The 264,754-nt window shown below is 44.1% G+C and overlaps 14 protein-coding genes and 1 pseudogene across 16 annotated transcripts in view; 7 read left to right on the forward strand and 8 right to left on the reverse strand.

The window, feature by feature from the left end:
* The window catches only part of epb41b (erythrocyte membrane protein band 4.1b), a 68,497-nt gene extending 64,242 nt beyond the window's left edge, over positions 1 to 4,255 (reverse strand). Inside the window, exon 1 of the mRNA XM_061237266.1 lies at positions 4,154 to 4,255. The gene's annotated coding sequence lies outside the window, so the exon portion shown is untranslated. The remainder of the gene's footprint in view (positions 1 to 4,153) is intronic.
* Positions 4,256 to 8,801: 4,546 nt separating this feature from the next.
* Positions 8,802 to 14,548, reverse strand: LOC133138618 (CCN family member 2-like). The gene is made up of 5 exons (XM_061257529.1): positions 14,340 to 14,548; positions 11,642 to 11,900; positions 10,225 to 10,491; positions 9,680 to 9,888; positions 8,802 to 9,185 (listed from the first exon to the last, which is right to left on the reverse strand). The coding sequence occupies exons 1-5, from the start codon at positions 14,391 to 14,393 to the stop codon at positions 8,847 to 8,849; spliced, it is 1,128 nt and encodes a 375-aa protein (XP_061113513.1). The 5' UTR covers positions 14,394 to 14,548; the 3' UTR covers positions 8,802 to 8,846.
* A 15,246-nt stretch (positions 14,549 to 29,794) lies between these two features.
* LOC133123848 (fucolectin-1-like) lies at positions 29,795 to 61,001 on the reverse strand. Of its 2 annotated transcripts, none has more exons than XM_061234494.1 (5): positions 60,940 to 61,001; positions 32,572 to 32,654; positions 31,931 to 32,013; positions 31,076 to 31,358; positions 29,795 to 30,165 (listed from the first exon to the last, which is right to left on the reverse strand). In XM_061234494.1, the coding sequence occupies exons 3-5, from the start codon at positions 32,010 to 32,012 to the stop codon at positions 30,000 to 30,002; spliced, it is 531 nt and encodes a 176-aa protein (XP_061090478.1). In that variant the 5' UTR covers position 32,013; positions 32,572 to 32,654; positions 60,940 to 61,001; the 3' UTR covers positions 29,795 to 29,999. The 2 variants fall into 2 exon arrangements, with proteins under 2 accessions (XP_061090478.1, XP_061090467.1); XM_061234483.1 differs by lacking the exon at positions 60,940 to 61,001 and adding an exon at positions 34,791 to 34,802.
* LOC133123813 (fucolectin-1-like) lies at positions 41,426 to 43,969 on the forward strand. The gene is made up of 4 exons (XM_061234399.1): positions 41,426 to 41,624; positions 42,181 to 42,263; positions 42,834 to 43,128; positions 43,602 to 43,969. Exons 2-4 carry the CDS (start codon positions 42,182 to 42,184, stop codon positions 43,765 to 43,767), a joined length of 543 nt encoding a protein of 180 aa, XP_061090383.1. The 5' UTR covers positions 41,426 to 41,624; position 42,181; the 3' UTR covers positions 43,768 to 43,969.
* LOC133123857 (fucolectin-1-like) lies at positions 53,098 to 75,892 on the forward strand. Its single transcript, XM_061234506.1, has 6 exons — positions 53,098 to 53,244; positions 55,536 to 55,611; positions 73,294 to 73,376; positions 73,913 to 73,995; positions 74,541 to 74,835; positions 75,626 to 75,892. Exons 4-6 carry the CDS (start codon positions 73,914 to 73,916, stop codon positions 75,789 to 75,791), a joined length of 543 nt encoding a protein of 180 aa, XP_061090490.1. The 5' UTR covers positions 53,098 to 53,244; positions 55,536 to 55,611; positions 73,294 to 73,376; position 73,913; the 3' UTR covers positions 75,792 to 75,892.
* On the reverse strand, positions 64,009 to 65,862 carry LOC133123864 (fucolectin-1-like). The gene is made up of 3 exons (XM_061234518.1): positions 65,781 to 65,862; positions 64,914 to 65,208; positions 64,009 to 64,341 (listed from the first exon to the last, which is right to left on the reverse strand). The coding sequence occupies exons 1-3, from the start codon at positions 65,860 to 65,862 to the stop codon at positions 64,176 to 64,178; spliced, it is 543 nt and encodes a 180-aa protein (XP_061090502.1). The 3' UTR covers positions 64,009 to 64,175.
* A 17,515-nt stretch (positions 75,893 to 93,407) lies between the features above and the next one.
* LOC133123803 (fucolectin-1-like) lies at positions 93,408 to 218,652 on the reverse strand. 2 transcript variants are annotated; one of them, XM_061234376.1, is made up of 6 exons: positions 218,559 to 218,652; positions 218,107 to 218,182; positions 95,662 to 95,786; positions 95,023 to 95,105; positions 94,156 to 94,450; positions 93,408 to 93,771 (listed from the first exon to the last, which is right to left on the reverse strand). In XM_061234376.1, the coding sequence occupies exons 4-6, from the start codon at positions 95,102 to 95,104 to the stop codon at positions 93,606 to 93,608; spliced, it is 543 nt and encodes a 180-aa protein (XP_061090360.1). In that variant the 5' UTR covers position 95,105; positions 95,662 to 95,786; positions 218,107 to 218,182; positions 218,559 to 218,652; the 3' UTR covers positions 93,408 to 93,605. The 2 variants fall into 2 exon arrangements, with proteins under 2 accessions (XP_061090360.1, XP_061090369.1); XM_061234385.1 differs by lacking the exons at positions 218,107 to 218,182; positions 218,559 to 218,652 and having other exon boundaries at positions 95,662 to 95,825.
* On the forward strand, positions 102,599 to 112,063 carry LOC133123798 (uncharacterized). The gene is made up of 5 exons (XM_061234362.1): positions 102,599 to 102,647; positions 105,413 to 108,146; positions 108,849 to 108,994; positions 109,974 to 110,092; positions 111,819 to 112,063. The coding sequence occupies exons 2-5, from the start codon at positions 105,419 to 105,421 to the stop codon at positions 111,949 to 111,951; spliced, it is 3,126 nt and encodes a 1,041-aa protein (XP_061090346.1). The 5' UTR covers positions 102,599 to 102,647; positions 105,413 to 105,418; the 3' UTR covers positions 111,952 to 112,063.
* Positions 115,549 to 118,181, forward strand: LOC133123825 (fucolectin-1-like). Its single transcript, XM_061234438.1, has 4 exons — positions 115,549 to 115,751; positions 116,308 to 116,390; positions 116,960 to 117,254; positions 117,818 to 118,181. The coding sequence occupies exons 2-4, from the start codon at positions 116,309 to 116,311 to the stop codon at positions 117,981 to 117,983; spliced, it is 543 nt and encodes a 180-aa protein (XP_061090422.1). The 5' UTR covers positions 115,549 to 115,751; position 116,308; the 3' UTR covers positions 117,984 to 118,181.
* LOC133133044 (fucolectin-1-like) lies at positions 137,887 to 139,764 on the reverse strand. Its single transcript, XM_061249006.1, has 3 exons — positions 139,683 to 139,764; positions 138,843 to 139,137; positions 137,887 to 138,052 (listed from the first exon to the last, which is right to left on the reverse strand). Exons 1-3 carry the CDS (start codon positions 139,762 to 139,764, stop codon positions 137,887 to 137,889), a joined length of 543 nt encoding a protein of 180 aa, XP_061104990.1.
* Positions 150,471 to 153,024, forward strand: LOC133133108 (fucolectin-1-like; the record flags this gene model as incomplete). Its single annotated transcript, XM_061249104.1, has 4 exons — positions 150,471 to 150,511; positions 151,205 to 151,287; positions 151,860 to 152,154; positions 152,826 to 153,024. Coding segments are annotated over 4 exons (618 nt in total), but the record flags the coding sequence as incomplete, so codon positions are not given.
* On the reverse strand, positions 171,243 to 173,058 carry LOC133123877 (fucolectin-1-like; annotated as a pseudogene).
* LOC133133203 (uncharacterized) lies at positions 185,084 to 210,057 on the forward strand. The gene is made up of 10 exons (XM_061249292.1): positions 185,084 to 185,095; positions 187,156 to 187,238; positions 187,775 to 187,857; positions 188,403 to 188,697; positions 189,908 to 190,065; positions 193,817 to 193,824; positions 202,610 to 202,728; positions 208,305 to 208,387; positions 208,933 to 209,227; positions 209,892 to 210,057. The coding sequence occupies exons 3-10, from the start codon at positions 187,776 to 187,778 to the stop codon at positions 210,055 to 210,057; spliced, it is 1,206 nt and encodes a 401-aa protein (XP_061105276.1). The 5' UTR covers positions 185,084 to 185,095; positions 187,156 to 187,238; position 187,775.
* Positions 218,653 to 234,542: 15,890 nt separating the features above from the next.
* LOC133123873 (fucolectin-1-like) lies at positions 234,543 to 236,316 on the reverse strand. The gene is made up of 3 exons (XM_061234530.1): positions 236,235 to 236,316; positions 235,368 to 235,662; positions 234,543 to 234,837 (listed from the first exon to the last, which is right to left on the reverse strand). Exons 1-3 carry the CDS (start codon positions 236,314 to 236,316, stop codon positions 234,672 to 234,674), a joined length of 543 nt encoding a protein of 180 aa, XP_061090514.1. The 3' UTR covers positions 234,543 to 234,671.
* Positions 236,317 to 244,364: 8,048 nt separating this feature from the next.
* LOC133133370 (fucolectin-1-like) lies at positions 244,365 to 246,242 on the forward strand. The gene is made up of 3 exons (XM_061249471.1): positions 244,365 to 244,446; positions 244,992 to 245,286; positions 246,077 to 246,242. The coding sequence occupies exons 1-3, from the start codon at positions 244,365 to 244,367 to the stop codon at positions 246,240 to 246,242; spliced, it is 543 nt and encodes a 180-aa protein (XP_061105455.1).
* The last annotated feature ends 18,512 nt before the right edge of the window (positions 246,243 to 264,754 follow it).

The raw sequence follows: 264,754 nt of genomic DNA on the forward strand, positions 1-264,754 counted from the left end.
CTGAAAGCTGCAGCATGCAGAGCCCAGCCAGGCTGACTACGTTATTCCTGCAGGGGCCACGCCCTGGGGGGGACGTCTGCGCCGGGGAGATAACCCCCCACCCCCCAAGTCCAGTTTGGTTTTGACAGGGAGGTGCAGTGCTGTAGACCCTGGAAGGTTTCTGGCTTGCAGATAAGATCCTCTTTATAAAGCACACAGGCAAACAGGCGCTGTTAGAGAGGTGCTGCTGCCTCCAACAGAGCTGTGTGACAGTGAGCAACAGAGCAAAACGCATGTCTGTCCGTCTGTCTCATTCAGCAACACAGTAACACACTCGGCTTGTAACAGACAGACGGGGTGTAACAGACACTCAGCATGTAACAGACACACGCGTGTAACAGACACTCAGCATTTAACAGACACTCAGCGTGTAACAGACACACGCGTGTAACAGACACATGGCGTGTAACAGACACACGCGTGTAACAGACATTCAGCGTGTAACAGACACACGCGTGTAACAGACACATGGCGTGTAACAGACACACGCGTGTAACAGACACATGGCGTGTAACAGACACACACGTGTAACAGACACTGAGGTCTCATATCTGGAACACATCTGCACGCAGGACGACAGAGATATGATCCTCCACCAGACCTCGTGCTGCAGTCCTGTCACATCAGATTATACATTTTTCATCATCTGCCTTTGAGATCTAAAAATACCCCCCCCCCCACTCTCGTATTCGCTGGTGGTGCAGAAATGCAGAACTATAAATGAAGCCAGCGCACTCTCCAGAGCAGAGCCCCCTCTACAGCAGAACCCCGGCTCCAGGGCGGAGCCCCCTCTACAGCAGAACCCCGGCTCCAGAGCAGAGCCCCCTCTACAGCAGAACCCCGGCTGAACCGGGCGGCGCGGTCCAGGGCGGAGCCAGTCACACACAGCTGTGAAGGCCGGACCAATCAGGGAGAGGGGAGATCGATCCCAAAATGATCTGATACACGCACGTGACCTCACCGACAGATGGAGAGAGGAACGGAGGAGAAGAGAGGAACTCACCAAAGTCCGCAGAGAGGGCGTGTCCGGTGTAGGGCGACGTATCCATGGAAGGTCGTGCCCGCGGACAGGGTCGGAGTTGAGGGGGGGGAGAAAAGAAAGAGAGGTCAGCAAAATGGAGGCAGGATCAGGACAGAACTGTGTCTGTGCTGGTTTATACTGTGCTGGTTTAGACTGTGCTGTTTTAGACTGTCCTAGTTTAGACTGTGCTGGTTTACATTACATTACATTATATTATTGGCATTTGGCAGACACTCTTATCCAGAGCGATGTACAGTTGATTAGACTAAGCAGGAGACAATCCTCCCCTGGAGCAATGCAAGGTTAAGGGCTTTGCTCAAGGTCCCAACGGCTGTGCGGATCTTATTGTGGCTACACCGGGATTAGAACCATCAACCTTGGGCGTCCCAGTCATTTACCTTAACCACTATGCTACAGACTGCCCCGGTTTAGACTACCGGTGCTGGTTTATACTGTGTCTCAGCTTCAGCGGACAGCTGAATATCAGGCTTGTGGACTCATGGACATACACACACACACACACACACACAGCCTCCTGTGCTGACTGCAGGTAATGATATACCATGAGCAGTTTCTCTGGGGCCTAAAAATAATGTGTGATATTGCTAACTAGGAATGTGATATTGTTAAGCTGAGAGTGTGATGTTGCTATGCCGAGAGTGTGACATTGTTAACTCTGAGTAGCATTTATGTGGCAGGGCTCAGTGTGTCTGTGTCTGTGTGTGTGTGTGTATGGTGTGTGTGTGTGTGTGTGTGTGTGTGCGCGCGCTAGTCTCTGACATCATTCTGGCTGGGACATCCTTCAGTGACTGTAGATATAGTATATGTATATGACTGTAGATATAGTATATGATATGACTGTAGATATAGTATATGATATGACTGCACTTGTAAGTCGCTTTGGATTAAAAGCGTCTGCCAAATGACTAAAATGTAAATGTAAAAATGACTGTAGATATAGTATATGTATATGACTAGATATAGTATATGATATGACTGTAGATATAGTATATGTATATGATTGTAGATATAGTATATGATATGACTGTAGATATAGTATATGATATGACTGTAGATATAGTATATGATATGACTGTAGATATAGTATATGTATATGACTGTAGATATAGTATATGATATGACTGTAGATATAGTATATGATATGACTGTAGATATAGTATATGATATCACAGTAGATATAGTATATGATATCACTGTAGATATAGTATATGATATCACTGTAGATATAGTATATGATATCACTGTAGATATAGTATATGATATCACTGTAGATATAGTATATGATATCACTGTAGATATAGTATATGTATATGACTGTAGATATAGTATATGATATCACTGTAGATATAGTGTATGATATCACTGTAGATATAGTATATGTATATGCTCAGACCAGCGCCTACACCTGAGCAGACAGCACCTACACCCACCTGCACTGACCAGCACCTACACCTTCTCAGACCAGTGCTAGATACCATTTAGCTTTTAGGTGAACTAAGCAGCAGGTACACATCAGTGGTAGGAACAGGCCAGCATTGCTGGGGCTGAACGGCCTGTTATGTTTACGTTATGTTTACGTTATGTTTATGTTATCCACAGAAAGCTGCAGTGTGTGTCTGCAAAGCCAGCAGGTTTGTTCCCCACTTCGTTTCCTCATCAGTCTGTAACATCTATCACCCAGCAGTCTGTAACATCTGTCACCCAGCAGTCTGTAACATCTATCACCCAGCAGTCTGTAACATCTATCACCCAGCAGTCTGCCTCAGATGAACTCCTGTCCAGGTACATACCCAATATTATTTATATTCTGTAGACAGTGAGAAACAGCACTTCCAGCTACAGAAACCATATAATACAGAACCAGACTCACGCGATTGTTGCGGGACAGTTACGGGGCAGCCTGGAGCCTAGTGGCTAAGGTACATGACGGAAGTTTGGTGGCTCAAGCCCTGGTGTAGCCATGATAAGATCGATATTTGATATTAGATACGTAATGAAGCACTGGCGGTTCCATGCATAGTGAGTGGCACCGAGCGTTGAAACCTCGTCTAGAGCAGGTCAGACCAGTTTTGCTTTAATATGTCTAGCTCTTATGGCGTTCAAAAACTACGTGAAACGCAATGCTGAAGCTAAGCGTACGCCGCTTTGGCAAAAGGAGCAAAAGGCTTACTGACTACATTGTAAATAGTTAAAGTGAGTATCGCTCCGCAAAAGCTGACGCTGAGGAGGCTCCCATCGCTCCGCATCTCCGCGATTCTACGCTGTACAGTGCTTTCCGCGGAGAGGAGCCGGTCCACGACACGCACAGGCACGTACATACACGAGTCCAGAACGCACATACACACACACGCCGGCACCGATAGCCTGCCAGGGATGGTGCGGTCTGCATCTGTGTCCATGTATCACGAATTTATAAACGGACAGAAAGCGGCGTCTTCCTGGGCTTTTAGTATCACTCATGCCCGTGATAACGACTCCAATGATCTAATAGTAACCCCTTAACCAAACAGAATATATCGTTATATTACACTAACCAAGTTCGCGAAAAACTCTGCATGACATGCAAAAATAAGTGTCATGACGACGCGGGTGACGGACGTCCCTCCAAAACAGACACGGTCCCTGCGCCGCTTATCTCCGAGGGTGACGGTCCTGATATGAAAGAGACTCGGAGCTCTGGCAAGAGTCTGCGCAACATTACAGCAGCGCAGTTACACAGGAGAGCCAACGAGCACGAAAGCCAGCGGGGACCGTGTTCATCAAACTGCCTCATATTTAACTTCAGCCGCTAATGTCAGTGCCACAAGTTGGTCCAACCGCCTGAGACTCACCATCCAGCCGAGCTATCGGCGACTCCCGCCCCGAACGAGCCGTTAAAACGGAGAGGTATTTCAGACCTCAAAAGATGATCCACATAAAGCGATCAGATAGAAAGGTTTATTGATCTGTATTTCAATGATTGTAGCCTACATTTCTACACCATATTCCTCAAATTAAAAGACAGCTCTCAAACTGCGTGACAACAGCCGTGACAACCCGTAAACGGCGTCAATACGGAGATGATGCGCTTACCTGTGAGTGTAGACACCGGTTTCCCCCGATTTCTGCGCTTTAAATTTACTCCAGTGACCCCAGTTCCCGGTGCTCGGGATGCGGATGTGGCACACGCTTTGCACTGCCTCAAGTCTCTAGCGGCGCAGGACGGGGGTGGGGTGCGCGTGCCGCCGGAGCCCGCCCCCTTGATGCGCACAGGGCTCGAGCTCAGGTACGGGATTGGCGGAGGCGCGCGACAAGGGCGTGCGTCAGGGGCGCGCGTCAGGCGGGCCGGCGGCGGGAGGGGGGGGCGGTTGTGTAAAAACCGAAGCTCATTCTGCTGCTGCTGGTTGGCTGGATGTCAGCTGACCTCAGTCAGGTGCTCTTGCCGTCAGGTGTGTGCGTCACGCGCATCAGAATGCACTGCGGGAGTGAGACTGCTTTGTTAAACAAGTGTTCAATTTCATTTGGCCAAATAAAGACACGGCATGGTTGTCTCACAGTTATATAACTGTTTGAGGGGTTTTCACCCCACGAGGGAATTTTTCTCATGCACTCTCTGGGGGACTATTTTCGTCCGTTCTGTTACTCTGTAAAAGCATCTTTGGGACAGTCCTCCCTGAAAAGCACTATACAAATAACATTGAATTGAATATAACATTGAATCATGTTCTCCCCGTGTCTGCGTGGGTTTCCTCCGGGTACTCCGGTTTCCTCCCACAGTCCAAAGACATGCAGGTTAGGCTGATTGGAGAGTCTAAATTGCCCATAGGTATGAGTGTGTGAGTGAATGGTGCGTGTGCCCTGCGATGGACTGGCGACCTGTCCAGGGTGTATTCCTGCCTTTCGCCCAATGTATGCTGGGATAGGCTCCAGCCCCCTGTGACCCTGTTCAGGATAAGCGGGTTCAGATAATGGATGGATGGATGGATGAATATGATCAGTGAACAATAACATGCCAGGTTTTGATGAGCAGGTTATACCTGTCATTTGCTGTGAGACGTTCAAATGCCTCCCAAGAGAAGACGATGTTAGTAAACCTGTCCATTCTTGTCTGAAATCATTTCTAAAATTGCTCCACAAGGTACTGTCACAGGGCATAAATCCAGCCGGTTATCAATAGTAGGGAGCGGGATGTATTTATGCTATGAGTCATATTTACAGAAAAATCATTGTGAATGAGAAAAGCACTCACAGGCAGTCATTCATTCTTGGCTGTAATGACTCAGGCCAGAGGAATAGAGGGGTGGAATCTCAGGCTAGAGGAATAGAGGGGTGGAATCTCAGGCCAGAGGAATAGAGGGGTGGAATCTCAGGCTAGAGGAATAGAGGGGTGGAATCTCAGGCTAGAGGAATAGAGGGGTGGAATCTCAGGGTAGAGGAATAGAGGGGTGGAATCTCAGGCTAGAGGAATAGAGGGGTGGAATCTCAGGCTAGAGGAATAGAGGGGTGGAATCTCAGGCTAGAGGAATAGAGGGGTGGAATCTCGGGCTAGAGGAATAGAGGGATGGAATCTCAGGCTAGAGGAATAGAGGGGTGGAATCTCAGGGTAGAGGAATAGAGGGGTGGAATCTCAGGCTAGAGGAATAGAGGGGTGGAATCTCAGGCTAGAGGAATAGAGGGGTGGAATCTCAGGCTAGAGGAATAGAGGGGTGGAATCTCTGGCTAGAGGAATAGAGGGGTGGAATCTCAGGCTAGAGGAATAGAGGGGTGGAATCTCAGGGTAGAGGAATAGAGGGGTGGAATCTCAGGCTAGAGGAATAGAGGGGTGGAATCTCAGGCCAGAGGAATAGAGGGGTGGAATCTCAGGCTAGAGGAATAGAGGGGTGGAATCTCAGGCTAGAGGAATAGAGGGGTGGAATCTCAGGGTAGAGGAATAGAGGGGTGGAATCTCAGGCTAGAGGAATAGAGGGGTGGAATCTCAGGCTAGAGGAATAGAGGGGTGGAATCTCAGGCTAGAGGAATAGAGGGGTGGAATCTCGGGCTAGAGGAATAGAGGGATGGAATCTCAGGCTAGAGGAATAGAGGGGTGGAATCTCAGGGTAGAGGAATAGAGGGGTGGAATCTCAGGCTAGAGGAATAGAGGGGTGGAATCTCAGGCTAGAGGAATAGAGGGGTGGAATCTCAGGCTAGAGGAATAGAGGGGTGGAATCTCTGGCTAGAGGAATAGAGGGGTGGAATCTCAGGCTAGAGGAATAGAGGGGTGGAATCTCAGGGTAGAGGAATAGAGGGGTGGAATCTCAGGCTAGAGGAATAGAGGGGTGGAATCTCAGGCTAGAGGAATAGAGGGGTGGAATCTCAGGCTAGAGGAATAGAGGGGTGGAATCTCAGGCTAGAGGAATAGAGGGATGGAATCTCAGGCTAGAGGAATAGAGGGGTGGAATCTCAGGCTAGAGGAATAGAGGGGTGGAATCTCAGGGTAGAGGAATAGAGGGGTGGAATCTCAGGCTAGAGGAATAGAGGGGTGGAATCTCAGGCTAGAGGAATAGAGGGGTAGAATCTCAGGCTAGAGGAATAGAGGGGTGGAATCTCAGGGTAGAGGAATAGAGGGGTGGAATCTCAGGCTAGAGGAATAGAGGGGTGGAATCTCAGGCTAGAGGAATAGAGGGGTAGAATCTCAGGCTAGAGGAATAGAGGGGTGGAATCTCAGGCTAGAGGAATAGGGGGTGGAACTGTAGGTTGAGAGATGTTTTGACACAGACTGGATTAACCCCAGATATGGCCTGGCTACATCACTATAAAACTTTTACTTTTCACCCCAAAGCTCTGGACAGCGTTTCACAGGATTTTCACTCCAGAAATACTGAGGTCAGAAAAGCTGGAGCAGGGTAGAGCTGTGCCCTCAGACCGTCTCCAATCAGACACTTCAGACACAACATCACACCACAAATAGCACCAAACATGCACAACATTTGCTCACAGACACGCACAGACACACACTCACACACGCTCATGCACACACTAACACACACACACACACATACACACAGTCGCTCATGCACACACATGCACACACACACGCTCATGCACACACACGCACGCACACACACTCACTAACACACACAGTCGCTCACGCACACACACACACACACACAAACACACTAACACACATATACACACAAGCACACACACACGCACACAGTCACACACACATACAGACACACACATACACACAGACACACACGCACATTCATACAACTTGCTCACAAACTCTCTCTCACACATAAGAGGGAATCCCTGTAAATTGCTACCATCTCTTTATCAGAGGGTTAGGCTGTGGTTAGCTCAGCTGGGCAAGGGAGATACACCCAATCAGAGATAAGCTTCCCAGAGCTGGGCGGAGTCAGGGGAGCCCAGATGCTGATAAGAGTAACGGCTCTGCACTATGGAAACAGGGCGCTATAGAAACAGGCTCCGCCCCAGGGTGCTATGGAAACAGGCCCCACCCCCAGGGCGCTATGGAAACAGCCTTGTCACAAACGCACTACCCTGCATTAAACTGCAGCTGCATACACACCCAGCCCGTGAATGCATTACCACCACACACCACCAGAGGGAGCCTGAAGTACATTTATTCACAAAAAGAACACGAACTGGTTCGATATTAAATATGCTTTATGGACACATACACTGACACTGCATGCAGATACACACACCACACACACCCACACCCACACAGTCACTGCATGCATGCATGCATACCTGCACACATACACAAAAAGAGTAAAACTTATAAAGGCGTTACTGTGTCAGCATGTGTCCGTATGTGTGTGCGTGCATGAGTGTGTGTGTGCGCATGTGTCTGTGTGTGTGTGTGTGCATGCATGAGTGTGTGTCTGTGTGTGTGGGCGATACACATTGAATATCATGTTATTACTTCTTTGTAGGAACGTAGGAATTAAGATGACCGAGGACCTCTTGCATTTCAGCGCTCCAGAAGAACACTAGACCAGCAGGTGTATAAAAATATCACTTTTATTGTTTCAAACTGAAAAAAGTGCAGCAGATATGAGCTCACCTGTGTGCCGGCAGAGCACAGGTAACCACAGTCCCATCGAGAACAATAAAATAAATACAGTACAAAACACTTCATGCGCTATTTCAAATATTTACACAAATACATTTTTTCCATTTTTAAATATAAATATGATACAGTACCTTCTCCCATGGTAATTCTAAAGCCACATTTTAAATGTGTTGTTCTTTATATTTTACTCAGGCTTCCGAAGGGGCCTCTGTCACATGACACGAGCGGGGCGGAGTGTAGGGTGGACAGGTAACAGGTGAACAGGTGAGCATGACATTCAGGCCCCGGACATACCCTACGCACAAATGACCACTGCAAGCGCACAGTCTGGTGGTGCGGACGTCCCTGTGGAGGTAATACACCCCTCTAGGGGGCGCTCCAGGACAGCTGTGAAACGCTGCTGGAAGAAAGGAGTGAAGAAGAAGGCTTCATCCCACGGTCGCCTGCTATAGCGCCCCCTCGCTGCGACGGCGGCTGACTGCAGGGGTCTGGGGATAGTATTGGGGTGCATGGGGTTGGCAGTGCAGTATTTTGGGGTGCGGCGTGTTAAGTGCTCAAGTGACCATAACCGCAGAAGGGCGTGCAGAACACAGGCAGTGGGGGGGCGTGGTCAGGCAGTGGGGGGCGTGGTCAGGCAGTGGGGGGGGGGGGGGGGGGGGGTTTGTGGTCAGGCTGTGGGGGCGTGGTCAGGCCGCGGGGGCGTGGTCAGTGCGGGAGGCCGTGGTCAGGGCGGGGTGACATGCTGATGAGGTAGTCTCCGCCCAGGGGCCGCAGGTGTGGAGAGTGGAAGATGTCGTTGTCACGGGGACACAGGTCGCTGTGGCAGGTGCAGGTGCGGATGAACATAACGCTGCGGAGGAAGCGCCCGCCCTCGGGACAGCGGAACTCCACCTGCCGGGTCAGCGAGCTCTGGGCCCGGCAGCACCGCCCATCCCGGCACACGCCACAGAACCGCAGCCGGAACGCCCGGACACTGCGGCACCCCGACAGGGAGAACCGCACCGGACCCACGGACCTGAGGGAGCGCACGCACCTCCTGCCCCTCTGAGGGAGAGAGAGACACACACATTATGCAGTGGGGTATGGACGCAGTGTGGTATGGCTGCAGTGTGGTATGTTACAGTGTGGTGTGGTTGCAGTGTGGTATGGATGCAGTGTGGTGTGGTTGCAGTGGGGCACGGCTGCAGTGTGGTACGGATGCAGTGTGGTATGGATGCAGTGTGGTGTGGTTGCAGTGTGGTATGGTTGCAGTGTGGTGTGGTTGCAGTGTGGTATGGTTGCAGTGTGGTATGGTTACAGTGTGGTATGGATGCAGTGGGGCATGGCTGCAGTGCGGTATGGATGCAGTGTGGTATGGTTGCAGTGTGGTATGGATGCAGTGTGGTGTGGTTACAGTGTGGTATGGCTGCAGTGTGGTATGGATGCAGTGGGGCATGGCTGCAGTGTGGTATGGATGCAGTGGGGCATGGCTGCAGGAGTGTAAGGTTGCAGTAGAAGGTGGATCTGGGCGTGGTTGGTTGGGCAGTGGGTGTGGTCACCTTGATGGCGCTCTGCTGGTGGGCGTGGCAGGGGCGGAGCAGGCAGAGGCGGTTCTGTTTCTCCAGCTGGCAGTGCTGGTTGTCGTTGGTAACGCGGGCGGAGACGCCCATCCCACAAGAGGCGGAGCACTCGCTCCAGGGCGTGGTCTGAGCGATGCAGTTATCCCGCCCACTCTCCAGCTCCGCCCCCAGTCCCGCCTCCCTGTACACTGAGAGAGGAGCAGGGTGAGACCAGCACTCATCCAGGTAACCCTCACCTGTTACACACACACACACACACACCATCTACACACACAACCCTCACCTGCCTCACACACACACACCATCTACACACACAACCCTCACCTGTCACACACACACACACACATCTCTACACACAACCCTCACCTGCCTCACACACACACACATCTCTACACACACCACCCTCACCTGTCTTATCTCACAGCCTTCACCATCAGCACACACACACACACACACAATGAGGAAACACAGTGCAGCCATCATCTCCCCCGAGAGGAAGAGGAAGAGGAGGAAGAGGCACGTACTCTTTCTGGACGTAGCAGCCATGGCGCCCTGGAACGGACTGTCCTGGGGGGCGGGGTCACAGGCCCAGTCCTCGCAGCATTGGCCGGGGACGGTCACACGGCGGGGGGCGGGGCAGCGGGCGGGGGGCGGGCCCCGGGCGCCGGGGCACGTGGGTACGCAGCCGATCTCTCCGCTCAGACAGACGCAGCGGAGGTCACAGCTGGGCTGGAACTCCTCGCCACTGCGGTACGCCACTCCGCCCAGGTCACATGACTGGCCTTCCCGTGCTGCAAGCGCACCACAGCTCAGCTCTAACCTGCACATCCTCACCTCTAACCACCACATCCTCACCTCTAACCACCACATCCTCACATCTAACCACCACATCCTCACCTCTAACCACCACATCCTCACATCTAACCATCACATCCTCACATAGTTTCTGTGGTGTTATGGTGCGTTCCATTTGTACTGGGAAGTCGGAATTTCCGAGTTCCCAGTCGGACATTTCAACTGGAACGCCCCCTGAGGTGGGATTTCCGACTGGGAAAGTCGGAAGGACCGAGTAAGCCCGAGTTAGAAATCCAAGATGGCTGCTCCGTGCGTCAACGGTTAATAAAATCTCTCGTAATGTATTATTTAGCACTTCTGTTTTGTTTTTGTGTAATTAAATAAGTGGTATACGTAGTACTGTCCAACGTCTATCTGTGGACATGTTACTACGGTGTTTGTATGTATAGAATACTGTGTAATGTGGTGTTTTCAACTGGTATTGCTAACAATGGATACAACGATAGCAACAATAGCACTGGAGGCGTCCATCTTGGTTATCCGAGTTGTTTACTGGAATGCGGTCAACTCGGGTGTGACGTCATTCCCAGCTCCGACTTCCGAGGTAAATGGAACGCACCATTAGTGCTGCAGGCGGCTGGCTGCAGTGCATTGTGGGAGCTGTAGTTTCTGTGTTTGTTAGCGCTGCAGGCGGCTGGCTGCAGTGCATTGTGGGAGCTGTAGTTTCTGTGGTGTTAGCGCTGCAGGCGGCTGGCTGCAGTGCATTGTGGTAGCTGTAGTTTCTGTGTTTGTTAGCGCTGCAGGCGGCTGGCTGCAGTGCATTGTGGGAGCTGTAGTTTCTGTGGCGTTAGCGCTGCAGGCGGCTGGCTGCAGTGCATTGTGGGAGCTGTAGTTTCTGTGGTGTTAGCGCTGCAGGCGGCTGGCTGCAGTGCATTGTGGGAGCTGTAGTTTCTGTGGCGTTAGCGCTGCAGGCGGCTGGCTGCAGTGCATTGTGGGAGCTGTAGTTTCTGTGGTGTTAGCGCTGCAGGCGGCTGGCTGCAGTGCATTGTGGGAGCTGTAGTTTCTGAGTTTGTTAGCGCTGCAGGCGGCTGGCTGCAGTGCATTGTGGGAGCTGTAGTTTCTGTGGTGTTAGTGGTGCAGACTCACCCATGCAGACGGCTGGGAGGCGGTCACTCTGGGGGGCGGGGCGGTCGCTCTGGGGGGGGGGGCGGTCGCTCTGGGGGGGGTAGTGGCAGTACAGCTGCTTGTGGTGGTCGCAGGGCTCCCAGAGAGAGCAGGGCTCGCCCGCCTGCCTGGCACACACCCTGCAGCAGCCACACCCGTCCAGAACCAGGCTGCTGCCCACCGCACAGGGGGCCGCTTCAGAGGGGCAGGAACAGGGCTGGGAGCAGTCCTGAGCCAGGGCCTGGGGCAAAAACACACACCGTTTACACACACACACACACACACACATACCACTTACACACACACTGTTAACATCCAGGGTACCACAGACACACACACACACACACACACACACACACACACACATACCACTTACACACACACACTGTTAACACCCAGGGTACCACAGACACACACACACACACACACACACACACACACACACACACACACATACCACTTACACACACACACTGTTAAGACCCAGGGTACCACAGACACACACACACACACACACACACATACCACTTACACACACACTGTTAACATCCAGGGTACCACAGACACACACACACACAAACATGTAAACATATACCTCTACACACACCGTTTACACACACACACCACTTACACACACACACTGTTAAGACCCAGGGTACCACAGACACACACACACACACAAACATGTAAACATATACCTGTACACACACCGTTTACACACACACACACCACTTACACACACACACTGTTAAGACCCAGGGTACCACAGACACACACACACACACAAACATGTAAACATATACCTGTACACACACCGTTTACACACACACACCACTTACACACACACACACTGTTAAGACCCAGGGTACCACAGACACACACACACACACAAACATGTAAACATATACCTGTACACACACCATTTACTCTCACACACACACACACCGTTAACACCCAGGGTACCATACACACACACTCTCGGGGTAGCACAGATACACACGTTTACATGCAGAGTACCACAAACACACGCTCCAGTCGCTGAGCATCAATCAAAATCCCAGTCTGATTGTGATACCGTTCATATCCACTAGATGGAGACATTGAATCCTGATGCCAACTGCAAAACAACGTCCGACTTCGTGCTAACCACATGGCTATTAGATATTATTACCGTGTAATTTGGGGGAAAATACACTGAACAGTTACATGACAGTTAAATATGTATACCAAGCGTCAAGTTTAATTTAAGGAGAATTAAGGTTTAGTTTCACCGCCAAATAATACGATCAGAGGCAAAACCTGATTCACATGTGGAGCAGAGAGCGCGAATACAGACGGGGCTGGTCCAAATACTCCAACACGAGAGTTACTACTTCGCCTGGGACACAAACTGAATTCCATCTTAAACCAGCCCAAAACCGGTCAGGTTGGTTTAATATGTGTTTTTGACAAGTTTTAGCTGACTGACCAACTATTCACCAACAAACCAGCCTTTACAGTGAACGAGTCCACCCGTTTGAGCACCGGAGTACTCTGCGAGCTTAACCAGCTTTCAGTAGCTTTGTCCAGCGACTAGCTTTGACGAGCCACAGACCAGCAATGTCCACTTTAAAGTCCCAGCTGGTCTTAGCTAGAATATTCACAAGGGTAAAGATTGTAGCCGTAAGAACACAATATACACGATAACTCCTTTCCTTGGCTTTAAGGCTGCGTCAGCATATTTAACGTCATCGTTTCCTGTACATTAGATTACAGGCATTTGCCAGACGCTATTATCCAGAGCGACGTACAACAAATTCCAGCCTGAAAGACGTTCCGAGTGGGAAGTACGGCTTCAAGTGCTAGGAATACAACATAGATAAGAACTATCTTGTAGAGTAATCGGACAATGGATTATATCTATAAAACTGTTTCAGGAACCACGACGCTAAAAAAATAATGAAGTAGGTACACACGTGTGTAGGAAAAACAATACGCAGTTGACATGGCCAAGCGCAAGTAGCAAAAAACGTCCTTGCGGACACAACCCGAGGAATAATGAGACAAAGAATTGTGAGAACCAAAAATAGCAGCTAACAGTGGTTTAGAGATTACAGGGAGGTATGGAGGGGTGGGGAGAGGTGCGTCTACAGGGGTCCAGCTTTGTCCGTTTCTCCACCACAGCTCCGGCGCTCAGCTCTATTCGCGCTAACCGTACACTAACTATCCGACCAATGAGCCGCGGCTCCACAGCGCATGCGTAGTCCGGCGCGCCTGTGACGCTCTCTGTTATGAGCACGCGGAGTTGTTGATGTGCAGTTCTTACCCACGTGGGCAAAACATTTGTGGCAATGACTGACTGACTCGCACTCGCACACGCACACGCACACACATGCATAGTATATATATATATATATATATATTTATAGGTGGTCATTTGTCAATAACTGAGATAGTCTTAATTTTGTAGTTTTGTGTTATTATGCTCAGTATAGCTGTTGTTCTAGAGGTGTTAATTAGGCTTTTTCTAAGAGTCTGTTAAGCATAAGAATGGCCAGTAATTATTTAAGCTACGGATTCCATGCGTGTTTTAATAACAATAGCAGTAACAGCTATGATTAACCACAGAGAATATGCAACTGAACAGAACACAGCTTTTGCAAAACAGCGTAATTAAAAGGTTATTCTATTGTCAGCTTACCATGCAAACAATCAGTAGAAGGAGGTGGGCGTTCGTAAAAATCATCGCACGCATGTTGGCTAAAGTCGATGGCAGTCGATGTTATTCTCGGAGAGCGGATTCGCGTTTGTCCTTCAGGCGTTCTCTCTCGATCCCCGCGCTCGCTTTGAGGAGAGAGGCGCGCCTGTTTAAATACACCGTAAAGGGGTGTTGCCCAGGAAACAAGCGACACGCTAGGCAACCCGAAGGGGTGAAAATATTCAGATTCCAGATGGCTTTTGTAATTCCTGTGAGGTGCGCGGTTACTGAAGACTGCCCTTAAAGTCTCTGCCATGTTTTCTGTTCTCTCTTTAGAAGCAGACCCCGCGACCGACAGCTGGGTTCTTACCTATTTTTTTATTACTGGAAGCGCCTAGCGCAGGACCCGGCCGAAGTTTGATTATGTCTCTTCCCTTCCCCCGCCCACCTACATCTTCAGCTAAATAACTCATTGATACTGTATCTATATGTCTGGAAATAATAGTTTTTTCCCCCCAAAATAGCTATATTTTTTAAAACCCCCAAAAGACATACTAACAGTATTTTGGACCACTAAGGAAAGGAATGTGATGTTTGCGCATGTGAAGCCATGTTTAATGAAACTGTGGCTGTTAGTCTCAGGCTTCAAAGTCATGCTCCTCCACAGTGAAAAACAAACATCCCACACATGCTCCCAAAGTGGGGTCCCCCCCACACACACACACACTCACACACACACACGCACTTCACACACACACACACACACACATGCACACACGCATGCACGCACGCACACACACACACGCTCCAAAAGTGCCCCCCCCCCCACACACACACACATTCACACACACGGACGCACACACGCACGCACGCACGCACGCACGCACGCACGCACGCACACACACATGCACACACACACACACACGCTCCAAAAGTGGGGTCCCCCCCCACACACACACACCATACCAGCCAGGCCACCCAGGCCCCACACACAGTACCTCTCCAGCGGCTCCCTAAAAGCCCTACAGAAGTGTGTCTGATATGCAGATTGGGGTCCGATATGCAGATTGGGGTTACAGATTCCAGCTGCAGCAGCGCAGAGGGGCTAACGGCTAACGGCTAACGGACTCTCCCACCTGGGCAATGAGGAAAGTGACATCACTGAACATGCGGTTCAGTTCAGTCTCTTCCGCAGTTTCACAACAAACAGAAGGTTGGTGGTTCAAGCCCCGGTGTAGCCACAATAAGATCAGTGCAGCTGTTGGGGCACTTGAGCAAGGCCCTTAACCCCGCATTGCTCCAGGGGGGGATTGTCCACTGCTTAGTCTAATCCACTGTAAGTCGCTTTGGATCAAAGCGTCAGGTGAATAACGGTAATGTACTGTAATGTAATCCGGCCCACGGTCAGCACTGGCGACAGCAGCATCAGAAGCCCAGAGATCAGCAGGTTTGGCCCTGGTTCCCACGGCAACGCGTCGACCTCAGCACGCTGGCAGGCGGGGGCTTCCTGAGACGGGTGGTCACAGACCCGCTGATCCTTCTGTAAGCAGAAGGGCGCGGCCCGCCCGTCTGAGGGCCTGGGGCGGCCTGTGTGAACCGGAGGCTGGGGTTCGGTTGTCTTAGATTGTTTTAGATGGTAACGGTTGACGGTACAATAGGTCATTTCGGACTTCTAACGGTCAAGGATAGCAGCAACAAACATCCTTAAACCACAACACTGTTTTATCCCTTCCCCTTCTCTGTAAATGTGCTGACGTTGAAACGCCATTGGCTGTGGCAATTAGAACCAATTTTCAACCAATATGCTTGAATTATTGTCCAGCTATATAATGTTTTGGTACAGAGTGTCAGCTGTATATTTTGAAACCCGAATTTAAGGACAATAAACACAGGCAGAGGGTGAGTCATCGTGTCAGTGAGCTTTCTTCAACGATAAGAAAGGATTCACAATGGTCTTGGAACAATGTTTTAACACAAAAATCTTACCTATCGTACCTTTAAGTCCAGTACGTTCACACCTTCCCGACACTGTTCACTAACAACGTCAATGCTCTGCTCTAGAGCAGGGACTCAACAATATTTTTCTCCCAGAATTCAGAGAGTTTTTGGACACTGTAACAGAAACTCATTTACCCAAATGCATCAATTTACTATTTACAGTATACATATCTATGAATTACACCAATATAATGGCATAACATCTTATATCCAGCGTATGTGTATGCATGTGTGTGTGTCCTTTTTGTATGGTGTGTGTACATGCACGTGTGTGCGTAAAACATGTGTTGAGCAGATTTGTGCAGGATTGTGATTGGTTAGCCAGGGCTGGACATGAGCTACTGGTGAGGTGTAAACACACACACACACACACACTCACACACACACTCTCACACACACACACACACTCACACACACACACACACACACACACACACACACACATACACACACACACACACACACACACACACACACACACACACACACACACTCACAGACACGCACACACTCACACACACACACACATACACACACACACACTCACAGACACACACACATACACACACATACACACACACACACACACACACCAACCAACCTCTGAATTCATCATAATGCACAAAGTGACCCACAAATTACAGTCAGCCACTGACCCACACTCTTACACTGACCCAGAATACACTTTTACACGGACTACACTGACCCATATATTAGTCAGCCTTGAGAGGAACAGCATAAAATCTTGTTCTTTTTTCTGCTCTGGCCCCAAGGAAGTAAAGCTGTGTTTGGTCTGCAGTGTTGGACAGAAACACAGTGACACATCAAGACAGAAATACTGGCTCTTCCAACAGCAGGGAGGAAAAGGTTGTGAGGTCATTCGCACTCGTGTCACCGAACTGTTTCCGGCCACCTTCCAAAACCCAAATGTACCTGAATTAGACCATGACTGCAGCAGAAGGCTCTGCTAAAGGCTCCTATAACTATCCTCAGCTGAGACACAAACCCTTGTCCCAGAGCACTGCAGAGTCTGCTGGGGTCCTCAACCCTGGTCCACCAGACCCTGTGGCTCTCCAGAACCAGGTCTTGGGACCCCACCAGACCCTGTGGCTCTCCAGGACCAGGGCTGGGGACCCCAGCAGACCCTGTGTCTCTCCAGGACCAGGGCTGGGGACCCCAGCAGACCCTGTGCCGCTCACCTGTAGCACCTGCAGGGCTGCCTCAGCAGCCCCCCACACAGGTCACAGGTGGACCCCCCAGACCGGAGAGGAGGTGCCCAGTGCACAGTTTATAAGGTGCTTATAGCTGCGGCTTTAAAAGTTTAAACTGTAGAGTCATAAACCCTGACCGCTGGCCCATAGCTGACCTCAGAGAACTAGGTCAGGAAGGAGTGGCCTGGTCATTGTCCTCGTGACTCTTAGACAGCGGGGTGTACAGTGTCCCAACCGGGAATGAAACCTGCAACCTTTATGTTACGAGGCCAGTTCCTTAACCATTATAGTATACTGCCATCCACATACACACACACACACACTCATATACACACTCACACACACACACTGTCCACACACTCACTCACACACACACACACTCACACACACACTCACTCATATACACACACACACTCACACGCACACACACACTCACACACACTGTCCACATACACAGAAACACAAATTCTCTCTCCAGAATTTACAACCCAGAACAATGTTACTAATGTCCAAATTAACGAAAAAAAATGAAATCTGAATGAAGTCTGAATACAGTGTCTGTCCAACACACACACACACACACACTCACACACACACACACACACACACACACACACCCTGTTTATTTGACCAGTTTCAGAGTTTTCTGCTGCTAGGTCGAGCACGCATAAACATTCCAGCTCCAAAGACGACCTAAACCAGGGGAAAGACACTAAAAATGCTATTCCTGGCGTTCTGTGGAGAATGGGAATGATGGGGAGGGTTGGGTGGGGCGGTAAGGGATGCACCCCACACCCCAACGGCTCCATATTCCCTCCACCTACCGCACCCTCAGAAATAAAGGTGCCTAAAAGGGGGCATATTGTTGTTGCTGGTGCGGCACCCTCTCGGTACATAAAATTATACCCATAGCCAGCGATATATAATTAATCTGTACTTTTTCTGCTCGGTAAGCAATTGTACCTAATGAGAACATTGCTGTCCTTTCTTGGTACATTTATAAAAAATTTGATCCTTCAAGAAAGATAATGTACCTCCACTGTCACTGTATTTCTGAGTGTGTCCCACCATCACCCTGAACCCAGATGCCCTTTTGTGATGTCTCTCTCAGTGTGTGTGTGTGTGTGTGTGTGTGTGTGAGTGTGTGTTTATGTGAGTGTGTGTGTATATGAGTGTGTGTGTGTGAGTGTATATATGAGTGTGTGTGAGTGTATATATGAGTGTGTGTGTATGTGTGTGTGCGCGTGAGTGTGAGTGTATATAAGAGTGTGTGTTTGTGTGTATGTGAGTGTATATATGAGTGTGTGTGTGAGTGTGTATGTATGTGAGTGTGTGTGTGTGTGTGCCCTTTACGCATGCCCCCTCAGCAGGAAATCTAGGACAGACAGGATCTCAAGCAGCTCCAGCCCTGGCTCTGAGACTCTTCAGCTCTGTGACTCTGTGACTCTATGACTCTGAGACTCAGAGGCTGTGGCTGTGACTCTGTGTCTGTGGCTCTGAGACTCAGAGGCTGTGACTCTGTGTCTGTGGCTCTGAGACTCGGAGGCTGTGGCTGTGACTCTGTGTCTGTGGCTCTGAGACTCAGAGGCTGTGGCTGTGACTCTGTGTCTGTGGCTCTGAGACTCAGAGGCTGTGGCTGTGACTCTGTGTCTGTGGCTCTGAGACTCAGAGGCTGTGGCTGTGACTCTGTGTCTGTGGCTCTGAGACTCAGAGGCTGTGGCTGTGACTCTGTGTCTGTGGCTCTGAGACTCAGTGTTCTCTGTTCAGGGATTAAAATAGAAGCAGAGCTGTGGAATGTTCCCTTCATTCACCAGCCCTACTGCAAAGCAGGAAGTGCCATTTCAGCCACAGGAATGTGTGTAAGCGTGTGTGTACGTGTCTGTGTGCATGTGTGGCTGTGTGGCTGTGTGTGTGTGCTTGCGTGTGTGTGTATGTGTGTGTGTGTGTGCGTGTGTGTGCGCACGTGTATTTCTGTGTGTGTCTCTGTGTGCGTGTGTTTGCGGGTGCTTGGACATGTGTGATTACTGATACATAGCACTGATAACTGACATAAAGCAACTGACATAAAAACTACTGACACACAGTACTAACTACAGACAGACAGGACTAACAACCACTGACACAGAATGAATAACTACTGACACACAGTTCTAATGAATACTGACACACAGCACTAATCACCTTGATGCAGAGGGATTGTGTTTTTCTTTCATTATGAATAAAAACCAGCTGCTCTGAGTCTGGAGTCCAGGGGAACGGCATGTACCTGGAGCGGGGGTGGGGAGGGGGTACGTTAAAAACAACGGTCCGGCCCGCTGGTGGAGCAGAATGTTGGAAAGGACGCAGACAGGAAATGGAACTGCCAGATTCCCAGCGTGACTCACGGCTCCTTAAGCAAAGGGCCCCGCCCCAGACCCCACCCCCACATGGGTGTAAGGGTGTGGAGCGGGGGAGATTATGGGAGCTCCTCCCTGACTTCTGGCTGTCTCCTATCGTCCCCTCCAGCCTGGCCACTCGATGGAGACCGCAGTCCTCTCCGTCAGTGAATCCCTTCAGGACGCACGAGCGGCCTCTCCTCTGTCCTGATCCTTTTAGACCTCTCTGTTGCCATTGACACTGTGAATCACTCCATCCTTCTGTCCTCCTATCAGCACCGGGGATCTGCAGCACAGCCCTGGACTGGATCGAGTCCTACCTCTCAGGTCGCTCCTTCCAGGTTGCCTGGGCTGGTACAGTATTGACACCTCGGCCCCTTGCCACAGGAGTTCCCCAGGGCTCAGTCCTTGGCCCGCTTCTTTTCTCCCTTTACACTAAATCCCATTATTACTGCTCATGGTTTGTCTTATCATTGCTATGCTGATGACACCCAACTGTTTTTCTCATTCTCACCATCTGACACAGGTTTCAGCCTGCATCTCTGCTTGTCTGAGTGACATCCAGATTTGGATGGACAACCACCACCTACAGCTCAACCCAGGTAAGACAAAATTATCTTCATTTCTGCTCTAACCTCTCCCCTTCATGATTTCTCATGATTTCCCTGATCAATTTCCCTAGTGTGCCTCTCCAAGAACATTTGCGGCAGTGAACCTGTCCTGCAGATTCTTCCTATACAATATCTGGAGAGCCCCCCCGCCCCCTTTGCACCCCCTACTCGAACCAGCTCCTGGTCCAAGTGATGGTACTGTCCCACCGGGACTACTGTAACTCATCTAGAATGCAGCAGCTCGTCTGGTCTTCAACCTTCCCAGATGCCTCCAACATCACCCCCTGCTCACTTCCCTCCCCTGGCTGCCTATCATGGCTCGCATCAAATTAAAAGCATCAACAAAAAAAAAAGAAAAGAAAAAAAAACATCAGCCCCTACACCCCTGCCAGACCTCTCCGTTCGGCCACCACAGGCTGCCTGGCGCTTCCCCCTCTCCGCACTTCCATCGCCCGCTCACGACTGCTGTCTGTTCTGACTCCACGGTGGTGGAACAACCTCCCCGTGGAGGTCAGAACAGCAGAGACTTCTTCAAGCACAGACTGAAGACGCACCTCTTCTAGCTGCACCTCTCTCCTCCCCTCCCAACAATCTCTAATCAACTGTTAGCTGTTTAGCTATTTTTAGTTCTCACAATTGTGTGAGATAATGAGGTTATTACTACAATTTTGTTTGCTAGGATGGTTTTATTGCTGCTATGTAAGCTGTTTATTGTTGTCCCTACATGAGTGCATATTATTCTTTAGCATTGTGTTTTGTAAAACAGTTTTATAGATGTCATCGTTTGTCAGATTAATCTACAAGGCCCAAGGCCTTATTGTATCTTATCGTATTGTCAGCACTTGAAACTGTACTTCCCTCTACGGTCTTTCAGTGCACATGTCCCTGGTTATGGGTGTGCATTTTATTGTACGTCGCTCTGGATAAGAGCGCCTGCCAAATGCCATTAATGTAATGTAATGTAGGGGGGTAGTTGGGGCAGTAAGTGATGACCTCATTGCAGGGAACGGGGGCTCAGACAGGGAGGGGTGGGGCCAGACTCTGGTTTAAAACAACATCCCACAGGTGAGAAAGATCCGTGCTGTAGATCACCTTTCCCTCCTAAAAACTCTCTCACACCCAAGCCGCTTTGCAGCTTCGCCAGAGTCAATACTGGGCCCATCTGGAAACCCTTATAAAACAGTAGACAAATGAATTCCGGCCCGTATACTTTTGTTTATGTATATGCATATGGGTGTATGTATACAAATGTCTACGTATGTGTACTTGTACTGTATATATGGGTGATAATAGTTTGAAGCATAAGTACAAATACACGAATAAATATGAAATTACAAATTGGAACACCACCCAAATCAGGAGCCTTTCCGCTACACACTCTCTCCCTCTCTTTCCCAGACTTAAACATGACCTTTAACCTTACAGAAAGTCACACTGGCCTGCACTGGATTTGGAGTGGGTTTATTTACTACATTCATTCCATTTTTTTTACAGTGAAATTTTCTATCAATGCAGTCGCAGGATATACCATTAAAACTCAAGTTCTATCTCTATGAACTGTCTAACAATGCCAATGTTTTAGCAATGATGGCTCCTTATTTTGTAACATGCGGGGAAGCAAAACAAGCTTTGGGCAGTCCCCACCTTTGATTGTTTTGGAAATCCGCATACGGCATGAATCATGGTAAAGTCAGTATGCTTTTCAGAGCAAGCATCCAGTGTACAAAACCCAGAGCAGTTTTAAGGAAACATTTTGTGGGAAGGTGCTAGGAATTATCATTGTTGTCTGTTTCCTAAACACAATATACACGCTAAAGGTTGTAGAGGCTCTCTGGAACAAGACGAGACCAGCTAAAGGTTTCTCAGAGCAGTGCAAGCAACGACTCAACCATGCATTACAATACATTCTATTTAGCAGATGCTGTTATCCCAAGCAACGTACAAAACCATGCATATAAAGGACATTTGAACATACAGAGCAGGATAAGCTACAAATCACACAGAAACCACTGTATAGCCATGAACATCATTACCAGTACACATGGCAAATAGGCCAAGGAATTAGGACCAAGACAGTACACAGAAATACAAATGCAAATACAATATAAATACAAATACAACTGCAACTATATTAGACTACAATGTAGTTTGCATGTGCATGTGTGTTTGTGTGTGTGTGCGTGTGCATCTGCAGAGTGTCTGTGTGTCTGTGTGTTCATGCATGCCTGTGCGTGAGTGTGTGTGTGTGTGTGTGTGTGTGTGTGTGTGTGTTATAGTATCCAAAATAGACAATCGCTGTGGATGGGTTGATGATACATACATAGAGCGGGTATTGTCATTCAATCAGAAACTCAATTTTTCAAACCTTTTCATACAGCCCTCAGATGACACAAAGTAAAAAAAGAAAAGAAAAAAGCCAAAATAATGAAAGCTGGCATGTATGAATTTTGCCATCTCTCTCTCCCTCTCCATCACTCTCTCTCCCTCTCCATCACTCTCTCTCTCTCGCTCCCTCTCTCTCTGCTGTAACCCAGCCCAGTGAGTTGGGTGAGGCTGCACACATGCTTGTCTCCTGCTGTAATGTGTTCCTGTATAAAGATTATTTCCTTTATTTTCTAATGTGAGCCAGGAGGAATACTATTACACAGTACTGCTGGGGACTCTCACACGCACACACACACACACATACACACACTCACTCACACACACACAACACTGAGGCAGGCATACACACACACACACACACACACACACACACACACACACACAACACTGAGGCAGGCATACACACACACACACACACACATACACACACTCACTCACACACACACAACACTGAGGCAGGCATACACACACACACACACAACACGCGCACACACTTGCATGCATGCACACACAGAGACACACACACATACATAATCCAGACACTGTCTCTCCATAGCATTCTGCATTCTCCCCCCCAAGCACCAACATAAACACATCTGCCCCCCCCCCCCCCCCCCCATTAACCCACCACCAATGCCCCCCTACTTCCCCCCAACTGCCCCCTAACAAAAATGCTTTGAGCATATTACTAGCTTCTCTCCATTGGCTACCCATTACATTTCACATTGTTTTCAAAGTACTCCTCCTCACATTTAAGGAATGGGCTTGCCCTTCCCTATCTTAAAGGTACAATAGGTAAGATTTGTGTGTTAAAACATTGTTACAAGACCATTGTAAATCCCTTCCTATCATTGAAAAAGGCTCACTGACATGTTGACTCGCCATCTACCTGTGTTATAGTCCTTAAATTTGGGTTTCAAAATATGCAGTTGACTGGCCGGCACTCTGTACCAACACATCTATAGCTGTACAATAATTCAAGCTCATTGGTTGAAAATTGGTTCTCACTGCCACAGCCAAAGGAGTTTCAACCTCAGCGCATTCACGGGGAAGGGGGAGGGATAAACAGTGTTGTGGTTTGAGCGTATTTGTAGCTGCAATTCGTCTCTTGACCGTTAGAAGTCATAAATGACCTATTGTACCTCCAAGGTCTTTCTTCACCCTCATATTCCCATTGACCCCTCTCCTGTGGAATGACTTACCCGGTGAGATTCGGGGAGCACTCTCTCCCCTTATCTTTAAATCTAGGCTCAAAACAGATTTTTCACCCAACCTATTATGAGCAGTCAAACAGGTTATGGGTCCACAGATCGGAGTAGCTTGGGTTCCGTTAACTGGTTTGTTATTTATTATTTATCTGTACTTACGTAATCGTATAAAATGTGGGCTGGAATGACTATTCTGTGTGACTATAGTGACACCTGGTGGCAGTTACAGGAATTACAGTTTAAAATGGCCGGAGAGCGACAGAAAAACACACAGGAAGGGTGTGAAGATGGCGTGCATCACTATCACATTCTCGGCCGGTTTAAGGGATCAGGGATCTCCACAGGAACTAAGACTTAATTCAGGTTTCACACGTAATAGACCAGCGCTTCAAAACTCCAGTCCCGCAGAGCCCCAGTGTCTGCTTGGTTTCGCTGCGTTTCAGCAAATGCATAAAATATTGGCCTCTGTCCCCTGGTGCTTTAATTATAATTTAAAAATACTTAAGTTTCTGCCCATAGAAAATGTTCCTTGTAAAGAGCAATCGGGTGTAGTCTGTCATTGGTTAATTTTAGTATTTAGTATTACTGGCGTCCTCTGCAGGCTAAATAACGTGTTTACAACCCGGATTAACAAGGAGTAAATGGAGCATATATACTTATACTGTACATGTCCATGGGTTTGAAAGAGTTGGGCTGCACAATGAAGTAATGTGACATTGTTGTACTCCTGCGAAGTACAGGTACTAGAGATGACGGAAAACTTATATTCAAAATTAAGGATCAGAAATTAACACTGAAGTAACAATGGAACTGTACTCCTGAAATCTGCACTTGCGGCAAACCCCGGCAAAATCCTAACGTCAGTGTTAGCTATTGAACTGTTAACGTTCACTGAAACAGTGGCTAAAGCTGGCAAGCTTGTTAGCTACCATAATGGCAGATTTTTTAATTAGGCTACTTTTAAAACGTGGCTAAAACCGAACGTCATATTCTTTAAAATAAATAGCAAATAACCACAGTAGTGACTTTTAGTTTTATTTAATTGTTGTAATTACATGTTGTACATATAATTTAATAGTCACGGTTTCGCTTGGCATTTTGGCCGGGTTTAAGGTTCGCTAACTAGCTTGCTAGCTTCCAACCAGTAACGTTAGCTACCTGCTGTCGACGGAGGGAGCTAATGTGGCACCGATATTAGGACCAGTATGAAATTGCGAGACAGAATGCTTGTGAGATCTGTAACTACGCGAGGCTGGATGGTCCAGCAGTGTGTCTCCCGCAAAGTTTAAATTAAACTAAACAGCGCCTACGGCTATCGTGGTACCCGGCTTCAGTAGCCAACCTGTGCTTGTCTCTGCTAGCGATAGCTAACGTAACTCACGTCAGTTTGTTTATTGAAGTTACCTTCGAACCTGGGCGATACGAGAGTGAATTCGAAGCGAGAGAAGTAAAGGGACCACGTAGCGTGTCGTAGGTTCAGACGTTTGACCGTCCGTATATACTCCAGGTTAAGGCGATCCGTCAGCACAATGAAAGGCTCTTTGGCCCCCTCCAGCCAATGTCTCCACTCCCAGAGGTTGTTTAAGCAGTTTAGGCCTGGCTTCAAGTGGTTCACAATTGAGCTGCTAGGCTTTTTACCATGAACAAATAAGATATCATACATTATCCTAATTCTAACTATATTACACATGTTACCAGTCGCTTGAGTCAAAATCGTATTCATTACTTACCCTCAGATACATCATTATTAGCCATTCCAGAGTCTAGGCTGAAGAAAAAGGGTGATCGTGCCATTTCAGTTACAGCCACTAGACTCTCGAACGGTCTCCCTCTGGTCATTAGCTGAGTCAGTTTCTTCTTTTACGACTAATCTGAGCACCCATTAAGCTTTTAATGGATTTGACTTTGTTTTATTTGATTTTTAATCTATAGATTAGCCTTTATTGGATTTTAATTTGGCTTTTCTTATTGTGCGCCTCTCCTGTGGAACAAATTGTCTGCTCATGTTCTGGGTGCAGACACTGTCAGGCTTACAACATATCCTTTTAGTCTATCCTATAGTTGAGGTGCAGGAGTGGGTGGCTTGCATAAGCTCTAGAGTCTCTGGTGGATTTAGCAGTCAGTGCTGTCACAGGATTATTGTTGGTAGTGCTGTGTTAAGCTGAACCAGTCATGGTCTGGGGGTGACTGTCTCAAGCCTGCCCTCATGGCACAGTGTTTGTTTCCCTGCCACTGCCTCTGTTTCCCTCAGCTATGCTGCCATAGCCTTATTCTGCCTCTGTTCCCCTTAGCCATGCTGCCATAGCCTTATTCTGCCTCTGTTTCCCTTAGCCATGCTGCCATAGCCTTATTCTGCCTCTGTTCCCCTTAGCCATGCTGTCATACCCTTATTCTGCCTCTGTTTCCCTTAGCCATGCTGCCATAGCCTTATTCTGCCTCTGTTCCCCTTAGCCATGCTGTCATAGCCTTATTCTGCCTCTGTTTCCCTCAGCTATGCTGCCATAGCCTTATTCTGCCTCTGTTCCCCTGAGCCATGCTGCCATAGCCTTATTCTGCCTCTGTTCCCCTTAGCCATGCTGTCATAGCCTTATTCTGCCTCTGTTCCCCTTAGCCATGCTGTCATAGCCTTATTCTGCCTCTGTTCCCCTTAGCCATGCTGTCATAGCCTTATTCTGCCTCTGTTTCCCTGAGCCATGCTGCCATACCCTTATTCTGCCTCTGTTTCCCTTAGCCATGCTGCCATAGCCTTATTCTGCCTCTGTTCCCCTTAGCCATGCTGTCATAGCCTTATTCTGCCTCTGTTTCCCTCAGCTATGCTGCCATAGTCTTATTCTGCCTCTGTTCCCCTGAGCCATGCTGCCATAGCCTTATTCTGCCTCTGTTTCCCTGAGGCATGCTGCCATAGCCTTATTCTGCCTCTGTTCCCCTGAGCCATGCTGCCATAGCCTTATTCTGCCTCTGTTCCCCTTAGCCATGCTGCCATAGCCTTATTCTGCCTCTTTTTCCCTGAGCCATGCTGCCATAGCCTTATTCTGCCTCTGTTCCCCTTAGCCATGCTGCTATACCCTTATTCTGCCTCTGTTTCCCTGAGCCATGCTGCCATAGCCTTATTCTGCCTCTGTTCCCCTTAGCCATGCTGCCATACCCTTATTCTGCCTCTGTTCCCCTTAGCCAAGCTGCCATAGCCTTATTCTGCCTCTGTTCCCCTTAGCCATGCTGCCATAGCCTTATTCTGCCAGGGTTCTCCTTCCCGTACGTACCTCTCTCTCCTACTGTGATTGATAAATTACCTGAACCCCCTAACAATGTTACTTTCCTCTGCTCCCCACTCCCTGCACCTGCCCAGAGCTCTAGCCCACCTTTACCTCTGCTTGGACTTTTAATTAATTTGGAATTCATTCGGATGTACTAATTAATCTGTTTATTTTTACAACCATTTTTCCAAAAATACGATGTCAACCTGGGGCAGATGGGTTCCCCCTCTGAGTCAGGTTCTGCTCAAGGTTTCTTCCTGTCAGCCAGCTTTGTGACAAAGCCCCTTTGTTAAAAGCACTATGCAAATAAAAATAGATTGATTTTGGGGACACTTCAGGACATCCATCCATCCATCCATTATCTGAACCCGCTTATCCTGATCAGGGTTGCAGGGGGGCTGGAGCCTATCCCAGCATACATTGGGTGAAAGGCAGGAATACACCCTGGACAGGTCGCCAGTCTATCGCAGGGCACACACACCATTCACTCACTCATACCTATGGGCAATTTAGACTCTCCAATAAGCCTAACCTGCACGTCTTTGGACTGTGGGAGGAAACCCACGCAGACACGGCGAGAACATGCAAACTCCGCACAGAGAGGCCCCGGCCGACGTGGATTCGAACCCAGGACCTCCTTGCTGTGAGGCGGCAGTGCTACCCACTGCACCATCCGTGCCGCCCACTTCAGGACAGTGTTTGGGAAATCTAATGTGGAATTTGAATGGTTGTCAATATTTTTTACACAAGTTGCATTAAGTTTGTGCACAAATATAATGTAGTTCTGGGTTGGTCCTTGACTTTAAAATATTTTTTATTTAAAAAATAAATTTAGTAGTATTTTTATTTATTTGAATGGGACAAGCCTCTTCTTTAATTTCTCTTCTTTAAAGTCTTAAACCATGCATGTGCAGTAAATAGTTTTTGAGATATTTACAGCTTTATAGGACTAGCACAAAACAGTTAGATATAATTGCCCTCTAGGGGGGCAAAGTGGAAACGGTTCATCATTCAACGTCAGTAGTCCTATCTGTCTTGTCAGTTAGAAGCCAAATTTGTATTTGAAAGAGTTTCAGTGAATGCGATCAGAAATAAATAATAGCCTAAGTAGGCTGGCTTATAGCCTCTGGTTTGGTAAATAGCCTCAGTCAGTCACAATTAAAGCAGAAAATGTTCAAGCAAGTAATTTCTTCATTTTCTCTTTACTTTTTGCACCAGATTTATACCAGATGAATTCCTGCCTGGCTTGGAACACATGTTGGCTAGCAGACACAACAGCGACTGGTCTCAGGCATGTTTTGTCTCACAGAAACAGAAAAGGCAGCCCCATATCTGCTCGTAGGTGTACCCTTTGGAACGCCCACTCATTCCACTTCTGGCCCAGAGTGAAGGCTTTTAAATACCGCAGAATGGGAGGCACGCCCAAAAAACCGGAAACTGATTAATCAACCCCCACTCATTCCGCTTCTGGTGCATGCCAAAAACAAAAGGTTACTTCACAATTCAAGCAGCAGTGCAAGTTTGACTTGCAAGTGTAGCGTTAAGCAAGTGAAGTATTGTGCATGAGAGGTGTTGGAAACACAGACCATTACCACAACAGTTTGATATAAAGCATTAACAAAATATTAGTCTGAAGTTTTGGCAGAATATCTGATTGTCCCTGCAAGGAAGCTAAGACTTGGTCATATTTTCCAGCAGGACAACAACTCCAAAGATACATCACAATCCACAAGAAATTATTAAGTGAGAACAACATATAAAGTAATAAACCAGGAGTGCCAATAATTGTGAAATCAGTTTCTTTGGGGAAACACATTTTTTTTTGGAATAATGTAAGACTTTTGTTGATTCCATTGAATCATTAATAATACTTTACACTTGTTGGAAAACATTAACAGATAATGTTAATGTAAATAACATTGTATTATTGTATTATTTGTTAGTTTGCAGTGTTTGTGTATGTACTGTAGGAAGCCACTGTATACACTTCCTTACATTAACGGGGGCTTGTGAGTTATGTATTGAAACACACAAAGCTGGGACTGTGTTCACATAGTGCAGCTTTCAGAGGCCTGTATGTAATAGCAGACTGCTGAACTCAAACAACCCCACTGTGGCACACAGATCCTTGTTAACAATACAGTAAACAGAGCGCTGTAATACAATTCAGATTTTTGCTGCTGTTGTTGCCTATCCACTTTGAGGTTTGACGCATTGTGTGTTCAGAGATGCTCTTCATCATACCACTATTGTAATGCATGGTTATTTGCGTTACTGTCACCTTCATGTCAGCTACATTTTATGCTATATAAATATATTATTATTATTATTATTATTATTATTATTATTATTACGACTGAATGAAGTGCTCAGTGATTTAACCCTGGGGACCCAATCAGCACACACAAAATGTAAGTCAATGCTTAAAATGAGATGTTTATTTGATGCGCTACAAAGAAAATCAATCAATGAACTGACTCAGAGAAAGAACAGGAGTGCAAGTGTTCAGCAAGTGTTGCGTACATGAAAAGCAGGAAATAAAACTTGATCCCAAAATTGATTTCTTTACCCAACTTCTTACAAACTACACCGGGCTAAAGTGACCAGCCTTAAATGTGGTATCAGCCACAAAAGTTAGCAGGAGGAAGCAAAACATTCACTTCCACTTCACAGAGCTGAAGGTAGTTCGCTCCTGGAAGATGCACCGTCACGTAGCGTCCCAGCATTAGCCCGGGACAGGGAAAGGTTTTAGTCTCTCCTGCTGTCATAGTTTCAATCTTGCTGCACCTGCAAGAGGGAACAGAACAAGGTTGCTAAGTGGCTCATTGACTTTGGTCTTATTTTGAATAATAATTGTCGAATTATTAATAGTCCTAACTATGAATATGATGCTGCCTCAGTTACAGTAGCAAGCGTGTGATGAGGGGGAAGCTTATCATGCGGATGGGCTGGTAATGGAAATGATCTGTCAGTGTGGGCCGGTCTGTACTCTGGTCTGTACTGCAGAGTTAAAGTGTGGGCAGGTCTGTCCTCTGGTCTGTACTGCAGAGTTAAAGTGTGGGCAGGTCTGTACTCTGGTCTGTACTGCAGAGTTAAAGTGTGGGCAGGTCTGTACTCTGGTCTGTACTGCAGAGTTAAAGTGTGGGCAGGTCTGTACTCTGGTCTGTACTGCAGAGTTAAAGTGTGGGCAGGTCTGTACTCTGGTCTGTACTGCAGAGTTAAAGTGTGGGCAGGTCTGTACTCTGGTCTGTACTGCAGAGTTAAAGTGTGGGCAGGTCTGTACTCTGGTCTGTACTGCAGAGTTAAAGTGTGGGCAGGTCTGTACTCTGGTCTGTACTGCAGAGTTAAAGTGTGGGCAGGTCTGTCCTCTGGTCTGTACTGCAGAGTTAAAGTGTGGGCAGGTCTGTACTCTGGTCTGTACTGCAGAGTTAAAGTGTGGGCAGGTCTGTACTCTGGTCTGTACTGCAGAGTTAAAGTGTGAGCAGGTCTGTACTCTGGTCTGTACTGCAGAGTTAAAGTGTGGGCAGGTCTGTACTCTGTGCTGTTGGCAGCACTCTCTCTCTCTCTGAAGGACACACTTATCTGCTCTGCCCCAAATAGAAAGAGGGCATTGCAGAGGTGAGACAGACATTATGACCAGGCATTTCAAAAAAGTGTTTGTGAATATGAGGCTCTGCGTGTAAAGACGGCTACTGACCGTGCATTATTGATGCCGTTGTTCTCCAGGGAGTCGCCGATGAGGATCTGAGCTCCATTGATCCTGTCTCCACAGCAGTCTCTTCTGTTGGTGATTGTGACGGAGGTGATTAAGTAGGACCTCAGCAGGTCCACCCTCCACCAGGAGTTGGGGCTGATTGAGGTGTGGGCACAGGACCCATGGCGGAAATCAGGATCTCGGTTTCCATCAATGGCGGCGTAGGCTGCCCCAGAGCCTGATAGAAGCCCTGATTGAGTGGCCTTGCCGCGTAAAGCCACGTTCTCTGCAGGGGGAAATGAACACAACTGAGCCAACATGGCTGTAAAATGCTGTTACTTTATTAGCACCCTGGACAAACCCTGTCTCCTGTGCAACTGCAGCAGTACTGTGAAATTACCCATCATGCCTTTGGGTGTTCAGCCAAATTCTCCACAGTGGAGGCTGTAAGTCACTGGCCATCGGATCACTTTGGCTCATTGGGTTTATGAGTTGGAGGGAAAGGTTTGTCAGGCATAATATGAGTCTGATATGTGAAGCTGGCTTTCATGCTTAAATGTTTAGTGAACCAATAACATGAAGTTAAATTCCACAAGGTCTGATATTACTTCAGTTAAATCATGTCAGAGGCAATAGTATCTGAATTGAATTGTACTTATATTCAAGTGGTAAAAACATTTGCCTTTGGTCAACATTTCCAAACACCAATTATTTTATCTCACTCGGAACATTAATTTCAGACAACTGATCCAAATAGATATGGATAAAGATTGATGAAGACTTTTTCAGCGAAACACCTGTACGCTTTCATGTACAGGTGATTTCCATGGCAGTGCATGTGCATGGGGTGAAGTGTACCTTCTGTAAATCCTGGAGGAACTGAGCCTGGCTTGACGGCTGAAAGTGCCGCGATCTGAACAAGTAAGATTATCACCTTCATCCTGGAAAAGAGGGGAGAGATTGTAGAGCAGAGATCAACCAAGCAAGTACATTTTGGAATTATTCTGGGGAAAATGTACATCTTAAAACAAATATTGAGTTGACGTGGTTCTACATGGTGCTTCCTCAATTTCAGAGATTTCAAACAGAAATTTCAAACAGATTTTTCTTCCAATGCAAAGCATTATGAAGATAATGTGTGCTAGCTAACTTAGCGTAGGTAACCAGATAGCCAGCATGAACCACCAATGATGAGACCATTGAAGGAACATTGAACATACAAAATATTTTTTTACAAAGAGATTAATTCACTGTGAAGATCACGGGTTACCCCATTTAGGGTTAAGCAATTTGTAAACATAGGATACAACATTGCGTCATGGCTACATTTTCTCAGAGAAATAAACAGTGAAATCGAGTGCTTACAAAAGCTTCATCATTCATTTTTGAAAAATTGCTAATAGAGAGATTTTCAGGTGGATCTGCAGGTAGATCTAGTCTGTAAACTCACCTGTCCGTAAGGCAGCAGGTTCACAGTTAGATCTCGTCTGTAAACTCACCTGTCAGTAAGGTAGCAGGTTCACAGGTAGATCTAGTCTTTCGAGAGTTTACACTGTGGTTTCTTGCGTTTTTATAAGCCCAGCTGTAACGAAAATGTTCTAGGTTCATTTGATTCATAACAAGCAGCGTACATGTGATATATTGATTACAGGCAGTATTTATATATATATATATATATATATATATATATATATATATATATATATATATATATATATTGATATAGCATAAATCATCGAGAGTTTTGGAGGAACCAGCCTGCTCATCAAGGTGGAGTCTGATTTTGACTTGTGATTGTTTATCATGCTTTTAGGAGGGAGATCTTTTGTTCTGTGAATTTCCCACTACAATACTAACGGCTCCGGATCAGGGAGTAGACAATTGCATAGACTTAAGGAATGCAGTGATAGTAGAGAACAGGTTTCACTTCACAGAATTAAGGCAGCCAATCAGAGAACAGGGAGGTGGAGCTACAGAGCAGTGCAGAAATTGGGAGAATGTTAATATTTTAGTTACGTAATTAGTGAATATTAGTTTGCTAGTAAGATAAACATATTAGTGTGTTAATATAATTGGTACTGAACAAATTCTATGTTAGTCGGGATTTGTAAATGAGTGCTATCTACAAACATGAATGCTGGGGAGAACAGAAGAACCTAAAGCAGACAGGGGTGCCGAAAAAATGGCAGGTTTAATTGCAAAAGCAGGGGTAGACAGAGTGGAGTCAAAAAACAGGCCAAGGTCAAAAACCAGGGGGTCAGTCCAACAAGGCAGAGGTACAGATATCCACAACAACCAAAGAAGAGTCCAGGGAAGCAGGCAGGGGTCAAAACCGGAAATCCAGATAAACAAGGGCAAGGACTCAGGAACAAGGGCAAGGAAACAAGGAGGCTAGAACTGGGGGAAGGAATAAAGGGCTCGGGACTCAGAAAACAGGACAGGATGAACTAGCAGTGTGCAACTGAAAAGGACAGGTATAAATGCACAGGGGAATGAGACAAACTAGGCGGGGCATGGGAGTGATGTGTTTCACCTGAACTGAACATCAGGTGAGCACTTGAAAGGGTGATAGCACAATAACGAGGGGGAAATGAAAACGCGGACTGGATTCACAAAGACACACATGTAATACAAACGGCTCCGGACTAGGGAGTAGACAATTGCAAAGAGTCAGGAGATGCAGAGATACAGAGAGACAGGTGCGAATACTTTGCTGAAACTAAACAAGTAATCAGTGATAGAATAGGGAGGCAGAGTTACAGAACAGAATTGAAACTGGAGAGGCAATTAGTAAGGTAGTTAAGTGATTTAAATCAAAAATTCCCAAAACCTTTATTTATAAGCATACTGAATAATAATAAAATGTTTAGAGAATATATTTAGATGCCCACGAACATGGAACATCTCAGAAATATTCAATCCAAAATATTTTTTGTTGTTGTAAAACATCAATCTTTTTTGGCATAAAATCTCAAGAAGTGTTTTTGAAATGTTACGCAGGCGGAAAAATGCTGTGTTGTTTTATGCAAGCCTAACAAATTATACACCGTTGGAAATGTAACGTGATTCGCTAAAATAGTCATCACTTCAATAACATGCCGGTAGTCAGTTCTTTGATGAGCTGAAATTATACTGAATTATCTTACACATGGATGGGGGTAACAAATTTCTCTGCAACTATGTTACATTTTTCCTGTGCGACATGGCTCAGGCAGTAAGAGCAGTCGTCTGGCAGTCGGAGGGTTGCCGGTTCGATCCCCCGCCTGGGCTGTGTCGAAGTGTCCCTGAGCAAGACACCTAACCCCCAAATGCTCCTGACGAGCTGGTCGGGGCCTTGTATGGCAGCCAATCACCGTCGGTGTTCGAGTGTGTGCATGAATGGGTGAATGGAGAAGCATCAATTGTACAGCGCTTTGGATAAAGGCGCTATATAAATGCCTGCCAGTTACAAATGGACGGTTGTAGTTGGGCATGTTCGTGAGAGCCAATAGAATGGATAAGCTAACTATATAACATTATTACCACTACTAAACACTGCACACCCTGTTTCCATCAGATACCCATGAAACCTGGGAATGTCATTTAAACTAAACTCGGAGCAGTGCAAAATAGTATACTGGATGATTTTTCCAAACCTGCATAAATTCATATCACATTAATAACTTGAAAATCCAGATCAAACGGAAGCCCCATAAATGACACATATGAGAAAGCTTACCTTGAATTCAGCAGAGACTCTGATATCGATGTGTGGTCTGTGCGCATTATATAGGCGATATGTTGACCCATTGTGTATCTAAGCTTTGGCAAATAGATATAATATTTGTTCAGTTGAGCTTTGACTATGCATTATTCTTCAGAAAAGTAACCGGAGACAGGAGATCCGGGCTGGGAGCTGGTGAATGAGTTTATTATTTTGAGCCTTTAATCCAACCCTTACACAACCTGTGGCAAGGAGATATTTGTTTAAGTCTTCAATTGCACTTTGAATTTGTGCAAATTCAGACAAATAACAGGACATTTTTTGCATTAGAAATTGTGATTCATGGTGGTCCCTATATTTAGGTAAGATGGACTGCCTTGAAACCCTCTTGATCAAGAGTTACCATGGTTAAATGGTACCATTTGATTTATGTACCATTTGAATGTGTTATTTTGGTTTTAGGGGGGAAAAAAAGTTTTAGCATTTTTCTAACAAAGATAACTTTTGACCAATAACACCTGTAAGGGTAATTTTCTTAATTGATTCTTAATTGACAAGGTGTGTTAACATAAAGACAATTACATGATTACAAATAACCTTTTAGTGATAATCCTTATTACTATTAGACCACTTTCTGAATTAAGTGCTTACTATGAGTCTTTCTCTGTCTCTCTCCAGCAGACAGACAGCCTTTGACCTTAAGGTCTCTGCTTCTCAGCTAGCACATTCTGGTCTTACAGCAAGGTCAACAAGGGGTATTCAGAAGACAAATTACTGATAAATGTTCGTGGCCAGCTTCATGTCTTTTTGTTTTGGTAAAGCCCCCCCTTCTGGAAATGTGTGTATAAGAGCCTTATTATGTCTGATTCAAATCAGAAAGCCGGTAAGAAATTTCTTTGCAAATAAATACGAAAGTTAAACTCAAGTATAGCTATTAATGTTTTTTACTGGATCTGTTTCATCAGACGATTCTCACCTGTGATATCTTATTTGTGCATTTTTCCCTGCACACACCACATATACTATGGTTCATAATGTATAAAACAAAAATCCACAGGCAATTTATTATAGGAATATTAGTTCTAATATTAGTCCTTAATAGTCAACTAATATAATGAACAAGAACAAGGGACAATTGATACCTGATCCTTCATTTTTGGCAAAACATAATAACATAGCAGCATTTTTTACTCATCTGTCCATAGAACATAATCCAAAAAGGCCTGGGGATCATCCAGGCGCTCTGTTTGCGAATGTGAACTGAGCATTTAGGTTTCTTTCGGTCTTTTGCTTCTCTCCCATGAAGACCATTTTGCTCAGTCTATTTCTAATTGTGGAGTCAAGAACACTGGCCTTAGCTGAGGATACAGAGGCCTGCAGGTCTTTGGATGTTCTTCTGGGATCATGTGTGACTTCCTGGATGAGTCATCGCTGGGTCCATTTGTCTGGCCAGCCACTCGCCACAGATAATGACTCTCACCAGGAAGTTCACTGGACCAAGACGTTCAACATACAGCACACCAACCAGGACAAACAGGGAATGTTTGCCTCTGGAACATTCTGAAGAATTGACATGCCCCCATCTTGTGATCAGTTCATATGGCATCACATGGCATCACTATCTGGTGATCTCCCTTTATTCAAGGTGTGAATCCAACTGTATACTTCCTCCAATGAAACCGGATCACCTAGCTTTGCAGCAGCAGTGAGAGGCCAGAGAAGCATTTGCTGAAATGATGCATAAGGCAGTACATCACAGATGACCTTGCCGATGACCATTGTGGAATGTGAACAGAGAATGTGGAATGAGGGTAAAGCTAGAAAAATATATGGTGCAGAATCTTCAGAGAAGGACTTGAAAATGAAAATGGACTATTTATATATTTATTAATTTCCTGAAAAGATAGTCTTGCAGTTCTCTAACTCTCTTCAAAAAGCACAGCACTGTTATTTTACTAAATGTGTGCGTATGCCCAGGCTTTTTTCAAATGTTTTATTGGCTCTAGCCAATTGATTTAATGATACAATTAAACACAATAATATCAGGAACATGGATCAAAAGAGACTGGAAGTTCTGATCACCCGGATGTGACTGCATAAGCCTCTGAAAAGTGGCAGGGGCATTACTCAACCCAAACGTCATTCTACAGAGCCCTGTGGGCTTTGTAAAAGTCACTGGGGTGCGATGGCACCAGCCAGTATCCGCTGGTGAGGTTGAGGGTGGAAAAGAACCTGCCCTTCGAGAGCAGAGTGCAAGACTCTTCTATCGCGGGGCCAGGGGAAGGCATATTTGGAGGTTACACTGTTGAGTTTACGATAATCTATGCAAGACCTTAAAGTGTCATCTTTATTGGGCACTGAGACTATGGGTGACGCCCAAGAGCTGGTGGTCTTGCGGATCACTCCTGCCTCCAACATGCCTTGGATCAATGTACACACCTCCTGGTAGAGATTTGGTTGGGTTTGTCAGTGGTGCCTGCCCTGTGGAAATTGGGTGAAACACAGCATCGGCCTGTACACAGTTATGGGCAGACATGGAGAACACCTCTTCTTGGTTTAAAGGTACAATAGGATTTCCGGTGGCGCTGCACAAATACACTGTGAGAGAGACAGTTTGCGACTCTGACGTTGAACTATTGTGTGTATTCCTGAGACCCCGCTATCTCCCAAGGGAACTCGGGAATATATTATTATGCGCAATATACGTGCCCCCCAGCGGGAAGGCTGCAAGAGCCGCGACCAGAATAGCAGACTGTGTCCATCAGCAACTGCAGAAGACTCCTGAAGCTGCCACTTTCATACTCGGGGACTTTAATCACTGCAAACTAGAACTGTCCCTCCCTGGCTATGAACAATATGTGAAGTGTGACACACGCGACAACAAAGTCTTAGACAAATGTTATGGCAACATAAAAAGTGCCTACTGTGCCAAATCAAAGCCCCCTTTATCTAACTCTGACCACAACACCGTCTTCCTAATCCCAACCTACAGGACGCTGTTTAAAAGCAGTAAACCTCAGACAAAGACGGTAACTGTATGGTTGGATGATAGTATGGAGAAATTAAGGGGAATCTTCCTATGTACAAATTGGGACGTTTTTCATGATCAGGGAATTGATGTAGCCACTGATACAATAACAGACTATATCCAATTCTGTGCGGACTGCGTGACTGCTAATAAGATAATTACAGTGTACCCCAATAACAAGCCGTATGTAACGAAAGAAATAAGAGACTATATTAACAGGAAGAAAATAGCTTTTAGGAATAAGGACAAAGCAGGAGTGAAAACAATACAGAAGGAACTCAACCAACTACTACGGGAGGCAAAGAGGAAGCACAAGGAAATAATAGAGCATAGCTTTACTTCCATGGACTCTAAAAAGCTATGGAACTCTATGAAGGTCATAACAAATATGAAGACGAACAAGAAGCACATCATCACTACTGATGACTTGTAAAAAGCTAATGAACTGAACAAATTTTATCTTAGGTTTGAAACTCAGGACTTTTCTTTGGAGTGTAATAATGTGCTGGAGACCATTTCCACTTCTGACCAGAGTCTTGGGGTGTGAGTTGACCCCTTTAAGATCCAGTCATTATTTAAACGATTATGCATAAAGAAATCCTCAGGCCCAGACGGCATCTCTGCCTTTCTTCTGAAAACCTGTGCAGAAGAACTCACTCCAGCATGGTGTCCCATCTTCCAGAGGTCAGTGGACTCACATATTGTCCCTGCACTCTGGAAGAGATCTATAATTGTTCCAGTCCCAAAGAAACCTTGCCCAACTGAAAATAATGACTATAGACCTGTGGCTTTAACTAGTATTGTTATGAAATGCTTTGAAAGGTACATGGTATCTGTGTTGAAGGAGGAGGTGAAAGATCAACTAGACCCATTCCAGTTTGCCTATCGGCAGGGGTGGGGCACAGACGATGCCATTAACAGCATCACCCACTTTGTTATTAAACACTTAGAAGACCCCAAGTCATATTCACATTTACTATTTGTTGACTTCAGCTCCGCCTTTAACACGATGCAGACACATCTACTGGTCACGAAACTGAAACATATGAGTGTTAACCCCTTTGTAATTAAATGGTTTTTTTTCTTTCTTAACCAATCGAATTCAGCAAGTCAGAGTCAACAACACCCTTTCGGGAGCTAAATCGATGAGTACAGGTGCCCCTCAGGGCTGTGTCAGTTCACCGGTTCTTTTCACATTATACACAAATGACTGCAGGAACAGCTGCCCCAGGAATCTTATTTTTAAATTCTCAGACGATACTGCTATCCTTAGCCTGCTGCACAAGGACACACGTCCCACAGCTTACTTTGATGAGATAGAGAAGTTTGTGCATTGGTGTGACACTAATCACCTCATCCTTAATGTGAGGAAGACTCAGGAGATGATCTTAGACCCCAAGCTAGTGGGGGAGCATAGTTCTATAGTGATTCATGATGAACCAATTACTCAGGTCTGCTCATACAAGTATCTGGGTGTTCATTTAGACAACACATTCAGCTGGAATACACATTTGGAGAGTCGGTGCTCACGTCTCCAGCAGAGACTCTACTTTCTTCGTAGACTTAGAGTACATGGCGTAGACAACAGGATTATGTTTATTTTTTATCAAGCTGTGCTAGAGAGCATGGTCAGGTATGGGATGTCAGCATGGTATGGCAACCTGACAGTAAAATTAAAATCTAAGCTGATGCGTCTAGTACAGACTGCCATGAAGGTCATGGGGAGGAAGGAACAGCAGTCCCTCCAGTCCATCTAGGAACAGTCTGTCTCTAGTCAGACGCAGAGAATACTGTCTGACCCATCCCATGTCCTCCATAGTGAATATGAGCTCTTGCCCTCAGGCAGACGGTATAAGGTACCTAGATGGAAGCTTAACCGGTTTAGATATTTGTTTGTGCCTACTTCCATCAGATTTTTAAATACTGTATAGTTTGTCAGATTGTGTCATGTGTGTTTGTTAGATAGTGTCATGTGTATTCAAGAGATGGTGCAATATATGGGATGGTGCAATATAAGGATTGGTGCAATATATGGGATGGTGCAATATATTGCAATATAAGGGATGGTGCAATATATGGGATGGTGCAATATAAGGGATGGTATGTGTACTTTTTGTAATGTGTTGTCTGTTATCTTCTTTGTAGAGCCATTGATAAGCTGTATGTAGCCATGAGTCCAAGACAAATTTCCCTAAGGGGCTTTAGTAAAGTGTATCGTATCGTACCTCTTTGTGCTCGCATAGAAAAGCATTTACCTGCTGTGTCTGTTCTGGGGTATGGTCTGCTCCACTCAGGCCTGCTGGGATGTAGACATCACTTGGGGTTTCAGGTCGCACAACCTGTTGCAGCTGGACATTATTTTCATGTGTTGTTGCAGAATACAATAAAATATGAGCACCTGGATATCACAAAGTGTCATTATTCAAGTGTGCAGGCAACCTTTTGATGCCGTTTCAGGTATACTGGCAATGTACCCAGAGTGTTCAGCCTCTCTGGCACCCTACCACCATCAGTGTTGACCACAGCCCTGGCCACTAGTCAGGAACAGTCTTGCTTGGCTTGATCAGACAATGGCTCCACCAGGTCCAGGTACAAGTGTCCTCCAGCACCCCCCCAAACCCTTCCCATGAATACTACTTCCTGCTTAGGTGGGGCAATGATATTGTACAGTGCACACACATACCCCACTTCACCATCTGATTGGGTAAACCTGGAGGCAGGCAGATAGCCAGCGCTTCTCTGCACGCTTGCTGGCCCACTGGGTTGGCGTGGAGGGCTAGTCCGGTCTTTAACGTGTCATCCTCCAGCTGCCTCGGATAATATTCTCTCCCAAGAGGCCTGGTGTCTGTAGGAGACAATGATCTTTCACAATAATAATGCCACATTTTGGAAGTAGAGTGGTGCCAGTGCCCAGATTTACCTCCATACAGCCAACGAGGAGCCTGTTGGCCATCAGCTGCCTTTAGCCTTTAGCCTTGGAGGCCGGCTCCCTGCTCACCAAATAATTGACGGAATGTGCTTTGCTTGAGCATGGAGACTTGTGAGCCTGTGTGAAGGATAAAGGGACTATCTTCTCCTGACATCATTACCTTGACAACTGGCCAGTCTCCACTGAGGCCTCTCTGCACACATGGTAAAAGGTTGGCGTTTATGTAGCACCTTTATCCAAAGCACTGTACAACTGATGATCCTCATTCACACACACACACTCACACAACAACAGCGATTGGCTGCCATGCAAGGCACCAACCAGCTCATCAGGAGCATTTTAGTGTTAGGTGACTTCCTCAGGGACACTTCGACACACCTAGGGTGGGATGGAACCAGTAACCCTCCGACTGGCAGCCAACAGATCTTAGCCAATGTCGCCTGTCGCCCTCATCTGTGGCCTCTGGCAGAGGGGATTAGTAGTTTAAAGGCGGCTGAGAAGAAGGCTGATTTCTCCGTCGTGGGCAAAAGCGCTGAATGTGTCCAGAGGTTTGACACTGGTTATGAAATTGGCCTTCCTTGCTCAACTGACTGGAAATCGGTCACTGAGGGAGGGGGACGGGTGCTCTGACTAGGCCCCTGATAAACACATCAGCACAAACTTCCTTGGAAATCTGGACGAAATGAAGATGTTGCCTCATTGTTCATGCATTTTTTTTGCATTGATGGATCATCATACACCCCACTTGCACAAATATTTGTCCTCAGTTTCAGATCTGTAGGGAGTGCACTCCCATTCTGGGGTATTTAAGAGGCTTCATTCTGGGTACGTCTGCACTGGAGACCAAATAACTACCAACGATCTACCTGTGAACCTGCTGCCTTACTGACAGGTGAGTTTACAGAATAGATCTACCTGCAGATCCACCTGAAAAGCTCTCTATTAGCAATCTGACCAAAATTAATGATGAAGCTTTTGAAAGCTTTCAACCATTTAATTGAACATTAGCTGTGCTCAGTTTCACTGTTTATTTCTCTGAGAAAATGTAGCCATGACGCAATGTTGTATCCTATGTTTATAAATTGCTTAACCCTAAATGGGGTAACCCGTGATCTTCACATTGAATTCATCTCTTTGTAAAAAAATATTTTATATGTTCAAGAGTTATGTTCCTTCAAGGGTCTCATCATTGGTGGTTCATGCTGGCTATCTGGTTACCTAAGCTAAGTTAGCTAGCACACATTACCTTCATAATGCTTTGCATTGGAAGAAAAATCTGTTGCGTCAAATTAACTAAATCAAATAAATTAAATTGAGAATGCACCATGTAGAGCCACATGTCAACTCAATATTTGTTTGAAGATTTGACTTGTGAAATGTACATTTTCCCCAGAATACTTCCAAAATGTACTTGGTCTCTGCTCAATAATCTCTCCCCTCTTTTCCAGGATGAAGGTGATAATCTTACTTGTTCAGATCGTGGCACTTTCAGCCGTCAAGTCATGCTCAGTTCCTCCAGGATTTACAGAAGGTACACTTCACCCCATGCACATGCACTGCCATGGAAATCACCTGTGCATGAAAGTGTACAGGTGTTTCGCTGAAAAAGTCTTCATCAATCTTTATCCATATCTATTTGGATCAGTTGTCTGAAATTAATGTTCCAAGTGAGATAAAAAAATTGGTGTTTGGAAGTGTTGACCAAAGGCAAATGTTTTTACCACTTGAATATAATTACAATTCAATTCAGATACTATTGCCACTGACATGATTTAACTGAAGTAATATCAGACCTTGTGGAATTTAACTTCATGTTATTGGTTCACTAAACGTTTAAGCATGAAAGCCAGCTTCACATATCAGACTCATATTATGCCTGACAAACCTTTCCCTCCAACTCATAAACCCAATGAGCCAAAGTGATCTGATGGCCAGTGACTTACAGCCTCTGCCGTGGAGAATTTGGCTGAACACCCAAAGGCATGATGGGTAATTTCACAGTACTGCTGCAGTTGCACAGGACACAGTTAGTCCAGGGTGCTAATAAAGTAACAGCATTTTACAGCCATGTTGGCTCAATTGTGTTCATTTCCCCCTGCAGAGAACGTGGCTTTACGCGGCAAGGCCACTCAATCAGGGCTTCTACCAGGCCCTGTGGCAGCGTTCAGCCTGGCAGCCAATGCCATTGATGGAAACCAAGAACCTGATTTCTACCATGCGTCCTGTTCCCACACCTCATTCAGCCCCAACTCCTGGTGGAGGGTGGACCTGCTGAAGTCCTACTTAATCACCTCCGTCACCATCACCAACAGAGGAGACTGCTGTGGAGACAGGATCAGTGGAGCTCAGATCCTCATCGGCGACTCCCTGGAGAACAACGGCATCAATAATGCACGGTCAGTAGCCATCTTTACACGCAGAGCCTCATATTCAAAAACACTTTTTTGAAATGCCTGGTCATAATGTCTCTCACCTCTGCAATGCCCTCTTTCTATTTGGGGCAGAGCAGATAAGTGTGTCCTTCAGAGAGAGAGAGAGTGCTGCCAACAGCACAGAATACAGACCTGCCCACACTTTAACTCTGCAGTACAGAACAGAGTACAGACCTGCCCACACTTTAACTCTGCAGTACAGACCAGAGGACAGACCTGCCCACACTTTAACTCTGCAGTACAGACCAGAGTACAGACCAGCTCACACTGACAGATCATTTCCATTACCAGCCCATCCGCACAATAAGCTTCCCCCTCATCACACGCTAGCTACTGTAACCGAGGCAGCATCATGTTCATAGTTAGAACTCTTAATAATTAGACAATTATTATTCAAAATAAGCCACTTAGCAACTTTTTTCTGTTCCCTCTTGCAGGTGCAGCAAGATTGAATCTATGAGAGCAGGAGAGACTAAAACCTTTCCCTGTCCCGGGCTAATGCTGGGACGCTACGTGACGGTGCACCTTCCAGGAAAGAACTACCTTCATCTCTGTGAAGTGGAAGTGAACGCTTTGCTTCCTCCCGCTAACTTGTGTGGCTGATACCACATTTAAGGCTGGTCACTTTAGCCCGGTGTAGTCTGTAAGAAATTGGCTAAAGAAATCAATCTTGGGATCAAGTTTTATTTCCTGCTTTTCATGTACGCAACACCTGCTGGAGTTCTACTCCTGATCTTTCTTTAAGTCGATTTACTGTTTGATTTTCTTTGTAGCGCATCAAATAAAATCGAATGTAAAACATTGACTTGCATGTTGTGTGTGCGGATTAAACTCTTGGGTGCCCAGGGTTAAATCATCAGGAATTAGTGCTTGCACATTTTGAAACCGTTTTTCTTCACATGAAGAGAAATAAAGGGGAGATATAAATGTAGCTGATTAATCTTACAACACATTTATTAGAGGCACAGAGCTGTTTAGCCATATGAAAGACAAATCAAGATTACTAGGAGAGTGGCTAGTGTGCTCCTTTGAGATAAGGATCTCTCTCTGCTAACGTTCACGTAAGTTTGTGAACGCTAGCTAACGTTAACCAGCCGACTAATGTTACCCAGCTTTACGAACATTAACGTTACTTGTCAACACTGGTATTAATCAATCTGATCTGGCTAGATTATACCTTGAATGAAGTGATCAGAATGCACCCTTCTGATTGGTGAAGGCAGGAAATCCCTCCAGTTTATTTTGGCAAGCCATAAATTCCTCCTGGCTTAGTTTAAGCTCCTCGAATCCTCTAATGACAGGTTACAATAGTCATGGAGAACAAGCTTGACTCCCACACCTGCACCTTACAGTACAATAAACTGGGTAGCACCTGGCACTGAATATGAAGCCAGAAGTAACACCTACTAAATATCAGGCTTCAGAACAATCGAACCAGTAGCGAACTCTAAGTGTTTCCAATAGAAATATTGGCAGATGGGCAAGGACAGGCAAGGATCAGAAGGTGGCAAACAGGGAAGTAGAAGATAACACAGTATATAGTCAAAAGTCCTACACGAACCTCCACCTGTGAAGGATATAAGGTTGCTAAATGACTAATGTAATTATATCAAATTACAGGCTAAAAGTTGTGCAACCACTTACTACATTTAAGGGGCCCATTACGTTTTATCATGGTTGTTTGATACATTTTCCATTAAATTAATTAAGTAATATATATATTTTTAATGTGTCCTGTGTTTTTTCAGGTTCCCTTTGTCTAATATGACTTTTGGACTAAAGATGTAAAATATGCAATAATGGAGGACAACCTGGATGGGCGAAAACGACTTTTTCATAGCATTGCGCATCTATATAAATTATCGAATCCTTTTGACATTAATCTTTTGAAAGAGAAAAAAACAAAAAACATGTGGGTTTAGTATACTATTTTATGCAAGTATGGACATACTAATACCGTTTTGGCATTCTAAATTGTCAGCTAATTTCAGACGTAGCGCCAGAATAAATATTCAGGTAACGTTCAACTACACGCAGCAGGTTTAAACAGCAGATGGCGACATGCCATTTGAAACTTTACAAAGATATTTCCGGGCACGAGGCCCAGAGTATTTCCTGGTCCACAGAAAGAGTAACGGTTGCTGATTGAACAGGGTTGAAATAAGAAGTTCCTGTTATAAAACGTTTTGATTGAGAATGGAAGTAATTTCTAACCAATGAATTACGTAATATTTTATCTCCGCCGGTTACAAAGAGAGAATTTACTGTCATGGTTACTACCCACATGTGTCTGCAGAAATACTAACATTTACTTAAATATGGTTACGGCTTAACCTGACTGACGTTTTATCCATGGTTTTATACTGGCAAAACTCCCAGTCAGCATCTTAAAATACCTTTTGAATTCCAAATCACAAGAAAACATTTCACTATTTCACATTTAAAATGAGTTTGCAACACTATGAGTATTTCATTATACGGAGGGTGAGAGACATGGACGTTAAATAATAACTTGCTAATAATTTAATTCCACTGTAGTAGTTCATGGTATACATCAGTGTAAAGGATTGTTAGTCCCCTAATGTTTACTGATCTTTAAGAGGAGGATAATTTGTCACTGAATGAAAGTCCTGGATTATCGCGAACATGATGTAGCATAAATGTTTATTTAAAAAAAAACCACAGCTACTGCTTCTATGTTTACACCACTGGTGATTAATGATGGTTCAGCTAGTGACTTTGCAAGTGAGCATGTCTCTAATTTTGGTTTAAGAAGTTTAAAAGGAAGTGAACATTGACTGAGTATCTGAGCTGAGGGTGAGTGTGGAAGGTTCTGGTCTTTGTGAGTTTGTGACACCAGTCTGCGGGGTTGGTCTTAGACTCGCTCTCTCCCACACTGAAAGCACCATGCCTGGGGTCCTGTTCATGTGACGTCCTCCCCGGGTAGTATCCACGAACATGAACACAGGGAGATGTTTTCATAGGCAGAAAAGATGTAATATTCTTCCATCTCGCCGCAGATGACACCCAACTTTTCTCACTCATAATTATAGTATCCCAGCATGACGCTGCATTAGCTAATAATGATAATAATAATAACATATAAATATACATTCCATCCTTTTATCAAATTCAAACACAATTCATATCTTAGATGGCCGTAATTAATTGTAGTGTAGCCCCAGTTTACAAACAATGTAACACACTATAACCAGACGGTAGGTAATTTGTGTCTTGTAGAAAGCAGAGGTTGCCACATCATTGGCTGAGAGTGTATGAATCTGGCACTGATATGGTCATTCCATGACAGAAAGGCTCAACGACATGCTTTTATTTGTACATTGCAGTTTAATAAGGCTCAAGCAACTACCATAGTTAATAAAGGAGGTTGCTACTGAGATCAAGGTTCAAACATTTACATAGGTTTCAATTTTTTTTTTTTTGCCATAGATGCTTTAAATGCTACTCTAAAAAAACTATGTTGTTGGTTTCTGCTCTTGATGAGGGTAGACTGCAGCACCCTCTATACCTTTGTGTGAGCGTATTTCTACGATGATATTTCACTTTAGCTCGTGCCAAAGAACCTGCAAACTGGCCGACTATAACAGGACACAGAATGATGGTGTAATGTTTCCTGCCGTGGCCGGGGCTCTCCTGCTCCTGTGGCGTGTCCGGCGCGGACAGTTTAAAGTTTTCTCGGTTGTAAACATCAGGGTGCCGCCGGCACTCATCGACACGCAACTCCCCTTCTCAGACCCCCCTCCCCCTCCGCCTGCCTCTGCTCTTAACCAATGTGATGAACATGCTCCCCCTTCGCCTGCCTCTGCTCTTCACCAGTGTGATGAACATGGGAGAGGGGCCCTGTGAGTCAACACACACCCACCACAGAATGTCTCACGCAGAACGTCTGCCGCAGAACATCTGATGCAGAACGTCAGCATTCTGTCTTCCAGCTGCTCTCACTGCTCTCTGTCCCAAACACACACACACACACACACACACACACACACACACCATATACATGTACACACACACACACACACACACACACACCATATACATGTACACACACTCATCATATACATACACACACACACACACACACACTGCTCTCTGTCCCAAACACACACACACCATATACTTGTACACATGTACACACACACACCATATACATGTACACACACACACACACCATATACATGTACACACACACACACACCATATACATGTACACACACACACTCATGTTGTTTAGTTTATTTCTTGTTACGATTTATTTTCTCGTCATGTCTAGTTATGTTTCGTTACGATTATATTACCTTGTTATGTTGAATGGTTATCGTCTTAGTTTCGTTTTGTATTATGTTTTGATTTATGTTTATTGTTACGTTAACTGGTCGTTGTTTATGCATACACTTTTACATGTCTTTCCGCAAACCTTGCGTTCCGCCTTTTCTCTCTCGCTCCTTCTGTCATTCACTCCCTAATTGTTTCCATTTGTCTATTTACTAAAACGACTAATGCTAGATCAGGATTGGGTAGAAACTAACAAAACTAATCATGTGTTCATGTTACCTTACGTTTCTCGTGCATGTCATTTACTAATTTACTAATGCTAGGGCAGGATAGGTTTATTACTAACGATTACTAATCTCCTTGTTAAACTTGTCATCCATCGCACCTGTTTTCCATTTCCTTGCTACACTCTAACTAATTGTCTACACCTGTCTACACCCGCATTTATAGCCCAGTCGCACAACTGTTCTTCGCGAAATTGTCTGCCTCTAGTTTTATTACGCAACGCTTGAGCATTATTTTCTGATTGATTCACGTTAAGATCCAAGCCTGGTTTACCGACCATCGTTATTGATTTCTGTTTCGTTGACCATTGTTTGTTTTTGACCACGTCCTCGCCTACCGTCTTTGTACTTTTGCCTCGCTGATTGTTTTATGGTTTCGACTTCCGCATCGCCCTCGACTACGACTCTGCCTGCCGTCCGCCTGTACATCTGACAGGTCTCCTGCTACCAGACCTCCCTGCATGTTTACCGACTACGAGTTTGCCTCTTCCCTCGACACCGTGCTGTTTGTTTGTTTAATATTTGTTTGGCTGGATCTACGTGTATGGACATTGCTTGTTGTGACTACACTCCTGGGATTCGTCCCGAATAAAGCCCTGATGGGACTTTATCTAACCTTTGTTTCTGAGTCGTGCATTTTGGGTCCAATCCCCACGCACCCGTCTCAGTTTAGACTCACATCCCCGGGCGCTGGCTGTATTAAAGCCTGGGGCTTAAATTTGGGTCTGCTGTGTGGATGAACACCCAGAAGCCATGTTAACTTGCTGAGAGAATATTTTGCTGTTCCATAGAAACTACATTCCATTCCAAATATTGACTTTAATGTTGTATTTACATGAAACACAGGACAGTGTGTCTAATTAATGCCATATTAACATGTTATAAATTGCATATTATTCAAGGACATGTAAAATGGTAAGCGCCTTTATATAGCGCCTTTATCCAAAGCGCTGTACAATTGATGCTTCTCATTCACCCATTCATACACACACTCATACATCAACTACGATTGGCTGCCATGCAAGGCACCGACCAACTTGTCAGGAGCATTTGGGAGTTGGGTGTCTTGCTCAGGGACACTTCGACACCGCCTCGATCGAACTGGCAACCGCCAGATGACCATACACACACACCATATACCTCTTACCTCCTGAGCCAATGTCGTACAGGTAAACCACCTTTTTGATGAGCATGTGCATATGTGTGTGTGTGGTTGTGCATGTATGTGTGTGAGTGTATGGTTGTGTGCCTGTGTATCCAGAATCCACAGTGAACGTCCTGTAAGAGATTCTGATTTTCATTAAAAAGGGCTAAATCAGCAAATCAGCTATAATATAAATATATAATTATAATATAAAGTAATTTCCCACTACCAATCTCTTCACATTTCTTTCAAAATAAACTGTAATTTAGGAAACAGAGAATTCCTGAGCTTTAAATGTAAAACAACAGCGCCCTCTTCTGGTAACATGTGGAAGTACAGTCCTCCTGGGCGACAGAGCAGTGCTACTCAACCCCACGTCCTCCTGAGGTATTGAGTAGTGCTACTCAACCCCACGTCCTCCTGGGCGACAGAGCAGTGCTACTCAACCCCACGTCCTCCTGAGGTATAGAGCAGTGCTACTCAACCCCACGTCCTCCTGAGGTATAGAGCAGTGCTACTCAACCCCACGTCCTCCTGGGCGACAGAGCAGTGCTACTCAACCCCACGTCCTACAGTGTCTCTGAATGCAGGATTGAAGCTAATAAAAGTTATATTTAAATGTGCAGGTTACACACAAACACCACAGCAATGGGAATTGGTCAGAACTAGTGGGATGTGTGTTGGGGTGCTAAGGAGATGTGTGCGGAGTGTGTAGGAATGATTATCAGGCATTCGATGGATGTCACTGTTGTATAGGTAGCAAGGTAATCTAAGCTAAGATACTGAGATACAAGGGTACACATGCAAGCTAACGATGAAGTCAAATCAGACATAATTCAATGGGAGAAACCAAATTGCCTAATAGGCTTCTTTTGGGCTCATAAACTAAAATAAAAAATAAAAAAAGTTTAAAAACAAAAATGACATTTCTCATTACATTACACTGCATTGCATTGGCTTAAAGACACTATTATCCTGACTTACAGAAGTGAAGAACATCAGCGTAACTCGTACAATCAACCGTGGTCTAGAATAGTCATACACTTACTTGTGCAATGCCAAACTTCATCCATAAGACGTCAGTCCATCTGCTGGTCAGGAGTCATGACTATGACCTCCAAGTGCTCAGGTTTAAACTGTGCATCCATTTTAACAGAAAACTGCACAAAATTAGTTTTTATTTCTGTTGCATTTTCAAAAAATAACTGCACTTGCCTGCAGCACTACATTGCACTCATCCTAGATCATCTGTTGTTTAAAAAAGCGCCTTATTTTTGCATGACTTGGATGGAAGACCCGTGATTGTCCAACACAGTCAGAACAGATGCTCTTATTTTTAGAGATGAAAATTATAATGATGTTCCAGCAAGCGCCCCAAGTTCCACATCCCACAGGCCAGAGTCATTCCAAACCGCACCCTCGGTCAGGACTGATCTCAGGTCAGCGCTCAGCGGTGGGAACGGGACAGCGGCTGCTCCCTACACCCCCATCCACTGATCTGGAGTCAGCGCTGCAGAGCGACAGTGCGAAGAACGTCTGGACATGGGTTTGGAATGCAGCCCTCATCTCCCTCTGGAGCGTAAACAGAGTGGTGCTCCGGGGAAGGCCACTCCAGCTCCTGCCCGCTGTATTGTCCCCGGATGAGACCGGGCCGCTTATTCCCCCAAACCTGCTTGTGCAGGGCTGGATCGTCCATATCAGAGTGTAAAATTGGAATTCATAACTGGTCGGGCTGGGGCACATTTTCCAATAGCAGGATATGGCATGGCAATCAAAACATATCAGGAAAGGACTCTCCATCCACATTCTCCTTCACCCATGGTGAGGTCACAAACAGGCGATTTGAACGTTGCTAACTGAACATTCTAATGCTGCTGATGTAACAATCACTGCTGGTGACTGAAAGCAACGGAGCTCTAGAACACTGGAACCTTGGAATTGGAATTTTTTAAATTTAAACATTCCAAAGAGCCGACTCTTCCAAAGGATGGACAAAAAACAACAGCAAAGCAACAAGATTCCCTCATACCCTCTCAGTAACAGGTAGCCCACAGGAGCCCACATGCATGGGACAGTGGGGTAGACAGGCATCGAACATCAGAAGGTCAATGAGCACTTTGACAGGATTCCTTTTCTCACAACACAGTAGCAGTTTGTGCACACAGGCCACTAGCATCTGCTGCTAGACTGCCAGCTAATCTCCTCTCTGTGTAGGTTTGGGGGTGTTGGGGGTGTTGAGTGGGTGGTGGTTGGGGTTGGGGACTGAAACATTTCCTTTCTAACACTCAGCAATTATAATTACAATTACAACCACAACCACCCCCAGTCCCTATCCCCTCCATCTTCACTTACGTTTTGACGTGCGTTTGTTTTGGCCCGCTGTGTGACCACAGCACGAAGGGGTGGGGGGGTGGGATCTCTGTGCCTGTGTGCTCAGGTGTACCGGGGGGTTGGGTTTCGGGTTGGGGGGGGGGGGGGGGGGGGTGCACGCCCCCCTCCCAGTCCTCCGCTTGAACGCATAGGTGGGAAAAAAGGCACAAAAATGAAAGGTGTGGAATGAGCAGGAGAGGGATGATCTCTGAACAGGAGGAGAGCAGTCAGTAAGAGCAGTCAGTAAGAGCGGTCAGTAAGAGCGGTCAGTAAGAGCGGTCAGTAAGAGCAGTCAGTAAGAGCAGTCAGTAAGAGCAGTCAGTAAGAGCGGTCAGTAAGAGCGGTCAGTAAGAGCGGTCAGTAAGAGCGGTCAGTAAGAGCAGTCAGTAAGAGCGGTCAGTAAGAGCAGTCAGTAAGAGCAGTCGTCTGGCAGTCGGAGGGTTGCCGGTTCTGATGAGCTGGTCAGCGCCTTGCATGGCAGCCAATCGCCGTCGGTGTGTGAGTGTGTGTATGAATGGGTGAATGAGAAGCATCAATTGTACAGCGCTTTGGATAAAGGCGCTATATAAATGCCAACCAGAACCAGAGGAGGAGAGGGGAGATCTCTGAGCAGGAGGAGAGGGGTTGTCTCTGGGCAGGAGGAGAGGAGATCTCTGAGCAGGAGGAGACTCTGACAGTTCCTGCCTAAATTGGGGAGAAGAGCGGTGGAGCAGGGGCCTCGAGGCTCGTCTTAGGGACAGTGTTTATGTTCGTGATGTTCTGGCCGGCTCCAGCAGCCTGACAGGAGACAGCTTGGTCTCACGTGTGCGCTGAATATACGCCACCTTTCTGTCGTCAGGGAAAGCAAAAAAGCGAGTCTGGTGTTGGGCCTTCAACAACAACTTCCACTTCAGTGGTCTTCCTCCGTCTTTTTTTCTGGTTAATAATGAACCAGACTGTTGACTTGGGCATGCCCAGGGATACTGCAATGATCCTGATTGATTGATTTTCATTTCTGAGCCTCGTGACGGCATCTTAATTTGCATCGACACTGCTGTCTTCCTCGTGTTGTCACATCCCAACAACAATCTCCAAAGGCAATTACAAAGTCTTGAATCAAGGCGAGACATCAACAGCTCTCTTCCGCATTCACTAATGACACAAATGAATACACCTGCCTAAAGAAACACGTCTGTGAAGCCAATTCGAAAAATATTTTGAGAAATTGGGGTACCATGTACAAAAGGTGCTAAGTGGTTTGTTTGTTCATAAACTCAAATTAAAACTAACGGTCTGCACTTCAACCTCATTGCCACCGATTCCTTTCAAACTTTCAACATTTTAAGGCAAACTTTGAATGTTTATTGTATTTTATAATCTCTAAAACCATCGCCATGCACGGATATGCTACCTCAACAGACCAGCGGTCTATGTGTGAGTTTTGTTTTATCAGCGAATCTATGGGAAAAGGTACTTCTAATCTACAGCAAACTCTCTTTTAAAAAAAGAGTGCCATCATTTTCCCCAGTTATTTCGAACAGGCTACCAACTACAGGTCAGCGTTCACGTTATACTATAAAGTATGAAGAGCCATAACAATACCAACTAGATTAGGCTATTTAGAGATTCAGGCTACCATACTTCAGCGATCATCACCTAGTCATTCTCGAACGGAGAGACACAGTCAACAAGTCTCTGCTCCGTACGCTGAACTACCATCGCCGTCTGCAGGTCGGGAGAGGCAGAGTTTGCGAACAGGGCGGGATCTTGTGACTCACGGACTTCCTCGACGGCGTAGTAGCGCACAGGATCAGTATATCATTATTCGTCATTGTTGAAGGTTAGAGGGAAAGAGAAGAAAGCAGACGCATTGTACGCGCATTTGCCAATCGGAGTAGCGACCAGGCTTTGCACACCGCTGGGTTTGAATGTCTGGAGACGGTGCGCGAAACGGGAAGGGCTGCTTTTCCAAAGAGGAGCTGGCTGAAGTGTCTGACGTTTCACCGGGTAAGAAAAAACATCACATTTAATACTTTAAGGGAAAAAAGTTTGTTGTCACAATACTCGCAAAGATCATGTTTGTATATGTTAGTTGGAAGTCCTTCCTTGATCGCTTATTATCTGTAGTATAGAAACGTTACCCGTCGTTCGTGGATGATTGCTGCGTGATTTTCTTGAATTCTGTAAACGGGTCGCAATTTCCTAAATTACTAGACTTGAAACTAACTGTCACTTAAATATGGTGTTTTGCAAACAAAATAAAATAAAACGTTTCTTTGGTTTAATACATGTCTGTAAGCAAGCATTTGCAAGATGTGCAATTTAATTTCATCAATGGGTTGACCCAGACCTCCTGGAGTCGTGAACGCTGTGGACATAGTTTTCATCACCAGAAACTTAATATGCCGGGGATTACAGAGGCGACATGATCCAGACGAATCCACAGTGCCCGAAGAATTTGGTTCACAATGAATGAGAAAAGAAAACAGTAACAAATATCACAGGATGTGCAAACGTGTAACGACACAGTTAAAACTACATAACATTTTTTACATTTTAGTCATTTGGCAGACGCTTTTAATCCAAAGCGACTTACAAGTGCATAGGTTCTACCACAAGTCAAAGCATCACATCCAGAACTAGAAAAATACACCTGGACTGCTGTTCTAAACATATAGTCGTCATCATTTTTTTTTTTTTTTTTTGGGGGGGGGGGTTAGACAGGGATAGGGGTATCAGAAGGGGGGGGCGGGGTAAATCAGGAGGGGGGACTAAGGTAGAGTTTGAACAGGTGTGTTTTGAGTCTGCGTCGAAATAGGGGGAGGGATTCTGCTGTCCTGACAGTGGTAGGCAAGTCATTCCACCACTGAGGAACCAGAACGGAAAACAGGCGTGAACGTGCAGCTCGACCGCCAGGTGCCCGTAGAGAGGGAATCGTAAGGCGACCAGAGCTGGCAGACCGGAGTGGTCTAGCTGGGGAGTAGGGAGTGATCAGGGATTGTATGTAATGTGGGGCAGTCCCCTTAGCAGCCTGGAATGCCAACACTAGGGCCTTGAATCGGATGCGTGCGGCAATAGGAAGCCAGTGGAGGCCAATGAGAAGCGGGGTGACATGAGCCGACCTGGGCTGACTGGTGATCAAGCGGGCTGCAGCATTCTGGACCAGCTGGAGGGGCTTGATGGCGCACGCTGGGAGACCGGCTAGGAGGGAGTTGCAGTAATCCAGGCGGGAAATGACGAGCGCCTGGACTAGGAGCTGGGTGGCTTTCTCCGTCAGGAGATGACGGATGCGGCGTATATTAAACAGAAAGAACCTGCAGGTTCTGGCAGTGGAGGATACTTGTGGAGAAACTATTGAGAAACACCATAGTAAAAAATTATAGAAGCAAACAAACACCCACACAAGCAAATACATGAACAAAAGAACGTTGGACTATGCAGAAAGAGTTAGAGAATTTACTCGACCATTTCCATAAGATACTGTAATTCATTCCACGACGTCCACATTGTATGGACAATCGGAGCGTGTATACATCAGTGCGTAGGTACACTGTAAAATGTAGGCTAGTGTGTCAAATAAACTCAAGAGTGATGATGATCGCATACGTTTCTGACTCGTGTTAAAGCTGTATACGGCTGCAAGCGTCGCCTAATAGCCCATTTCGTCGTTTTTGTGGACTAACTGTGCCAAAGACGAAGTTGTTGTTGGTAAAGAGAGGCAGCGCGTACTCTTACGTGTAATGGAGATTCTAGCCTATGGCAACGCGCACAAGGAAGGACACCAGACACCTTTTTTGTTTGTGGCGTGACGGGACCGCCGGTTGCGACCTGGAGCTGACGAGATCAAAGACGACTGATCACACACGTGTCCTCTCTTTGATATACCCCGTACAGATTCAGTTTACACTTGACGGCCAATTACCTTTTTTCCCATTGTTAGAAAATTCCAACGCTGCCAAAAGTTTATCATTGTCCGTTACCAGGGAAAGGTCTGGAGTAGTGATCCAATTGCCTATGTGTTTAAAACTGAGCTATATACCTGGCTAGTGGATTCAAACCGCATTACCAGGCTGCACAGTTGTTGCGTCGTACAGCAATGCAAATTATATAGCCACGTATAAATCCCATTTTTCATGTACGAGACTCATGGTTTTTTTTCCCCAGGCCTCAGTCCTTGGCCCGCTTCTTTTCTCCCTTTACACTAAATCCCTTGGCCATTATTACTGCTCATGGTTTGTCTTATCATTGCTATGCTGATGACACCCAACTGTTTTTCTCATTCTCACCATCTGACACAGGTTTCAGCCTGCATCTCTGCTTGTCTGAGTGACATCCAGAGTTGGATGGACAACCACCACCTACAGCTCAACCCAGGTAAGACAAAATAATCTTCATTTCTGCTCTAACCTCTCCCCTTCATAATTTCTCAATTTCCCTAGTGTGCCTCTCCAAGAACATTTGCGGCAGTGACCCTGTCCTGCAGATTCTTCCTATACAACATCTGGAGAGCCCCCCCGCCCCCTTCGCACCCCCTACTCGAACCAGCTCCTGGTCCAAGTGATGGTACTGTCCCACCGGGACTACTGCAACTCTCTCTTGGCTGGCCTACTGGCCTCTGCCATCAGACCTCTCCAACTCATCCAGAATGCAGCAGCTCGTCTGGTCTTCAACCTTCCCAGATGCCTCCAACATCACCCCCTGCTCACTTCCCTCCCCTGGCTGCCTATCATGGCTCGCATCAAATTAAAAGCATCAACAAAAAAAAAAGAAAAGAAAAAAGATCATCAGCCCCTACACCCCTGCCAGACCTCTCCGTCCGGCCTCCACAGGCTGCCTGGCGCCTCCCCCTCTCCGCACTTCCATCGCCCACTCACGACTGCTGTCTGTTCTGACTCCACGGTGGTGGAACGACCTCCCCGTAGAGGTCAGAACAGCAGAGACTTCTTCAAGCACAGACTGAAGACACACCTCTTCTAGCTGCACCTCTCCCCACCCCTCCCAACAATCTCTAATCAACTGTTAGCTGTTTAGCTATTTTTAGTTCTCACAATTGTGTGAGATAATGAGGTTATTACTACAATTTTGTTTGCTAGGATGGTTTTATTGCTGCTATGTAAGCTGTTTATTGTTGTCCCTACATGAGTGCATATTATTCTTTAGCATTGTGTTTTGTAAAACAGTTTTATAGATGTCATCGTTTGTCAGATTAATCTACAAAGCCCAAGGCCTTATCGTATCTTATCGTATTGTCAGCACTTGAAACTGTACTTCCCTCTACGGTCTTTCAGTGCACATGTCCCTGGTTATGGGTATGCATTTTATTGTACGTCGCTCTGGATAAGAGCGCCTGCCAAATTCCATTAATGTAATGTAATGTAGGGGGGTAGTTGGGGCAGTAAGTGATGACCTCATTGCAGGGAACGGGGGCTCAGACAGGGAGGGGTGGGGCCAGACTGGTTTAAAACAACATCCCACAGGTGAGAAAGATCCGTGCTGTAGATCACCTTTCCCTCCTAAAAACTCTCTCACACCCAAGCCGCTTTGCAGCTTCGCCAGAGTCAATACTGGGCCCATCTGGAAACCCTTATAAAACAGTAGACAAATGAATTCTGGCCGGAAACTTTTGTTTATGTATATGCATATGGGTGTATGTATACAAATGTCTATGTATGTGTACTTGTACTGTATATATGGGTGATAATAGTTTGAAGCATAAGTACAAATACACGAATAAATATGAAATTACAAATTGGAACACCGCCCAAATCAGGAGCCTTTCCGCTACACACTCTCTCCCTCTCTTTCCCCGACTTAAACATGACCTTTAACCTTACAGAAAGTCACACTGGCCTGCACTGGAGTTGGAGTGGGTTTATTTACTACATTCATTCCATTTTTTTTACAGTGAAATTTTCTATCAATGCAGTCGCAGGATATGGTAGGCATTTTATACCATTAAATATATACCATTAAAACTCAAGTTCTATCTCTATGAACTGTGTAACAGTGCCAATGTTTTAGCAATGATGGCTCCTTATTTTGTAACATGCGGGGAAGCAAAACAAGCTTTGGGCAGTCCCCACCTTTGATTGTTTTGGAAATCCGCATACGGCATGAATCATGGTAAAGTCAGTATGCTTTTCAGAGCAAGCATCCAGTGTACAAAACCCAGAGCAGTTTTAAGGAAACATTTTGTGGGAAGGTGCTAGGAATTATCATTGTTGTCTGTTTCCTAAACACAATATACACGCTAAAGGTTGGAGAGGCTCTCTGGAACAAGACGAGACCAGCTAAAGGTTTCTCAGAGCAGTGCAAGCAACGACTCAACCATCCATTACAATACATTCTATTTAGCAGATGCTGTTATCCCAAGCAACGTACAAAACCATGCATATAAAAGACATTTGAACATACAGAGCAGGTTGGATAAGCTACAAATCACACAGAAACCACTGTATAGCCATGAACATCATTTCCAGTACACATGGCAAATAGGCCAAGGAATTAGGACCAAGACAGTACACAGTAATACAAATGCAAAAACAATATAAATACAAATACAACTGCAACTATATTAGACTACAATGTAGTTTTCATGTGTGTGTGTGTGCATGTGTGTGTGTGTGTGTGTGTGCGTGTGCATCTGCAGAGTGTGTGTGTGTGTCTGTGTGTTCATGCATGCCTGTGCGTGAGTGTGTGTGTGTGTGTGTGTGTGTGTGTGTGTTATAGTATCCAAAATAGACAATCGCTGTGGATGGGTTGATGATACATACATAGAGTGGGTATTGTCATTCAATCAGAAACTCAATTTTTCAAACCTTTTCATACAGCCCTCAGATGACACAAAGTAAAAAAAGAAAAGAAAAAAGCCAAAATAATGAAAGCTGGCATGTATGAATTTTGCCATCTCTCTCTCCCTCTCCATCACTCTCTCTCTCCCTCTCCATCACTCTCTCTCTCCCTCTCTCGCTCCCTCTCTCTCTGCTGTAATCCAGCCCTGTGAGTTGGGTGAGGCTGCACACATGCTTGTCTCCTGCTGTAATGTGTTCCTGTATAAAGATTATTTCCTTTATTTTCTAATGTGAGCCAGGAGGAATACGATTACACAGTACTGCTGGGGACTCTCACACGCACACACACACACACATACACACACTCACTCACACACACACAACACTGAGGCAGGCATACACACACACACACACACACAACACTGAGGAAGGCATACACACACACACACACACACAACACGCGCACACACTTGCATGCATGCACACACAGAGACACACACACATACATAATCCAGACACTGTCTCTCCATAGCATTCTGCATTCTCCCCCCCAAGCACCAACATAAACACATCTGCCCCGCCCCCCCATTAACCCACCACCAATGCCCCCCTACTTCCCCCCAACTGCCCCCTAACAAAAATGCTTTGAGCATATTACTAGCTTCTCTCCATTGGCTACCCATTACATTTCACATTGTTTTCAAAGTACTCCTCCTCACATTTAAGGAATGGGCTTGCCCTTCCCTATCTTAAAGGTACAATAGGTAAGATTTGTGTGTTAAAACATTGTTACAAGACCATTGTAAATCCCTTTCTATCATTGAAAAAGGCTCACTGACATGTTGACTCGCCATCTACCTGTGTTATAGTCCTTAAATTTGGGTTTCAAAATATGCAGTGACTGGCCGGCACTCTGTACCAACACATCTATAGCTGTACAATAATTCAAGCTCATTGGTTGAAAATTGGTTCTCACTGCCACAGCCAAAGGAGTTTCAACCTCAGCGCATTCACGGGGAAGGGGGAGGGATAAACAGTGTTGTGGTTTGAGCGTATTTGTAGCTGCAATTCGTCTCTTGACCGTTAGAAGTCATAAATGACCTATTGTACCTCCAAGGTCTTTCTTCACCCTCATATTCCCATTGACCCCTCTCCTGTGGAATGACTTACCCGGTGAGATTCGGGGAGCACTCTCTCTCCTTATCTTTAAATCTAGGCTCAAAACAGATTTTTCACCCAACCTATTATGAGCAGTCAAACAGGTTGTTATGGGTCCACAGATCGGAGTAGCTTGGGTTCCGTTAACTGGTTTGTTATTTATTATTTATCTGTACTTACGTAATCGTATAAAATGTGGGCTGGAATGACTATTCTGTGTGACTACAATGACACCTGGTGGCATTTACAGGAATTACAGTTTAAAATGGCCGGAGAGCGACAGAAAAACACACAGGAAAGGTGTGAAGATGGCGTGCATCACTATCACATTCTCGGCCGGTTTAAGGGATCAGGGATCTCCACAGGAACTAAGACTGAATTCAGGTTTCACACGTAATAGACCAGGGCTTCAAAACTCCAGTCCCGCAGAGCCCCAGTGTCTGCTTGGTTTCGCTGCGTTTCAGCAAATGCATAAAATATTGGCCTCTGTCCCCTGCTGCTTTAATTATAATTTAAAAATACTTAAGTTTCTCCCCATAGAAAATGTTCCTTGTAAAGAGCAATCGGGTGTAGTCTGTCATTGGTTAATTTTCATGAGTATTACTGGCGTCCTCTGCAGGCTAAATAACGTGTTTACAACCCGGATTAACAAGGAGTAAATGGAGCATATATACTTATACTGTACATGTCTATGGGTTTGAAAGAGTTGGGCTGCACAATGAAGTAATGTGACATTGTTGTACTCCTGCGAAGTACAGGTACTAGAGATGACGGAAAACTTATATTCAAAATTAAGGATCAGAAATGAACACTGAAGTAACAATGGAACTGTACTCCTGAAATCTGCACTTGCGATAACCCCGGCAAAATCCTAACGTCAATGTTAGCTATTGAACTGTTAACGTTAATTTAAACAGTGGCTAAAGCTGGCAAGCTTGTTATCTACCATAATGGCTGATTTTTTAATTAGGCTACTTTTAAAACGTGGCTTAAACCGAAAGTCATATTCTTTAAAATAAATAGCAAATAACCACACTAATGACTGAGTGACTTAGTTGTATTTAATTGTTGTAATTATATGTTGTACATATAATTTAATAGTTAGGGTTTCGCTTGGCATTTTGGCCGGGTTTAAGGTTAGCTAACTAGCTTGCTAGCTTCCAACCAGTAACGTTAGCTACCTGCTGTCGACGGAGGGAGCTAATGTGGCACCGATATTAGGACCAGTATGTAATTGCGAGACAGAATGCTTGTGAGACCTGTAACTACGCGAGGCTAGATGGTCCAGCAGTGTGTCTCCCACAAAGTTTAAATTAAACTAAACAGCGCCTACGGCTATCGTGGTACCCGGCTTCAGTAGCCAACCTGTGCTTGTCTCTGCTAGCGATAGCTAACGTAACTCACGTCAGTTTGTTTATTCAAGTTACCTTCGAACCTGGGCGATACGGGAGTGAATTCGAAGCGAGAGAAGTAAAGGGACCACCTAGCGTGTCGTAGGTTCAGACGTTTGACCGTCCGTATATACTCCAGGTTAAGGCGATCCGTCAGCACAATGAAAAGCTCTTTGGCCCCCCCCAGCCAATGTCTCCACTCCCAGAGGTTGTTTAAGCAGTTTAGGCCCGGCTTCAAGTGGTTCACAATTGAGCTGCTAGGCTTTTTACCATGAACAAATAAGATATCATACATTATCCTAATTCTAACTATATTACACATGTTACCAGTCGCTTGAGTCAAAATCGTATTCATTACTTACCCTCAGATACATCATTATTAGCCATTCCAGAGTCTAGGCTGAAGAAAAAGGGTGATCGTGCCATTTCAGTTACAGCCACTAGACTCTCGAACGGTCTCCCTTTGGTCATTAGCTGAGTCAGTTTCTTCTTTTACGACTAATCTGAGCACCCATTAAGCTTTTAATGGATTTGACTTTGTTTTATTTGATTTTTAATCTATAAATTAGCCTTTATTGGATTTTAATTTGGCTTTTCTTATTGTGCGCCTCTCCTGTGGAACAAATTGTCTGCTCATGTTCTGGGTGCAGACACTGTCAGGCTTACAACATATCCTTTTAGTCTGTCCTATAGTTGAGGTGCAGGAGTGGGTGGCTTGCATAAGCTCTAGAGTCTCTGGTGGATTTAGCAGTCAGTGCTGTCACAGGATTATTGTTGGTAGTGCTGTGTTAAGCTGAACCAGTCATGGTCTGGGGGTGACTGTCTCAAGCCTGCCCTCATGGCACTGTGTTGGCCACTGCCTCTGTTCCCCTGAGCTATGCTGCCATAGCCTTATTCTGCCTCTGTTCCCCTGAGCCAAGCTGCCATAGCCTTATTCTGCCTCTGTTTCCCTGAGCCATGCTGCCATAGCCTTATTCTGCCTCTGCTTCCCTCAGCTATGCTGCCATAGCCTTATTCTGCCTCTGTTCCCCTGAGCCAAGCTGCCATAGCCTTATTCTGCCTCTGTTCCCCTGAGCCAAGCTGCCATAGCCTTATTCTGCCTCTGTTTCCCTGAGGCATGCTGCCATAGCCTTATTCTGCCTCTGTTCCCCTTAGCCATGCTGCCATAGCCTTATTCTGCCTCTGTTTCCCTGAGGCATGCTGCCATAGCCTTATTCTGCCTCTGTTTCCCTCAGCTATGCTGCCATAGCCTTATTCTGCCAGGGTTCTCCTTCCCGTACGTACCTCTCTCTCCTGCTGTGATTGATAAATTACCTGAACCCCCTAACAATGTTACTTTCCTCTGCTCCCCACTCCCTGCACCTGCCCAGAGCTCTAGCCCACCTTTACCTCTGCTTGGACTTTTAATTAATTTGGAATTAATTTGGATGTACTAATTAATCTGTTTATTTTTACAACCATTTTTCCAAAAAAAACAATGTCAACCTGGGGCAGATGGGTTCCCCCTCTGAGTCAGGTTCTGCTCAAGGTTTCTTCCTGTCAGCCAGCTTTGTGACAAAGCCCCTTTGTTAAAAGCACTAAGCAAATAAAAATTGATTGATTTGGGGACACTTCAGGACAGTGTTTGGGAAATCTAATGTGGAATTTGAATGGTTGTCATTGCCATTAAGTTTGTGCACAAATATAATGTAGTTCTGGGTTGGTCCTTGACTTAGAAAAAAGAAATAAAAAAAAGAAATTTTGTCGTATTTTTATTTTATTTGAATGGGACAAGCCTCTTCTTTAATTTCTCTTCTTTAAAGTCTTAAACCACACATGTGCAGTAAATAGTTTTTGACATATTGACAGCTTTATAGGACGAGCACAAAATAGTTCGATATAATTGCCCTCTAGGGGGGCAAAGTGGAAACGGTTAATCATCTTAATGCAAAAGTCTTGAAGTAAATGGGAAATTTATTATTGAACAAACTGCAGCAAAACCCCTGAACACATTGCGTCAGTAGTCCTATCTGTCTTGTCGGTTAGAAGCCAAATTTATATTTGAAAGAGTTTCAGTGTATGCATCAGAAATAAATAATAGCCTAAGTAGGCTGGCTTATAGCCTCTGGTTTGGTAAATAGCCTCAGTCAGTCACAATTAAAGCAGCAAATGTTCAAGCAAGTAATTTCTTCATTTTCTCTTTACTTTTTGCACCAGATTTATACCAGATGAATTCCTGCCTGGCTTGGAACACATGTTGGCTAGCAGACACAACAGCGACTGGTCTCAGGCATGTTTTGTCTCACAGAAACAGAAAAGGCAGCCCCATATCTGCTCGTAGGTGTACCCTTTGGAACCCCCACTCATTCCACTTCTGGCCCAGAGTGAAGGCTTTTAAATACCGCAGAATGGGAGGCACGCCCTACAAATCTGAGACTGATTAATCAACCCCCACTCATTCCGCTTCTGGTGCATGCCAAAAACAAAAGGTTACTTCACAATTCAAGCAGCAGTGCAAGTTTGACTTGCAAGTGTAGCGTTAAGCAAGTGAAGTATTGTGCATGAGAGGTGTTGGAAACACGGACCATTACCACAACAGTTTGATATAAAGCATTAACAAAATATTAGTCTGAAGTTTTGGCAGAATATCTGATTGTCCCTGCGAGGAAGCTAAGACTTGGTCATATTTTCCAGCAGGACAACAACTCCAAAGATACATCACTATCCACACAGAAATGATGAAGTGAAAACAACATATAAAGTAATGAACCAGGAGTGCCAATAATTGTGAAATCAGTTTTTTTGGGGAAACACATTTTTTTATTTGAATAATGTAAGACTTTTGTTGATTCCATTGAATCATTAATAATACTTTACACTTGTTGGAAAACATTAACAGATAATGTTAATGTAAATAACATTGTATTATTGTATTATTTGTTAGTTGTGTATGTACTGTAGGAAGCCACTGTATACACTTCCTTACATTAACGGGGGCTTGTGAGTTATGTATTGAAACACACACAAAGATGGGACTGTGTTCACGTAGTGCAGCTTTCATAGGCCTATATGTAATAGCAGACTGCTGAACTCAAACATCCCCACTGTATCACACCAATCATTGTGAACAATACAGTAAACAGAGCAGTGTAATACAATTCAGATTTTTGCTGCTGTTGTTGCCTATCCACTTTGAGGTTTGACGCATTGTGTGTTCAGAGACACTCTTTAGCATACCACTATTGTAATGCATGGTTATTTGCGTTACTGTCACCTTCATGTCAGCTACATTTTATGCTATATAAATAAATAATAATAATAATTATTATTATTATTATTATTATTACTACTGAATGAAGTGCTCAGTGATTTAACCCTGGGCACCCAATAGTGTAATCAGCACACACAACATGTAAGTCAATGCTTTAAATGAGATTTTATTTGATGCGCTACACAGAAAATCAATCAGTAAATCGACTTAGAGAAAGAACAGGAGTAGAACTTCAGCAGGTGTTGCGTACATGAAAAGCAGGAAATAAAACTTGATCCCAAGATTGATTTCTTTACCCGATTTCTTACATACTACACCGGGCTAAAGTGACCAGCTTTAAATGTGGTATCAGCCACAAAAGTTAGTGGGAGGAAGCAAAGCATTCACTTCCACTTCACAGAGCTGAAGGACGTTCTCTCTTGGAAGGTGCACCGTCACGTAATGTCCCAGCATTAGCCCGGGACAGGGAAAGGTTTTAGTCTCTCCTGCTGTCATAGTTTCAATCTCGCTGCACCTGCAAGAGGGAACAGAACAAAGTTGCTAAGGGGCTTATTTTGAATAATAATTGTCAAATTATTAACAGTCCTAACTATGAATATGATGCTTCCTCAGTTACAGTAGCTAGCGTGTGATGAGGGGGAAGCTTATCGTGCGGTTGGGCTGTTAATGGAAATGATCTGTCAGTGTGAGCTGGTCTGTACTCTGGTCTGTACTGCAGAGTTAAAGTGTGGGCAGGTCTGTCCTCTGGTCTGTACTGCAGAGTTAAAGTGTGGGCAGGTCTGTACTCTGGTCTGTTCTGCAGAGTTAAAGTGTGGGCAGGTCTGTACTCTGGTCTGTACTGCAGAGTTAAAGTGTGGGCAGGTCTGGACTCTGGTCTGTTCTGCAGAGTTAAAGTGTGGGCAGGTCTGTACTCTGTACAGAGGGGGCTGTTGGCAGCACTCTCTCTCTCTAAAGGACACACTTATCTGCTCTGCCCCAAATAGAAAGAGGGCATTGCAGAGGTGAGACAGACATTATGAAGATGACCAGGCATTTCAAAAAAGTGTTTGTGAATATGAGGCTCTGCGTGTAAAGATGGCTACTGACCGTGCATTATTGATGCCGTGGTTCTCCAGGGAGTCGCCGATGAGGATCTGAGCTCCACCGATCCTTTCTGCACAGCAGTCTCCTCGGGTGGTGATGGTGACGGAGGTGATTAAGTAGGACTTCAGCAGGTCCACCCTCCACCAGGCGTTGGGACCGATTGCGGTGTGGGCACAGGACCCATGCCTGGCATCAGAATCTCGGTTTCCATCAATGGCATTGGCTGCCAGGCTGAACGCTGCCCCAGGGCCTGATGGAAGCCCTGATTGAGTGGCCTTGCCGCGTAAAGCCACGTTCTCTGCAGGGGGAAATTAACACAATTGAGCCAACATGGCTGTAAAATGCTGTTACTTTATTAGCACCCTGGACAAACCCTGTGTCCTGTGCAACTGCAGCAGTACTGTGAAATTACCCATCATGCCTTTGGGTGTTCAGCCAAATTCTCCACGGCAGAGGCTGTAAGTCACTGGCCATCGGATCACTTTGGCTCATTGGGTTTATGAGTTGGAGGGAAAGGTTTGTCAGGCATAATATGAGTCTGATATGTGAAGCTGGCTTTCATGCTTAAACGTTTAGTGAACCAATAACATGAAGTTAAATTCCACAAGGTCTGATATTACTTCAGTTAAATCATGTCAGTGGCAATAGTATCTGAATTGAATATTACTTATATTCAAGTGGTAAAAACATTTGCCTTTGGTCAACATTTCCAAACACCAATTATTTTATCTCACTCGGGGCATTCATTTCAGACAACTGATCCAAATAGATATGGATAAAGATTGATGAAGACTTTTTCAGAGAAACACCTGTACGCTTTCATGTACAGGTGGTTTCCATTTCAGTGCATGTGCATGGGGTGAAGTGTACCTTCTGTAAATCCTGGAGGAACTGAGCCTGGCTTGACGGCTGAAAGTGCCACGATCTGAACAAGTAAGATTATCACCTTCATCCTGGAAAAGAGGGGAGAGATTGTAGAGCAGAGATCAACCAAGCAAGTACATTTTGGAATTATTCTGGGGGAAAATCTTAAAACAAATATTGAGTTGATGTGGTTCTACATGGTGCATCCTCAATTTCAGAGATTTCAAACAGATTTTTCTTCCAATGCAAAGCATTATGAAGATAATGTGTGCTAGCTAACTTAGCTTAGGTAACCAGATAGCCAGCATGAACCACCAATGATGAGACCATTGAAGGAACATTGAACATCCAAAATATTTTTTTACAAAGAGATTAATTCACTGTGAAGATCACGGGTTACCCCATTTAGGGTTAAGCAATTTGTAAACATAGGATACAACATTGCGTCATAGCTACATTTTCTCAGAGAAATAAACAGTGAAATCGAGTACAACTAATGTTCAATAAAATGTTTGAAAGCTTACAAAAGCTTCATCATTCATTTTTGAAAAATTGCTAATAGAGAGATTTTCAGGTGGATCTGCAGGTAGATCTAGTCTGTAAACTCACCTGTCTGTAAGGCAGCAGGTTCACAGTTAGATCTCGGCTGTAAACTCACCTGTCACTAAGGTAGCAGGTTCACAGTGTAGGGTTCCTCGCACGGGACTCCAAATTATGTAGGGTCCTCGCACGGGCCGCCAAATAACGCAGGGATTTTACTCTCTACGAAACCGGGGCGCCAGTTAAACGTTGTGTAGCAGTATAACTGCAAAAAGTAATCAGTCTCATAAAATTACTATTATCAGAAATATCTAACCACAAATTTAGTATTTTAATTAATAATTAAAATAACCAATTTTAATGATTAAACATACCGATAACCTGAAGGTTGGAAGTTCTTCGAAAGACTGCTTTAACTCGGCTCTCATGTCTATGCGATTCCAAAACGGACACCGGGGTTTAATAAAATATATTTATTAAACAAACATACAAACACTTAACAGATAAACTAACGGGAAGTTAGTAAGGAAATTTAGTTGGGTATGTGTGTGTGCGTGTGTGTGGCATTGTCTGATCAAGCCAAGCACGACTGTTCCTGACTAGTGGCCAGGGCTGTGGTCAACACTGATGGTGGTAGGGTGCCAGAGAGGCTGAACACTCTGGGTACAGCGCCAGTATGCCTGAAACGGCATCAAAAGGTTGCCTGCTTGTCCCGAGTTATTGTTGCACACTTGAATAATGACACTTTGTGATATCCAGGTGCTCATATTTTATTGTATTCTGCAACAACACATGAAAATAATGTCCAGCTGCAACAGGTTGTGCGACCTGAAACCCCAAGTGATGTCTACATCCCAGCGGGCCTGAGTGGAGCAGACCATACCCCAGAACAGACACAGCAGGTAAATGCTTTTCTATGCGAGCACAAAGAGGTGTTCTCCATGTCTGCCCATGACTGTGTACAGGCCGATGCAGTGTTTCACCCAATCTCCACAGGGCAGGCACCACTGACAAACCCAACCAAATCTCTACCAGGAGGTGCGTACATTGATCCAAGGCATGTTGGAGGCAGGAGTGATCCGCAAGACCTTCAGCCCTTGGGCATCACCCATAGTCTCAGTGCCCAATAAAGATGGCACTTTAAGATCTTGCATAGATTATCGTAAACTCAACAGTGTAACCTCCAAATATGCCTTCCCCTGGCCCCGCGGTAGAAGAGTCTTGCACTCTGCTCTCGAAGGGCAGGTTCTTTTCCAACCTCACCAGCGGATACTGGCTGGTGCCATCGCACCCCAGTGACTTTGACAAAGCCCACAGGGCTCTATGAGTTTAGTAGAATGATGTTTGGGTTGAGTAATGCCCCTGCCACTTTTCAGAGGCTTATGCAGTCACATCCGGGTGATCAGAACTTCCAGTCTCTTTTGATCTATATTCCTGATATTATTGTGTTTAATTGTATCATTAAATCAATTGGCTAGAGCCAATAAAACATTTGAGAAAAGCCTGGGTATATGCACACATTTAGTAAAATAACAGTGCTGTGCTTTTTGAAGAGAGTTAGAGAACTGCAAGACTATCTTTTCAGGAAATTAATAAATATATAAATAGTCCATTTTCATTTTCAAGTCCTTCTTTGAAGATCTTTCTGCACCATATTTTTTTCTAGCTTTACCCTCATTCCACATTCTCTGTTCACATTCCACAATGGTCATCGGCAAGGTCATCTGTGATATACTGCCTTATGCATCATTTCAGCAAATGCTTCTCTGGCCTCTCGCTGCTGCTGCAAAGCTAGGTGATCCGGTTTCATTGGAGGAAGTATACCGTTGGATTCACACCTTGGACGCTATAAATAAAGGGAGGTCACCAGATAGACATGGCATGTGATGGCAAACATTCTCCGTTTGTGTTGGCTGAGTCCTTTTTGGTGTACTGATGCTGCCTTGTTCAGTAAACTTCCTGGTGAGAGTCATTATCTGTGGGGAGCGGCAGGCCTGCCAAAAGGATTTATAGCACATTTAGTAATCATTAATGACACTCACATTGCCTTTATATAGGGAATGGAGAAATAGAAAGCCACAACACATGCAACCTGTGTGAGGTGAATATGTAACGTTATTAAGGAAATGTTGTGATAAATTGCATACCTTTTTGTTTTGAATGTGATACGACACTGTTCTTTGATATTTATTTCTGAACTCATTCAGGGGAGTCAGTGATGCTATTCACAAGCTCTATATTTGCTGCTGCTAAACTGTTCTACAGCCACTGAGCCACAGACATCCCTACTTCATGTTACAGCCCAGAATTGTACAATTTCAACTTCTTTCTTACACACTATTGTGCCATGTGCTGGAATACAGTATATTACATTATTGGCATTTTGGGTCTTATCCAGAGCGGCGTACAGTTGATTAGACTGAGCAGGAGACAATCCTCCCCTGGAGCAATGCAGGGTTAAGGGCCTTGCTCAATGGCCAAAGGCTCTGCGGATCTTATTGTGGCTACACTGGGATTAGAACCACCGACCTTGCGGTCCCAGTCATGTACTTTAACCACTACGCTAAAGGCCGCCCTCCCTCCCTAACTCACCACCATGATTAGCCTTAGACTGTCATGGCACTTATGTATAGATTGTATAGATATTGTTACTTGTATAGATATTGTTGTTTTTTATTGGCTGTTGTATTGTTGTATTCTGGCTGCCAACTGTGGTATGCTAGTTTGGAAGTTGATTGTACACTTCAAGGGTTCTGATTATCTGTATGTTTACACTTGGACTCGGAACTGTACTGTCCTCTCAGGTCCTCTTCACAGTTGTGTTTGATTTGCACTTCGTTGTACGTCGCGCTGGATAAGAGCATCTGCTAAATGCCATGTAATGTAATGCAATGGTTGAGTCACCCTGGGAGAGGCCACCCTGTATACTCAAATGTTTAACTTTTCAGTCAATGTCTGTACTCTGGTCTGTACTGCAGAGTTAAAGTGTGGGCAGGTCTGTACTCCGGTCTGTACGGCAGAGTTTTCAGTCTTTTCAAGCCTTATTATTCCACTCTGTCATTCCAGCTGAAAACTTTGAATCGTTGTCCACACGGCTACAGGACAAGTTACCAATCGAGATTACCAGTTTACAAATAACACCAACATTTCTACAGGTGATGTATGTAGAATTGTCATTAGCAAGGTCTTCTGTGATATATGACCTTATGCATCATTTTGGCAAATGCTTCTATGCTAGGTGATCTGGTTTTCATTGGAGGAAGTATACAGTTACATTATTGGCATTTGGCAGTTGGATTCACACCTTGAATAAAGGGAGATCACCTGATAGATATGGCATGTGATGCCATCTGAGATGGGGGCATGTCAATTCTTCAGAATGTTTCAGAGGCAAACATTCTCTGTTTGTCCTGGTTGGTGTGCTGTATGTTGAACGTCTTTGTCCAGTGAACTTCCTGGTGAGAGTCATTATCTGTGGCAAGTGGCTGGCCAGACAAATGGACCCAGCGATGACTCATCCAGGAAGTCACACAAGATCCCAGAAGAACATGCAAAGACCTGCAGGCCTCTGTAGCCTCAGCTAAGGCCAGTGTTCTTGACTCCACAATTAGAAATAGACTGGGCAAAATGGTCTTCATGGGAGAGAAGCAAAAGACCGAAAGAAACCTAAATGCTCAGTTCACATTCGCAAACAGAGTGCCTGGATGATCCCCAGGCCTTTTTGGATTATGTTATATGGACAGATGAGTAAAAAATGCTGCTATGTTATTATGTTTTGCCAAAAATGAAGGAACTGCAGCCTACACAATCAGGTATCAATTGTCTCTTGTTCTTGTTCATTACATTAGCTGACTATTAAGGACTAATATCAGAACTAATATTCCTATAATAAATTGTCTGTGGATTTTTGTTTTATACATTATGAACCATAGTATATGTGGTGTGTGCAGGGAAAAATGCACAAATAAGATATCACAGGTGAGAATTGTCCGATGAAACAGATCCAGTAAAAAACATTAATAGCTATACTTGAGTTTAACTTTCGTATTTATTTGCAAAGAAATGACAGAAAGTGAGAAAGCTTACCGGCTTTCTGATTTGAATCAGACATAATACGACTCTTATACACACTTTTCCAGAAGGGGGGGCTTTACCAAAACAAAAAGACATGAAGCTGGCCACGAACATTTATCAGTAATTTGTCTTCTGAATACCCCTTGTTGACCTTGCTGTAAGACCAGAATGTGCTAGCTGAGAAGCAGAGACCTTAAGGTCAAAGGCTGTCTGTCTGCTGGAGAGAGACAGAGAAAGACTCATAGTAAGCACTTAATTCAGAAAGTGGTCTAATAGTAATAAGGATTATCACTAAAAGGTTATTTGTAATCATGTAATTGTCTTTATGTTAACACACCTTGTCAATTAAGAATCAATTAAGAAAATTACCCTTACAGGTGTTATTGGTCAAAAGTTATCTTTGTTAGAAAAATGCCCCCTACAACCAAAATAACACATTCAAATGGTCATAAATCAAATGGTACCATTTAACCATGGTAACTCTTGATCAAGAGGGTTTCAAGGCAGTCCATTTTACCTAAACATAGGGACCACCATGAATCACAATTTCTAATGCAAAAAATGTCCTGTTATTTGTCTGAATTTGCATAAACTCAAAGTGCAATTGAAGACTTAAACAAATATCTCCTTGCCACAGGTTGTGTAAGGGTTGGATTAAAGGCTCAAAATAATAAACTCATTCACCAGCTCCCAGCCCGGATCTCCTGTCTCGGGTTACTTTTCTGAAGAATAATGCATAGTCAAAGCTCAACTGAACAAATATTATATCTATCTGCCAAAGCTTAGATACACAATGGGTCAACATATCGCCTATATAATGAGCACAGACCACACATCGATATCAGAGTCTCTGCTGAGATCAAGGTAAGCTTTCTCATATGTGTCATTTATGGGGCTTCCGTTCGATCTGGATTTTCAAGTTATTAATGTGATATGAATTTATGCAGGTTTGGAAAAATCATCCAGTGTACTATCTTGCACTGCTCCGAGTTTAGTTTAAATGACATTCCCAGGTTTCATGGGTATCTGATGGAAACAGGGTGTGCAGTGTTTAGTAGTGGTAATAATGTTATATAGTTAGTTTATCCATTGTATTGGCTCTCACAAACATGCCCAACTACAACCGTCCATTTGTCACTGGCAGGCATTTATATAGCGCCTTTATCCAAAGTGCTGTACAATTGATGTTTCTCCATTCACCCATTCATGCACACACTCACACACACACCGACGGTGATTGGCTGCCATACAAGGCCCCGACCAGCTCGTCAGGAGCATTTGGGGGTTAGGTGTCTTGCTCAGGGACACTTCGACACAGCCCAGGCGGGGGATCGAACCGGCAACCCTCCGACTGCCAGACGACTGCTCTTACTGCCTGAGCCATGTCGCACAGGAAAAATGTAACATAGTTGCAGAGAAATTTGTTACCCCCATCCGTGTGTAAGATAATTCAGTATAATTTCAGCTCATCAAAGAACTGACTACCGGCATGTTATTGAAGTGATGACTATTTTAGCGAATCACGTTACATTTCCAACGGTGTATAATTTGTTAGGCTTGCATAAAACAACACAGCATTTTTTCGCCTGCGTAACATTTCAAAAACACTTCTTGAGATTTTATGCCAAAAAAAGTTGATGTTTAACAACAAAAAAAATATTTTGGATTGAATATTTCCATGTTCGTGGGCATCTAAATATATTCTCTAAACATTTTATTATTATTCAGTATGCTTAGAAATAAAGGTTTTGGGAATTTTTTATTTAAATCACTTAACTACCTTACTAATGCATCTCCAGTTTCAATTCTGTTCTGTAACTCCGCCTCCCTATTCTATCACTGATTACTTGCTTAGTTTCAGCGAAGTATTCGCACCTGTCTCTCTGTATCTCTGCATCTCCTGACTCTTTGCAATTGTCTACTCTCTAGTCCGGAGCCGTTTGTATTACATGTGTGTCTTTGTGAATCCAGTCCGCGTTTTCGTTTCCCCCTCGTTATTGTCCTATTACCCTTTCATGTGTCTCACCTGATGTTTATTTGTTAGACCGCCCTCACTCCCATGCCTGGCCTAGTTTGACTCATTCCCCTGTGTATTTATACCTGTCCTTTTCAGTTGCACACTGCTAGTTCGTCTTGTCCTGTTTTCTGAGTCCCGAGCCCTTTATTCCTTCCCCCAGTTCTAGCCTCCTTGTGCCCTTGCCCTTGCCCTTGCCCTTGCCCTTGCCCTTGCCCTTGCCCTTGCCCTTGCCCCTGAGTCCTTGCCCTTGTTTATCTGGATTTCTGGTTTTGACCCCTGTCTGCTTCCCTGGATTCTTCTTTGGTTGTTGTGGATATCGGTACCTCTGCCTTGTTGGACTGACCCCCTGGTTTATATATATATATATATATATTATATACTGTATATATATATATAGGCGGCACGGATGGCGCAGTGAGTAGCACTGCCGCCTCACAGCAAGGAGGTCCTGGGTTCGAATCCCCGTCGGCCGGGGCCTCTCTGTGCGGAGTTTGCATGTTCTCCCCGTGTCTGCGTGGGTTTCCTCCGGGTACTCCGGTTTCCTCCCACATTCCAAAGACATGCACGTTAGGCTGATTGGAGAGTCTAAATTGCCCGTAGGTATGAGTGTGTGAGTGAATGGTGTGTGTGCCCTGCGCTGGACTGGCGACCTGTCCAGGGTGTATTCCTGCCTTTCGCCCAATGTATGCTGGGATAGGCTCCAGCCCCCCTGCGACCCTGTTCAGGATAAGCGGGTTCAGATAATGGATGGATGGGATGGATATATATATATATATATATATATATATATATATATATATATATATATATAAATACTGCCTGTAATCAATATATCACATGTACGCTGCTTGTTATGAATCAAATGAACCTAGAACATTTTCGTTACAGCTGGGCTTATAAAAACGCAAGAAACCACAGTGTAAACTCTTGAAAGACTAGATCTACCTGGGAACCTGCTACCTTACTGACAGGTGAGTTTACAGACTAGATCTACCTGCAGATCCACCTGAAAATCTCTCTATTAGCAATCTTTCAAAAATGAATGATGAAGCTTTTGTAAGCTTTCAAACATTTTATTGAACATTAGTTGGACTCGATTTCACTGTTTACTTCTCTGAGAAAATGTAGCCATGACACAATGCTGTGTCCTATGTTTACAAATTGCTTAACCCTAAATGGGGTAACCTGTGATCTTCACATTGAATTCATCTCTTTGTAAAAATCTTTTGTATGTTCAATGTTCCTTCAATGGTCTCATCATTGGTGGTTCATGCTGGCTATCTGGTTACCTAAGCTAAGTTAGCTAGCACACATTATCTTCATAATGCTTTGCATTGGAAGAAAAATCTGTTTGAAATTTCTGTTTGAAATCTCTGAAATTGAGGAAGCACCATGTAGAACCACGTCAACTCAATATTTGTTTTAAGATGTACATTTTCCCCAGAATAATTCCAAAATGTACTGGCTTGGTTGATCTCTGCTCTACAATCTCTCCCCTCTTTTCCAGGATGAAGGTGATAATCTTACTTGTTCAGATCGTGGCACTTTCAGCCGTCAAGTCATGCTCAGTTCCTCCAGGATTTACAGAAGGTACACTTCACCCCATGCACATGCACTGCCATAGAAACCACCTGTACATGAAAGCATACAGGTGTTTCTCTGAAAAAGCCTTCATCAATCTTTATCCTTTAACATGTACATCTATTTGGATCATTTATCTGAAATTAATGTTCAGAGCGAGATGTTGACCAAAGGCAAAGTGTTTTTACCATCAGTTAACTATAAGTGCACTTCAATTCAGATAATATTGTTTGTGACATAATTGAACTAAAGAAATATCTTACCTTGCGGAATTAAACTTCATGATATTGGTTCACCGAACAGTTAAGCATGAAAGCCAGCTTCATATATCAGACTCATATTATGCTTGACAAACCTTTCCCTCCAACTCATAAACCCAATGAAAGTGACTTACAGCCTCTGCCGTGGAGAATTTGGCTGAACACCCAAAGGCATGATGGGTAATTTCACAGTACTGCTGCAGTTGCACAGGACACAGGGTTTGTCCAGGGTGCTAATAAAGTAACAGCATTTTACAGCCATGTTGGCTCAGTTGTGTTCATTTCCCCCTGCAGAGAACGTGGCTTTACGCGGCAAGGCCACTCAATCAGGGCTTCTACCAGGCTCTGAGGTAGTGTTCAGCCTGGCAGCCAATGCCATTGATGGAAACCGAGATCCTGATTTCCACCATGGGTCCTGTGCCCACACCTCAATCGGCCACAACTCCTGGTGGAGGGTGGACCTGCTGAGGTCCTACTTAATCACCTCTGTCACCATCACCAACAGAGGAGACTGCTGTGGAGACAGGATCAATGGAACTCAGATCCTCATCGGTGACTCCCTGGAGCACAACGGCATCAATAATGCACGGTCAGTAGCCATCTTTACACGCAGAGCCTCATATTCACAAACACTTTTTTGAAATGCCTGGTCATCTTCATAATGTCTGTCTCACCTCTGCAATGCCCTCTTTCTATTTGGGGCAGAGCAGATAAGTATGTCCTTCAGAGAGAGAGAGAGTGCTGCCAACAGCACAGAGTACAGACCTGCCCACACTTTAACTCTGCAGTACAGACCAGAGTACAGACCTGCCCACACTTTAACTCTGCAGTACAGACCAGAGGACAGACCTGCCCACACTTTAACTCTGCAGTACAGACCAGAGTACAGACCTGCCCACACTTTAACTCTGCAGTACAGACCAGAGGACAGACCTGCCCACACTTTAACTCTGCAGTACAGACCAGAGTACAGACCTGCCCACACTTTAACTCTGCAGTACAGACCAGAGTACAGACCTGCCCACACTTTAACTCTGCAGTACAGACCAGAGTACAGACCTGCCCACACATTAACTCTGCAGTACAGACCAGAGTACAGACCTGCCCACACTTTAACTCTGCAGTACAGACCAGAGGACAGACCTGCCCACACTTTAACTCTGCAGTACAGACCAGAGTACAGACCTGCCCACACTGACAGATCATTTCCATTACCAGCCCATCCGCATGATAAGCTTCCCCCTCATCACACGCTTGCTACTGTAACTGAGGCAGCATCATATTCATAGTTAGGACTATTAATAATTCGACAATTATTATTCAAAATAAGACCAAAGTCAATGAGCCACTTAGCAACTTTGTTCTGTTCCCTCTTGCAGGTGCAGCAAGATTGAAACTATGAGAGCAGGAGAGACTAAAACCTTTCCCTGTCCCGGGCTAATGGTGGGACGCTATGTGACGGTGCATCTTCCAGGAAAGAACTACCTTCATCTCTGTGAAGTGGAAGTGAATGCTTTGCTTCCTCCTGCTAACTTTTGTGGCTGATACCACATTTAAGGCTGGTCACTTTAGCCCGGTGTAGTATGTAAGAAATTGGGTAAAGAAATCAATTTTGGGATCAAGTTTTATTTCCTGCTTTTCATGTACGCAACACTTGCTGAACACTTGCACTCCTGTTCTTTCTCTAAGTCAGTTTACTGATTGATTTTCTTTGTAGCGCGTCAAATAAACATATCATTTAAAGCATTGACTTACATGTTGTGTGTGCTGATTGGGTCCCCAGGGTTAAATCACTGAGCACTTCATTCAGTCGTAATAATAATAATAATAATAATAATAATAATAATAATAATAATAATAATATATTCATATAGCATAAAATGTAGCTGACATGAATGTGACAGTAACGCAAATAACCATGCATTACAATAGTGGTATGATGAAGAGAATCTCTGAACACACAATGCGTCAAACCTCAAAGTGGATAGGCAACAACAGCAGCAAAAATCTGAATTGTATTACAGCGCTCTGTTTACTGTATTGTTCACAATGATCTGTGTGCCACAGTGGGGTTGTTTGAGTTCAGCAGTCTGCTATTACATACAGGCCTCTGAAAGCTGCACTATGTGAACACAGTCCCAGCTTTGTGTGTTTCAATACATAACTCACAAGCCCCCGTTAATGTAAGGAAGTGTAAACAGTGGCTTCCTACAGTACATACACAAACACTGCAAACGAACAAATAATACAATAATACAATGTTATTTACATTAACATTATCTGTTAATGTTTTCCAACAAGTGTAAAGTATTATTAATGATTCAATGGAATCAACAAAAGTCTTACATTATTCAAATAAAAAAATGTGTTTCCCCAAAAAAACTGATTTCACAATTATTGGCACTCCTGGTTCATTACTTTATATGTTGTTTTCACTTCATCATTTCTGTGTGGATAGTGATGTATCTTTGGAGTTGTTGTCCTGCTGGAAAATATGACCAAGTCTTAGCTTCCTCGCAGGGACAATCAGTTTTCTGCCAAAACTTCAGACTAATATTTTGTTAATGCTTTATATCAAACTGTTGTGGTAATGGTCCGTGTTTCCAACACCTCTCATGCACAATACTTCACTTGCATAATGCTACACTTGCAAGTCAAACTTGCACTGCTGCTTGAATTGTGAAGTAACCTTTTGTTTTTGGCATGCACCAGAAGCGGAATGAGTGGGGGTTGATTAATCAGTTTCCGGTTTTTTGGGCGTGCCTCCCATTCTGCGGTATTTAAAAGCCTTCACTCTGGGCCAGAAGTGGAATGAGTGGGCGTTCCAAAGGGTACACCTACGAGCAGATATGGGGCTGCCTTTTCTGTTTCTGTGAGACAAAACATGCCTGAGACCAGTCGCTGTTGTGTCTGCTAGCCAACATGTGTTCCAAGCCAGGCAGGAATTCATCTGGTATAAATCTGGTGCAAAAAGTAAAGAGAAAATGAAGAAATTACTTGCTTGAACATTTTCTGCTTTAATTGTGACTGACTGAGGCTATTTACCAAACCAGAGGCTATAAGCCAGCCTACTTAGGCTATTATTTATTTCTGATCGCATACACTGAAACTCTTTAAATTACAAATTTGGCTTCTAACTGACAAGACAGATAGGACTACTGACGCAATGTGTTCAGGGTTTTTTGCTGCAGTTTGTTCAATAATAAATTTCCCATTTACTTCAACACTTTTGCATTAAGATGATTAACCGTTTCCACTTTGCCCCCCAAGAGGGCAATTATATCTAACTGTTTTGTGCTAGTCCTATAAAGCTGTAAATATCTCAAAAACGATTTACTGCACATGCATGGTTTAAGACTTTAAAGAAGAGAAGTCTAGACATTAGATTTCCCAAACACTGTCCTGAAGTGGGCGGCACGGATGGTGCAGTGGGTAGCACTGCCGCCTCACAGCAAGGAGGTCCTGGGTTCGAATCCACGTCGGCCGGGGCCTCTCTGTGCGGAGTTTGCATGTTCTCCCAGTGTCTGCGTGGGTTTCCTCCCACAGTCCAAAGACATGCAGGTTAGGCTGATTGGAGAGTCTAAATTGCCCGTAGGTATGAGTGAGTGAATGGTGTGTGTGCCCTGCGATAGACTGGCGACCTGTCCAGGGTGTATTCCTGCCTTTCACCCAATGTATGCTGGGATAGGCTCCAGCCCCCCTGCAACCCTGATCAGGATAAGCGGGTTCAGATAATGGATGGATGGATGGATGTCCTGAAGTGTCCCCAAAATCAATCAATTTTTATTTGCATAGTGCTTTTAACAAAGGGGCTTTGTCACAAAGCTGGCTGACAGGAAGAAACCTTAAGCAGAACCTGACTCAGAGGGGGAACCCATCTGCCCCAAGTTGACATCGTATTTTTGGAAAAATGGTTGTAAAAATAAACAGATGAATTAGTGCATCCGAATGAATTCCAAATTAATTAAAAGTCCAATCAGAGGTAAAGGTGGGCTAGAGCTCTGGGCAGGTACAGGGAGTGGGGAGCAGAGGAAAGTAACATTGTTAGGGGGTTCAGGTAATTTATCAATCACAGTAGGAGAGAGAGGTACGTACGGGAAGGAGAACCCTGGCAGAATAAGACTATGGCAGCATAGCTGCGGGAAACAGAGGCAGAATAAGGCTATGGCAGCATAGCTGAGGGGAACAGAGGCAGAATAAGGGTATGGCAGCATGGCAAAGGGGAACAGAGGCAGAATAAGGGTATGGCAGCATGGCTAAGGGGAACAGAGGCAGAATAAGGCTATAGCAGCATGGCTCAGGGATACAGAGGCAGAATAAGGGTATGGCAGCATGGCAAAGGGGAACAGAGGCAGAATAAGGCTATGACAGCATGGCTAAGGGGAACAGAGGCAGAATAAGGGTATGGCAGCATGGCTAAGGGGAACAGAGGCAGAATAAGGCTATGGCAGCATGGCTAAGGGGAACAGAGGCAGAATAAGGCTATGGCAGCATGGCTAAGGGGAACAGAGGCAGAATAAGGCTATGGCAGAATAGCTGAGGGAAACAGAGGCAGAATAAGGCTATGACAGCATGGCTCAGGGGAACAGAGGCAGAATAAGGCTATGGCAGCATGGCTCAGGGAAACAGAGGCAGAATAAGGCTATGGCAGCATAGCTCAGGGAAACAGAGGCAGTGGCAGGGAAACAAACACTGTGCCATGAGGGCAGGCTTGAGACAGTCACCCCCAGACCATGACTGGTTCAGCTTAACACAGCACTACCAACAATAATCCTGTGACAGCACTGACTGCTAAATCCACCAGAAACTCTAGAGCTTATGCAAGCCACCCACTCCTGCACCTCAACTATAGGATAGACTACAAGGATATGTTGTAAGCCTGACAGTGTCTGCACCCAGAACATGAGCAGACAATTTGTTCCACAGGAGAGGCACACAATAAGAAAAGCCTAATTAAAATCCAATAAAGGCTAATCTATAGATTAAAAATCAAATAAAACAAAGTCAAATCCATTAAAAGCTTAATGGGTGCTCAGATTAGTCGTAAAAGAAGAAACTGACTCAGCTAATGACCAGAGGGAGACCGTTCGAGAGTCTAGTGGCTGTAACTGAAATGGCACGATCACCCTTTTTCTTCAGCCTAGACTCTGGAATGGCTAATAATGATGTATCTGAGGGTAAGTAATGAATACGATTTTGACTCAAGCGACTGGTAACATGTGTAATATAGTTAGAATTAGGATAATGTATGATATCTTATTTGTTCATGGTTAAAAGCCTAGCAGCTCAATTGTGAACCACTTGAAGCCAGGCCTAAACTGCTTAAACAACCTCTGGGAGTGGAGACATTGGCTGGAGGGGGCCAAAGAGCCTTTCATTGTGCTGACGGATCGCCTTAACCTGGAGTATATACGGACGGTCAAACGTCTGAACCTACGACACGCTAGGTGGTCCCTTTACTTCTCTCGCTTCAAATTCACTCTCGTATCCCCCAGGTTCGAAGGTAACTTCAATAAACAAACTGACGTGAGTTACGTTAGCTATCGCTAGCAGAGACAAGCACAGGTTCGCTACTGAAGCCGGGTACCACGATAGCCGTAGGCGCTGTTTAGTTTAATTTAAACTTTGTGGGAGACACACTGCTGGACCATCTAGCCTCGCGTAGTTACAGGTCTCACAAGCATTCTGTCTCGCAATTTCATACTGGTCCTAATATCGGTGCCACATTAGCTCCCTCCGTCGACAGCAGGTAGCTAACGTTACTGGTTGGAAGCTAGCAAGCTAGTTAGCGAACCTTAAACCCGGCCAAAATGACAAGCGAAACCGTGACTATTAAATTATATGTACAACATGTAATTACAACAATGAAATAAAACTAAAAGTCACTAGTGTGGTTATTTGCTATTTATTTTAAAGAATATGACGTTCGGTTTTAGCCACGTTTTAAAAGTAGCCTAATTAAAAAATCAGCCATTATGGTAGCTAACAAGCTTGCCAGCTTTAGCCACTGTTTCAGTGAACGTTAACAGTTCAATAGCTAACACTGACGTTAGGATTTTGCCGGGGTTTGCCGCAAGTGCAGATTTCAGGAGTACAGTTCCATTGTTACTTCAGTGTTAATTTCTGATCCTTAATTTTGAATATAAGTTTTCCGTCATCTCTAGTACCTGTACTTCGCAGGAGTACAAAAATGTCACATTACTTCATTGTGCAGCCCAACTCTTTCAAACCCATAGACATGTACAGTATAAGTATATATGCTCCATTTACTCCTTGTTAATCCGGGTTGTAAACACGTTATTTAGCCTGCAGAGGACGCCAGTAATACTAAATACTAAAATTAACCAATGACAGACTACACCCGATTGCTCTTTACAAGGAACATTTTCTATGGGCAGAAACTTAAGTATTTTTAAATGATAATTAAAGCACCAGGGGACAGAGGCCTATATTTTATGCATTTGCTGAAACGCAGCGAAACCAAGCAGACACTGGGGCTCTGCGGGACTGGAGTTTTGAAGCCCTGGTCTATTACGTGTGAAACCTGAATTCAGTCTTGGTTCCTGTGGAGATCCCTGATCCCTTAAACCGGCCGAGAATGTGATAGTGATGCACGCCATCTTCACACCCTTCCTGTGTGTTTTTCTGTCGCTCTCCGGCCATTTTAAACTGTAATTCCTGTAACTGCCACCAGGTGTCATTATAGTCACACAGAATAGTCATTCCAGCCCACATTTTATACGATTACGTAAGTACAGATAAATAATAAATAACAAACCAGTTAACGGAACCCAAGCGACTCCGATCTGTGGACCCATAACAACCTGTTTGACTGCTCATAATAGGTTGGGTGAAAAATCTGTTTTGAGCCTAGATTTAAAGATGCAAAGTGCTCCCTGAATCTCACCGGGTAAGTCATTCCACAGGAGAGGGGTCAATGGGAATACGAGGGTGAAGAAAGACCTTAAAGGTACAATAGGTCATTTAGGAGTTCTAACGGTCAAGAGAGGAATTGCAGCAGCAAATACGCTCAAACCACAACACTGTTTATCCCTCCCCCTTCCCCGTGAACGCGCTGAGGTTGAAACTCCTTTGGCTGTGGCAGTTAGAACCAATTTTCAACCAATGAGCTTGAATTATTGTACAGCTATAGATGTGTTGGTACAGAGTGCCGGCCAGTCACTGCATATTTTGAAACCCGGTAGAGGGCGAGTCAACATGTCAGTGAGCCTTTTTCAATGATAGGAAGGGATTTACAATGGTCTTGTAACAATGTTTTAACACACAAATCTTACCTATTGTACCTTTAAGATAGGGAAGGGCAAGCCCATTCCTTAAATGTGAGGAGCACTACTTTGAAAACAATGTGAAATGTAATGGGTAGCCAATGGAGAGAAGCTAATAATATGCTCAAAGCATTTTTGTTAGGGGGCAGTAGGGGAGCATTGGTGGTGGGTTAATGGGGGGGGGCAGATGTGTTTATGTTGGTGCTCAGGGGGGAGAATGCAGAATGCTATGGAGAGACAGTGTCTGGATTATGCATGTGTGTGTGTCTCTGTGTGTGCATGCATGCAAGTGTGTGCGCGTGTTGTGTGTGTGTGTGTGTGTGTGTATGCCTTCCTCAGTGTTGTGTGTGTATGTGAGTGAGTGTGTGTGTGTGTGCTTGTCGCAGTGTTGTGTGTGTGTGTGTGTGTATGCCTGCCTCAGTGTTGTGTGTGTGTGAGTGAGTGTGTGTGTGTGTGTGTGCCTGTCTCAGTGTTGTGTGTGTGTGCCTGTCTCAGTGTGTGTGTGCGTGTGAGAGTCCCCAGCAGTACTGTGTAATAGTATTCCTCCTGGCTCACATTAGAAAATAAAGGAAATAATCTTTATACAGGAACACATTACAGCAGGAGACAAGCATGTGTGCAGCCTCACCCAACTCACAGGGCTGGATTACAGCAGAGAGAGAGGGAGCGAGAGAGAGAGAGTGATGGAGAGGGAGAGAGAGAGTGATGGAGAGGGAGAGAGAGATGGCAAAATTCATACATGCCAGCTTTCATTATTTTGCCTTTTTTCTTTTCTTTTTTTACTTTGTGTCATCTGAGGGCTGTATGAAAAGGTTTGAAAAATTGAGTTTCTGATTGAATGACAATACCCGCTCTATGTATGTATCATCAACCCATCCACAGCGATTGTCTATTTTGGATACTATAACACACACACACACACACACACACACACACACACACTCACGCACAGGCATGCATGAACACACAGACACTCTGCAGATGCACACGTACACACACACAAACACACATGCACATGCAAACTACATTGTAGTCTAATATAGTTGCAGTTGTATTTGTATTTATATTGTATTTGCATTTGTATTTCTGTGTACTGTCTTGGTCCTAATTCCTTGGCCTATTTGCCATGTGTACTGGAAATGATGTTCATGGCTATACAGTGGTTTCTGTGTGATTTGTAGCTTATCCAACCTGCTCTGTATGTTCAAATGTCCTTTATATGCATGGTTTTGTACGTTGCTTGGGATAACAGCATCTGCTAAATAGAATGTATTGTAATGGATGGTTGAGTCGTTGCTTGCACTGCTCTGAGAAACCTTTAGCTGGTCTCGTCTTGTTCCAGAGAGCCTCTACAACCTTTAGCGTGTATATTGTGTTTAGGAAACAGACAACAGTGATAATTCCTAGCACCTTCCCACAAAATGTTTCCTTAAAACTGCTCTGGGTTTTGTACACTGGATGCTTGCTCTGAAAAGCATACTGACTTTACCATGATTCATGCCGTATGCGGATTTCCAAAACAATCAAAGGTGGGGACTGCCCAAAGCTTGTTTTGCTTCCCCGCATGTTACAAAATAAGGAGCCATCATTGCTAAAACATTGGCATTGTTAGACAGTTCATAGAGATAGAACTTGAGTTTTAATGGTATATCCTGCGACTGCATTGATAGAAAATTTCACTGTAAAAAAAATGGAATGAATGTAGTAAATAAACCCACTCCAAATCCAGTGCAGGCCAGTGTGACTTTCTGTAAGGTTAAAGGTCATTTTTAAGTCGGGGAAAGAGAGGGAGAGAGTGTGTAGCGGAAAGGCTCCTGATTTGGGTGGTGTTCCAATTTGTAATTTCATATTTATTAGTGTATTTGTACTTATGCTTCAAACTATTATCACCCATATATACAGTACAAGTACACATACATAGACATTTGTATACATACACCCATATGCATATACATAAACAAAAGTATACGGGCCGGAATTCATTTGTCTACTGTTTTATAAGGGTTTCCAGATGGGCCCAGTATTGACTCTGGCGAAGCTGCAAAGCGGCTTGGGTGTGAGAGAGTTTTTAGGAGGGAAAGGTGATCTACAGCACGGATCTTTCTCACCTGTGGGATGTTGTTTTAAACCAGAGTCTGGCCCCACCCCTCCCTGTCTGAGCCCCTGTTCCCTGCAATGAGGTCATCACTTACTGCCCCAACTACCCCCCTACATTACATTACATTATTGGCATTTGGCAGGCGCTCTTATCCAGAGCGACGTACAACAAAATGCATACCCATAACCAGGGACATGTGCGCTGAAAGACCGTAGAGGGAAGTACAGTTTCAAGTGCTGACAATACAATAAGATACGATAAGGCCTTGGGCCTTGTAGATTAATCTGACAAACGATGACATCTATAAAACTGTTTTACAAAACACAATGCTAAAGAATAATATGCACTCATGTAGGGACAACAATAAACAGCTTACATAGCAGCAATAAGAATAGCTAAACAGCTAACAGTTGATTAGAGATTGTCGGGAGGGGAGGAGAGAGGTGCAGCTAGAAGAGGTGCGTCTTCAGTCTGCGCTTGAAGAAGTCTCTGCTGTTCTGACCTCCACGGGGAGGTTGTTCCACCACCGTGGAGTCAGAACAGACAGCAGTCGTGAGCGGGCGATGGAAGTGCGGAGAGGGGGAGGCGCCAGGCAGCCCGTGGAGGCCGGACGGAGAGGTCTGGCAGGGGTGTAGGGGCTGATGATCTTTTTTCTTTTCTTTTTTTTTTTTGATGCTTTTAATTTGATGCGAGCCATGATAGGCAGCCAGGGGAGGGAAGTGAGCAGGGGGTGATGTTGGAGGCATCTGGGAAGGTTGAAGACCAGACGAGCTGCTGCATTCTGGATGAGTTGGAGAGGTCTGATGGCAGAGGCCAGTAGGCCAGCCAAGAGAGAGTTGCAGTAGTCCCGGTGGGACAGTACCATCACTTGGACCAGGAGCTGGTTCGAGGAGGGGGTGCGAAGGGGGCGGGGGGGTTCTCCAGATGTTGGATAGGAAGAATCTGCAGGACAGGGTCACTGCCGCAAATGTTCTTGGAGAGGCACACTAGGGAAATTGAGAAATCATGAAGGGGAGAGGTTAGAGCAGAAATGAAGATCATTTTGTCTTACCTGGGTTGAGCTGTAGGTGGTGGTTGTCCATCCAACTCTGGATGTCACTCAGACAAGCAGAGATGCAGGCTGAAACCTGTGTCAGATGGTGAGAATGAGAAAAACAGTTTGGTGTCATCAGCATAGCAATGATAAGACAAACCATGAGCAGTAATAATGGCCAAGGGATTTAGTGTAAAGAGAAAAATGAAGCGGGCCAAGGACTGAGCCCTGGGGAACTCCTGTGGCAAGGGGCCGAGGTGTCAATACTGTACCAGCCCAGGCAACCTGGAAGGAGCGACCTGAGAGGTAGGGCTCGATCCAGTCCAGGGCTGTGCTGCAGATCCCCTGCAGATCCCCAGAAATGTAACGTTTCTATACTACAGATAATAAGCGATCAAACATGATCTTTGCGAGTATTGTGACAACAAACTTTTTTCCCTTAAAGTATTAAATGTGATGTTTTTTCTTACCCGGTGAAACGTCAGACACTTCAGCCAGCTCCTCTTTGGAAAAGCAGCCCTTCCCGTTTCGCGCACCGTCTCCAGACATTCAAACCCAGCGGTGTGCAAAGCCTGGTCGCTACTCCGAGTGGCAAATGCGCGTACAATGCGTCTGCTTTCTTCTCTTTCCCTCTAACCTTCGACAATGACGAATAATGATATACTGATCCTGTGCGCTACTACGCCGTCGAGGAAGTCCGTGAGTCACAAGATGCCGCCCTGTTCGCAAACTCTGCCTCTCCCGACCTGCAGACGGCGATGGTAGTTCAGCGTACGGAGCAGAGACTTGTCGACTGTGTCTCTCCGTTCGAGAATCACTTTAGGTGATGATCGCTGAAGTATGGTAGCCTGAATCTCTAAATAACCTAATCTAGTTGGTATTGTTATGGCTCTTCATACTTTATAGTATAACGTGAACGCTGACCTGTAGTTGGTAGCCTGTTTGAAATAACTGGGAAAAATGATGGCACTCTTTTTTGAGTGTTTGCTCTAGATTTTCCCACAGATTCGCTGATAAAACAAAACTCACACATAGACCGCTGGTCTGTTGAGGTAGCTTATGGCAATGGTTTTAGAGAATATAAAATACAATAAACATTCAAAGTTTGCCTTAAAATATTTTAACATTAAAATACCGTTGTGTAAAGACCTTTCACAGTTAAATACAGTACTCCGAGTACAATGCAAGATAATGAGTGAATCTTTGTATTTGTAATCTATCGATATCCATTGAGTGGCTACTCAAAAGAAGGGCGTTTCGTGACGGCTAAATCTACTGTTGTCCAGTGATTGGTTTTGTTTTCCAGTGGGGCCCCGTCATTGACGACCTGACACAAACTGGGTCAAATGTATGTCTATAGATCATAGATCGCTCATACGTAGTTTCTGCAATGGCTGTTTGTTTGCTTCTATAATTTTTGACTATGGTGTTTCTCAGTAGTTTTAATGGTACAGGCTCGTTTACACATTCTGCTATATGTGCTGATGTTTTGTGACCCTAATTGTATGTAAATGTAATGGAATGTAATCATGTAATGTAATGTAATTCCGTCTGGATCCTGTCGCCTTTGTAATCCCCGGCATATTTACTTTCTTGCTGATTGAAAACTATGCCCATAGATCAACTCCGACGTAGTTTCTGCAATGAGTGGAGACTCCAGACTTCTCCCTGTCAGCCTTCCACGACGTGCTCCGTGTAGCGTTAGAATCGGCCGTTAATTACAGAGGGGCTATACGTCCAGCACCACAATTCATGGGACAGTGGCACATTTTTTGGTTCTCTACTCTAGCCCTTTGAGTTTGAAAGGAATCAGTGGCAATGAGGTTGAAGTGCAGACCGTGAGTTTTAATTTGAGTTTATGAACGAACGAACCGCTTAGCACCTTTTGTACATGGTACCCCAATTTCTAAGGTACAAAAAGTATTTTTCGAATTGGCTTCATAGACATAATTTGTGTCATTAGTGAATGCAGAAGAGAGCTGTTGATGTCTCGCCTTGATTCTAGACTTTGTAATTGCCTTTGGAGATTGTTGTTGGGATGTGACAACACAAGGAAGATGCAAATTAAGCTGCCGTCAGGAGGCTCAGAAATTAAAATCAATCAATCAGGATCATTGCAGTATCCCTGGGCATGCCCAAGTCAACAGTCTGGTTCATTATTAACCAGAAAAAAAGACGGAGGAAGACCACTGAAGTGGAAGTTGTTGTTGAAGGCCCAACACCAGACTCGCTTTTTTGCTTTCCCTGACGACAGAAAGGTGGCGTATATTCAGCGCACACGTGAGACCAAGCTGTCTCCTGTCAGGCTGCTGGAGCCGGCCAGAACATCACGAACATAAACACTGTCCCTAAGACGAGCCTCGGGCCCCTGCTCCACCGCTCTTCTCCCCAATTTAGGCAGGAACTGTCAGAGTCTCCTCCTGCTCAGAGATCTCCTCTCCTCCTGCCCAGAGACAACCCCTCTCCTCCTGCTCAGAGATCAGCCCTCTCCTCCTCTGGTTCTGGTTGGCATTTATATAGCGCCTTTATCCAAAGCACCGTACAATTGATGCTTCTCGTTCACCCATTCATACACACACTCATACACCGACGGCGATTGGCTGCCATGCAAGGCGCCAACCAGCTCATCAGAACCGGCAACCCTCCGACTGCCAGACGACTGCTCTTACTGACTGCTCTTACTGACCGCTCTTACTGACTGCTCTTACTGACTGCTCTTACTGACTGCTCTTACTGACCGCTCTTACTGACTGCTCTTACTGACCGCTCTTACTGACCACTCTTACTGACCGCTCTTACTGACTGCTCTCCTCCTGTTCAGATTATTATTATGTCTGATTTGACTTAGATCGTTAGCTTGCATGTGTACCCTTGTATCTCAGTATCTTAGCTTAGATTACCTTGCTACCTATACAACAGTGACATCCATCGAATGCATGATAATCATTCCTACACACTCCGCACACATCTCCTTTGCACCCCAACACACATCCCACTAGTTCTGACCAATTCCCATTGCTGTGGTGTTTGTGTGTAACCTGCACATTTAAATATAACTTTTATTAGCTTCAATCCTGCATTCAGAGACACTGTAGGACGTGGGGTTGAGTAGCACTGCTCTGTCGCCCAGGAGGACGTGGGGTTGAGTAGCACTACTCTATACCTCAGGAGGATGTGGGGTTGAGTAGCACTGCTCTGTCGCCCAGGAGGACGTGGGGTTGAGTAGCACTACTCTATACCTCAGGAGGACGTGGGGTTGAGTAGCACTGCTCTGTCGCCCAGGAGGACTGTACTTCCACATGTTACCAGAAGAGGGCGCAGTTGTTTTACATTTAAAGCTCAGGAATTCTCTGTTTCCTAAATGACAGTTTATTTTGAATGAAATGTGAAGAGATTGGCAGTGGGAAATAACTTTATATTATAATTATATATTTATATTATAGCTGATTTGCTGATTTAGCCCTTTTTAATGAAAATCAGAATCTCTTACAGGACGTTCACTGTGGATTCTGGATACGCTCACAGGCACACAATCATACACTCGCACACGCACACGCACACGCACACGCACACATATATATGCCCATGCACATGCTCATCAAAAAGGTGGTGCGCGGTGGCGCAACAGGCTAAGACGCAGCAGACTTGCGGTTGCAGTTTGCTGCTGTTGCACACCGGGGACCGGGGTTCGATGCTCGGTCCTGCCAAAAAGCCAAGTTTGGCCGGCTCACGTGGGGCAGCAATAATTGGCTCGCTGCTCCAGAGGGAGGGACTTGGCAGGGTTATTAGATCGCTGCACAATAAGCACCTCGGAATCACGGCAACGGGCACGAGACGAGACGGCTTGAAGAAGACGTGTCGCTCTCATTCGGGCCGCCGGGGGACGGGGTACGGGCGGTACATCTAATACGACTACCTCCAATTGAATCAGACGAGGTACAATTGGCTACCAAAAAGGGAAAAATCTGAAGAAAAAAAAAAAGGTGGTTTACCTGTACGACATTGGCTCAGGAGGTAAGAGGTATATGGTGTGTGTGTATGGTCATCTGGCAATTGCCTGAGCAAGACACCTAACTCCCAAATGCTCCTGACAAGTTGGTTGGTGCCTTGCATGGCAGCCAATCCTAGTTGATGTGTGAGTGTGTGTATGAATGGGTGAATGAGAAGCATCAATTGTACAGCGCTTTGGATAAAGGCGCTATATAAAGGCGCTTACCATTTTACATGTCCTTGAATAATATGCAATTTATAACATGTTAATATGGCATTAATTAGACACACTGTCCTGTGTTTCATGTAAATACAACATTAAAGTCAATATTTGGAATGGAATGTAGTTTCAAAATATTCTCTCAGCAAGTTAACATGGCTTCTGGGTGTTCATCCACACAGCAGACCCAAATTTAAGCCCCAGGCTTTAATACAGCCAGCGCCCGGGGATGTGAGTCTAAACGACGTTATGAGCCGGTGTGTGTACGAATGCAGATTCCACTGTGGGGTCTGCTACCTTTAAAAAAAACAGACTCATACTTGTACTCTTGTGTGTGTGCCGTTGTGTGTGTCTCTCACTCTGTGTGTGTGTGTGTGTGTGTGTGTGTCGTCGTGGTGTGTGTACGTGTTTTTTCTGTGGCAGTCCCCAGAGCCGGATGGAGTCTGGCCGCGGCTGTGTGCACGTGGGGTTTGTCCTGACAGGCACAAGTGGTGTCAGGAAGTGGAGGAGAACCGTGCGAAGGCTCTGCTTCACAGCACAGGGTGTGTGTGTGTGTATGTATATGATGTTTGTGTGTGTACATGTATATGGTGTGTGTGTGTGTGTGTATGTATATGATGTGTGTGTGTGTACATGTATATGGTGTGTGTGTGTGTGTTTGGGACAGAGAGCAGTGAGTGTGTGTGTGTGTGTGTGTATGTATATGATGTGTGTGTGTGTGTACATGTATATGGTGTGTGTGTGTGTGTGTGTGTACATGTATATGGTGTGTGTGTGTGTGTGTGTGTGTGTGTACATGTATATGGTGTGTGTGTGTGTGTGTGTGTGTGTGTTTGGGACAGAGAGCAGTGAGAGCAGCTGGAAGACAGAATGCTGACGTTCTGCGTCAGACGTCTGTGGTGGGTGTGTGTTGACTCACAGGGCCCCTCTCCCATGTTCATCACATTGGTTAAGAGCAGAGGCAGACGGAGGGGGAGCATGTTCATCACATTGGTTAAGAGCAGAGGCAGACGGAGGGGGAGCATGTTCATCACATTGGTTAAGAGCAGAGGCAGACGAAGGGGGAGCATGTTCATCACATTGGTTAAGAGCAGAGGCAGACGAAGGGGGAGCATGTTCATCACATTGGTTAAGAGCAGAGGCAGACGAAGGGGGAGCATGTTCATCACATTGGTTAAGAGCAGAGGCAGACGGAGGGGGAGCATGTTCATCACACTGGTTAAGAGCAGAGGCAGACGGAGGGGGAGCATGTTCATCACACTGGTTAAGAGCAGAGGCAGACGGAGGGGGAGCATGTTCATCACATTGGTTAAGAGCAGAGGCAGGCGAAAGGGGAGCATGTTCATCACATTGGTTAAGAGCAGAGGCAGACGGAGGGGGAGCATGTTCATCACATTGGTTAAGAGCAGAGGCAGGCGAAAGGGGAGCATGTTCATCACATTGGTTAAGAGCAGAGGTAGACGAAGGGGGAGCATGTTCATCACATTGGTTAAGAGCAGAGGCAGGCGGAGGGGGAGCATGTTCATCACATTGGTTAAGAGCAGAGGCAGACGGAGGGGGAGGGGGGTCAGAGAAGGGGAGTTGCCTGTCGATGAGTGCCGGCGGCACCCTGATGTTTACAACCGAGAAAACTTTAAACTGTCCACGCCGGACACCCCACAGGAGCAGGAGAGCCCCGGCCACGGCAGGAAACATTACACCATCATTCTGTGTCCTGTTATAGTCGGCCAGTTTGCAGGTTCTTTGGCACGAGCTAAAGTGAAATATCATCGTAGAAATACGCTCACACAAACGTATAGAGGGTGCTGCAGTCTACCCTCATCAAGAGCAGAAACCAACAACATTGTTTTTTTAGAGTAGCATTTAAAGCATCGATGGCAAAAAAAAAAAAAATTGAAACCTATGTAAATGTTTGAACCTTGATCTGAGTAGCAACCTCCTTTATTAACTATGGTAGTTGCTTGAGCCTTATCAAACTGCAATGTACAAATAAAAGCATGTCGTTGAGCCTTTCTGTCATGGAATGACCATATCAGTGCCAGATTCATGCACTCTCAGCCAATGATGTGGCAACCTCCGCTTTCTACAAGACACAAATTACCTACCGTCTGGTTATAGTGTGTTACATTGTTTGTAAACTGGGGCTACACTACAATTAATTACGGCCATCTAAGATATGAATTGTGTTTGAATTTGATAAAAGGATGGAATGTGTGATTATATGTTATTATTATCATTATTAGCTAATGCAGCGTCATGCTGGGATACTATAATTATGAGTGAGAAAAGTTGGCTGTCATCTGCGGCGAGATGGAAGAATATTACATCTTTTCTGCCTTTGAAAACATCTCCCTGTGTTCATGTTCGTGGATACTACCCGGGGAGGACGTCACATGAACAGGACCCCAGGCATGATGCTTTCAGTGTGGGAGAGCGCGAGTCTAAGACCAACCCCGCAGACTGGTGTCACAAACTCACAAAGACCAGAACCTTCCACACTCACCCTCAGCTCAGATACTCAGTCAATGTTCACTTCCTTTTAAACTTCTTAAACCAAAATTAGAGACATGCTCACTTGCAAAGTCACAAGCTGAACCATCATTAATCACCAGTGGTGTAAACATAGAAGCAGTAGCTGTGTTTTTTTTTTTTTTATAAACATTTATGCTACATCATGTTCGCGATAATCCAGGACTTTCATTCAGTGACAAATTATCCTCCTCTTAAAGATCAGTAAACATTAGGGGACTAACAATCCTTTACACTGATGTATACCATGAACTACTACAGTGGAATTAAATTATTAGCAAGTTATTATTTAACGTCCATGTCTCTCACCCTCCGTATAATGAAATACTCATAGTGTTGCAAACTCATTTTAAATGTGAAATAGTGAAATGTTTTCTTGTGATTTGGAATTCAAAAGGTATTTTAAGATGCTGACTGGGAGTTTTTCCAGTATAAAACCATGGATAAAACGTCAGTCAGGTTAAGCCGTAACCATATTGAAGTAAATGTTAGTATTTCTGCAGACACATGTGGGTAGTGACCATGACAGTAAATTCTCTCTTTGTAACCGGCGGAGATAAAATATTACGTAATTCATTGGTTAGAAATTACTTCCATTCTCAATCAAAACGTTTTATAACAGGAACTTCTTATTTAAACTCTGTTCAATCACCAACCGTTACTCTTTCTGTGGACCAGGAAATACTCTGGGCCTCGTGCCCGGAAATATCTTTGTAAAGTTTCAAATGGCATGTCGCCATCTGCTGTTTAAACCTGCTGCGTGTAGTTGAACGTTACCTGAATATTTATTCTGGCGCTACGTCTGAAATTTGCTGACAATTTAGAATGCCAAAACGGTATTAGTATGTCCATACTTGCATAAAATAGTATACTAAACCCACATGTTTTTTGTTTTTTTCTCTTTCAAAAGATTAATGTCAAAAGGATTCGATAACAGATTTATGTAGAAGCGCAATGCTATGAAAAAGTCGTTTTCGCCCATCCAGGTTGTCCTCCATTATTGCATATTTTACATCTTTAGTCCAAAAGTCATATTAGACAAAGGGAACCTGAAAAAACACAGGACACATTAAAAAAAAATATATTACTTAATTAATTTAATGGAAAATGTATCAAACAACCATGATAAAACGTAATGGGCCCCTTAAATGTAGTAAGTGGTTGCACCACTTTTAGCCTGTAATTTGATATAATTACATTACATTACAGTCATTTAGCAACCTTATATCCTTCACAGGTGGAGGTTCGTGTAGGACTTTTGACTATATACTGTGTTATCTTCTACTTCCCTGTTTGCCACCTTCTGATCCTTGCCTGTCCTTGCCCATCTGCCAATATTTCTATTGGAAACACTTCGAGTTCGCTACTGGTTCGATTGTTCTGAAGCCTGACATTTAGTAGGTGTTACTTCTGGCTTCATATTCAGTGCCAGGTGCTACCCAGTTTATTGTACTGTAAGGTGCAGGTGTGGGAGTCAAGCTTGTTCTCCATGACTATTGTAACCTGTCATTAGAGGATTCGAGGAGCTTAAACTAAGCCAGGAGGAATTTATGGCTAGCCAAAATAAACTGGAGGGATTTCCTGCCTTCACAAATCAGAAGGGTGCATTCTGATCACTTCATTCAAGGTATAATCTAGCCAGATCAGATTGATTAATACCAGTGTTGACAACTAACGTTAATGTTAGTAAAGCTGGGTAACATTAGTCGGCTGGTTAACGTTAGCTAGCGTTCACAAACTTACGTGAACGTTAGCAGAGAGAGATCCTTATCTCAAAGGAGCACACTAGCCACTCTGCTAGTAATCTTGATTTGTCTTTCATATGGCTAAACAGCTCTGTGCCTCTAATAAATGTGTTGTAAGATTAATCAGCTACATTTATGATATCTCCCCTTTATCTCTCTTCATGTGAGAAAAACGGTTTCGAAATGTGCAAGCACTAATTCCTGATGATTTAACCCTGGGCACCCAAGAGTTTAATCCGCACACACAACATGCAAGTCAATGCTTTACATTCGATTTTATTTGATGCGCTACAAAGAAAATCAAACAGTAAATCGACTTAAAGAAAGAACAGGAGTAGAACTCCAGCAGGTGTTGCGTACATGAAAAGCAGGAAATAAAACTTGATCCCAAGATTGATTTCTTTACCCAATTTCTTACAGACTACACCGGGCTAAAGTGACCAGCCTTAAATGGGGTATCAGCCACAAAAGTCAGCGGGAGGAAGCAAAGCGTTCACTTCCACTTCACAGAGATGAAGGTAGTTCTCTCCTGGAAGGTGCACCGTCACGTAGCGTCCCAGCATTAGCCCGGGACAGGGAAAGGTTTTAGTCTCTCCTGCTGTCATAGTTTCAATCTTGCTGCACCTGCAAGAGGGAACAGAAAAAAGTTGCTAAGTGGCTTATTTTGAATAATAATTGTCTAATTATTAAGAGTCCTAACTATGAATATGATGCTGCCTCGGTTACAGTAGCTAGCGTGTGATGAGGGGGAAGCTTATTGTGCGGATGGGCTGGTAATGGAAATGATCTGTCAGTGTGAGCTGGTCTGTACTCTGGTCTGTACTGCAGAGTTAAAGTGTGGGCAGGTCTGTCCTCTGGTCTGTACTGCAGAGTTAAAGTGTGGGCAGGTCTGTACTCTGGTCTGTACTGCAGAGTTAAAGTGTGGGCAGGTGAGACAGACATTATGACCAGGCATTTCAAAAAAGTGTTTGTGAATATGAGGCTCTGCGTGTAAAGACGGCTACTGACCGTGCATTATTGATGCCGTTGTTCTCCAGGGAGTCGCCGATGAGGATCTGAGCTCCACTGATCCTGTCTCCACAGCAGTCTCCTCTGTTGGTGATGGTGACGGAGGTGATTAAGTAGGACCTCAGCAGGTCCACCCTCCACCAGGAGTTGGGGCTGAATGAGGTGTGGGCACAGGACGCATGGGAGAAATGAGCATCTCGGTTTCCATCAATGGCATTGGCTGCCTGGCTGAACGCTGCCCATTCGCCTGATATAAGCCCTGATTGAGTGGCCTTGCCGCGTAAAGCCACGTTCTCTGCAGGGGGAAATGAACACAACTGAGCCAACATGGCTGTAAAATTCTGTTACTTTATTAGCACCCTGGACAAACCCTGTGTCCTGTGCAACTGCAGAAGTACTGTGAAATTACCCATCATGCCTTTGGGTGTTCAGCCAAATTCTCCACGGCAGAGGCTGTAAGTCACTGGCCATCGGATCACTTTGGCTCATTGGGTTTATGAGTTGGAGGGAAAGGTTTGTCAGGCATAATATGAGTCTGATATGTGAAGCTGGCTTTCATGCTTAAACGTTTAGTGAACCAATAACATGAAGTTAAATTCCACAAGGTCTGATATTACTTCAGTTAAATCATGTCAGTGGCAATAGTATCTGAATTGAATTGTACTTATATTCAAGTGGTAAAAACATTTGCCTTTGGTCAACATTTCCAAACACCAATTTTTTTTATCTCACTCGGAACATTAATTTCAGACAACTGATCCAAATAGATATGGATAAAGATTGATGAAGATTTTTCAGCGAAACACCTGTACACTTTCATGTGCAGATGATTTCCATGGCAGTGCATGTGCATGGGGTGAAGTGTACCTTCTGTAAATCCTGGAGGAACTGAGCCTGGCTTGACGGCTGAAAGTGCCGCGATCTGAACAAGTAAGATTATCACCTTCATCCTGGAAAAGAGGGGAGAGATTATTGAGCAGAGACCAAGTACATTTTGGAAGTATTCTGGGGAAAATGTACATTTCACAAGTCAAATCTTCAAACAAATATTGAGTTGACATGTGGCTCTACATGGTGCATCCTCAATTTAATTTATTTGATTTAGTTAATTTGACGCAACAGATTTTTCTTCCAATGCAAAGCATTATGAAGGTAATGTGTGCTAGCTAACTTAGCTTAAGTAACCAGATAGCCAGCATGAACCACCAATGATGAGACCCTTGAAGGAACATAACTCTTGAACATATAAAATATTTTTTTACAAAGAGATGAATTCAATGTGAAGATCACGGGTTACCCCATTTAGGGTTAAGCAATTTATAAACATAGGACACAACATTGCGTCGTGGCTACATTTTCTCAGAGAAATAAACAGTGAAACTGAGCACAGCTAATGTTCAATTAAATGGTTGAAAGCTTTCAAAAGCTTCATCATTAATTTTGGTCAGATTGCTAATAGAGAGCTTTTCAGGTGCATCTGCAGGTAGATCTATTCTGTAAACTCACCTGTCAGTAAGGCAGCAGGTTCACAGGTAGATCGTTGGTAGTTATTTGGTCTCCAGTGCAGACGTACCCAGAATGAAGCCTCTTAAATACCCCAGAATGGGAGTGCACTCCCTACAGATCTGAAACTGAGGACAAATATTTGTGCAAGTGGGGTGTATGATGATCCATCAATGCAAAAAAAATGCATGAACAATGAGGCAACATCTTAATTTCATCCAGATTACCAAGGAAGTTTGTGCTGATGTGTTTATCAGGGGCCTAGTCAGAGCACCCGTCCCCCTCCCTCAGTGACCGATTTCCAGTCAGTTGAGAAAGGAAGGCCAATTTCATAACCAGTGTCAAACCTCTGGACACATTCAGCGCTTTTGCCCACGACGGAGAAATCAGCCTTCTTCTCAGCCGCCTTTAAACTACTAATCCCCTCTGCCAGAGGCCACAGATGAGGGCGACAGGCGACATTGGCTAAGATCTGTTGGCTGCCAGTCGGAGGGTTACTGGTTCCATCCCACCCTAGGTGTGTCGAAGTGTCCCTGAGGAAGTCACCTAACACTAAAATGCTCCTGATGAGCTGGTCGGTGCCTTGCATGGCAGCCAATCACTGTTGTTGTGTGAGTGTATGTGTGTGAATGAGGATCATCAGTTGTACAGCGCTTTGGATAAAGGTGCTATATAAACGCCAACCTTTTACCATGTGTGCAGAGAGGCCTCAGTGGAGACTGGCCAGTTGTCAAGGTAACGATGTCAGGAGAAGATACTCCCTTTATCCTTCACACAGGCTCACAAGTCTCCATGCTCAAGCAAAGCACATTCCGTGAACTATTTGGTGAGCAGGGAGCCGGCCTCCAAGGCCCCTCCGCTTGGCTGAGGCTAAAGGCAGCCGATGGCCAACAGGCTCCTCGTTGGCTGTATGGAGGTAAATCTTGGCACTGGCACCACTCTACTTCCAAAATGTGGCATTATTATTGTGAAAGATCATTGTCTCCTACAGACACCAGGCCTCTTGGGAGAGAATATTATCCGAGGCAGCTGGAGGATGACACGTTAAAGACCGGACTAGCCCTCCACGCCAACCCAGTGGGCCAGCAAGCGTGCAGAGAAGCGCTGGCTATCTGCCTGCCTCCAGGTTTACCCAATCAGATGGTGAAGTGGGGTATGTGTGTGCACTGTACAATATTATTGCCCCACCTAAGCAGGAAGTAGTATTCATGGGAAGGGTTTGGGGGGGTGCTGGAGGACACTTGTACCTGGACCTGGTGGAGCCATTGTCTGATCAAGCCAAGCAAGACTGTTCCTGACTAGTGGCCAGGGCTGTGGTCAACACTGATGGTGGTAGGGTGCCAGAGAGGCTGAACACTCTGGGTACATTGCCAGTATACCTGAAACGGCATCAAAAGGTTGCCTGCACACTTGAATAATGACACTTTGTGATATCCAGGTGCTCATATTTTATTGTATTCTGCAACAACACATGAAAATAATGTCCAGCTGCAACAGGTTGTGCGACCTGAAACCCCAAGTGATGTCTACATCCCAGCAGGCCTGAGTGGAGCAGACCATACCCCAGAACAGACACAGCAGGTAAATGCTTTTCTATGCGAGCACAAAGAGGTACGATACGATACACTTTATTAAAGCCCCTTAGGGAAATTTGTCTTGGACTCATGGCTACATACAGCTTATCAATGGCTCTACAAAGAAGATAACAGACAACACATTACAAAAAGTACACATACCATCCCTTATATTGCACCATCCCATATATTGCACCATCCCTTATATTGCAATATATTGCACCATCCCATATATTGCACCATCTCTTGAATACACATGACACTATCTAACAAACACACATGACACAATCTGACAAACTATACAGTATTTAAAAATCTGATGGAAGTAGGCACAAACAAATATCTTAACCGGTTAAGCTTCCATCTAGGTACCTTATACCGTCTGCCTGAGGCAAGAGCTCATATTCACTATGGAGGACATGGGATGGGTCAGACAGTATTCTCTGCGTCTGACTAGAGACAGACTGTTCCTTCCTCCCCATGACCTTCATGGCAGTCTGTACTAGACGCATCAGCTTAGATTTTAATTTTACTGTCAGGTTGCCATGCCATGCTGACATCCCATACCTGACCATGCTCTCTAGCACAGCTTGATAAAAAATAAACATAATCCTGTTGTCTACGCCATGTACTCTAAGTCTACGAAGAAAGTAGAGTCTCTGCTGGAGACGTGAGCACAGACTCTCCAAATGTGTATTCCAGCTGAATGTGTTGTCTAAATGAACACCCAGATACTTGTATGAGCAGACCTGAGTAATTGGTTCATTATGAATCACTACAGAACTATGCTCCCCCACTAGCTTGGGGTCTAAGATCATCTCCTGAGTCTTCCTCACATTAAGGATGAGGTGATTAGTGTCACACCAATGCACAAACTTCTCTATCTCATCAAAGTAAGCTGTGGGACGTGTGTCCTTGTGCAGCAGGCTAAGGATAGCAGTATCGTCTGAGAATTTAAAAATAAGATTCCTGGGGCAGCTGTTCCTGCAGTCATTTGTGTATAATGTGAAAAGAACCGGTGAACTGACACAGCCCTGAGGGGCACCTGTACTCATCGATTTAGCTCCCGAAAGGGTGTTGTTGACTCTGACTTGCTGAATTCGATTGGTTAAGAAAGAAAAAAAACCATTTAATTACAAAGGGGTTAACACTCATATGTTTCAGTTTCGTGACCAGTAGATGTGTCTGCATCGTGTTAAAGGCGGAGCTGAAGTCAACAAATAGTAAATGTGAGTATGACTTGGGGTCTTCTAAGTGTTTAATAACAAAGTGGGTGATGCTGTTAATGGCATCGTCTGTGCCCCACCCCTGCCGATAGGCAAACTGGAATGGGTCTAGTTGATCTTTCACCTCCTCCTTCAACACAGATACCATATACCTTTCAAAGCATTTCATAACAATACTAGTTAAAGCCACAGGTCTATAGTCATTATTTTCAGTTGGGCAAGGTTTCTTTGGGACTGGAACAATTATAGATCTCTTCCAGAATGCAGGGACAATATGTGAGTCCACTGACCTCTGGAAGATGGGACACCATGCTGGAGTGAGTTCTTCTGCACAGGTTTTCAGAAGAAAGGCAGAGATGCCGTCTGGGCCTGAGGATTTCTTTATGCATAATCGTTTAAATAATGACTGGATCTTAAAGGGGTCAACTCACACCCCAAGACTCTGGTCAGAAGTGGAAATGGTCTCCAGCACATTATTACACTCCAAAGAAAAGTCCTGAGTTTCAAACCCCAGGCCTTTTTGGATTATGTTCTATGGACAGATGAGTCACAAATGCTGCTATGTTATTATGTTTTGCCAAAAATGAAGGAAGTGCAGCCTACACAATCAGGTATCAATTGTCCCTTGTTCTTGTTCATTATATTAGCTGACTATTAAGGACTAATATTAGAACTAATGTTCCTATAATAAATTGCTTGTGGATTTTTGTTTTATACATTATGAACCATAGTAATATCTGTGGTGTTATTGGTCAAAAGTAATCTTTGTTAGGAAAATGCTAAATATATACTATTATACGAAACTAAACCACAGTTGCTTATACTGTCATTAGTTTCATTCAGCCGATATTAATCTCTATGCGCATATCCTGACATAGCCATTTCAGTAAAACAAGAAAATGAAATAATAACAATAATCCAGCTATTACTACTATTAGCACCATATTTTATAACATTCACGGTTTAACTTTTATGCTGTGACATTACCAATACTGCGCCTTTAAACCCAGAAACAACAGCTCACTCCCAACTTCACTAGTCTAACGTTGTTCTCCCTGCTGAGCCACGTGGCTATGCTAACATTATGTCTACTGATGTTTTTCTCAGAGAGGGTGGACTTGATCTTGGAATCACAGAACACCATGAGTGTCCAGCTGCAACAGGTGGTGCGACCTGAAACCCCAAGTGATGTCTACATCCCAGCGGGCCTGAGTGGAGCAGACCATACCCCAGAACAGACACAGCAGGTAAATGCTTTTCTATGCGAGCACAAAGAGGTGTTCTCCATGTCTGCCCATGACTGTGTACAGGCCGATGCAGTGTTTCACCCAATCTCCACAGGGCAGGCACCACTGACAAACCCAACCAAATCTCTACCAGGAGGTGCGTACGTTGATCCAAGGCATGTTGGAGGCAGGAGCGATCCGCAAGACCACCAGCTCTTGGGCATCACCCATTGTCTCAGTGCCCAATAAAGACGGCACTTTAAGATCTTGCATAGATTATCGTAAACTCAACAGTGTAACCTCCAAATATGCCTTCCCCTGGCCCCGCGATAGAAGAGTCTTGCACTCTGCTCTCGAAGGGCAGGTTCTTTTCCAACCTCACCAGTGGATACTGGCTGGTGCCATCACACCACAGTGACTTTTACAAAGCCCACAGGGCTCTATGAGTTTAGTAGAATGATGTTTGGGTTGAGTAATGCCCCTGCCACTTTTCAGAGGCTTATGCAGTCACATCCGGGCGATCAGAACTTCCAGTCTCTTTTGATCTATGTTTCTGATATTATTGTGTTTAATTGTATCATTAAATCAATTGGCTAGAGCCAATAAAACATTTGAGAAAAGCCTGGGCATATGCACACATTTAGTAAAATAACAGTGCTGTGCTTTTTGAAGAGAGTTAGAGAACTGCAAGACTATCTTTTCAGTAAATTAATAAATATATAAATAGTCCATTTTCATTTTCAAGTCCTTCTTTGAAGATCTTTCTGCACCATATTTTTTTCTAGCTTTACCCTCATTCCACATTCTCTGTTCACATTCCACAAGGTCATCTGTGATGTGCTGCCTTATGCATAATTTCAGCAAATGCTTCTCAGGCCTCTCACTGCTGCCTTATGCATAATTTCAGCAAATGCTTCTCAGGCCTCTCACTGCTGCTGCAAAGCTAGGTGATCCGGTTTCACTGGAGGAAGTATACCGTTGGATTCACACCTTAACGCTATAAATAAAGGGAGGTCACCAGATAGACATGGCATGTGATGGCAAACATTCTCCGTTTGTGTTGGCTGAGTCCTTTTTGGTGTACTGATGCTGCCTTGTTCAGTAAACTTCCTGGTGAGAGTCATTATCTGTGGGGAGTGGCAGGCCTGCCAAAAGGATTTATAGCACATTTAGTAATCATTAATGACACTCACATTGCCTTTATATAGGGAATGGAGAAATAGAAAGCCACAACACATGCAACCTGTGTGAGGTGAATATGTAACGTTATTAAGGAAATGTTGTGATAAATTGCATACCTTTTTGTTTTGAATGTGATACGACACTGTTCTTTGATATTTATTTCTGAACTCATTCAGGGGAGTCAGTGATGCTATTCACAAGCTCTATATTTGCTGCTGCTAAACTGTTCTACAGCCACTGAGCCACAGACATCCCTACTTCATGTTACAGCCCAGAATTGTACAATTTCAACTTCTTTCTTACACACTATTGTGCCATGTGCTGGAATACAGTATATTACATTATTGGCATTTTGGGTCTTATCCAGAGCGGCGTACAGTTGATTAGACTAAGCAGGAGACAATCCTCCCCTGGAGCAATGCAGGGTTAAGGGCCTTGCTCAATGGCCAAAGGCTCTGCGGATCTTATTGTGGCTACACTGGGATTAGAACCACCGACCTTGCGGTCCCAGTCATGTACTTTAACCACTACGCTAAAGGCCGCCCTCCCTCCCTAACTCACCACCATGATTAGCCTTAGACTGTCATGGCACTTATGTATAGATTGTATAGATATTGTTACTTGTATAGATATTGTTGTTTTTTATTGGCTGTTGTATTGTTGTATTCTGGCTGCCAACTGTGGTATGCTAGTTTGGAAGTTGATTGTACACTTCAAGGGTTCTGATTATCTGTATGTTTACACTTGGACTCGGAACTGTACTGTCCTCTCAGGTCCTCTTCACAGTTGTGTTTGATTTGCACTTCGTTGTACGTCGCGCTGGATAAGAGCATCTGCTAAATGCCATGTAATGTAATGCAATGGTTGAGTCACCCTGGGAGAGGCCACCCTGTATACTCAAATGTTTAACTTTTCAGTCAATGTCTGTACTCTGGTCTGTACTGCAGAGTTAAAGTGTGGGCAGGTCTGTACTCTGGTCTGTACGGCAGAGTTTTCAGTCTTTTCAAGCCTTATTATTCCACTCTGTCATTCCAGCTGAAAACTTTGAATCGTTGTCCACACGGCTACAGGACAAGTTACCAATCGAGATTACCAGTTTACAAATAACACCAACATTTCTACAGGTGATGTATGTAGAATTGTCATTAGCAAGGTCTTCTGTGATATATGACCTTATGCATCATTTTGGCAAATGCTTCTATGCTAGGTGATCTGGTTTTCATTGGAGGAAGTATACAGTTACATTATTGGCATTTGGCAGTTGGATTCACACCTTGAATAAAGGGAGATCACCTGATAGATATGGCATGTGATGCCATCTGAGATGGGGGCATGTCAATTCTTCAGAATGTTTCAGAGGCAAACATTCTCTGTTTGTCCTGGTTGGTGTGCTGTATGTTGAACGTCTTTGTCCAGTGAACTTCCTGGTGAGAGTCATTATCTGTGGCAAGTGGCTGGCCAGACAAATGGACCCAGCGATGACTCATCCAGGAAGTCACACAAGATCCCAGAAGAACATGCAAAGACCTGCAGGCCTCTGTAGCCTCAGCTAAGGCCAGTGTTCTTGACTCCACAATTAGAAATAGACTGGGCAAAATGGTCTTCATGGGAGAGAAGCAAAAGACCGAAAGAAACCTAAATGCTCAGTTCACATTCGCAAACAGAGTGCCTGGATGATCCCCAGGCCTTTTTGGATTATGTTATATGGACAGATGAGTAAAAAATGCTGCTATGTTATTATGTTTTGCCAAAAATGAAGGAACTGCAGCCTACACAATCAGGTATCAATTGTCTCTTGTTCTTGTTCATTACATTAGCTGACTATTAAGGACTAATATCAGAACTAATATTCCTATAATAAATTGTCTGTGGATTTTTGTTTTATACATTATGAACCATAGTATATGTGGTGTGTGCAGGGAAAAATGCACAAATAAGATATCACAGGTGAGAATTGTCCGATGAAACAGATCCAGTAAAAAACATTAATAGCTATACTTGAGTTTAACTTTCGTATTTATTTGCAAAGAAATGACAGAAAGTGAGAAAGCTTACCGGCTTTCTGATTTGAATCAGACATAATACGACTCTTATACACACTTTTCCAGAAGGGGGGGCTTTACCAAAACAAAAAGACATGAAGCTGGCCACGAACATTTATCAGTAATTTGTCTTCTGAATACCCCTTGTTGACCTTGCTGTAAGACCAGAATGTGCTAGCTGAGAAGCAGAGACCTTAAGGTCAAAGGCTGTCTGTCTGCTGGAGAGAGACAGAGAAAGACTCATAGTAAGCACTTAATTCAGAAAGTGGTCTAATAGTAATAAGGATTATCACTAAAAGGTTATTTGTAATCATGTAATTGTCTTTATGTTAACACACCTTGTCAATTAAGAATCAATTAAGAAAATTACCCTTACAGGTGTTATTGGTCAAAAGTTATCTTTGTTAGAAAAATGCCCCCTACAACCAAAATAACACATTCAAATGGTCATAAATCAAATGGTACCATTTAACCATGGTAACTCTTGATCAAGAGGGTTTCAAGGCAGTCCATTTTACCTAAACATAGGGACCACCATGAATCACAATTTCTAATGCAAAAAATGTCCTGTTATTTGTCTGAATTTGCATAAACTCAAAGTGCAATTGAAGACTTAAACAAATATCTCCTTGCCACAGGTTGTGTAAGGGTTGGATTAAAGGCTCAAAATAATAAACTCATTCACCAGCTCCCAGCCCGGATCTCCTGTCTCGGGTTACTTTTCTGAAGAATAATGCATAGTCAAAGCTCAACTGAACAAATATTATATCTATCTGCCAAAGCTTAGATACACAATGGGTCAACATATCGCCTATATAATGAGCACAGACCACACATCGATATCAGAGTCTCTGCTGAGATCAAGGTAAGCTTTCGCCTATGTGTCATTTATGGGGCTTCCGTTATGTGACTTCCATTTGATCTGGATTTTCAAGTTATTAATGTGATATGAATTTATGCAGGTTTGGAAAAATCGTCCAGTATACTATCTTGCACTGCTCAAAGTCGAGTTTAAATGACATATTCCCAAGTGCCCAGTTTCCTGGGTATCTGATGGAAACATCATATTTGTAGACGATTAAGTTTAAAATGAAAATATTTTCTCATTAGAACATGGAATGCTAAATGAGTTTCAGAATGGTTTTAGAAATATACATAGCATTGTTACCGCTATAATCAAGGGTTCCTACGATATGACCAATGCTCCTGACTGAAATGAATACTGTGCTGCAGTATTCTGAGACCTACCTGAAGCTTTTAACACAGCTGACCATTTGGTTATGATACAGAGGCTGGGTAATCTTTCGTAACCCCTGAAGTCTCACCGGTCTCGGGTTGCCCCGGTGGTATTCATTCCCTTTTTCAGGGCACAATTTTCAATCACTATGGTAACAGGATATACTGTTGGAAAGCATTAAAACTCACAGTTCTATCACTAGATGCCATTGCTTTAGCGACAATGGTTCCTTATTTTGCAACATGTGGGTGGTAAAACAAGTGTGGGGGGACCTCACCTTCTCTGCATTTTGGAAATCCACATACTACAAGAAATAAGGTAATGTCAATGTCCTTTTCCAGCAGACCAAATGCATAATAGTTTCTCATTCTAAAAATGTGCTTGGAGAGACACTCATATAATATCATTGTTGTTTGTTTCACCTTTGTATACTTCTAAAAAAGTACTTGTAGAAATTTTATTATCTATGCATTGTATTGGCTCTCACGAACATGCCCAACTACAACCATTTGTAACGTACTTGCAGAGAAATTTGTTACCCCCATCCATGTGTAAGATATGTGTAATTCAGTATAACTCCAACTCATCAAAGAACAGACTACCGGCATGTTATTGAAGTGATGACTAATTTAGCGAATAGTCAATTTATTTATAATTTGTTAGGCTTGCATAAAACAACACAGCATTTTTTCACCTGCGTAACATTTCAAATACACTCAATATTTTGGATTGAATATTTCTGAGATGTTCCATGTTCGTGAGCATCTACATATATTCTCGAAATATTTAATTATTATTCAGAATACTTATAAATAAAGAGCCAGCCAGCCTTTGAATACTAAGTAGCATGTGAAATTCTGGAATGTGTTTGACTTGTTTATGGGGGTTGACAAAAATCAATGGACCTCATTGAATATATCCGTTATATTATATCGTCAAGGTATTATTGTGATTATAGGAAGAAGCAGGAAAAAGGAAAGGTTTGTCCAAACTTTTGACAAACCTTTTTTGCCACCTAAAATTGTACTCCCAGGGAGCAATATATAATTAATTTGTACCTTTTTTGCTTGGAAAACATATCAATGTGTACCCAAAGACCACATTACTGTACTTTGAGGGTACATTTGGGAAATTTGATCCTTGAAGAACAAAAATGTACCTCCAGTGCAGTGTGTTTGTTTTGGATTTATTTGAGTCTTTTATTGATGTTGTTCATGTTGATCTGCCAAATGCCAAATGTAATGTAATGATTGTTTTTGTCATACAGGAAAGAATGATGAAGTCCGGAAAAGTCTTCCTCGCTGTGCTCTATCTCCTGCTGTACAGCAGCTTCTCAACTGCCAATCTCGACCCAGATGTTGTAGATCAAGTGGAGAAGGGTATCAGCACCACTGTTGAATTGTCAGAAATCCTGAATGAGCTGGTAGAGTGGGCTTCAAAAGCCGAAAAAGGGGGAAAGATTATCCAGAAAGCCATTGGCATCTTTGGCAAGCTTGGGAAGATTGCAGCTAATCTAGGTCCTCTTGGAGCAGTGGTGGGTTTAATCTTTGCTTTTATTCCAAAAGAGGACCCATTGTTAGAGTTCATGAAGGTCCAGTTTTCAGAGGTCAACAGGAAACTGGACTCCATGGCACTGCAAATAAACACTCTGGGAAAGGAAATTGAATGGGCAGCATATGCCAGCGCCTACTCCCGTGACGAGAACAACATAAAGAATGCCTGGATTAAACTGAGAGAGTTCATAGACCATGCTGCTGAAGCAAAGACAAAAGAGGAGAAGATGAGAGTGGCTGAAAGATTTGTCACTTTCTACGAGACAACTGGAACAGAGAGCAGTGTTTTTAACTTTCACAGATACCTGACTGAGAACAACCCAACCAGCCTGAATCAGAACCTTTTAGTTCTTGTCACTCAAAAGTCTAAAGGGGATTTTAAGACCCTTGTGCAATTCACTTCATATTTTACTTCCCTGATGGTCACTGGCCTGCAGCTGAATCTGTATTATTATGCCTTAAAGGGATATGATGGTAAGCTTAAAGCGAAAGAGGCAGTCACACAGCTATCCAACATCCAAGAAAAGATACAGGACGTCTTGATTGAGTGCACAGACAACTTTGAGGTGTGGGCAGAGAAGGATGTCCAGCAAATAGGGACCAATCCTTTGCCAGATAATATAAATCTTGCCTACAGGATCAAGAAGCATTTGGACAAGAAGTTCAACTGGTTTGAGTGGACAGTCATTGTACATGAGAAAAAAGATGGAGAAGAGAGGACTAATGGAAACTCCATTAAAGTTATCGCTCAAGACAAAGTAGTGATACACCTCCTACACAGGGAGAAAGGGTTCACTGTAAAAGGGGGCATTAAAACCGCAATGAAACAGGAATGGAATAGAAATGGAAAACTCTGTGCAAACAAAATTTCCAAGTGGCCCATTATTTTTTCAAGTGTCGCTATGAAGCATGTAGAATACATTCATGAGCCTTCAGATTATGATCAAACAGTCGATAATGAGTTAGTGAAACTAGAATGTCCAATGACGATGATGATTCTATCTGGACATGTGCAATACACAGGCTACACAACATTTACAATATATTTAAGGAGTCAGAAACTTGTTGAAAACCGTCCTTGTTCTGATGTGAACTGTAACAATGGTAAATGTAGACAAATTAAGGACACGTCAGGTGGAATCTGTAAGTGTGAGAAAATGTTCTATGGCCCAACCTGTGAGGGAAGTGTACAGAATGACATTGACTTTGCAGCCGTGGAGAGTGAGCTCATTGGTATCACTTTCCAGCCTGTGCCAGACTTGACTGCTATTTATTTTGATCTTCGGGAAATGAAAGAATATATAGGAGCCCAGCTGGACAACCTACGGCAAGACATCCAGTGGACACACATATTCATTAAATACAATACTGTCATTGAGAAATTCACATATTTGGCAAAAGTGCACAATTTTCTTAAAAAGGAAAGAATGTCACAGGATAAGTATGTCTTAGAGGTCGAAACCATTTTTACTGAAGGCACCACATTCCCTTTCATGCTGCACAAGTTTGATCTGATGATGCAGGGAAAAGGCTTTGGAGATAAAGCAAATATCCTGGACATTCTTCGGCAATTACTACTCACAGAATCAGCTGATCATTCAAATCCTATAACAGCATGCTCTAAATCCTACAGTGAGAGAATTGATTATTTTGTTCGCATTATGTTTGCTATGGAGCAGGAAGCTGTCTTAGGCTGGCAGAAATATTTGTTGATCAAACACAAGTCACAAAAGCCAGTGACTCCAGAAGAACTGCAGCTTGGCCCTAAAGCTGTACAAAATATGGTACACAGACGTGCACATATGAGGTCCAATGAATATGTGATCAATTTGTTTAAAGAGTATATATCTCAGCAGTGGACCCTGTTCAACAGGAATGGCTGTGGCCCACTCAAGGCAGAGCTCCTCTCCAACAGTTACTGTGAGAAGCCCTATCATAGCACAGACCAGCAGGAGGTCCCACTATCATGCCAGAATGATTACCAGCCCTTTCCAGAGACGGAGCAGTGCTCTAAAGGAAAATGGAGAGTCCTTCCTGTCTGCTACGCTCATCCTGAGAGGGGGAGCACCGTGTGTACACCTGAGAAAGGAGCTACAGTCTGTACATCCTCCTGTCATGGGGGTTGGGCCTCCGCCAAAGGGCAGACCAGTGACACCTACCGATGCACCCAGCAGCCCTGTCCTTCATTCACTCCCCCAGCTTGTGACAGATGTATCAAGGACAGTGCGTGTGGACAAAGTGAGGTCTGCCGCAATGGTGAATGTGTGGACGGATGCAGTGTGTTTCGCTGTGGGGTAAATGCACAATGTTCCACCACAAACCACGTCCAGAGCTGTTCCTGCGTGAGTCCTTGGGTTCTGTGGGAAGGACATGATGCACACTCACAGGGATGCCGCTACCAGAACCTGAGATGGGTTCCTCGTTCCCAGAATGATGGTATTCCACAACGTACGTATCTTAATCAGGGTGCATCAGGGTTGAGTTTTTGAGGATATTATTGTTGTAAAATTTCACTACAAAGAGCTGTCAAGTAAGCATTCAAAGACCTCACTATAGCAAAGTCATAGCACCTAATAGATGTTCATGAATTCTCCCTATAACCTACTTGGATACTCTTTACTATAGGGGGTGTCAATGATGCATTCATAAAACCACAGTTAGCACAGTCATAGCACCTTTATAGATGTTCATGAATCCTTAAGTAAATTAATACGTACAGTCCTGTGATTCTATGAATGCTTCAATGACACCCCCCTATAGTAACACATTACACTAAGTTTGTAGTGAAAATAATAATTAGCATAGACTTGAAGGTTAAACACTCCACATGGTGGTCAAGCATTATTCAGTGCCAACATTATGTAAAGTAAGACCCTTTTGAAGTCAATGGCCCGGTTACCTAATCTTGGCCCTGAAATCCAAATGTGGACCCACTTTTATCTTCATGTTGGTAATTAACAGACAAATGAATGTACTTGATGGGCTCCTAGGTAAGAGGAGAGCAGACAATCTGCCCTTCAGGACCATGAAGCCCTGTGCACTATATTGATGAGATCACAGGCAGCACTAAGCATGAATGTAAATCCTCAATGACAGCTCATCAGCTTGATAGAAATGAGTGAGAGTTCTCCGTTTGCTGTCCTTTGACAGATACTGTGAAATCTCGAACCGAACACCATGTTTGTCGAGCTAGAGGCCCAGATGGTGGATGGCATGGAGGATGGATCTGGATCCATAGTGTCAACACCTGCAATTATGAATATGATTGGAAGGAGAGGAGGGCTACCAGTTTTCAGGTATGTTGTGAGCGTATATGTGAGTGTATGTATGTGTGAGTGTGTGTATGTGTGTGTGAGTTTATGTGTATGTATTTGTGTGTGCGTATGTTTGTGAATGTATGTGCTTTTTCTCTTGATTGTTACTCTGTTTTGGTCATCATCAGCAGCCATGATAATGATAACAATAACAAAAACAATAAGAAATTCAACTACAATAAATATTTTCACCTCACTAGTGTTGGTCTTGTTGCAGACTAGATTGGCTAGTTTCCAAAAGCTTGTTAAGTCAGGTTAAGGGCGCATGTACATTTCAGATTTTCTCAGGGGTTATAAAATCGGGAGCTTGGATGGCGTCTCACACTTGGAGGGGTCTGATCGTGACAACCGTAAACCAGTGGTCACCAACCCTGTTCCTGGCAATCTACCATCCTGTAGATTTTCATTTCAACCCTAATTTGGCATAATTAATATCAGCTGAACAGGATCTCTAGCTAATGAATGAAGTTGGTTACCCCTGGCATAGACTATATGGGCTCTGGAGCTGATCTGAAAAACATAAACGGAGTCGGCAATGGGAATCAAAACACAGAATCTGCTCACAGGGCCTCTCACACCTGACAAATTCAAGTCAAGCCACGTCAAACAAACAATCCAGAGCCTGTCAGCCAGTTGGATCAAATCAGAATGATATCTCACACCCACAGAGTAGCAATGTTGAGAAATTCTTTGGTCCCGATCTGAAAAGAACAATCAGTATCCCGCAAGTCATATAATGTACAGTACGCCTGCCCTAAGTCAGTGACTTCTAATGTCGATGGGACGCTAAGGAAATAGTCTACAATTGTCTACGATGTCATCACTGTGTGACTGTATGAGGCCTGATGTCATCACTGTGAGACTGTATGAGGCCTGTTAGTGAGGGGCTGATGTCATCACTGTGTGACTGTATAAGGTCTGATGTCATCACTGTGTGACTGTAAGAGGGTTGTTTCTGCAGGTGCTGGTGGACCCCTGTGGGAGCAGCGGAGTGCAGTGGTTGAGTGGAGGGATATACCACAACACTGTAGAGATTGGCCAGGCTATTTCATGGCCCTGGATTACATGCCTGGTGTGCAGGTGAGTCTTCGTACAGCTTTAATATTGGTTTCAGTCACAGGTGGACGATAACACAGCAGCTTTCACAAACTGCAAACGTATGAAGGGAGTCCACATGCACACGCACACATGCAGTTACTTACTTGCTTAAGGTAACCTGTTGTGTCTGAGGTTGACCCCTACTGCTTGTTATGGGTTGGCTTGTGACTGTAAAGTCTGATGTGGGATGCACACTGCTTGCCACAGACAGTGCACATGAAAACCTACCGTGTTCTGTCAGTTGCAGCCATGGTTTCAAAGCCTCCTTTGCTTCTTCACCAAGTACTTTTCAGCCTGTTTTCCTTTACCCCGTCATGAGATGACCTACACCAACTGGTCCAGTCAGAGGTAATTTTCTCCAGTGCATCAGCGTCTAGTCCACACTTCTGGAGGGAGCTCTTCAGTTGGTCTTTGTAGCGTTTCTTTTGTCCACCAGCAGAGAGATGACCCAGTCTCATGTGTCTGTCAAGGATTCTCTGGGGCAGGTGGTGCTGTGGTATTCTGATGGTGGCCAAACCATCTCAGCTGGTGGTCCACCATGGTAGCTTTGACACTTCTGCTGTTGTTAGTCGGACGATCTGAGATGCAGGACACTTTCAAAATGTGCTAAAGCCATTTCACATGTAATATGTACAGACCTGTGGCCTGAAACACTGCGACTTTGCTGGTAAGGTACAGGTTGCTGATCTGATCCCTGAGGCGTCCAAAGGAGGATGAGGCCTGTTTGATCTGGTTCTGGATGTCCAGGTAGATGTTGCAGTGAGAGGATGCCCCCAAGGTATTTGAAGTGTGGAGAGTCAGAGATGGGGAAGATGGGATGTTCAATTGGGATACCACATGACCAAGGGCAGAGGACTTCTGTTTTGTGGATGTTAACAGACAGCCCCATTCTGCTGTATGCTCTCACCGCTGCTGTAAGAGTGGGGTGTCATCAGCATATTATAGCTCAAATATGCATGCATGCATGAGTTTTGTGGTCGTATGAAACCTCCTGATATCAAAGAGGTTCCTGTCCAGCCGGAAGTCAAGGTTCCCCCAATCCCTACTCCCCCCGTCCCTGTGCAGGAGTTGTGACAGAGGAGAAAGATGTTAAAGAGCACACAACCTTGTCTAACGCCGGTGCCAACACTGAACGGCTCTGACTCGTCTCCCTATCATCACCGTGGCACTTATTCCCACATGGACCGGCTGCAAGATGTTCACAAACTCCCTGGGGCAGCCACGGTGCAGGAGGACTTTCCAGAGAAGGTCACGGTGAACAGCGTCAGGCTTTTCAGAGGTCCACAAAGGTCATGAACAGACCTTCTTTTTGTTCCAGTTACTTTTCCTACAGCTGGCGTGCAGTGAAGATCATGTCCACAGTGCTTCTGTTCTTTCTGACACCACACTGGGGTGCTGGGAGAATATCCTCAGTGATGTTCTCAATGAGTCTGCAAAACATGACCTTCACCAGGACTTTGTTGTACGTCACTCTGGATAAGAGCATCAAATGCCATTAATGTAATGTAAAAGAGAAGACTTACACACAGGGCTGCTTCCCTGTTCACCATATGGGCAAGCCAGTGGCAGCAAGCTGTAAGCTAGAGGGTACTAGACACATCACAAAACCCTGTGGGGTCCCTCCCCACTCACACACTACACACACACAATAACTTATTGTGGGAGCGGTTTCACATTTGACTTTTAATAACTGTTTTTCTGTTTCTAGTCAGAAGAGCAATCCAGGCATTCCAGGAAAACTCTTTCGAACGAGGCATGGACTGATGTGTCACTACGGCTATAGAGACAGCGGGAAACGTGACAGCAATTTCTACTCTCTTGTGAAGAAACAATGTATTTAAACTTGTTGAATCCTTATTTTTTTTCTTTCCAAAGCAGTCAATTATAGATATTAGTTATTAGTAATTGAGAAAAAAATGATTTGTGTTATCCGGCATTGTGCAGCATAGATTGTGTCACATAATTTTTTAATCATTAGAGATATGTTTTAATTGAATCTTTAAAAAAAAATTTTTTTTATTTAGGCTATAAAATATTTCAAAAATCATTATAAATTAATTTACCAATTACTGTCTGTGTAAGACTGCTTAGCTTGTTTTAACAAAATCTGTCTAGTCTAATCTTATTCTTATCAATGAATCTACTGTATCTATTATGTATGGGAATAAACATGCAAGGCAAAAGTCTGCAGGGATGTGAATATATTATTTGATGGATGGCATCTCGATGACATTGTTAGGCTTAATTTGGATATTAAAAATGACAAAACACCATTACACCGTTACCATGAAGTCTAGGCTTATTTTCCCACCCTTTGAAATATCGGTGACACCCATTTTGCTGAGGAGCGCTGATGCTGTGCGCAAATGGAAAACCAAAAGGAAGCAGGCAGATGAGAATGATAGCCGGTTTACTGATTGCCTACATGGACGCGCTTGCAACAGGAGAAATCTCTGGAATCTGGCAGATCTCAGCTAGCACATTGCAACGTTTGTGAAACAAGCCCCTGGCCACCAGTTAACACAGTAAACAAAGCATACAATACAAAATAAAGTAGTAAGTAAGAAGTAAAATGAAGTGCAATAAAAGTTATAGGTCTTCAGTATACAACAGTACCAGCGGATCTGGGAGGGAAGATGAGGTTTGAGATATTCTGCTCATGTTGGCGAGAGGCGAACCTCCTACCTGACTGGGACCTGGGGAGAGGAGAGAGGACAGGGATGGGAAGGAAACACATGGAGGGAACTAGGGAGGACAAGAGGAATACTACGTAGTGAAATGAGGGCAGGCAGCGAAAACAAAAACACTCATCAGGCTCTCAGACAGCCTGGATGGACATCCGTAGATAGACATTTGTATACTGCATATCAGTAACAGGAGCACACATCCTGCATAAGACTGTTAACATTTCAGTCAAGCTGGAGCTTTGACTGAAGATCATTCCAACAAAGCACTGCAAAGCACTCAAATGCCTTTTTTAAATCAAAAAACTGTTCTGATTCCAGGGACTTTTATATGAACACAGGACTGTGATCTTAAACAGTAGTGAATATTTGGAGGGTGGCCAAGTAAGAGAGCAGTTTACCAATAATTAAATGTAAATAAACGTTTATCGGTCTTCTGGTAGCTAATGAATTTCTGGTACAGAACACAGTGGTGAGTTAATGATCTGGAGGTTATAAAAATGTTGGCTGAACACCTGCTGAACAACTCTTTCAACCCTGATCAATCCTTGATTCATGTCGCTTTCCAGCTAACTCATCCTTAGCCCATAACACAAAGCACAGCTGGGTATGGGTGCGGTTTTAATAAAAAATGCACAATGCTTAGCACGGTGAAAATAAGTGGTTTGACTGTTTCTGAGTGAATTTACTGGTGAGTTAAGTACCCCTTATGAAGCTGTTCTAGAAGCTCTCCAAAAGGACATGTTTGATTACAATACATGATTTGTTTTTTTGGGTTCCAGAGGGTCCCTCCCTCAATGTTGGTGCCATTTGGATTTTGTGGAAAACATACTACATTTTACTTCGTTGAGCTTTCTAGTCCTAACCCAGCAAAAATGAAATGCCGGCCAATTTTTCATAGATCAAAATGACAGACACTCTAAAGAACTCTGAATGTACAATCCTACGAATATCAATAGTATCCACTGGTGAGGTCGAGGGTGGAAAAGAACCTGCCCTTCGAGAGCAGAGTGCAAGACTCTTCTATCGCGGGGCCAGGGGAAGGCATATTTGGAGGTTACACTGTTGAGTTTATGATAATCTATGCAAGACCTTAAAGTGCCATCTTTATTGGGCACTGAGACTATGGGTGATGCCCAAGAGCTGGTGGTCTTGCAGATCACTCCTGCCTCCAACATGCCTTGGATCAATGTACGCACCTCCTGGTAGAGATTTGGTTGGGTTTGTCAGTGGTGCCTGCCCTGTGGAGATTGGGTGAAACACAGCATCGGCCTGTACACAGTCATGGGCAGACATGGAGAACACCTCTTTGTGCTCGCATAGAAAAGCATTTACCTGCTGTGTCTGTTCTGGGGTATGGTCTGCTCCACTCAGGCCCGCTGGGATGTAGACATCACTTGGGGTTTCAGGTCGCACAACCTGTTGCAGCTGGACATTATTTTCATGTGTTGTAGCAGAATACAATAAAATATGAGCACCTGGATATCACAAAGTTTCATTATTCAAGTGTGCAGGCAACCTTTTGATGCCGTTTCAGGCATACTGGTGCTGTACCCAGAGTGTTCAGCCTCTCTGGCACCCTACCACCCTCAGTGTTGACCACAGCCCTGGCCACTAGTCGGGAACAGTCGTGCTTGGCTTGATCAGACAATGGCTCCACCAGGTCCAGGTACAAGTGTCCTCCAGCGCCCCCCCAAACCCTTCCCATGAATACTACTTCCTGCTTAGGTGGGGCAATAATATTGTACAGTGCACACACATACCCCACTTCACCATCTGATTGGGTAAACCTGGAGGCAGGCAGATAGCCAGCGCTTCTCTGCACGCTTGCTGGCCCACTGGGTTGGCGTGGAGGGCTAGTCCGGTCTTTAACGTGTCATCCATCAGCTGCCTCGGATAATATTCTCTCCCAAGAGGCCTGGTGTCTGTAGGAGACAATGATCTTTCACAATAATAATGCCACATTTTGGAAGTAGAGTGGTGCCAGTGCCAAGATTTACCTCCATACAGCCAACGAGGAGCCTGTTGGCCATCGGCTGCCTTTAGCCTCAGCCAACACAAGGAGCTTGTTGGCCATCGGCTGCCTTTAGCCTCAGCCAAGCGGAGGGGCCTTGGAGGCCGGCTCCCTGCTCACCAAATAGTTCACGGAATGTGCTTTGCTTGAGCATGGAGACTTGTGAGCCTGTGTGAAGGATAAAGGGAGTATCTTCTCCTGACATCGTTACCTTGACAACTGGCCAGTCTCCACTGAGGCCTCTCTGCACACATGGTAAAAGGTCGGCGTTTATATAGCACCTTTATCCAAAGCGCTGTACAACTGATGATCCTCATTCACACACACACACTCACACAACAACAGCGATTGGCTGCCATGCAAGGCACCGACCAGCTCATCAGGAGCATTTTAGTGTTAGGTGACTTCCTCAGGGACACTTCGACACACCTAGGGTGGGATGGAACCAGTAACCCTCCGACTGGCAGCCAACAGATCTGAGCCAATGTTGCCTGTCGCCCTCATCTGTGGCCTCTGGCAGAGGGGATTAGTAGTTTAAAGGCGGCTGAGAAGAAGGCTGATTTCTCCGTCGTGGGCAAAAGCGCTGAATGTGTCCAGAGGTTTGACACTGGTTATGAAATTGGCCTTCCTTGCTCAACTGACTGGAAATCGGTCACTGAGGGAGGGGGACGGGTGCTCTGACTAGGCCCCTGATAAACACATCAGCACAAACTTCCTTGGTAATCTGGATGAAATGAAGATGTTGCCTCATTGTTCATGCATTTTTTTTGCATTGATGGATCATCATACACCCCACTTGCACAAATATTTGTCCTCAGTTTCAGATCTGTAGGGAGTGCACTCCCATTCTGGGGTATTTAAGAGGCTTCATTCTGGGTACGTCTGCACTGGAGACCAAATAACTACCAACGATCTACCTGTGAACCTGCTGCCTTACTGACAGGTGAGTTTACAGAATAGATCTACCTGCAGATCCACCTGAAAAGCTCTCTATTAGCAATCTGACCAAAATTAATGATGAAGCTTTTGAAAGCTTTCAACCATTTAATTGAACATTAGCTGTGCTCAGTTTCACTGTTTATTTCTCTGAGAAAATGTAGCCATGACGCAATGTTGTATCCTATGTTTATAAATTGCTTAACCCTAAATGGGGTAACCCGTGATCTTGACATTGAATTCATCTCTTTGTAAAAAAATATTTTATATGTTCAAGAGTTATGTTCCTTCAAGGGTCTCATCATTGGTGGTTCATGCTGGCTATCTGGTTACCTAAGCTAAGTTAGCTAGCACACATTACCTTCTTAATGCTTTGCATTGGAAGAAAAATCTGTTGCGTCAAATTAACTAAATAAAATAAATTAAATTGAGAATGCACCATGTAGAGCCACATGTCAACTCAATATTTGTTTGAAGATTTGACTTGTGAAATGTACATTTTCCCCAGAATACTTCCAAAATGTACTTGGTCTCTGCTCAATAATCTCTCTCCTCTTTTCCAGGATGAAGGTGATAATCTTACTTGTTCAGATCGTGGCACTTTCAGCCGTCAAGTCATGTTCAGTTCCTCCAGGATTTACAGAAGGTACACTTCACCCCATGCAAATGCACTGCCATGGAAATCACCTGTGCATGAAAGTGTACAGGTGTTTCGCTGAAAAATCTTCATCAATCTTTATCCATATCTATTTGGATCAGTTGTCTGAAATTAATGTTCCGAGTGAGATAAAAAAATTGGTGTTTGGAAGTGTTGACCAAAGGCAAATGTTTTTACCACTTGAATATAAGTACAATTCAATTCAGGTACTATTGCCACTGACATGATTTAACTGAAGTAATATCAGACCTTGTGGAATTTAACTTCATGTTATTGGTTCACTAAACATTTAAGCATGAAAGCCAGCTTCACATATCAGACTCATATTATGCCTGACAAACCTTTCCCTCCAACTCATAAACCCAATGAGCCAAAGTGATCCGATGGCCAGTGACTTACAGCCTCTGCCGTGGAGAATTTGGCTGAACACCCAAAGGCATGATGGGTAATTTCACAGTACTGCTGCAGTTGCACAGGACACAGTTAGTCCAGGGTGCTAATAAAGTAACAGCATTTTACAGCCATGTTGGCTCAGTTGTGTTCATTTCCCCCTGCAGAGAACGTGGCTTTACGCGGCAAGGCCACTCAATCAGGTCTTATATCAGGCGAATGGGCAGCGTTCAGCCAGGCAGCCAATGCCATTGATGGAAACCGAGATGCTCATTTCTCCCATGCGTCCTGTGCCCACACCTCATTCAGCCCCAACTCCTGGTGGAGGGTGGACCTGCTGAGGTCCTACTTAATCACCTCCGTCACCATCACCAACAGAGGAGACTGCTGTGGAGACAGGATCAGTGGAGCTCAGATACTCATCGGCGACTCCCTGGAGAACAACGGCATCAATAATGCACGGTCAGTAGCCATCTTTACACGCAGAGCCTCATATTCACAAACACTTTTTTGAAATGCCTGGTCATAATGTCTGTCTCACCTCTGCAATGCCCTCTTTCTATTTGGGGCAGAGCAGATAAGTGTGTCCTTCAGAGAGAGAGAGTGCTGCCAACAGCCCCCTCTGTACAGAGTACAGACCTGCCCACACTTTAACTCTGCAGTACAGACCAGAGTACAGACCTGCTCACACTTTAACTCTGCACTACAGACCAAAGTACAGACCTGCTCACACTTTAACTCTGCAGTACAGACCAGAGTACAGACCTGCCCACACTTTAACTCTGCAGTACAGACCAGAGGACAGACCTGCCCACACTTTAACTCTGCAGTACAGACCAGAGTACAGACCAGCTCACACTGACAGATCATTTCCATTACCAGCCCATCCGCACAATAAGCTTCCCCCTCATCACACGCTAGCTACTGTAACCGAGGCAGCATCATATTCATAGTTAGGACTCTTAATTAGACAATTATTATTCAAAATAAGCCACTTAGCAACTTTTTTCTGTTCCCTCTTGCAGGTGCAGCAAGATTGAAACTATGACAGCAGGAGAGACTAAAACCTTTCCCTGTCCCGGGCTAATGCTGGGACGCTACGTGACGGTGCACCTTCCAGGAGAGAACTACCTTCATCTCTGTGAAGTGGAAGTGAACGCTTTGCTTCCTCCCGCTGACTTTTGTGGCTGATACCCCATTTAAGGCTGGTCACTTTAGCCCGGTGTAGTCTGTAAGAAATTGGGTAAAGAAATCAATCTTGGGATCAAGTTTTATTTCCTGCTTTTCATGTACGCAACACCTGCTGGAGTTCTACTCCTGTTCTTTCTTTAAGTCGATTTACTGTTTGATTTTCTTTGTAGCGCATCAAATAAAATCGAATGTAAAGCATTGACTTGCATGTTGTGTGTGCGGATTAAACTCTTGGGTGCCCAGGGTTAAATCATCAGGAATTAGTGCTTGCACATTTCGAAACCGTTTTTCTTCACATGAAGAGAAATAAAGGGGAGATATCATAAATGTAGCTGATTAATCTTACAACACATTTATTAGAGGCACAGAGCTGTTTAGCCATATGAAAGACAAATCAAGATTACTAGCAGAGTGGCTAGTGTGCTCCTTTGAGATAAGGATCTCTCTCTGCTAACGTTCACGTAAGTTTGTGAACGCTAGCTAACGTTAACCAGCCGACTAATGTTACCCAGCTTTACTAACGGGATACTAACATTAACGTTAGTTGTCAACACTGGTATTAATCAATCTGATCTGGCTAGATTATACCTTGAATGAAGTGATCAGAATGCACCCTTCTGATTTGTGAAGGCAGGAAATCCCTCCAGTTTATTTTGGCTAGCCATAAATTCCTCCTGGCTTAGTTTAAGCTCCTCGAGTCCTCTAATGACAGGTTACAATAGTCATGGAGAACAAGCTTGACTCCCACACCTGCACCTTAGAGTACAATAAACTGGGTAGCACCTGGCACTGAATATGAAGCCAGAAGTAACACCTACTAAATGTCAGGCTTCAGAACAATCGAACCAGTAGCGAACTCGGAAGTATTTCCAATAGAAATATTGGCAGATGGGCAAGGACAGGCAAGGATCAGAAGGTGGCAAACAGGGAAGTAGAAGATAACACAGTATATAGTCAAAAGTCCTACACGAACCTCCACCTGTGAAGGATATAAGGTTGCTAAATGACTGTAATGTAATGTAATTATATCAAATTACAGGCTAAAAGTGGTGCAACCACTTACTACATTTAAGGGGCCCATTACGTTTTATCATGGTTGTTTGATACATTTTCCATTAAATAAATTAAGTAATATATATATTTTTTATGTGTCCTGTGTTTTTTCAGGTTCCCTTTGTCTAATATGACTTTTGGACTAAAGATGTAAAATATGCAATAATGGAGGACAACCTGGATGGGCGAAAACGACTTTTTCATAGCATTGCGCTTCTACATAAATCTGTTATCGAATCCTTTTGACATTAATCTTTTGAAAGAGAAAAAAACAAAAAACATGTGGGTTTAGTATACTATTGTATGCAAGTATGGACATACTAATACCGTTTTGGCATTCTAAATTGTCAGCTAATTTCAGACGTAGCGCCAGAATAAATATTCAGGTAACGTTCAACTACACGCAGCAGGTTTAAACAGCAGATGGCGACATGCCATTTGAAACTTTACAAAGATATTTCCGGGCACGAGGCCCAGAGTATTTCCTGGTCCACAGAAAGAGTAACGGTTGCTGATTGAACAGAGTTGAAATAAGAAGTTCCTGTTATAAAACGTTTTGATTGAGAATGGAAGTAATTTCTAACCAATGAATTACGTAATATTTTATCTCCGCCGGTTACAAAGAGAGAATTTACTGCCATGGTTACTACCCACGTGTCTGCAGAAATACTAACATTTACTTCAATTTGGTTACGGCTTAACCTGACTGACGTTTTATCCATGGTTTTATACTGGCAAAACTCCCAGTCAGCATCTTAAAATACCTTTTGAATTCCAAATCACAAGAAAACATTTCACTATTTCACATTTAAAATGAGTTTGCAACACTATGAGTATTTCATTATACGGAGGGTGAGAGACATAGACGTTAAATAATAACTTGCTAATAATTTAATTCCACTGTAGTAGTTCATGGTATACATCAGTGTAAAGGATTGTTAGTCCCCTAATGTTTACTGATCTTTAAGAGGAGGATAATTTGTCACTGAATGAAAGTCCTGGATTATCGCGAACATGACGTAGCATAAATGTTTATAATAAATAAAAAAAACACAGCTACTGCTTCTATGTTTACACCACTGGTGATTAATGATGGTTCAGCTAGTGACTTTGCAAGTGAGCATGTCTCTAATTTTGGTTTAAGAAGTTTAAAAGGAAGTGAACATTGACTGAGTATCTGAGCTGAGGGTGAGTGTGGAAGGTTCTGGTTTTTGTGAGTTTGTGACACCAGTCTGCGGGGTTGGTCTTAGACTCGCTCTCTCCCACACTGAAAGCATCATGCCTGGGGTCCTGTTCATGTGACGTCCTCCCCGGGTAGTATCCACGAACATGAACACAGGGAGATGTTTTCAAAGGCAGAAAAGATGTAATATTCTTCCATCTCGCCGCAGATGACACCCAACTTTTCTCACTCATAATTATAGTATCCCAGCATGACGCTGCATTAGCTAATAATGATAATAATAATAACATATAATCATACATTCCATCCTTTTATCAAATTCAAACACAATTCATATCTTAGATGGCCGTAATTAATTGTAGTGTAGCCCCAGTTTACAAACAATGTAACACACTATAACCAGACGGTAGGTAATTTGTGTCTTGTAGAAAGCAGAGGTTGCCACATCATTGGCTGAGAGTGCATGAATCTGGCACTGATATAGTCATTCCATGACAGAAAGGCTCAACGACATGCTTTTATTTGTACATTGCAGTTTAATAAGGCTCAAGCAACTACCATAGTTAATAAAGGAGGTTGCTACTGAGATCAAGGTTCAAACATTTACATAGGTTTCAATTTTTTTTTTTTTTTTTGCCATAGATGCTTTAAATGCTACTCTAAAAAAACTATGTTGTTGGTTTCTGCTCTTGATGAGGGTAGACTGCAGCACCCTCTATACCTTTGTGTGAGCGTATTTCTACGATGATATTTCACTTTAGCTCGTGCCAAAGAACCTGCAAACTGGCCGACTATAACAGGACACAGAATGATGGTTTCATGTTTCCTGCCGTGGCCGGGGCTCTCCTGCTCCTGTGGCGTGTCCGACGCGGACAGTTTAAAGTTTTCTCGGTTGTAAACATCAGGGTGCCTCCGGCACTCATCGACACGCAACTCCCCTTCTCTGACCCCCCTCCCCCTCCGCCTGCCTCTGCTCTTAACCAATGTGATGAACATGCTCCCCCTCCGTCTGCCTCTGCTCTTAACCAGTGTGATGAACATGGGAGAGGGGCCCTGTGAGTCAACACACACCCACCACAGAATGTCTCACGCAGAACGTCTGATGAAGAACATCTGATGCAGAACGTCAGCATTCTGTCTTCCAGCTGCTCTCACTGCTCTCTGTCCCAAACACACACACACACACACACCATATACATGTACACACACACACACACACACACACACCATATACATGTACACACACACACACATCATATACATACACACACACACTGCTCTCTGTCCCAAACACACACACACCATATACATGTACACATGTACACACACACACCATATACATGTACACACACACACACACCATATACATGTACACACACACACACACACCATATACATGTACACAAACACACACACTCACTGTTCTCTGTCCCAAACACACACACACACACACACACACCATATACATGTACACACACACACTCATGTTGTTTAGTTTATTTCTTGTTACGATTTATTTTCTCGTCATGTCTAGTTATGTTTCGTTACGATTATATTACCTTGTTATGTTGAATGGTTATCGTCTTAGTTTCGTTTTGTATTATGTTTTGATTTATGTTTATTGTTACGTTAACTGGTCGTTGTTTATGCATACACTTTTACATGTCTTTCCGCAAACCTTGCGTTCCGCCTTTTCTCTCTCGCTCCTTCTGTCATTCACTCCCTAATTGTTTCCATTTGTCTATTTACTAAAACGACTAACGCTAGATCAGGATTGGGTAGAAACTAACAAAACTAATCATGTGTTCATGTTACCTTACGTTTCTCGTGCATGTCATTTACTAATTTACTAATGCTAGGGCAGGATAGGTTTATTACTAACGATTACTAATCTCCTTGTTAAACTTGTCATCCATCGCACCTGTTTTCCATTTCCTTGCTACACTCTAACTGTCTACACCTGTCTACACCCGCATTTATAGCCCAGTCGCGCAACTGTTCTTCGCGAAATTGTCTGCCTCTAGTTTTACTACGCAACGCTTGAGCATTATTTTCTGATTGATTCACGTTAAGATCCAAGCCTGTTTTACCGACCATCGTTATTGATTTCTGTTTCGTTGACCATTGTTTGTTTTTGACCACGTCCTCGCCTACCGTCTTTGTACTTTTGCCTCGCTGATTGTTTTATGGTTTCCGCATCGCCCTCGACTACGACTCTGCCTGCCGTCCGCCTGTACATCTGCCCCGCTGACCGCTCTCCTGCTACCGGACCTCCCTGCATGTTTACCGACTACGAGTTTGCCTCTTCCCTCGGCACCGTGCTGTTTGTTTGTTTAATATTTGTTTGGCTGGATCTACGTGTATGGACATTGCTTGTTGTGACTACGCTCCTGGGATTCGTCCCGAATAAAGCCCTGACGGGACTATCTAACCTTTGTTTCTGAGTCGTGCATTTTGGGTCCAACCCCCACGCACCCGTCTCAGTTTAGACTCACATCCCTGGGCGCTGGCTGTATTAAAGCCTGGGTCTTAAATTTGGGTCTGCTGTGTGGATGAACACCCAGAAGCCATGTTAACTTGCTGAGAGAATATTTTGCTGTTCCATAGAAACTACATTCCATTCCAAATATTGACTTTAATGTTGTATTTACATGAAACACAGGACAGTGTGTCTAATTAATGCCATATTAACATGTTATAAATTGCATATTATTCAAGGACATGTAAAATGGTAAGCGCCTTTATAAAACGCCTTTATCCAAAGCACTGTACAATTGATGCTTCTCATTCACCCATTCATACACACACTCACACATCAACTAGGATTGGCTGCCATGCAAGGCACCGACCAACTTGTCAGGAGCATTTGGGAGTTAGGTGTCTTGCTCAGGGACACTTCGACACAGCCTCGATCGAACTGGCAACTGCCAGATGACCATACACACACACCATATACCTCTTACCTCCTGAGCCAATGTCGTAAAGGTAAACCACCTGTTTGATGAGCATGTGCATGGGCATATGTGTGTGTGTGTGTGTGTGTGTGTGTGTGGTTGTGCATGTATGTGTGTGAGTGTATGGTTGTGTGCCTGTGTATCCAGAATCCACAGTGAACGTTCTGTAAGAGATTCTGATTTTCATTAAAAAGGGCTAAATCAGCAAATCAGCTATAATATAAATATATAATTATAATATAAAGTTATTACCCACTGCCAATCTCTTCACATTTCATTCAAAATAAACTGTCATTTAGGAAACAGAGAATTCCTGAGCTTTAAATGTAAAAAAACAGCGCCCTCTTCTGGTAACATGTGGAAGTACAGTCCTCCTGGGCGACAGAGCAGTGCTACTCAACCCCACGTCCTCCTGAGCTATTGAGTAGTGCTACTCAACCCCACGTCCTCCTGGGCGACAGAGCAGTGCTACTCAACCCCACGTCCTCCTGAGGTATAGAGCAGTGCTACTCAACCCCACGTCCTCCTGAGGTATAGAGCAGTGCTACTCAACCCCACGTCCTCCTGGGCGACAGAGCAGTGCTACTCAACCCCCACGTCCTACAGTGTCTCTGTATGCAGGATTGAAGCTAATAAAAGTTATATTTAAATGTGCAGGTTACACACAAACACCACAGCAATGGGAATTGGTCAGAACTAGTGGGATGTGTGTTGGGGTGCTAAGGAGATGTGTGCGGAGTGTGTAGGAATGATTATCAGGCATTCGATGGATGTCACTGTTGTATAGGTAGCAAGGTAATCTAAGCTAAGATACTGAGATACAAGGGTACACATGCAAGCTAACGATGAAGTCAAATCAGACATAATTCAATGGGAGAAACCAAATTGCCTAATAGGCTTCTTTTGGGCTCATAAACTAAAATAAAAAATAAAAAAAGTTTAAAAACAAAAATGACATTTCTCATTACATTACACTGCATTGCATTGGCTTAAAGACACTATTATCCTGACTTACAGAAGTGAAGAACATCAGCGTAACTCTAGAATAGTCATACACTTACTTGTGCAATGCCAAACTTCATCCATAAGACGTCAGTCCATCTGCTGGTCAGGAGTCATGACTATGACCTCCAAGTGCTCAGGTTTAAACTGTGCATCCATTTTAACAGAAAACTGCATAAAATTAGTTTTTATTTCTGTTGCATTTTCAAAAAATAAATGCACTTGCCTGCAGCACTACATTGCACTCATCCTAGATCATCTGTTGTTTAAAAAAGCGCCTTATTTTTGCATGACTTGGATGGAAGACCCGTGATTGTCCAACACAGTCAGAACAGATGCTCTTATTTTTAGAGATGAAAATTATAATGATGTTCCAGCAAGCGCCCCAAGTTCCACATCCCACAGGCCAGAGTCATTCCAAACCGCACCCTCGGTCAGGACTGATCTCAGGTCAGCGCTCAGCGGTGGGAACGGGACAGCGGCTGCTCCCTACAGCCCCATCCACTGATCTGGAGTCAGCGCTGCAGAGCGACAGTGGGAAGAACGTCTGGACATGGGTTTGGAATGCAGCCCTCATCTCCCTCTGGAGCGTAAACAGAGTGGTGCTCCGGGGAAGGCCACTCCAGCTCCTGCCCGCTGTATTGTCCCCGGATGAGACCGGGCCGCTTATTCCCCCAAACCTGATTGTGCAGGCTGGATCGTCCATATCAGAGTGTAAAATTGGAATTCATAACTGGTCGGGCTGGGGCACATTCTCCAATAGCAGGATATGGCATGGCAATCAAAACATATCCAATAACATTCTCCATCCACATTCTCCTTCACCCATGGTGAGGTCACAAACAGGCGATTTGAACGTTGCTAACTGAACATTCTAATGCTGCTGATGTAACAATCACTGCTGGTGACTGAAAGCAACGGAGCTCTAGAACACTGGAACCTTGGAATTGGAATTTTTTTAATTTAAACATTCCAAAGAGCCGACTCTTCCAAAGGATGGACAAAAAACAACAGCAAAGCAACAAGATTCCCTCATACCCTCTCAGTAACAGGTAGCCCACAGGAGCCCACATGCATGGGACAGTGGGGTAGACAGGCATCGAACATCAGAAGGTCAATGAGCACTTTGACAGGATTCCTTTTCTCACAACACAGTAGCAGTTTGTGCACACGGGCCACTAGCATCTGCTGCTAGACTGCCAGCTAATCTCCTCTCTGTGTAGGTTTGGGGGTGTTGGGGGTGTTGAGTGGGTGGTGGTTGGGGTTGGGGACTGAAACATTTCCTTTCTAACACTCAGCAATTATAATTACAATTACAACCACAACCACCCCCAGTCCCTATCCCCTCCATCTCCACTTACGTTTTGACGTGCGTTTGTTTTGGCCCGCTGTGTGACCACAGCACGAACGGGTGGGGGGGTGGGATCTCTGTGCCTGTGTGCTCAGGTGTACCGGGGGGGTGGGTTTCGGGTTGGGGGGTGGGATCTCTGTGCCTGTGTGCTCAGGTGTACCGGGGGGGTGGGTTTCGGGTTGGGGGGTGGGATCTCTGTGCCTGTGTGCTCAGGTGTCCCGGGGGGGTGGGTTTCGGGTTGGGGGGTGGGATCTCTGTGCCTGTGTGCTCAGGTGTCCCGGGGGGTTGGGTTTCGGGTTGGGGGGTGGAATCTCTGTGCCTGTGTGCTCAGGTGTCCCGGGGGGTTGGGTTTCGGGTTGGGGGGGGTGGGATCTCTGTGCCTGTGTGCTCAGGTGTCCCGGGGGGTTGGGTTTCGGGTTGGGGGGGTGGGATCTCTGTGCCTGTGTGCTCAGGTGTCCCGGGGGGGTGGGTTTCGGGTAGGGGGGGGGGGGTGCACGCCCCCCTCCCAGTCCTCCGCTTGAACGCATAGGTGGGAAAAAAGGCACAAAAATGAAAGGTGTGGAATGAGCTGGAGAGGGATGATCTCTGAACAGGAGGAGAGCAGTCAGTAAGAGCAGTCAGTAAGAGCGGTCAGTAAGAGCGGTCAGTAAGAGCGGTCAGTAAGAGCAGTCAGTAAGAGCAGTCAGTAAGAGCGGTCAGTAAGAGTGGTCAGTAAGAGTGGTCAGTAAGAGCGGTCAGTAAGAGCAGTCAGTAAGAGCGGTCAGTAAGAGCGGTCAGTAAGAGCAGTCGTCTGGCAGTCGGAGGGTTGCCGGTTCTGATGAGCTGGTCAGCGCCTTGCATGGCAGCCAATCGCCGTCGGTGTGTGAGTGTGTGTATGAATGGGTGAATGAGAAGCATCAATTGTACAGCGCTTTGGATAAAGGCGCTATATAAATGCCAACCAGAACCAGAGGAGGAGAGGGCTGATCTCTGAGCAGGAGGAGAGGGGTTGTCTCTGGGCAGGAGGAGAGGGGAGATCTCTGAGCAGGAGGAGACTCTGACAGTTCCTGCCTAAATTGGGGAGAAGAGCGGTGGAGCAGGGGCCTCGAGGCTCGTCTTAGGGACAGTGTTTATGTTCGTGATGTTCTGGCCGGCTCCAGCAGCCTGACAGGAGACAGCTTGGTCTCGCGTGTGCGCTGAATATACGCCACCTTTCTGTCGTCAGGGAAAGCAAAAAAGCGAGTTTGGTGTTGGGCCTTCAACAACAACTTCAACTTCAGTGGTCTTCCTCCGTCTTTTTTTCTGGTTAATAATGAACCAGACTGTTGACTTGGGCATGCCCAGGGATACTGCAATGATCCTGATTGATTGATTTTAATTTCTGAGCCTCCTGGCGGCAGCTTAATTTGCATCTTCCTTGTGTTGCCATATCCCAACAACAATCTCCAAAGGCAATTACAAAGTCTAGAATCAAGGGGAGACATCAACAGCTCTCTTCTGCATTCACTATTAATAGACCTGCCTAATGAAACACGTCTATGAAGCCAATTCGAAAAATACTTTTTGTACCTTAGAAATTGGGGTACCATGTACAAAAGGTGCTAAGCGGTTCGTTCGTTCATAAACTCAAATTAAAACTCACGGTCTGCACTTCAACCTCATTGCCACTGATTCCTTTCAAACTCAAAGGGCTAGAGTAGAGAACCAAAAAATGTGCCACTGTCCCATGAATTATGGTGCTCGACGTATATCCCCTCTGTAATTAACGGCCGATTCTAACGCTACACGGAGCACGTCGTGGACGGCTGACAGGGAGAAGTCTGGAGTCTCCACTCATTGCAGAAACTACGTAGGAGTTGATCTATGAGCATAGTTTTCAATCAGCAAGAAAGTAAATATGCCGGGGATTACAAAGGCGACAGGATCCAGACGGAATTACATTACATGACACGATTACATTCCATTACATTTACATACAATTAGGGTCACAAAACATCAGCACATATAGCAGAATGTGTAAACGAGCCTGCACCATTAAAACTACTGAGAAACACCATAGTCAAAAATTATAGAAGCAAACAAACAGCCAACTACGTATGAGCGATCTATGATCTATAGACATACATTTGACCCAGTTTGTGTCCGGTAGTCAATGACGGGGCCCCACTGGAAAACAAAACCAATCACTGGACAACAGTAGATTTAGCCGTCACGAAACGCCCTTCTTTTGAGTAGCCACTCAATGGATATCGATAGGTTACAAATACAAAGATTCACTCATTATCTTGCATTGTACTCGGAGTACTGTATTTAACTGTGAAAGGTCTTTACACAACGGTATTTTAATGTTAAAATATTTTAAGGCAAACTTTTAATATTTATTGTATTTTATATTCTCTAAAACCATTGCCATAAGCTACCTCAACAGACCAGCGGTCTATGTGTGAGTTTTGTTTTATCAGCGAATCTGTGGGAAAATCTAGAGCAAACACTCAAAAAAGAGTGCCATCGTTTTTCCCAGTTATTTCGAACAGGCTACCAACTACAGGTCAGCGTTCACGTTATACTATAAAGTATGAAGAGCCATAACAATACCAACTAGATTAGGTTATTTAGAGATTCAGGCTACCATACTTCAGTGATCATCACCTAAAGTGATTCTCGAACGGAGAGACACAGTCGACAAGTCTCTGTTCCGTACGCTGAACTACCATCGCCGTCTGCAGGTCGGGAGAGGCAGAGTTTGCGAACAGGGCGGCATCTTGTGACTCACGGACTTCCTCGACGGCGTAGTAGCGCACAGGATCAGTATATCATTATTCGTCATTGTCGAAGGTTAGAGGGAAAGAGAAGAAAGCAGACGCCTTGTACGCGCATTTGCCACTCGGAGTAGCGACCAGGCTTTGCACACCGCTGGGTTTGAATGTCTGGAGACGGTGCGCGAAACGGGAAGGGCTGCTTTTCCAAAGAGGAGCTGGCTGAAGTGTCTGACGTTTCACCGGGTAAGAAAAAACATCACATTTAATACTTTAAGGGAAAAAAGTTTGTTGTCACAATACTCGCAAAGATCATGTTTGATCGCTTATTATCTGTAGTATAGGAACGTTACATTTCTGGGGATCTGCAGGGGATCTGCAGCACAGCCCTGGACTGGATCGAGTCCTACCTCTCAGGTCGCTCCTTCCAGGTTGCCTGGGCTGGTACAGTATTGACACCTCGGCCCCTTGCCACAGGAGTTCCCCAGGGCTCAGTCCTTGGCCCGCTTCATTTTTCCCTTTACACTCAATCCCTTGGCCATTATTACTGCTCATGGTTTGTCTTATCATTGCTATGCTGATGACACCAAACTGTTTTTCTCATTCTCACCATCTGACACAGGTTTCAGCCTGCATCTCTGCTTGTCTGAGTGACATCCAGAGTTGGATGGACAACCACCACCTACAGCTCAACCCAGGTAAGACAAAATGATCTTCATTTCTGCTCTAACCTCTCCCCTTCATGATTTCTCAATTTCCCTAGTGTGCCTCTCCAAGAACATTTGCGGCAGTGAACCTGTCCTGCAGATTCTTCCTATCCAACATCTGGAGAACCCCCCCGCCCCCTTCGCACCCCCTCCTCGAACCAGCTCCTGGTCCAAGTGATGGTACTGTCCCACCGGGACTACTGCAACTCTCTCTTGGCTGGCCTACTGGCCTCTGCCATCAGACCTCTCCAACTCATCCAGAATGCAGCAGCTCGTCTGGTCTTCAACCTTCCCAGATGCCTCCAACATCACCCCCTGCTCACTTCCCTCCCCTTGCTGCCTATCATGGCTCGCATCAAATTAAAAGCATCAAAAAAAAAAAAGAAAAGAAAAAAGATCATCAGCCCCTACACCCCTGCCAGACCTCTCCGTCCGGCCTCCACGGGCTGCCTGGCGCCTCCCCCTCTCCGCACTTCCATCGCCCGCTCACGACTGCTGTCTGTTCTGACTCCACGGTGGTGGAACAACCTCCCCGTGGAGGTCAGAACAGCAGAGACTTCTTCAAGCGCAGACTGAAGACGCACCTCTTCTAGCTGCACCTCTCTCCTCCCCTCCCGACAATCTCTAATCAACTGTTAGCTGTTTAGCTATTCTTATTGCTGCTATGTAAGCTGTTTATTGTTGTCCCTACATGAGTGCATATTATTCTTTAGCATTGTGTTTTGTAAAACAGTTTTATAGATGTCATCGTTTGTCAGATTAATCTACAAGGCCCAAGGCCTTATCGTATCTTATTGTATTGTGAGCACTTGAAACTGTACTTCCCTCTACGGTCTTTCAGCGCACATGTCCCTGGTTATGGGTATGCATTTTGTTGTACGTCGCTCTGGATAAGAGCGCCTGCCAAATGCCAATAATGTAATGTAATGTAGGGGGGTAGTTGGGGCAGTAAGTGATGACCTCATTGCAGGGAACAGGGGCTCAGACAGGGAGGGGTGGGGCCAGACTCTGGTTTAAAACAACATCCCACAGGTGAGAAAGATCCGTGCTGTAGATCACCTTTCCCTCCTAAAAACTCTCTCACACCCAAGCCGCTTTGCAGCTTCGCCAGAGTCAATACTGGGCCCATCTGGAAACCCTTATAAAACAGTAGACAAATGAATTCCGGCCCGTATACTTTTGTTTATGTATATGCATATGGGTGTATGTATACAAATGTCTATGTATGTGTACTTGTACTGTATATATGGGTGATAATAGTTTGAAGCATAAGTACAAATACACTAATAAATATGAAATTACAAATTGGAACACCACCCAAATCAGGAGCCTTTCCGCTACACACTCTCTCCCTCTCTTTCCCCGACTTAAAAATGACCTTTAACCTTACAGAAAGTCACACTGGCCTGCACTGGATTTGGAGTGGGTTTATTTACTACATTCATTCCATTTTTTTTACAGTGAAATTTTCTATCAATGCAGTCGCAGGATATACCATTAAAACTCAAGTTCTATCTCTATGAACTGTCTAACAATGCCAATGTTTTAGCAATGATGGCTCCTTATTTTGTAACATGCGGGGAAGCAAAACAAGCTTTGGGCAGTCCCCACCTTTGATTGTTTTGGAAATCCGCATACGGCATGAATCATGGTAAAGTCAGTATGCTTTTCAGAGCAAGCATCCAGTGTACAAAACCCAGAGCAGTTTTAAGGAAACATTTTGTGGGAAGGTGCTAGGAATTATCACTGTTGTCTGTTTCCTAAACACAATATACACGCTAAAGGTTGTAGAGGCTCTCTGGAACAAGACGAGACCAGCTAAAGGTTTCTCAGAGCAGTGCAAGCAACGACTCAACCATCCATTACAATACATTCTATTTAGCAGATGCTGTTATCCCAAGCAACGTACAAAACCATGCATATAAAGGACATTTGAACATACAGAGCAGGTTGGATAAGCTACAAATCACACAGAAACCACTGTATAGCCATGAACATCATTTCCAGTACACATGGCAAATAGGCCAAGGAATTAGGACCAAGACAGTACACAGAAATACAAATGCAAATACAATATAAATACAAATACAACTGCAACTATATTAGACTACAATGTAGTTTGCATGTGCATGTGTGTTTGTGTGTGTGTGCGTGTGCATCTGCAGAGTGTCTGTGTGTTCATGCATGCCTGTGCGTGAGTGTGTGTGTGTGTGTGTGTGTGTTATAGTATCCAAAATAGACAATCGCTGTGGATGGGTTGATGATACATACATAGAGCGGGTATTGTCATTCAATCAGAAACTCAATTTTTCAAACCTTTTCATACAGCCCTCAGATGACACAAAGTAAAAAAAGAAAAGAAAAAAGCCAAAATAATGAAAGCTGGCATGTATGAATTTTGCCATCTCTCTCTCCCTCTCCATCACTCTCTCTCTCCCTCTCCATCACTCTCTCTCTCTCGCTCCCTCTCTCTCTGCTGTAATCCAGCCCTGTGAGTTGGGTGAGGCTGCACACATGCTTGTCTCCTGCTGTAATGTGTTCCTGTATAAAGATTATTTCCTTTATTTTATAATGTGAGCCAGGAGGAATACTATTACACAGTACTGCTGGGGACTCTCACACGCACACACACACTGAGACAGGCACACACACACAACACTGAGACAGGCACACACACACACACACACACACACACACACTCACTCACACACACACAACACTGAGGCAGGCATACACACACACACACACAACACTGCGACAAGCACACACACACACACTCACTCACATACACACACAACACTGAGGAAGGCATACACACACACACACACACACACACAACACGCGCACACACTTGCATGCATGCACACACAGAGACACACACACATGCATAATCCAGACACTGTCTCTCCATAGCATTCTGCATTCTCCCCCCTGAGCACCAACATAAACACATCTGCCCCCCCCCCCCCCCATTAACCCACCACCAATGCTCCCCTACTGCCCCCTAACAAAAATGCTTTGAGCATATTACTAGCTTCTCTCCATTGGCTACCCATTACATTTCACATTGTTTTCAAAGTAGTGCTCCTCACATTTAAGGAATGGGCTTGCCCTTCCCTATCTTAAAGGTACAATAGGTAAGATTTGTGTGTTAAAACATTGTTACAAGACCATTGTAAATCCCTTCCTATCATTGAAAAAGGCTCACTGACATGTTGACTCGCCCTCTACCGGGTTTTAAAATATGCAGTGACTGGCCGGCACTCTGTACCAACACATCTATAGCTGTACAATAATTCAAGCTCATTGGTTGAAAATTGGTTCTAACTGCCACAGCCAAAGGAGTTTCAACCTCAGCGCGTTCACGGGGAAGGGGGAGGGATAAACAGTGTTGTGGTTTGAGCGTATTTGTTGCTGCAATTCCTCTCTTGACCGTTAGAACTCCTAAATGACCTATTGTACCTTTAAGGTCTTTCTTCACCCTCGTATTCCCATTGACCCCTCTCCTGTGGAATGACTTACCCGGTGAGATTCAGGGAGCACTTTGCATCTTTAAATCTAGGCTCAAAACAGATTTTTCACCCACCCTATTATGAGCAGTCAAACAGGTTGTTATGGGTCCACAGATCGGAGTAGCTTGGGTTCCGTTAACTGGTTTGTTATTTATTATTTATCTGTACTTACGTAATCGTATAAAATGTGGGCTGGAATGACTATTCTGTGTGACTATAATGACACCTGGTGGCAGTTACAGGAATTACAGTTTAAAATGGCCGGAGAGCGACAGAAAAACACACAGGAAGGGTGTGAAGATGGCGTGCATCACTATCACATTCTCGGCCGGTTTAAGGGATCAGGGATCTCCACAGGAACCAAGACTGAATTCAGGTTTCACACGTAATAGACCAGGGCTTCAAAACTCCAGTCCCGCAGAGCCCCAGTGTCTGCTTGGTTTCGCTGCGTTTCAGCAAATGCATAAAATATTGGCCTCTGTCCCCTGGTGCTTTAATTATCATTTAAAAATACTTAAGTTTCTGCCCATAGAAAATGTTCCTTGTAAAGAGCAATCGGGTGTAGTCTGTCATTGGTTAATTTTAGTATTTAGTATTACTGGCGTCCTCTGCAGGCTAAATAACGTGTTTACAACCCGGATTAACAAGGAGTAAATGGAGCATATATACTTATACTGTACATGTCTATGGGTTTGAAAGAGTTGGGCTGCACAATGAAGTAATGTGACATTTTTGTACTCCTGCGAAGTACAGGTACTAGAGATGACGGAAAACTTATATTCAAAATTAAGGATCAGAAATTAACACTGAAGTAACAATGGAACTGTACTCCTGAAATCTGCACTTGCGGCAAACCCCGGCAAAATCCTAACGTCAGTGTTAGCTATTGAACTGTTAACGTTCACTGAAACAGTGGCTAAAGCTGGCAAGCTTGTTAGCTACCATAATGGCTGATTTTTTAATTAGGCTACTTTTAAAACGTGGCTAAAACCGAACGTCATATTCTTTAAAATAAATAGCAAATAACCACACTAGTGACTTTTAGTTTTATTTCATTGTTGTAATTACATGTTGTACATATAATTTAATAGTCACGGTTTCGCTTGGCATTTTGGCCGGGTTTAAGGTTCGCTAACTAGCTTGCTAGCTTCCAACCAGTAACGTTAGCTACCTGCTGTCGACGGAGGGAGCTAATGTGGCACCGATATTAGGACCAGTATGAAATTGCGAGACAGAATGCTTGTGAGATCTGTAACTACGCGAGGCTGGATGGTCCAGCAGTGTGTCTCCCACAAAGTTTAAATTAAACTAAACAGCGCCTACAGCTATCGTGGTACCCGGCTTCAGTAGCCAACCTGTGCTTGTCTCTGCTAGCGATAGCTAACGTAACTCACGTCAGTTTGTTTATTCAAGTTACCTTCGAACCTGGGGGATACGAGAGTGAATTTGAAGCGAGAGAAGTAAAGGGACCACCTAGCGTGTCGTAGGTTCAGACGTTTGACCGTCCGTATATACTCCAGGTTAAGGCGATCCGTCAGCACAATGAAAGGCTCTTTGGCCCCCTCCAGCCAATGTCTCCACTCCCAGAGGTTGTTTAAGCAGTTTAGGCCCGGCTCCAAGTGGTTCAAAATTTAGCTGCTCGGCTTTTAACCATGAACAAATAAGATATCATACATTATCCTAATTCTAACTATATTACACATGTTACCAGTCGCTTGAGTCAAAGTCGTATTCATTACTTACCCTCAGATACATCATTATTAGCCATTCCAGAGTCTAGGCTGAAGAAAAAGGGTGATCGTGCCATTTCAGTTACAGCCACTAGACTCTCGAACGGTCTCCCTCTGGTCATTAGCTGAGTCAGTTTCTTCTTTTACGACTAATCTGAGCACCCATTAAGCTTTTAATGGATTTGACTTTGTTTTATTTGATTTTTAATCTATAGATTAGCCTTTATTGGATTTTAATTAGGCTTTTCTTATTGTGTGCCTCTCCTGTGGAACAAATTGTCTGCTCATGTTCTGGGTGCAGACACTGTCAGGCTTACAACATATCCTTGTAGTCTGTCCTATAGTTGAGGTGCAGGAGTGGGTGGCTTGCATAAGCTCTAGAGTCTCTGGTGGATGTAGCATTCAGTGCTGTCACAGGATTATTGTTGGTAGTGCTGTGTTAAACTGAACCAGTCATGGTCTGGGGGTGACTGTCTCAAGCCTGCCCTCATGGCACAGTGTTTGTTTCCCTGCCACTGCCTCTGTTTCCCTGAGCTATGCTGCCATAGCCTTATTCTGCCTCTGTTTCCCTGAGCCATGCTGCCATAGCCTTATTCTGCCTCTGTTCCCCTGAGCCATGCTGTCATAGCCTTATTCTGCCTCTGTTTCCCTCAGCTATTCTGCCATAGCCTTATTCTGCCTCTGTTCCCCTTAGCCATGCTGCCATAGCCTTATTCTGCCTCTGTTCCCCTTAGCCATTCTGCCATAGCCTTATTCTGCCTCTGTTCCCCTTAGCCATGCTGCCATACCCTTATTCTGCCTCTGTTCCCCTTAGCCATGCTGTCATAGCCTTATTCTGCCTCTGTTCCCCTTTGCCATGCTGCCATACCCTTATTCTGCCTCTGTATCCCTGAGCCATGCTGCTATAGCCTTATTCTGCCTCTGTTCCCCTTAGCCATGCTGCCATACCCTTATTCTGCCTCTGTTCCCCTTTGCCATGCTGCCATAGCCTTATTCTGCCTCTGTTCCCCTGAGCCATGCTGCCATAGCCTTATTCTGCCTCTGTTCCCCTGAGCTATGCTGCCATAGCCTTATTCTGCCTCTGTTTCCCGCAGCTATGCTGCCATAGTCTTATTCTGCCAGGGTTCTCCTTCCCGTACGTACCTCTCTCTCCTACTGTGATTGATAAATTACCTGAACCCCCTAACAATGTTACTTTCCTCTGCTCCCCACTCCCTGCACCTGCCCAGAGCTCTAGCCCACCTTTACCTCTGCTTGGACTTTTAATTAATTTGGAATTCATTCGGATGCACTAATTCATCTGTTTATTTTTACAACCATTTTTCCAAAAATACGATGTCAACTTGGGGCAGATGGGTTCCCCCTCTGAGTCAGGTTCTGCTTAAGGTTTCTTCCTGTCAGCCAGCTTTGTGACAAAGCCCCTTTGTTAAAAGCACTATGCAAATAAAAATTGATTGATTTTGGGGACACTTCAGGACATCCATCCATCCATCCATTATCTGAACCCGCTTATCCTGATCAGGGTTGCAGGGGGGCTGGAGCCTATCCCAGCATACATTGGGTGAAAGGCAGGAATACACCCTGGACAGGTCGCCAGTCTATCGCAGGGCACACACACCATTCACTCACTCATACCTACGGGCAATTTAGACTCTCCAATCAGCCTAACCTGCATGTCTTTGGACTGTGGGAGGAAACCCACGCAGACACTGGGAGAACATGCAAACTCCGCACAGAGAGGCCCCGGCCGACGTGGATTCGAACCCAGGACCTCCTTGCTGTGAGGCGGCAGTGCTACCCACTGCACCATCCGTGCCGCCCACTTCAGGACAGTGTTTGGGAAATCTAATGTCTAGACTTCTCTTCTTTAAAGTCTTAAACCATGCATGTGCAGTAAATCGTTTTTGAGATATTTACAGCTTTATAGGACTAGCACAAAACAGTTAGATATAATTGCCCTCTTGGGGGGCAAAGTGGAAACGGTTAATCATCTTAATGCAAAAGTGTTGAAGTAAATGGGAAATTTATTATTGAACAAACTGCAGCAAAAAACCCTGAACACATTGCGTCAGTAGTCCTATCTGTCTTGTCAGTTAGAAGCCAAATTTGTAATTTAAAGAGTTTCAGTGAATGCATCAGAAATAAATAATAGCCTAAGTAGGCTGGCTTATAGCCTCTGGTTTGGTAAATAGCCTCAGTCAGTCACAATTAAAGCAGAAAATGTTCAAGCAAGTAATTTCTTCATTTTCTCTTTACTTTTTGCACCAGATTTATACCAGATGAATTCCTGCCTGGCTTGGAACACATGTTGGCTAGCAGACACAACAGCGACTGGTCTCAGGCATGTTTTGTCTCACAGAAACAGAAAAGGCAGCCCCATATCTGCTCGTAGGTGTACCCTTTGGAACGCCCACTCATTCCACTTCTGGCCCAGAGTGAAGGCTTTTAAATACCGCAGAATGGGAGGCACGCCCAAAAAACCGGAAACTGATTAATCAACCCCCACTCATTCCGCTTCTGGTGCATGCCAAAAACAAAAGGTTACTTCACAATTCAAGCAGCAGTGCAAGTTTGACTTGCAAGTGTAGCATTATGCAAGTGAAGTATTGTGCATGAGAGGTGTTGGAAACACGGACCATTACCACAACAGTTTGATATAAAGCATTAACAAAATATTAGTCTGAAGTTTTGGCAGAAAACTGATTGTCCCTGCGAGGAAGCTAAGACTTGGTCATATTTTCCAGCAGGACATCAACTCCAAAGATACATCACTATCCACACAGAAATGATGAAGTGAAAACAACATATAAAGTAATGAACCAGGAGTGCCAATAATTGTGAAATCAGTTTTTTTGGGGAAACACATTTTTTTATTTGAATAATGTAAGACTTTTGTTGATTCCATTGAATCATTAATAATACTTTACACTTGTTGGAAAACATTAACAGATAATGTTAATGTAAATAACATTGTATTATTTGTTCGTTTGCAGTGTTTGTGTATGTACTGTAGGAAGCCACTGTTTACACTTCCTTACATTAACGGGGGCTTGTGAGTTATGTATTGAAACACACAAAGCTGGGACTGTGTTCACATAGTGCAGCTTTCAGAGGCCTGTATGTAATAGCAGACTGCTGAACTCAAACAACCCCACTGTGGCACACAGATCATTGTGAACAATACAGTAAACAGAGCGCTGTAATACAATTCAGATTTTTGCTGCTGTTGTTGCCTATCCACTTTGAGGTTTGACGCATTGTGTGTTCAGAGATGCTCTTCATCATACCACTATTGTAATGCATGGTTATTTGCGTTACTGTCACATTCATGTCAGCTACATTTTATGCTATATGAATATATTATTATTATTATTATTATTATTATTATTATTATTATTATTATTATTACGACTGAATGAAGTGCTCAGTGATTTAACCCTGGGGACCCAATCAGCACACACAACATGTAAGTCAATGCTTTAAATGATATGTTTATTTGACGCGCTACAAAGAAAATCAATCAATAAACTGACTTAGAGAAAGAACAGGAGTGCAAGTGTTCAGCAAGTGTTGCGTACATGAAAAGCAGGAAATAAAACTTGATCCCAAAATTGATTTCTTTACCCAATTTCTTACATACTACACCGGGCTAAAGTGACCAGCCTTAAATGTGGTATCAGCCACAAAAGTTAGCAGGAGGAAGCAAAGCATTCACTTCCACTTCACAGAGATGAAGGTAGTTCTTTCCTGGAAGATGCACCGTCACATAGCGTCCCACCATTAGCCCGGGACAGGGAAAGGTTTTAGTCTCTCCTGCTCTCATAGTTTCAATCTTGCTGCACCTGCAAGAGGGAACAGAACAAAGTTGCTAAGTGGCTCATTGACTTTGGTCTTATTTTGAATAATAATTGTCGAATTATTAATAGTCCTAACTATGAATATGATGCTGCCTCAGTTACAGTAGCAAGCGTGTGATGAGGGGGAAGCTTAACATGCGGATGGGCTGGTAATGGAAATGATCTGTCAGTGTGGGCCGGTCTGTACTCTGGTCTGTACTGCAGAGTTAAAGTGTGGGCAGGTCTGTCCTCTGGTCTGTACTGCAGAGTTAAAGTGTGGGCAGGTCTGTACTCTGGTCTGTACTGCAGAGTTAATGTGTGGGCAGGTCTGTACTCTGGTCTGTACTGCAGAGTTAAAGTGTGGGCAGGTCTGTACTCTGGTCTGTACTGCAGAGTTAAAGTGTGGGCAGGTCTGTACTCTGGTCTGTACTGCAGAGTTAAAGTGTGGGCAGGTCTGTCCTCTGGTCTGTACTGCAGAGTTAAAGTGTGGGCAGGTCTGTACTCTGGTCTGTACTGCAGAGTTAAAGTGTGGGCAGGTCTGTCCTCTGGTCTGTACTGCAGAGTTAAAGTGTGGGCAGGTCGGTACTCTGGTCTGTACTGCAGAGTTAAAGTGTGGGCAGGTCTGTACTCTGTGCTGTTGGCAGCACTCTCTCTCTCTCTGAAGGACATACTTATCTGCTCTGCCCCAAATAGAAAGAGGGCATTGCAGAGGTGAGACAGACATTATGAAGATGACCAGGCATTTCAAAAAAGTGTTTGTGAATATGAGGCTCTGCGTGTAAAGATGGCTACTGACCGTGCATTATTGATGCCGTTGTTCTCCAGGGAGTCACCGATGAGGATCTGAGTTCCATTGATCCTGTCTCCACAGCAGTCTCCTCTGTTGGTGATGGTGACAGAGGTGATTAAGTAGGACCTCAGCAGGTCCACCCTCCACCAGGAGTTGTGGCCGATTGAGGTGTGGGCACAGGACCCATGGTGGAAATCAGGATCTCGGTTTCCATCAATGGCATTGGCTGCCAGGCTGAACACTACCTCAGAGCCTGGTAGAAGCCCTGATTGAGTGGCCTTGCCACGTAAAGCCACGTTCTCTGCAGGGGGAAATGAACACAACTGAGCCAACATGGCTGTAAAATGCTGTTACTTTATTAGCACCCTGGACAAACCCTGTGTCCTGTGCAACTGCAGCAGTACTGTGAAATTACCCATCATGCCTTTGGGTGTTCAGCCAAATTCTCCACGGCAGAGGCTGTAAGTCACTTTCATTGGGTTTATGAGTTGGAGGGAAAGGTTTGTCAAGCATAATATGAGTCTGATATATGAAGCTGGCTTTCATGCTTAACTGTTCGGTGAACCAATATCATGAAGTTTAATTCCGCAAGGTAAGATATTTCTTTAGTTCAATTATGTCACAAACAATATTATCTGAATTGAATTGCACTTATAGTTAACTGATGGTAAAAACACTTTGCCTTTGGTCAACATCTCGCTCTGAACATTAATTTCAGATAAATGATCCAAATAGATGTACATGTTAAAGGATAAAGATTGATGAAGGCTTTTTCAGAGAAACACCTGTATGCTTTCATGTACAGGTGGTTTCTATGGCAGTGCATGTGCATGGGGTGAAGTGTACCTTCTGTAAATCCTGGAGGAACTGAGCATGACTTGACGGCTGAAAGTGCCACGATCTGAACAAGTAAGATTATCACCTTCATCCTGGAAAAGAGGGGAGAGATTGTAGAGCAGAGATCAACCAAGCCAGTACATTTTGGAATTATTCTGGGGAAAATGTACATCTTAAAACAAATATTGAGTTGACGTGGTTCTACATGGTGCTTCCTCAATTTCAGAGATTTCAAACAGAAATTTCAAACAGATTTTTCTTCCAATGCAAAGCATTATGAAGATAATGTGTGCTAGCTAACTTAGCTTAGGTAACCAGATAGCCAGCATGAACCACCAATGATGAGACCATTGAAGGAACATTGAACATACAAAAGATTTTTACAAAGAGATGAATTCAATGTGAAGATCACAGGTTACCCCATTTAGGGTTCAGCAATTTGTAAACATAGGACACAGCATTGTGTCATGGCTACATTTTCTCAGAGAAGTAAACAGTGAAATCGAGTCCAACTAATGTTCAATAAAATGTTTGAAAGCTTACAAAAGCTTCATCATTCATTTTTGAAAGATTGCTAATAGAGAGATTTTCAGGTGGATCTGCAGGTAGATCTAGTCTGTAAACTCACCTGTCAGTAAGGTAGCAGGTTCCCAGGTAGATCTAGTCTTTCAAGAGTTTACACTGTGGTTTCTTGCGTTTTTATAAGCCCAGCTGTAACGAAAATGTTCTAGGTTCATTTGATTCATAACAAGCAGCGTACATGTGATATATTGATTACAGGCAGTATTTATATATATATATATATATATATATATATATATCCATCCCATCCATCCATTATCTGAACCCGCTTATCCTGAACAGGGTCGCAGGGGGGCTGGAGCCTATCCCAGCATACATTGGGCGAAAGGCAGGAATACACCCTGGACAGGTCGCCAGTCCAGCGCAGGGCACACACACCATTCACTCACACACTCATACCTACGGGCAATTTAGACTCTCCAATCAGCCTAACGTGCATGTCTTTGGAATGTGGGAGGAAACCGGAGTACCCGGAGGAAACCCACGCAGACACGGGGAGAACATGCAAACTCCGCACAGAGAGGCCCCGGCCGACTGGGATTCGAACCCAGGACCTCCTCGCTGTGAGGCGGCAGTGCTACTCACTGCGCCATCCGTGCCGCCTATATATATATATATACAGTATATAATATATATATATATATATATATATATAAACCAGGGGGTCAGTCCAACAAGGCAGAGGTACCGATATCCACAACAACCAAAGAAGAATCCAGGGAAGCAGACAGGGGTCAAAACCAGAAATCCAGATAAACAAGGGCAAGGGCAAGGGCAAGGGCAAGGAAACAAGGAGGCTAGAACTGGGGGAAGGAATAAAGGGCTCGGGACTCAGAAAACAGGACAAGACGAACTAGCAGTGTGCAACTGAAAAGGACAGGTATAAATACACAGGGGAATGAGTCAAACTAGGCCAGGCATGGGAGTGAGGGCGGTCTAACAAATAAACATCAGGTGAGACACATGAAAGGGTAATAGGACAATAACGAGGGGGAAACGAAAACGCGGACTGGATTCACAAAGACACACATGTAATACAAACGGCTCCGGACTAGAGAGTAGACAATTGCAAAGAGTCAGGAGATGCAGAGATACAGAGAGACAGGTGCGAATACTTCGCTGAAACTAAGCAAGTAATCAGTGATAGAATAGGGAGGCGGAGTTACAGAACAGAATTGAAACTGGAGATGCATTAGTAAGGTAGTTAAGTGATTTAAATAAAAAATTCCCAAAACCTTTATTTCTAAGCATACTGAATAATAATAAAATGTTTAGAGAATATATTTAGATGCCCACGAACATGGAAATATTCAATCCAAAATATTTTTTTTGTTGTTAAACATCAACTTTTTTTGGCATAAAATCTCAAGAAGTGTTTTTGAAATGTTACGCAGGCGAAAAAATGCTGTGTTGTTTTATGCAAGCCTAACAAATTATACACCGTTGGAAATGTAACGTGATTCGCTAAAATAGTCATCACTTCAATAACATGCCGGTAGTCAGTTCTTTGATGAGCTGAAATTATACTGAATTATCTTACACACGGATGGGGGTAACAAATTTCTCTGCAACTATGTTACATTTTTCCTGTGCGACATGGCTCAGGCAGTAAGAGCAGTTGTCTGGCAGTCGGAGGGTTGCCGGTTCGATCCCCCGCCTGGGCTGTGTCGAAGTGTCCCTGAGCAAGACACCTAACCCCCAAATGCTCCTGACGAGCTGGTCGGGGCCTTGTATGGCAGCCAATCACCGTCGGTGTGTGTGTGACTGTGTGCATGAATGGGTGAATGGAGAAACATCAATTGTACAGCACTTTGGATAAAGGCGCTATATAAATGCCTGCCAGTGACAAATGGACGGTTGTAGTTGGGCATGTTTGTGAGAGCCAATACAATGGATAAACTAACTATATAACATTATTACCACTACTAAACACTGCACACCCTGTTTCCATCAGATACCCATGAAACCTGGGAATGTCATTTAAACTAAACTCGGAGCAGTGCAAGATAGTACACTGGATGATTTTTCCAAACCTGCATAAATTCATATCACATTAATAACTTGAAAATCCAGATCGAACGGAAGCCCCATAAATGACACATATGAGAAAGCTTACCTTGATCTCAGCAGAGACTCTGATATCGATGTGTGGTCTGTGCTCATTATATAGGCGATATGTTGACCCATTGTGTATCTAAGCTTTGGCAGATAGATATAATATTTGTTCAGTTGAGCTTTGACTATGCATTATTCTTCAGAAAAGTAACCCGAGACAGGAGATCCGGGCTGGGAGCTGGTGAATGAGTTTATTATTTTGAACCTTTAATCCAACCCTTACACAACCTGTGGCAAGGAGATATTTGTTTAAGTCTTCAATTGCACTTTGAGTTTATGCAAATTCAGACAAATAACAGGACATTTTTTGCATTAGAAATTGTGATTCATGGTGGTCCCTATGTTTAGGTAAAATGGACTGCCTTGAAACCCTCTTGATCAAGAGTTACCATGGTTAAATGGTACCATTTGATTTATGACCATTTGAATGTGTTATTTTGGTTGTAGGGGGCATTTTTCTAACAAAGATAACTTTTGACCAATAACACCTGTAAGGGTAATTTTCTTAATTGAATCTTAATTGACAAGGTGTGTTAACATAAAGACAATTACATGATTACAAATAACCTTTTAGTGATAATCCTTATTACTATTAGACCACTTTCTGAATTAAGTGCTTACTATGAGTCTTTCTCTGTCTCTCTCCAGCAGACAGACAGCCTTTGACCTTAAGGTCTCTGCTTCTCAGCTAGCACATTCTGGTCTTACAGCAAGGTCAACAAGGGGTATTCAGAAGACAAATTACTGATAAATGTTCGTGGCCAGCTTCATGTCTTTTTGTTTTGGTAAAGCCCCCCCTTCTGGAAAAGTGTGTATAAGAGTCGTATTATGTCTGATTCAAATCAGAAAGCCGGTAAGCTTTCTCACTTTCTGTCATTTCTTTGCAAATAAATACGAAAGTTAAACTCAAGTATAGCTATTAATGTTTTTTACTGGATCTGTTTCATCGGACAATTCTCACCTGTGATATCTTATTTGTGCATTTTTCCCTGCACACACCACATATACTATGGTTCATAATGTATAAAACAAAAATCCACAGACAATTAATTATAGGAATATTAGTTCTGATATTAGTCCTTAATAGTCAGCTAATGTAATGAACAAGAACAAGAGACAATTGATACCTGATTGTGTAGGCTGCAGTTCCTTCATTTTTGGCAAAACATAATAACATAGCAGCATTTTTTACTCATCTGTCCATATAACATAATCCAAAAAGGCCTGGGGATCATCCAGGCACTCTGTTTGCGAATGTGAACTGAGCATTTAGGTTTCTTTCGGTCTTTTGCTTCTCTCCCATGAAGACCATTTTGCCCAGTCTATTTCTAATTGTGGAGTCAAGAACACTGGCCTTAGCTGAGGCTACAGAGGCCTGCAGGTCTTTGCATGTTCTTCTGGGATCTTGTGTGACTTCCTGGATGAGTCATCGCTGGGTCCATTTGTCTGGCCAGCCACTTGCCACAGATAATGACTCTCACCAGGAAGTTCACTGGACAAAGACGTTCAACATACAGCACACCAACCAGGACAAACAGAGAATGTTTGCCTCTGAAACATTCTGAAGAATTGACATGCCCCCATCTCAGATGGCATCACATGCCATATCTATCAGGTGATCTCCCTTTATTCAAGGTGTGAATCCAACTGCCAAATGCCAATAATGTAACTGTATACTTCCTCCAATGAAAACCAGATCACCTAGCATAGAAGCATTTGCCAAAATGATGCATAAGGTCATATATCACAGAAGACCTTGCTAATGACAATTCTACATACATCACCTGTAGAAATGTTGGTGTTATTTGTAAACTGGTAATCTCGATTGGTAACTTGTCCTGTAGCCGTGTGGACAACGATTCAAAGTTTTCAGCTGGAATGACAGAGTGGAATAATAAGGCTTGAAAAGACTGAAAACTCTGCCGTACAGACCGGAGTACAGACCTGCCCACACTTTAACTCTGCAGTACAGACCAGAGTACAGACATTGACTGAAAAGTTAAACATTTGAGTATACAGGGTGGCCTCTCCCAGGGTGACTCAACCATTGCATTACATTACATGGCATTTAGCAGATGCTCTTATCCAGCGCGACGTACAACGAAGTGCAAATCAAACACAACTGTGAAGAGGACCTGAGAGGACAGTACAGTTCCGAGTCCAAGTGTAAACATACAGATAATCAGAACCCTTGAAGTGTACAATCAACTTCCAAACTAGCATACCACAGTTGGCAGCCAGAATACAACAATACAACAGCCAATAAAAAACAACAATATCTATACAAGTAACAATATCTATACAATCTATACATAAGTGCCATGACAGTCTAAGGCTAATCATGGTGGTGAGTTAGGGAGGGAGGGCGGCCTTTAGCGTAGTGGTTAAAGTACATGACTGGGACCGCAAGGTCGGTGGTTCTAATCCCAGTGTAGCCACAATAAGATCCGCAGAGCCTTTGGCCATTGAGCAAGGCCCTTAACCCTGCATTGCTCCAGGGGAGGATTGTCTCCTGCTTAGTCTAATCAACTGTACGCCGCTCTGGATAAGACCCAAAATGCCAATAATGTAATATACTGTATTCCAGCACATGGCACAATAGTGTGTAAGAAAGAAGTTGAAATTGTACAATTCTGGGCTGTAACATGAAGTAGGGATGTCTGTGGCTCAGTGGCTGTAGAACAGTTTAGCAGCAGCAAATATAGAGCTTGTGAATAGCATCACTGACTCCCCTGAATGAGTTCAGAAATAAATATCAAAGAACAGTGTCGTATCACATTCAAAACAAAAAGGTATGCAATTTATCACAACATTTCCTTAATAACGTTACATATTCACCTCACACAGGTTGCATGTGTTGTGGCTTTCTATTTCTCCATTCCCTATATAAAGGCAATGTGAGTGTCATTAATGATTACTAAATGTGCTATAAATCCTTTTGGCAGGCCTGCCGCTCCCCACAGATAATGACTCTCACCAGGAAGTTTACTGAACAAGGCAGCATCAGTACACCAAAAAGGACTCAGCCAACACAAACGGAGAATGTTTGCCATCACATGCCATGTCTATCTGGTGACCTCCCTTTATTTATAGCGTCCAAGGTGTGAATCCAACGGTATACTTCCTCCAATGAAACCGGATCACCTAGCTTTGCAGCAGCAGCGAGAGGCCAGAGAAGCATTTGCTGAAATGATGCATAAGGCAGTATATCACAGATGACCTTGCCGATGACCATTGTGGAATGTGAACAGAGAATGTGGAATGAGGGTAAAGCTAGAAAAAAATATGGTGCAGAAAGATCTTCAAAGAAGGACTTGAAAATGAAAATGGACTATTTATATATTTATTAATTTCCTGAAAAGATAGTCTTGCAGTTCTCTAACTCTCTTCAAAAAGCACAGCACTGTTATTTTACTAAATGTGTGCATATACCCAGGCTTTTCTCAAATGTTTTATTGGCTCTAGCCAATTGATTTAATGATACAATTAAACACAATAATATCAGGAATATAGATCAAAAGAGACTGGAAGTTCTGATCACCCGGATGTGACTGCATAAGCCTCTGAAAAGTGGCAGGGGCATTACTCAACCCAAACATCATTCTACTAAACTCATAGAGCCCTGTGGGCTTTGTAAAAGTCACTGTGGTGTGATGGCACCAGCCAGTATCCGCTGGTGAGGTTGGAAAAGAACCTGCCCTTCGAGAGCAGAGTGCAAGACTCTTCTACCGCGGGGCCAGGGGAAGGCATATTTGGAGGTTACACTGTTGAGTTTACGATAATCTATGCAAGATCTTAAAGTGCCATCTTTATTGGGCACTGAGACAATGGGTGATGCCCAAGAGCTGGTGGTCTTGCGGATCACTCCTGCCTCCAACATGCCTTGGATCAATGTACGCACCTCCTGGTAGAGATTTGGTTGGGATTGTCAGTGGTGCCTGCCCTGTGGAGATTGGGTGAAACACAGCATCGGCCTGTACACAGTCATGGGCAGACATGGAGAACACCTCTTTGTGCTCGCATAGAAAAGCATTTACCTGCTGTGTCTGTTCTGGGGTATGGTCTGCTCCACTCAGGCCCGCTGGGATGTAGACATCACTTGGGGTTTCAGGTCGCACCACCTGTTGCAGCTGGACACTCATGGTGTTCTGTGATTCCAAGATCAAGTCCACCCTCTCTGAGAAAAACATCAGTAGACATAATGTTAGCATAGCCACGTGGCTCAGCAGGGAGAACAACGTTAGACTAGTGAAGTTGGGAGTGAGCTGTTGTTTCTGGGTTTAAAGGCGCAGTATTGGTAATGTCACAGCATAAAAGTTAAACCGTGAATGTTATAAAATATGGTGCTAATAGTAGTAATAGCTGGATTATTGTTATTATTTCATTTTCTTGTTTTACTGAAATGGCTATGTCAGGATATGCGCATAGAGATTAATATCGGCTGAATGAAACTAATGACAGTATAAGCAACTGTGGTTTAGTTTCATATAATAGTATATATTTAGCATTTTCCTAACAAAGATTACTTTTGACCAATAACACCACAGATATTACTATGGTTCATAATGTATAAAACAAAAATCCACAAGCAATTTATTATAGGAACATTAGTTCTAATATTAGTCCTTAATAGTCAGCTAATATAATGAACAAGAACAAGGGACAATTGATACCTGATTGTGTAGGCTGCAGTTCCTTCATTTTTGGCAAAACATAATAACATAGCAGCATTTGTGACTCATCTGTCCATAGAACATAATCCAAAAAGGCCTGGGGTTTGAAACTCAGGACTTTTCTTTGGAGTGTAATAATGTGCTGGAGACCATTTCCACTTCTGACCAGAGTCTTGGGGTGTGAGTTGACCCCTTTAAGATCCAGTCATTATTTAAACGATTATGCATAAAGAAATCCTCAGGCCCAGACGGCATCTCTGCCTTTCTTCTGAAAACCTGTGCAGAAGAACTCACTCCAGCATGGTGTCCCATCTTCCAGAGGTCAGTGGACTCACATATTGTCCCTGCACTCTGGAAGAGATCTATAATTGTTCCAGTCCCAAAGAAACCTTGCCCAACTGAAAATAATGACTATAGACCTGTGGCTTTAACTAGTATTGTTATGAAATGCTTTGAAAGGTATATGGTATCTGTGTTGAAGGAGGAGGTGAAAGATCAACTAGACCCATTCCAGTTTGCCTATCGGCAGGGGTGGGGCACAGACGATGCCATTAACAGCATCACCCACTTTGTTATTAAACACTTAGAAGACCCCAAGTCATACTCACATTTACTATTTGTTGACTTCAGCTCCGCCTTTAACACGATGCAGACACATCTACTGGTCACGAAACTGAAACATATGAGTGTTAACCCCTTTGTAATTAAATGGTTTTTTTTCTTTCTTAACCAATCGAATTCAGCAAGTCAGAGTCAACAACACCCTTTCGGGAGCTAAATCGATGAGTACAGGTGCCCCTCAGGGCTGTGTCAGTTCACCGGTTCTTTTCACATTATACACAAATGACTGCAGGAACAGCTGCCCCAGGAATCTTATTTTAAAATTCTCAGACGATACTGCTATCCTTAGCCTGCTGCACAAGGACACACGTCCCACAGCTTACTTTGATGAGATAGAGAAGTTTGTGCATTGGTGTGACACTAATCACCTCATCCTTAATGTGAGGAAGACTCAGGAGATGATCTTAGACCCCAAGCTAGTGGGGGAGCATAGTTCTATAGTGATTCATGATGAACCAATTACTCAGGTCTGCTCATACAAGTATCTGGGTGTTCATTTAGACAACACATTCAGCTGGAATACACATTTGGAGAGTCGGTGCTCACGTCTCCAGCAGAGACTCTACTTTCTTCGTAGACTTAGAGTACATGGCGTAGACAACAGGATTATGTTTATTTTTTATCAAGCTGTGCTAGAGAGCATGGTCAGGTATGGGATGTCAGCATGGTATGGCAACCTGACAGTAAAATTAAAATCTAAGCTGATGCGTCTAGTACAGACTGCCATGAAGGTCATGGGGAGGAAGGAACAGCAGTCCCTCCAGTCCATCTAGGAACAGTCTGTCTCTAGTCAGACGCAGAGAATACTGTCTGACCCATCCCATGTCCTCCATAGTGAATATGAGCTCTTGCCCTCAGGCAGACGGTATAAGGTACCTAGATGGAAGCTTAACCGGTTTAGATATTTGTTTGTGCCTACTTCCATCAGATTTTTAAATACTGTATAGTTTGTCAGATTGTGTCATGTGTGTTTGTTAGATAGTGTCATGTGTATTCAAGAGATGGTGCAATATATGGGATGGTGCAATATAAGGATTGGTGCAATATATGGGATGGTGCAATATATTGCAATATAAGGGATGGTGCAATATATGGGATGGTGCAATATAAGGGATGGTATGTGTACTTTTTGTAATGTGTTGTCTGTTATCTTCTTTGTAGAGCCATTGATAAGACAAATTTCCCTAAGGGGCTTTAATAAAGTGTATCGTATCGTACCTCTTTGTGCTCGCATAGAAAAGCATTTACCTGCTGTGTCTGTTCTGGGGTATGGTCTGCTCCACTCAGGCCTGCTGGGATGTAGACATCACTTGGGGTTTCAGGTCGCACAACCTGTTGCAGCTGGACATTATTTTCATGTGTTGTTGCAGAATACAATAAAATATGAGCACCTGGATATCACAAAGTGTCATTATTCAAGTGTGCAGGCAACCTTTTGATGCCGTTTCAGGTATACTGGCAATGTACCCAGAGTGTTCAGCCTCTCTGGCACCCTACCACCATCAGTGTTGACCACAGCCCTGGCCACTAGTCAGGAACAGTCTTGCTTGGCTTAATCAGACAATGGCTCCACCAGGTCCAAGTACAAGTGTCCTCCAGCACCCCCCCAAACCCTTCCCATGAATACTACTTCCTGCTTAGGTGGGGCAATAATATTGTACAGTGCACACACATACCCCACTTCACCATCTGATTGGGTAAACCTGGAGGCAGGCAGATAGCCAGCGCTTCTCTGCACGCTTGCTGGCCCACTGGGTTGGCGTGGAGGGCTAGTCCGGTCTTTAACGTGTCATCCTCCAGCTGCCTCGGATAATATTCTCTCCCAAGAGGCCTGGTGTCTGTAGGAGACAATGATCTTTCACAATAATAATGCCACATTTTGGAAGTAGAGTGGTGCCAGTGCCAAGATTTACCTCCATACAGCCAACACAAGGATCCTGTTGCCCATCGGCTGCCTTTAGCCTCAGCCAACACAAGGATCCTGTTGCCCATCGGCTGCCTTTAGCCTCAGCCAACACAAGGAGCCTGTTGGCCATCGGCTGCCTTTAGCCTCAGCCAAGCGGAGGGGCCTTGGAGGCCGGCTCCCAGCTCACCAAATAATTGACGGAATGTGCTTTGTTTGAGCATGGAGACTTGTGAGCCTGTATGAAGGATAAAGGGACTATCTTCTCCTGACATCATTACCTTGACAACTGGCCAGTCTCCACTGAGGCCTCTCTGCACACATTGTAAAAGGTCGGCGTTTATATAGCACCTTTATCCAAAGCGCTGTACAACTGATGATCCTCATTCACACACACACACTCACACAACAACAGCGATTGGCTGCCATGCAAGGCACCGACCAGCTCATCAGGAGCATTTTAGTGTTAGGTGACTTCCTCAGGGACACTTCGACACACCTAGGGTGGGATGGAACCAGTAACCCTCCGACTGGCAGCCAACAGATCTTAGCCAATGTCGCCTGTCGCCCTCATCTGTGGCCTCTGGCAGAGGGGATTAGTAGTTTAAAGGCGGCTGAGAAGAAGGCTGATTTCTCCGTCGTGGGCAAAAGCGCTGAATGTGTCCAGAGGTTTGACACTGGTTACGAAATTGGCCTTCCTTGCTCATCATACTGGAACTGGTTGACTGAGGGAGGGGGAGGGGTGCTCTGACTAGGCCCCTGATAAACACATCAGCACAAACTTCCTGGGTCATCCTACACCTCACACATTGCACAAATATTTGTCCTCAGTTTCAGATCTGTAGGGAGTGCACTCCCATTCTGGGGTATTTAAGAGGGTACGTTGCACTGGAGACCAAATAACTACCAACGATCTACCTGCGAACCTGCTGCCTTACTGACAGGTGAGTTTACAGATGAGATCTACCTGTGAACCTGCTGCCTTACTGACAGGTGAGGTTACAGAATAGATCTACCTGTGAACCTGCTGCCTTACTGACAGGTGAGTTTACAGACGAGATCTACCTGTGAACCTGCTGCCTTACTGACAGGTGAGTTTACAGACTAGATCTACCTGCAGATCCACCTGAAAAGCTCTCTATTAGCAATCTGACCAAAATTAATGATGAAGCTTTTGAAAGCTTTCAACCATTTAATTGAACATTAGCTGTGGTCAGTTTCACTGTTTATTTCTCTGAGAAAATGTAGCCATGACGCAATGTTGTGTCCTATGTTTATAAATTGCTTAACCCTAAATGGGGTAACCCGTGATCTTCACATTGAATTCATCTCTTTGTAAAAAAATATTTTATATGTTCAAGAGTTATGTTCCTTCAAGGGTCTCATCATTGGTGGTTCATGCTGGCTATCTGGTTACTTAAGCTAAGTTAGCTAGCACACATTACCTTCATAATGCTTTGCATTGGAAGAAAAATCTGTTGTGTCAAATTCATGAATTAAATTGAGGATGCACCACGTAGAACCACATGTCAACTCAATATTTGTTTGAAGATTTGACTTGTGAAATGTACATTTTCCCCAGAATACTTCCAAAATGTACTTGGTCTCTGCTCAATAATCTCTCCCCTCTTTTCCAGGATGAAGGTGATAATCTTACTTGTTCAGATCTTGGCACTTTCAGCCGTCAAGTCAGGCTCAGTTCCTCCAGGATTTACAGAAGGTACACTTCACCCCATGCAAATGCACTGCCATGGAAATTACCTGTACATGAAAGTGTACAGGTGTTTTGCTGAAAAAGTCTTCATCAATCTTTATCCATATCTATTTGGATCAGTTGTCTGAAATTAATGTTCTGAGTGAGATAAAAAAATTGGAGTTTGGAAATGTTGACCAAAGGCAAATGTTTTTACGACTTGAATATAAGTACAATTCAAGTCAGATACTATTGCCACTGACATGATTTAACTGAAGTAATATCAGACCTTGTGGAATTTAACTTCATGTTATTGGTTCACTAAACGTTTAAGCATGAAAGCCAGCTTCACATATCAGACTCATATTATGCCTGACAAACCTTTCCCTCAAACTCATAAACCCAATGAGCCAAAGTGATCCGATGGCCAGTGACTTACAGCCTCTGCCGTGGAGAATTTGGCTGAACACCCAAAGGCATGATGGGTAATTTCACAGTACTGCTGCAGTTGCACAGGACACAGAGTTTGTCCAGGGTGCTAATAAAGTAACAGCATTTTACAGCCATGTTGGCTCAATTGTGTTAATTTCCCCCTGCAGAGAACGTGGCTTTACGCGGCAAGGCCACTCAATCAAGGCTTCCATCAGGCCCTGGGGCAGTGTTCAGCCTGGCAGCCTATGCCATTGATGGAAACCGAGATTCTGATGCCAGGCATGGGTCCTGTGCCCACACCGCAATCGGCCCCGACGCCTGGTGGAGGGTGGACCTGCTGAAGTCCTACTTAATCACCTCCGTCACCATCACCACCCGAGGAGACTGCTGTGCAGAAAGGATCGGTGGAGCTCAGATCCTCATCGGCGACTCCCTGGAGAACAACGGCATCAATAATGCACGGTCAGTAGCCATCTTTACACGCAGAGCCTCATATTTACAAACACTTTTTTGAAATGCCTGGTCATCTTCATAATGTCTGTCTCACCTCTGCAATGCCCTCTTTCTATTTGGGGCAGAGCAGATAAGTGTGTCCTTCAGAGAGAGAGAGTGCTGCCAACAGCCCCCTCTGTACAGAGTACAGACCTTCCCACAATTTAACTCCGCAGAACAGACCAGAGTACAGACCTGCCCACACTTTAACTCTGCAGTACAGACCAGAGTACAGACCTGCTCACACTTTAACTCTGCACTACAGACCAAAGTACAGACCTGCTCACACTTTAACTCTGCAGTACAGACCAGAGTACAGACCTGCCCACACTTTAACTCTGCAGTACAGACCAGAGGACAGACCTGCTCACACTTTAACTCTGCAGTACAAACCAAAGTACAGACCTGCCCACACTTTAACTCTGCAGTACAGACCAGAGTACAGACCTGCTCACACTGACAGATCATTTCCATTACCAGCCCATCCGCATGATAAGCTTCCCCCTCATCACACGCTAGCTACTGTAACCGAGGCAGCATCATATTCATAGTTAGGACTATTAATAATTAGACAATTATTATTCAAAATAAGACCAAAGTCAATGAGCCACTTAGCAATTTTGTTCTGTTCCCTCTTGCAGGTGCAGCAAGATTGAAACTATGAGAGCAGGAGAGACTAAAACCTTTCCCTGTCCCGGGCTAATGGTGGGACGCTACGTGACGGTGCATCTTCCAGGAAAGAACTACCTTCAGCTCTGTGAAGTGGAAGTGAACGCTTTGCTTTCTCCCGCTAATGTGGCTGATACCACATTTAAGGCTGGTCATTTTAGCCCAGAGTAGTCTGTAAGAAATTGGGTAAAGAAATCAATCTTGGGCTCAAGTTTTATTTCCTGCTTTTCATGTACGCAACACCTGCTGGAGTTCTACTCCTGTTCTTTCTTTAAGTCGATTTACTGTTTGATTTTGTTTGTAGCGCATCAAATAAAATCTAATTTAAAGCATTGACTTGCATGTTGTGTGTGCGGGCATCGGGAATTAGTGCTAGCACATTTCGAAACCGTTTTTCTTCACATGAAGAGAAAAATAGTCCATAGCACATGGATAAAACAAAACTTAAAGCCACATCGATTTGCCTGGAAATAAAGGGGAGATATCATAAATGTAGCTGATTAATCTTACAACACATTTATTAGAGGCACAGAGCTGTTTAGCCATATGAAAGACAAATCAAGATTACTAGCAGAGTGGCTAGTGTGCTCCTTTGAAATAAGGATCTCTCTCTGCTAACGTTCACGTAAGTTTGTGAACGCTAGCTAACGTTAACCAGCCGACTAATGTTACCCAGCTTTACTAACGGGATACTAACATTAACGTTAGTTGTCAACACTGGTATTAATCAATCTGATCTGGCTAGATTATACCTTGAATGAAGTGATCAGAATGCACCCTTCTGATTTGTGAAGGCAGGAAATCCCTCCAGTTTATTTTAGCTAGCCATAAATTCCTCCTGGCTTAGTTTAAGCTCCTCGAATCCTCTAATGACAGGTTACAATAGTCATGGAGAACAAGCTTGACTCCCACACCTGCACCTTAGAGTACAATAAACTGGGTAGCACCTGGCACTGAATATGAAGCCAGAAGTAACACCTACTAAATGTCAGGCTTCAGAACAATCGAACCAGTAGCGAACTCGGAAGTATTTCCAATAGAAATATTGGCAGATGGGCAAGGACAGGCAAGGATCAGAAGGTGGCAAACAGGGAAGTAGAAGATAACACAGTATATAGTCAAAAGTCCTACACGAACCTCCACCTGTGAAGGATATAAGGTTGCTAAATGACTGTAATGTAATGTAATTATATCAAATTACAGGCTAAAAGTGGTGAAACCACTTACTACATTTAAGGGGCCCATTACGTTTTATCATGGTTGTTTGATACATTTTCCATTAAATTAATTAAGTAATATCCATCCATCCATTATCTGAACCCGCTTATCCTGATCAGGGTCGCAGGGGGGCTGGAGCCTATCCCAGCATACATTGGGCGAAAGGCAGGAATACACCCTGGACAGGTCGCCAGTCTATCGCAGGGCACACACACCATTCACTCACACACTCATACCTATGGGCAATTTAGACTCTCCAATCAGCCTAACGTGCATGTCTTTGGACTGTGGGAGGACACCGGAGTACCCGGAGGAAACCCACGCAGACACGGGGAGAACATGCAAACTCCGCACAGAGAGGCCCCGGCCGACGGGGACTCGAACCCAGGACCTCCTTGCTGTGAGGCGGCAGTGCTACCCACTGCACCATCCGTGCCGCCTAATTAAGTAATATATATATTTTTAATGTGTCCTGTGTTTTTTCAGGTTCCCTTTGTCTAATATGACTTTTGGACAACCTGGATGGGCGAAAACGACTTTTTCATAGCATTGCGCATCTACATAAATCTGTTATCGAATCCTTTTGACATTAATCTTTTGAAAGAGAAAAAAACAAAAAACATGTGGGTTTAGTATACTATTTTATGCAAGTATGGACATACTAATACCGTTTTGGCATTCTAAATTGTCAGCTAATTTCAGACGTAGCGCCAGAATAAATATTCAGGTAACGTTCAACTACACGCAGCAGGTTTAAACAGCAGATGGCGACATGCCATTTGAAACTTTACAAAGATATTTCCGGGCACGAGGCCCAGAGTATTTCCTGGTCCACAGAAAGGGTTGCTGATTGAACAGAGTTGAAATAAGAAGTTCCTGTTATAAAACGTTTTGATTGAGAATGGAAGTAATTTCTAACCAATGAATTACGTAATATTTTATCTCCGCCGGTTACAAAGAGAGAATTTACTGTCATGGTTACTACCCACATGTGTCTGCAGAAATACTAACATTTACTTCAATATGGTTACGGCTTAACCTGACTGAGGTTTTATCCATGGTTTTATACTGGCAAAACTCCCAGTCAGCATCTTAAAATACCTTTTGAATTCCAAATCACAAGAAAACATTTCACTATTTCACATTTAAAATGAGTTTGCAACACTATGAGTATTTCATTATACGGAGGGTGAGAGACATAGACGTTAAATAATAACTTGCTAATAATTTAATTCCACTGTAGTAGTTCATGGTATACATCAGTGTAAAGGATTGTTAGTCCCCTAATGTTTACTGATTTTTAAGAGGAGGATAATTTGTCACTGAATGAAAGTCCTGGATTATCGCGAACATGACGTAGCATAAATGTTTATTAAAAAAAAACACAGCTACTGCTTCTATGTTTACACCACTGGTGATTAATGATGGTTCAGCTTGTGACTTTGCAAGTGAGCATGTCTCTAATTTTGGTTTAAGAAGTTTAAAAGGAAGTGAACATTGACTGAGTATCTGAGCTGAGGGTGAGTGTGGAAGGTTCTGGTCTTTGTGAGTTTGTGACACCAGTCTGCGGGGTTGGTCTTAGACTCGCGCTCTCCCACACTGAAAGCACCATGCCTGGGGTCCTGTTCATGTGACGTCCTCCCCGGGTAGTATCCACGAACATGAACACAGGGAGATGTTTTCAAAGGCAGAAAAGATGTAATATTCTTCCATCTCGCCGCAGATGACAGCCAACTTTTCTCACTCATAATTATAGTATCCCAGCATGACGCTGCATTAGCTAATAATGATAATAATAACATATAATCACACATTCCATCCTTTTATCAAATTCAAACACAATTCATATCTTAGATAGCCGTAATTAATTGTAGTGTAGCCCCAGTTTACAAACAATGTAACACACTATAACCAGACGGTAGGTAATTTGTGTCTTGTAGAAAGCAGAGGTTGCCACATCATTGGCTGAGAGTGCATGAATCTGGCACTGATATGGTCATTCCATGACAGAAAGGCTCAACGACATGCTTTTATTTGTACATTGCAGTTTGATAAGGCTCAAGCAACTACCATAGTTAATAAAGGAGGTTGCTACTCAGATCAAGGTTCAAACATTTACATAGGTTTCAATTTTTTTTTTTTTTGCCATCGATGCTTTAAATGCTACTCTAAAAAAACTATGTTGTTGGTTTCTGCTCTTGATGAGGGTAGACTGCAGCACCCTCTATACCTTTGTGTGAGCGTATTTCTACGATGATATTTCACTTCAGCTCGTGCCAAAGAACCTGCAAACTGGCCGACTATAACAGGACACAGAATGATGGTTTCATGTTTCCTGCCGTGGCCGGGGCTCTCCTGCTCCTGTGGGGTGTCCGGTGTGGACAGTTTAAAGTTTTCTCGGTTGTAAACATCAGGGTGCCGCCGGCACTCATCGACACGCAACTCCCCTTCTCTGACCCCCCTCCCCCTCCGTCTGCCTCTGCTCTTAACCAATGTGATGAACATGCTCCCCCTCCGCCTACCTCTGCTCTTAACCTATGTGATGAACATGCTCCCCCTTCGCCTGCCTCTGCTCTTAACCTATGTGATGAACATGCTCCCCCTCCATCTGCCTCTGCTCTTAACCAATGTGATGAACATGCTCCCCCTCCGTCTGCCTCTGCTCTTAACCAGTGTGATGAACATGCTCCCCCTCCGTCTGCCTCTGCTCTTAACCAATGTGATGAACATGCTCCCCCTCCGTCTGCCTCTGTTCTTAACCAATGTGATGAACATGCTCCCCCTTCGCCTGCCTCTGCTCTTAACCAGTGTGATGAACATGGGAGAGGGGCCCTGTGAGTCAACACACACCCACCACAGACGTCTGACGCAGAACATCTGCCGCAGAACATCTGATGCAGAACGTCTGATGAAGAACATCTGATGCAGAACGTCAGCATTCTGTCTTCCAGCTGCTCTCACTGCTCTCTGTCCCAAACACACACACACACACACACACACACACACCATATACATGTACACACACACACACACACACGCACACCATATACATGTACACACACACACACACACACACACACACCATATACATGTACACACACACACACACACACATCATATACATACACACACACACGCACACCATATACATGTACACACACACACACACACACGCACACCATATACATGTACACACACACACACACACACACCATATACATGTACACACACACACACACACACACACCATATACATGTACACACACACACACATCATATACATACACACACACACACACACACACACACTCACTGCTCTCTGTCCCAAACACACACCATATACATGTACACACACACACACACACATCATATACATACACACACACACACACACCATATACATGTACACACACAAACATCATATACATACACACACACACACTCACTGCTCTCTCTCTCTCTCTCTCTCTCTCTATCTCTCTCTCTCTCTCACACAAACACACACACCCTGTGCTGTGAAGCAGAGCCTTCGCACGGTTCTCCTCCACTTCCTGACACCACTTGTGCCTGTCAGGACAAACCCCACGTGCACACAGCCGCGGCCAGACTCCATCCGGCTCTGGGGACTGCCACAGAAAAAACACGTACACACACCACGACGACACACACACACACACACACACACACACACACAGAGTGAGAGACACACACACACAACGGCACACACACAAGAGTACAAGTATGAGTCTGTTTTTTTTAAAGGTAGCAGACCCCACAGTGGAATCTGCATTCGTACACACACTGGCTCATAACGTCGTTTAGACTCACATCCCCGGGCGCTGGCTGTATTAAAGCCTGGGGCTTAAATTTGGGTCTGCTGTGTGGATGAACACCCAGAAGCCATGTTAACTTGCTGAGAGAATATTTTGCTGTTCCATAGAAACTACATTCCATTCCAAATATTGACTTTAATGTTGTATTTACATGAAACACAGGACAGTGTGTCTAATTAATGCCATATTAACATGTTATAAATTGCATATTATTCAAGGACATGTAAAATGGTAAGCGCCTTTATAAAACGCCTTTATCCAAAGCACTGTACAATTGATGCTTCTCATTCACCCATTCATACACACACTCACACATCAACTAGGATTGGCTGCCATGCAAGGCACCAACCAACTTGTCAGGAGCATTTGGGAGTTAGGTGTCTTGCTCAGGCAATTGCCAGATGACCATACACACACACCATATACCTCTTACCTCCTGAGCCAATGTCGTACAGGTAAACCACCTTTTTTTTTTTCTTCAGATTTTTCCCTTTTTGGTAGCCAATTGTACCTCGTCTGATTCAATTGGAGGTAGTCGTATTAGATGTACCGCCCGTACCCCGTCCCCCGGCGGCCCGAATGAGAGCGACACGTCTTCTTCAAGCCGTCTCGTCTCGTGCCCGTTGCCGTGATTCCGAGGTGCTTATTGTGCAGCGATCTAATAACCCTGCCAAGTCCCTCCCTCTGGAGCAGCGAGCCAATTATTGCTGCCCCACGTGAGCCGGCCAAACTTGGCTTTTTGGCAGGACCGAGCATCGAACCCCGGTCCCCGGTGTGCAACAGCAGCAAACTGCAACCGCAAGTCTGCTGCGTCTTAGCCTGTTGCGCCACCGCGCACCACCTTTTTGATGAGCATGTGCATGGGCATATATATGTGTGCGTGTGTGTGTGCGTGTGCGAGTGTATGATTGTGTGCCTGTGAGCGTATCCAGAATCCACAGTGAACGTCCTGTAAGAGATTCTGATTTTCATTAAAAAGGGCTAAATCAGCAAATCAGCTATAATATAAATATATAATTATAATATAAAGTTATTTCCCACTGCCAATCTCTTCACATTTCATTCAAAATAAACTGTCATTTAGGAAACAGAGAATTCCTGAGCTTTAAATGTAAAACAACAGCGCCCTCTTCTGGTAACATGTGGAAGTACAGTCCTCCTGGGCGACAGAGCAGTGCTACTCAACCCCACGTCCTCCTGAGGTATAGAGTAGTGCTACTCAACCCCACGTCCTCCTGGGCGACAGAGCAGTGCTACTCAACCCCACGTCCTACAGTGTCTCTGAATGCAGGATTGAAGCTAATAAAAGTTATATTTAAATGTGCAGGGTACACACAAACACCACAGCAATGGGAATTGGTCAGAACTAGTGGGATGTGTGTTGGGGTGCTAAGGAGATGTGTGCGGAGTGTGTAGGAATGATTATCATGCATTCGATGGATGTCACTGTTGTATAGGTAGCAATCTAAGCTAAGATACTGAGATACAAGGGTACACATGCAAGCTAACGATCTAAGTCAAATCAGACATAATAATAATCTGAACAGGAGGAGAGCAGTCAGTAAGAGCGGTCAGTAAGAGTGGTCAGTAAGAGCGGTCAGTAAGAGCAGTCAGTAAGAGCGGTCAGTAAGAGCAGTCAGCAAGAGCAGTCAGTAAGAGCAGTCGTCTGGCAGTCGGAGGGTTGCCGGTTCTGATGAGCTGGTTGGCGCCTTGCATGGCAGCCAATCGCCGTTGGTGTGTGAGTGTGTGTATGAATGGGTGAACGAGAAGCATCAATTGTACAGCGCTTTGGATAAAGGCGCTATATAAATGCCAACCAGAACCAGAGGAGGAGAGGGGAGATCTCTGAGCAGGAGGAGAGGGGTTGTCTCTGGGCAGGAGGAGAGGGGAGATCTCTGAGCAGGAGGAGACTCTGACAGTTCCTGCCTAAATTGGGGAGAAGAGCGGTGGAGCAGGGGCCTCGAGGCTCGTCTTAGGGACAGTGTTTATGTTCGTGATGTTCTGGCCGGCTCCAGCAGCCTGACAGGAGACAGCTTGGTCTCACGTGTGCGCTGAATATACGCCACCTTTCTGTCGTCAGGGAAAGCAAAAAAGCGAGTCTGGTGTTGGGCCTTCAACAACAACTTCCACTTCAGTGGTCTTCCTCCGTCTTTTTTTTCTGGTTAATAATGAACCAGACTGTTGACTTGGGCATGCCCAGGGATACTGCAATGATCCTGATTGATTGATTTTAATTTCTGAGCCTCCTGACGGCAGCTTAATTTGCATCTTCCTTGTGTTGTCACATCCCAACAACAATCTCCAAAGGCAATTACAAAGTCTAGAATCAAGGCGAGACATCAACAGCTCTCTTCTGCATTCACTAATGACACAAATTATGTCTATGAAGCCAATTCGAAAAATACTTTTTGTACCTTAGAAATTGGGGTACCATGTACAAAAGGTGCTAAGCGGTTCGTTCGTTCATAAACTCAAATTAAAACTCACGGTCTGCACTTCAACCTCATTGCCACTGATTCCTTTCAAACTCAAAGGGCTAGAGTAGAGAACCAAAAAATGTGCCACTGTCCCATGAATTGTGGTGCTCGACGTATATCCCCTCTGTAATTAACGGCCGATTATAACGCTACACGGAGCACGTCGTGGACGGCTGACAGGGAGAAGTCTGGAGTCTCCACTCATTGCAGAAACTACGTAGGAGTTGATCTATGGGCATAGTTTTCAATCAGCAAGAAAGTAAATATGCCGGGGATTACAAAGGCGACAGGATCTGAGAAACACTGAGAAACTGAGAAACACCATAGTCAAAAATTATAGAAGCAAACAAACAGCCATAGCAGAAACTACGTATGAGCGATCTATGATCTACAGACATACATTTGACCCAGTTTGTGTCAGGTAGTCAATGACGGGGCCCCACTGGAAAACAAAACCAATCACTGGACAACAGTAGATTTAGCCGTCACGAAACGCCCTTCTTTTGAGTAGCCACTCAATGGATATCGATAGATTACAAATACAAAGATTCACTCATTATCTTGCATTGTACTCGGAGTACTGTATTTAACTGTGAAAGGTCTTTACACAACGGTATTTTAATGTTAAAATATTTTAAGGCAAACTTTGAATGTTTATTGTATTTTATATTCTCTAAAACCATTGCCATAAGCTACCTCAACAGACCAGCGGTCTATGTGTGAGTTTTGTTTTATCAGCGAATCTGTGGGAAAATCTAGAGCAAACACTCAAAAAAGAGTGCCATCATTTTTCCCAGTTATTTCAAACAGGCTACCAACTACAGGTCAGCGTTCACGTTATACTATAAAGTATGAAGAGCCATAACAATACCAACTAGATTAGGTTATTTAGAGATTCGGGCTACCATACTTCAGCGATCATCACCTAAAGTGATTCTCGAACGGAGAGACACAGTCAACAAGTCTCTGTTCCGTACGCTGAACTACCATCGCCGTCTGCAGGTCGGGAGAGGCAGAGTTTGCGAACAGGGCGGGATCTTGTGACTCACGGACTTCCTCGACGGCGTAGTAGCGCACAGGATCAGTATATCATTATTCGTCATTGTCGAAGGTTAGAGGGAAAGAGAAGAAAGCAGACGCATTGTACGCCCATTTGCCACTCGCAGTAGCGACCAGGCTTTGCACACCGCTGGGTTTGAATGTCTGGAGACGGTGCGCGAAACGGGAAGGGCTGCTTTTCCAAAGAGGAGCTGGCTGAAGTGTCTGACGTTTCACCGGGTAAGAAAAAACATCACATTTAATACTTTAAGGGAAAAAAGTTTGTTGTCACAATACTCGCAAAGATCATGTTTGTATATGTTAGTTGGAAGTCCTTCCTTGATCGCTTATTATCTGTAGTATAGAAACGTTACCCGTCGTTCGTGGATGATTGCTGCGTGATTTTCTTGAATTCTGTAAACGGGTCGCAATTTCTTAAATTACTAGACTTGAAACTAACTGTCACTTAAATATGGTGTTTTGCAAACAAAATAAAATAAAACGTTTCTTTGGTTTAATACATGTCTGTAAGCAAGCATTTGCAAGATGTGCAATTTCATTTCATCAATGGGTTGACCCAAACCTCCTGGAGTCGTGAACGCTGTGGACATAGTTTTCATCACCAGAAACTTAATATGCCGGGGATTACAGAGGCGACATGATCCAGACGAATCCACAGTACCCGAAGAATTTGGTTCACAATGCATGAGAAAAGAAAACAGCAACAAATATCACAGGATGTGCAAACGTGTAACGATACAGTTAAAACTATTGAGAAACACCATAGTAAAAAATTATAGAAGCAAACAAAGATCCACACAAGCAAATACATGAACAAAAGAACGTTGGACTATGCAGAAAGAGTTAGAGAATTTACTCGATCATTTCCATAAGATACTGTAATTCATTCCACGACGTCCACATTGTATCGACAATCGGAGCGTGTATACATCAGTGCGTAGGTACACTGTAAAATGTAGGCTAGTGTGTCAAATAAACTCAAGAGTGATGATGATCGCATACGTTTCTGACTCGTGTTAAAGCTGTATACGGCTGCAAGCGTCGCCTAATAGCCCATTTCGTCGTTTTTGTGGACAAACTGTGCCAAAGACGAAGTTGTTGTTGGTAAAGAGAGGCAGCGCGTACTCTTACGTGTAACGGAGATTCTAGCCTATGGCAACGCGCACAAGGAAGGACACCAGACACCTTTTTTGTTTGTGGCGTGACGGGACCGCCGGTTGCGACCTGGAGCTGACGAGATCAAAGACGACTGATCACACACGTGTCCTCTCTTTGATATACCCCGTACAGATTCAGTTTACACTTGACGGCCAATTACCTTTTTTCCCATTGTTAGAAAATTCCAACGCTGCCAAAAGTTTATCATTGTCCGTTACCAGGGAAATGTCTGGAGTAGTGATCCAATTGCCTATGTGTTTAAAACTGAGCTATATACCTGGCTAGTGGATTCAAACCGCATTACCAGGCTGCACAGTTGTTGCGTCGTACAGCAATGCAAATTATATAGCCACGTATAAATCCCATTTCTCATGTACGAGACTCATGGTTTTTTTCCCCCCAGGCCTCAGTCCTTGGCCCGCTTCTTTTCTCCCTTTACACTAAATCCCTTGGCCATTATTACTGCTCATGGTTTGTCTTATCATTGCTATGCTGATGACACCCAACTGTTTTTCTCATTCTCACCATCTGACACAGGTTTCAGCCTGCATCTCTGCTTGTCTGAGTGACATCCAGAGTTGGATGGACAACCACCACCTACAGCTCAACCCAGGTAAGACAAAATGATCTTCATTTCTGCTCTAACCTCTCCCCTTCATGATTTCTCAATTTCCCTAGTGTGCCTCTCCAAGAACATTTGCGGCAGTGACCCTGTCCTGCAGATTCTTCCTATACAACATCTGGAGAGCCCCCCCGCCCCCTTCGCACCCCCTCCTCGAACCAGCTCCTGGTCCAAGTGATGGTACTGTCCCACCGGGACTACTGCAACTCTCTCTTGGCTGGCCTACTGGCCTCTGCCATCAGACCTCTCCAACTCATCCAGAATGCAGCAGCTCGTCTGGTCTTCAACTTTCCCAGATGCCTCCAACATCACCCCCTGCTCACTTCCCTCCCCTGGCTGCCTATCATGGCTCGCATCAAATTAAAAGCATCAACAAAAAAAAAAGAAAAGAAAAAAGATCATCAGCCCCTACACCCCTGCCAGACCTCTCCGTCCGGCCTCCACAGGCTGCCTGGCGCCTCCCCCTCTCCGCACTTCCATCGCCCACTCACGACTGCTGTCTGTTCTTACTCCACGGTGGTGGAACGACCTCCCCGTAGAGGTCAGAACAGCAGAGACTTCTTCAAGCACAGACTGAAGACACACCTCTTCTAGCTGCACCTCTCCCCACCCCTCCCAACAATCTCTAATCAACTGTTAGCTGTTTAGCTATTTTTAGTTCTCACAATTGTGTGAGATAATGAGGTTATTACTACAATTTTGTTTGCTAGGATGGTTTTATTGCTGCTATGTAAGCTGTTTATTGTTGTCCCTACATGAGTGCATATTATTCTTTAGCATTGTGTTTTGTAAAACAGTTTTATAGATATCATCGTTTGTCAGATTAATCTACAAGGCCCAAGGCCTTATCGTATCTTATTGTATTGTCAGCACTTGAAACTGTACTTCCCTCTACGGTCTTTCAGTGCACATGTCCCTGGTTATGGGTATGCATTTTATTGTACGTCGCTCTGGATAAGAGCGCCTGCCAAATTCCAATAATGTAATGTAATGTAGGGGGGTAGTTGGGGCAGTAAGTGATGACCTCATTGCAGGGAACAGGGGCTCAGACAGGGAGGGGTGGGGCCAGACTCTGGTTTAAAACAACATCCCACAGGTGAGAAAGATCCGTGCTGTAGATCATCTTTCCCTCCTAAAAACTCTCTCACACCCAAGCCGCTTTGCAGCTTCGCCAGAGTCAATACTGGGCCCATCTGGAAACCCTTATAAAACAGTAGACAAATGAATTCTGGCCCGTATACTTTTGTTTATGTATATGCATATGGGTGTATGTATACAAATGTCTATGTATGTGTACTTGGCTGTATATATGGGTGATAATAGTTTGAAGCATAAGTACAAATACACTAATAAATATGAAATTACAAATTGGAACACCACCCAAATCAGGAGCCTTTCCGCTACACACTCTCTCCCTCTCTTTCCCCGACTTAAACATGACCTTTAACCTTACAGAAAGTCACACTGGCCTGCACTGGAGTTGGAGTGGGTTTATTTACTACATTCACTCCATTTTTTTACAGTGAAATTTTCTATCAATGCAGTCGCAGGATATACCATTAAAACTCAAGTTCTATCTCTATGAACTGTCTAACAATGCCAATGTTTTAGCAATGATGGCTCCTTATTTTGTAACATGCGGGGAAGCAAAACAAGCTTTGGGCAGTCCCCACCTTTGATTGTTTTGGAAATCCGCATACGGCATGAATCATGGTAAAGTCAGTATGCTTTTCAGAGCAAGCATCCAGTGTACAAAACCCAGAGCAGTTTTAAGGAAACATTTTGTGGGAAGGTGCTAGGAATGATCATTGTTGTCTGTTTCCTAAACACAATATACACGCTAAAGGTTGTAGAGGCTCTCTGGAACAAGACGAGACCAGCTAAAGGTTTCTCAGAGCAGTGCAAGCAACGACTCAACCATCCATTACAATACATTCTATTTAGCAGATGCTGTTATCCCAAGCAACATACAAAACCATGCATATAAAGGACATTTGAACATACAGAGCAGGTTGGATAAGCTACAAATCACACAGAAACCACTGTATAGCCATGAACATCATTTCCAGTACACATGGCAAATAGGCCAAGGAATTAGGACCAAGACAGTACACAGAAATACAAATGCAAATACAATATAAATACAAATACAACTGCAACTATATTAGACTACAATGTAGTTTTCATGTGTGTGTGTGTGCATGTGTGTGTGTGTGTGTGTGTGCGTGTGTTCATGCATGCCTGTGCGTGAGTGTGTGTGTGTGTGTGTGTGTGTGTGTGTTATAGTATCCAAAATAGACAATCGCTGTGGATGGGTTGATGATACATACATAGAGTGGGTATTGTCATTCAATCAGAAACTCAATTTTTCAAACCTTTTCATACAGCCCTCAGATGACACAAAGTAAAAAAAGAAAAGAAAAAAAGCCAAAATAATGAAAGCTGGCATGTATGAATTTTGCCATCTCTCTCTCCCTCTCCATCACTCTCTCTCTCCCTCTCCATCACTCTCTCTCTCTCGCTCCCTCTCTCTCTGCTGTAATCCAGCCCTGTGAGTTGGGTGAGGCTGCACACATGCTTGTCTCCTGCTGTAATGTGTTCCTGTATAAAGATTATTTCCTTTATTTTCTAATGTGAGCCAGGAGGAATACTATTACACAGTACTGCTGGGGACTCTCACACGCACACACACACACACATACACACACTCACTCACACACACACAACACTGAGGCAGGCATACACACACACACACACAACACGCGCACACACTTGCATGCATGCACACACAGAGACACACACACATACATAATCCAGACACTGTCTCTCCATAGCATTCTGCATTCTCCCCCCCAAGCACCAACATAAACACATCTGCCCCCCCCCCCATTAACCCACCACCAATGCCCCCCTACTTCCCCCCAACTGCCCCCTAACAAAAATGCTTTGAGCATATTACTAGCTTCTCTCCATTGGCTACCCATTACATTTCACATTGTTTTCAAAGTACTCCTCCTCACATTTAAGGAATGGGCTTGCCCTTCCCTATCTTAAAGGTACAATAGGTAAGATTTGTGTGTTAAAACATTGTTACAAGACCATTGTAAATCCCTTCCTATCATTGAAAAAGGCTCACTGACATGTTGACTCGCCCTCTACCTGTGATATAGCCCTTAAATCCGGGTTTCAAAATATGCAGTTGAGCACTCTCTCTCCTTATCTTTAAATCTAGGCTCAAAACAGATTTTTCACCCAACCTATTATGAGCAGTCAAACAGGTTGTTATGGGTCCACAGATCAGAGTAGCTAGGGTTCCGTTAACTGGTTTGTTATTTATTATTTATCTGTACTTACGTAATCGTATAAAATGTGGGCTGGAATGACTATTCTGTGTGACTATAATGACACCTGGTGGCATTTACAGGAATTACAGTTTAAAACGGCCGGAGAGCGACAGAAAAACACACAGGAAGGGTGTGAAGATGGCGTGCATCACTATCACATTCTCGGCCGGTTTAAGGGATCAGGGATCTCCACAGGAACTAAGACTTAATTCAGGTTTCACACGTAATAGACCAGGGCTTCAAAACTCCAGTCCCGCAGACCCCCAGTGTCTGCTTGCATAAAAATATTATGCATATGCATAAAATATTGGCCTCTGTCCCCTGTTGCTTTAATTATCATTTAAAAATACTTCAGTTTCTGCCCATAGAAAATGTTCCTTGTAAAGAGCAATCGGGTGTAGTCTGTCATTGGTTAATTTTCATGAGTATTACTGGCGTCCTCTGCAGGCTAAATAACGTGTTTACAACCCGGATTAACAAGGAGTAAATGGAGCATATATTTATACTGTACATGTCTATGGGTTTGAAAGAGCTGGCCTGAACAATGAAGTAATGTGACATTGTTGTACTCCTGCGAAGTACAGGTACTAGAGATGACGGAAAACTTATATTCAAAATTAAGGATCAGAAATTAACACTGAAGTAACAATGGAACTGTACTCCTGAAATCTGCACTTGCGATAACCCCGGCAAAATCCTAACGTCAATGTTAGCTATTGAACTGTTAACGTTAATTTAAACAGTGGCTAAAGCTGGCAAGCTTGTTATCTACCATAATGGCTGATTTTTTAATTAGGCTACTTTTAAAACGTGGCTAAAACCGAACGTCATATTCTTTAAAATAAATAGCAAATAACCACACTAGTGACTTTTAGTTTTATTTAATTGTTGTAATTACATGTTGTACATATAATTTAATAGTCACGGTTTCGCTTGGCATTTTGGCCGGGTTTAAGGTTCGCTAACTAGCTTGCTAGCTTCCAACCAGTAACGTTAGCTACCTGCTGTCGACGGAGGGAGCTAATGTGGCACCGATATTAGGACCAGTATGAAATTGCGAGACAGAATGTTTGTGAGACCTGTAACTACGCGAGGCTAGATGGTCCAGCAGTGTGTCTCCCACAAAGTTTAAATTAAACTAAACAGCGCCTACGGCTATCGTGGTACCCGGCTTCAGTAGCCAACTTGTGCTTGTCTCTGCTAGCGATAGCTAACGTAACTCACGTCAGTTTGTTTATTCAAGTTACCTTCGAACCTGGGCGATACGAGAGTGAATTCGAAGCGAGAGAAGTAAAGGGACCACCTAGCGTGTCGTAGGTTCAGACGTTTGACCGTCCGTATATACTCCAGGTTAAGGCGATCCGTCAGCACAATGAAAGGCTCTTTGGCCCCCCCCAGCCAATGTCTCCACTCCCAGAGGTTGTTTAAGCAGTTTAGGCCTGGCTTCAAGTGGTTCACAATTGAGCTGCTAGGCTTTTAACCATGAACAAATAAGATATCATACATTATCCTAATTCTAACTATATTACACATGTTACTAGTCGCTTGAGTCAAAATCGTATTCATTACTTACCCTCAGATACATCATTATTAGCCATTCCAGAGTCTAGGCTGAAGAAAAAGGGTGATCGTGCCATTTCAGTTACAGCCACTAGACTCTCGAACGGTCTCCCTCTGGTCATTAGCTGAGTCAGTTTCTTCTTTTACGACTAATCTGGGCACCCATTAAGCTTTTAATGGATTTGACTTTGTTTTATTTGATTTTTAATCTATAAATTAGCCTTTATTGGATTTTAATTTGGCTTTTCTTATTGTGCGCCTCTCCTGTGGAACAAATTGTCTGCTCATGTTCTGGGTGCAGACACTGTCAGGCTTACAACATATCCTTTTAGTCTATCCTATAGTTGAGGTGCAGGAGTGGGTGGCTTGCATAAGCTCTAGAGTTTCTGGTGGATTTAGCAGTCAGTGCTGTCACAGGATTATTGTTGGTAGTGCTGTGTTAAGCTGAACCAGTCATGGTCTGGGGGTGACTGTCTCAAGCCTGCCCTCATGGCACTGTGTTGGCCACTGCCTCTGTTCCCCTGAGCCAGGCTGCCATAGCCTTATTCTGCCTCTGTTCCCCTGAGCCATGCTGCCATAGCCTTATTCTGCCTCTGTTTCCCTGAGGCATGCTGCCATAGCCTTATTCTGCCTCTGTTCCCCTTAGCCATGCTGCCATAGCCTTATTCTGCCTCTGCTTCCCTCAGCTATGCTGCCATAGCCTTATTCTGCCTCTGTTTCCCTCAGCTATGCTGCCATAGCCTTATTCTGCCTCTGTTTCCCTTAGCCAAGCTGCCATAGCCTTATTCTGCCTCTGTTCCCCTTAGCCATGCTGCCATAGCCTTATTCTGCCTCTGTTTCCCTGAGCCATGCTGCCATAGCCTTATTCTGCCTCTGTTCCCCTTAGCCATGCTGCCATAGCCTTATTCTGCCTCTGTTCCCCTTAGCCATGCTGCCATAGCCTTATTCTGCCTCTGTTTCCCTCAGCTATGCTGCCATAGCCTTATTCTGCCAGGGTTCTCCTTCCCGTACGTACCTCTCTCTCCTGCTGTGATTGATAAATTACCTGAACCCCCTAACAATGTTACTTTCCTCTGCTCCCCACTCCCTGCACCTGCCCAGAGCTCTAGCCCACCTTTACCTCTGCTTGGACTTTTAATTAATTTGGAATTAATTTGGATGTACTAATTAATCTGTTTATTTTTACAACCATTTTTCCAAAAAAAACAATGTCAACCTGGGGCAGATGGGTTCCCCCTCTGAGTCAGGTTCTGCTCAAGGTTTCTTCCTGTCAGCCAGCTTTGTGACAAAGCCCCTTTGTTAAAAGCACTAAGCAAATAAAAATTGATTGATTTGGGGACACTTCAGGACAGTGTTTGGGAAATCTAATGTGGAATTTGAATGGTTGTCATTGCCATTAAGTTTGTGCACAAATATAATGTAGTTCTGGGTTGGTCCTTGACTTAGAAAAAAGAAATAAAAAAAAGAAATTTTGTCGTATTTTTATTTTATTTGAATGGGACAAGCCTCTTCTTTAATTTCTCTTCTTTAAAGTCTTAAACCACACATGTGCAGTAAATAGTTTTTGACATATTGACAGCTTTATAGGACGAGCACAAAATAGTTCGATATAATTGCCCTCTAGGGGGGCAAAGTGGAAACGGTTAATCATCTTAATGCAAAAGTCTTGAAGTAAATGGGAAATTTATTATTGAACAAACTGCAGCAAAACCCCTGAACACATTGCGTCAGTAGTCCTATCTGTCTTGTCAGTTAGAAGCCAAATTTATATTTGAAAGAGTTTCAGTGTATGCATCAGAAATAAATAATAGCCTAAGTAGGCTGGCTTATAGCTTTTTGCACCAGATTTATACCAGATGAATTCCTGCCTGGCTTGGAACACATGTTGGCTAGCAGACACAACAGCGACTGGTCTCAGGCATGTTTTGTCTCACAGAAACAGAAAAGGCAGCCCCATATCTGCTCGTAGGTGTACCCTTTGGAACCCCCACTCATTCCACTTCTGGCCCAGAGTGAAGGCTTTTAAATACCGCAGAATGGGAGGCACGCCCTACAAATCTGAGACTGATTAATCAACCCCCACTCATTCCGCTTCTGGTGCATGCCAAAAACAAAAGGTTACTTCACAATTCAAGCAGCAGTGCAAGTTTGACTTGCAAGTGTAGCGTTAAGCAAGTGAAGTATTGTGCATGAGAGGTGTTGGAAACACGGACCATTACCACAACAGTTTGATATAAAGCATTAACAAAATATTAGTCTGAAGTTTTGGCAGAATATCTGATTGTCCCTGCGAGGAAGCTAAGACTTGGTCATATTTTCCAGCAGGACAACAACTCCAAAGATACATCACTATCCACACAGAAATGATGAAGTGAAAACAACATATAAAGTAATGAACCAGGAGTGCCAATAATTGTGAAATCAGTTTTTTTGGGGAAACACATTTTTTTATTTGAATAATGTAAGACTTTTGTTGATTCCATTGAATCATTAATAATACTTTACACTTGTTGGAAAACATTAACAGATAATGTTAATGTAAATAACATTGTATTATTGTATTATTTGTTAGTTGTGTATGTACTGTAGGAAGCCACTGTATACACTTCCTTACATTAACGGGGGCTTGTGAGTTATGTATTGAAACACACACAAAGATGGGACTGTGTTCACGTAGTGCAGCTTTCATAGGCCTATATGTAATAGCAGACTGCTGAACTCAAACATCCCCACTGTATCACACCAATCATTGTGAACAATACAGTAAACAGAGCAGTGTAATACAATTCAGATTTTTGCTGCTGTTGTTGCCTATCCACTTTGAGGTTTGACGCATTGTGTGTTCAGAGACACTCTTTAGCATACCACTATTGTAATGCATGGTTATTTGCGTTACTGTCACCTTCATGTCAGCTACATTTTATGCTATATAAATAAATAATAATAATAATAATTATTATTATTATTATTATTACTACTGAATGAAGTGCTCAGTGATTTAACCCTGGGCACCCAATAGTGTAATCAGCACACACAACATGTAAGTCAATGCTTTAAATGAGATTTTATTTGATGCGCTACACAGAAAATCAATCAGTAAATCGACTTAGAGAAAGAACAGGAGTAGAACTTCAGCAGGTGTTGCGTACATGAAAAGCAGGAAATAAAACTTGATCCCAAGATTGATTTCTTTACCCGATTTCTTACATACTACACCGGGCTAAAGTGACCAGCTTTAAATGTGGTATCAGCCACAAAAGTTAGTGGGAGGAAGCAAAGCATTCACTTCCACTTCACAGAGCTGAAGGACGTTCTCTCTTGGAAGGTGCACCGTCACGTAATGTCCCAGCATTAGCCCGGGACAGGGAAAGGTTTTAGTCTCTCCTGCTGTCATAGTTTCAATCTCGCTGCACCTGCAAGAGGGAACAGAACAAAGTTGCTAAGGGGCTTATTTTGAATAATAATTGTCAAATTATTAACAGTCCTAACTATGAATATGATGCTTCCTCAGTTACAGTAGCTAGCGTGTGATGAGGGGGATGCTTATCGTGCGGTTGGGCTGTTAATGGAAATGATCTGTCAGTGTGAGCTGGTCTGTACTCTGGTCTGTACTGCAGAGTTAAAGTGTGGGCAGGTCTGTCCTCTGGTCTGTACTGCAGAGTTAAAGTGTGGGCAGGTCTGTACTCTGGTCTGTACTGCAGAGTTAAAGTGTGGGCAGGTCTGTACTCTGGTCTGTACTGCAGAGTTAAAGTGTGGGCAGGTCTGGACTCTGGTCTGTTCTGCAGAGTTAAAGTGTGGGCAGGTCTGTACTCTGTACAGAGGGGGCTGTTGGCAGCACTCTCTCTCTCTAAAGGACACACTTATCTGCTCTGCCCCAAATAGAAAGAGGGCATTGCAGAGGTGAGACAGACATTATGAAGATGACCAGGCATTTCAAAAAAGTGTTTGTGAATATGAGGCTCTGCGTGTAAAGATGGCTACTGACCGTGCATTATTGATGCCGTGGTTCTCCAGGGAGTCACCGATGAGGATCTGAGCTCCACCGATCCTTTCTGCACAGCAGTCTCCTCGGGTGGTGATGGTGACGGAGGTGATTTAGTAGGACTTCAGCAGGTCCACCCTCCACCAGGCGTTGGGACCGATTGCGGTGTGGGCACAGGACCCATGCCTGGCATCAGAATCTCGGTTTCCATCAATGGCATAGGCTGCCAGGCTTAACACTGCCCCAGGGCCTGATGGAAGCCCTGATTGAGTGGCCTTGCCGCGTAAAGCCACGTTCTCTGCAGGGGGAAATGAACACAATTGAGCCAACATGGCTGTAAAATGCTGTTACTTTATTAGCACCCTGGACAAACCCTGTGTCCTGTGCAACTGCAGCAGTACTGTGAAATTACCCATCATGCCTTTGGGTGTTCAGCCAAATTCTCCACGGCAGAGGCTGTAAGTCACTGGCCATCGGATCACTTTGGCTCATTGGGTTTATGAGTTTGAGGGAAAGGTTTGTCAGGCATAATATGAGTCTGATATGTGAAGCTGGCTTTCATGCTTAAACGTTTAGTGAACCAATAACATGAAGTTAAATTCCACAAGGTCTGATATTACTTCAGTTAAATCATGTCAGTGGCAATAGTATCTGAATTGAATATTACTTATATTCAAGTGGTAAAAACATTTGCCTTTGGTCAACATTTCCAAACACCAATTATTTTATCTCACTCGGGGCATTCATTTCAGACAACTGATCCAAATAGATATGGATAAAGATTGATGAAGACTTTTTCAGAGAAACACCTGTACGCTTTCATGTACAGGTGGTTTCCATTTCAGTGCATGTGCATGGGGTGAAGTGTACCTTCTGTAAATCCTGGAGGAACTGAGCCTGGCTTGACGGCTGAAAGTGCCACGATCTGAACAAGTAAGATTATCACCTTCATCCTGGAAAAGAGGGGAGAGATTGTAGAGCAGAGATCAACCAAGCAAGTACATTTTGGAATTATTCTGGGGGAAAATCTTAAAACAAATATTGAGTTGATGTGGTTCTACATGGTGCATCCTCAATTTCAGAGATTTCAAACAGATTTTTCTTCCAATGCAAAGCATTATGAAGATAATGTGTGCTAGCTAACTTAGCTTAGGTAACCAGATAGCCAGCATGAACCACCAATGATGAGACCATTGAAGGAACATTGAACATCCAAAATATTTTTTTACAAAGAGATTAATTCACTGTGAAGATCACGGGTTACCCCATTTAGGGTTAAGCAATTTGTAAACATAGGATACAACATTGCGTCATAGCTACATTTTCTCAGAGAAATAAACAGTGAAATCGAGTACAACTAATGTTCAATAAAATGTTTGAAAGCTTACAAAAGCTTCATCATTCATTTTTGAAAAATTGCTAATAGAGAGATTTTCAGGTGGATCTGCAGGTAGATCTAGTCTGTAAACTCACCTGTCTGTAAGGCAGCAGGTTCACAGTTAGATCTCGTCTGTAAACTCACCTGTCAGTAAGGTAGCAGGTTCACAGTGTAGGGTTCCTCGCACGGGACTCCAAATTATGTAGGCTCCTCGCACGGGCCGCCAAATAACGCAGGGATTTTACTCTCTACGAAACCGGGGCGCCAGTTAAACGTTGTGTAGCAGTATAACTGCAAAAAGTAATCAGTCTCATAAAATTACTATTATCAGAAATATCTAACCACAAATTTAGTATTTTAATTAATAATTAAAATAACCAATTTTAATGATTAAACATACCGATAACCTGAAGGTTGGAAGTTCTTCGAAAGACTGCTTTAACTCGGCTCTCATGTCTATGCGATTCCAAAACGGACACCGGGGTTTAATAAAATATATTTATTAAACAAACATACAAACACTTAACAGATAAACTAACGGGAAGTTAGTAAGGAAATTTAGTTGGGTATGTGTGTGTGCGTGTGTGTGGCATTGTCTGATCAAGCCAAGCACGACTGTTCCTGACTAGTGGCCAGGGCTGTGGTCAACACTGATGGTGGTAGGGTGCCAGAGAGGCTGAACACTCTGGGTACAGCGCCAGTATGCCTGAAACGGCATCAAAAGGTTGCCTGCTTGTCCCGAGTTATTGTTGCACACTTGAATAATGACACTTTGTGATATCCAGGTGCTCATATTTTATTGTATTCTGCAACAACACATGAAAATAATGTCCAGCTGCAACAGGTTGTGCGACCTGAAACCCCAAGTGATGTCTACATCCCAGCGGGCCTGAGTGGAGCAGACCATACCCCAGAACAGACACAGCAGGTAAATGCTTTTCTATGCGAGCACAAAGAGGTGTTCTCCATGTCTGCCCATGACTGTGTACAGGCCGATGCTGTGTTTCACCCAATCTCCACAGGGCAGGCACCACTGACAAACCCAACCAAATCTCTACCAGGAGGTGCGTACATTGATCCAAGGCATGTTGGAGGCAGGAGTGATCCGCAAGACCTTCAGCCCTTGGGCATCACCCATAGTCTCAGTGCCCAATAAAGATGGCACTTTAAGATCTTGCATAGATTATCGTAAACTCAACAGTGTAACCTCCAAATATGCCTTCCCCTGGCCCCGCGGTAGAAGAGTCTTGCACTCTGCTCTCGAAGGGCAGGTTCTTTTCCAACCTCACCAGCGGATACTGGCTGGTGCCATCGCACCCCAGTGACTTTGACAAAGCCCACAGGGCTCTATGAGTTTAGTAGAATGATGTTTGGGTTGAGTAATGCCCCTGCCACTTTTCAGAGGCTTATGCAGTCACATCCGGGTGATCAGAACTTCCAGTCTCTTTTGATCTATATTCCTGATATTATTGTGTTTAATTGTATCATTAAATCAATTGGCTAGAGCCAATAAAACATTTGAGAAAAGCCTGGGTATATGCACACATTTAGTAAAATAACAGTGCTGTGCTTTTTGAAGAGAGTTAGAGAACTGCAAGACTATCTTTTCAGGAAATTAATAAATATATAAATAGTCCATTTTCATTTTCAAGTCCTTCTTTGAAGATCTTTCTGCACCATATTTTTTTCTAGCTTTACCCTCATTCCACATTCTCTGTTCACATTCCACATTCTCTGTTCACATTCCACAAGGTCATCTGTGATGTGCTGCAGGGTTAAGGGCCTTGCTCAATGGCCAAAGGCTCTGCGGATCTTATTGTGGCTACACTGGGATTAGAACCACCGACCTTGCGGTCCCAGTCATGTACTTTAACCACTACGCTAAAGGCCGCCCTCCCTCCCTAACTCACCACCATGATTAGCCTTAGACTGTCATGGCACTTATGTATAGATTGTATAGATATTGTTACTTGTATAGATATTGTTGTTTTTTATTGGCTGTTGTATTGTTGTATTCTGGCTGCCAACTGTGGTATGCTAGTTTGGAAGTTGATTGTACACTTCAAGGGTTCTGATTATCTGTATGTTTACACTTGGACTCGGAACTGTACTGTCCTCTCAGGTCCTCTTCACAGTTGTGTTTGATTTGCACTTCGTTGTACGTCGCTCTGGATAAGAGCATCTGCTAAATGCCATGTAATGTAATGCAATGGTTGAGTCACCCTGGGAGAGGCCAACCTGTATACTCAAATGTTTAACTTTTCAGTCAATGTCTGTACTGCAGAGTTAAAGTGTGGGCAGGTCTGTACTCTGGTCTGTACTGCAGAGTTAAAGTGTGGGCAGGTCTGTACTCTGGTCTGTACTGCAGGGTTAAAGTGTGGGCAGGTCTGTACTCTGGTCTGTACGGCAGAGTTTTCAGTCTTTTCAAGCCTTATTATTCCACTCTGTCATTCCAGCTGAAAACTTTGAATCGTTGTCCACACGGCTACAGGACAAGTTACCGATCGAGATTACCAGTTTACAAATAACACCAACATTTCTACAGGTGATGTATGTAGAATTGTCATTAGCAAGGTCTTCTGTGATATATGACCTTATGCATCATTTTGGCAAATGCTTCTATGCTAGGTGATCTGGTTTTCATTGGAGGAAGTATACAGTTACATTATTGGCATTTGGCAGTTGGATTCACACCTTGAATAAAGGGAGATCACCTGATAGATATGGCATGTGATGCCATCTGAACTTTTCACAAGATGGGGGCATGTCAATTCTTCAGAATGTTTCAGAGGCAAACATTCTCTGTTTGTCCTGGTTGGTGTGCTGTATGTTGAACGTCTTGGTCCAGTGAACTTCCTGCTGAGAGTCGTTATCTGTGGCAAGTGGCTGGCCAGACAAATGGACCCAGCGATGACTCATCCAGGAAGTCACACAAGATCCCAGAAGAACATCCAAAGACCTGCAGGCCTCTGTAGCCTCAGCTAAGGCCAGTGTTCTTGACTCCACAATTAGAAATAGACTGGGCAAAATGGTCTTCATGGGAGAGAAGCAAAAGACTGAAAGAAACCTAAATGCTCAGTTCTTTTTCATTTACATTTACATTTTAGTCATTTGGCAGACGCTTTTAATCCAAAGCGACTTACAAGTGCATAGGTTCTACCAAAAGTCAGAGCATCACATCCAGAAACTAGCAAAATACACAGGAAATGCTGTTCTAAACATAGTTGTCATCAGAAGTGCATTTTTTTTTTTTTTTGGGGGGGGGGGGGGGGGGAGGGGTTAGACAAGGATAGGGATATCAGAAAGGAGGGGCAGGGGAAATCAGGAGGGAGGACTAAGGTAGAGTTTGAAAAGGTGGGTTTTGAGTCTGGGTCGAAATAGGGGGAGGGATTCTGCTGTTCTGACAGTGGTAGGCAAGTCATTCCACCACTGAGGAACCAGAACGGAAAACAGGCGTGAACGTGCAGCTCGACCGCCAGGTGCACGTAGAGAGGGAACCGTAAGGCGACCAGAGCTGGCAGACCGGAGTGGTCTAGCTGGGGAGTAGGGAGTGATCAGGGATTGTATGTAAATTGGGGCAGTCCCCTTAGCAGCCTGAAATGCCAACACTAGGGCCTTGAAACGGATGCGTGCGGCAATAGGAAGCCAGTGGAGGCCAATGAGAAGCGGAGTGACATGAGCCGACCTGGGCGGACTGGTGATCAGGCGGGCTGCAGCATTCTGGACCAGCTGGAGGGGCTAGATAGCACATGCTGGGAGACCGGCTAGGAGGGAGTTGCAGTAATCCAGGCGGGAAATGACGAGCGCCTGGACTAGGAGCTGGGTGGCTTTCTCAGTCAGGAGATGACGGATACGGCGTATATTATACAGAAAGAACCTGCAGGTTCTGGCAGTGGAGGATACTTGTGGAGCCAGGGTGAGGCAGTTATCAAGAGTCACCCCAAGATTCTTTGCCGTACGGGAGGAGGAAACTACAAAGTCCTCAACAGTCAATGAGAGGTCGATTGACGGAGAGGACTTAGCAGGGATGTAGAGAAGCTCAGTTTTGGCAAGGTTGAGCTTAAGGTGATGGGAAGTCATCCACGCAGAGATATCAGCCAAGCAGGCAGAGATCCGTGTGGTGATTTGGGTGTCGGGGGGGAAGGAAATGAAGAGTTGGGTGTCATCAGCGTAGGAATGATAAGAAAAGCCGTGGGAAGAGATAACAGAACCAAGAGACATGGTGTATAGCGAGAAGAGGAGAGGCCCAAGAACCGAGCCCTGCGGGACTCCAGTTCGTAGGGGGTGAGGGTCGGAGACTGCACCCCTCCAAGTCACCTGGTAGGAGCGACCAGAGAGGTAGGAGGAAAACCAAGCGAGTGCAGAACCTGTGACACCCATCCCAGACAGCGATGAGAGCAGAATCTCATGCTTGACTGTATCGAAGGCGGCTGACAGGTCGAGGAAGATGAGGACAGAGGAGAGGGTTTTTGCTTTAGCAGAGTGGAGTGCCTCAGTGACCGCGAGCAGGGCGGTTTCAGTGGAGTGGCAACTCTTGAAGCCAGACTGGTTGGGGTCATGGAGATTGTTCTGGAGAAGATAAGTGGACAGTTGGGAGCAGACCGCCCGTTCCAGAGTTTTAGCGAGAAAGGGAAGAAGAGAGACAGGCCGGTAGTTGTTCAGGGCAGAGGGGTCAAGAGTAGGTTTTTTGAGCAGGGGAGTGACTCTGGCCCTCTTCAGGGAAGAGGGCATGGTGCCGGAAGAGAGGGAGGTGTTGATTAGAGAGGAGAGAAAAGGGAGAATGTCATCAGATATAGATTGTAGGAGGGGAGAGGGGAAGGGGTCAAGAGGACAGGTGGTTTGGCGGTGGGAAGTAAGGAGTTTCAGTGTGTCGGCGTCAGAGAGGGGAGAAAAGGATAACTTTTTGGGGGTAGGAGGGTCAGCAGGGGTGGAGGGTTGGGAGAAGGAATTGCGAATAGCATCGACCTTCTTTTCAAAGAAGGAGACAAAGTCATCAGGTGTGAGTGATGAGGGGGGTGGGGGGGCCAGAAGAGAGGAGAAAGTTGAAAACAGTTTGCGGGGATTAGAGGCGGCCGCGTTAATTTTCGAGTGAAAGAAGGAAGATTTAGCTAGAGAGACAGAGGAATGGAAAGATGATAAGAGGGCATGGAAGGAAGCCATATCACTGGGGAGACAGGACCTTTTCCATTTTCTCTCCGCCGCCTGCAGTTCGGTTCGGACAGCTTGTAGAGCATCAGAAAGCCAAGGACTGGGGGGGGGAGGCCCGAGCTAATTTGGTCGTGAGGGGACACAGAGAATCAAAGGAAGATGAGAGGGAGGACATGAGAGTTGTAGCCGCATCATCGGGAGACAGTCGAGAGAAAGACTCCGCAGATGGTAGGTAGGAGAGGATTGTAGATGAGAGGGTGGAGGAAGACAGGTGGCGTAGGTTCCGTCGACAGGTGACAGTGGATGGTGGGAGAGATGGATGGGTGTTAGAGGAGAGTGGAAGAGAGAAAGAGATGAAGGAGTGGTCAGATATATGGAGTGGTGTTACAGAGAGGTTGGTTGTTGTGCAGCTCCTTGTGAAGATGAGGTCAAGAAGGTTGCCTGCTTTGTGGGTGGGAGGGGAAAGAGTGAAGGTAAGGTCAAAAGAAGAGAGGAGGGAGAGAAAGGTAGACTGGGTGGACTCTGAGTTGAGGTTGAAGTCACCCAGGAGGATCAGGGGGGTGTCATTGACAGGTGAGGAGCTGAGGAGGATGTCCATCTCATCCAAAAAGTTCCCCAGAGGACCCGGGGGGCGATAAACAACAATAATAAACAGTTTGCACGGCAGAGTAAGAGAAACCGCATGAAATTCAAAAGAGGAGAAGGAGAGGGATGAGGAGAAGACACTAGATCTCCATGAGGATGAGATTAGGAGACCTGTGCCACCTCCTCTGCCAGAGGATCTGGGTGTGTGGGAAAAAGAGAAGGCAGAGGAAAGGGCAGCCGGGGTGGCCGTGTTCTCTGGTGAGAGCCACGTTTCAGTTAAAGCAAGAAAGTCAAGGTTGAGGTGGGAGGCATAGGCAGATATGAAGTCTGCTTTCTGGACGGCGGACTGGCAGTTCCAGAGGCCACCAGCCACACAGAGATCAATACCAGGGGATCTGGGAGGAAAGATGAGGTTAGAGATATTCTGCCCATGTTGGCGGGAGGCGAACCTCCTACCTGACTGGGACCTGGGGAGAGGAGAGAGGACAGGGATGGGAAGGAAACACATGGAGGGAACTAGGGAGGACAAGGGGAATACTACACAGTGGAATGAGGGCAGGCAGCAAAAACAAAATCAAACATCAGGCTCTCGGACAGCCTCGATGGACACCCGTAGATAGACACCCTCGACTTTGTACACCTGCGACTTCGTACACCGAGGCAAGTAGAAGAGGCCGCCGCACACAGCTGCCGCTGGTGCGCTACACAACTGCTTAAATAACACTGACGCTGAATACAGAAAATGCAACCAACCCACTGCAGAACAATAATGCACACTGAAGTGAGTTCAGGTGTGCCAGTAATAATAGCCTGAGCAGGGTGCAAAGTATTGGCTCCTCCTACAACAAAAGCTGTGGCCTGCCAGCCAGTAAAACAATAGCCTAACTTAATAGCCTAGCTTACCTGAGAGAAACAAACACCTAACCCAGTTTCACTGAATCTAAATAAACACCACTTGTAATAGCTAACAAACAAACAAGTACACAACAGAACACTATAATGACAACTAAACTGAATTTAGAATCAGCAAGCAAACAAATAATACTTAACGAATCCAGGAGAAAATGCAACCAACCCACTGCAGAACAATAATGCACACTGTTCACATTCGCGATGATCCCCAGGCCTTTTTGGATTATGTTCTATGGACAGATGAGTCACAAATGCTGCTATGTTATTATGTTTTGCCAAAAATGAAGGAACTGCAGCCTACACAATCAGGTATCAATTGTCCCTTGTTCTTGTTCATTATATTAGCTGACTATTAAGGACTAATATTAGAACTAATGTTCCTATAATAAATTGCTTGTGGATTTTTGTTTTATACATTATGAACCATAGTAATATCTGTGGTGTTATTGGTCAAAAGTAATCTTTGTTAGGAAAATGCTAAATATATACAATTATACGAAACTAAACCACAGTTGCTTATACTGTCATTAGTTTCATTCAGCCGATATTAATCTCTATGCGCATATCCTGACATAGCCATTTCAGTAAAACAAGAAAATGAAATAATAACAATAATCCAGCTATTACTACTATTAGCACCATATTTTATAACATTCACGGTTTAACTTTTATGCTGTGACATTACCAATACTGCGCCTTTAAACCCAGAAACAACAGCTCACTCCCAACTTCACTAGTCTAACGTTGTTCTCCCTGCTGAGCCACGTGGCTATGCTAACATTATGTCTACTGATGTTTTTCTCAGAGAGGGTGGACTTGATCTTGGAATCACAGAACACCATGAGTGTCCAGCTGCAACAGGTGGTGCGACCTGAAACCCCAAGTGATGTCTACATCCCAGCAGGCCTGAGTGGAGCAGACCATACCCCAGAACAGACACAGCAGGTAAATGCTTTTCTATGCGAGCACAAAGAGGTGTTCTCCATGTCTGCCCATGACTGTGTACAGGCCAATGCTGTGTTTCACCCAATCTCCACAGGGCAGGCACCACTGACAAACCCAACCAAATCTCTACCAGGAGGTGCGTACGTTGATCCAAGGCATGTTGGAGGCAGGAGTGATCCGCAAGACCACCAGCTCTTGGGCATCACCCATTGTCTCAGTGCCCAATAAAGACGGCACTTTAAGATCTTGCATAGATTATCGTAAACTCAACAGTGTAACCTCCAAATATGCCTTCCCCTGGCCCCGCGGTAGAAGAGTCTTGCACTCTGCTCTCGAAGGGCAGGTTCTTTTCCAACCTCACCAGCGGATACTGGCTGGTGCCATCGCACCCCAGTGACTTTGACAAAGCCCACAGGGCTCTATGAGTTTAGTAGAATGATGTTTGGGTTGAGTAATGCCCCTGCCACTTTTCAGAGGCTTATGCAGTCACATCCGGGTGATCAGAACTTCCAGTCTCTTTTGATCTATATTCCTGATATTATTGTGTTTAATTGTATCATTAAATCAATTGGCTAGAGCCAATAAAACATTTGAGAAAAGCCTGGGTATATGCACACATTTAGTAAAATAACAGTGCTGTGCTTTTTGAAGAGAGACTATCTTTTCAGGAAATTAATAAATATATAAATAGTCCATTTTCATTTTCAAGTCCTTCTTTGAAGATCTTTCTGCACCATATTTTTTTCTAGCTTTACCCTCATTCCACATTCTCTGTTCACATTCCACAATGGTCATCGGCAAGGTCATCTGTGATATACTGCCTTATGCATCATTTCAGCAAATGCTTCTCTGGCCTCTCGCTGCTGCTGCAAAGCTAGGTGATCCGGTTTCACTGGAGGAAGTATACCGTTGGATTCACACCTTGGACACCATAAATAAAGGGAGGTCACCAGATAGACATGACATGTGATGGCAAACATTCTCCGTTTGTGTTGGCTGAGTCCTTTTTGGTGTACTGATGCTGCCTTGTTCAGTAAACTTCCTGGTGAGAGTCATTATCTGTGGGGAGTGGCAGGCCTGCCAAAAGGATTTATAGCACATTTAGTAATCATTAATGACACTCACATTGCCTTTATATAGGGAATGGAGAAATAGAAAGCCACAACACATGCAACCTGTGTGAGGTGAATATGTAACGTTATTAAGGAAATGTTGTGATAAATTGCATACCTTTTTGTTTTTAATGTGATACGACACTGTTCTTTGATATTTATTTCTGAACTCATTCAGGGGAGTCAGTGATGCTATTCACAAGCTCTATATTTGCTGCTGCTAAACTGTTCTACAGCCACTGAGCCACAGACATCCCTACTTCATGTTACAGCCCAGAATTGTACAATTTCAACTTCTTTCTTACACACTATTGTGCCATGTGCTGGAATACAGTATATTACATTATTGGCATTTTGGGTCTTATCCAGAGCGGCGTACAGTTGATTAGACTAAGCAGGAGACAATCCTCCCCTGGAGCAATGCAGGGTTAAGGGCCTTGCTCAATGGCCAAAGGCTCTGCGGATCTTATTGTGGCTACACTGGGATTAGAACCACCAACCTTGCGGTCCCAGTCATGTACTTTAACCACTACGCTAAAGGCCGCCCTCCCTCCCTAACTCACCACCATGATTAGCCTTAGACTGTCATGGCATTTATGTATAGATTGTATAGATATTGTTACTTGTATAGATATTGTTGTTTTTTATTGGCTGTTGTATTGTTGTATTCTGGCTGCCAACTGTGGTATGCTAGTTTGGAAGTTGATTGTACACTTCAAGGGTTCTGATTATCTGTATGTTTACACTTGGACTCGGAACTGTACTGTCCTCTCAGGTCCTCTTCACAGTTGTGTTTGATTTGCACTTCGTTGTACGTCGCGCTGGATAAGAGCATCTGCTAAATGCCATGTAATGTAATGCAATGGTTGAGTCACCCTGGGAGAGGCCACCCTGTATACTCAAATGTTTAACTTTTCAGTCAATGTCTGTACTCTGGTCTGTACTGCAGAGTTAAAGTGTGGGCAGGTCTGTACTCCGGTCTGTACGGCAGAGTTTTCAGTCTTTTCAAGCCTTATTATTCCACTCTGTCATTCCAGCTGAAAACTTTGAATCGTTGTCCACACGGCTACAGGACAAGTTACCAATCGAGATTACCAGTTTACAAATAACACCAACATTTCTACAGGTGATGTATGTAGAATTGTCATTAGCAAGGTCTTCTGTGATATATGACCTTATGCATCATTTTGGCAAATGCTTCTATGCTAGGTGATCTGGTTTTCATTGGAGGAAGTATACAGTTACATTATTGGCATTTGGCAGGTGGATTCACACCTTGAATAAAGGGAGATCACCTGATAGATATGGCATGTGATGCCATCTGAGATGGGGGCATGTCAATTCTTCAGAATGTTTCAGAGGCAAACATTCTCTGTTTGTCCTGGTTGGTGTGCTGTATGTTGAACGTCTTTGTCCAGTGAACTTCCTGGTGAGAGTCATTATCTGTGGCAAGTGGCTGGCCAGACAAATGGACCCAGCGATGACTCATCCAGGAAGTCACACAAGATCCCAGAAGAACATGCAAAGACCTGCAGGCCTCTGTAGCCTCAGCTAAGGCCAGTGTTCTTGACTCCACAATTAGAAATAGACTGGGCAAAATGGTCTTCATGGGAGAGAAGCAAAAGACCGAAAGAAACCTAAATGCTCAGTTCACATTCGCAAACAGAGTGCCTGGATGATCCCCAGGCCTTTTTGGATTATGTTATATGGACAGATGAGTAAAAAATGCTGCTATGTTATTATGTTTTGCCAAAAATGAAGGAACTGCAGCCTACACAATCAGGTATCAATTGTCTCTTGTTCTTGTTCATTACATTAGCTGACTATTAAGGACTAATATCAGAACTAATATTCCTATAATAAATTGTCTGTGGATTTTTGTTTTATACATTATGAACCATAGTATATGTGGTGTGTGCAGGGAAAAATGCACAAATAAGATATCACAGGTGAGAATTGTCCGATGAAACAGATCCAGTAAAAAACATTAATAGCTATACTTGAGTTTAACTTTCGTATTTATTTGCAAAGAAATGACAGAAAGTGAGAAAGCTTACCGGCTTTCTGATTTGAATCAGACATAATACGACTCTTATACACACTTTTCCAGAAGGGGGGGCTTTACCAAAACAAAAAGACATGAAGCTGGCCACGAACATTTATCAGTAATTTGTCTTCTGAATACCCCTTGTTGACCTTGCTGTAAGACCAGAATGTGCTAGCTGAGAAGCAGAGACCTTAAGGTCAAAGGCTGTCTGTCTGCTGGAGAGAGACAGAGAAAGACTCATAGTAAGCACTTAATTCAGAAAGTGGTCTAATAGTAATAAGGATTATCACTAAAAGGTTATTTGTAATCATGTAATTGTCTTTATGTTAACACACCTTGTCAATTAAGAATCAATTAAGAAAATTACCCTTACAGGTGTTATTGGTCAAAAGTTATCTTTGTTAGAAAAATGCCCCCTACAACCAAAATAACACATTCAAATGGTCATAAATCAAATGGTACCATTTAACCATGGTAACTCTTGATCAAGAGGGTTTCAAGGCAGTCCATTTTACCTAAACATAGGGACCACCATGAATCACAATTTCTAATGCAAAAAATGTCCTGTTATTTGTCTGAATTTGCATAAACTCAAAGTGCAATTGAAGACTTAAACAAATATCTCCTTGCCACAGGTTGTGTAAGGGTTGGATTAAAGGCTCAAAATAATAAACTCATTCACCAGCTCCCAGCCCGGATCTCCTGTCTCGGGTTACTTTTCTGAAGAATAATGCATAGTCAAAGCTCAACTGAACAAATATTATATCTATCTGCCAAAGCTTAGATACACAATGGGTCAACATATCGCCTATATAATGAGCACAGACCACACATCGATATCAGAGTCTCTGCTGAGATCAAGGTAAGCTTTCTCATATGTGTCATTTATGGGGCTTCCGTTCGATCTGGATTTTCAAGTTATTAATGTGATATGAATTTATGCAGGTTTGGAAAAATCATCCAGTGTACTATCTTGCACTGCTCCGAGTTTAGTTTAAATGACATTCCCAGGTTTCATGGGTATCTGATGGAAACAGGGTGTGCAGTGTTTAGTAGTGGTAATAATGTTATATAGTTAGTTTATCCATTGTATTGGCTCTCACAAACATGCCCAACTACAACCGTCCATTTGTCACTGGCAGGCATTTATATAGCGCCTTTATCCAAAGTGCTGTACAATTGATGTTTCTCCATTCACCCATTCATGCACACACTCACACACACACCGACGGTGATTGGCTGCCATACAAGGCCCCGACCAGCTCGTCAGGAGCATTTGGGGGTTAGGTGTCTTGCTCAGGGACACTTCGACACAGCCCAGGCGGGGGATCGAACCGGCAACCCTCCGACTGCCAGACGACTGCTCTTACTGCCTGAGCCATGTCGCACAGGAAAAATGTAACATAGTTGCAGAGAAATTTGTTACCCCCATCCGTGTGTAAGATAATTCAGTATAATTTCAGCTCATCAAAGAACTGACTACCGGCATGTTATTGAAGTGATGACTATTTTAGCGAATCACGTTACATTTCCAACGGTGTATAATTTGTTAGGCTTGCATAAAACAACACAGCATTTTTTCGCCTGCGTAACATTTCCAAAACACTTCTTGAGATTTTATGCCAAAAAAGGTTGATGTTTAACAACAAAAAAAATATTTTGGATTGAATATTTCTGAGTTGTTCCATGTTCGTGGGCATCTAAATATATTCTCTAAACATTTTATTATTATTCAGTATGCTTAGAAATAAAGGTTTTGGGAATTTTTTATTTAAATCACTTAACTACCTTACTAATGCATCTCCAGTTTCAATTCTGTTCTGTAACTCCGCCTCCCTATTCTATCACTGATTACTTGCTTAGTTTCAGCGAAGTATTCGCACCTGTCTCTCTGTATCTCTGCATCTCCTGACTCTTTGCAATTGTCTACTCTCTAGTCCGGAGCCGTTTGTATTACATGTGTGTCTTTGTGAATCCAGTCCGCGTTTTCGTTTCCCCCTCGTTATTGTCCTATTACCCTTTCATGTGTCTCACCTGATGTTTATTTGTTAGACCGCCCTCACTCCCATGCCTGGCCTAGTTTGACTCATTCCCCTGTGTATTTATACCTGTCCTTTTCAGTTGCACACTGCTAGTTCGTCTTGTCCTGTTTTCTGAGTCCCGAGCCCTTTATTCCTTCCCCCAGTTCTAGCCTCCTTGTTTCCTTGCCCTTGCCCTTGCCCTTGCCCTTGCCCTTGCCCTTGCCCTTGCCCTTGCCCTTACCCTTGCCCTTGCCCTTGCCCTTGCCCTTGCCCCTGAGTCCTTGCCCTTGTTTATCTGGATTTCTGGTTTTGACCCCTGTCTGCTTCCCTGGATTCTTCTTTGGTTGTTGTGGATATCAGTACCTCTGCCTTGTTGGACTGACCCCCTGGTTTATATATATATATATATATTATATACTGTATATATATATATAGGCGGCACGGATGGCGCAGTGAGTAGCACTGCCGCCTCACAGCAAGGAGGTCCTGGGTTCGAATCCCCGTCGGCCGGGGCCTCTCTGTGCGGAGTTTGCATGTTCTCCCCGTGTCTGCGTGGGTTTCCTCCGGGTACTCCGGTTTCCTCCCACAGTCCAAAGACATGCACGTTAGGCTGATTGGAGAGTCTAAATTGCCCGTAGGTATGAGTGTGTGAGTGAATGGTGTGTGTGCCCTGCGCTGGACTGGCGACCTGTCCAGGGTGTATTCCTGCCTTTCGCCCAATGTATGCTGGGATAGGCTCCAGCCCCCCTGCGACCCTGTTCAGGATAAGCGGGTTCAGATAATGGATGGATGGGATGGATATATATATATATATATATATATATATATATATAAATACTGCCTGTAATCAATATATCACATGTACGCTGCTTGTTATGAACCTAGAACATTTTCGTTACAGCTGGGCTTATAAAAACGCAAGAAACCACAGTGTAAACTCTTGAAAGACTAGATCTACCTGGGAACCTGCTACCTTACTGACAGGTGAGTTTACAGACTAGATCTACCTGCAGATCCACCTGAAAATCTCTCTATTAGCAATCTTTCAAAAATGAATGATGAAGCTTTTGTAAGCTTTCAAACATTTTATTGAACATTAGTTGGACTCGATTTCACTGTTTACTTCTCTGAGAAAATGTAGCCATGACACAATGCTGTGTCCTATGTTTACAAATTGCTTAACCCTAAATGGGGTAACCTGTGATCTTCACATTGAATTCATCTCTTTGTAAAAATCTTTTGTATGTTCAATGTTCCTTCAATGTTCTCATCATTGGTGGTTCATGCTGGCTATCTGGTTACCTAAGCTAAGTTAGCTAGCACACATTATCTTCATAATGCTTTGCATTGGAAGAAAAATCTGTTTGAAATTTCTGTTTGAAATCTCTGAAATTGAGGAAGCACCATGTAGAACCACGTCAACTCAATATTTGTTTTAAGATGTACATTTTCCCCAGAATAATTCCAAAATGTACTGGCTTGGTTGATCTCTGCTCTACAATCTCTCCCCTCTTTTCCAGGATGAAGGTGATAATCTTACTTGTTCAGATCTTGGCACTTTCAGCTGTCAAGCCAGGCTCAGTTCCTCCAGGATTTACAGAAGGTACACTTCACCCCATGCACATGCACTGCCATAGAAACCACCTGTACATGAAAGCATACAGGTGTTTCTCTGAAAAAGCCTTCATCAATCTTTATCCTTTAACATGTACATCTATTTGGATCATTTATCTGAAATTAATGTTCAGAGCGAGATGTTGACCAAAGGCAAAGTGTTTTTACCATCAGTTAACTATAAGTGCAATTCAATTCAGATAATATTGTTTGTGACATAATTGAACTAAAGAAATATCTTACCTTGCGGAATTAAACTTCATGATATTGGTTCACCGAACAGTTAAGCATGAAAGCCAGCTTCATATATCAGACTCATATTATGCTTGACAAACCTTTCCCTCCAACTCATAAACCCAATGAAAGTGACTTACAGCCTCTGCCGTGGAGAATTTGGCTGAACACCCAAAGGCATGATGGGTAATTTCACAGTACTGCTGCAGTTGCACAGGACACAGGGTTTGTCCAGGGTGCTAATAAAGTAACAGCATTTTACAGCCATGTTGGCTCAGTTGTGTTCATTTCCCCCTGCAGAGAACGTGGCTTTACGCGGCAAGGCCACTCAATCAGGGCTTCTACCAGGCTTTGAGGTAGTGTTCAGCCTGGCAGCCAATGCCATTGATGGAAACCGAGATCCTGATTTCCACCATGGGTCCTGTGCCCACACCTCAATCGGCCACAACTCCTGGTGGAGGGTGGACCTGCTGAGGTCCTACTTAATCACCTCTGTCACCATCACCAACAGAGGAGACTGCTGTGGAGACAGGATCAATGGAACTCAGATCCTCATCGGTGACTCCCTGGAGAACAACGGCATCAATAATGCACGGTCAGTAGCCATCTTTACACGCAGAGCCTCATATTCACAAACACTTTTTTGAAATGCCTGGTCATCTTCATAATGTCTGTCTCACCTCTGCAATGCCCTCTTTCTATTTGGGGCAGAGCAGATAAGTATGTCCTTCAGAGAGAGAGAGAGTGCTGCCAACAGCACAGAGTACAGACCTGCCCACACTTTAACTCTGCAGTACAGACCAGAGTACAGACCTGCCCACACTTTAACTCTGCAGTACAGACCAGAGGACAGACCTGCCCACACTTTAACTCTGCAGTACAGACCAGAGTACAGACCTGCCCACACTTTAACTCTGCAGTACAGACCAGAGGACAGACCTGCCCACACTTTAACTCTGCAGTACAGACCAGAGTACAGACCTGCCCACACTTTAACTCTGCAGTACAGACCAGAGGACAGACCTGCCCACACTTTAACTCTGCAGTACAGACCAGAGTACAGACCTGCCCACACTTTAACTCTGCAGTACAGACCAGAGGACAGACCTGCCCACACTTTAACTCTGCAGTACAGACCAGAGTACAGACCTGCCCACACTTTAACTCTGCAGTACAGACCAGAGGACAGACCTGCCCACACTTTAACTCTGCAGTACAGACCAGAGTACAGACCTGCCCACACTTTAACTCTGCAGTACAGACCAGAGGACAGACCTGCCCACACTTTAACTCTGCAGTACAGACCAGAGTACAGACCTGCCCACACTTTAACTCTGCAGTACAGACCAGAGGACAGACCTGCCCACACTTTAACTCTGCAGTACAGACCAGAGTACAGACCTGCCCACACTTTAACTCTGCAGTACAGACCAGAGGACAGACCTGCCCACACTTTAACTCTGCAGTACAGACCAGAGTACAGACCTGCCCACACTTTAACTCTGCAGTACAGACCAGAGTACAGACCTGCCCACACTTTAACTCTGCAGTACAGACCAGAGGACAGACCTGCCCACACTTTAACTCTGCAGTACAGACCAGAGTACAGACCGGCCCACACTGACAGATCATTTCCATTACCAGCCCATCCGCATGATAAGCTTCCCCCTCATCACACGCTTGCTACTGTAACTGAGGCAGCATCATATTCATAGTTAGGACTATTAATAATTCGACAATTATTATTCAAAATAAGACCAAAGTCAATGAGCCACTTAGCAACTTTGTTCTGTTCCCTCTTGCAGGTGCAGCAAGATTGAAACTATGAGAGCAGGAGAGACTAAAACCTTTCCCTGTCCCGGGCTAATGGTGGGACGCTATGTGACGGTGCATCTTCCAGGAAAGAACTACCTTCATCTCTGTGAAGTGGAAGTGAATGCTTTGCTTCCTCCTGCTAACTTTTGTGGCTGATACCACATTTAAGGCTGGTCACTTTAGCCCGGTGTAGTATGTAAGAAATTGGGTAAAGAAATCAATTTTGGGATCAAGTTTTATTTCCTGCTTTTCATGTACGCAACACTTGCTGAACACTTGCACTCCTGTTCTTTCTCTAAGTCAGTTTATTGATTGATTTTCTTTGTAGCGCGTCAAATAAACATATCATTTAAAGCATTGACTTACATGTTGTGTGTGCTGATTGGGTCCCCAGGGTTAAATCACTGAGCACTTCATTCAGTCGTAATAATAATAATAATAATAATAATAATAATAATAATAATAATATATTCATATAGCATAAAATGTAGCTGACATGAATGTGACAGTAACGCAAATAACCATGCATTACAATAGTGGTATGATGAAGAGCATCTCTGAACACACAATGCGTCAAACCTCAAAGTGGATAGGCAACAACAGCAGCAAAAATCTGAATTGTATTACAGCGCTCTGTTTACTGTATTGTTCACAATGATCTGTGTGCCACAGTGGGGTTGTTTGAGTTCAGCAGTCTGCTATTACATACAGGCCTCTGAAAGCTGCACTATGTGAACACAGTCCCAGCTTTGTGTGTTTCAATACATAACTCACAAGCCCCCGTTAATGTAAGGAAGTGTAAACAGTGGCTTCCTACAGTACATACACAAACACTGCAAACGAACAAATAATACAATAATACAATGTTATTTACATTAACATTATCTGTTAATGTTTTCCAACAAGTGTAAAGTATTATTAATGATTCAATGGAATCAACAAAAGTCTTACATTATTCAAATAAAAAAATGTGTTTCCCCAAAAAAACTGATTTCACAATTATTGGCACTCCTGGTTCATTACTTTATATGTTGTTTTCACTTCATCATTTCTGTGTGGATAGTGATGTATCTTTGGAGTTGTTGTCCTGCTGGAAAATATGACCAAGTCTTAGCTTCCTCGCAGGGACAATCAGTTTTCTGCCAAAACTTCAGACTAATATTTTGTTAATGCTTTATATCAAACTGTTGTGGTAATGGTCCGTGTTTCCAACACCTCTCATGCACAATACTTCACTTGCATAATGCTACACTTGCAAGTCAAACTTGCACTGCTGCTTGAATTGTGAAGTAACCTTTTGTTTTTGGCATGCACCAGAAGCGGAATGAGTGGGGGTTGATTAATCAGTTTCCGGTTTTTTGGGCGTGCCTCCCATTCTGCGGTATTTAAAAGCCTTCACTCTGGGCCAGAAGTGGAATGAGTGGGCGTTCCAAAGGGTACACCTACGAGCAGATATGGGGCTGCCTTTTCTGTTTCTGTGAGACAAAACATGCCTGAGACCAGTCGCTGTTGTGTCTGCTAGCCAACATGTGTTCCAAGCCAGGCAGGAATTCATCTGGTATAAATCTGGTGCAAAAAGTAAAGAGAAAATGAAGAAATTACTTGCTTGAACATTTTCTGCTTTAATTGTGACTGACTGAGGCTATTTACCAAACCAGAGGCTATAAGCCAGCCTACTTAGGCTATTATTTATTTCTGATGCATACACTGAAACTCTTTCAAATATAAATTTGGCTTCTAACTGACAAGACAGATAGGACTACTGACGCAATGTGTTCAGGGTTTTTTGCTGCAGTTTGTTCAATAATAAATTTCCCATTTACTTCAACACTTTTGCATTAAGATGATTAACCGTTTCCACTTTGCCCCCCAAGAGGGCAATTATATCTAACTGTTTTGTGCTAGTCCTATAAAGCTGTAAATATCTCAAAAACGATTTACTGCACATGCATGGTTTAAGACTTTAAAGAAGAGAAGTCTAGACATTAGATTTCCCAAACACTGTCCTGAAGTGGGCGGCACGGATGGTGCAGTGGGTAGCACTGCCGCCTCACAGCAAGGAGGTCCTGGGTTCGAATCCACGTCGGCCGGGGCCTCTCTGTGCGGAGTTTGCATGTTCTCCCAGTGTCTGCGTGGGTTTCCTCCCACAGTCCAAAGACATGCAGGTTAGGCTGATTGGAGAGTCTAAATTGCCCGTAGGTATGAGTGAGTGAATGGTGTGTGTGCCCTGCGATAGACTGGCGACCTGTCCAGGGTGTATTCCTGCCTTTCACCCAATGTATGCTGGGATAGGCTCCAGCCCCCCTGCAACCCTGATCAGGATAAGCGGGTTCAGATAATGGATGGATGGATGGATGTCCTGAAGTGTCCCCAAAATCAATCAATTTTTATTTGCATAGTGCTTTTAACAAAGGGGCTTTGTCACAAAGCTGGCTGACAGGAAGAAACCTTAAGCAGAACCTGACTCAGAGGGGGAACCCATCTACCCCAAGTTGACATCGTATTTTTGGAAAAATGGTTGTAAAAATAAACAGATGAATTAGTGCATCCGAATGAATTCCAAATTAATTAAAAGTCCAAGCAGAGGTAAAGGTGGGCTAGAGCTCTGGGCAGGTGCAGGGAGTGGGGAGCAGAGGAAAGTAACATTGTTAGGGGGTTCAGGTAATTTATCAATCACAGTAGGAGAGAGAGGTACGTACGGGAAGGAGAACCCTGGCAGAATAAGACTATGGCAGCATAGCTGCGGGAAACAGAGGCAGAATAAGGCTATGGCAGCATGGCTAAGGGGAACAGAGGCAGAATAAGGCTATGGCAGCATGGCTAAGGGGAACAGAGGCAGAATAAGGCTATGGCAGCATGGCTAAGGGGAACAGAGGCAGAATAAGGCTATGGCAGCATGGCTAAGGGGAACAGAGGCAGAATAAGGGTATGGCAGCATGGCTAAGGGGAACAGAGGCAGAATAAGGCTATGGCAGAATGGCTAAGGGGAACAGAGGCAGAATAAGGCTATGGCAGCATGGCTAAGGGGAACAGAGGCAGAATAAGGCTATGGCAGCATAGCTCAGGGAAACAGAGGCAGTGGCAGGGAAACAAACACTGTGCCATGAGGGCAGGCTTGAGACAGTCACCCCCAGACCATGACTGGTTCAGTTTAACACAGCACTACCAACAATAATCCTGTGACAGCACTGACTGCTAAATCCACCAGAAACTCTAGAGCTTATGCAAGCCACCCACTCCTGCACCTCAACTATAGGATAGACTACAAGGATATGTTGTAAGCCTGACAGTGTCTGCACCCAGAACATGAGCAGACAATTTGTTCCACAGGAGAGGCACACAATAAGAAAAGCCTAATTAAAATCCAATAAAGGCTAATCTATAGATTAAAAATCAAATAAAACAAAGTCAAATCCATTAAAAACTTAATGGGTGCTCAGATTAGTCGTAAAAGAAGAAACTGACTCAGCTAATGACCAGAGGGAGACCGTTCGAGAGTCTAGTGGCTGTAACTGAAATGGCACGATCACCCTTTTTCTTCAGCCTAGACTCTGGAATGGCTAATAATGATGTATCTGAGGGTAAGTAATGAATACGATTTTGACTCAAGCGACTGGTAACATGTGTAATATAGTTAGAATTAGGATAATGTATGATATCTTATTTGTTCATGGTTAAAAGCCGAGCAGCTAAATTTTGAACCACTTGGAGCCGGGCCTAAACTGCTTAAACAACCTCTGGGAGTGGAGACATTGGCTGGAGGGGGCCAAAGAGCCTTTCATTGTGCTGACGGATCGCCTTAACCTGGAGTATATACGGACGGTCAAACGTCTGAACCTACGACACGCTAGGTGGTCCCTTTACTTCTCTCGCTTCAAATTCACTCTCGTATCCCCCAGGTTCGAAGGTAACTTCAATAAACAAACGGACGTGAGTTACGTTAGCTATCGCTAGCAGCGACAAGCACAGGTTGGCTACTGAAGCCGGGTACCACGATAGCCGTAGGCGCTGTTTAGTTTAATTTAAACTTTGCGGGAGACACACTGCTGGACCATCCAGCCTCGCGTAGTTACAGATCTCACAAGCATTCTGTCTCGCAATTTCATACTGGTCCTAATATCGGTGCCACATTAGCTCCCTCCGTCGACAGCAGGTAGCTAACGTTACTGGTTGGAAGCTAGCAAGCTAGTTAGCGAACCTTAAACCCGGCCAAAATGCCAAGCGAAACCGTGACTATTAAATTATATGTACAACATGTAATTACAACAATTAAATAAAACTAAAAGTCACTAGTGTGGTTATTTGCTATTTATTTTAAAGAATATGACGTTCGGTTTTAGCCACGTTTTAAAAGTAGCCTAATTAAAAAATCAGCCATTATGGTAGCTAACAAGCTTGCCAGCTTTAGCCACTGTTTCAGTGAACGTTAACAGTTCAATAGCTAACACTGACGTTAGGATTTTGCCGGGGTTTGCCGCAAGTGCAGATTTCAGGAGTACAGTTCCATTGTTACTTCAGTGTTAATTTCTGATCTTTAATTTTGAATATAAGTTTTCCGTCATCTCTAGTACCTGTACTTCGCAGGAGTACAAAAATGTCACATTACTTCATTGTGCAGCCCAACTCTTTCAAACCCATAGACATGTACAGTATAAGTATATATGCTCCATTTACTCCTTGTTAATCCGGGTTGTAAACACGTTATTTAGCCTGCAGAGGACGCCAGTAATACTAAATACTAAAATTAACCAATGACAGACTACACCCGATTGCTCTTTACAAGGAACATTTTCTATGGGCAGAAACTTAAGTATTTTTAAATGATAATTAAAGCACCAGGGGACAGAGGCCTATATTTTATGCATTTGCTGAAACGCAGCGAAACCAAGCAGACACTGGGGCTCTGCGGGACTGGAGTTTTGAAGCCCTGGTCTATTACGTGTGAAACCTGAATTCAGTCTTGGTTCCTGTGGAGATCCCTGATCCCTTAAACCGGCCGAGAATGTGATAGTGATGCACGCCATCTTCACACCCTTCCTATCCCTTCCTATCCCTCCCCCTTCCCCGTGAACGCGCTGAGGTTGAAACTCCTTTGGCTGTGGCAGTTAGAACCAATTTTCAACCAATGAGCTTGAATTATTGTACAGCTATAGATGTGTTGGTACAGAGTGCCGGCCAGTCACTGCATATTTTGAAACCCGGTAGAGGGCGAGTCAACATGTCAGTGAGCCTTTTTCAATGATAGGAAGGGATTTACAATGGTCTTGTAACAATGTTTTAACACACAAATCTTACCTATTGTACCTTTAAGATAGGGAAGGGCAAGCCCAATCCTTAAATGTGAGGAGCACTACTTTGAAAACAATGTGAAATGTAATGGGTAGCCAATGGAGAGAAGCTAGTAATATGCTCAAAGCATTTTTGTTAGGGGGCAGTAGGGGAGCATTGGTGGTGGGTTAATGGGGGGGGGGGGGGGGGGGGGCAGATGTGTTTATGTTGGTGCTCAGGGGGGAGAATGCAGAATGCTATGGAGAGACAGTGTCTGGATTATGCATGTGTGTGTGTCTCTGTGTGTGCATGCATGCAAGTGTGTGCGCGTGTTGTGTGTGTGTGTGTGTGTGTGTGTATGCCTTCCTCAGTGTTGTGTGTGTATGTGAGTGAGTGTGTGTGTGTGTGCTTGTCGCAGTGTTGTGTGTGTGTGTGTGTATGCCTGCCTCAGTGTTGTGTGTGTGTGAGTGAGTGTGTGTGTGTGTGTGTGTGTGTGTGTGTGCCTGTCTCAGTGTTGTGTGTGTGTGCCTGTCTCAGTGTGTGTGTGCGTGTGAGAGTCCCCAGCAGTACTGTGTAATAGTATTCCTCCTGGCTCACATTAGAAAATAAAGGAAATAATCTTTATACAGGAACACATTACAGCAGGAGACAAGCATGTGTGCAGCCTCACCCAACTCACTGGGCTGGATTACAGCAGAGAGAGAGGGAGAGAGAGAGAGAGAGTGATGGAGAGGGAGAGAGAGAGTGATGGAGAGGGAGAGAGAGATGGCAAAATTCATACATGCCAGCTTTCATTATTTTGGCTTTTTTCTTTTCTTTTTTTACTTTGTGTCATCTGAGGGCTGTATGAAAAGGTTTGAAAAATTGAGTTTCTGATTGAATGACAATACCCGCTCTATGTATGTATCATCAACCCATCCACAGCGATTGTCTATTTTGGATACTATAACACACACACACACACACACACTCACGCACAGGCATGCATGAACACACAGACACTCTGCAGATGCACACGCACACACACACAAACACACATGCACATGCAAACTACATTGTAGTCTAATATAGTTGCAGTTGTATTTGTATTTATATTGTATTTGCATTTGTATTTCTGTGTACTGTCTTGGTCCTAATTCCTTGGCCTATTTGCCATGTGTACTGGAAATGATGTTCATGGCTATACAGTGGTTTCTGTGTGATTTGTAGCTTATCCAACCTGCTCTGTATGTTCAAATGTCCTTTATATGCATGGTTTTGTACGTTGCTTGGGATAACAGCATCTGCTAAATAGAATGTATTGTAATGGATGGTTGAGTCGTTGCTTGCACTGCTCTGAGAAACCTTTAGCTGGTCTCGTCTTGTTCCAGAGAGCCTCTACAACCTTTAGCGTGTATATTGTGTTTAGGAAACAGACAACAGTGATAATTCCTAGCACCTTCCCACAAAATGTTTCCTTAAAACTGCTCTGGGTTTTGTACACTGGATGCTTGCTCTGAAAAGCATACTGACTTTACCATGATTCATGCCGTATGCGGATTTCCAAAACAATCAAAGGTGGGGACTGCCCAAAGCTTGTTTTGCTTCCCCGCATGTTACAAAATAAGGAGCCATCATTGCTAAAACATTGGCATTGTTAGACAGTTCATAGAGATAGAACTTGAGTTTTAATGGTATATCCTGCGACTGCATTGATAGAAAATTTCACTGAAAAAAAATGGAATGAATGTAGTAAATAAACCCACTCCAACTCCAGTGCAGGCCAGTGTGACTTTCTGTAAGGTTAAAGGTCATGTTTAAGTCGGGGAAAGAGAGGGAGAGAGTGTGTAGCGGAAAGGCTCCTGATTTGGGCAGTGTTCCTATTTGTAATTTCATATTTATTAGTGTATTTGTACTTATGCTTCAAACTATTATCACCCATATATACAGTACAAGTACACATACATAGACATTTGTATACATACACCCATATGCATATACATAAACAAAAGTATACGGGCCGGAATTCATTTGTCTACTGTTTTATAAGGGTTTCCAGATGGGCCCAGTATTGACTCTGGCGAAGCTGCAAAGCGGCTTGGGTGTGAGAGAGTTTTTAGGAGGGAAAGGTGATCTACAGCACGGATCTTTCTCACCTGTGGGATGTTGTTTTAAACCAGAGTCTGGCCCCACCCCTCCCTGTCTGAGCCCCTGTTCCCTGCAATGAGGTCATCACTTACTGCCCCAACTACCCCCCTACATTACATTACATTATTGGCATTTGGCAGGCGCTCTTATCCAGAGCGACGTACAACAAAATGCATACCCATAACCAGGGACATGTGCGCTGAAAGACCGTAGAGGGAAGTACAGTTTCAAGTGCTGACAATACAATAAGATACGATAAGGCCGATGACATCTATAAAACTGTTTTACAAAACACAATGCTAAAGAATAATATGCACTCATGTAGGGACAACAATAAACAGCTTACATAGCAGCAATAAGAATAGCTAAACAGCTAACAGTTGATTAGAGATTGTCGGGAGGGGAGGAGAGAGTTGCAGCTAGAAGAGGTGCGTCTTCAGTCTGCGCTTGAAGAAGTCTCTGCTGTTCTGACCTCCACGGGGAGGTTGTTCCACCACCGTGGAGTCAGAACAGACAGCAGTCGTGAGCGGGCGATGGAAGTGCGGAGAGGGGGAGGCGCCAGGCAGCCCGTGGAGGCCGGACGGAGAGGTCTGGCAGGGGTGTAGGGGCTGATGATCTTTTTTCTTTTCTTTTTTTTTTTTGATGCTTTTAATTTGATGCGAGCCATGATAGGCAGCCAGGGGACGGAAGTGAGCAGGGGGTGATGTTGGAGGCATCTGGGAAGGTTGAAGACCAGACGAGCTGCTGCATTCTGGATGAGTTGGAGAGGTCTGATGGCAGAGGCCAGTAGGCCAGCCAAGAGAGAGTTGCAGTAGTCCCGGTGGGACAGTACCATCACTTGGACCAGGAGCTGGTTCGAGGAGGAAAACAGTTTGGTGTCATCAGCATAGCAATGATAAGACAAACCATGAGCAGTAATAATGGCCAAGGGATTTAGTGTAAATGGAAAAATGAAGCGGGCCAAGGACTGAGCCCTGGGGAACTCCTGTGGCAAGGGGCCGAGGTGTCAATACTGTACCAGCCCAGGCAACCTGGAAGGAGCGACCTGAGAGGTAGGGCTCGATCCAGTCCAGGGCTGTGTTGCAGATCCCCTGCAGATCCCCAGAAATGTAACGTTTCTATACTACAGATAATAAGCGATCAAACATGATCTTTGCGAGTATTGTGACAACAAACTTTTTTCCCTTAAAGTATTAAATGTGATGTTTTTTCTTACCCGGTGAAACGTCAGACACTTCAGCCAGCTCCTCTTTGGAAAAGCAGCCCTTCCCGTTTCGCGCACCGTCTCCAGACATTCAAACTCAGCGGTGTGCAAAGCCTGGTCGCTACTGCGAGTGGCAAATGGGCGTACAATGCGTCTGCTTTCTTCTCTTTCCCTCTAACCTTCGACAATGACGAATAATGATATACTGATCCTGTGCGCTACTACGCCGTCGAGGAAGTCCGTGAGTCACAAGATCCCGCCCTGTTCGCAAACTCTGCCTCTCCCGACCTGCAGACGGCGATGGTAGTTCAGCGTACGGAACAGAGACTTGTTGACTGTGTCTCTCCGTTCGAGAATCACTTTAGGTGATGATCGCTGAAGTATGGTAGCCTGAATCTCTAAATAACCTAATCTAGTTGGTATTGTTATGGCTCTTCATACTTTATAGTATAACGTGAACGCTGACCTGTAGTTGGTAGCCTGTTTGAAATAACTGGGAAAAATGATGGCACTCTTTTTTGAGTGTTTGCTCTAGATTTTCCCACAGATTCGCTGATAAAACAAAACTCACACATAGACCGCTGGTCTGTTGAGGTAGCTTATGGCAATGGTTTTAGAGAATATAAAATACAATAAACATTCAAAGTTTGCCTTAAAATATTTTAACATTAAAATACCGTTGTGTAAAGACCTTTCACAGTTAAATACAGTACTCCGAGTACAATGCAAGATAATGAGTGAATCTTTGTATTTGTAATCTATCGATATCCATTGAGTGGCTACTCAAAAGAAGGGCGTTTCGTGACGGCTAAATCTACTGTTGTCCAGTGATTGGCTTTGTTTTCCAGTGGGGCCCCGTCATTGACTACCTGACACAAACTGGGTCAAATGTATGTCTATAGATCATAGATCGCTCATACGTAGTTTCTGCAATGGCTGTTTGTTTGCTTCTATAATTTTTGACTATGGTGTTTCTCAGTTTCTCAGTTTCTCAGTGTTTCTCAGATCCTGTCGCCTTTGTAATCCCCGGCATATTTACTTTCTTGCTGATTGAAAACTATGCCCATAGATCAACTCCTACGTAGTTTCTGCAATGAGTGGAGACTCCAGACTTCTCCCTGTCAGCCGTCCACGACGTGCTCCGTGTAGCGTTAGAATCGGCCGTTAATTACAGAGGGGATATACGTCGAGCACCACAATTCATGGGACAGTGGCACATATTTTGGTTCTCTACTCTAGCCCTTTGAGTTTGAAAGGAATCAGTGGCAATGAGGTTGAAGTGCAGACCGTGAGTTTTAATTTGAGTTTATGAACGAACGAACCGCTTAGCACCTTTTGTACATGGTACCCCAATTTCTAAGGTACAAAAAGTATTTTTCGAATTGGCTTCATAGACATAATTTGTGTCATTAGTGAATGCAGAAGAGAGCTGTTGATGTCTCGCCTTGATTCTAGACTTTGTAATTGCCTTTGGAGATTGTTGCTGGGATGTGACAACACAAGGAAGATGCAAATTAAGCTGCCGTCAGGAGGCTCAGAAATTAAAATCAATCAATCAGGATCATTGCAGTATCCCTGGGCATGCCCAAGTCAACAGTCTGGTTCATTATTAACCAGAAAAAAAAGACGGAGGAAGACCACTGAAGTGGAAGTTGTTGTTGAAGGCCCAACACCAGACTCGCTTTTTTGCTTTCCCTGATGACAGAAAGGTGGCGTATATTCAGCGCACACGTGAGACCAAGCTGTCTCCTGTCAGGCTGCTGGAGCCGGCCAGAACATCACGAACATAAACACTGTCCCTAAGACGAGCCTCGGGGCCCCTGCTCCACCGCTCTTCTCCCCAATTTAGGCAGGAACTGTCAGAGTCTCCTCCTGCTCAGAGATCTCCTCTCCTCCTGCCCAGAGACAACCCCTCTCCTCCTGCTCAGAGATCAGCCCTCTCCTCCTCTGGTTCTGGTTGGCATTTATATAGCGCCTTTATCCAAAGCACCGTACAATTGATGCTTCTCGTTCACCCATTCATACACACACTCATACACCGACGGCGATTGGCTGCCATGCAAGGCGCCAACCAGCTCATCAGAACCGGCAACCCTCCGACTGCCAGACGACTGCTCTTACTGACTGCTCTTACTGACCGCTCTTACTGACTGCTCTTACTGACTGCTCTTACTGACTGCTCTTACTGACCGCTCTTACTGACTGCTCTTACTGACCGCTCTTACTGACCACTCTTACTGACCGCTCTTACTGACTGCTCTCCTCCTGTTCAGATTATTATTATGTCTGATTTGACTTAGATCGTTAGCTTGCATGTGTACCCTTGTATCTCAGTATCTTAGCTTAGATTACCTTGCTACCTATACAACAGTGACATCCATCGAATGCATGATAATCATTCCTACACACTCCGCACACATCTCCTTTGCACCCCAACACACATCCCACTAGTTCTGACCAATTCCCATTGCTGTGGTGTTTGTGTGTAACCTGCACATTTAAATATAACTTTTATTAGCTTCAATCCTGCATTCAGAGACACTGTAGGACGTGGGGTTGAGTAGCACTGCTCTGTCGCCCAGGAGGACGTGGGGTTGAGTAGCACTACTCTATACCTCAGGAGGATGTGGGGTTGAGTAGCACTGCTCTGTCGCCCAGGAGGACGTGGGGTTGAGTAGCACTACTCTATACCTCAGGAGGACGTGGGGTTGAGTAGCACTGCTCTGTCGCCCAGGAGGACTGTACTTCCACATGTTACCAGAAGAGGGCGCAGTTGTTTTACATTTAAAGCTCAGGAATTCTCTGTTTCCTAAATGACAGTTTATTTTGAATGAAATGTGAAGAGATTGGCAGTGGGAAATAACTTTATATTATAATTATATATTTATATTATAGCTGATTTGCTGATTTAGCCCTTTTTAATGAAAATCAGAATCTCTTACAGGACGTTCACTGTGGATTCTGGATACGCTCACAGGCACACAATCATACACTCGCACACGCACACGCACACGCACACGCACACATATATATGCCCATGCACATGCTCATCAAAAAGGTGGTGCGCGGTGGCGCAACAGGCTAAGACGCAGCAGACTTGCGGTTGCAGTTTGCTGCTGTTGCACACCGGGGACCGGGGTTCGATGCTCGGTCCTGCCAAAAAGCCAAGTTTGCCCGGCTCACGTGGGGCAGCAATAATTGGCTCGCTGCTCCAGAGGGAGGGACTTGGCAGGGTTATTAGATCGCTGCACAATAAGCACCTCGGAATCACGGCAACGGGCACGAGACGAGACGGCTTGAAGAAGACGTGTCGCTCTCATTCGGGCCGCCGGGGGACGGGGTACGGGCGGTACATCTAATACGACTACCTCCAATTGAATCAGACGAGGTACAATTGGCTACCAAAAAGGGAAAAATCTGAAGAAAAAAAAAAAGGTGGTTTACCTGTACGACATTGGCTCAGGAGGTAAGAGGTATATGGTGTGTGTGTATGGTCATCTGGCAATTGCCTGAGCAAGACACCTAACTCCCAAATGCTCCTGACAAGTTGGTTGGTGCCTTGCATGGCAGCCAATCCTAGTTGATGTGTGAGTGTGTGTATGAATGGGTGAATGAGAAGCATCAATTGTACAGTGCTTTGGATAAAGGCGTTTTATAAAGGCGCTTACCATTTTACATGTCCTTGAATAATATGCAATTTATAACATGTTAATATGGCATTAATTAGACACACTGTCCTGTGTTTCATGTAAATACAACATTAAAGTCAATATTTGGAATGGAATGTAGTTTCAAAATATTCTCTCAGCAAGTTAACATGGCTTCTGGGTGTTCATCCACACAGCAGACCCAAATTTAAGCCCCAGGCTTTAATACAGCCAGCGCCCGGGGATGTGAGTCTAAACGACGTTATGAGCCAGTGTGTGTACGAATGCAGATTCCACTGTGGGGTCTGCTACCTTTAAAAAAAACAGACTCATACTTGTACTCTTGTGTGTGTGCCGTTGTGTGTGTGTGTCTCTCACTCTGTGTGTGTGTGTGTGTGTGTGTGTGTGTGTCGTCGTGGTGTGTGTACGTGTTTTTTCTGTGGCAGTCCCCAGAGCCGGATGGAGTCTGGCCGCGGCTGTGTGCACGTGGGGTTTGTCCTGACAGGCACAAGTGGTGTCAGGAAGTGGAGGAGAACCGTGCGAAGGCTCTGCTTCACAGCACAGGGTGTGTGTGTGTGTATGTATATGATGTTTGTGTGTGTACATGTATATGGTGTGTGTGTGTGTGTGTATGTATATGATGTGTGTGTGTGTACATGTATATGGTGTGTGTGTGTGTGTGTTTGGGACAGAGAGCAGTGAGTGTGTGTGTGTGTGTGTGTATGTATATGATGTGTGTGTGTGTGTACATGTATATGGTGTGTGTGTGTGTGTGTGTGTACATGTATATGGTGTGTGTGTGTGTGTGTGTGTGTGTACATGTATATGGTGTGTGTGTGTGTGTGTGTGTGTGTGTTTGGGACAGAGAGCAGTGAGAGCAGCTGGAAGACAGAATGCTGACGTTCTGCGTCAGACGTCTGTGGTGGGTGTGTGTTGACTCACAGGGCCCCTCTCCCATGTTCATCACATTGGTTAAGAGCAGAGGCAGACGAAGGGGGAGCATGTTCATCACATTGGTTAAGAGCAGAGGCAGGCGAAAGGGGAGCATGTTCATCACATTGGTTAAGAGCAGAGGCAGGCGAAAGGGGAGCATGTTCATCACATTGGTTAAGAGCAGAGGCAGGCGAAAGGGGAGCATGTTCATCACATTGGTTAAGAGCAGAGGCAGACGGAGGGGGAGCATGTTCATCACATTGGTTAAGAGCAGAGGCAGACGGAGGGGGAGCATGTTCATCACACTGGTTAAGAGCAGAGGCAGACGGAGGGGGAGCATGTTCATCACACTGGTTAAGAGCAGAGGCAGACGGAGGGGGAGCATGTTCATCACATTGGTTAAGAGCAGAGGCAGGCGAAAGGGGAGCATGTTCATCACATTGGTTAAGAGCAGAGGCAGACGGAGGGGGAGCATGTTCATCACATTGGTTAAGAGCAGAGGCAGGCGAAAGGGGAGCATGTTCATCACATTGGTTAAGAGCAGAGGCAGACGAAGGGGGAGCATGTTCATCACATTGGTTAAGAGCAGAGGCAGGCGGAGGGGGAGCATGTTCATCACATTGGTTAAGAGCAGAGGCAGACGGAGGGGGAGGGGGGTCAGAGAAGGGGAGTTGCCTGTCGATGAGTGCCGGCGGCACCCTGATGTTTACAACCGAGAAAACTTTAAACTGTCCACACCGGACACGCCACAGGAGCAGGAGAGCCCCGGCCACGGCAGGAAACATTACACCATCATTCTGTGTCCTGTTATAGTCGGCCAGTTTGCAGGTTCTTTGGCACGAGCTAAAGTGAAATATCATCGTAGAAATACGCTCACACAAAGGTATAGAGGGTGCTGCAGTCTACCCTCATCAAGAGCAGAAACCAACAACATAGTTTTTTTAGAGTAGCATTTAAAGCATCGATGGCAAAAAAAAAAAAAATTGAAACCTATGTAAATGTTTGAACCTTGATCTGAGTAGCAACCTCCTTTATTAACTATGGTAGTTGCTTGAGCCTTATCAAACTGCAATGTACAAATAAAAGCATGTCGTTGAGCCTTTCTGTCATGGAATGACCATATCAGTGCCAGATTCATGCACTCTCAGCCAATGATGTGGCAACCTCCGCTTTCTACAAGACACAAATTACCTACCGTCTGGTTATAGTGTGTTACATTGTTTGTAAACTGGGGCTACACTACAATTAATTACGGCCATCTAAGATATGAATTGTGTTTGAATTTGATAAAAGGATGGAATGTGTGATTATATGTTATTATTATCATTATTAGCTAATGCAGCGTCATGCTGGGATACTATAATTATGAGTGAGAAAAGTTGGCTGTCATCTGCGGCGAGATGGAAGAATATTACATCTTTTCTGCCTTTGAAAACATCTCCCTGTGTTCATGTTCGTGGATACTACCCGGGGAGGACGTCACATGAACAGGACCCCAGGCATGATGCTTTCAGTGTGGGAGAGAGCGAGTCTAAGACCAACCCCGCAGACTGGTGTCACAAACTCACAAAGACCAGAACCTTCCACACTCACCCTCAGCTCAGATACTCAGTCAATGTTCACTTCCTTTTAAACTTCTTAAACCAAAATTAGAGACATGCTCACTTGCAAAGTCACTAGCTGAACCATCATTAATCACCAGTGGTGTAAACATAGAAGCAGTAGCTGTGTTTTTTTTTTTAATAAACATTTATGCTACATCATGTTCGCGATAATCCAGGACTTTCATTCAGTAACAAATTATCCTCCTCTTAAAGATCAGTAAACATTAGGGGACTAACAATCCTTTACACTGATGTATACCATGAACTACTACAGTGGAATTAAATTATTAGCAAGTTATTATTTAACGTCCATGTCTCTCACCCTCCGTATAATGAAATACTCATAGTGTTGCAAACTCATTTTAAATGTGAAATAGTGAAATGTTTTCTTGTGATTTGGAATTGGTATTTTAAGATGCTGACTGGGAGTTTTGCCAGTATAAAACCATGGATAAAACGTCAGTCAGGTTAAGCCGTAACCATATTGAAGTAAATGTTAGTATTTCTGCAGACACATGTGGGTAGTGACCATGACAGTAAATTCTCTCTTTGTAACCGGCGGAGATAAAATATTACGTAATTCATTGGTTAGAAATTACTTCCATTCTCAATCAAAACGTTTTATAACAGGAACTTCTTATTTAAACTCTGTTCAATCAGCAACCGTTACTCTTTCTGTGGACCAGGAAATACTCTGGGCCTCGTGCCCGGAAATATCTTTGTAAAGTTTCAAATGGCATGTCGCCATCTGCTGTTTAAACCTGCTGCGTGTAGTTGAACGTTACCTGAATATTTATTCTGGCGCTACGTCTGAAATTAGCTGACAATTTAGAATGCCAAAACGGTATTAGTATGTCCATACTTGCATAAAATAGTATACTAAACCCACATGTTTTTTGTTTTTTTCTCTTTCAAAAGATTAATGTCAAAAGGATTCGATAACAGATTTATATAGATGCGCAATGCTATGAAAAAGTCGTTTTCGCCCATCCAGGTTGTCCTCCATTATTGCATATTTTACATCTTTAGTCCAAAAGTCATATTAGACAAAGGGAACCTGAAAAAACACAGGACACATTAAAAAAAAATATATTACTTAATTAATTTAATGGAAAATGTATCAAACAACCATGATAAAACGTAATGGGCCCCTTAAATGTAGTAAGTGGTTGCACCACTTTTAGCCTGTAATTTGATATAATTACATTACATTACAGTCATTTAGCAACCTTATATCCTTCACAGGTGGAGGTTCGTGTAGGACTTTTGACTATATACTGTGTTATCTTCTACTTCCCTGTTTGCCACCTTCTGATCCTTGCCTGTCCTTGCCCATCTGCCAATATTTCTATTGGAAACACTTGGGGGTTAGGTGTCTTGCTCAGGGACACTTCGACACAGCCCAGGCGGGGGATCGAACCGGCAACCCTCCGACTGCCAGACGACTGCTCTTACTGCCTGAGCCATGTCGCACAGGAAAAATGTAACATAGTTGCAGAGAAATTTGTTACCCCCATCCGTGTGTAAGATAATTCAGTATAATTTCAGCTCATCAAAGAACTGACTACCGGCATGTTATTGAAGTGATGACTATTTTAGCGAATCACGTTACATTTCCAACGGTGTATAATTTGTTAGGCTTGCATAAAACAACACAGCATTTTTTCGCCTGCGTAACATTTCAAAAACAGTTCTTGAGATTTTATGCCAAAAAAAGTTGATGTTTAACAACAACAAAAAATATTTTGGATTGAATATTTCTGAGTTGTTCCATGTTCGTGGGCATCTAAATATATTCTCTAAACATTTTATTATTATTCAGTATGCTTAGAAATAAAGGTTTTGGGAATTTTTTATTTAAATCACTTAACTACCTTACTAATGCATCTCCAGTTTCAATTCTGTTCTGTAACTCCGCCTCCCTATTCTATCACTGATTACTTGCTTAGTTTCAGCGAAGTATTCGCACCTGTCTCTCTGTATCTCTGCATCTCCTGACTCTTTGCAATTGTCTACTCTCTAGTCCGGAGTCGTTTGTATTACATGTGTGTCTTTGTGAATCCAGTCCGCGTTTTCGTTTCCCCCTCGTTATTGTCCTATTACCCTTTCATGTGTCTCACCTGATGTTTATTTGTTAGACCGCCCTCACTCCCATGCCTGGCCTAGTTTGACTCATTCCCCTGTGTATTTATACCTGTCCTTTTCAGTTGCACACTGCTAGTTCGTCTTGTCCTGTTTTCTGAGTCCCGAGCCCTTTATTCCTTCCCCCAGTTCTAGCCTCCTTGTTTCCTTGCCCTTGCCCTTGCCCTTGCCCTTGCCCTTGCCCTTGCCCTTGCCCTTGCCCTTGCCCCTGAGTCCTTGCCCTTGTTTATCTGGATTTCTGGTTTTGACCCCTGTCTGCTTCCCTGGATTCTTCTTTGGTTGTTGTGGATATCGGTACCTCTGCCTTGTTGGACTGACCCCCTGGTTTATATATATATATATATATATTATATACTGTATATATATATATAGGCGGCACGGATGGCGCAGTGAGTAGCACTGCCGCCTCACAGCAAGGAGGTCCTGGGTTCGAATCCCCGTCGGCCGGGGCCTCTCTGTGCGGAGTTTGCATGTTCTCCCCGTGTCTGCGTGGGTTTCCTCCGGGTACTCCGGTTTCCTCCCACAGTCCAAAGACATGCACGTTAGGCTGATTGGAGAGTCTAAATTGCCCGTAGGTATGAGTGTGTGAGTGAATGGTGTGTGTGCCCTGCGCTGGACTGGCGACCTGTCCAGGGTGTATTCCTGCCTTTCGCCCAATGTATGCTGGGATAGGCTCCAGCCCCCCTGCGACCCTGTTCAGGATAAGCGGGTTCAGATAATGGATGGATGGGATGGATATATATATATATATATATATATATATATAAATACTGCCTGTAATCAATATATCACATGTACGCTGCTTGTTATGAATCAAATGAACCTAGAACATTTTCATTACAGCTGGGCTTATAAAAACGCAAGAAACCACAGTGTAAACTCTTGAAAGACTAGATCTACCTGGGAACCTGCTACCTTACTGACAGGTGAGTTTACAGACTAGATCTACCTGCAGATCCACCTGAAAATCTCTCTATTAGCAATCTTTCAAAAATGAATGATGAAGCTTTTGTAAGCTTTCAAACATTTTATTGAACATTAGTTGGACTCGATTTCACTGTTTACTTCTCTGAGAAAATGTAGCCATGACACAATGCTGTGTCCTATGTTTACAAATTGCTTAACCCTAAATGGGGTAACCTGTGATCTTCACATTGAATTCATCTCTTTGTAAAAATCTTTTGTATGTTCAATGTTCCTTCAATGGTCTCATCATTGGTGGTTCATGCTGGCTATCTGGTTACCTAAGCTAAGTTAGCTAGCACACATTATCTTCATAATGCTTTGCATTGGAAGAAAAATCTGTTTGAAATTTCTGTTTGAAATCTCTGAAATTGAGGAAGCACCATGTAGAACCACGTCAACTCAATATTTGTTTTAAGATGTACATTTTCCCCAGAATAATTCCAAAATGTACTGGCTTGGTTGATCTCTGCTCTACAATCTCTCCCCTCTTTTCCAGCATGAAGGTGATAATCTTACTTGTTCAGATCGTGGCACTTTCAGCCGTCAAGTCATGCTCAGTTCCTCCAGGATTTACAGAAGGTACACTTCACCCCATGCACATGCACTGCCATAGAAACCACCTGTACATGAAAGCATACAGGTGTTTCTCTGAAAAAGTCTTCATCAATCTTTATCCTTTAACATGTACATCTATTTGGATCATTTATCTGAAATTAATGTTCAGAGCAAGATGTTGACCAAAGGCAAAGTGTTTTTACCATCAGTTAACTATAAGTGCAATTCAATTCAGATAATATTGTTTGTGACATAATTGAACTAAAGAAATATCTTACCTTGCGGAATTAAACTTCATGATATTGGTTCACCGAACAGTTAAGCATGAAAGCCAGCTTCATATATCAGACTCATATTATGCTTGACAAACCTTTCCCTCCAACTCATAAACCCAATGAAAGTGACTTACAGCCTCTGCCGTGGAGAATTTGGCTGAACACCCAAAGGCATGATGGGTAATTTCACAGTACTGCTGCAGTTGCACAGGACACAGGGTTTGTCCAGGGTGCTAATAAAGTAACAGCATTTTACAGCCATGTTGGCTCAGTTGTGTTCATTTCCCCCTGCAGAGAACGTGGCTTTACGCGGCAAGGCCACTCAATCAGGGCTTCTACCAGGCTCTGAGGTAGTGTTCAGCCTGGCAGCCAATGCCATTGATGGAAACCGAGATCCTGATTTCCACCATGGGTCCTGTGCCCACACCTCAATCGGCCACAACTCCTGGTGGAGGGTGGACCTGCTGAGGTCCTACTTAATCACCTCCATCACAATCACCAACAGAAGAGACTGCTGTGGAGACAGGATCAATGGAACTCAGATCCTCATCGGTGACTCCCTGGAGAACAACGGCATCAATAATGCACGGTCAGTAGCCATCTTTACACGCAGAGCCTCATATTCACAAACACTTTTTTGAAATGCCTGGTCATCTTCATAATGTCTGTCTCACCTCTGCAATGCCCTCTTTCTATTTGGGGCAGAGCAGATAAGTATGTCCTTCAGAGAGAGAGAGAGTGCTGCCAACAGCACAGAGTACAGACCTGCCCACACTTTAACTCTGCAGTACAGACCAGAGTACAGACCTGCCCACACTTTAACTCTGCAGGACAGACCAGAGGACAGACCTGCCCACACTTTAACTCTGCAGTACAGACCAGAGTACAGACCTGCCCACACTTTAACTCTGCAGTACAGACCAGAGGACAGACCTGCCCACACTTTAACTCTGCAGTACAGACCAGAGTACAGACCTGCCCACACTTTAACTCTGCAGTACAGACCAGAGTACAGACCTGCCCACACTTTAACTCTGCAGTACAGACCAGAGTACAGACCTGCCCACACTGACAGATCATTTCCATTACCAGCCCATCCGCATGATAAGCTTCCCCCTCATCACACGCTTGCTACTGTAACTGAGGCAGCATCATATTCATAGTTAGGACTATTAATAATTCGACAATTATTATTCAAAATAAGACCAAAGTCAATGAGCCACTTAGCAACTTTGTTCTGTTCCCTCTTGCAGGTGCAGCAAGATTGAAACTATGAGAGCAGGAGAGACTAAAACCTTTCCCTGTCCCGGGCTAATGGTGGGACGCTATGTGACGGTGCACCTTCCAGGAAAGAACTACCTTCATCTCTGTGAAGTGGAAGTGAATGCTTTGCTTCCTCCTGCTAACTTTTGTGGCTGATACCACATTTAAGGCTGGTCACTTTAGCCCGGTGTAGTATGTAAGAAATTGGGTAAAGAAATCAATTTTGGGATCAAGTTTTATTTCCTGCTTTTCATGTACGCAACACTTGCTGAACACTTGCACTCCTGGTCTTTCTCTAAGTCAGTTTATTGATTGATTTTCTTTGTAGCGCGTCAAATAAACATATCATTTAAAGCATTGACTTACATGTTGTGTGTGCTGATTGGGTCCCCAGGGTTAAATCACTGAGCACTTCATTCAGTCGTAATAATAATAATAATAATAATAATAATAATATATTCATATAGCATAAAATGTAGCTGACATGAATGTGACAGTAACGCAAATAACCATGCATTACAATAGTGGTATGATGAAGAGCATCTCTGAACACACAATGCGTCAAACCTCAAAGTGGATAGGCAACAACAGCAGCAAAAATCTGAATTGTATTACAGCGCTCTGTTTACTGTATTGTTCACAATGATCTGTGTGCCACAGTGGGGTTGTTTGAGTTCAGCAGTCTGCTATTACATACAGGCCTCTGAAAGCTGCACTATGTGAACACAGTCCCAGCTTTGTGTGTTTCAATACATAACTCACAAGCCCCCGTTAATGTAAGGAAGTGTAAACAGTGGCTTCCTACAGTACATACACAAACACTGCAAACGAACAAATAATACAATAATACAATGTTATTTACATTAACATTATCTGTTAATGTTTTCCAACAAGTGTAAAGTATTATTAATGATTCAATGGAATCAACAAAAGTCTTACATTATTCAAATAAAAAAATGTGTTTCCCCAAAAAAACTGATTTCACAATTATTGGCACTCCTGGTTCATTACTTTATATGTTGTTTTCACTTCATCATTTCTGTGTGGATAGTGATGTATCTTTGGAGTTGTTGTCCTGCTGGAAAATATGACCAAGTCTTAGCTTCCTCGCAGGGACAATCAGTTTTCTGCCAAAACTTCAGACTGATATTTTGTTAATGCTTTATATCAAACTGTTGTGGTAATGGTCCGTGTTTCCAACACCTCTCATGCACAATACTTCACTTGCATAATGCTACACTTGCAAGTCAAACTTGCACTGCTGCTTGAATTGTGAAGTAACCTTTTGTTTTTGGCATGCACCAGAAGCGGAATGAGTGGGGGTTGATTAATCAGTTTCCGGTTTTTTGGGCGTGCCTCCCATTCTGCGGTATTTAAAAGCCTTCACTCTGGGCCAGAAGTGGAATGAGTGGGCGTTCCAAAGGGTACACCTACGAGCAGATATGGGGCTGCCTTTTCTGTTTCTGTGAGACAAAACATGCCTGAGACCAGTCGCTGTTGTGTCTGCTAGCCAACATGTGTTCCAAGCCAGGCAGGAATTCATCTGGTATAAATCTGGTGCAAAAAGTAAAGAGAAAATGAAGAAATTACTTGCTTGAACATTTTCTGCTTTAATTGTGACTGACTGAGGCTATTTACCAAACCAGAGGCTATAAGCCAGCCTACTTAGGCTATTATTTATTTCTGATCGCATACACTGAAACTCTTTAAATTACAAATTTGGCTTCTAACTGACAAGACAGATAGGACTACTGACGCAATGTGTTCAGGGTTTTTTGCTGCAGTTTGTTCAATAATAAATTTCCCATTTACTTCAACACTTTTGCATTAAGATGATTAACCGTTTCCACTTTGCCCCCCAAGAGGGCAATTATATCTAACTGTTTTGTGCTAGTCCTATAAAGCTGTAAATATCTCAAAAACGATTTACTGCACATGCATGGTTTAAGACTTTAAAGAAGAGAAGTCTAGACATTAGATTTCCCAAACACTGTCCTGAAGTGGGCGGCACGGATGGTGCAGTGGGTAGCACTGCCGCCTCACAGCAAGGAGGTCCTGGGTTCGAATCCCCGTCGGCTGGGGCCTTTCTGTGCGGAGTTTGCATGTTCTCCCAGTGTCTGCGTGGGTTTCCTCCCACAGTCCAAAGACATGCAGGTTAGGCTGATTGGAGAGTCTAAATTGCCCGTAGGTATGAGTGAGTGAATGGTGTGTGTGCCCTGCGATAGACTGGCGACCTGTCCAGGGTGTATTCCTGCCTTTCACCCAATGTATGCTGGGATAGGCTCCAGCCCCCCTGCAACCCTGATCAGGATAAGCGGGTTCAGATAATGGATGGATGTCCTGAAGTGTCCCCAAAATCAATCAATTTTTATTTGCATAGTGCTTTTAACAAAGGGGCTTTGTCACAAAGCTGGCTGACAGGAAGAAACCTTAAGCAGAACCTGACTCAGAGGGGGAACCCATCTGCCCCAAGTTGACATCGTATTTTTGGAAAAATGGTTGTAAAAATAAACAGATGAATTAGTGCATCCGAATGAATTCCAAATTAATTAAAAGTCCAAGCAGAGGTAAAGGTGGGCTAGAGCTCTGGGCAGGTGCAGGGAGTGGGGAGCAGAGGAAAGTAACATTGTTAGGGGGTTCAGGTAATTTATCAATCACAGTAGGAGAGAGAGGTACGTACGGGAAGGAGAACCCTGGCAGAATAAGACTATGGCAGCATAGCTGCGGGAAACAGAGGCAGAATAAGGCTATGGCAGCATAGCTCAGGGGAACAGAGGCATAATAAGGCTATGGCAGAATGGCTAAGGGGAACAGAGGCAGAATAAGGGTATGGCAGCATGGCTCAGGGGAACAGAGGCAGAATAAGGCTATGGCAGCATAGCTCAGGGATACAGAGGCAGAATAAGGGTATGGCAGCATGGCTAAGGGGAACAGAGGCAGAATAAGGCTATGGCAGCATGGCTAAGGGGAACAGAGGCAGAATAAGGCTATGGCAGCATAGCTCAGGGAAACAGAGGCAGTGGCAGGGAAACAAACACTGTGCCATGAGGGCAGGCTTGAGACAGTCACCCCCAGACCATGACTGGTTCAGTTTAACACAGCACTACCAACAATAATCCTGTGACAGCACTGACTGCTAAATCCACCAGAAACTCTAGAGCTTATGCAAGCCACCCACTCCTGCACCTCAACTATAGGATAGACTACAAGGATATGTTGTAAGCCTGACAGTGTCTGCACCCAGAACATGAGCAGACAATTTGTTCCACAGGAGAGGCACACAATAAGAAAAGCCTAATTAAAATCCAATAAAGGCTAATCTATAGATTAAAAATCAAATAAAACAAAGTCAAATCCATTAAAAGCTTAATGGGTGCTCAGATTAGTCGTAAAAGAAGAAACTGACTCAGCTAATGACCAGAGGGAGACCGTTCGAGAGTCTAGTGGCTGTAACTGAAATGGCACGATCACCCTTTTTCTTCAGCCTTGACTCTGGAATGGCTAATAATGATGTATCTGAGGGTAAGTAATGAATACGATTTTGACTCAAGCGACTGGTAACATGTGTAATATAGTTAGAATTAGGATAATGTATGATATCTTATTTGTTCATGGTTAAAAGCCGAGCAGCTAAATTTTGAACCACTTGGAGCCGGGCCTAAACTGCTTAAACAACCTCTGGGAGTGGAGACATTGGCTGGGGGGGGCCAAAGAGCCTTTCATTGTGCTGACGGATCGCCTTAACCTGGAGTATATACGGACGGTCAAACGTCTGAACCTACGACACGCTAGGTGGTCCCTTTACTTCTCTCGCTTCAAATTCACTCTCGTATCCCGTTTGCCGCAAGTGCAGATTTCAGGAGTACAGTTCCATTGTTACTTCAGTGTTAATTTCTGATCCTTAATTTTGAATATAAGTTTTCCGTCATCTCTAGTACCTGTACTTCGCAGGAGTACAAAAATGTCACATTACTTCATTGTGCAGCCCAACTCTTTCAAACCCATAGACATGTACAGTATAAGTATATATGCTCCATTTACTCCTTGTTAATCCGGGTTGTAAACACGTTATTTAGCCTGCAGAGGACGCCAGTAATACTAAATACTAAAATTAACCAATGACAGACTACACCCGATTGCTCTTTACAAGGAACATTTTCTATGGGCAGAAACTTAAGTATTTTTAAATGATAATTAAAGCAGCAGGGGACAGAGGCCTATATTTTATGCATTTGCTGAAACGCAGCGAAACCAAGCAGACACTGGGGCTCTGCGGGACTGGAGTTTTGAAGCCCTGGTCTATTACGTGTGAAACCTGAATTCAGTCTTGGTTCCTGTGGAGATCCCTGATCCCTTAAACCGGCCGAGAATGTGATAGTGATGCACGCCATCTTCACACCCTTCCTGTGTGTTTTTCTGTCGCTCTCCGGCCATTTTAAACTGTAATTCCTGTAACTGCCACCAGGTGTCATTATAGTCACACAGAATAGTCATTCCAGCCCACATTTTATACGATTACGTAAGTACAGATAAATAATAAATAACAAACCAGTTAACGGAACCCAAGCTACTCCGATCTGTGGACCCATAACAACCTGTTTGACTGCTCATAATAGGGTGGGTGAAAAATCTGTTTTGAGCCTAGATTTAAAGATGCAAAGTGCTCCCTGAATCTCACCGGGTAAGTCATTCCACAGGAGAGGGGTCAATGGGAATACGAGGGTGAAGAAAGACCTTAAAGGTACAATAGGTCATTTAGGAGTTCTAACGGTCAAGAGAGGAATTGCAGCAACAAATACGCTCAAACCACAACACTGTTTATCCCTCCCCCTTCCCCGTGAACGCGCTGAGGTTGAAACTCCTTTGGCTGTGGCAGTTAGAACCAATTTTCAACCAATGAGCTTGAATTATTGTACAGCTATAGATGTGTTGGTACAGAGTGCCGGCCAGTCACTGCATATTTTGAAACCCGGTAGAGGGCGAGTCAACATGTCAGTGAGCCTTTTTCAATGATAGGAAGGGATTTACAATGGTCTTGTAACAATGTTTTAACACACAAATCTTACCTATTGTACCTTTAAGATAGGGAAGGGCAAGCCCATTCCTTAAATGTGAGGAGCACTACTTTGAAAACAATGTGAAATGTAATGGGTAGCCAATGGAGAGAAGCTAGTAATATGCTCAAAGCATTTTTGTTAGGGGGCAGTAGGGGAGCATTGGTGGTGGGTTAATGGGGGGGGGGGGGGGCAGATGTGTTTATGTTGGTGCTCAGGGGGGAGAATGCAGAATGCTATGGAGAGACAGTGTCTGGATTATGCATGTGTGTGTGTCTCTGTGTGTGCATGCATGCAAGTGTGTGCGCGTGTTGTGTGTGTGTGTGTGTGTGTGTGTATGCCTTCCTCAGTGTTGTGTGTGTATGTGAGTGAGTGTGTGTGTGTGTGCTTGTCGCAGTGTTGTGTGTGTGTGTGTGTATGCCTGCCTCAGTGTTGTGTGTGTGTGAGTGTGTGTGTGTGTGTGTGTGTGTGTGTGTGTGTGTGCCTGTCTCAGTGTTGTGTGTGTGTGCCTGTCTCAGTGTGTGTGTGCGTGTGAGAGTCCCCAGCAGTACTGTGTAATAGTATTCCTCCTGGCTCACATTAGAAAATAAAGGAAATAATCTTTATACAGGAACACATTACAGCAGGAGACAAGCATGTGTGCAGCCTCACCCAACTCACTGGGCTGGATTACAGCAGAGAGAGAGGGAGCGAGAGAGAGAGAGTGATGGAGAGGGAGAGAGAGAGTGATGGAGAGGGAGAGAGAGATGGCAAAATTCATACATGCCAGCTTTCATTATTTTGGCTTTTTTCTTTTCTTTTTTTACTTTGTGTCATCTGAGGGCTGTATGAAAAGGTTTGAAAAATTGAGTTTCTGATTGAATGACAATACCCGCTCTATGTATGTATCATCAACCCATCCACAGCGATTGTCTATTTTGGATACTATAACACACACACACACACACACACACTCACGCACAGGCATGCATGAACACACAGACACTCTGCAGATGCACACGCACACACACACAAACACACATGCACATGCAAACTACATTGTAGTCTAATATAGTTGCAGTTGTATTTGTATTTATATTGTATTTGCATTTGTATTTCTGTGTACTGTCTTGGTCCTAATTCCTTGGCCTATTTGCCATGTGTACTGGAAATGATGTTCATGGCTATACAGTGGTTTCTGTGTGATTTGTAGCTTATCCAACCTGCTCTGTATGTTCAAATGTCCTTTATATGCATGGTTTTGTACGTTGCTTGGGATAACAGCATCTGCTAAATAGAATGTATTGTAATGGATGGTTGAGTCGTTGCTTGCACTGCTCTGAGAAACCTTTAGCTGGTCTCGTCTTGTTCCAGAGAGCCTCTACAACCTTTAGCGTGTATATTGTGTTTAGGAAACAGACAACAGTGATAATTCCTAGCACCTTCCCACAAAATGTTTCCTTAAAACTGCTCTGGGTTTTGTACACTGGATGCTTGCTCTGAAAAGCATACTGACTTTACCATGATTCATGCCGTATGCGGATTTCCAAAACAATCAAAGGTGGGGACTGCCCAAAGCTTGTTTTGCTTCCCCGCATGTTACAAAATAAGGAGCCATCATTGCTAAAACATTGGCATTGTTAGACAGTTCATAGAGATAGAACTTGAGTTTTAATGGTATATCCTGCGACTGCATTGATAGAAAATTTCACTGTAAAAAAAATGGAATGAATGTAGTAAATAAACCCACTCCAAATCCAGTGCAGGCCAGTGTGACTTTCTGTAAGGTTAAAGGTCATTTTTAAGTCGGGGAAAGAGAGGGAGAGAGTGTGTAGCGGAAAGGCTCCTGATTTGGGTGGTGTTCCAATTTGTAATTTCATATTTATTAGTGTATTTGTACTTATGCTTCAAACTATTATCACCCATATATACAGTACAAGTACACATACATAGACATTTGTATACATACACCCATATGCATATACATAAACAAAAGTATACGGGCCGGAATTCATTTGTCTACTGTTTTATAAGGGTTTCCAGATGGGCCCAGTATTGACTCTGGCGAAGCTGCAAAGCGGCTTGGGTGTGAGAGAGTTTTTAGGAGGGAAAGGTGATCTACAGCACGGATCTTTCTCACCTGTGGGATGTTGTTTTAAACCAGAGTCTGGCCCCACCCCTCCCTGTCTGAGCCCCTGTTCCCTGCAATGAGGTCATCACTTACTGCCCCAACTACCCCCCTACATTACATTACATTATTGGCATTTGGCAGGCGCTCTTATCCAGAGCGACGTACAACAAAATGCATACCCATAACCAGGGACATGTGCGCTGAAAGACCGTAGAGGGAAGTACAGTTTCAAGTGCTGACAATACAATAAGATACGATAAGGCCTTGGGCCTTGTAGATTAATCTGACAAACGATGACATCTATAAAACTGTTTTACAAAACACAATGCTAAAGAATAATATGCACTCATGTAGGGACAACAATAAACAGCTTACATAGCAGCAATAAGAATAGCTAAACAGCTAACAGTTGATTAGAGATTGTCGGGAGGGGAGGAGAGAGGTGCAGCTAGAAGAGGTGCGTCTTCAGTCTGCGCTTGAAGAAGTCTCTGCTGTTCTGACCTCCACGGGGAGGTTGTTCCACCACCGTGGAGTCAGAACAGACAGCAGTCGTGAGCGGGCGATGGAAGTGCGGAGAGGGGGAGGCGCCAGGCAGCCTGTGGAGGCCGGACGGAGAGGTCTGGCAGGGGTGTAGGGGCTGATGATCTTTTTTCTTTTCTTTTTTTTTTTTGATGCTTTTAATTTGATGCGAGCCATGATAGGCAGCCAGGGGAGGGAAGTGAGCAGGGGGTGATGTTGGAGGCATCTGGGAAGGTTGAAGACCAGACGAGCTGCTGCATTCTGGATGAGTTGGAGAGGTCTGATGGCAGAGGCCAGTAGGCCAGCCAAGAGAGAGTTGCAGTAGTCCCGGTGGGACAGTACCATCACTTGGACCAGGAGCTGGTTCGAGGAGGGGGTGCGAAGGGGTTCTCCAGATGTTGGATAGGAAGAATCTGCAGGACAGGGTCACTGCCGCAAATGTTCTTGGAGAGGCACACTAGGGAAATTGAGAAATCATGAAGGGGAGAGGTTAGAGCAGAAATGAAGATCATTTTGTCTTACCTGGGTTGAGCTGTAGGTGGTGGTTGTCCATCCAACTCTGGATGTCACTCAGACAAGCAGAGATGCAGGCTGAAACCTGTGTCAGATGGTGAGAATGAGAAAAACAGTTTGGTGTCATCAGCATAGCAATGATAAGACAAACCATGAGCAGTAATAATGGCCAAGGGATTTAGTGTAAAGGGAAAAATGAAGCGGGCCAAGGACTGAGCCCTGGGGAACTCCTGTGGCAAGGGGCCGAGGTGTCAATACTGTACCAGCCCAGGCAACCTGGAAGGAGCGACCTGAGAGGTAGGGCTCGATCCAGTCCAGGGCTGTGCTGCAGATCCCCTGCAGATCCCCAGAAATGTAACGTTTCTATACTACAGATAATAAGCGATCAAACATGATCTTTGCGAGTATTGTGACAACAAACTTTTTTCCCTTAAAGTATTAAATGTGATGTTTTTTCTTACCCGGTGAAACGTCAGACACTTCAGCCAGCTCCTCTTTGGAAAAGCAGCCCTTCCCGTTTCGCGCACCGTCTCCAGACATTCAAACTCAGCGGTGTGCAAAGCCTGGTCGCTACTGCGAGTGGCAAATGGGCGTACAATGCGTCTGCTTTCTTCTCTTTCCCTCTAACCTTCGACAATGACGAATAATGATATACTGATCCTGTGCGCTACTACGCCGTCGAGGAAGTCCGTGAGTCACAAGATCCCGCCCTGTTCGCAAACTCTGCCTCTCCCGACCTGCAGACGGCGATGGTAGTTCAGCGTACGGAACAGAGACTTGTCGACTGTGTCTCTCCGTTCGAGAATCGCTTTAGGTGATGATCGCTGAAGTATGGTAGCCTGAATCTCTAAATAATCTAATCTAGTTGGTATTGTTATGGCTCTTCATACTTTATAGTATAACGTGAACGCTGACCTGTAGTTGGTAGCCTGTTTGAAATAACTGGGAAAAATGATGGCACTCTTTTTTGAGTGTTTGCTCTAGATTTTCCCACAGATTCGCTGATAAAACAAAACTCACACATAGACCGCTGGTCTGTTGAGGTAGCTTATGGCAATGGTTTTAGAGAATATAAAATACAATAAACATTCAAAGTTTGCCTTAAAATATTTTAACATTAAAATACCGTTGTGTAAAGACCTTTCACAGTTAAATACAGTACTCCGAGTACAATGCAAGATAATGAGTGAATCTTTGTATTTGTAATCTATCGATATCCATTGAGTGGCTACTCAAAAGAAGGGCGTTTCGTGACGGCTAAATCTACTGTTGTCCAGTGATTGGCTTTGTTTTCCAGTGGGGCCCCGTCATTGACTACCTGACACAAACTGGGTCAAATGTATGTCTATAGATCATAGATCGCTCATACGTAGTTTCTGCAATGGCTGTTTGTTTGCTTCTATAATTTTTTAATATGGTGTTTCTCAGTTTCTCAGTTTCTCAGTGTTTCTCAGATCCTGTCGCCTTTGTAATCCCCGGCATATTTACTTTCTTGCTGATTGAAAACTATGCCCATAGATCAACTCCTACGTAGTTTCTGCAATGAGTGGAGACTCCAGACTTCTCCCTGTCAGCCGTCCACGACGTGCTCCGTGTAGCGTTATAATCGGCCGTTAATTACAGAGGGGATATACGTCGAGCACCACAATTCATGGGACAGTGGCACATTTTTTGGTTCTCTACTCTAGCCCTTTGAGTTTGAAAGGAATCAGTGGCAATGAGGTTGAAGTGCAGACCGTGAGTTTTAATTTGAGTTTATGAACGAACGAACCGCTTAGCACCTTTTGTACATGGTACCCCAATTTCTAAGGTACAAAAAGTATTTTTCGAATTGGCTTCATAGACATAATTTGTGTCATTAGTGAATGCAGAAGAGAGCTGTTGATGTCTCGCCTTGATTCTAGACTTTGTAATTGCCTTTGGAGATTGTTGTTGGGATGTGACAACACAAGGAAGATGCAAATTAAGCTGCCGTCAGGAGGCTCAGAAATTAAAATCAATCAATCAGGATCATTGCAGTATCCCTGGGCATGCCCAAGTCAACAGTCTGGTTCATTATTAACCAGAAAAAGACGGAGGAAGACCACTGAAGTGGAAGTTGTTGTTGAAGGCCCAACACCAGACTCGCTTTTTTGCTTTCCCTGACGACAGAAAGGTGGCGTATATTCAGCGCACACGTGAGACCAAGCTGTCTCCTGTCAGGCTGCTGGAGCCGGCCAGAACATCACGAACATAAACACTGTCCCTAAGACGAGCCTCGGGCCCCTGCTCCACCGCTCTTCTCCCCAATTTAGGCAGGAACTGTCAGAGTCTCCTCCTGCTCAGAGATCTCCTCTCCTCCTGCCCAGAGACAACCCCTCTCCTCCTGCTCAGAGATCTCCTCTCCTCCTCTGGTTCTGGTTGGCATTTATATAGCGCCTTTATCCAAAGCACTGTACAATTGATGCTTCTCGTTCACCCATTCATACACACACTCACACACCAACGGCGATTGGCTGCCATGCAAGGCACCAACCAGCTCATCAGAACCGGCAACCCTCCGACTGCTCTTACTGACTGCTCTTACTGCCTGCTCTTACTGACTGCTCTTACTGACCGCTCTTACTGACCGCTCTTACTGACCGCTCTTACTGACTGCTCTTTCTGACTGCTCTTACTGACCGCTCTTACTGACTGCTCTTACTGACTGCTCTTACTGACCGCTCTTACTGACCACTCTTACTGACCGCTCTTACTGACTGCTCTTACTGACTGCTCTCCTCCTGTTCAGAGATCATCCCTCTCCTGCTCATTCCACACCTTTCATTTTTGTGCCTTTTTTTCCACCTATGCGTTCAAGCGGAGGACTGGGAGGGGGGCGTGCACCCCCCCCCCCCCAACCCGAAACCCCCCCCCCCCGGGACACCTGAGCACACAGGCACAGAGATCCCACCCCCCCCAACCCGAAACCCAACCCCCCGGTACACCTGAGCACACAGGCACAGAGATCCCACCCCCCCCAACCCGAAACCCAACCCCCCGGGACACCTGAGCACACAGGCACAGAGATCCCACCCCCCCCAACCCGAAACCCAACCCCCCGGTACACCTGAGCACACAGGCACAGAGATCCCACCCCCCCCAACCCGAAACCCACCCCCCCGGGACACCTGAGCACACAGGCACAGAGATCCCACCCCCCCCAACCCGAAACCCAACCCCCTGGTACACCTGAGCACACAGGCACAGAGATCCCACCCCCCAACCCGAAACCCACCCCCCCGGGACACCTGAGCACACAGGCACAGAGATCCCACCCCCCAACCCGAAACCCAACCCCCCGGTACACCTGAGCACACAGGCACAGAGATCCCACCCCCCCACCCCTTCATGCTGTGGTCACACAGCGGGCCAAAACAAACGCAGGTCAAAACGTAAGTGGAGATGGAGGGGATAGGGACTGGGGGTGGTTGTGGTTGTAATTGTAATTGTAATTGCTGAGTGTTAGAAAGGAAATGTTTCAGTCCCCATCACATCATTATAATTTTCATCTCTAAAAATAAGAGCATCTGTTCTGACTGTGTTGGACAATCACGGGTCTTCCATCCAAGTCATGCAAAAATAAGGCGCTTTTTTAAACAACAGATGATCTAGGATGAGTGCAATGTAGTGCTGCAGGCAAGTGCAGTTATTTTTTGAAAATGCAACAGAAATAAAAACTAGTTTTATGCAGTTTTCTGTTAAAATGGATGCACAGTTTAAACCTGAGCACTGGAGGTCATAGTCATGACTCCTGACCAGCAGATGGACTGACGTCTTATGGATGAAGTTTGGCATTGCACAAGTAAGTGTATGACTATTCTAGACCACGGTTGATTGTACGAGTTACGCTGATGTTCTTCCCTTCTGTAAGTCAGGATAATAGTGTCTTTAAGCCAATGCAATGCAGTGTAATGTAATGAGAAATGTCATTTTTGTTTTTAAACTTTTTTTATTTTTTATTTTAGTTTATGAGCCCAAAAGAAGCCTATTAGGCAATTTGGTTTCTCCCATTGAATTATGTCTGATTTGACTTCATCGTTAGCTTGCATGTGTACCCTTGTATCTCAGTATCTTAGCTTAGATTACCTTGCTACCTATACAACAGTGACATCCATCGAATGCCTGATAATCATTCCTACACACCCCAACACACATCCCACTAGTTCTGACCAATTCCCATTGCTGTGGTGTTTGTGTGTAACCTGCACATTTAAATATAACTTTTATTAGCTTCAGGAGGACGTGGGGTTGAGTAGCACTGCTCTATACCTCAGGAGGACGTGGGGTTGAGTAGCACTGCTCTGTCGCCCAGGAGGACGTGGGGTTGAGTAGCACAACTCTATACCTCAGGAGGACGTGGGGCTGAGTAGCACTGCTCTGTCGCCCAGGAGGACGTGGGGTTGAGTAGCACTACTCTATACCTCAGGAGGACGTGGGGTTGAGTAGCACTGCTCTGTCGCCCAGGAGGACTGTACTTCCACATGTTACCAGAAGAGGGCGCAGTTGTTTTACATTTAAAGCTCAGGAATTATCGGTTTCCTAAAAGACAGTTTATTTTGAATGAAATGTGAAGAGATTGGCAGTGGGAAATAACTTTATATTATAATTATATATTTATATTATAGCTGATTTAGCCCTTTTTAATGAAAATCAGAATCTCTTACAGAACGTTCACTGTGGATTCTGGATACACAGGCACACAACCATACACTCACACACATACATGCACAACCACACACACACATATGCCCATGCACATGCTCATCAAAAAGGTGGTTTACCTGTACGACATTGGCTCAGGAGGTAAGAGGTATATGGTGCGTGTGTATGGTCATCTGGCGGTTGCCAGTTCGATCGAGGCTGTGTCGAAGTGTCCCTGAGCAAGACACCCAACTCCCAAATGCTCCTGACCAGTTGGTCGGTGCCTTGCATGGCAGCCAATCGTAGTTGATGTATGAGTGTGTGTATGAATGGGTGAATGAGAAGCATCAATTGTACAGCGCTTTGGATAAAGGCGCTATATAAAGGCGCTTACCATTTTACATGTCCTTGAATAATATGCAATTCATAACATGTTAATATGGCATTAGACACACTGTCCTGTGTTTCATGTAAATACAACGTTAAAGTCAATATTTGGAATGGAATGTAGTTTCTATGGAACAGCAAAATATTCTCTCAGCAAGTTAACATGGCTTCTGGGTGTTCATCCACACAGCAGACCCAAATTTAAGCCCCAGGCTTTAATACAGCCAGCGCCCGGGGATGTGAGTCTAAACTGAGACGGGTGCGTGGGGGTTGGACCCAAAATGCACGACTCAGAAACAAAGGTTAGATAAAGTCCCATCAGGGCTTTATTCGGGACGAATCCCAGGAGCGTAGTCACAACAAGCAATGTCCATACACGTAGATCCAGCCAAACAAATATTAAACAAACAAACAGCACGGTGTCGAGGGAAGAGGCAAACTCATAGTCGGTAAACATGCAGGGAGGTCCGGTAGCAGGAGAGCTGTCAGATGTACAGGCGGACGGCAGGCAGAGTCGTAGTCGAGGGCGATGCGGAAGTCGAAACCATAAAACAATCAGCGAGGCAAAAGTACAAAGACGGTAGGCGAGGAAGTGGTCAAAAACAAACAATGGTCAACGAAACAGAAATCAATAACGATGGTCGGTAAAACAGGCTTGATCTTAACGTGAATCAATCAGAAAATAATGCTCAAGCGTTGCGCAGTAAAACTAGAGGCAGACAATTTCGCGAAGAACAGTTGCGCGACTGGGCTATAAATGCGGGTGTAGACAGGTGTAGACAATTAGTTAGAGTGTAGCAAGGAAATGGAAAACAGGTGCGATGGATGACAAGTTTAACAAGGAGATTAGTAATCGTTAGTAATAAACCTATCCTGCCCTAGCATTAGTAAATTAGTAAATGACATGCACGAGAAACGTAAGGTAACATGAACACATGATTAGTTTTGTTAGTTTCTACCCAATCCTGATCTAGCGTTAGTCGTTTTAGTAAATAGACAAATGGAAACAATTAGGGAGTGAATGACAGAAGGAGCGAGAGAGAAAAGGCGGAACGCAAGGTTTGCGGAAAGACATGTAAAAGTGTATGCATAAACAACGACCAGTTAACGTAACAATAAACATAAATCAAAACATAATACAAAACGAAACTAAGACGATAACCATTCAACATAACAAGGTAATATAATCGTAACGAAACATAACTAGACATGACGAGAAAATAAATCGTAACAAGAAATAAACTAAACAACATGAGTGTGTGTGTGTACATGTATATGGTGTGTGTGTGTGTGTGTTTGGGACAGAGAACAGTGAGTGTGTGTGTTTGTGTACATGTATATGGTGTGTGTTTGTGTGTGTACATGTATATGGTGTGTGTGTGTACATGTATATGGTGCGTGTGTGTGTGTACATGTATATGGTGTGTGTGTGTACATGTGTACATGTATATGGTGTGTGTGTGTGTGTGTGTTTGGGACAGAGAGCAGTGTGTGTGTGTGTGTGTGTGTATGTATATGATGTGTGTGTGTGTGTACATGTATATGGTGTGTGTGTGTGTGTGTGTACATGTATATGGTGTGTGTGTGTGTGTGTGTGTGTGTGTTTGGGACAGAGAGCAGTGAGAGCAGCTGGAAGACAGAATGCTGACGTTCTGCATCAGATGTTCTTCATCAGACGTTCTGCATCAGATGTTCTGCGGCAGACGTTCTGCGTGAGACATTCTGTGGTGGGTGTGTGTTGACTCACAGGGCCCCTCTCCCATGTTCATCACATTGGTTAAGAGCAGAGGCAGACGGAGGGGGAGCATGTTCATCACATTGGTTAAGAGCAGAGGCAGGCGGAGGGGGAGGGGGGTCAGAGAAGGGGAGTTGCGTGTCGATGAGTGCCGGAGGCACCCTGATGTTTACAACCGAGAAAACTTTAAACTTTAAACCGGACACGCCACAGGAGCAGGAGAGCCCCGGCCACGGCAGGAAACATTACACCATCATTCTGTGTCCTGTTATAGTCGGCCAGTTTGCAGGTTCTTTGGCACGAGCTAAAGTTAAATATCATCGTAGAAATACGCTCACACAAAGGTATAGAGGGTGCTGCACTCTACCCTCATCAAGAGCAGAAACCAACAACATAGTTTTTTTAGAGTAGCATTTAAAGCATCTATGGCAAAAAAAAAAAAAAAATTGAAACCTATGTAAATGTTTGAACCTTGATCTCAGTAGCAACCTCCTTTATTAACTATGGTAGTTGCTTGAGCCTTATTAAACTGCAATGTACAAATAAAAGCATGTCGTTGAGCCTTTCTGTCATGGAATGACCATATCAGTGCCAGATTCATGCACTCTCAGCCAATGATGTGGCAACCTCTGCTTTCTACAAGACACAAATTACCTACCGTCTGGTTATAGTGTGTTACATTGTTTGTAAACTGGGGCTACACTACAATTAATTACGGCCATCTAAGATATGAATTGTGTTTGAATTTGATAAAAGGATGGAATGTATGATTATATGTTATTATTATTATTATCATTATTAGCTAATGCAACGTCATGCTGGGATACTATAATTATGAGTGAGAAAAGTTGGGTGTCATCTGCGGCGAGATGGAAGAATATTACATCTTTTCTGCCTATGAAAACATCTCCCTGTGTTCATGTTCGTGGATACTACCCGGGGAGGACGTCACATGAACAGGACCCCAGGCATGGTGCTTTCAGTGTGGGAGAGAGCGAGTCTAAGACCAACCCCGCAGACTGGTGTCACAAACTCACAAAGACCAGAACCTTCCACACTCACCCTCAGCTCAGATACTCAGTCAATGTTCACTTCCTTTTAAACTTCTTAAACCAAAATTAGAGACATGCTCACTTGCAAAGTCACTAGCTGAACCATCATTAATCACCAGTGGTGTAAACATAGAAGCAGTAGCTGTGTTTTTTTTATTTATTATAAACATTTATGCTACGTCATGTTCGCGATAATCCAGGACTTTCATTCAGTGACAAATTATCCTCCTCTTAAAGATCAGTAAACATTAGGGGACTAACAATCCTTTACACTGATGTATACCATGAACTACTACAGTGGAATTAAATTATTAGCAAGTTATTATTTAACGTCTATGTCTCTCACCCTCCGTATAATGAAATACTCATAGTGTTGCAAACTCATTTTAAATGTGAAATAGTGAAATGTTTTCTTGTGATTTGGAATTCAAAAGGTATTTTAAGATGCTGACTGGGAGTTTTGCCAGTATAAAACCATGCATAAAACGTCAGTCAGGTTAAGCCGTAACCATATTGAAGTAAATGTTAGTATTTCTGCAGACACGTGGGTAGTAACCATGGCAGTAAATTCTCTCTTTGTAACCGGCGGAGATAAAATATTACGTAATTCATTGGTTAGAAATTACTTCCATTCTCAATCAAAACGTTTTATAACAGGAACTTCTTATTTCAACTCTGTTCAATCAGCAACCGTTACTCTTTCTGTGGACCAGGAAATACTCTGGGCCTCGTGCCCGGAAATATCTTTGTAAAGTTTCAAATGGCATGTCGCCATCTGCTGTTTAAACCTGCTGCGTGTAGTTGAACGTTACCTGAATATTTATTCTGGCGCTACGTCTGAAATTAGCTGACAATTTAGAATGCCAAAACGGTATTAGTATGTCCATACTTGCATACAATAGTATACTAAACCCACATGTTTTTTGTTTTTTTCTCTTTCAAAAGATTAATGTCAAAAGGATTCGATAACAGATTTATGTAGAAGCGCAATGCTATGAAAAAGTCGTTTTCGCCCATCCAGGTTGTCCTCCATTATTGCGTATTTTACATCTTTAGTCCAAAAGTCATATTAGACAAAGGGAACCTGAAAAAACACAGGACACATAAAAAATATATATATTACTTAATTTATTTAATGGAAAATGTATCAAACAACCATGATAAAACGTAATGGGCCCCTTAAATGTAGTAAGTGGTTGCACCACTTTTAGCCTGTAATTTGATATAATTACATTACATTACAGTCATTTAGCAACCTTATATCCTTCACAGGTGGAGGTTCGTGTAGGACTTTTGACTATATACTGTGTAATCCTGTGAAGGATTCACAAATCAGAAGGGTGCATTCTGATCACTTCATTCAAGGTATAATCTAGCCAGATCAGATTGATTAATACCAGTGTTGACAACTAACGTTAATGTTAGTATCCCGTTAGTAAAGCTGGGTAACATTAGTCGGCTGGTTAACGTTAGCTAGCGTTCACAAACTTACGTGAACGTTAGCAGAGAGAGATCCTTATCTCAAAGGAGCACACTAGCCACTCTGCTAGTAATCTTGATTTGTCTTTCATATAGCTAAACAGCTCTGTGCCTCTAATAAATGTGTTGTAAGATTAATCAGCTACATTTATGATATCTCCCCTTTATTTCTCTTCATGTGAAGAAAAACGGTTTCGAAATGTGCACGCACTAATTCCTGATGATTTAACCCTGGGCACCCAAGAGTTTAATCCGCACACACAACATGCAAGTCAATGCTTTAAATGAGATTTTATTTGATGCGCTACAAAGAAAATCAAACAGTAAATCGACTTAAAGAAAGAACAGGAGTAGAACTCCAGCAGGTGTTGCGTACATGAAAAGCAGGAAATAAAAGATTGATTTCTTTACCCAATTTCTTACAGACTACACCGGGCTAAAGTGACCAGCCTTAAATGTGGTATCAGCCACAAAAGTTAGCGGGAGGAAGCAAAGCGTTCACTTCCACTTCACAGAGCTGAAGGTAGTTCTCTCCTGGAAGGTGCACCGTCACGTAGCGTCCCAGCATTAGCCCGGGACAGGGAAAGGTTTTAGTCTCTCCTGCTGTCATAGTTTCAATTCCGCTGCACCTGCAAGAGGGAACAGAAAAAAGTTGCTAAGTGGCTTATTTTGAATAATAATTGTCTAATTATTAATAGTCCTAACTATGAATATGATGCTGCCTCGGTTACAGTAGCTAGCGTGTGATGAGGGGGAAGCTTATTGTGCGGATGGGCTGGTAATGGAAATGATCTGTCAGTGTGGGCTGGTCTTTACTCTGGTCTGTACTGCAGAGTTAAGTACCTGTTAAGCCCTGGCCATATTTTCAGAAAAAACGCCTAAAAAGACATACCCAAAGTAAATGAAGAATTGCTCCACAATAGTAAGGTTCATATGCATGTTCTTGGTGTCTATGGACATCTAGGGACCTCAGAGATGTATTCCCAATGTGTGAAAAGATTGTGACTGTTACTATGCCTGAGTAAATTGGAATAAACCAAAGGAGAAATGTGAAATATCTATCCTCGCCTGTTTTTCCCCCCTATCTGACAGAGGATAACACCATGCCAACAATGATTCCATGTAGACAGATACCATTGTTCACCTTCAGCAAGTCCTTGACTACAAATGTACCACATTTAGATAGAATTTGAGCAAAGGGCAAAGCCTCCACAAAGGTTTTACTAAGGATACTACCAGACGGACACTCAATTTGGCACAATTTGGCACAATTTGGCAAATAACTGGGTTATTTTCCACTTCCAATGGAAACTGGCTGGGAAATACAATTTATGTCCATTACAGGAGTCTATTGCCATCTACTGGAGCTTTTGGATATTACATTCACCTTGCACAGCCTTGTGCACAGTATAACATCATTAAAAAAAACAACAAAATGTATCATTTTGTCTCCAAATGGAGTAGTTTTATTATACCAACTAAATATAATATACAATAATATAATATCCAAATATAAAGTAAAAACGAATGCCAATGTGCAATATAAAATGTCCACTCCAATAATAGAATAACCAAATATAAACTGATCAATGTCAATGTGCAATTAGAAAAGAAAAATATCACAATTAGTGTAAACAATGTACTCTTGAAAACAACTATTGCACATTCAAATAACGTAAACAGGAACAGTCTTTGCGTTTGCCCACTGCACTCCGTGGCTGTTTCAGGCTCCACTGTAATAACATCCCCTCCCCCTCCCCCTCCCCCTCCCCCTCCCCCTCCCCCTCCCCCTAGGCCTGGGCTTTCTGGGACAGCCTAGTGCGAACAGGTCCTCCTCTTCTGAGGCGATTTCATTCGTAGTTGCCGAGTCTGACCGACTCATAATCTCCGCTAAAATCTCGGCCATGTCCTTGTCGGCGTTATACACTTTCACAGCGCCACAGCGTCGAAACACAGCGTCAAATAAAACTCTCTAAATCACCAAAAACTTTCGAAACGGCCGTGCGCTCCGACTTCTTCCTTTAGCTTGTTTTTTACGCACATGGAGTAGTGTCTTTACGCCTGGATGTGAGGTCAGCTGGGTATTGTAGTCTATAGAATGTTTTATCTCATTCGATTCAGTAGCTTCTCCCCTTTCAAAGGACAACAAACATGGCCGCACCGCAGCTGGCTGTTCGACGGTAAAACCATTTCTTTCTACTTGTCCGACATTTGTAAATATCGTGTATTTGCGGTTTTAAGGTTAAAAATCATTTCTAAATGCACTAAAATACACTTTCGATCGTGTTTTGTGACGAACATTTGAACATTAGGGTCTAAACTTTGAGCAACAGTTGAAAATAAACACCATTGCCCTGTTTTATTATGTTTTCTAGTGGATGGATCAAGCCGGTATTTTTTTCGGCCTGCCGGCCGATCCGGCTTAACAGGAACATTTAGTCCCTGCTGCTTTAATTATCATTTAAAAATACTTAAGTTTCTGCCCATAGAAAATGTTCCTTGTAAAGAGCAATCGGGTGTAGTCTGTCATTGGTTAATTTTCATGAGTATTACTGGCGTCCTCTGCAGGCTAAATAACGTGTTTACAACCCGGATTAACAAGGAGTAAATGGAGCATATACTTATACTGTACATGTCTATGGGTTTGAAAGAGTTGGGCTGCACAATGAAGTAATGTGACATTGTTGTACTCCTGCGAAGTACAGGTACTAGAGATGACGGAAAACTTATATTCAAAATTAAGGATCAGAAATTAACATTGAAGTAACAATGGAACTGTACTCCTGAAATCTGCACTTGCGACAACCCCGGCAAAATCCTAACGTCAATGTTAGCTATTGAACTGTTAACGTTAATTTAAACAGTGGCTAAAGCTGGCAAGCTTGTTATCTACCATAATGGCTGATTTTTTAATTAGGCTACTTTTAAAACGTGGCTTAAACCGAAAGTCATATTCTTTAAAATAAATAGCAAATAACCACACTAATGACTTAGTGACTTAGTTTTATTTAATTGTTGTAATTATATGTTGTACATATAATTTAATAGTTAGGGTTTCGCTTGGCATTTTGGCCGGGTTTAAGGTTAGCTAACTAGCTTGCTAGCTTCCAACCAGTAACGTTAGCTACCTGCTGTCGACGGAGGGAGCTAATGTGGCACCGATATTAGGACCAGTATGTAATTGCGAGACAGAATGCTTGTGAGACCTGTAACTACGCGAGGCTAGATGGTCCAGCAGTGTGTCTCCCACAAAGTTTAAATTAAACAAAACAGCGCCTACGGCTATCGTGGTACCCGGCTTCAGTAGCCAACCTGTGCTTGTCTCTGCTAGCGATAGCTAAAGTAACTCACGTCAGTTTGTTTATTCAAGTTACCTTCGAACCTGGGCGATACGGGAGTGAATTCGAAGCGAGAGAAGTAAAGGGACCACCTAGAGTGTCGTAGGTTCAGACGTTTGACCGTCCGTATATACTCCAGGTTAAGGCGATCCGTCAGCACAATGAAAGGCTCTGGCCCCCTCCAGCCAATGTCTCCACTCCCAGAGGTTGTTTAAGCAGTTTAGGCCTGGCTTCAAGTGGTTCACAATTGAGCTGCTAGGCTTTTAACCATGAACAAATAAGATATCATACATTATCCTAATTCTAACTATATTACACATGTTACCAGTCGCTTGAGTCAAAATCGTATTCATTACTTACCCTCAGATACATCATTATTAGCCATTCCAGAGTCTAGGCTGAAGAAAAAGGGTGATCGTGCCATTTCAGTTACAGCCACTAGACTCTCGAACGGTCTCCCTCTGGTCATTAGAACAGCTGAGCCAGTTTCTTCTTTTACGACTAATCTGAGCACCCATTAAGCTTTTAATGGATTTGACTTTGTTTTATTTGATTATTAATCTATAGATTAGCCTTTATTGGATTTTAATTTGGCTTTTCTTATTGTGCGCCTCTCCTGTGGAACAAATTGTCTGCTCATGTTCTGGGTGCAGACACTGTCAGGCTTACAACATATCCTTTTAGTCTGTCCTATAGTTGAGGTGCAGGAGTGGGTGGCTTGCATAAGCTCTAGAGTCTCTGGTGGATTTAGCAGTCAGTGCTGTCACAGGATTATTGTTGGTAGTGCTGTGTTAAGCTGATCCAGTCATGGTCTGGGGGTGACTGTCTCAAGCCTGCCCTCATGGCACTGTGTTGGCCACTGCCTCTGTTCCCCTGAGCCAGGCTGCCATAGCCTTATTCTGCCTCTGTTCCCCTTAGCCATGCTGCCATAGCCTTATTCTGCCTCTGTTCCCCTTAGCCATGCTGCCATAGCCTTATTCTGCCTCTGTTTCCCTCAGCTATGCTGCCATAGCCTTATTCTGCCTCTGTTCCCCTGAGCCAAGCTGCCATAGCCTTATTCTGCCTCTGTTCCCCTTAGCCATGCTGCCATAGCCTTATTCTGCCTCTGTTTCCCTGAGGCATGCTGCCATAGCCTTATTCTGCCTCTGTTTCCCTGAGCCATGCTGCCATAGCCTTATTTTGCCTCTGTTTCCCTCAGCTATGCTGCCATAGCCTTATTCTGCCTCTGTTTCCCTCAGCCATGCTGCCATAGCCTTATTCTGCCTCTGTTCCCCTGAGCTATGCTGCCATAGCCTTATTCTGCCTCTGTTCCCCTTAGCCATGCTGCCATAGCCTTATTCTGCCTCTGTTCCCCTTAGCCATGCTGCCATAGCCTTATTCTGCCTCTGTTCCCCTGAGCTATGCTGCCATAGCCTTATTCTGCCTCTGTTCCCCTGAGCTATGCTGCCATAGCCTTATTCTGCCTCTGTTTCCCTGAGCCATGCTGCCATAGCCTTATTCTGCCTCTGTTCCCCTTAGCCATGCTGCCATAGCCTTATTCTGCCTCTGTTCCCCTTAGCCATGCTGCCATAGCCTTATTCTGCCAGGGTTCTCCTTCCCGTACGTACCTCTCTCTCCTGCTGTGATTGATAAATTACCTGAACCCCCTAACAATGTTACTTTCCTCTGCTCCCCACTCCCTGCACCTGCCCAGAGCTCTAGCCCACCTTTACCTCTGCTTGGACTTTTAATTAATTTGGAATTAATTTGGATGTACTAATTAATCTGTTTATTTTTACAACCATTTTTCCAAAAAAAACAATGTCAACCTGGGGCAGATGGGTTCCCCCTCTGAGTCAGGTTCTGCTCAAGGTTTCTTCCTGTCAGCCAGCTTTGTGACAAAGCCCCTTTGTTAAAAGCACTAAGCAAATAAAAATTGATTGATTTGGGGACACTTCAGGACAGTGTTTGGGAAATCTAATGTGGAATTTGAATGGTTGTCATTGCCATTAAGTTTGTGCACAAATATAATGTAGTTCTGGGTTGGTCCTTGACTTAGAAAAAAGAAATAAAAAAAAGAAATTTTGTCGTATTTTTATTTTATTTGAATGGGACAAGCCTCTTCTTTAATTTCTCTTCTTTAAAGTCTTAAACCACACATGTGCAGTAAATAGTTTTTGACATATTGACAGCTTTATAGGACGAGCACAAAATAGTTCGATATAATTGCCCTCTAGGGGGGCAAAGTGGAAACGGTTAATCATCTTAATGCAAAAGTCTTGAAGTAAATGGGAAATTTATTATTGAACAAACTGCAGCAAAACCCCTGAACACATTGCGTCAGTAGTCCTATCTGTCTTGTCGGTTAGAAGCCAAATTTATATTTGAAAGAGTTTCAGTGTATGCATCAGAAATAAATAATAGCCTAAGTAGGCTGGCTTATAGCCTCTGGTTTGGTAAATAGCCTCAGTCAGTCACAATTAAAGCAGCAAATGTTCAAGCAAGTAATTTCTTCATTTTCTCTTTACTTTTTGCACCAGATTTATACCAGATGAATTCCTGCCTGGCTTGGAACACATGTTGGCTAGCAGACACAACAGCGACTGGTCTCAGGCATGTTTTGTCTCACAGAAACAGAAAAGGCAGCCCCATATCTGCTCGTAGGTGTACCCTTTGGAACCCCCACTCATTCCACTTCTGGCCCAGAGTGAAGGCTTTTAAATACCGCAGAATGGGAGGCACGCCCTACAAATCTGAGACTGATTAATCAACCCCCACTCATTCCGCTTCTGGTGCATGCCAAAAACAAAAGGTTACTTCACAATTCAAGCAGCAGTGCAAGTTTGACTTGCAAGTGTAGCGTTAAGCAAGTGAAGTATTGTGCATGAGAGGTGTTGGAAACACGGACCATTACCACAACAGTTTGATATAAAGCATTAACAAAATATTAGTCTGAAGTTTTGGCAGAATATCTGATTGTCCCTGCGAGGAAGCTAAGACTTGGTCATATTTTCCAGCAGGACAACAACTCCAAAGATACATCACTATCCACACAGAAATGATGAAGTGAAAACAACATATAAAGTAATGAACCAGGAGTGCCAATAATTGTGAAATCAGTTTTTTTGGGGAAACACATTTTTTTATTTGAATAATGTAAGACTTTTGTTGATTCCATTGAATCATTAATAATACTTTACACTTGTTGGAAAACATTAACAGATAATGTTAATGTAAATAACATTGTATTATTGTATTATTTGTTAGTTGTGTATGTACTGTAGGAAGCCACTGTATACACTTCCTTACATTAACGGGGGCTTGTGAGTTATGTATTGAAACACACACAAAGATGGGACTGTGTTCACGTAGTGCAGCTTTCATAGGCCTATATGTAATAGCAGACTGCTGAACTCAAACATCCCCACTGTATCACACCAATCATTGTGAACAATACAGTAAACAGAGCAGTGTAATACAATTCAGATTTTTGCTGCTGTTGTTGCCTATCCACTTTGAGGTTTGACGCATTGTGTGTTCAGAGACACTCTTTAGCATACCACTATTGTAATGCATGGTTATTTGCGTTACTGTCACCTTCATGTCAGCTACATTTTATGCTATATAAATAAATAATAATAATAATTATTATTATTATTATTATTATTACTACTGAATGAAGTGCTCAGTGATTTAACCCTGGGCACCCAATAGTGTAATCAGCACACACAACATGTAAGTCAATGCTTTAAATGAGATTTTATTTGATGCGCTACACAGAAAATCAATCAGTAAATCGACTTAGAGAAAGAACAGGAGTAGAACTTCAGCAGGTGTTGCGTACATGAAAAGCAGGAAATAAAACTTGATCCCAAGATTGATTTCTTTACCCGATTTCTTACATACTACACCGGGCTAAAGTGACCAGCTTTAAATGTGGTATCAGCCACAAAAGTTAGTGGGAGGAAGCAAAGCATTCACTTCCACTTCACAGAGCTGAAGGACGTTCTCTCTTGGAAGGTGCACCGTCACGTAATGTCCCAGCATTAGCCCGGGACAGGGAAAGGTTTTAGTCTCTCCTGCTGTCATAGTTTCAATCTCGCTGCACCTGCAAGAGGGAACAGAACAAAGTTGCTAAGGGGCTTATTTTGAATAATAATTGTCAAATTATTAACAGTCCTAACTATGAATATGATGCTTCCTCAGTTACAGTAGCTAGCGTGTGATGAGGGGGAAGCTTATCGTGCGGTTGGGCTGTTAATGGAAATGATCTGTCAGTGTGAGCTGGTCTGTACTCTGGTCTGTACTGCAGAGTTAAAGTGTGGGCAGGTCTGTCCTCTGGTCTGTACTGCAGAGTTAAAGTGTGGGCAGGTCTGTACTCTGGTCTGTTCTGCAGAGTTAAAGTGTGGGCAGGTCTGTACTCTGGTCTGTACTGCAGAGTTAAAGTGTGGGCAGGTCTGTACTCTGTACAGAGGGGGCTGTTGGCAGCACTCTCTCTCTCTAAAGGACACACTTATCTGCTCTGCCCCAAATAGAAAGAGGGCATTGCAGAGGTGAGACAGACATTATGAAGATGACCAGGCATTTCAAAAAAGTGTTTGTGAATATGAGGCTCTGCGTGTAAAGATGGCTACTGACCGTGCATTATTGATGCCGTGGTTCTCCAGGGAGTCACCGATGAGGATCTGAGCTCCACCGATCCTTTCTGCACAGCAGTCTCCTCGGGTGGTGATGGTGACGGAGGTGATTAAGTAGGACTTCAGCAGGTCCACCCTCCACCAGGCGTTGGGACCGATTGCGGTGTGGGCACAGGACCCATGCCTGGCATCAGAATCTCGGTTTCCATCAATGGCATAGGCTGCCAGGCTTAACACTGCCCCAGGGCCTGATGGAAGCCCTGATTGAGTGGCCTTGCCGCGTAAAGCCACGTTCTCTGCAGGGGGAAATGAACACAATTGAGCCAACATGGCTGTAAAATGCTGTTACTTTATTAGCACCCTGGACAAACCCTGTGTCCTGTGCAACTGCAGCAGTACTGTGAAATTACCCATCATGCCTTTGGGTGTTCAGCCAAATTCTCCACGGCAGAGGCTGTAAGTCACTGGCCATCGGATCACTTTGGCTCATTGGGTTTATGAGTTGGAGGGAAAGGTTTGTCAGGCATAATATGAGTCTGATATGTGAAGCTGGCTTTCATGCTTAAACGTTTAGTGAACCAATAACATGAAGTTAAATTCCACAAGGTCTGATATTACTTCAGTTAAATCATGTCAGTGGCAATAGTATCTGAATTGAATATTACTTATATTCAAGTGGTAAAAACATTTGCCTTTGGTCAACATTTCCAAACACCAATTATTTTATCTCACTCGGGGCATTCATTTCAGACAACTGATCCAAATAGATATGGATAAAGATTGATGAAGACTTTTTCAGAGAAACACCTGTACGCTTTCATGTACAGGTGGTTTCCATTTCAGTGCATGTGCATGGGGTGAAGTGTACCTTCTGTAAATCCTGGAGGAACTGAGCCTGGCTTGACGGCTGAAAGTGCCACGATCTGAACAAGTAAGATTATCACCTTCATCCTGGAAAAGAGGGGAGAGATTGTAGAGCAGAGATCAACCAAGCAAGTACATTTTGGAATTATTCTGGGGGAAAATCTTAAAACAAATATTGAGTTGATGTGGTTCTACATGGTGCATCCTCAATTTCAGAGATTTCAAACAGATTTTTCTTCCAATGCAAAGCATTATGAAGATAATGTGTGCTAGCTAACTTAGCTTAGGTAACCAGATAGCCAGCATGAACCACCAATGATGAGACCATTGAAGGAACATTGAACATCCAAAATATTTTTTTACAAAGAGATTAATTCACTGTGAAGATCACGGGTTACCCCATTTAGGGTTAAGCAATTTGTAAACATAGGATACAACATTGCGTCATAGCTACATTTTCTCAGAGAAATAAACAGTGAAATCGAGTACAACTAATGTTCAATAAAATGTTTGAAAGCTTACAAAAGCTTCATCATTCATTTTTGAAAAATTGCTAATAGAGAGATTTTCAGGTGGATCTGCAGGTAGATCTAGTCTGTAAACTCACCTGTCTGTAAGGCAGCAGGTTCACAGTTAGATCTCGTCTGTAAACTCACCTGTCACTAAGGTAGCAGGTTCACAGTGTAGGGTTCCTCGCACGGGACTCCAAATTATGTAGGGTCCTCGCACGGGCCGCCAAATAACGCAGGGATTTTACTCTCTACGAAACCGGGGCGCCAGTTAAACGTTGTGTAGCAGTATAACTGCAAAAAGTAATCAGTCTCATAAAATTACTATTATCAGAAATATCTAACCACAAATTTAGTATTTTAATTAATAATTAAAATAACCAATTTTAATGATTAAACATACCGATAACCTGAAGGTTGGAAGTTCTTCGAAAGACTGCTTTAACTCGGCTCTCATGTCTATGCGATTCCAAAACGGACACCGGGGTTTAATAAAATATATTTATTAAACAAACATACAAACACTTAACAGATAAACTAACGGGAAGTTAGTAAGGAAATTTAGTTGGGTATGTGTGTGTGCGTGTGTGTGGCATTGTCTGATCAAGCCAAGCACGACTGTTCCTGACTAGTGGCCAGGGCTGTGGTCAACACTGATGGTGGTAGGGTGCCAGAGAGGCTGAACACTCTGGGTACAGCGCCAGTATGCCTGAAACGGCATCAAAAGGTTGCCTGCTTGTCCCGAGTTATTGTTGCACACTTGAATAATGACACTTTGTGATATCCAGGTGCTCATATTTTATTGTATTCTGCAACAACACATGAAAATAATGTCCAGCTGCAACAGGTTGTGCGACCTGAAACCCCAAGTGATGTCTACATCCCAGCGGGCCTGAGTGGAGCAGACCATACCCCAGAACAGACACAGCAGGTAAATGCTTTTCTATGCGAGCACAAAGAGGTGTTCTCCATGTCTGCCCATGACTGTGTACAGGCCGATGCTGTGTTTCACCCAATCTCCACAGGGCAGGCACCACTGACAAACCCAACCAAATCTCTACCAGGAGGTGCGTACATTGATCCAAGGCATGTTGGAGGCAGGAGTGATCCGCAAGACCTTCAGCCCTTGGGCATCACCCATAGTCTCAGTGCCCAATAAAGATGGCACTTTAAGATCTTGCATAGATTATCGTAAACTCAACAGTGTAACCTCCAAATATGCCTTCCCCTGGCCCCGCGGTAGAAGAGTCTTGCACTCTGCTCTCGAAGGGCAGGTTCTTTTCCAACCTCACCAGCGGATACTGGCTGGTGCCATCGCACCCCAGTGACTTTGACAAAGCCCACAGGGCTCTATGAGTTTAGTAGAATGATGTTTGGGTTGAGTAATGCCCCTGCCACTTTTCAGAGGCTTATGCAGTCACATCCGGGTGATCAGAACTTCCAGTCTCTTTTGATCTATATTCCTGATATTATTGTGTTTAATTGTATCATTAAATCAATTGGCTAGAGCCAATAAAACATTTGAGAAAAGCCTGGGTATATGCACACATTTAGTAAAATAACAGTGCTGTGCTTTTTGAAGAGAGTTAGAGAACTGCAAGACTATCTTTTCAGGAAATTAATAAATATATAAATAGTCCATTTTCATTTTCAAGTCCTTCTTTGAAGATCTTTCTGCACCATATTTTTTTCTAGCTTTACCCTCATTCCACATTCTCTGTTCACATTCCACAATGGTCATCGGCAAGGTCATCTGTGATATACTGCCTTATGCATCATTTCAGCAAATGCTTCTCTGGCCTCTCGCTGCTGCTGCAAAGCTAGGTGATCCGGTTTCACTGGAGGAAGTATACCGTTGGATTCACACCTTGGACACCATAAATAAAGGGAGGTCACCAGATAGACATGACATGTGATGGCAAACATTCTCCGTTTGTGTTGGCTGAGTCCTTTTTGGTGTACTGATGCTGCCTTGTTCAGTAAACTTCCTGGTGAGAGTCATTATCTGTGGGGAGCGGCAGGCCTGCCAAAAGGATTTATAGCACATTTAGTAATCATTAATGACACTCACATTGCCTTTATATAGGGAATGGAGAAATAGAAAGCCACAACACATGCAACCTGTGTGAGGTGAATATGTAACGTTATTAAGGAAATGTTGTGATAAATTGCATACCTTTTTGTTTTGAATGTGATACGACACTGTTCTTTGATATTTATTTCTGAACTCATTCAGGGGAGTCAGTGATGCTATTCACAAGCTCTATATTTGCTGCTGCTAAACTGTTCTACAGCCACTGAGCCACAGACATCCCTACTTCATGTTACAGCCCAGAATTGTACAATTTCAACTTCTTTCTTACACACTATTGTGCCATGTGCTGGAATACAGTATATTACATTATTGGCATTTTGGGTCTTATCCAGAGCGGCGTACAGTTGATTAGACTAAGCAGGAGACAATCCTCCCCTGGAGCAATGCAGGGTTAAGGGCCTTGCTCAATGGCCAAAGGCTCTGCGGATCTTATTGTGGCTACACTGGGATTAGAACCACCAACCTTGCGGTCCCAGTCATGTACTTTAACCACTACGCTAAAGGCCGCCCTCCCTCCCTAACTCACCACCATGATTAGCCTTAGACTGTCATGGCACTTATGTATAGATTGTATAGATATTGTTACTTGTATAGATATTGTTGTTTTTTATTGGCTGTTGTATTGTTGTATTCTGGCTGCCAACTGTGGTATGCTAGTTTGGAAGTTGATTGTACACTTCAAGGGTTCTGATTATCTGTATGTTTACACTTGGACTCGGAACTGTACTGTCCTCTCAGGTCCTCTTCACAGTTGTGTTTGATTTGCACTTCGTTGTACGTCGCGCTGGATAAGAGCATCTGCTAAATGCCATGTAATGTAATGCAATGGTTGAGTCACCCTGGGAGAGGCCACCCTGTATACTCAAATGTTTAACTTTTCAGTCAATGTCTGTACTCTGGTCTGTACTGCAGAGTTAAAGTGTGGGCAGGTCTGTACTCCGGTCTGTACGGCAGAGTTTTCAGTCTTTTCAAGCCTTATTATTCCACTCTGTCATTCCAGCTGAAAACTTTGAATCGTTGTCCACACGGCTACAGGACAAGTTACCAATCGAGATTACCAGTTTACAAATAACACCAACATTTCTACAGGTGATGTATGTAGAATTGTCATTAGCAAGGTCTTCTGTGATATATGACCTTATGCATCATTTTGGCAAATGCTTCTATGCTAGGTGATCTGGTTTTCATTGGAGGAAGTATACAGTTACATTATTGGCATTTGGCAGTTGGATTCACACCTTGAATAAAGGGAGATCACCTGATAGATATGGCATGTGATGCCATCTGAGATGGGGGCATGTCAATTCTTCAGAATGTTTCAGAGGCAAACATTCTCTGTTTGTCCTGGTTGGTGTGCTGTATGTTGAACGTCTTTGTCCAGTGAACTTCCTGGTGAGAGTCATTATCTGTGGCAAGTGGCTGGCCAGACAAATGGACCCAGCGATGACTCATCCAGGAAGTCACACAAGATCCCAGAAGAACATGCAAAGACCTGCAGGCCTCTGTAGCCTCAGCTAAGGCCAGTGTTCTTGACTCCACAATTAGAAATAGACTGGGCAAAATGGTCTTCATGGGAGAGAAGCAAAAGACCGAAAGAAACCTAAATGCTCAGTTCACATTCGCAAACAGAGTGCCTGGATGATCCCCAGGCCTTTTTGGATTATGTTATATGGACAGATGAGTAAAAAATGCTGCTATGTTATTATGTTTTGCCAAAAATGAAGGAACTGCAGCCTACACAATCAGGTATCAATTGTCTCTTGTTCTTGTTCATTACATTAGCTGACTATTAAGGACTAATATCAGAACTAATATTCCTATAATAAATTGTCTGTGGATTTTTGTTTTATACATTATGAACCATAGTATATGTGGTGTGTGCAGGGAAAAATGCACAAATAAGATATCACAGGTGAGAATTGTCCGATGAAACAGATCCAGTAAAAAACATTAATAGCTATACTTGAGTTTAACTTTCGTATTTATTTGCAAAGAAATGACAGAAAGTGAGAAAGCTTACCGGCTTTCTGATTTGAATCAGACATAATACGACTCTTATACACACTTTTCCAGAAGGGGGGGCTTTACCAAAACAAAAAGACATGAAGCTGGCCACGAACATTTATCAGTAATTTGTCTTCTGAATACCCCTTGTTGACCTTGCTGTAAGACCAGAATGTGCTAGCTGAGAAGCAGAGACCTTAAGGTCAAAGGCTGTCTGTCTGCTGGAGAGAGACAGAGAAAGACTCATAGTAAGCACTTAATTCAGAAAGTGGTCTAATAGTAATAAGGATTATCACTAAAAGGTTATTTGTAATCATGTAATTGTCTTTATGTTAACACACCTTGTCAATTAAGAATCAATTAAGAAAATTACCCTTACAGGTGTTATTGGTCAAAAGTTATCTTTGTTAGAAAAATGCCCCCTACAACCAAAATAACACATTCAAATGGTCATAAATCAAATGGTACCATTTAACCATGGTAACTCTTGATCAAGAGGGTTTCAAGGCAGTCCATTTTACCTAAACATAGGGACCACCATGAATCACAATTTCTAATGCAAAAAATGTCCTGTTATTTGTCTGAATTTGCATAAACTCAAAGTGCAATTGAAGACTTAAACAAATATCTCCTTGCCACAGGTTGTGTAAGGGTTGGATTAAAGGCTCAAAATAATAAACTCATTCACCAGCTCCCAGCCCGGATCTCCTGTCTCGGGTTACTTTTCTGAAGAATAATGCATAGTCAAAGCTCAACTGAACAAATATTATATCTATCTGCCAAAGCTTAGATACACAATGGGTCAACATATCGCCTATATAATGAGCACAGACCACACATCGATATCAGAGTCTCTGCTGAGATCAAGGTAAGCTTTCTCATATGTGTCATTTATGGGGCTTCCGTTCGATCTGGATTTTCAAGTTATTAATGTGATATGAATTTATGCAGGTTTGGAAAAATCATCCAGTGTACTATCTTGCACTGCTCCGAGTTTAGTTTAAATGACATTCCCAGGTTTCATGGGTATCTGATGGAAACAGGGTGTGCAGTGTTTAGTAGTGGTAATAATGTTATATAGTTAGTTTATCCATTGTATTGGCTCTCACAAACATGCCCAACTACAACCGTCCATTTGTCACTGGCAGGCATTTATATAGCGCCTTTATCCAAAGTGCTGTACAATTGATGTTTCTCCATTCACCCATTCATGCACACACTCACACACACACCGACGGTGATTGGCTGCCATACAAGGCCCCGACCAGCTCGTCAGGAGCATTTGGGGGTTAGGTGTCTTGCTCAGGGACACTTCGACACAGCCCAGGCGGGGGATCGAACCGGCAACCCTCCGACTGCCAGACGACTGCTCTTACTGCCTGAGCCATGTCGCACAGGAAAAATGTAACATAGTTGCAGAGAAATTTGTTACCCCCATCCGTGTGTAAGATAATTCAGTATAATTTCAGCTCATCAAAGAACTGACTACCGGCATGTTATTGAAGTGATGACTATTTTAGCGAATCACGTTACATTTCCAACGGTGTATAATTTGTTAGGCTTGCATAAAACAACACAGCATTTTTTCGCCTGCGTAACATTTCAAAAACACTTCTTGAGATTTTATGCCAAAAAAGGTTGATGTTTAACAACAAAAAAAATATTTTGGATTGAATATTTCTGAGTTGTTCCATGTTCGTGGGCATCTAAATATATTCTCTAAACATTTTATTATTATTCAGTATGCTTAGAAATAAAGGTTTTGGGAATTTTTTATTTAAATCACTTAACTACCTTACTAATGCATCTCCAGTTTCAATTCTGTTCTGTAACTCCGCCTCCCTATTCTATCACTGATTACTTGCTTAGTTTCAGCGAAGTATTCGCACCTGTCTCTCTGTATCTCTGCATCTCCTGACTCTTTGCAATTGTCTACTCTCTAGTCCGGAGCCGTTTGTATTACATGTGTGTCTTTGTGAATCCAGTCCGCGTTTTCGTTTCCCCCTCGTTATTGTCCTATTACCCTTTCATGTGTCTCACCTGATGTTTATTTGTTAGACCGCCCTCACTCCCATGCCTGGCCTAGTTTGACTCATTCCCCTGTGTATTTATACCTGTCCTTTTCAGTTGCACACTGCTAGTTCGTCTTGTCCTGTTTTCTGAGTCCCGAGCCCTTTATTCCTTCCCCCAGTTCTAGCCTCCTTGTTTCCTTGCCCTTGCCCTTGCCCTTGCCCTTGCCCTTGCCCTTGCCCTTGCCCCTGAGTCCTTGCCCTTGTTTATCTGGATTTCTGGTTTTGACCCCTGTCTGCTTCCCTGGATTCTTCTTTGGTTGTTGTGGATATCGGTACCTCTGCCTTGTTGGACTGACCCCCTGGTTTATATATATATATATATATTATATACTGTATATATATATATATATAGGCGGCACGGATGGCGCAGTGAGTAGCACTGCCGCCTCACAGCAAGGAGGTCCTGGGTTCGAATCCCCGTCGGCCGGGGCCTCTCTGTGCGGAGTTTGCATGTTCTCCCCGTGTCTGCGTGGGTTTCCTCCGGGTACTCCGGTTTCCTCCCACATTCCAAAGACATGCACGTTAGGCTGATTGGAGAGTCTAAATTGCCCGTAGGTATGAGTGTGTGAGTGAATGGTGTGTGTGCCCTGCGCTGGACTGGCGACCTGTCCAGGGTGTATTCCTGCCTTTCGCCCAATGTATGCTGGGATTGGCTCCAGCCCCCCTGCGACCCTGTTCAGGATAAGCGGGTTCAGATAATGGATGGATGGGATGGATATATATATATATATATATATATATATATATATATATATATATATATAAATACTGCCTGTAATCAATATATCACATGTACGCTGCTTGTTATGAATCAAATGAACCTAGAACATTTTCGTTACAGCTGGGCTTATAAAAACGCAAGAAACCACAGTGTAAACTCTTGAAAGACTAGATCTACCTGGGAACCTGCTACCTTACTGACAGGTGAGTTTACAGACTAGATCTACCTGCAGATCCACCTGAAAATCTCTCTATTAGCAATCTTTCAAAAATGAATGATGAAGCTTTTGTAAGCTTTCAAACATTTTATTGAACATTAGTTGGACTCGATTTTACTTCTCTGAGAAAATGTAGCCATGACACAATGCTGTGTCCTATGTTTACAAATTGCTTAACCCTAAATGGGGTAACCTGTGATCTTCACATTGAATTCATCTCTTTGTAAAAATCTTTTGTATGTTCAATGTTCCTTCAATGGTCTCATCATTGGTGGTTCATGCTGGCTATCTGGTTACCTAAGCTAAGTTAGCTAGCACACATTATCTTCATAATGCTTTGCATTGGAAGAAAAATCTGTTTGAAATTTCTGTTTGAAATCTCTGAAATTGAGGAAGCACCATGTAGAACCACGTCAACTCAATATTTGTTTTAAGATGTACATTTTCCCCAGAATAATTCCAAAATGTACTGGCTTGGTTGATCTCTGCTCTACAATCTCTCCCCTCTTTTCCAGGATGAAGGTGATAATCTTACTTGTTCAGATCGTGGCACTTTCAGCCGTCAAGTCATGCTCAGTTCCTCCAGGATTTACAGAAGGTAGACTTCACCCCATGCACATGCACTGCCATAGAAACCACCTGTACATGAAAGCATACAGGTGTTTCTCTGAAAAAGCCTTCATCAATCTTTATCCTTTAACATGTACATCTATTTGGATCATTTATCTGAAATTAATGTTCAGAGCGAGATGTTGACCAAAGGCAAAGTGTTTTTACCATCAGTTAACTATAAGTGCAATTCAATTCAGATAATATTGTTTGTGACATAATTGAACTAAAGAAATATCTTACCTTGCGGAATTAAACTTCATGATATTGGTTCACCGAACAGTTAAGCATGAAAGCCAGCTTCATATATCAGACTCATATTATGCTTGACAAACCTTTCCCTCCAACTCATAAACCCAATGAAAGTGACTTACAGCCTCTGCCGTGGAGAATTTGGCTGAACACCCAAAGGCATGATGGGTAATTTCACAGTACTGCTGCAGTTGCACAGGACACAGGGTTTGTCCAGGGTGCTAATAAAGTAACTGCATTTTACAGCCATGTTGGCTCAGTTGTGTTCATTTCCCCCTGCAGAGAACGTGGCTTTACGCGGCAAGGCCACTCAATCAGGGCTTCTACCAGGCTCTGAGGTAGTGTTCAGCCTGGCAGCCAATGCCATTGATGGAAACCGAGATCCTGATTTCCACCATGGGTCCTGTGCCCACACCTCAATCGGCCACAACTCCTGGTGGAGGGTGGACCTGCTGAGGTCCTACTTAATCACCTCTGTCACCATCACCAACAGAGGAGACTGCTGTGGAGACAGGATCAATGGAACTCAGATCCTCATCGGTGACTCCCTGGAGAACAACGGCATCAATAATGCACGGTCAGTAGCCATCTTTACACGCAGAGCCTCATATTCACAAACACTTTTTTGAAATGCCTGGTCATCTTCATAATGTCTGTCTCACCTCTGCAATGCCCTCTTTCTATTTGGGGCAGAGCAGATAAGTATGTCCTTCAGAGAGAGAGAGAGTGCTGCCAACAGCACAGAGTACAGACCTGCCCACACTTTAACTCTGCAGTACAGACCAGAGTACAGACCTGCCCACACTTTAACTCTGCAGTACAGACCAGAGGACAGACCTGCCCACACTTTAACTCTGCAGTACAGACCAGAGTACAGACCTGCCCACACTTTAACTCTGCAGTACAGACCAGAGGACAGACCTGCCCACACTTTAACTCTGCAGTACAGACCAGAGTACAGACCTGCCCACACTTTAACTCTGCAGTACAGACCAGAGTACAGACCTGCCCACACTTTAACTCTGCAGTACAGACCAGAGTACAGACCTGCCCACACATTAACTCTGCAGTACAGACCAGAGTACAGACCTGCCCACACTTTAACTCTGCAGTACAGACCAGAGGACAGACCTGCCCACACTTTAACTCTGCAGTACAGACCAGAGTACAGACCGGCCCACACTGACAGATCATTTCCATTACCAGCCCATCCGCATGATAAGCTTCCCCCTCATCACACGCTTGCTACTGTAACTGAGGCAGCATCATATTCATAGTTAGGACTATTAATAATTCGACAATTATTATTCAAAATAAGACCAAAGTCAATGAGCCACTTAGCAACTTTGTTCTGTTCCCTCTTGCAGGTGCAGCAAGATTGAAACTATGAGAGCAGGAGAGACTAAAACCTTTCCCTGTCCCGGGCTAATGGTGGGACGCTATGTGACGGTGCATCTTCCAGGAAAGAACTACCTTCATCTCTGTGAAGTGGAAGTGAATGCTTTGCTTCCTCCTGCTAACTTTTGTGGCTGATACCACATTTAAGGCTGGTCACTTTAGCCCGGTGTAGTATGTAAGAAATTGGGTAAAGAAATCAATTTTGGGATCAAGTTTTATTTCCTGCTTTTCATGTACGCAACACTTGCTGAACACTTGCACTCCTGTTCTTTCTCTAAGTCAGTTTATTGATTGATTTTCTTTGTAGCGCGTCAAATAAACATATCATTTAAAGCATTGACTTACATGTTGTGTGTGCTGATTGGGTCCCCAGGGTTAAATCACTGAGCACTTCATTCAGTCGTAATAATAATAATAATAATAATAATAATAATAATAATAATAATAATAATAATAATATATTCATATAGCATAAAATGTAGCTGACATGAATGTGACAGTAACGCAAATAACCATGCATTACAATAGTGGTATGATGAAGAGCATCTCTGAACACACAATGCGTCAAACCTCAAAGTGGATAGGCAACAACAGCAGCAAAAATCTGAATTGTATTACAGCGCTCTGTTTACTGTATTGTTCACAATGATCTGTGTGCCACAGTGGGGTTGTTTGAGTTCAGCAGTCTGCTATTACATACAGGCCTCTGAAAGCTGCACTATGTGAACACAGTCCCAGCTTTGTGTGTTTCAATACATAACTCACAAGCCCCCGTTAATGTAAGGAAGTGTAAACAGTGGCTTCCTACAGTACATACACAAACACTGCAAACGAACAAATAATACAATAATACAATGTTATTTACATTAACATTATCTGTTAATGTTTTCCAACAAGTGTAAAGTATTATTAATGATTCAATGGAATCAACAAAAGTCTTACATTATTCAAATAAAAAAATGTGTTTCCCCAAAAAAACTGATTTCACAATTATTGGCACTCCTGGTTCATTACTTTATATGTTGTTTTCACTTCATCATTTCTGTGTGGATAGTGATGTATCTTTGGAGTTGTTGTCCTGCTGGAAAATATGACCAAGTCTTAGCTTCCTCGCAGGGACAATCAGTTTTCTGCCAAAACTTCAGACTAATATTTTGTTAATGCTTTATATCAAACTGTTGTGGTAATGGTCCGTGTTTCCAACACCTCTCATGCACAATACTTCACTTGCATAATGCTACACTTGCAAGTCAAACTTGCACTGCTGCTTGAATTGTGAAGTAACCTTTTGTTTTTGGCATGCACCAGAAGCGGAATGAGTGGGGGTTGATTAATCAGTTTCCGGTTTTTTGGGCGTGCCTCCCATTCTGCGGTATTTAAAAGCCTTCACTCTGGGCCAGAAGTGGAATGAGTGGGCGTTCCAAAGGGTACACCTACGAGCAGATATGGGGCTGCCTTTTCTGTTTCTGTGAGACAAAACATGCCTGAGACCAGTCGCTGTTGTGTCTGCTAGCCAACATGTGTTCCAAGCCAGGCAGGAATTCATCTGGTATAAATCTGGTGCAAAAAGTTAAGAGAAAATGAAGAAATTACTTGCTTGAACATTTTCTGCTTTAATTGTGACTGACTGAGACTATTTACCAAACCAGAGGCTATAAGCCAGCCTACTTAGGCTATTATTTATTTCTGATGCATACACTGAAACTCTTTCAAATATAAATTTGGCTTCTAACTGACAAGACAGATAGGACTACTGACGCAATGTGTTCAGGGTTTTTTGCTGCAGTTTGTTCAATAATAAATTTCCCATTTACTTCAACACTTTTGCATTAAGATGATTAACCGTTTCCACTTTGCCCCCCAAGAGGGCAATTATATCTAACTGTTTTGTGCTAGTCCTATAAAGCTGTAAATATCTCAAAAACGATTTACTGCACATGCATGGTTTAAGACTTTAAAGAAGAGAAGTCTAGACATTAGATTTCCCAAACACTGTCCTGAAGTGGGCGGCACGGATGGTGCAGTGGGTAGCACTGCCGCCTCACAGCAAGGAGGTCCTGGGTTCGAATCCACGTCGGCCGGGGCCTCTCTGTGCGGAGTTTGCATGTTCTCCCAGTGTCTGCGTGGGTTTCCTCCCACAGTCCAAAGACATGCAGGTTAGGCTGATTGGAGAGTCTAAATTGCCCGTAGGTATGAGTGAGTGAATGGTGTGTGTGCCCTGCGATAGACTGGCGACCTGTCCAGGGTGTATTCCTGCCTTTCACCCAATGTATGCTGGGATAGGCTCCAGCCCCCCTGCAACCCTGATCAGGATAAGCGGGTTCAGATAATGGATGGATGGATGGATGTCCTGAAGTGTCCCCAAAATCAATCAATTTTTATTTGCATAGTGCTTTTAACAAAGGGGCTTTGTCACAAAGCTGGCTGACAGGAAGAAACCTTAAGCAGAACCTGACTCAGAGGGGGAACCCATCTGCCCCAAGTTGACATCGTATTTTTGGAAAAATGGTTGTAAAAATAAACAGATGAATTAGTGCATCCGAATGAATTCCAAATTAATTAAAAGTCCAAGCAGAGGTAAAGGTGGGCTAGAGCTCTGGGCAGGTGCAGGGAGTGGGGAGCAGAGGAAAGTAACATTGTTAGGGGGTTCAGGTAATTTATCAATCACAGTAGGAGAGAGAGGTACGTACGGGAAGGAGAACCCTGGCAGAATAAGACTATGGCAGCATAGCTGCGGGAAACAGAGGCAGAATAAGGCTATGGCAGCATAGCTCAGGGAAACAGAGGCAGAATAAGGCTATGGCAGCATGGCTCAGGGAAACAGAGGCAGAATAAGGCTATGGCAGCATGGCTAAGGGGAACAGAGGCAGAATAAGGCTATGGCAGCATGGCTAAGGGGAACAGAGGCAGAATAAGGCTATGGCAGCATAGCTCAGGGGAACAGAGGCAGAATAAGGCTATGGCAGCATGGCAAAGGGGAACAGAGGCAGAATAAGGCTATAGCAGCATGGCTCAGGGATACAGAGGCAGAATAAGGGTATGGCAGCATGGCAAAGGGGAACAGAGGCAGAATAAGGCTATGACAGCATGGCTAAGGGGAACAGAGGCAGAATAAGGGTATGGCAGCATGGCTAAGGGGAACAGAGGCAGAATAAGGGTATGGCAGCATGGCTAAGGGGAACAGAGGCAGAATAAGGCTATAGCAGCATGGCTCAGGGATACAGAGGCAGAATAAGGGTATGGCAGCATGGCAAAGGGGAACAGAGGCAGAATAAGGCTATGACAGCATGGCTAAGGGGAACAGAGGCAGAATAAGGGTATGGCAGCATGGCTAAGGGGAACAGAGGCAGAATAAGGCTATGGCAGAATGGCTAAGGGGAACAGAGGCAGAATAAGGCTATGGCAGCATGGCTAAGGGGAACAGAGGCAGAATAAGGCTATGGCAGCATGGCTAAGGGGAACAGAGGCAGAATAAGGCTATGGCAGAATAGCTGAGGGAAACAGAGGCAGAATAAGGCTATGACAGCATGGCTCAGGGGAACAGAGGCAGAATAAGGCTATGGCAGCATGGCTCAGGGAAACAGAGGCAGAATAAGGCTATGGCAGCATAGCTCAGGGAAACAGAGGCAGTGGCAGGGAAACAAACACTGTGCCATGAGGGCAGGCTTGAGACAGTCACCCCCAGACCATGACTGGTTCAGTTTAACACAGCACTACCAACAATAATCCTGTGACAGCACTGAATGCTACATCCACCAGAGACTCTAGAGCTTATGCAAGCCACCCACTCCTGCACCTCAACTATAGGATAGACTACAAGGATATGTTGTAAGCCTGACAGTGTCTGCACCCAGAACATGAGCAGACAATTTGTTCCACAGGAGAGGCACACAATAAGAAAAGCCTAATTAAAATCCAATAAAGGCTAATCTATAGATTAAAAATCAAATAAAACAAAGTCAAATCCATTAAAAGCTTAATGGGTGCTCAGATTAGTCATAAAAGAAGAAACTGACTCAGCTAATGACCAGAGGGAGACCGTTCGAGAGTCTAGTGGCTGTAACTGAAATGGCACGATCACCCTTTTTCTTCAGCCTAGACTCTGGAATGGCTAATAATGATGTATCTGAGGGTAAGTAATGAATACGATTTTGACTCAAGCGACTGGTAACATGTGTAATATAGTTAGAATTAGGATAATGTATGATATCTTATTTGTTCATGGTTAAAAGCCGAGCAGCTAAATTTTGAACCACTTGGAGCCGGGCCTAAACTGCTTAAACAACCTCTGGGAGTGGAGACATTGGCTGGGGGGGGGCCAAAGAGCCTTTCATTGTGCTGACGGATCGCCTAAACCTGGAGTATATACGGACGGTCAAACGTCTGAACCTACGACACGCTAGGTGGTCCCTTTACTTCTCTCGCTTCAAATTCACTCTCGTATCCCCCAGGTTCGAAGGTAACTTCAATAAACAAACGGACGTGAGTTACGTTAGCTATCGCTAGCAGAGACAAGCACAGGTTGGCTACTGAAGCCGGGTACCACGATAGCCGTAGGCGCTGTTTAGTTTAATTTAAACTTTGCGGGAGACACACTGCTGGACCATCCAGCCTCGCGTAGTTACAGGTCTCACAAGCATTCTGTCTCGCAATTTCATACTGGTCCTAATATCGGTGCCACATTAGCTCCCTCCGTCGACAGCAGGTAGCTAACGTTACTGGTTGGAAGCTAGCAAGCTAGTTAGCGAACCTTAAACCCGGCCAAAATGCCAAGCGAAACCGTGACTATTAAATTATATGTACAACATGTAATTACAACAATGAAATAAAACTAAAAGTCACTAGTGTGGTTATTTGCTATTTATTTTAAAGAATATGACGTTCGGTTTTAGCCACGTTTTAAAAGTAGCCTAATTAAAAAATCAGCCATTATGGTAGCTAACAAGCTTGCCAGCTTTAGCCACTGTTTCAGTGAACGTTAACAGTTCAATAGCTAACACTGACGTTAGGATTTTGCCGGGGTTTGCCGCAAGTGCAGATTTCAGGAGTACAGTTCCATTGTTACTTCAGTGTTAATTTCTGATCCTTAATTTTGAATATAAGTTTTCCGTCATCTCTAGTACCTGTACTTCGCAGGAGTACAAAAATGTCACATTACTTCATTGTGCAGCCCAACTCTTTCAAACCCATAGACATGTACAGTATAAGTATATATGCTCCATTTACTCCTTGTTAATCCGGGTTGTAAACACGTTATTTAGCCTGCAGAGGACGCCAGTAATACTAAATACTAAAATTAACCAATGACAGACTACACCCGATTGCTCTTTACAAGGAACATTTTCTATGGGCAGAAACTTAAGTATTTTTAAATGATAATTAAAGCACCAGGGGACAGAGGCCTATATTTTATGCATTTGCTGAAACGCAGCGAAACCAAGCAGACACTGGGGCTCTGCGGGACTGGAGTTTTGAAGCCCTGGTCTATTACGTGTGAAACCTGAATTCAGTCTTGGTTCCTGTGGAGATCCCTGATCCCTTAAACCGGCCGAGAATGTGATAGTGATGCACGCCATCTTCACACCCTTCCTGTGTGTTTTTCTGTCGCTCTCCGGCCATTTTAAACTGTAATTCCTGTAACTGCCACCAGGTGTCATTATAGTCACACAGAATAGTCATTCCAGCCCACATTTTATACGATTACGTAAGTACAGATAAATAATAAATAACAAACCAGTTAACGGAACCCAAGCTACTCCGATCTGTGGACCCATAACAACCTGTTTGACTGCTCATAATAGGGTGGGTGAAAAATCTGTTTTGAGCCTAGATTTAAAGATGCAAAGTGCTCCCTGAATCTCACCGGGTAAGTCATTCCACAGGAGAGGGGTCAATGGGAATACGAGGGTGAAGAAAGACCTTAAAGGTACAATAGGTCATTTAGGAGTTCTAACGGTCAAGAGAGGAATTGCAGCAACAAATACGCTCAAACCACAACACTGTTTATCCCTCCCCCTTCCCCGTGAACGCGCTGAGGTTGAAACTCCTTTGGCTGTGGCAGTTAGAACCAATTTTCAACCAATGAGCTTGAATTATTGTACAGCTATAGATGTGTTGGTACAGAGTGCCGGCCAGTCACTGCATATTTTGAAACCCGGTAGAGGGCGAGTCAACATGTCAGTGAGCCTTTTTCAATGATAGGAAGGGATTTACAATGGTCTTGTAACAATGTTTTAACACACAAATCTTACCTATTGTACCTTTAAGATAGGGAAGGGCAAGCCCATTCCTTAAATGTGAGGAGCACTACTTTGAAAACAATGTGAAATGTAATGGGTAGCCAATGGAGAGAAGCTAGTAATATGCTCAAAGCATTTTTGTTAGGGGGCAGTAGTGGAGCATTGGTGGTGGGTTAATGGGGGGGGGGGGGGGCAGATGTGTTTATGTTGGTGCTCAGGGGGGAGAATGCAGAATGCTATGGAGAGACAGTGTCTGGATTATGCATGTGTGTGTGTCTCTGTGTGTGCATGCATGCAAGTGTGTGCGCGTGTTGTGTGTGTGTGTGTGTGTGTGTGTATGCCTTCCTCAGTGTTGTGTGTGTATGTGAGTGAGTGTGTGTGTGTGTGCTTGTCGCAGTGTTGTGTGTGTGTGTGTGTATGCCTGCCTCAGTGTTGTGTGTGTGTGAGTGAGTGTGTGTGTGTGTGTGTGTGTGTGTGTGTGTGCCTGTCTCAGTGTTGTGTGTGTGTGCCTGTCTCAGTGTGTGTGTGCGTGTGAGAGTCCCCAGCAGTACTGTGTAATAGTATTCCTCCTGGCTCACATTAGAAAATAAAGGAAATAATCTTTATACAGGAACACATTACAGCAGGAGACAAGCATGTGTGCAGCCTCACCCAACTCACAGGGCTGGATTACAGCAGAGAGAGAGGGAGCGAGAGAGAGAGAGTGATGGAGAGGGAGAGAGAGAGTGATGGAGAGGGAGAGAGAGATGGCAAAATTCATACATGCCAGCTTTCATTATTTTGGCTTTTTTCTTTTCTTTTTTTACTTTGTGTCATCTGAGGGCTGTATGAAAAGGTTTGAAAAATTGAGTTTCTGATTGAATGACAATACCCGCTCTATGTATGTATCATCAACCCATCCACAGCGATTGTCTATTTTGGATACTATAACACACACACACACACACACACTCACGCACAGGCATGCATGAACACACAGACACTCTGCAGATGCACACGCACACACACACAAACACACATGCACATGCAAACTACATTGTAGTCTAATATAGTTGCAGTTGTATTTGTATTTATATTGTATTTGCATTTGTATTTCTGTGTACTGTCTTGGTCCTAATTCCTTGGCCTATTTGCCATGTGTACTGGAAATGATGTTCATGGCTATACAGTGGTTTCTGTGTGATTTGTAGCTTATCCAACCTGCTCTGTATGTTCAAATGTCCTTTATATGCATGGTTTTGTACGTTGCTTGGGATAACAGCATCTGCTAAATAGAATGTATTGTAATGGATGGTTGAGTCGTTGCTTGCACTGCTCTGAGAAACCTTTAGCTGGTCTCGTCTTGTTCCAGAGAGCCTCTACAACCTTTAGCGTGTATATTGTGTTTAGGAAACAGACAACAGTGATAATTCCTAGCACCTTCCCACAAAATGTTTCCTTAAAACTGCTCTGGGTTTTGTACACTGGATGCTTGCTCTGAAAAGCATACTGACTTTACCATGATTCATGCCGTATGCGGATTTCCAAAACAATCAAAGGTGGGGACTGCCCAAAGCTTGTTTTGCTTCCCCGCATATTACAAAATAAGGAGCCATCATTGCTAAAACATTGGCATTGTTAGACAGTTCATAGAGATAGAACTTGAGTTTTAATGGTATATCCTGCGACTGCATTGATAGAAAATTTCACTGTAAAAAAAATGGAATGAATGTAGTAAATAAACCCACTCCAAATCCAGTGCAGGCCAGTGTGACTTTCTGTAAGGTTAAAGGTCATTTTTAAGTCGGGGAAAGAGAGGGAGAGAGTGTGTAGCGGAAAGGCTCCTGATTTGGGTGGTGTTCCAATTTGTAATTTCATATTTATTAGTGTATTTGTACTTATGCTTCAAACTATTATCACCCATATATACAGTACAAGTACACATACATAGACATTTGTATACATACACCCATATGCATATACATAAACAAAAGTATACGGGCCGGAATTCATTTGTCTACTGTTTTATAAGGGTTTCCAGATGGGCCCAGTATTGACTCTGGCGAAGCTGCAAAGCGGCTTGGGTGTGAGAGAGTTTTTAGGAGGGAAAGGTGATCTACAGCACGGATCTTTCTCACCTGTGGGATGTTGTTTTAAACCAGAGTCTGGCCCCACCCCTCCCTGTCTGAGCCCCTGTTCCCTGCAATGAGGTCATCACTTACTGCCCCAACTACCCCCCTACATTACATTACATTATTGGCATTTGGCAGGCGCTCTTATCCAGAGCGACGTACAATAAAATGCATACCCATAACCAGGGACATGTGCGCTGAAAGACCGTAGAGGGAAGTACAGTTTCAAGTGCTGACAATACAATAAGATACGATAAGGCCTTGGGCCTTGTAGATTAATCTGACAAACGATGACATCTATAAAACTGTTTTACAAAACACAATGCTAAAGAATAATATGCACTCATGTAGGGACAACAATAAACAGCTTACATAGCAGCAATAAAAATAGCTAAACAGCTAACAGTTGATTAGAGATTGTCGGGAGGGGAGGAGAGAGGTGCAGGTAGAAGAGGTGCGTCTTCAGTCTGCGCTTGAAGAAGTCTCTGCTGTTCTGACCTCCACGGGGAGGTTGTTCCACCACCGTGGAGTCAGAACAGACAGCAGTCGTGAGCGGGCGATGGAAGTGCGGAGAGGGGGAGGCGCCAGGCAGCCCGTGGAGGCCGGACGGAGAGGTCTGGCAGGGGTGTAGGGGCTGATGATCTTTTTTCTTTTCTTTTTTTTTTTTGATGCTTTTAATTTGATGCGAGCCATGATAGGCAGCCAGGGGAGGGAAGTGAGCAGGGGGTGATGTTGGAGGCATCTGGGAAGGTTGAAGACCAGACGAGCTGCTGCATTCTGGATGAGTTGGAGAGGTCTGATGGCAGAGGCCAGTAGGCCAGCCAAGAGAGAGTTGCAGTAGTCCCGGTGGGACAGTACCATCACTTGGACCAGGAGCTGGTTCGAGGAGGGGGTGCGAAGGGGGCGGGGGGGCTCTCCAGATGTTGGATAGGAAGAATCTGCAGGACAGGGTCACTGCCGCAAATGTTCTTGGAGAGGCACACTAGGGAAATTGAGAAATCATGAAGGGGAGAGGTTAGAGCAGAAATGAAGATCATTTTGTCTTACCTGGGTTGAGCTGTAGGTGGTGGTTGTCCATCCAACTCTGGATGTCACTCAGACAAGCAGAGATGCAGGCTGAAACCTGTGTCAGATGGTGAGAATGAGAAAAACAGTTTGGTGTCATCAGCATAGCAATGATAAGACAAACCATGAGCAGTAATAATGGCCAAGGGATTGAGTGTAAAGGGAAAAATGAAGCGGGCCAAGGACTGAGCCCTGGGGAACTCCTGTGGCAAGGGGCCGAGGTGTCAATACTGTACCAGCCCAGGCAACCTGGAAGGAGCGACCTGAGAGGTAGGACTCGATCCAGTCCAGGGCTGTGCTGCAGATCCCCTGCAGATCCCCAGAAATGTAACGTTCCTATACTACAGATAATAAGCGATCAAACATGATCTTTGCGAGTATTGTGACAACAAACTTTTTTCCCTTAAAGTATTAAATGTGATGTTTTTTCTTACCCGGTGAAACGTCAGACACTTCAGCCAGCTCCTCTTTGGAAAAGCAGCCCTTCCCGTTTCGCGCACCGTCTCCAGACATTCAAACCCAGCGGTGTGCAAAGCCTGGTCGCTACTCCGAGTGGCAAATGCGCGTACAATGCGTCTGCTTTCTTCTCTTTCCCTCTAACCTTCGACAATGACGAATAATGATATACTGATCCTGTGCGCTACTACGCCGTCGAGGAAGTCCGTGAGTCACAGGATGCCGCCCTGTTCGCAAACTCTGCCTCTCCCGACCTGCAGACGGCGATGGTAGTTCAGCGTACGGAGCAGAGACTTGTCGACTGTGTCTCTCCGTTCGAGAATCACTTTAGGTGATGATCGCTGAAGTATGGTAGCCTGAATCTCTAAATAACCTAATCTAGTTGGTATTGTTATGGCTCTTCATACTTTATAGTATAACGTGAACGCTGACCTGTAGTTGGTAGCCTGTTCGAAATAACTGGGAAAAACGATGGCACTCTTTTTTGAGTGTTTGCTCTAGATTTTCCCACAGATTCGCTGATAAAACAAAACTCACACATAGACCGCTGGTCTGTTGAGGTAGCTTATGGCAATGGTTTTAGAGAATATAAAATACAATAAATATTAAAAGTTTGCCTTAAAATATTTTAACATTAAAATACCGTTGTGTAAAGACCTTTCACAGTTAAATACAGTACTCCGAGTACAATGCAAGATAATGAGTGAATCTTTGTATTTGTAACCTATCGATATCCATTGAGTGGCTACTCAAAAGAAGGGCGTTTCGTGACGGCTAAATCTACTGTTGTCCAGTGATTGGTTTTGTTTTCCAGTGGGGCCCCGTCATTGACTACCGGACACAAACTGGGTCAAATGTATGTCTGTAGATCATAGATCGCTCATACGTAGTTTCTGCAATGGCTGTTTGTTTGCTTCTATAATTTTTGACTATGGTGTTTCTCAGTAGTTTTAATGGTGCAGGCTCGTTTACACATTCTGCTATATGTGCTGATGTTTTGTGACCCTAATTGTATGTAAATGTAATGGAATGTAATCGTGTCATGTAATGTAATTCCGTCTGGATCCTGTCGCCTTTGTAATCCCCGGCATATTTACTTTCTTGCTGATTGAAAACTATGCTCATAGATCAACTCCTACGTAGTTTCTGCAATGAGTGGAGACTCCAGACTTCTCCCTGTCAGCCGTCCACGACGTGCTCCGTGTAGCGTTAGAATCGGCCGTTAATTACAGAGGGGATATACGTCGAGCACCATAATTCATGGGACAGTGGCACATTTTTTGGTTCTCTACTCTAGCCCTTTGAGTTTGAAAGGAATCAGTGGCAATGAGGTTGAAGTGCAGACCGTGAGTTTTAATTTGAGTTTATGAACGAACGAACCGCTTAGCACCTTTTGTACATGGTACCCCAATTTCTAAGGTACAAAAAGTATTTTTCGAATTGGCTTCATAGACGTGTTTCATTAGGCAGGTCTATTAATAGTGAATGCAGAAGAGAGCTGTTGATGTCTCCCCTTGATTCTAGACTTTGTAATTGCCTTTGGAGATTGTTGTTGGGATATGGCAACACAAGGAAGATGCAAATTAAGCTGCCGCCAGGAGGCTCAGAAATTAAAATCAATCAATCAGGATCATTGCAGTATCCCTGGGCATGCCCAAGTCAACAGTCTGGTTCATTATTAACCAGAAAAAAAGACGGAGGAAGACCACTGAAGTTGAAGTTGTTGTTGAAGGCCCAACACCAAACTCGCTTTTTTGCTTTCCCTGACGACAGAAAGGTGGCGTATATTCAGCGCACACGTGAGACCAAGCTGTCTCCTGTCAGGCTGCTGGAGCCGGCCAGAACATCACGAACATAAACACTGTCCCTAAGACGAGCCTCGGGCCCCTGCTCCACCGCTCTTCTCCCCAATTTAGGCAGGAACTGTCAGAGTCTCCTCCTGCTCAGAGATCTCCTCTCCTCCTGCCCAGAGACAACCCCTCTCCTCCTGCTCAGAGATCAGCCCTCTCCTCCTCTGGTTCTGGTTGGCATTTATATAGCGCCTTTATCCAAAGCGCTGTACAATTGATGCTTCTCATTCACCCATTCATACACACACTCACACACCGACGGCGATTGGCTGCCATGCAAGGCGCTGACCAGCTCATCAGAACCGGCAACCCTCCGACTGCCAGACGACTGCTCTTACTGACTGCTCTCCTCCTGTTCAGAGATCATCCCTCTCCAGCTCATTCCACACCTTTCATTTTTGTGCCTTTTTTCCCACCTATGCGTTCAAGCGGAGGACTGGGAGGGGGGCGTGCACCCCCCCCCCCCCCCCTACCCGAAACCCAACCCCCCGGGACACCTGCGCACACAGGCACAGAGATCCCACCCCCCAACCCGAAACCCAACCCCCCGGGACACCTGAGCACACAGGCACAGAGATCCCACCCCCCAACCCGAAACCCAACCCCCCGGGACACCTGAGCACACAGGCACAGAGATCCCACCCCCCCAACCCGAAACCCAACCCCCCGGGACACCTGAGCACACAGGCACAGAGATCCCACCCCCCCCAACCCGAAACCCAACCCCCCGGGACACCTGAGCACACAGGCACAGAGATTCCACCCCCCAACCCGAAACCCAACCCCCCGGGACACCTGAGCACACAGGCACAGAGATCCCACCCCCCAACCCGAAACCCAACCCCCCGGTACACCTGAGCACACAGGCACAGAGATCCCACCCCCCCACCCCTTCATGCTGTGGTCACACAGCGGGCCAAAACAAACGCACGTCAAAACGTAAGTGGAGATGGAGGGGATAGGGACTGGGGGTGGTTGTGGTTGTAATTGTAATTGTAATTATAATTGCTGAGTGTTAGAAAGGAAATGTTTCAGTCCCCAACCCCAACCACCACCCACTCAACACCCCCAACACCCCCAAACCTACACAGAGAGGAGATTAGCTGGCAGTCTAGCAGCAGATGCTAGTGGCCCGTGTGCACAAACTGCTACTGTGTTGTGAGAAAAGGAATCCTGTCAAAGTGCTCATTGACCTTCTGATGTTCGATGCCTGTCTACCCCACTGTCCCATGCATGTGGGCTCCTGTGGGCTACCTGTTACTGAGAGGGTATGAGGGAATCTTGTTGCTTTGCTGTTGTTTTTTGTCCATCCTTTGGAAGAGTCGGCTCTTTGGAATGTTTAAATTAAAAAAATTCCAATTCCAAGGTTCCAGTGTTCTAGAGCTCCGTTGCTTTCAGTCACCAGCAGTGATTGTTACATCAGCAGCATTAGAATGTTCAGTTAGCAACGTTCAAATCGCCTGTTTGTGACCTCACCATGGGTGAAGGAGAATGTGGATGGAGAATGTTATTGGATATGTTTTGATTGCCATGCCATATCCTGCTATTGGAGAATGTGCCCCAGCCCGACCAGTTATGAATTCCAATTTTACACTCTGATATGGACGATCCAGCCTGCACAATCAGGTTTGGGGGAATAAGCGGCCCGGTCTCATCCGGGGACAATACAGCGGGCAGGAGCTGGAGTGGCCTTCCCCGGAGCACCGCTCTGTTTACGCTCCAGAGGGAGATGAGGGCTGCATTCCAAACCCATGTCCAGACGTTCTTCCCACTGTCGCTCTGCAGCGCTGACTCCAGATCAGTGGATGGGGGTGTAGGGAGCAGCCGCTGTCCCGTTCCCACCGCTGAGCGCTGACCTGAGATCAGTCCTGACCGAGGGCGCAGTTTGGAATGACTCTGGCCTGTGGGATGTGGAACTTGGGGCGCTTGCTGGAACATCATTATAATTTTCATCTCTAAAAATAAGAGCATCTGTTCTGACTGTGTTGGACAATCACGGGTCTTCCATCCAAGTCATGCAAAAATAAGGCGCTTTTTTAAACAACAGATGATCTAGGATGAGTGCAATGTAGTGCTGCAGGCAAGTGCAGTTATTTTTTGAAAATGCAACAGAAATAAAAACTAATTTAATGCAGTTTTCTGTTAAAATGGATGCACAGTTTAAACCTGAGCACTTGGAGGTCATAGTCATGACTCCTGACCAGCAGATGGACTGACGTCTTATGGATGAAGTTTGGCATTGCACAAGTAAGTGTATGACTATTCTAGAGTTACGCTGATGTTCTTCACTTCTGTAAGTCAGGATAATAGTGTCTTTAAGCCAATGCAATGCAGTGTAATGTAATGAGAAATGTCATTTTTGTTTTTAAACTTTTTTTATTTTTTATTTTAGTTTATGAGCCCAAAAGAAGCCTATTAGGCAATTTGGTTTCTCCCATTGAATTATGTCTGATTTGACTTCATCGTTAGCTTGCATGTGTACCCTTGTATCTCAGTATCTTAGCTTAGATTACCTTGCTACCTATACAACAGTGACATCCATCGAATGCCTGATAATCATTCCTACACACTCCGCACACATCTCCTTAGCACCCCAACACACATCCCACTAGTTCTGACCAATTCCCATTGCTGTGGTGTTTGTGTGTAACCTGCACATTTAAATATAACTTTTATTAGCTTCAATCCTGCATTCAGAGACACTGTAGGACGTGGGGTTGAGTAGCACTGCTCTGTCGCCCAGGAGGACGTGGGGTTGAGTAGCACTGCTCTATACCTCAGGAGGACGTGGGGTTGAGTAGCACTGCTCTATACCTCAGGAGGACGTGGGGTTGAGTAGCACTGCTCTGTCGCCCAGGAGGACGTGGGGTTGAGTAGCACTACTCAATACCTCAGGAGGACGTGGGGTTGAGTAGCACTGCTCTGTCGCCCAGGAGGACTGTACTTCCACATGTTACCAGAAGAGGGCGCTGTTTTTTTACATTTAAAGCTCAGGAATTCTCTGTTTCCTAAATGACAGTTTATTTTGAATGAAATGTGAAGAGATTGGCAGTGGGAAATAACTTTATATTATAATTATATATTTATATTATAGCTGATTTGCTGATTTAGCCCTTTTTAATGAAAATCAGAATCTCTTACAGAACGTTCACTGTGGATTCTGGATACACAGGCACACAACCATACACTCACACACATACATGCACAACCACACACACACACACACACATATGCCCATGCACATGCTCATCAAACAGGTGGTTTACCTTTACGACATTGGCTCAGGAGGCAAGAGGTATATGGTGTGTGTGTATGGTCATCTGGCGGTTGCCAGTTCGATCGAGGCTGTGTCGAAGTGTCCCTGAGCAAGACACCCAACTCCCAAATGCTCCTGACAAGTTGGTCGGTGCCTTGCATGGCAGCCAATCGTAGTTGATGTATGAGTGTGTGTATGAATGGGTGAATGAGAAGCATCAATTGTACAGCGCTTTGGATAAAGGCGCTATATAAAGGCGCTTACCATTTTACATGTCCTTGAATAATATGCAATTTATAACATGTTAATATGGCATTAATTAGACACACTGTCCTGTGTTTCATGTAAATACAACATTAAAGTCAATATTTGGAATGGAATGTAGTTTCTATGGAACAGCAAAATATTCTCAGCAAGTTAACATGGCTTCTGGGTGTTCATCCACACAGCAGACCCAAATTGAAGACCCAGGCTTTAATACAGCCAGCGCCCGGGGATGTGAGTCTAAACTGAGATGGGTGCGTGGGGGTTGGACCCAAAATGCACGACTCAGAAACAAAGGTTAGATAGTCCCGTCAGGGCTTTATTCGGGACGAATCCCAGGAGCGTAGTCACAACAAGCAATGTCCATACACGTAGATCCAGCCAAACAAATATTAAACAAACAAACAGCACGGTGCCGAGGGAAGAGGCAAACTCGTAGTCGGTAAACATGCAGGGAGGTCCGGTAGCAGGAGAGCTGTCAGCGGGGCAGATGTACAGGCGGACGGCAGGCAGAGTCGTAGTCGAGGGCGATGCGGAAGTCGAAACCATAAAACAATCAGCGAGGCAAAAGTACAAAGACGGTAGGCGAGGACGTGCTCAAAAACAAACAATGGTCAACGAAACAGAAATCAATAACGATGGTCGGTAAAACAGGCTTGGATCTTAACGTGAATCAATCAGAAAATAATGCTCAAGCGTTGCGTAGTAAAACTAGAGGCAGACAATTTCGCGAAGAACAGTTGCGCGACTGGGCTATAAATGCGGGTGTAGACAGGTGTAGACAATTAGTTAGAGTGTAGCAAGGAAATGGAAAACAGGTGCGATGGATGACAAGTTTAACAAGGAGATTAGTAATCGTTAGTAATAAACCTATCCTGCCCTAGCATTAGTAAATTAGTAAATGACATGCACGAGAAACGTAAGGTAACATGAACACATGATTAGTTTTGTTAGTTTCTACCCAATCCTGATCTAGCGTTAGTCGTTTTAGTAAATAGACAAATGGAAACAATTAGGGAGTGAATGACAGAAGGAGCGAGAGAGAAAAGGCGGAACGCAAGGTTTGCGGAAAGACATGTAAAAGTGTATGCATAAACAACGACCAGTTAACGTAACAATAAACATAAATCAAAACATAATACAAAACGAAACTAAGACGATAACCATTCAACATAACAAGGTAATATAATCGTAACGAAACATAACTAGACATGACGAGAAAAAAAATCGTAACAAGAAATAAACTAAACAACATGAGTGTGTGTGTGTACATGTATATGGTGTGTGTGTGTGTGTGTGTGTGTGTTTGGGACAGAGAACAGTGAGTGTGTGTGTTTGTGTACATGTATATGGTGTGTGTGTGTGTGTACATGTATATGGTGTGTGTGTGTGTGTACATATATATGGTGTGTGTGTGTACATGTGTACATGTATATGGTGTGTGTGTGTTTGGGACAGAGAGCAGTGTGTGTTTGTGTATGTATATGATGTGTGTGTGTGTGTACATGTATATGGTGTGTGTGTGTGTGTGTGTGTACATGTATATGGTGTGTGTGTGTGTGTGTGTGTGTTTGGGACAGAGAGCAGTGAGAGCAGCTGGAAGACAGAATGCTGACGTTCTGCATCAGATGTTCTTCATCAGACGTTCTGCATCAGATGTTCTGCGGCAGACGTTCTGCGTGAGACATTCTGTGGTGGGTGTGTGTTGACTCACAGGGCCCCTCTCCCATGTTCATCACACTGGTTAAGAGCAGAGGCAGGCGAAGGGGGAGCATGTTCATCACATTGGTTAAGAGCAGAGGCAGGCGGAGGGGGAGGGGGGTCAGAGAAGGGGAGTTGCGTGTCGATGAGTGCCGGCGGCACCCTGATGTTTACAACCGAGAAAACTTTAAACTTTAAACCGGACACGCCACAGGAGCAGGAGAGCCCCGGCCACGGCAGGAAACATTACACCATCATTCTGTGTCCTGTTATAGTCGGCCAGTTTGCAGGTTCTTTGGCACGAGCTAAAGTGACATATCATCGTAGAAATACGCTCACACAAAGGTATAGAGGGTGCTGCAGTCTACCCTCATCAAGAGCAGAAACCAACAACATAGTTTTTTTAGAGTAGCATTTAAAGCATCTATGGCAAAAAAAATAAAATAATTGAAACCTATGTAAATGTTTGAACCTTGATCTCAGTAGCAACCTCCTTTATTAACTATGGTAGTTGCTTGAGCCTTATCAAACTGCAATGTACAAATAAAAGCATGTCGTTGAGCCTTTCTGTCATGGAATGACCATATCAGTGCCAGATTCATGCACTCTCAGCCAATGATGTGGCAACCTCCGCTTTCTACAAGACACAAATTACCTACCGTCTGGTTATAGTGTGTTACATTGTTTGTAAACTGGCGCTACACTACAATTAATTACGGCCATCTAAGATATGAATTGTGTTTGAATTTGATAAAAGGATGGAATGTATGATTATATGTTATTATTATTATCATTATTAGCTAATGCAGCGTCATGCTGGGATACTATAATTATGAGTGAGAAAAGTTGGGTGTCATCTGCGGCGAGATGGAAGAATATTACATCTTTTCTGCCTTTGAAAACATCTCCCTGTGTTCATGTTCGTGGATACTACCCGGGGAGGACGTCACATGAACAGGACCCCAGGCATGATGCTTTCAGTGTGGGAGAGAGCGAGTCTAAGACCAACCCCGCAGACTGGTGTCACAAACTCACAAAGACCAGAACCTTCCACACTCACCCTCAGCTCAGATACTCAGTCAATGTTCACTTCCTTTTAAACTTCTTAAACCAAAATTAGAGACATGCTCACTTGCAAAGTCACAAGCTGAACCATCATTAATCACCAGTGGTGTAAACATAGAAGCAGTAGCTGTGTTTTTTTTATTTATTATAAACATTTATGCTACGTCATGTTCGCGATAATCCAGGACTTTCATTCAGTGACAAATTATCCTCCTCTTAAAGATCAGTAAACATTAGGGGACTAACAATCCTTTACACTGATGTATACCATGAACTACTACAGTGGAATTAAATTATTAGCAAGTTATTATTTAACGTCTATGTCTCTCACCCTCCGTATAATGAAATACTCATAGTGTTGCAAACTCATTTTAAATGTGAAATAGTGAAATGTTTTCTTGTGATTTGGAATTCAAAAGGTATTTTAAGATGCTGACTGGGAGTTTTGCCAGTATAAAACCATGGATAAAACGTCAGTCAGGTTAAGCCGTAACCATATTGAAGTAAATGTTAGTATTTCTGCAGACACATGTGGGTAGTAACCACGGCAGTAAATTCTCTCTTTGTAACCGGCGGAGATAAAATATTACGTAATTCATTGGTTAGAAATTACTTCCATTCTCAATCAAAACGTTTTATA

This window comes from Conger conger, chromosome 1, assembly GCF_963514075.1.
Source record: "Conger conger chromosome 1, fConCon1.1, whole genome shotgun sequence".
Taxonomy (NCBI): domain Eukaryota; kingdom Metazoa; phylum Chordata; class Actinopteri; order Anguilliformes; family Congridae; genus Conger; species Conger conger.

Bases quoted from the DNA above. Each gene is read 5' to 3' on its own strand.
- LOC133138618 (XM_061257529.1), bottom strand. From the start codon at position 14,393: ATGCGTGCGATGATTTTTACGAACGCCCACCTCCTTCTACTGATTGTT. The intron at 10,492-11,641 runs GTGAGTCTGCAC...GTGCGCTTGCAG, and splicing joins CCTCCCAGCCGTCTGCATGG to CACGGGAAGGCCAGTCATGT. The intron at 9,889-10,224 runs GTACGTGCCTCT...CTCCTCTCTCAG, and splicing joins GGCTGCTACGTCCAGAAAGA to TGTACAGGGAGGCGGGACTG.
- LOC133123848 (XM_061234494.1), bottom strand. From the start codon at position 32,012: ATGAAGGTGATAATCTTACTTGTTCAGATCGCGGCACTTTCAGCCGTC. The intron at 31,359-31,930 runs GTACACTTCACC...TTCCCCCTGCAG, and splicing joins TCCTCCAGGATTTACAGAAG to AGAACGTGGCTTTACGCGGC. The intron at 30,166-31,075 runs GTCAGTAGCCGT...TCCCTCTTGCAG, and splicing joins AACGGCATCAATAATGCACG to GTGCAGCAAGATTGAAACTA.
- LOC133123813 (XM_061234399.1), top strand. From the start codon at position 42,182: ATGAAGGTGATAATCTTACTTGTTCAGATCGTGGCACTTTCAGCCGTC. The intron at 42,264-42,833 runs GTACACTTCACC...TTCCCCCTGCAG, and splicing joins TCCTCCAGGATTTACAGAAG to AGAACGTGGCTTTACGCGGC. The intron at 43,129-43,601 runs GTCAGTAGCCAT...TCCCTCTTGCAG, and splicing joins AACGGCATCAATAATGCACG to GTGCAGCAAGATTGAATCTA.
- LOC133123864 (XM_061234518.1), bottom strand. From the start codon at position 65,862: ATGAAGGTGATAATCTTACTTGTTCAGATCGTGGCACTTTCAGCCGTC. The intron at 65,209-65,780 runs GTACACTTCACC...TTCCCCCTGCAG, and splicing joins TCCTCCAGGATTTACAGAAG to AGAACGTGGCTTTACGCGGC. The intron at 64,342-64,913 runs GTCAGTAGCCAT...TCCCTCTTGCAG, and splicing joins CACGGCATCAATAATGCACG to GTGCAGCGAGATTGAAACTA.
- LOC133123857 (XM_061234506.1), top strand. From the start codon at position 73,914: ATGAAGGTGATAATCTTACTTGTTCAGATCGTGGCACTTTCAGCCGTC. The intron at 73,996-74,540 runs GTACACTTCACC...TTCCCCCTGCAG, and splicing joins TCCTCCAGGATTTACAGAAG to AGAACGTGGCTTTACGCGGC. The intron at 74,836-75,625 runs GTCAGTAGCCAT...TCCCTCTTGCAG, and splicing joins AACGGCATCAATAATGCACG to GTGCAGCAAGATTGAAACTA.
- LOC133123803 (XM_061234376.1), bottom strand. From the start codon at position 95,104: ATGAAGGTGATAATCTTACTTGTTCAGATCGCGGCACTTTCAGCCGTC. The intron at 94,451-95,022 runs GTACACTTCACC...TTCCCCCTGCAG, and splicing joins TCCTCCAGGATTTACAGAAG to AGAACGTGGCTTTACGCGGC. The intron at 93,772-94,155 runs GTCAGTAGCCGT...TCCCTCTTGCAG, and splicing joins AACGGCATCAATAATGCACG to GTGCAGCAAGATTGAAACTA.
- LOC133123798 (XM_061234362.1), top strand. From the start codon at position 105,419: ATGATGAAGTCCGGAAAAGTCTTCCTCGCTGTGCTCTATCTCCTGCTG. The intron at 108,995-109,973 runs GTATGTTGTGAG...TTGTTTCTGCAG, and splicing joins GGAGGGCTACCAGTTTTCAG to GTGCTGGTGGACCCCTGTGG. The intron at 110,093-111,818 runs GTGAGTCTTCGT...TTCTGTTTCTAG, and splicing joins ATTACATGCCTGGTGTGCAG to TCAGAAGAGCAATCCAGGCA.
- LOC133123825 (XM_061234438.1), top strand. From the start codon at position 116,309: ATGAAGGTGATAATCTTACTTGTTCAGATCGTGGCACTTTCAGCCGTC. The intron at 116,391-116,959 runs GTACACTTCACC...TTCCCCCTGCAG, and splicing joins TCCTCCAGGATTTACAGAAG to AGAACGTGGCTTTACGCGGC. The intron at 117,255-117,817 runs GTCAGTAGCCAT...TCCCTCTTGCAG, and splicing joins AACGGCATCAATAATGCACG to GTGCAGCAAGATTGAAACTA.
- LOC133133044 (XM_061249006.1), bottom strand. From the start codon at position 139,764: ATGAAGGTGATAATCTTACTTGTTCAGATCGTGGCACTTTCAGCCGTC. The intron at 139,138-139,682 runs GTACACTTCACC...TTCCCCCTGCAG, and splicing joins TCCTCCAGGATTTACAGAAG to AGAACGTGGCTTTACGTGGC. The intron at 138,053-138,842 runs GTCAGTAGCCAT...TCCCTCTTGCAG, and splicing joins AACGGCATCAATAATGCACG to GTGCAGCAAGATTGAAACTA.
- LOC133133203 (XM_061249292.1), top strand. From the start codon at position 187,776: ATGAAGGTGATAATCTTACTTGTTCAGATCTTGGCACTTTCAGCTGTC. The intron at 188,698-189,907 runs GTCAGTAGCCAT...TCCCTCTTGCAG, and splicing joins AACGGCATCAATAATGCACG to GTGCAGCAAGATTGAAACTA. The intron at 208,388-208,932 runs GTACACTTCACC...TTCCCCCTGCAG, and splicing joins TCCTCCAGGATTTACAGAAG to AGAACGTGGCTTTACGCGGC.
- LOC133123873 (XM_061234530.1), bottom strand. From the start codon at position 236,316: ATGAAGGTGATAATCTTACTTGTTCAGATCGTGGCACTTTCAGCCGTC. The intron at 235,663-236,234 runs GTACACTTCACC...TTCCCCCTGCAG, and splicing joins TCCTCCAGGATTTACAGAAG to AGAACGTGGCTTTACGCGGC. The intron at 234,838-235,367 runs GTCAGTAGCCAT...TCCCTCTTGCAG, and splicing joins CACGGCATCAATAATGCACG to GTGCAGCGAGATTGAAACTA.
- LOC133133370 (XM_061249471.1), top strand. From the start codon at position 244,365: ATGAAGGTGATAATCTTACTTGTTCAGATCGTGGCACTTTCAGCCGTC. The intron at 244,447-244,991 runs GTAGACTTCACC...TTCCCCCTGCAG, and splicing joins TCCTCCAGGATTTACAGAAG to AGAACGTGGCTTTACGCGGC. The intron at 245,287-246,076 runs GTCAGTAGCCAT...TCCCTCTTGCAG, and splicing joins AACGGCATCAATAATGCACG to GTGCAGCAAGATTGAAACTA.